This window comes from Myxocyprinus asiaticus, chromosome 1 (genome assembly GCF_019703515.2).
Source record: "Myxocyprinus asiaticus isolate MX2 ecotype Aquarium Trade chromosome 1, UBuf_Myxa_2, whole genome shotgun sequence".
NCBI classification, from domain to species: Eukaryota; Metazoa; Chordata; class Actinopteri; order Cypriniformes; family Catostomidae; genus Myxocyprinus; species Myxocyprinus asiaticus.
The window spans coordinates 52,725,647-53,014,004 of record NC_059344.1 but is presented as its reverse complement, the minus strand read 5'-3'; the positions used below and the strand labels follow the sequence as shown (position 1 = coordinate 53,014,004).

General features: G+C 38.8%; 4 protein-coding genes and 2 long non-coding RNA genes across 8 annotated transcripts; 4 read left to right on the top strand and 2 right to left on the bottom strand.

The window, feature by feature from the left end:
• The first annotated feature begins 32,488 nt into the window (after positions 1-32,488).
• Positions 32,489-39,407, top strand: LOC127441278 (uncharacterized). Its single transcript, XR_007897280.1, has 2 exons — positions 32,489-36,026; positions 36,592-39,407. It is a non-coding gene; the product is annotated as an uncharacterized LOC127441278 (long non-coding RNA).
• Positions 39,408-95,876: 56,469 nt separating this feature from the next.
• Positions 95,877-183,392, top strand: LOC127441028 (NACHT and WD repeat domain-containing protein 2-like). 2 transcript variants are annotated; one of them, XM_051698161.1, is made up of 9 exons: positions 95,877-96,143; positions 96,801-96,972; positions 107,393-107,481; positions 129,005-129,121; positions 151,848-152,051; positions 159,623-159,773; positions 171,316-171,905; positions 176,497-180,442; positions 181,439-183,392. In XM_051698161.1, the coding sequence occupies exons 1-8, from the start codon at positions 96,129-96,131 to the stop codon at positions 180,400-180,402; spliced, it is 5,244 nt and encodes a 1,747-aa protein (XP_051554121.1). In that variant the 5' UTR covers positions 95,877-96,128; the 3' UTR covers positions 180,403-180,442; positions 181,439-183,392. The 2 variants fall into 2 exon arrangements, with proteins under 2 accessions (XP_051554121.1, XP_051554110.1); XM_051698150.1 differs by having other exon boundaries at positions 176,497-183,392.
• Positions 183,393-195,459: 12,067 nt separating this feature from the next.
• On the top strand, positions 195,460-228,998 carry LOC127441214 (uncharacterized). The gene is made up of 3 exons (XM_051698393.1): positions 195,460-195,810; positions 216,987-217,039; positions 226,144-228,998. The coding sequence occupies exons 2-3, from the start codon at positions 217,008-217,010 to the stop codon at positions 226,829-226,831; spliced, it is 720 nt and encodes a 239-aa protein (XP_051554353.1). The 5' UTR covers positions 195,460-195,810; positions 216,987-217,007; the 3' UTR covers positions 226,832-228,998.
• A 692-nt stretch (positions 228,999-229,690) lies between these two features.
• Positions 229,691-268,095, bottom strand: LOC127441225 (RELT-like protein 1). The gene is made up of 7 exons (XM_051698400.1): positions 267,869-268,095; positions 253,936-254,127; positions 245,789-245,863; positions 239,418-239,469; positions 234,103-234,348; positions 232,236-232,352; positions 229,691-231,901 (listed from the first exon to the last, which is right to left on the bottom strand). Exons 1-6 carry the CDS (start codon positions 267,900-267,902, stop codon positions 232,241-232,243), a joined length of 711 nt encoding a protein of 236 aa, XP_051554360.1. The 5' UTR covers positions 267,903-268,095; the 3' UTR covers positions 229,691-231,901; positions 232,236-232,240.
• Positions 268,096-270,369: 2,274 nt separating this feature from the next.
• Positions 270,370-272,809, top strand: LOC127441282 (uncharacterized). Of its 2 annotated transcripts, XR_007897284.1 has the most exons (4): positions 270,370-270,788; positions 271,389-271,457; positions 271,560-271,635; positions 271,733-272,809. It is a non-coding gene; the product is annotated as an uncharacterized LOC127441282 (long non-coding RNA). The 2 variants fall into 2 exon arrangements; XR_007897283.1 differs by lacking the exon at positions 270,370-270,788 and having other exon boundaries at positions 270,967-271,457.
• Positions 272,810-277,787: 4,978 nt separating this feature from the next.
• rwdd (RWD domain containing 4) lies at positions 277,788-283,686 on the bottom strand. The gene is made up of 7 exons (XM_051698409.1): positions 283,484-283,686; positions 282,645-282,725; positions 280,638-280,747; positions 280,227-280,377; positions 279,890-280,001; positions 279,519-279,769; positions 277,788-278,860 (listed from the first exon to the last, which is right to left on the bottom strand). Exons 1-6 carry the CDS (start codon positions 283,505-283,507, stop codon positions 279,639-279,641), a joined length of 609 nt encoding a protein of 202 aa, XP_051554369.1. The 5' UTR covers positions 283,508-283,686; the 3' UTR covers positions 277,788-278,860; positions 279,519-279,638.
• Between the last annotated feature and the right edge of the window lie 4,672 nt (positions 283,687-288,358).

Here is a 288,358-nt window from a genome sequence, read left to right as displayed (position 1 = left end):
ACTTATGCCATATTGGACTATGGGTCCGAATGTACTATTCTCATCCATTCTGCAGCTCAGCAACTGAAGTTGAAAGGTCAGCCAGAGGAGTTAGTTCTATGTACTGTGTGTCAAGACCTACACATCTTACAGGGTAATGCTGTCCCATTTACCATCTCTCCTGCTTTTGAGCCAAAGAGAGCCTTCAAGATTCATGGAGCATTTACTACTGAACCCCTAGGGCTTGCCAAACATACTCATCCAGTTACAGCAAAAGTATCGGTATTTATGGGGAGTATAACCAGCCCTCCTCATTAGGTCTGACTATTCCCACCTTATCACACCAGTTGGACCTGTGCATTTAGGTCCTCCAGATGGATATGCTGCCATCAGGACCCACTTAGGGTGGACCCTGCAGGGACCTATTCATGAGATTCAACATCATCTTCCAGAACAGCAATGTCTCTTGACTGTGACCTCCTTCGCATCGGCTGACCTGTACAAACAAGTTGAGAAATTATGGCAACTCAGTGTGCTCCCTAACCATAGTGAGAAAGTCATTACCCTTTCAAGGCAGGATCAAGAAGCCATTGCTGTACTTGAGTCAAAGACAACAAGGGTAATGGTTGACAGAGTTGTAAGGTATGCCACACCTATTCTTCATGTGAAGAGCATGCCCATTCTACATGCTCCAACAGAGGCTACCCTACTTTTACTACTTTTATATTTTCCCTTACACTACAAGGGCCAAGGTCCTAATCCAGCACCTGTGGGACAAGAAATGGAAATGGGACAATCCCCAACTACCAAGTGAGTTGCTGTAGGTTTGGAAAGCATAGGAGAGAGAGTTGCCAGATCTCCAACTGATCTCTCTTCTAATTATGCAAGGTAGGACACTAGCAGAGTTGGCCACTTTGAGTCAGTGGAACCAAGGACCACCAGTCCAGAGCACATATTCACAAATGTGCGACACAAGTACTGAATCCTCAGAGGGAGGGAAGTAATTCAATGGCATCAAAAAACATGCATAGCCTGTCAGACATGGAGAGGTAAACCCAGTATCCCCAAGATGGCGAATCTGCACTTTCAGTCAGATTTTCACTCTACTGGAGTCAAATGTTTTGGACCATACCTCAATAAGATTGGACGCAGAAATGAAAAACTGTAGGGCATCATATTTAAGTATCTCACAACAAGAGCTGTCCACCTAGACCTATTAAGCAACATCAATGCTGACTTGTAATTGATGGCACTCAGATGATTCATTGCTTGTAGTGGTATGCCCTTTAAGATTGTATCCGATAAGGGACAAACTTCCTAGGGTGGCAAAAAGGAACTTCAAGAAACCTTTGCTGCTCTCCACCCTTCCTTGCAAGAACAATTAGCCAGCCAACAGATTAGATTCCGGTTCAATCCACCGGGTGCACCACACTTCGGCAGCTGCTGAGAGAGAGAGATTCGCTCCTTCAAAATTGCTCTCTATGTTGCTCTGGGTGGTCAGATTGTGACTGAAGGTGTCTTGCATTCTCAATTCGAAGCCGCTAGGCTACACCTCTTCAGACATTGCTGACTTTGATCAGGTCACTCATAACATGCTGCTGATAGGGCAGCTAAACTCATCTCTACCCCAAGTGGTGTATCCAGAGTCGGCGATGTTGAGCGGACAGAGATGGAGGCAAAGTCAGCTGTTAACTGACTATTTCTGGAAACATTTCATCAGCAATTACATACCAGGACTAGTCACGCCAGAGATGGTACACTGATATTGCCTTTTCTGATTAACACATTTACATAGTAAAGGTGGCAGCTGTAGAAAAAGCCCCTTCTTTCTGATCGTTTCTGTTTTGCTGTACTTGAGTCAAAGACAACAAGGGTAATGGTTGACAGAGTTGTAAGGTATGCCACACCTATGCTTCATGTGAAGAGCATGCCCATTCTACATGCTCCAACAGAGGCTACCCTACCTTTAATACCTTTATATTGTCCCTTACACTACAAGGGCCAAAGTCCTAATCCAGCACCTGTGGGACAAGAAACAGAAATGGGCCAATCCCCAGTTTCCAAGAGAGTTGCTGCAGGCTTGGAAAGCATAGGAGAGAGAGTTGCCAGATCTCCAACTGATCTCTCTTCTTATTATGCAAGGTAGGACACTAGCAGAGTTGGCCACTTTGAGTCAGTGGAACCAAGGACCACCAGTCCAGAGCGCATATTCACAAAGGTGCAACACAAGTACTGAATCCTCAGAGGGAGGGAAGCGATTCAATGGCATCAAAAAATATGGAGAGGTAAACCCATTATGCCCAAGATGGCCAATCTACCCCCGAACAGACTGCATTTGTTTCAGCCAGATTTTCACTCTACTGGATTCAAATGTTTTGGACCATACCTCATTAAGATTGTACACTGAGTCAGAGGCCTTGAAAATTGGAACCACCGTCATGATCCTAGATCAGCAACTTCCTTGTGCTCTGTGGCCAGTTGGAAAGGTCATTCACGTTTTCCCTGGAGATGATGGTAGAATCAGGAGTGCTGAAGTTAAAGTTAAGGACAAAACTTACCTTTACCCAGTTTCCCGCCTCATTAGTCTCCTTGTTTTACCAGACTGAGAGTTGCCTGATATTGCCTTTTCTGATTAACACATTTACATAGCAAAGGTGGTGGCAGCTGTAGAAAAGGCCCCCTCTTTCTGATAGTTTCTGTTTCATCTAAGCACCCCCTAGTGGTTTTGGAGCGCATTACTTCAATTCGTGAATTTTCCCATTAAAATTATAATGGTTCTTCTGAAATAGCGGTGCAGAAGCAGATGTGGAGATCTGAGAAATTTGGTTGCTTATTTGTGTTATTGAGAGATCGTGTGTTAATATACCACACCACACACACATACACACACAATGTATAGAAGAACACCTGCTAATGTAAAATATATTACAAGTCTGTTCTATTGTGGTGGCACACATTAAAGGATATTTATAGGTCTCTGACCAGAAGTCTAGTGACTGTTCATTTTCCATCAGTGCCTACCTGAGTATATTTTACAGACCTACAGAGCTGAGATATTTTTCTAAAAAATCGTCATTTGTGTTCTGCAGTTGAAAGAAAGTCATACAAATCTGGGATGGCATGAGGGTGAGTAAATGTTAAGAGAATTTTCATTTTTGGGTGAACTCTCCCTTTAAGACTGACCAAAACAGAATCAACTTGAAATTTTCAAACATCAACCTTATCTGTTTGTAATCTAGACTTGTTTTAACCTGGGTCAAGCTATGACCTCTGTAAAGCTGATGCACTTTTAATGTTAGCAACTGCTTTCTGCATCCAGAAAGGTTAATTTCATGTTAGGTGTCTACTCAACACAAATTGGTGAGTTCAGGAGTAATCAGACCCTGCTGTGTGCCATAAAAGTGTGCTGATAGTTGAGTGCCCTCAGGTTAGAGTGGAAACGCTGACCCATCCTCTCCTGATTAATTGTCTTATTAAACAGCTATGCTAGCAACTTGGACCTCAGTGAGCAATTAACACTGACTTCAATTTTCATCTAAGTCTTTTTGTCAATCTCTCTGTCTGATTGACAAGAACCATTTTTAATTAAAGCTGCTACTGACTGTGCACTCTTTATGGTTATATTTAGTCAAATTTACACTTATTAGTTAGATACTTTTTAATCAAAATGCAGATGATTGAAAACAAGGAGGTAAAAATCAGGATCACAAAGATTTTTTGTTATAGTTCACCTGAACATGGACATATAATTTACTCACCTTCATGTTGTTCTGACCCTGTATTATATACCAGACTGGTCTCACAATGAATTCAGAAACAGTAGGTTGACATTTGTTTAGCTAAAATCAGTCTGTGCTTTCCGAAATTTGAACACTGCCCCCAGTGGCCAAAGCGGTAAGTGTTGTTGAGCACATGGGCATGCGTGAGCTCCATTTTCAGGTGAAATGTCCATGGAGGGGCGCCAAAAGCAAGTTGTAAAGCGAGTTGTTTTCAGCTGTACAGGCTGTAATACAGTGAAGAGGAATATATATTTATAAACTATACTCCCCGATACAAACACCAAACCTAAACCTAACCATCAGTGGAGTAAAAATGTAATGTTATAGGGAAAAATACAACCTCTGATTTGAGCTAATTACTGATTATGCAAACGCAATTTTTTCCTGGTTTCAACACATTGGAGCTGATGCTAATATGTCTGATAGGAGATGGTGCTGGTCAGCATGTTGGTATAATATGGCCGATCCTAGGGTACCTGAAGTTCTGGAAACAACATGCCAACCTCCCTGTGATCATGTTGTATTATGCTCTTTTTTCTGTTAAACTCAGAATATCTCAATCTACCCGTTTAAACAATAACAGAGATTGTGTGGGCAGGTGTAAGTGGTTTACGGGGACTTTTTTTTTAAGGTCACAAACTGGTAATTACAAGGGTATTATGCTATAAATGTGGTTTATGAGAACATTTCTAGAGTCCCCATAATTCAAATCGCTTAAAAAACATACTAAACGATGTTTTATTGAAAATGTATAAATACAGAACGTTTTTTATGAGGGTTAGGTTTAGGGTTAGGGTTAGGGGATAGAACCTATAGTTCGTACAGTATAAAAATCATTATGTCTATGGAGAGTCCTCATAATGATGAGTGGTGGTGGCATAGTGGACTAAAGCACTGAACTGGTAAGCAAAAGGTTGTTGGTTCAACTCCCACAGCCACCACCATTGTGTCCTTGAGCAAGGACTTTAAGAATAACTCCAGGTTGCTCCAGGGGATTGTCCCTGTAATAAGGGCACTGTAAGTCGCTTTGGATAAAAGCGTCTGCCAGATGCATAAATGTAAATGTAAATGATAGCTGCACCAACATGCGTGTGCGTGCGTGTGTGCGTGCGTGCGTGCGTGTGTGTGCGTGCGTGTGCGTGTGTGCGTGTGCGCGTGCGTGTGCGTGCGTGTGCATGTGTGCGTGCGTGCGTGCGTATGTGTGTTTGTGTATGTTTTCAGTGAATCCACAGGGTTTGTTTAAAATGCCTTAAAAATTGTAAAAAACATGCCCTGAATCTACAAATGAAGCTTAACAAGAACTGTATTAAAAGGTTTCATTTTTAGATACTTTAATGAATCAAAAAAGTTATTGAGGTGCAAGGGAAAAGGCAACATAACAAAGGTCAGAACGGATAATGAATGGATTCCTAAAGTGAATTCTTAAAGTATTACCATTTACCATTGAAAATTATTATAAATTTGATAGATTTCATGTCGAAAGATGCAGTTAAACTTGAACATGCTTTCACTGAAACAAAATATATCACCAAATAAGAAAGACAAATCAGGCCTATGAACTAACAATAACATGTGGTAGTGAATGATATTTGCTATTTTGTTGCCCATGATGTGATAAAAATTATTATTAATCTGACTGCTTATTGTGTAATTTATTTCAGGACTTCTTAGCTTAGCTTAGCTTAATTGTAGAGAACGCACAGTGATCAGAAGAGCAGGAAAGATGGCTCGCATATACCCGGATGAGCAGTCTGATATGAGTATGTTAAATATAAGACCTCTTGATGGCACCACTGACCAATCAGATTTGAGTATTCCAGAGCGTCGTGTACTACTGCAACTAAAGTTAACAAAAACAACTTAATTTTTATTGATACATAAAGATTTTAAATGCATTTTGTTTTTACTTTTTTACAGTGATTGTTCTTGATCTTTGTCCATGTGACTATCAACTTAATATGCAGCATTCAATTAAATGCAGTGTTTGTGTCTATAAATAAATGATTTAAGAATGAATATGAAATCATTTTATAAATAATATACAAACATTATATTTTTTTAAAAATTGATACCCACTATTGAATATCGAACAGTATTCTAATGCTTTGGAATGCATACCTCCGCATACCTTTATTGTTAAATAATGTAAAAATAGGAATGTCTGTTGATGATTTAAAATCTTTACCTTATCAAAGAGAAAGAGCGAGTAGTGTGTGAGAGTGAGTGTGAGCACAGTTGTATTTGGTGTTGGATGAAGGAGTGACGAGGAGAAGGGCAAGTACACGCCAGTATTTCTCATTTCCTAATCGAGCTGACAAGGTAAATAACTGATGGGTCTTGCTTTGTAGGAGGATTAGCTTCCCTTTAAAATCAATGGTACTTAAAATACCTCATTTGCTTGTTCTATGATGAGCATTTTTCCCATGTGAGTGAATCAGCAACTTTCACAGATGAGATCTAATGCCTTTGATTGTCTGCATGCATGTTTGTTTACTTACTATTGGAGATGGACCCATTGTCCCATGGGGCTCACTTTCTTTTACATGATTCACTAGTTTTGGAGGGTTTAAAGGCAGAATGTGAAACTTTTAATTTTATAAAAGCGCTTACATTAATTCATAAGTTACAACTTGTGCATTAATTGAGCTGTATATATATATATATATATATATATATATATATATATATATATATATATATATATATATATATATATATATATATATACAGTTGTGCGCAAAAGTTTGCATACCCTTGGAGATATTGGTAATATATGTACCATTTTTAAAGAAAACATGAGTGAGCAGGCAAAACACATTTCTTTTATTTCTTATGGGATTAATATTCAACTGTAGGCTATTACAGAATGGCACAATCATAAAACAAAACATGGCAACAAAGAAAAAAATTAAATGACCCCTGTTCAGAAGTCTGCATACTCTTAGTTCTTAATACTGTGCATTGCCCCCTTTAGCATCAGTGACAGCGTGCAGTCTTTTGTAATAGTTGTCTATGAGGTCTTGCATGAACCGCACGTTTGAGATCTCCCCAGAGTACCTCGATGATATTAAGGTCAGGAGACTGTGATGGCCACTCTAGAACCTTCACCTTTTTCTGCTGTAACCACTGGAGGGTCAACCTGGCCTTGTGTTTAAGGTCATTGTTCTGCTGGAAAGTCCAAGAGCGTCCCATGTGAAGCTTTCGTGAAGAAGAATGCAAATTGTCTGCCAGTATTTTCTGATATTATGCTGCATTCATCTTGCCATCAATTTTCATAAGATTCCCCATGCCTTTAGAGCTCACATACCCCCAAAACATCAGTGAGCCACCACCATGCTTCACAGTGGGGATGGTATTCTTTTCACTATAGGCCTTGTTGACCCCTCCAAACATAGCGCTTATGGTTGTGACCATAAAGCTCTATTTTGGTCTCGTCACTCCAAATTTCAGTGTGCCAGAAGCTGTGAGGCGTATCAAGGTGTTGTTGGGCATATTGCAACCGGGCTTTTTTGTGGCACTGGCGCAGTAAAGGCTTCTTTCTGGCAACTCGACCATGCAGCTCATTTTTGTTCAAGTATCGTCGTATTGTGCTCCTTGAAACAACCACACCGTCTTTTTCCTGAGCAGCCTGTATTTCTCCTGAGGTTACCTGTGGGTTTTTCTTTGTATCCCAAACAATTCTTCTGACAGTTGTGGCTGAAATCTTTCTTGGTCTACCTGACCTTGGCTTGGTATCAAGTGATCCCCGAATTTTCCACTTCTTAATAAGTGATTAAACAGTACTGACTGGCATTTTCAAGGCTTCGGATATCTTTTTATATCCTTTTCCATCTTTATAAAGTTCCATTACCTTGTTACGCAGGTCTTTTGACAATTATTTTCTGCTCCCCATGGCTCAGTATCTAGCCTGCTCAGCGCATCCATGTGAGAGCTAACAAACTCATTGACTATTTATACACAGATACTAATTGCAATTTAAAAAGCCACAGGTGTGGGAAATTAACCTTTAATTGTCATTTAAACCTGTGTGTGTCACCTTGTGTGTCTGTAACAAGGCCAAACATTCAAGGCTATGTAAACTTTTGATCAGGGCCATTTGGGTGATTTCTGTTATCATTATGATTTAAAAAGAAGCCAAACAACTATGTGATAATAAATGGCTTCATATGATCACTATCCTTAAATAAAAGACAGTTTTTTTTTTGTTTTTGTTTTTTTGCATGATCAGTCATATTTTCAAAATCAGTGCCAAAATTTCACAATTTCTGCCAGGGTATGCAAACATTTGAGCACAACTGTATATATATATATATATATATATATATATATATATATATATATATATATATATATACTGGCCACTCTGCCACAAAGCCCAGATTGGTGGAGTGTTGCAGTGATGGTTGTCCTTCTGCAAGTTTCTCCCATCTCCACACATGATCTCTGGAGCTCAACCAGAGTGACCATCTGGTTCTTGGTCACCTCTCTTACCAAGGCCCTTCTCCCTCAATTGCTCAGTTTGGCCTGGCGGCCAGCTCTAGGAAGAGTTCTGGTTGTTACAAACTTCTTCTATTTAAGAATTATGGAGGCCACTGTGTTCTTGGGAACCTTCAATGCAGCCGAATTGTTTTTGTAGCCTTCCCCAGATCTGTGCCTTGACACAATCCTGTCTCTGAGCTCTGCAGGTAGTTCCTTTCACCTCATGGGTTGGTTTTTGCTCTGATATGCATTTTCAGCTGTTATACCTTACATAGACAGGTGTGTGCCTTTCCAAATCATGTCCAATCAATGGAATTTTCCACAGGTGGACTCCAATCAAAGTTTAGATACAGTACATTTCAAAGATGATCCAGAGAAATGGGATGCACCTGAGCTAAATTTCAAGTGTCATAGCAAAGGGTCTGAATACTTATGTCAATGTGATATTTCAGTTTTTTCTTTTTAATATATTTGCAAAGTTATCAAAAATCTGGTTTTTGCTTTGCCATTGTGGGGTATGGAGTGTAGAATGATGTGGAAATTTTGTTTTAATTTAAAGCATTTTAGCATAAGGCTGCAGCATAACAAAATGAGAAAAAATGAAGGGGTCTGAATACTTTCTGAATGCACTGTATATCGTTGTTTACTGGGATTATAGGGTTTACTGTGTTATGTCATCATGACAATGAAGTTGTAAAATTGGATAGAACTTTACACAGAAAAGTTTAGTAAGTGATTTTATCACACTAAAATCATGTTAGCATGTATATTGTTTACGTCTTGTGGCTAAACTTTTGACGTATTTTATACATTTGAGTTATTGAGTATTTTAACGTTTACGGATTAGCCCCATTCACTTCTGTTGTAAGTGCCTCACTGTATCCAAGATATTTATATATTTATTTTTTAGAGAAAAGAAGGGATGAGTCAAAATTTATTTTCGTGGTAATTAACATCATGCCACAAATGCTGTTGATTGAGCTTATTGAACCCTGAATATTCCTTTAAGTGTTTTAATCATGGCAAAAATGGTGGTTGAGCAGAACTGTAATAACTCTCCAGTTCCTTAATCACTCCTACTTTAGAATGATGCTTAATCCAGATCCTTATCCATTAGGCTACCATCCCATAGGAAATCATAAATGAAATGAGATCTCTTTAATATCCCAATTGTTTCTCCTCAAAAGCAATAAGATGGCGATCAAATGGAGACTTTTGCTTAAGTCTGTGCCTTAGATTTTTCTCCAGAGAAAAATACCCCAGTTATTTCACACTTGTCTCTTTTTGGAAGAGATCTATACAATTTCACAAACTGTACTCAGATCGCCAAGATGCAAATGTCTGCATTTAAAAATCAGAAATGTCTGTAACTCCTTACGGTTCCAAATGTTAACATTAGTTAACAAGATTAGTTAACAGCATTAGTTAACAGAACAATAGTTCAACAGCATTTATTGATCTTGGTTAATGTTCATTTCAACATATACTACTAATACATTTTAAAATCAAAAACTGTGTTTGTTAACTTTAGTTAATGCACTATGAACTAACAATTAACAACTGTATTTTTATTAACTAACAATAGCAAAGATTTATAAATGCTGTAAAAATGATTTTGTTAATTGTTTTTCATGATACCTAATGCATTAACTAATGTTGACACATGGAACTTTATTGTAAAGTGTTACCAAAATTTCAACACAAACTCAAACATTTCTCTTCAAAGTCTTCTTCAGAGTTTGAACCAAGTGGCATCTGTTGGTCACACAACTGAGTGACTTCCAATAACATCTTACTCTTAGGATACGACATTCGTCTTATCACTGCAGGCACTGTCCCATAATTCTGCCCCTTTCTATGGGCTGCGAACTCCTTAGAAAGTGTTTGAATGAAAGCAGCAAAATCCTCCACAGAGGAAACTGAAGGAAAGGGGCTTTGGTGATGATTTAATAATGCTAGCGCTTATCAGTCAAGAACAAGCCTAAACTTAATGGTGTGGCCTGTAGCAGACAAGAGATCATTTCATACATGAGGGAATTAGATGAATGTGCCTACAAAGTGCAAAGCAGGAGGTAATTGGAATGGAGGGAAGCTGAAATTACTGTGTGTATTAATAGAAGACTGAAGAACTAATGCATGTGTGGCAGTGGCTTGGACAGAAAGGGGAACAGTCAGGGAGATGGCATGGAAGGTCACTGGTAAGGGAATTTAGATTATTTGAATAACAATATAAATGGTCAAAACAAAAGATCATTGGTCATTTAAAGTGATAGCTCAGCAAAAAAATAACAATTCTGTTGTCATTTACTTACCTTCATTTGGTTCCATACCTGTATGACTTTCTTTCCTCAGTGGACCACTGAAGGACATGTTAAGGGGGTAGCACACACAGAAGCATCTGACGGATGACACAGCTCTTTCTAAAATTTGAAACAGTTCTATAAAGGTACGCACACCCAGCTATGACATCCGGAGATTGCTAAAAATTCTGCATCATCATAGTGCCACTCTTATAGTTTTCCATTAAATCTGACCCCAATCATTATCAAAGGACATGTATCTTTCATATAGCCTACACTATATATTTTCAGTTAAAAGTATGTCTTTTTGTGGTTTGACAGCTTAAACGAAGGCTACATGCAGAGAAATTGCGTAACAAACGTCGCCATTTCTAATCGTTCATTTGGCGTAGTTACACTTGTTTTATAAACTAACCTCCAAACTCATTAACGTCAGTTTGTTCATTCTTGAAGAGGTGTCCTGTGTGCAATACCTGTGCCATCTCGTCCGGGGTGTGGACGGCTTAAGGCAAAATATTAGCCTCAGTCACCATTCACTTTCACTGCATTATTATTTTTTTCTTTTCATACAATGAATGTTGACTGATGCTATTCACAGTGAGGACATGTCCCCTGCACTTTTTTGCCTTTGCCATTTTTGTCCTACCATGTAAAATAGCTTGAGGCAGGGATGTATCTTATGCAGAGGAATTGTTGAGTAGAAGTTTCCATTTGGTTACTGTGTTTTATAATGAGTGGTGATGTTGGCATTGGAATTTAATGTGTTTGCTAAGGTTGTCTTCAGCGGTGGCATCATTCTCTCTTGCACACCGATCTCAGATGCACATTCTTCTTCTCTCTCCATTGCACTGAAGTTGGTGGGCCTCATTCATTAAACTTTCATAAATATATGAGTAAATTCTGAGTAATTTGTGCATAAAATGGACCTTTACGAATACTTTCCTGCGGATTCACAAATGCTTCGTACACTCCAGATTTGTTGGTTAAACTTGATAGTGAATTCCAAACATTCGTAAATACGGGGCATGTGCACATTCATTCACAATTTTCATACTATATAGGTGAAACAGTAATGAAAGGGTTTTAAATTGGTGTGGATTTAAATCTCAAAATTTTGATTAGCAAACATGCTGGTGTGGTTACTAAGAAAATGAGGAACTTTCTGTCATCGCATGTTCTGGCTGCCATCGGAGGAGGTTCTTTTGTGAATGGTTTGACATGAAGATTTAATGTAAAAAAAATTCAGTTCACGCCGGCAGGAGGAGGTCCACCACCATTAACCATATCTGTTTACGTAAAAAAGTTAATTTTGATTATCTATGAAACTGGGAGAGATAATGGACAATGTTGTGTTGTCACCGGAAACATAAAAAATAAATAAATAAATAGTTCTATGTCTACTAGTCTAATTTTGAAGAAACATCAGGGGACCCCCAAGCTACATTATCTTGGCCTTATAGGGGCTGCCTTATCTCTTATGGATAAGAGATTAATTCAAATACTGACTGAAGTCACAAAATAAAATACAACTATTGTAAATGCACCCCTGTGATCACCTGATGTACAGTTTTTTATAAAAAAAAAAAAAACAGCATTTGAACCTGGGACCCCTCACATGAAAAGCAAAAAGCTTAGACCAACAGGCTATGATCATTATTTGCTTTCTGATCTACACATACTGTACATCCACTGACCCACAAAATATCAGCACTGACAGTGGCAAATGTAGGAATGAATTTATCAAATAAAATGTCACAAGTTAATTTGAGCACTTAAATTGAGTGAGAAAAAATATTGCACCCTCACCCCTCAAAATTTTTTGTTCTGTTTTTTGCCAGTAGATTTAAAATTGCTGTTGGAATGATTTTATTTCTAAGTTTAATATATAAATAAATGGTTGACATTTCTAGTTTTGACTTGGAAATGTGTATATGCTCTACCATTGATCTCCAGATCAATACATCACAGTAGACTATTTATTTACTAAAACAGAAAAAAATAAAAAAAATAAAAAATAAATCATGTTAATACCTTTGATCAACGTAAAGCTGTTCTGTTTGATGTCAATGGCAAGTTGGCGTGTTACGTCTACAGACCCATACAACTGAAGTGTATCAGCATAGGAAGTTGATTTACAAATCCTACCGTTACATCACATATTTGACGTTCCAACCAGCCTGTCCGCCCCCCTCTCTTCAAAATGTTTCTTCATGACTGTCCCCACCACCTTTCAAAACAAAGTGATGCCTACATGAGAAATTGGCTTTGGATACCCTGCCATTTTTCGACTTTAGAAATAAGCTAACAAAAGCACCAGCAACATTTTATTTTGATCTGATGGTTATGGTCTTTTTCCCCTCTCTTGAGCACCTTTCCATCTCCTACAGGCAATAATCTGATAATCAGATCCCCAGTGCTCCAAGTATGAGTGAAAATCAGCACTTGAGGATGAGGATGGGTAAACAGAACGTGTGTGTACATTTGTGGTATGGGTGGGTGGGTGTATTTAGGGTTGGACAAGGGGATTTGTAATTTTTCATGTGATCTCCCCTTCAGTGAGACACATCACAACACAATAGAGGCTGGCCATCATATGATGTTACGCATCATATACGTATGTGTGTGTTGATTAAAGAACTGACATTCTCTCTTCACAGTACACTGCAATGCCAGCAAAGTATCTGCATTTAATCAGCATCTGTAACATAAAAAGGTGCATTAAAGTCCCCGTGAAGTGCCTTGATACTGCTACTGTTAGATCTGAATTTATTTATTTATTTTGCACAGCATTTTACACAGCATTCAATAATCAATCAATAAGCAATCAATAATATTGATTACAACAAAAATTAATTTTGACTTGCCCCTGATTTTCTTAAAAAAAAAAAAAAAAAAATAAAAAAATAAAATCTGGCTTACAGTGAGGCACTTACAATGGAAGTGAATGGCCCAATTTCTTACGTTAAAATACTCACTTTTTCAGAAGTATAGTGTCATGGAAATTCTAAATACTGACCCTGGTAGACCTACAGTAAGTCCGTAAATTACTTGCCTACCCTGCTGGTCTCCAGCTCACTGGTACCTTCCTCAACGCATTTGTAGGGCTTTACTGGTTGTTTAGATCAGTGTTACTATCAGAAATAATTAATAATTATTTCTTTAGTTATCTAACTCATTAAAACCTCATATGGGGCTCCAGTAAATGTAGTGCGCTACGTTTAGGAGCGGGTTTGGTTATTAGCAATAACTAATAATTATCAAAGACAATTATTAATTATTAAAATCAATAGAACATTGATGAGAATCAATGTTAGCTTTTTTAATCCTTTAAATGGTTAACATCGATGAAACATTAATTAAAATTAACACTAGCTTATTGATCATTCAAATTCAACAATCATCAAAGATAATTATCAATTATCACAAATCAACAGAATATTAATAAGGATTAACATTGACGGGGCACCACCCTGGAATTATTCAGGGACTAATAACCAAATAGTATAACATTCTCAATATTAGATTGTTTTCTTAGGAAAATCGACATCCGAAGAATATCGATTCTCGGGAAAAAACAATGAATGAAGGCTTGAATCCGAGCACTGACATCCCGTCAGCATGACACAGGCGTATGCAAAACAAACCAAAACACTTCTCTTTGTAATATAAACAAAGTTTATTTATGCAGTAATATCAATTAATAATTAATACAATGCAGTCAATAAACTTCCGACTTACAACTACAAACTAAACAGTGATATGATTAGATATGGAAATCAAAATAATCCTATAACACATGAGGGTGTGTGTGTGAGAGCGAGTGTGTGTGTGTGTGTGTGTGTGTAAGGAGGGACGCGCACAAAATGGCGGACGTGACTCTCGTGGAGTGTATGTCATGCGAGACTTCCGGCCAGGGAAAATGGCTGTGAATGTGGGTGGAGAGAAACCAGTCAATGGCGTCTACCAGTTACCACGTGTATCCACTTGTACGATAGCTTAGGGACAAAACTGAGCTTTAGCACGAAGCTATCTATGAGCCAAAAATGTGTGCCAGAATGTTTGTGAGGGGTCGCGCGTGTGTGTGTGTGTGTGTGTGTGTGTGTGTGTGTGTGTGTGTGTGTGGTTAGTACGAGAGAGAGAGAATAAAGTGACGGCCCTAAAGCGGATTTCGCGATCGTGGGAGAGGAAGCAGCTGTTAGTTTATCGCTCAGAGATATGGTGGACGGCTCGTAAAAGTCCCCCGTTCTTTGGTTCTTTAATGGATAAACTCAGTTTGCCGGTCTCACCCACGATGGCGAAGATGCACAACAGTCCAATTTGGTTGGACCACAATACAGCAAAACAAATTCATGATAATTAATACCCTGAGTATTAATAATGAGCGGACATGGTGGTCCGTAAACTGTACAAGCAAAAACCTTGAAACACAAGAATAACACACTATAATATTCTATCTCTGCCCTGACGTAAACCTCTTACTTGAATCGCATGAGGATGCAGAATGTGTGTTCATCTGTCCTTTAACTCAGACTCGGTTTCTCGAGGCTCGGGTGATGACGGGAGGCCTTTTCCTCGCTCTGTCGGCGGGCACGGCTGCTGATTCTTGGCGGGCTGGCGGAGAAATCAGAAATGTCGACTTGATTGAAGATGGAAGAGAAATCTTTAATCTCTTCACTTCTGCAGGCAAACGGATGAAGATGCGGATTGCTCGGCGGTCTCCTTCGGATCCGTTAGAGTGTTCGGTTGAACACAGAGTAATCCCAACTCATCCAGCGAGATGGAGATTGTATGGCCACAGTTTCAATTTGCAGCGATGAGCTGCATCTATACAGAGCGAACAAAGTTGCTGGAAGCAAATCCCGGAAGCATTTCAGAGGTATTTCTACTCCTGATGATGTCATGTTTGAGGGACGTTCTGTTGTGTGCCTCATCCAATAGGAGTTGAGAGTTCGATCCTTTGGTGAGCAAAGCTTCATGGGATTTGTAGTCTGTTTTGGACTCCCTTTGTTTGATTTTGGCGCGATTTTTATCAGTAAGATTTACGACCTGGTATGTGGGGGCCGAGTTAGGTTTTATAACTGTGTTAGGCCTGCCTTTGTCTTCTATCTGAATACATGAGGCCCAACACATTACAACACAGCATATGCTTGAGAGGTTGGCAGCGTCCTGCACACAGACAATACTCACTCAATCAGAGAATCTTGTATATCTGTCACTACACGCTAGCGATCTCACTCTATTACCTAACTTATATATCTCAAATTATGCTGCAGCATAATAATTCACCCAGACTCCAGTTTCTGCTTCACTTGTTTATTAGTATGCGGTCGGGGTTCCGTCAGACGCAGCTGTGGAACTCACCCAAGAAAGGTTAAACACAAGCTTTTATAGATGATATTACGTGATCTCTCCTGATACTTGTTTACTTTATTCTGATTGGATATAGGTTAGTTAGAATTAGCTAATCATCTTGGCAAGTGATCAACATTATGAAATATAGTCATAATAGAGAGTATGATGAAAATCCCAGTCATCGTTAGCTGCATATTCCAGTACATACAGTTGAAGTCAGAAGTTTACAAGCATTTAAGTTGAAGTCATTAAAACTCCTTTTTTAACCACTCCACAGATTTAATATTAGCAAACTATAGTTTTGGCAAGTCGTTTTGGACATCTACTTTGTGCATGACACAAGTAATTTTTCCAACCATTGTTTACAGACAGATTGTTTTACTTTTAATTAACTATACCACAATTCCAGTGGGTCAGAGGTTTACATTCACTAAGTTAACTGTGCCTTTATGCAGCTTGGAAAATTCCAGAAAATGATGTCAAGCCTTTAGACAATTAGATAATTAGCTTCTGATAGGAGGTGTACTGAATTGGAGGTGTACCTGTGGGTGTATTTTAAGGCCTACCTTCAAACTCAGTGCCTCTTTGCTTGACATCATGGGAAAATCAATATAAATCAGCCAAGACCTCAGAAAAAAATTGTGGACCTCCACAAGTCTGATTCATCCTTGGGAGCAATTTCCAAATGCCTGAAGGTACCACATTCATCTGTACAAACCACGGGACCACACAGCCATCATATAGCTCAGGAAGGAGACACATTCTGTCTCCTAGAGATGAACGTATTTTGGTGCGAAAAGTGCAAATCAATCCCAGAACAACAGCAAAGGACCTTGTGAGGATGCTGGAGGAAACAGCTGGACAAGTACCTATATCCACAGTAAAACGTGTCCTATTTTGACATAACATGAAAGGCTGTTCAGCAAAGAAGAGGCCACTGCTCCAAAACCGCCATAAAAAAGCCAGACTACAGTTTGCAAGTACATGTGGGGACAAAGACCTTACTTTTTGGAGAAATGTCCTCTGGTCTAATGAAACAAAAATTGAACTGTTTGGCCATAATGACCATCATTATGTTTGGAGGAAAAAGGGTGAGGCTTGCAAGCTGAAGAACACCATCCCAACTGTGAAGCATGGGAGTGGCAGTATCATGTTGTGTGGGTGCTTTGCGGCATGAGGGACTGGTGCACTTCACAAAAAACTGTAGATGGCATCATGAGGAAGGAAAATTATGTGGATATATTGAAGCAACATCTCAAGACATCAGCCAGGAAGTTAAAGCTCGGTTGCAAATGGGTCTTCCAAATGGACAATGACCCCACGTATACCTCCAAAGTTGTGGCAAAATGGCTTAAGGACAACAAAGTCAAGGTATTGGAGTGGCCATCACAAAGCCCTAACCTCAGTCCGATAGAAAATTTGTTGGCAGAACTGAAAAAGCATGTGCGAGTAAGGAGGCATACAAACCTGACTCAGTTACACCAGTGCTGTCTTGAGGAATGGGCCAAAATTCCAGCAACTTATTGTGAGAAGCTTGTGGAAGGCTACAAAAAATGTTTGACCCAAGTTAAACAATTTAAAGGCAATGCTACCAAATACTAACAAAGTGTATGTAATCTTCTGACCCACTGAAAGAAATGAAAGCTGAAATAAATCATTATCTCTACTATTATTCAGACATTTCACATTCTTAAAATAAAGTAGTGATCCTAACTGACCTAAGACAGGGAATGTTTTCTATGATTAAATGTCAGGAATTGTGAAAAACTGAGTTTAAATGTATTTGGCTAAGGTGTATGTAAACTTCTGACTTCAACTGTAAGTTCAACAATGTCAGGTTCGCATTTTCAGTTCCCCTTAAAATATTCCACTTGCACTAACCGTTCTTTTGCTCGCCTTCTCAGCTACCTTTCATATTTAGCACATAATTAGCTATCAAAATCCCCCCTTAGATCGTATTACACGATCGCCAACTTATCGATTACTTAAACAGTTTTTTCTCTTACCCCTCCAGACATTCTTTCATACACTTCATCATACACAACATCCTTCTCTCTCTCATCCATCCAACTGTCAAAATAATTCTCTTGCCTCATAGCTAGATTATAGGTTTAACTGGACATACTGTCCCTCTCTACTCTTCATGGTTTCATTAATCATTTTCCACACACATGCACAAATACATTTTGCAGCACACATGATTACAGTTCCTGCAATAAAGAAGGTTAGCAATACTGGCATTAAAAATTTCAGTATTGGTCCAAGTACATTACCAAACATATCATCTTTTCACTTATTCTAAGGTGCATTTCTTTTGCACTGTCTCCACATTCCCCAGTCTAAATCTTGCTCTAAGTGTGACTAAAGTACCCTTCCAAGATTCTGATAACGCCGGGTAGGATCCATGTCCGCACAACCAATAATAATCGAGTAATTGATTCACTGCGCTAGCCAAATGGTCTCCGATTTCAGTGGTCGGTTCACATGTTACATTATGGATATTATTGCAACCCCTATGAATTCCCAATAATTTTATCCCTTTGTGTGAACGATAACAGGTTTTACATTTTTGTCCTGAGTAAGGCCAAACTTTCTTATCCCCTTGAGTCGGTAGTCCTATGCCTCGTCTAGTCATTACGGTTACATTCGAGCAACTCATCGGCCCTTTTGAAATGATACGCCACCAGTAATTTGATCCTGGTGCGGGTATGTGACTCAGGACGCAACGTCATTTGTAATTGTCCACTGGTTCAGGAAACAATGGATACTGATATGCTGTTGAGAAGGACATGTGTGCACATACATAAAAAAAATTTGTTAGGCTCCTATTTCTTAGCAGTAGGCCTATAATTTAGAAATACTTTCAAAACAAATTTAGCTCATGGTGATGCTGTTTGGTGTTAGATGGGTGGTCAAGATGAACAATCACTTCCCTTTTACTCTGAATGAGAACAATAGTTGGATCTAATAAAGGCAACACAGTTATCAATATCAGCACACAAATTAATACAACAATTCCAATGGTGAACTTGAACCATCTGCTGGCCCACATCTGCTCCCAGGTGCGCTGATTATCTGCAGGGTCTGTGGGGGCTGATTATGACCCTACAGACCCCGCAGATGTTCCATCTTCACAGGTACATTTTCGTACCAGGCTTATAGTCTTTGACTTTTAACGGGTCTGATGGGGTTTGCAGTGGGACACGTGAATCCAGGTATCATGCTCTGCAATCTTAACCACAGTGTTTGTGGTCAGGACAACTTCGTATGGACACAACCACTTCAAGTTATGCCACGCCTTCCTCCACAGGTCCTCAAATCACTGCCCTGGTTCATATGAATGTAGTGACTCAGCATCTTGTCTGGTGATGTGGCCTTAACCTGTAAATGATTAGCTTTTGATAGTTCTGGTTAAAGACAACATACTGTATAATTTCCCATGCATTCCTTGAACTCATAAATAAAACACATCTCAACAAAATCACAAGACAATATCTATGATCTTGACATGATGTCAGCTCAATGAAGTCCATCATGATGTCATGATGAAAAGAATAATCAGGTGGCGTGGATGAAGATTGCTTACCTCACCATCCCACATTATTCGCTGCACATATGTGACAGTTGTGAAAAAAAAAAAAAATCTCTCTGCCACTGCTGTAAATCCTGGAGCTAACCAGGATGTCTCAATATATGTCATTATTAGCCCTTTTATTTATTTATTTTTTAGGCATGTTCTGCCCAATGGGCCCATTTTTTTAACAATTTGAATACAGCTGTTTTGGCTAAATGTTTTGGCAAAAAATGGCTTGTTTGCCTTAGTGTCCCTTTAGACACCAACTCACTCTCACAACCCCCTCTGACCAAGATTTTGTTTCTTGGTCAGTTTGATGGTTGTTGCGCATCGTTGGAAATCGGGCATGTAAAAGTCAAACCAGGCGTTGGTCGACATTTGAATTTATGAATATTATTTTTAAAGAATCTGCAAATTAGTTTCCTTTGAAACTTCATCACTGCTCCTTCGTGAAGAGTGCACGCTTACTGATTTCATTTTCTTTAGGAAATAACACATTTTTAGCAGTTGAGGGGTCAGCAGTTGGGGATTTAGGGTAGGTCAGGAGACTGATGGCATGGCACCAGGAGGTGAGAAGTTGTGGCGGGGAAGGGAGAGTTCATGGCACCTTGGTCGCTTAAAATCCCTTACCCAGTGGCTGGGTTTTCTGGACAGTGCCTGCTTCTTGTCAGCTTGCCAAACCCTCCATATCTCTGCTTCCCCTTCTGATCTCAGGATCAGTCATTTCCCTCTTAGAGGAACATAAAACATGCCTCACCTATGCAGGCTTTGGCATTAGCATTCTTCAACAATTTCACCCCTGTCTGTTTCTGATGGTGAGTTTCACTTCCTCTTCTTCTTCCTCGTGTCAGCTACCCCTCCCACCGCTCCCCTCAAGTCTTCTCTCTTTGTGAAGCAACAACAACAAAATTCTGTCTGTTCGTTGTTTTGAGGGACTATAAAAACTTGATTTTGTTCTTCTGTGAAATAGCATTTCTTTGACATTTTCCTGGACCAAGAGCAAAGTTTTATCTAGTCTACCACAACAGTCTCCAATATCAAGTTCACTTTCAGCAGTTTTTCATTGCATCTAAATATGGGAGTGTTGTAGAAAAAATAAAAATATATATATTTTTTTTATCTAACACAATTCAAATTCATTCTATTGTTCTTAAACTTAATCTCAATTTGAATTCAATTTAAGGCCATGGCAGTCTTTGAATTTTTATTTCTGAGGGATTTAAATTTCACAATTCCAATTTTTAAAATTTCAAACGTGCTATTCTTAATTTCGAAAGAGAAAGTGGAGTCTGGATTTTCCTCCTTAGCCGTCACGGGTTCACGCTGGCTCTGAATGTGTGACGAAAATTCTTCAACACAACTTCAAATCTTCTCATCTGAAGGAAACTCTGTGGCGGCTGAAGAGAGAAAAGCCCTCGAACTCCTGGCTCTGGGCTGCCAAATTGTCATGGAAATTCTAAATACTGACCCTGGTAGATTCAAGTCCCTAAATTACTTGCCTACCCTGCTGGTCTCCTAGTTTCCAGCTCACTGGTACCTTCCTCAGCACATTACAACTCAGCATCAGCATTGAGAGCTTGGCAGCGTCCTGCCCACAGACAATACTCACTCAATCCAAGAATCTTGTATTTCTGTCACTACACGCTAGCGATTTCACTCTAATACCTAATTCATATATCTAGACTTATGCTGCAGCATAATAATTCACCCAGACTTCAGTTTCTGCTTCGATTGTTTATTAGTATGCGGCCGGGTTTCTGTCAGACACAGCTGTGGAACTCACCCAAGAAAGGTTAAACACAAGCTTTTATAGATAATATTCCTGATACTTGTTTACTTTATTCTGATTGGATTTAGGTTAGTTAGAATTAGCTAATCATCTTGGCAAGAGATCAACATTATGAAATATAGTTTTTAAAAGAGAGTATGATGAAAATCCCAGTCATCATTAGCTGCATATTCCAGTACATAGAGTTCAACAATGTCAGGTTCACAGTTTCAGTTCACCTTAAAATATTCCACTTGCACTGACTGTTCTTTTGCTCCCTTTCTCAGCTACCTTTCATATTTAGCCCAAAATTTGCTACCACAATAGCCACATAAGACATAGTTTTAACAGTAGAATTAATGCAAGTGCCTTTATAAAACTATAAGCTTCACATTTCTGCCTTTAAACCCTCCAAAAATTGGCCACATTCACTTCAATTGTAAGTGCCTCACTGTAACCTTGATTTTATTTTATTTTATTTATTTATTTTTTAAAGGAGGGACAATTGTTAATCAACATTATGCCACAAATGCTGTCGATTGAGCTTAACTTGTATTGAACCTGGAATATTCCTTTAAGAGCTGCGCTGAGCCTGCTCAGAGTATCCTTAATTTATCTGTTTAAAGTTACCTTAAAACACTTTATTATTTTCAACTACCTTTTTTCTCTGGCAAATTAATATCCTTACCTTAATTTTACTCCTCTGCTTGCTCTAGCAACTTCTTTTTTCCTCATATTTTCTGACAGGTTTGGCAGATAACAGTAACTATGGCTAATTAAAAAGCTGATTAATCTTTATTATACAACAGTTAGTTCCAGCCCTTGAATCTGATTGGATGAGAGACATTTCATGAGTAGGACAACTGATGTCTCAGAACATCAGCACTCAGATGCTTTACTGTTTGTATCACTCTGCTTGTGTTCATGGCGTTCTAAAAGCAGCCAGATAAGAGCACTGTATGGCCCTACATCAGCACAGCTGTGATTTTTTGGGCTGCAGGTAATCACATTTAATAATTTTTAATAATTTTCTTTATTTATCACACATTATACATTTGCACATATACAGTGAAATTCTTTTTTTTCACATCAGTGCAGGGTCAGCCATGATACAGCACCCCTGGAGCAGATAGGGTCAAGGGCCTTGCTCAAGGGCCCAGCAGTGGCATCTTGGTGGTGCTGGGGCTTGAACCCCCAACCTTCTGATCAGTAACCCAGAGCCTTAACCACTGAGCTACCACTGCCCACAAAATCACTTAATCACTCTCTCTCTCTCTGTCTGTCTCAAACACACATCCTTGTTTCCCAAATTACTTGTTAGAAACAGCCCAAGGCTTCGTTTCAAGTCCTAAAGTGAAGTTTTTGAATTAGTAAAGGGGGTTTGTGCGCATCCTTTGAACTAGCAATGGTAGATCCTGATCTGTGGCATAAAAAGTAGTTCCAAGCACAAGTGTTTTTTTGTTGTTGTTTTTTTTTTTTTTTTTTGTCAGTCCTTAGTTTTCCTAATTTGTTTTTTTTTTACTTGTTCGTCGAACTGTTGTATAAAAGCAATATCACACTCGCAATCCTGCTGTTTGTCTCTAAATCAGACATGTAAGGCACACAGCACTCTTGCTTGTGTGATATTGCTTTAATATACAACAGTTAGTTCCAGTCCTCAAATCTGATTGGACAAGAGACGTTCCATGAGCACTGATGATCAGCACTCGGACGCTTCACTGTGTGTATCACTCCGCTTGTGTTCCTGCTGTTCTAAACTAAAGTGTAAGAGTAGTGCATATGTGTTAAGAGTTACTGTATATGTGTCTCTTACATGTATTTTTCTTTTTTTTTTTTTACATTACATATGTTAGCCAGCATGTGGTGGCAAAAGATCATTTTTGTGTGTAATATGAGCCAGTTAGGTGACGTGAAGTGAATCGCGTCAGCCAGTGTTTACATACAACAGCGCTCCATGATCGCTCGTATTACTATCTACACTACTAAAGCTAGGAAATAGCTTTAAACGGCTTTAAATTATCAACTTCAGCATTAAGGCTCATCACAGCTGAGAGGCACAACAGACTGATTAATTACACAAACTCAAGGCGCTTACCTCTTACTGGAGTTTCCACATTGGAGAGAAAGTACTGTTCAAAATGGCGGAGAAGATTGCGGTTTCTATAGTGAATGACTCTTGTGCACTGGCTACCGCGAAATAGGGAGAAACACCCCCGCTTGGACGGTTATTTTTCCACTGAGAAAGCTGATCTTCAGAAAGCTGACAGCATCTCTGCTTGGGTGTGGCAACAGGTAATCACACACGCTCCGTCTCTCTCTCTCTCTCTCTCTCACACACACACACACACACACACATCCATCCATCCATCCTTGTTTATCCAAAAACTTGGTAGAAACAGCACAAGCCGTGATACTATTTCTGAAGTGACATTTTTGAATTACTAACGAAGGCTTGGATGCATCATTTGGTTTGAATCAGCAACGGCAGATTCTGATCCGTCGCATAAGAAAGTAGTTCCATGCGCAAATGTGTTTTTATGACCTTACTCAGTTTTTCCTAATTTTTAAAAATTTACTTGTTCATTGAACTGTTGTATATAAGCAATATCACACTCGAAATCTTGCTATATGGCCCTAAATCAGCACCGCTGTGATTACCTATGGCACTCGGCCTGCGGCCGAATCACAGCAGTGCTGATGCAGGTCCATATCGCACTCTTGCTCGTGTGATATTGCTTAAAAATTGTCTTGCCAGAATCCAGACAGCTGTCCGTACTGCCCTGCTCTTTTTCTACAAGCAGGGAGTCAAGATCCCTCTTCCCAGGCATGACCTTCATGGTCAGCTACCCCTGACACACATTTGTCCTTTTCTATTTCCAGTGCCTTCTTTAATTAATGTGCTTAAGTGTATAAAGTATAGAAGAGCCAAGCTCTGTTTAACCATAGAAAGTCCTGCAGTGATGATGATTAAATTTTTATTGCAATTCCAAGAGTGTGTTGTTGTGTTTGAACTAAATGAACAGCATGCTATCACAGCTATAACTTAATTTTTGTGAAATGCTTAGATGATATTTATAGACAGCATGTAACAGGGTTATTTAAAACACAAATTCAATTATTCTTATGGGTTTGATTAAGTGAACTGCATTTTTACTAAACTTAACACTAGGGTGCTAGTCGATAACTGAAAGCCTTGAAAGGCATATTTTAATGTTAACTACACCATTCCTCAGAGATAAGGTTGACACTTTATTAGGTGCATCGACCCCTGCTTGTTATTGCAAATATCTAATCAGTCAATCATATGGCAACTCATATGAGTTCAAGCGGTTCAGTTGTTGTTGTTCAAACTAAATATCAGAATAGGGAAGAAATTTTATCTTTTACTTTTACCGTGGAATGATTCTTGATGCCAGACAGGATTGTTTATCAGCAACTGCTGATCTATTGGGATCTCTTTTCACACATAACAGTCTTTTGAATGGTGTGAAAGAAAAAACATCCAGTGAATGGCAGTTCTGTGGCCAAAAATGCCAGGTTAATGCGAGAGGTCACAAGAGAGCAGCCAGACTAGTTTAAGCTGATGGGAAGGTGACATTGAAATAACTGAAATTACCAAAAGTTACAACAGTGTTATGCTGAAAAGCATCTTGAAACACACAATGTCAATATGGATGGGCTTGAGCTGCAGAATATCTCCTGTCATCTAAAGATGGTGTGACACTAGCAGACTCAAAACAACTTGATTTTGGCTGAGAGTGTCACACATAAAGACTGTTTTGCTGAGATCTCACTCTCTTCAGTTGGAGGTGTAACATACTTGCCAATTAAGTATGGTGGAGGGGTGACAAACATACCAACTCACCGCTAGTCTCTCACTCTGATTCCCTGTCACGTGGAGCTCGCCAAAATAACAACAGGAGTACCGTGTGACCATAAACAATGGTAAAAGAGAGATTAAGGGTGTGATTTATGCTGTAACTTAAACTTGTGAATGTGTGTGATTGTGTGTTTATCCCCTTAAGGTTGGTTGTAGAACATGTATGTCCATAAGCAGCTTAAGTGAGTAAAAAAATACATTAAATAAAACAGACTGTTGTGACTCTGCTGTCTGATTTCAATAGTTATTTTAGTGTGGGAAAAACACTTGGTGACCGAATCACTATGGACTACATTCAACGTTTGTGATGATATGCAGCTGAGTGTGATGAAAATGTTCAGATAAGCATGGCATCTTGTTAGTTCTTCAGTAAAAGAAGCTCATTGTTCACTTGAAGAGAACACAAGAGCCCACCCTGGCAAAAGAACGATTATTTCTGTCATGTTGGATCTTTTTTCCTGTTGCCGGAACCATTAACTCAGCAGGGAGGCCCGACAGTCAAGTGATTAATGACCTCCCGCTGGCAGACGCTAATGCTTGCTTCATCCTCAGCCTGGCCACAGATTATGTAAATAAAGCTTTAGGGTGGCCACTTTAATAGTAAAATATGGGACACTCACTCAAGAGTTGTTGATGGAGGGGGAGGGTGGGGGGTGATGTGCTGGCTTACATTTTCAGATGGTCCCTTAATACAACCTACACAGATTTAGTACGTTTTAGCACAATTATTTTTTAGATGGTCCCCTAGCCACCATAGGCAAAATGTTCAACAAATATCAAGGTTAAATTAATGATCTTCAACGATTTTGCCATGATGCCACTGGACCAACATAAATATGGGAAAAATTGCATCTCGTATCGAATCAGTATCATTTCATCTTTAAATATAGGATGATCTCATATTTTATGGGATGGATGGCAACCTTATAAAGCTTACACCTGAAAATCACTGGGAAAATTGGCTAGTGTGGCGCGGGCTAAGGCAAAAGAAACTGAGGCTACAGTGGGCACAGCAGATGATTGGAACAAAAACATAACCTGGCCTGACAAATCTTGATTTCTGCTGTGACATGCAGACGGTAGGGTCAGAATTTGACATCAACAACTTAAATCAATGGGTCCATCCTGCCTTGTGTCAATGGATCATGCTAATAGTGTTGGTGTAATGGTGTAGGGAATATTTTCTTGGCACACATTAGGCCAATGGACCCTTTTCACAAACTGTAATAAATGATGCATTGTAGCTTTTATTTTGTGGTGTAAATATAGCAACTTTTTGAAAAGTTATTTAATGTACATTTATATCTTATACTTTGTGTTGTAATACCCTGGCATTAAAAAAATGAATCTATGACATTTGGAAAGTTTTATTGTGGTTGATGCAGAGGCGTAATAAGGAAATAATTAATATCTGATCCAACCTCCAGTGCTTTGTTTTACAGTATGAGGGATCTGGAGGTGCAAGATCTTCTGTTAATCCCCATTCACTGGTTTTGGCATGTAGGTGTGGTGAAGTAGGAATTGACCATGTAGGAAAAACCAGCAAACATGCTCACATATACTGTACTACAAATTGTAGAATTAAACCAACTACGCCAACCTGGGACTTTACCCAGGGAAATGATAACCCAAAAAGTGCACACAGGTACGTTACCAAGAAGAGGCAGAGAGACGTGGGCATCAGTACAAAAACAGAGACTTCACAAGGCTTTGGCTTACCGGTAGAAGTGTAGGCTAGTTGAGAGCTTATCTGATCCCCTAAAAAGCACTTCACTCACCAAAATACACACGCACACACACACACACACACACACACACACACACACACACACAGTGATAAATTGGATGCAAGTGGCAAGGCACGTCACTCAGGGAGGAAACACCACCACCAGGGAACAGAAATAGCTAGTCTCCCGACTCCAGAGACATTCAGCTACGAAAAAGAATGAAAACAGTAACAAAAAAGTAAAGGTTATCCAATGGACATGCAACAAACCACACTAATGTTTATAATATATACACATGCATCAGAATAAAGCTTTGAGATAGTGTGAAAGCTATTCCACAAAGCACATGAGGCATATCACAACACTGGCATAACACCAAGACAGAAACAAAAAGGCATAAACAAAAACATGAGCAAAACAGCTGTGGCATCTGTCAATGGTATCCTTGGACAAGATAAGCGCTCATAACCCTGCAGCCCAGGAGGAGAGAACACCCTCAGACATATGAGTCAAGCCTCAGAACTGGCGGCCACAAGACTGTGACACTCTCACAGGTGACATGTCTGAGACATTTTATACACAAGAGCATGGATGCTGATTGGTTAATCATAATCAGTCACATGATGGGTGTGACAAATCACTTTTACATGGAAGTGACATCCTATCCTGCTACATAGGAGCAAGAGCATATTCGTGGCATTGTCCAGAAGCTTTACCTGCACAGGGCAATGTGCTTGTATACTAATTATTGTTTGTGTGACCTGAGGGTTTGGCATTTGTCTCTTGTTGCCGTTGTGATGAGGTCAGTCCTTCAGCCATGTACTGTACATATGCTACCTGCAGAGTTTTTTTTAGCATAATGGATATAAATTTCTGCACTGAATTAAAAGTTGAGCCAAGATGATAAAATCTCGCTGGATTGTGAATGCATAATGAATACATCTAAGAGCAGCTCCATGGACAGGCTGCATGTCTGTCGCAAGCTGTATTCATCCAATCATTGTTAATGACCCTGCAAATATGCAAATAAGAATGTTAACCCAGGGTTTACATATGTACAGTGAAACTTTAGAACATTAATACCAAGTACAAATTATTAACCCTTATTATTAATTATTAAGTATTAACAGTGTGAAACATGAAGCAAGATAACCCAGGATTCCATTTACCCAGGGTTAAGGATGAGCCTGGGTTAACAATTTCAAGTGTGAAAAGCCCTTTTCTTTAATATATTTTTTTATTATTATTGTTTTAATTTTTTGTTCTTGGTCCCAGTAAGCATCTGGATTAGTCTAGATTCATTATACTTTAAAAATAAACAATAGAAGTCTATGATATGTCCTCTTCAGTGTTGGGTAACGTTACTTTTATAAGTAACTTGTTAGAATATTGCGTTACTCCTTAAAAAATAAACTTAAAAATTAAAAAGTGTTACATTACTTTTACGTTATTTTTGCTTTACTTTTTTCTCACAGCCACTTTCTCTTCTGCTATGCTATGTATTGAATACAAATAAGCCATGCATTGCATACAAGAGACATTACAGGTCATGATAGCTGCTGTACAACACTCATGTCAAAACAACATAGTAAATAAACAAATATTTAGAAAGTAGGTCTTAACGTCATATTTATTATAAAGAATAATATGAATATGTATGATTTGTTTTTCAATCAACATGGCAGCCAGTATGAATAATGAAGAATAACCACTGTCTTACCTAAAGCAGCAAAGTCCAACACTTGAACCTGCATCATAGATGTCATCGTGTGCTGTGCCCATCGACAATGTCAGTCAACTTAAGATGTTTTTCAAAAGTCAGGATAAAATTCAGTGGGGAATGCCAGCCTAACATGTTCAAGGAATGTGTCTGATAATAAAATTATATTTTTCTCTTAAGTCATCTCAGTGAACACATGTTTTGAGTTGATCCACAGTGTGTACAGACGCCACTGGTTGATCGCATACAACTTCTAAGGCACATGTTGATACAACTTAAATGGAATCGTATTTAATGCTACAAAAATGTCATAAAAATGGTTTGTTTCATGAATCAAACTACTTGTTTGTTATAAAACAAAAATGTAGAATCTTTTTAGAAACTAAGACATTTTCTCTGCATACACAATCGATGTAGAACATTTCTCAGAGCCACTGATCCAGAGTCAGCTTTTCTCATCCCATTCTCCCAGTTACGGGAAGCTGTAACATGGAGCAGTTCAGCTGCGTATTTCACACTTTGTATCATGTTGTGGCCAGTGGAAGACTAGTCTTATAATCCCTCTGCCTCTGCCTAAACGTGTTTACTGATTTTTTAATGCAGTGTGTAATAACACATGAATCAATTCACTCAACTGAATGCTGACCTCATATTATGCTAAAACACACAATTTTCCTGGCTTGTATAGCTAATGTTACTCAAAAAAGTATTCTGATTATGTAACACGTGTTTCTTGTAACGTGTTACACCCAACACTGGTCCTCTTTTAGATTTCTAAGTAAAGTTGTGTATACAGTATGTGTGTTCCTGAGCTTGTGCATGCACATCCTGTCTGTATACAGTATTATGCAATTAAATAAATTAAAATTAATAAAAAAATAAAATAAAAAAACTGCACTTGGAAAGAAATAAAAAAAGAAGGAGGGGAGCTATCCCTAATTTAGCAGGGTATCCAACTGTCATAACAGTGTATCTGTGATCTGTTCAGCAGTCTTAAAATAACCAGAGCAGATAACACTGACAGTCATCGGAGGGAAAGAGAGAGAGAGCTGTGAAGACAGTACCTGTGGACATATACTGTAGATCCAACAGCACCACTCATTATCTCCCTGTGTGCTCTCTTTCCTTTCCATCCTTTGCTCTGTACTCTTTCATTTTTTCCAGCAGTTTATTTTTTACCATGATGCTGGATAGTTACCATGATTTTTCTCTTTCTCACTCTCTTTTGCTCCCCCTTTCTTGCTATTTGTCAAGAATAATTGAGAATAATTTGTTAAACCATTGTGGCGGGCTAGGTTTTGGTGATGGTGATTTTGATGCCTTAGGTCAGCATCCACACACACACACACACAAACACATGTTGGTGCAGCTATCCTTATGAGAACTCTCCATAGACATAATGATTTTTATACTGTACAAACTATAGTTTCTATCACCTAACCCTTCCCCTAAACCTAACCCTCACAAAAAACTTTCTGCATTTTTACATTTTCAAAAAAACATTGTTTAGTATGTTTTTTAAGCGATTTGAATTATGGGGACACTAGACAAATCCTCATAAACCAAATTTATAGCATAATACCCTTGTAATTACCAGTTTGTAACCTAAAAAAAAATGTCCTCGTAAACCACCCAAACCCGCCCACACACATACACTCACACACAGACAGACAAACACTCACACACTCACCTGTATTACCTAAAGCAGCAAAGTCCAACACTTGAACCTGCATCATAGATGTCATCGTGTGCTGTACCCATCGACAATGTCAGTCAACTTAAGATGTTTTTCAAAAGTCAGGATAAAATTCAGTGGGGAATGCCAGCCTAACATGTTCAAGGAATTTTTCACTGAAGTCATCTCAGTGAACGCTTGTTTTGAGTTGATCCACAGTGCGTACAGACACCACTGGTTGATCGCATACAACTTCAAAGGCACATTTTGTTAAAACTTAAATGGAATAATTTTTAATGCTACCAAAATGTCATAAAAACGGTTTGTTTCATGAATCAAACTACTTGTTTGTTATAAAACATAAATGCAGAATCTTTTTAGAAACGAAGACATTTTCTCTGCATACACAATCGATGTAGAATATTGCTCAGAGCCACTGATCCAGAGTCAGCTTTTCTCATCCCATTCTCCCAGTTACGGGAGCTGTAACACGGAGCAGTCCGGCTGCATAAGTCAGTGAATTGAGCGAGTATTTCACCCTTTGTATCATGTTGTGGCCAGTGGAAGACTAGTCTTATAATCCCTCTGCCTAAATGCGTTTACTGATTTTTTAATGTTTAGTGTGTATTAACACATGAATCAATCGCGTTTCACTCAACCGAATGTTGACCTCATATTACACTACAACACGCAATTTTCCTGGCTTGTATTGCCAGATTGAAATGCAATGTCACAATGTAACAGTGGTGATTGGCTCTTTTACCTGCAAGGCAGGACTTCCTTTCTACATCCATTGACTGTTGGGTGCTAGATCTTCTTGGTTGGGCGTTCCAGTTTCTCCCATTCATTTAAATAGAAGTGACTCATCTCTTCTAACTAGTCTCTGGCCTCACTCTCTATAGAAGTACAATACCCATCATGCACTGCGTCTCCTCCCCGAAGTTTTTATACTTTTACTCCTGATTTCTTGCAATACAGGAAAAGAAGAGGTTTACAAAAGCAATGCATTACTTTATTTAAAAAGTAACTCAGATATTATGGTCTAAAATTAAAAAAAATATTGTGTTACTTTACTCATTACTCAAAAAAGTAATCTGATTACGTAACACGTGTTACACTCCTCTTTTAGATTTCTAAGTAAAGGTCTGTATACAGTACGTGTGTCCCTGAGCTTGTGCTATGTTTACAGTATTATGCAATTAAATAAATAAAATAAATAAAAAATAAAAATAAAACTGTACTGAGAAAGAAATCAAGAGGGGAGCTATCCCTAATTTAGCAGGGCATCCAACTGTCATAACACTGTATCTGTGATCTGTTTAGCAGTCTTAAAATAACCAGAGCAGATAACCCTGACAGGCATCGGAGGGAAAGAGAGAGAGCTGTGAAGACAGTAAGTGTGGACATATACTGTAGATCCAACAGCACCACTCATTATCTCCCTCTGTCCTCTTTTTCCTTCCTATCCTTTGCTCTGTACTCTTTCATTTTCTTCAGCAATTTATTTTTTACCGTGATGCTGGATGTGTATGACTTACTTTCTTATGCTAAACACAAATTAAGATTTTTAGAAGAATATCTCTGCTCTGTTGGTCCATACAATGCAAGGGAATGGTGGTCAGAACTCTGAAGGTCCAAAAAGCATATAAAGACAGCATAAAAGTAATACATATGACTCCAGAAGCTATATGATAGGTGTGGGTGAGCAACAGGTTAATTTAACCACTGGAGTCATATGGATTATTTTTATGCTGCATTTCTGTACTTTTTGGACCTACAGAGCTGAGATATTCAAAAAATCTTTGTCTTTGTTCTCAGAAGAAAGAAAGTCATACACATCTGAGATGGCATGAGTGTGAGTAAATGATGAGAATTTAAATTTTTGGGTGAAATAACCCTTTAATGTAAGCTGATGGAAAAGTGTTATGATGCTCTTACATAATCATTTATGGTAACATTTGATAATTTATATTCATAACTGTAAGATTATTCTTATATAGACAGGCCTGCTGGCATTCAGCCCTTTTCCTCTCTTTGATAATTAGAATACTTGCTATGATATGAGACTGCTTTGCATTTCCAAAAGAGTAAATTATCTTAAAATGTCAGCAGTTAGCAACATGCATAGACAGTAGAATTCCCATTTGTGCTTTTACATCTATTATAGCCTACATTGTGTGTGTGTGTTGGGGGGGGGGGGGGGGGTCAGGTTATCCCTGCATTGTGACACCAGCTAACTGTCCGCATGAGGAAAAGGGCTTAATAAATAAACTAAATAATGTCTGAAAAATCTAAAAAAAGTTTTCTGTGAGGGTTAGGTTTAGGGTTGAGTATGGTGATAGAAAATAACAGCTCAATCTAAAAACAATTAAAGTCAGTAAAAAGGGAAGTCTCCACCATGAAAGAAAAAGACAGGGAGAAAGTAATCAGGCAGCGCATTGTCAGATGTCACATGAAAATCCAGCTCAAAGAAGTAACACTATCAAAGTTCTGCTGAGCAACGCAAGCACAGCCACTTCTACCCAAAAATTAAAGATCAGCGATTTGTTAGTGTACCATTTATGCCTTTCAACTCTAAACTTGTGTTTTATTCATAGATTTTCTCATTATCCTGATAATACAGAACTGATAAACAGAAGTTTGACTACAGGAAAAATTATCTTGGAATTAACTTGTGTTGTCAGATATTCAGGTTAATTGAATATGTCAACAAAATGTTTAGTTATATCTGCTGTATACATTGGCCCGGCCGTTGTTTAAAGAAAGTTTCCCACTATGTCATCCTGTTTTCCATATTATGTGATTTAGAAAAGCAAGTTAAATACACATATTAAACAAATCGATTGTGCTTCATCGAGGAAACTAAAGTACATGTGATGGATGAAAAAGTGTTGGGGAAGGAATATTGAAGATATGACTGAGATTGTCATAGATACACATGATACTCCACAATAATTTCTTACTGACACTATCCATTTGTGTATTTGTGCGAGCATGCCTTTGGCACAACCTGGGTGATGTTGTCAGTTTGTAATTATCAGTGAGGATAGTTTATGATAGTTGTGTCAGATGAATACAATGCAGATGTAACAGACACTCTTCAGAAAACACAACAGAGAATAAGTCTGTAACAGTTACAGTGGTAGGAAAGAGGAAGGACTGGCTATTAGAGAGTGTATTTAGCTATAGTTTGGGGACAAAATCATCCCTGAACGTGAGCTGCGGCTGGAGCAAAGAAGACCTGAAGACCGGCAGGCTTTTTGGAGCTTGATCACACGAGGGGGCTGCGACTGTGTCTGCGACCCCGGAGCCCACACCGAATATCTCACTGGTTACTCTGGTTAAAATGGGCCCTGCTGAAGATCTAGAGGACTACCTTGATCTGTTTGAGAAGACAGCTGAGGTGTGGAAATGGCCGCTTGACCAGTGGGTGGCCCGCTACTGCCATTGCTGTCCGGGGAAGCACAAGTTGCGGTCCAACAACTCCCCGCCAATAACCTAAAGAGAGTCATAATGCAACAGGTCGGTCATAGTCCAGAACAGAGTCACCAATGCTTCTGTTCCCTGAGACTGGGAAGGCACGGCCGGCCGTTCGCCTTTGCGCAGCACCTCCGAGACGCCTGCAGGAAATGGTTGCTGGCTGAGGGGACCCGTGGCGCCCAGGACATCATAGATCTGATGACACTGGAGAAGGGGGGGGCAGGCTGGATGTTGCCGCCTGAGTCAGGCAGTGGGGGTATGTGGTGATGGGGGCATGGTCATGTGTCTGTTTGCGGGAGAGAGGGAGTGGTATGGCTCGTCAAGCTGGTTTACATGATTTCTAACAGATGTTTCTTGTTACAGTGATAGTGGGGAGAGAACTCAAAAGCAGCCAAAACACGCCAGAGAGCTGAGAGAGAACGACACAAGAGTGCAGCTACTGGTGTGCCTTATTGTGTGTTTTATTGTTTTATTGTGAAGCTTAAGATTTCGAGAAGTTTGTTAACTGAGAGTTTTTGTTACATTGAACTGACTGAAACAAGAAAAGCACTGAGAAGGTTGCATTCAGATATACTGAAGGCAGAAAATAAAAGCCTACCTGAAGCGTGCCACTGCTTCCCTGTCTCCTCCTTCCATACCTGAAACTTTAACGTTTGTTACACAGAGCAAATACTGTTTTGTAAAATATCTAAAGATGCAAAGAGTTTTTTAAGGTTCCCATGTAGATGGCCAAGTAAATGTGTGCACTCAATGGTTCATGAGGCTTTATGTGCTTATTGAACCATGAGACCGTATTGACTGCCACACTGCACTCTGTAGCCATTGCCCCATTAATTTAATTAGTGGAGTTGACCACTATCTAGTCTGGGATATTTAAAATCTAATGAAAATTCAGTTCTAATGAGATTTTAAGATTTAATTAATGTTAATAAATGCAATCAAATTACTTTTCTCCCATGTGCATTCCTTAATAAATACCTAGTCATTGTAAAGGCCCCAACATTCTTACAGAGAAGTTCTTCTTCATTCTTTGTTCAGATGTAAGTTCGAAAACAGCTGAGCTTAAGACACCCACCACCAGAAATACATTTAAATATGAGGACGCTCAAAACTATCAACTAATATGACATCAAAATGTGTTATCAATGACTTCATGCCTCATTCTATGAGTAGAATTCACACGAGATCAGTACAAGCTGTTTTAACTACTCAATGATGATTTCAATTAATATATATATATATACAGTATATGCAGTGGATAATGTATAATTTGTAATGTTTACATTGTGCATTCATGACGCTAATGCACGTTAAACATGGCCATAAAATGCATTGATTACACTCTGTTATTGTAATTTATGATAAAACTGATCATGTGTGTGTGTTCATGTTGACTGATCTTGATTGACTGAACAACCTAAACAGAATTAGCTGTCGGCCTCAAATTAGGTGGAGCTCCAGGTCACACCTACCGATGAGGCAGTAAGAAGGTATTTAGCAGCCGGTAAGAAGTTTTCCTGAAAGTTGGTCCGGCAAGCTGTTACAAAAACCCCTTCACTTTGGCCAGATTTTATTCTAACTGATGTTACACCCGTTCGTTTGCAGGGGCCTTTACTTTGAAAAAACAAAAACAAAACAAACAACAGTAATATTTTAACAACTACTTAATTACCTTCATTTTTCATCATCTTTGGGGATCATCTCATGTCTTAACCCATTATTGTGGAGATTCCAACCTGGTCTCATAAAATCACATGACAATACATACATTTTTGCAAAATGATTTTTACTTGGCTCATTGTACATATCATAGCAGTTTCCTGGTGAAAAGAACACTAGAGGCACTACAATGACTTTTTTTCCCTTTCACACAAATCAAGAGTAAAAGGGCAGATTATCAGTTCATAAAAACATACTTTTCGTCCTGTTCCACACACAATGCCATCTTGTGACATCTAAATACTTTTACTATAGTGCATGACTTTTTTAATTTTGTTTGTTTGTTTGGCTAAATCATGGCCTGTTGTTTGGTCAATGCCAGCTTACTGGTAGCAAACTTGATGTTTCTGATGTTGAGAATCTTGATGTTGGCTGTTCATCCCCAAGTATTTTAAACCTTTGTTTATGTTTGCCTCTCGAAGCTGTTACAGCATTGTAAATCACCTGCTCTCTCTCTCTCTCTCTCTCTCTCTCTCTCTCTCTCTCTCTCTCTCTCTCTCTTTTTTCTTTTTTCTTTTTTGCTTATCAACTGTATCTGTCGTGTAACTGCATTGCCGGCTTCGGCATGGTCTGACCAGCCACCTTGCTGTTCTGGTATGTATGCTGATTAGCATTTTTAATTGTCACAGTTTCTTTCTGTGTTTTGTAATATTTGTTTTGTTTTAAGGTGGGCTTGTTGACCTGCTGAAGCATCTCATCTGTGGCTAGAGTTGTGGGGTTCGCCTGTTGTGTTCCAACTGACCACTGCTGTTTTGTTTTATGGTTTAATTTTCATTTATTTATTTTTTTATTTTGTTTTAGTTTTCTTGTTTGAAGCTGTTCGAGTTAAACCAGCTTATGCTAGTGCTTTTGTTTGTTTGGCTGACGAATCTTGTCAGATAATGTATTTTATTGTTTGTTTGTTTTTTGTGATTTAATGTTTGTGTTTATGTACTTACACATGCATGTGTGCTGTTTGTTTGCTGTTCCTTGTTATATTGCACTGGTGAGTTGGGCTCTGATTTGGGCCTAATTTAGCCCTAAAGATTTTACTACCCATTGTAGAGTTTTTCCAATTGAATGTTTGCAATACAGTGTCCAATTGTTATTTTGACTTTATATTTTGAATGTTAAAATCTGTTTTGAATGTTAACTTCGGTTTTGTTTTTTCTTTTTTTAGGAGCTGGGTGCTTGAGACAGGGAGACAGGCTTCATCTCTGTATCTGGTGGTGGTTTGTTTCACTGCATGCTGTGCTCTTTGCCATTTTTTTGGTACTCAAGTTTGTATGCGTGTGAGCACGTGAGATTTGTGGTGTTTTCCAGGACAGATAGTGTCTCCTATTAGCCACTCCCTGCTGGTAAGCCACAGCTCTCTTTAGTTTTGTGGGTTTCAACTGAATGTGTTTTACTGCAGATTTGAAAAGCCCAGTCTCACACCCCTCTCCCACTCTGATCTTCAAACAACAAGTGAGTTACTGTACAACCCTTACTGTACATCCCAAGAAACCTCAGAAAAACAGCTGATTTAAAAACAGACTTCAGACGCTTTCATTGTGTCTAACTCCCGCAAGCGAGTTCCAATTAGAAGTGATCGTCCCTATGCCCTATTCCCCTCAAATACAATTACCTTTCAGCCACACTTAAAAATCCATACATTTCATTACATACAGTAGATAAAAAAATATCAAACCAAGTAGAATTTACAAACAAATTATGGTAGACATTTTCTCAGAGTTAACTTCAATTTTTCTGAGCCATTTTAGGTGTCAGAGTAACCACAGGTAGAGTACATCACATTATCCATGGACATGTTCCACTAAGATTGACAACCAGAAAGTTTACAAATGTATTGCTCTTCATTTTGAACAGTACATTTTTATTGTTATTATTTTTTAACCTAACAAAAGTAAATGTCATGTGGTTTGATATTTTATTATCTAATGCAATGACATTTATTATTTTTTATAAATTAAGATCCATATACTAAGGGGCCACTGTATGCACCATCTATAAATATTACACTTTTTCCACTGTGTAAAAGAACCAGTCACATATTTAAAAAAAAACAAAAAACAAAAAAAACAAATCACTATTCAGAGTGATAACTTGGCCTTTAGCTATTTCTTTTATCCAAAATGACTTCAGGTACAGCTATTACAATGCTCCCCTGGAGCAACCCATAGTTAAAAGCATGGCTTCACAATGGTGAAACTTTCTGTATTTTCCTTGCAGGGTTTGATCCTACATTTCCTTTACCTGCCAGGCTTTTAAAAACTAGACTGCACTACCCAAAGTGAAATAGTAAGAAGTTGTTACATTAAATATCATCCTGTCTAATAAATGTATGGATGCAAACTACCCTAATTGATATCCTTTGGACATGCTTCTGAAAAAAAGAAGAAAAAAAAAATGGCAGTGATTTAAAAGTGCCAAGATATGGAGTGAAGATACGGTATGATCATTTTCAAAGTGGAAAATAGGGTTGTGCTCAAGGAATTTGGTAAAACATGAGCCTAGCCATCTGCATTTCTTGTACAACTTTTTTTTTTAAAGGCATGGAGATAAGAACAAAATTCTTGACCTTTTTCAGTTTGAGCTCCAGTAAAATGTATAGATATACATCCTGACAATGACTATTTGCATATGTAACAGTTCAACATTGTTTTTTGAAAGAAGTGTATCATATTTCAGTATTTCAGTTTTTACTATAGTAGTTATATACAGTATAAAGTGGGTTATATACTGTTTGTTGTGTATTTGTACTGTCAATTATTTTTTCAATCCAGAACTTGATTATCTAAGATCACAGATCTTGCCACACACCTACACTCGAGTACTTCACCTTTGAACCACCAACCTCCTACACTCTGTCTACACTGAATGTGAGTGGCGTAGAGACATGTGCACATGAGTTAAGTAGTCCCTAAATGCTTGACTATGTCCATTCCTCCAAATATAATAAAATGCAGTAAAAATACAAAATTGGTAATTTTTTTATGTAAACATTAGGTGCAACATTCCAGCATGGTCAGTTTAGAAAGAAATGATTAAAGAACAATTTAAGAGATTTAATTATTTCTTTACAAACAAACAAAATAGAAATAAATTAATTAAAAATTAAAAGGCAATGAAAGAATGTAAAATTTAGGCTACATTCTTTCATTGTACCGGGTTTCCACAATTCTCAAGTGCGGTGCCTAATCGCACAAATGCTAACTGAAATGCAAACATGTCATGCCTTTGATTAAAACGTTTTTCATATGAATATTTTCATGCTTGGTACCTAAGTCCTCATTATGGGTTTTGCATTAGCATTTCATCTTTGCGATTGTGGCTTTTTTTAAAATTTTATTTTAAATACAAAATGGAAGAAAAAAAAATATATGTGCACACACACATAAACAAACACACAAACACAAACAAAAGTGAAATGTTTTGCATGATCGCCTCCAGAGCCTGCAGTGACTCCAAATTCTTTTAGGTTGAGTATATTCTGCTTGACCTTGTAGTGAATGAAGCACACACACTCGCAGATACTTTTCAGAGGCCATAGTGTTAATATGAGAGTACGCTTGTCCGTGAACTCTTCAGCTCTCTTACTGTCTCCATAGCAACGTGACTACAGAGGATATACTTGATTCTTCATAAATGCAATTCCAGGATATGCAATAAATATCACACTCACTCACAAGCACAAACCTACATATGCACATACCTGTACACGTGTTTGCATGCCTCTACTCATATACTGTATGTATTGGTCTTAGCGCTTTTCTTAGATTAACTCACAAGAGAATGAAGATGTGCTTTAATTGTTAGTACAGAAATTGCAGCCCTGATTATTTTATGTATTCTTAATTGTATGCTTTTGTACTTGAGTGTTTAAGTATATATGGAATGTACAGTATGTGTTGTGTGAGTATATCAGCTTCTTAATTCTTTTGAGGTTCTTTGTCTGCACTGCACTTTGATTAAACGATGAAAAATGTGCCATAATCTTTTACTGACCCCTCTCTTTTCCTCTAGGAGACAATTTAAACTCAGTATAAACCCACTGACACAGACCTGTTCTTGTCTTTTTGGGCCTGACATTCTTACTGTACATATAGACATAAAATACTGAAGGCTTACACTGCATAATCTCATTAGCTGCCTTTATTAAGATGAATTAGTGGTAATGAATACCTTTCCTCATCAGAGCTACTTGACTTGCCTAGCTTCTCTGTTCTACCGACAGGCGATCCAAATCAGTCAATGCAATAATTTTTCACAGACCATCTAAGTAAATTGAACCCATGGATTGGGTCTTCGTGTGCAGAGCATCCTAGATATAATATGAATTATGACTTGTCATTCATACTTGATCAGCATTTCTGTTGTGTTTCTTCTTGAATACAGGCTTAAATAAGCCACTGAAAAGGATTTAAATTCACAAGAGCAAAAGACATTTTTGATGCTGAGGCAAAGTAATGCATTTTATGGGGTATATTTTAGGTCAAACTGGTTCTCGTTCACTAAAAATTGTGTACAAGTCGGATGCCCGATCTCGAGGATCACTTCACTGGTTATTTTACTTACGCTATCTATAGCAGTTTTCTCACTTGAGAGCATGTTTCGCAAGGGTCACTTAATTATTCAATGTCTAATCATATAATATACGGTATAAATATATTTTAATCATGTTTAAATAGTACACTTTAAATTAGGGTTTCCTTTATAAAGGGATTCATTAATAACTAATAACTCATCTACAAATGTATTATATATCATTTATATGCAGTTATAACAACATGAATAAAAAGGTTGACTTTCATGCTATACTTGCCAACAATATCTGTAACTTGTAATGTTAGTAATAATACTGTTAATGTAAGGTGGATTTACAGACTTATTTAGCAACCTTAAAAACATTTACCATAATGCAAGCTGGACAACCATGGACTGTTTATTGAGTTACCCGTGAACCATTTACTGTATTAATGACGTACCAACATTAGTAAGCTATGAAAGTGTTCCTTAATGTGAACCATTTATTAATGACTTACTAACATTACTAAGCTATGAAAGTGTACCTTAATGTAAAGTGGATGTAAGGGATCTACAGGTTCGGGTATAGAAAAGGAGGAGACGGGGAGCAGTGGTATGCTTCAGGTAGCTTTTATGCTCTCGTTTCAGTTCGTTTGACTGCTGCCTTCTCAGGGCTGTCTTATTCCTCAGTTCAAAGCAACAAAACTCTCAAATAGCTTTTCGAACATTTCAGCTTTACAACAATAGTTATCAGTGGCGGTTCTAGCTTGTATGGCGCCCTGGGCGAAACCCGCTTCAACACACCCCCAAAGTTGTTGACGGGGGGGGGGGGTATTTATGTGTGGGTGCGTCGTGCTGCCCCACCACAAGATGCGCCGCCCCCCTGCAAGATGCCGCCCTGGGCAACGGCACATGTCGCCCATGCCTAAATCCACTACTGATAGTAATAATAATCATAAAACACACAATAAGGCACACCAGTCACTGTGCTTTGGTGTGTCATTCTCTCTCTGCCTTCCTCTGACGTGTTCGGCTGTTTTAAAGCATCTCTCCACTATCACTGTAATGAGAAACAGCTGTTAGAAATTATGTCAACCAGCTTGATGAGCCACCCCACTCCCTCTGTGAGGGACTCGACATGGAGGCGAAGGTAGAATCCAAATGCAGGAAGTTTATTTACAATCAGCATACAAATCCAAAACACAAGGCAGAGACATAGTCGTGAAGCAAGTAAAGTAGTTGTTAACAGGTAATCAGACCAGCCAGGCAAACAGAGCAAAACAGTAATCCAAAATCGGTAATCTAGTAAAGCAGGCACAATGGTCATAACAAGTAGGCAATGAAACAGACAATGAGAATAACGCTTGGTAATGCAGTAAAACTGGCAATACTTCACAAGGTCACAATGGCAAGGCATGGCTATTTATATGATACAAACAGGAAGTCACCACAGAAGAAACGATTTAGTATCAGTATTCGGGAGAGGGCTCCCTCTGGTGGTCGGCTGAAGGGATACCAGCCTCATTCGTTACACCCTCTCTCCCGCAGACAGACACACAACCACACCCCCATCACCACAATGGACAACTGTGAACCATTTATTAATGACTTACTAACATTTATAAGCTATGAAAGTGTACATTAATGAAAAGTGGACAATTGTGAACCATTTATTAATGACTTTCTATCATAAATAAAAATTGAAAGAGTACATTAATGTAAAGTGGACAACTGTGAACCACTTATTAATAATTTACCAACATTAAAAAAGCTATGAATGTATACCTTAATGTAAAGTGGACAACTGTGAACCATTTTTAATGACTTACAGGGCCGGCCCTAGCATTTTGGGGGCCCTAAGCAGATTTTCAAAATGGGTCCCCCCACCTTCAAGTACACTTATAAATTGTACAAATAAACAAGTCTATTTATTTAAAAGCGTAACGCTTAAAAAAGCAAAACTATCAACTGTAGTTTAACAGAACAGGTATAACTACTTCAGAAGTACTAAAAAGAAAGAACACACATCACATGCACAAATTAATAAATATATTTAATGAAATTCTGTGCAAATGAAGAAGAAAGAATTCAATTACCAAATTAAGGCATGATACCGAACACTTGCTGTAAATAATGGCATATGGTTTTTGCACCCTGGTGTATAATAAAATGGTATATAATCTAAAAGGTAGGCTATTGTGACTGAATTTAACTATTATTAAATAGTTAACCACGACCCTCATTCCACTGGCCCGTGAGATGCCGAGCCACTAGAAAAAGACGCCAACCACACGTTTTATACTGGGAAATAGGGTTGTCACGATACCATAATCATATCTTACGATACTATACCAGCAAAAATATCATGATAGCAAGTAGTATCACAATACCACACGATAGTGTGTAATTCTTAACACAGTTTGTCATAGTGGTTCTTAGAAACAATCCATATTCCACATGTTGCTCTGGAAGTGGTGAAAATAACGGATGGATGAACTGGGAGAAGGCTCAAATGGAACTTGTTACCTAATTCATTCTTAGTTTGATATATATATATATATATATATATATATATATATATATTATAATATAAAAAAAACATTCAGTTCAAATGAAAACGGCTTTAAACTTTTATTCCATTATTTCTGTGATTATTTTAATAATTATTATTCATAAAAAATCATAAAAAATTAAGATATTTTAACATTGTAAAGACTGTTTTGAGCAGCTGTTTCATTATTACAACCGCTTCAGCCCCTCTCTCCTGGTAAACAGCAGCAGGAATGAAGATTACACACACACACACACCGGTTTGATTGCATGCCTCAGGGATGTGATCAAAACGATCTAATCATAAGTGTGAAGTTACTACCACCATGCATTTGTAATAGTACAAAAATAAACGAGTGCAACATCCGATTTTCAGAGACAGTAAATCTGTAAATGTTAAGATAAAGCATTTAGGTTAAATTAAATGGCACTAACCCGTGTGTATTCCGCAGAAGCATTGGGATGTGTCCGAAGGTTGCTGGTGTTTCCCCCTTTGACTTGAAATTTTTGTAGACATTCATGACAGATGTGTTTTCCTGGTCTCATTAGACAATTCCCAAAATAATTCCAAATCTCGTTACGTGAATTGTGTTTTTTAAAAAGCTCCTCGCTCTCCATATCCATATTATTCATTAGCAGAAACAACCACCAAATTACACATTGTGATTCAGACGTGGGTGTTTGAAGCATGGGAAAACCACACATTGAAATATAAACAATACTATATAAGGGTGAAATTCTAAACAGCATTTTGAGCTCTTAAAGGGAACTGCATGAAGGGGACGCCACTTGAAATGACTACATTATAGATCTGATTCAAATGAAGGTTTTAATGAAAATAATATTTATTACCACACATACAACATAACTTACGGTACTACTGTATTAACGGTACTACCACATTAACAGTACTACCATTTGTAAAATACTGTGGCACCTGCAGTATTTTGAAGCTTTAGTATTGCGATACTACCATAGCACTGGTGTACGTGCAACCCTACCGGGAAAGGCATGTGTGCACCATTCCACCTCCTTCTCTGCACTGCCTAACCTTTAGTGATAATGACGAAAATGCCACGTTTATTTCCGGTGATATCACAGTCCCCTGAGACACTTTATTTAGACCTTTTGTGTTTATTTTTATTTAAAATAAGTGACTTTCCGATGGCGTGTACTGTATGTCTTCACTTACATAGATTGATAAGGGGAAAATATTGAAATAGGCAAAAGGTGGACTCATACCCAGATCACTTACACAACTAAAGAACTGAGTTTTTTATAGTCAAAACAAGTGAAAAATCTACCAGTGCTGAAGAAGTAATCCAAAGTATTTAGAATACATTACTGAACTTGAGTAATTTAACGGAATATGTTACAAAATATATTTTACAGCATGTATTATGTAATCTGTAGTGGAATACATTTCAAAAGTAACCCTCCCAACCCTGGTTGTTGCCACCTATGAAAAAGTCAAGCCGATGTTGTTTTGTGTTTTATTATTACAGGCTCTGTCGCCTTTCCATTTTTGCTAGCAGACTCTTCTCAGTACGAGGTTTCTTTATATTGAAAACGGGTGATTCCCCAGAGGGCTACCTTTTTGAATGATCCACGGTCAGTGTTGCTCATGTGTTGTGGCTACAAGCTGTCAGCTTCAAACTACCACATACAACTATCACCACACATATACACATGCTGTAGTAGCTAGCTGGACCTTCTTTCCTTTATTTACGGATGTGATGTAAACAAACACAGATGACTGACGGAAGTATGCAATTTCCCTCCAAATCCATCCTGACAGCTCTAAAATATAAATCATTCTTATAAATTGACTTTTCAATGCTGTGACAGGCCAGGAGGCAGTACATGCCAGAAAATGCAGGAATTTGGAGCTGCAGTGAGAGGCAAGAAAAAAAGTCAGGAAAGACATGTAGTAGCCTATGCACGAATGAAGTAGGTCGAATTAATACTTTGCAGAATGTTTATTTTATTATGGCAGTGCTCAGATTGTGTAATAGACAAAAAATGCAATGATGTGTACAAACAGAACTGCTGAGCTGGAAAGAGCAATGCTAATGCTAATGCTACAGTATAGATTAGGCAACTTCTCACTCTTTGGGAAGAATGCAGGTAATTAATGGAACAACATGGGATGTTTATTTATTTAGTTAATTATTTACTCTCAATGTATCCTGTAGAAGTTGCTAATAGGTGTTTGTTAATTATGTTTTAGATAACCTATGGCCTGATTGAAATGTGTTATGGACCATTAGTTTGCATATGCTGCATTCCATTCAACTTTGAAAGTCGGATTTTCCAACTTCCTACTAGGAAAAGTGCAATGGAATACCACTTGAAGTCGGAATTCCACCTGGGAAACCTGTGCGAAAATTTTCAACTCTGATTTCGCCGTGATGCAGGTGCGTGACATCACACAAACGTTTCGGCATCTGGGTAGATATACAAAGTAAGTGATAAACATTCACTTTTATAAAGTTATATCTATATATGAGTTCAAGTTTCTACATTATATGATTTTAAAGCTTGTTCAACAAATGCCTGAAACAGTTGTATAATACATTATATATTATTCTGTCTTTTGATAATCATACATCTGTAGTACAGATCATAGCATTGTAGTATTGTTTATCATTTGGGTTGCTAGGAGACATCTCTGATTACAGTCAAACACCTGCTAAGCTAACGGGAGAATTGCAGTTTTGTTTCCTTACACTTCATCTTCCGAGCATCTGGCAATGAAATGCATTTATAGTCGGAGATCGGAGATATAAAGTAGGAATATCCCACATCCGACTTGAATGAAATCCAGCATTATATTAGTCCAGTATGTAAAGTAGATATAGGCTAGCCTAATGTAATAATATAGCCTTAGTTTGTATATGGTAATGTGTTTTATTTTTTCTAATGAAAGTGTAAGCATGCCTATTTTTCTATGTTGAATGTTAATTGTACTGTTTATTTGCCATAATTAAGACTATATTACATGAAGTATGTTCATTTATGAATGGTATAATACCAGTAAATTTTTGTTGGTTACTAATATTGCTAACTATTTAAGAAATGGTTCATAGGTGCTCACTTTACATTAAGGCACACTATCATTTACTCAGGTAAATGGCTAAACCTGCTGGGCATTACTGCCTGCCACACCTCCGCCGGTGCTTTCAGCTGTCCAGCTATGGGGTCATCAGCTGGGAGCCACCTATCATGGATGTTTCACCCCATTAATCTCAAAACATCTCCTGGTGGTGGGACACCAGATCGTTTCGATTGCCTCTTGCTCTTGCTTTCCCATCAAGACATGCTTATCCTTAAACCAATCCTCCAACAGATTAAGTAGGAGAGCGACGTGAGACGCAAGCCACGAGACTGCGTCAGCCACCCCTCCAATGCCTAGTTTGGCCTAGTTTCACTCCCCCAATTAATCCTTCTCCAGAAACCCCCGGATGTGGTCCTAGTGGATCAGCAGAAATAATTCCTCTCCACCCCTTTCCTCTTCTACATGCAATTGTTCCCTATTGCTACTTTCTTACTTTTGCACACCCCACTTTTTATCCTTTCTTCTTAACCATAGCCAGAAACTCCCTTTTTCTGCTTCCTCTGCCATTTCCTTCAGAGACTTCTTCAACGCCGATCCAAAGATACCTAATGTAATGCATCATTTCTAACTTTTATGTCATAAGCAAAGAATCCAAGCAAACATCAAAGTTATTTTGTGTCAGATAAAAAGGACACAAAGATCCCAAAATCTTTACAGAGATCACAGCATGTCAAACATAGACTAATCAATAACAGGTCACCTGATGCCATAGGTCACCAGCAAATGCAAAATGGAGAGTGAGGGACTGGATTAATGTTTGAAAGGAAATGGGAATAAGAGGTAAAAAAAGGTAAAACATTTTTTTACCGTATTCTGTTGTAAGTCAAATAAACTGTAATATTCAGCATCAACCTTGCATATCCTCATTATATCTGTCATGTTTTTGAACAGGCGCAGCATTGACGTTCCAATAAACCCTCAACACCCGACCTCCATAGGGTAAGTGGCAGCACTCCATCCATTTTCCCTGCACTCGGCGGACAGATCAGCATATTTTAGCTTCTTCCTCTCATTGGCTACCTCCAGTCCCTCTTCCCATGGGACAGTAAGTTCAATCATTTTTACTTTCCAAGCTGATGCCGACCATAACACTACGTCTGGCCTCAAGAAGGTAATGCCGATCTCAGAAGGAAATTTTAGCTGCTGGACAAGGTCAACCACCATTGACCAATCACTTCCATGTGCCAGGATTGATCTTTTCTCCCTCTGTGCCGTGCCTTGTGCAGCACCTCCCTTTTTAAAAAACTCAAGTTACTTCCTCTGAGGAGCATGATGGCCTTTGTTGGCCTTTATTCTACACACCTCAAGGACCTCTGCCCGCTTTCGCAGAACCTGATCATGCCGCCACCTTGTGCCAAGGCAGTCTTGCACCCAGCCATCATGTGCTTAATTTGTTCTTAATTCATGAATTTGTTATTAATGGCAGTAACTCATAATAAATTATTCACTGGTGTTCACTTTACATTAAGGTAAACTTTCATATTTTACTAATGTTCGTAACTTATTAATTAATGGTTCACAGGAGTTCATTTTACATTAGGGTACACTTTCATAGGTTACTAATGTTGGTAACTCAATAAATGGTCCACATGTGTTCACTTTACATTCAGGCTCACTTTCATTTGTTATTAATTGGTTAATTAATTGGTGTTATTAAATGGTTCACAGGTGTTCAATTTACATTAATGTACATTTTCATAGTTTACTAATGTTCATAACTAATAGTAAATGGTTCACGTGTGTTACCTTTTAATCTCACTATAGTATTCTATTTCTACTGCATCAAGACATATGTAATGAATTAAGAAATTTAATGATTTTGATTAAAATAAGTATTAATAAGTACCTTTACTAAGAGTTGATAAAATGAAAGTTCAAATTGGCTAACTATTTGACTTGTGTCGCATGAAAGTCACCCTTTTTAGTCATGTTGTTAAAACTGCATATAAAGTATTTATAATGCATTTGTAGATTAGTTATTAGCCATCAATAAACCCATTTATAAACCTTTTAAAAAGTGAACCTTAATGTAAAGTGTTACCAATTAGGGATACTGTATGTGTATATATAACTTAGAACCTAAACTGAAAAGTGCTACTTATTGATGAATGATGTCTGCATGAAAACGCTTGCACACAGGTTTTAGGTGTGTATGCCCGTTAGTAAATGAAACCCCACTGTATTTGTTGTAAAATATTTAGTCTTTTTTCACATCTGACCTATTGAAAAAAACTTGAGAAATAAGAGGGGAAAAGGGTGACATAGATGGAAACGAAAGAAAGAAGAGCAAGAGATTTTCTTCTTGGCTGATTATATTGATTGCGCACTGGCTCTTTCAGTAATCAGAGGTAATTTGCTGAGAGGTAGCAATGCTGGACCAATGCCACAGCAAGGAATATGTGTGTATGTTTGAGAGAAAAAACTAAAAGAGAGAGAGAGAAAAAGAAAGATGGACAAGAAGGAGCGGGGGAGGATAGGCAGGGAGCTTTTTTAGTCATTTGAACACAGAAGGAAGTGATTTAATTTTGGACTATTTGTTTGTGTTTGCTTTTGTGTGTGCATGAGTGTGGAGAGGGTTTAATTTTGGCTTCAGCAAATAGATGTTAGCCCTGACCTCACTGTCTTATAAAGTACACAAGACAACAGTAATTTACAGTGTTTTAGTTCCCACTGAGCAGCTCCAGTTTCACTCTGATGCGATTGACTTGATAGAACATTGGACTTTGTTGTGCTGTAATATTTCTTCAGTTTTTTTTACAGCTAAATTATTTGCTAGCACAGGAGTGATACATCAGCAATCATTGCAAAATACAAAACATTAGTATAATAATGACTCCAGATAAATGCTGTCTTAAATCTATTTTAGGCATTCAGATAGGTAAAGCCTCAGCTGGCTGCCCATTTTCTGGTATTGCAAAACATCAGTGAAACAAATTATCGAGGTCTATAAAACTTGGTTTATGGGATTTACATCTGAGCATGAACATAACACCTTTTGAAACAGATCTGCAACCCTTTTTGAGACTGATCTCACAGTGAATTCGGAAACAATTTATATGCTTACCGATATGGGAAACACTGCCCCCAGTGGCTGAAGCGGGAAGTGTTTTTGCACATATGGGCAGGTGTGAGCGCCAATTTCTGGGTGAAATGCCTGCAGGGGACACCAAAACAGTCATTTTTAGCTGTAAAGGATGCAGTACAGTGAAGAGGAATCCATATTCTAACTCTATGCCCAAACAAAAACTCCAACACTACACCTAACTCTCAGTGGAGAAATAATGTATTATTAGAGAGAAAATGCATTTATCGACAATGCAAATGCAATTACTTTATGGTTTCAGCACGGGACGAGAAATATCTAATGGGAGATGGCACTGATCAGTAACTCAGCATATTGGTGCCAATGTCAGGATACTCAAACATTCAGAAGCAACATTTTGACTTACCATGTCATCATCATGTTCATGTTGTTAGGGTTGTGACCTACCCGTTGAGAACTATGACTCTACGAAGTGATTTATGAATCATCTTGATAATTACTAAAATAAAACTATAACATAGAAATTCTAGAGGGGAAAAATGCTCAATCATGCCCTGAACAGTATCTAAGCAGTTTCACAATTACCATGAAAGTCAGGGAAGATCAAACATGCTTACCATGATTTTTGGTAATCTTAAATTTACAAAAGCTATTCTACCCTTTCAGGAGCTAATATGGCATCATTTCTACCTTTTATGCCATGAGCAAAGAATACATGCAAACATCAAAGTTTTTTTTTTTTGTGTGTCAGTTAAAAAGGGCACAAAGATCCCAAAACCTTTACAAAGATCACAGTGAGTCAAACATATACTAATCAATAACAGGTCACCTGATGCCATAGGTCACCAGCAAATGCAAAATGGAGAGTGAAGGACTGGATTAATGTTTGAAAAGAAATGGGAATGCAAGGTGAAAAAGTTTTTTTTTTTTTACTGTATTCTGTTGTAAGTTGAACAAAATGTAATATTCAGCATCAACCTTGTATATCCTCATTATATCTGTCATCTCTAAATGTTGTACTCTGGTAAGATATAGAAAGCTACAATATTTATGTACAAGCACCTCCACAGTCCACTGAGTCAAAGTGTAAGAAGCAAATGAGATCAGTAGTGAGAAATGGCTTTAATGTTTGTATTAAGCAGAAGTTCCCAACCCTGTTCCTGTAGGCCTCCCAACACTACACATTTTGGATATCTCCCTAATCAATCACACCTGATTTAACTCATCAGCTGAACTGGGTGTGTCAGAAAAGGGTGATATACTGTACAAAATGAACAGTGTTGGGGGGCCTACATGAACAGGGTTGGGAGCCACTGTATTAGAGGAATCCAATTAAGTGGTGGGGTAGGGTGTCTTCTTAAGACAGATAAGTACATCAAAGAGTTATGTGTTTTACTGTGCTCTATAATGTTCTGTCTATGGCTAGATGTGCTTGATTTTTAATCATATTTTGCCTGGGGGAGAAATTATCCTTTTGCTAAGGGTAAGCCGCTTCAAATGAGCACCATTCTGCGGGCGCTAAATACTGTATACTTAAGGGGCACCATCACTCAAAATAGACCTAATTTTTCACAGCATGTGTAGCCAAATGTACACGAGCATGGAGGTACATACAGACACACACATGCTACACATGCAAAGAAAACATGTACGCACACTGAAATGCAGTTAGTTCTGGTTGTCTAATCTGATTCAAAAAGTGACATTCCAAGAATGCTGATATTTTGCATAACAGCACTTGGATGCTTCACTGTTTGTGTTTCACTAGCTAACAGCAGTGTTGATAAGTGACACACAGCAGTTGGTCCTTCTTTTTTGGAACTATTTTCATTGGTATAGCAAAAATAAACAATAGCAGGCCATATTGTGTCTAAGATGTAAGTTACTCAATATTAAAGGGATACAGTAGTTCACCCAAAAATGAACACATCCTGATGTTGTTCCATATCCTTTTGACTCTCTTTTTTCAGTGGAACAAAAAAGGTGATGCTAGGCAGAAAATGAATGATGACTAAAGGCTGTATTATACTGCATGACTTTAACACCAATTTTAGCCTCGATTTACACATTAGTTGACCCCAGTCTGTAGATTTTGGTCCAGTCTGAAATGACAGATTTGACAGAAAATCGCATACTATATGATGGGTACAGACTCTGATATCTCACCATTAAGAATCAAACATGTTTTATATTTTTGAGCCGACTATAGAGGAAATCTCTTAGTGTATGATGCTCCACCACTCAAACCTGAAGTCAACGGCACTCACGTCTCAAGGCTAAAATTCTGCATAACATCTTCTTTTTGTTCCTCTTAAGAAAGTCATACAGGTTTGAGGTTGAGTAATGACAAAATGTAAAAAATGTTGGTGAACTATTCCTTTAATCTTATACCAAATTATAGCATAACAAAGGGCTATTTAGACACACATATTCTGAAGAAGCAGTTGCCTCCACACTCACACCAGCACACTTTGCCTCATGGGGAGTTCTGATGCCCATCAACCTTCAAGAAAGCAATTGAGAAGAAAACCCTCAGAGACATTATGAGAAATGACATTTTATTAATGAGAAACATAGAGAGAAAACACTGTAAACAAGGTCATACACTCTGCAAACACACACAGCAAACATAACAAAGTAAGGCGTCATTGTGGTGCCTTTTTTTGTAATGCGATCATCTCATTTTAATTTTGAGCATAAACATACACCCACACACACATACACACACACACACACACTTGCACTACATGAGCGCATTGAGAGGGAAAGTGCAAGGCTACAATGTGCCAACTGGGATTGAACCCAGTGTTTCTCATAATTACTGATATTCATTAAGCGTCATTGACCAGCAAGGGCATTATTACACAAACACACACAGATACAGTATACTCTCACTATAAACAACACTGCAGACAGCTGTTTAACAGAGCTTGCGGTTTTAATCAGTTTTCTTGTTTACAGTAACTGATTAATGTGCAAGTGAAACGTCATGGTTACTTGTGTAACCTCCGTTCCCTGATGGAGGGAACGAGATGTTGTGTCGATGTAGTGACACCAGGGTTCACTCTTGGGAACCCGAGACACCTCTGGTCTTTGATAAAAGGCCAATGAAAATTGGCGAGTGGTATTTGCATGCCACTCCTCCGAACATACGGGTATAAAAGGAGCTGGTATGCAACCACTCATTCAGGTTTTATGCTGAGGAGCCGAGACAAGGTCCAGCCATTTCAGCGGGTAGTTCAGCGTTGTGGCAGGAGGGACAAAACGTCTCGTTCCCTCCATCAGGGAATGGAGGTTACACAAGTAACCATGACGTTCCCTATCTGTCACTCACTCGACGTTGTGTCGATGTAGTGACACTAGGGGTCCCTATACAAAACGGTGCAACTGGCTGACTGTGTTACTTGAACTGGTGGTGTGTTACAGGCAGACAACTGTGTGCCTCGTAGCCAGCGCACCAGGCCTACATGTAACCTCCCCCAACATAGTTATGAGTGTCGAACGGCCCTTTGGGGACAAGTCGACTACCCAAAAGATAGAGACAGGCTAGCCCAGTCGTGGCCTTTTTCCCCTTCTTTTTTTTTCCACTCTCTAAAAAAAGGGGTATTATCCGACTGGGCCGACCAGGTCCTCCCAAGGGGAGGACACCGCAGAGACCACACCTCACCCAGAGAGAGGGGGGATATTTAAGTGGGAATACGTCACATGATCTTGCCGAGCTATTTCGGAAGTATGTCATGTGGGGAAATCTCATGGTAGGTCATACCCAACAAGGGAGGAGTTACTACAAACATGGAGACTGTGGCAGAGGGTCCTCTGCCCAAGGAAGATGCAGTTTGCCAACAGGGAAATGAATTAGTGGAAGATATACATTGCATGGGGTTACCTACAGGGAACCGCCACATGCGGAGCACCTACCCCAGAACAGGGCTTTTAGTTAGCACGTGTACTGGGCCGGCAGCGAGTCTCTCCGAAAACTCGACTGCCACAGGGCTCGGAGGAAGTCAACCAGGGAACATAGTTTGTGAACACTACTGGGAGTTAATGGCGCACATCTTCAGCTCAGGGGAGGTGAAAGGCCCTATGTGCAAGTGATACACCCGGCCGGCTATCCCGGACTTATCTGCTTGTATTGCGTGCCACTACACAGGACGAAACCGGTTCCACCCAGAGGTTGTAGAACCTCACAAAGGTGTTGGGTGTTACCCAGCCCACTGCTCTGCAAATGTCTGTTAGAGAGGCACCCCTGGCCATGGCCCAGGAGACTGCTACACCCCTGGTAGAATGGGCTCGTAGCCCTACCAGGGGCAGCACGTCCTGGGCGTGATATGCCATAGCTATAGTGTCAATGAGCCAGTGGGTGATCCTCTGCTTGGGACAGTGCTTCCTTTCTGCTGTGCACCAAAGCAGACAAAGAGCTGCTCAGAGATTCTAAAGCTCTGCGTGCAATCCAAATAGATGCGTAAAGCGTGCACCGGACACAGCAACGACAGGGCTGGGTCTGCCTCCTCCTGAGGCAGCGCTTGCAGGTTCACCACCTGGTCCCTAAAAGGGGTCGTGGGAACCTTGGGCACATAGCCTGGTCGGGGTCTCAAGATCATGTGAGAGTAGCCCGGACCGAACTCCAGGCACGTTTCGCTGACAGAGAACGTTTGCAGGTCTCCTACCCTCTTAGCAAACAGATGCCACTTAAAGGCATACAGGCACCTCACAGAGGGGGCCCTAGCCTGAATGAGCATGTCTACCACCGCGGGTAGACCGCTTAGGTCTTCCGCGTCCCGTCCAGGGGCCAGACATGGAAATTCCAGAGGTCTGGTCACAGGTGCCAGATGGTGCCCCGTCCCTGAGAAAGAAGGTCCTTCCTCAGGGGAATTCACGAGGAGCGTGAGGTCTGAGAACCACGTCTGGGTGGGCCAGTAGGGTGCTACCAGGATGACCTGCTCCTTGTTCTCCCTGACCTTGCACAGGGTCTGTGCAAGTAGGCTCACTGGGGGAAATGCATATTTGAGCAGTCCAGGGGGCCAGCTGTGTGCCAGCGCATCTATACTGAGAGGTGCCTCGGTCAGGGCGTACCAGATCGGGCAGTGGGAGGTGAACAGGTCTACCTGTGCCTATCCGAATCGACTCCAGATCAGCTGGACCACCTGAAGATGGAGTCTCCACTCTCCCCTGAGGGTAACCTGCCATGACAGCACATCCGCTGCAGTGTTGAGGTCACCCGGGATGTGAGTGGCTTGCAGCGACTTGAAGTGCTGCTGACTCCAGAGGAGGAGATTGCGGGTGAGTTGTGACATACAACGGGAGCGCAGACCGCCTTGATGGTTGACATATTCTACCGTTGCCACGTTGTCTGTCCAAGCTAACACGTGCTTGCCCTGGATCAACGGCCAGAACCTCCGCAGGGCGAGCAGAACTGCCAGCAACTCAAGGCAGTTGATGTGCCAACGCAGCCGTAGGCCTTGGCCGTCAGATGAGCTTTGGGCGCCCGCACCAGGTGGCGGCGCTCTGCGGGCATAGGTGCACCGCGAGCACCTTTATCCACCGGGGGGATTGCCGAATAGCCCTTGGCCGCCCCACCATCGAGGGTAGTGAGGGCGGGGAAGCTGAAAGATCGGGACCGGGCAGTAAAAAGTGCCTCCCACGACCTTGTCAGCTCTTCATGCACTTCCGGGAAGAAAGGAACGGGGGCGGGGCGTAGCTTTGAGCAGCGCCACGAGCCCAGGAACCAATCATCGAGCCGCGAGGGTTCAGGTGAGAGCGGAGGGTTCGACTCTAGCCCGACGCTCGCGGCTGCCCGGGAAAGCATGACGTCATCTACACGTCAGCCTGTGACTGGGCAACCGCACCCGAAGGGAGGAGCCCAGCTGAGGCTTCCGCGTCCGACTGGACGAGCCCACTCTCCGATGCTGTGCTTGAGAGCTCATTACCTTCGCGGACTCCGAATAAGAGGTCGAACTCACCGTGAGATGAACCGGCGGACTCATCCAGAAGCCCGATCGAGGCAGACGAGCGTGCTGGGGAATGGGATATACCCGGCGGAGGTGGTCCCATTGGGGTCCCCAAATCGCCCCCAGTGCTAGCCGCGCTGCCCTCATACCCGTGGGTAGAAGGACCGAGGCGGGGAGCCTCTGGGGTGGCTTACTTTCTTACGAAGGTAAGCCACGACCGCATCGTTGCCATGGACATGTTCTCGCAATGAGTACATGACCCATCCACGAACGCTATCTCCGCATGAGCAGTGCCCAGACACGATAGACCATCAGAAGGTGAGAGATAACGAGCGCAACCAGGAACAACACACAAAGGAAAGGCATCTTTAAAAAGATGCGTCTTTAAAAAGATGTTCCGTGTGTGCCGCTCTTTTGGAGAAATATACTTTTAGAGATATATACTCTTTTATTTCTGCTGAAGCGCCCAGTGGCATTCTCTGCAGTGCACCAGTGCAGAGGGGGGAGAAGCCGCTGAAATGCACCGTCAGATCCAGCAGAGGTGAATGAACAGTCGTGGGAATTCAGCTCAGTGAGCATGACCGTTCGGCTCCGAAGAGAAAATCTGAATGAGTGGTTGCATACCAGCTCCTTTAATAACGATATGTTCGGGGGAGTGGCATGCGAATACCACTCGCCGATTTTCATTGGCCTTTTATCAAAGACCAGAGGTGTCTCGGGCTCCCAAGAATGACCCCTAGTGTCACTACATCGACACAATGTCGAGTGAGTGACAGATAGGGAAAGAGAATGTACAAGAATATCAGTGTTATTGAAAGGAGAGAATTGAGTGTTAAAATGTCACCATAACTATGTTTCCATCCAAAGATTCTTTGCGAAAAAGTTTTAGCGCATCAAAATAGAGCTGGTGGAAAAGTAAATTATCGCTAAAATTTAACAAGTGTCGAGATAATATTTTTCCGTTTAACTCTAGCGCATGTCGCGAAAAACTGGTTTGGAAACACTTTTTGTCAAGAAAATTGGCATTAACGTCAAAATGTTGTGTCACATGACAGAATTTACCCCAATCGTTGCCTGTGTTAATCATGATGACAAGGTTATCCTTGAAAGCCAATTTATTTTACGTGATTATGGACTGATCTTAACGGCATAAAGATCCGATGCTGCAAACATGACACTACAAGGAGTGCCAACACAAATATCTCGTATCATGCACATGGACAAGTGCGGAGAACAAATTAATGGCCACTGTTTGTGATTAATTTAATCGCGGTAGCCACCCATTTATTTATTAAAGTTGCTTTTCCACACCATTCAAAATAATAGATGGCAGTCACGGAATTAGCCCACAATACAAAAAAAAAAAAACATAATTTCTGTGCACAAAGATGTTTTAAATTAAAAATAAATACACAATACTAGGAGAAAAGCTTCAGTGTGCTTTTTTGGAACACTAACATATAACCCAATTCTATAAAATGTTTGTTTAGCTTTTGAAAAAATGCTGGCAAAATTATAGACCAATATATGCATTTTCTTTACACAAACATAAATTAGCCTTACCCTGTTCTGCAGACTAATAAAGTCGGCTGAATGACATTTTCAAGACTATAAACTATCAGAACTATTCGTCCAGTGCTGAGTTCACTTTCAGAAAACTAGCTTTTGAACCTTTTAAAACTTTTAAATATTTTAAATCTAACCCTCTTTACCTCGGATAGCATTTGCTGAGCTTCTTCAGAAAATGCAAATTGCATTATGGTGCTAAAATTAATTTGAGATGATAATCAAGTTCAGTTGGTCGTTAAAAGTTGCTGGACAAATATGCGTGACATAGTGCAGTTGTGATGGCAATGCTTTAGATTAGATGATTGTTCAGAATCGCCTATTGAATATCAGGAATGTATCATATGTAAACCCTGAAATTACACAGCATCAGTTTTTCTTTAATAGCTGTGCACACAGCATATACACATCGATGGATGGTCCTTATACTAAGACTGAAAGTTCCCCCACTACTTGGTGCAGGTTTCTAGCTTGAACAGGGCCGTAACGATTCATCTATGGCAACCTGCAATAGACGCAACATCAGGACCAATATTACAGTCCTGTCAGAAGGGCAACTGCTCCCTTTTGATTGCAATTCCTCATCTTCTGATTGGATTTATTTGTGAAATTAAAATTACAGTAAACTGGCTAATTTCAATGAATTGTCTCAATACTCTCCCCATTTTACCAAAACTTAGGAGGAAAACAAATAGGGACATCTGGCAGGTGAATTAGCAATAAACACACATTTCTAAATAGAAACAGCTTCAGGGCAGATTTCTTTTGCACTAAACCAAAACTTATGAGACAAAGTGTTTTTTAGGCATGACGTCATCACGCACACCATTTTTATCAATAAATGGCCATTTGAATGGAAACAGGCAGAAGACAGCAAATTTCGCACATTTTTTTTTATTTTTTTTACGCATTTTCTCTGTCGATAACAATATAGCGCGAAAAGTGGATTGAAACTAGTCTCATGTCAACATTCATGACTCTTTTTTAATCACATCCTATCTTTTTCATTTGCATTTTTAACGTTTATTGTTTGTGAGAGAGTACACTACAAAAAATGATATTCAAGACAAGTATTTTTGTTTTGTTTTCCTGTAAAATTATCTAAAATTCTTAAAACGTGATTTATTTACTTGTCAAGCAAAATGGGATAAGATATTAAGTCTTGTTTTAAGATAAATCTGACAAAATTTGTGAACTTTAGACTTAAAACAAGAAAAAAAAAATATCTGCCAATGGGGTAAGCAAAATAAACTTAATTCAAAGGGAAAACAAGTTTATTTTGCTTACTCCATTGGCAGATTTTTCTTCTTTTTTTCTTCAGATTTTACAGGAAAACTAGACAAAAATACTTGTCTTGAAAATAATTTTTTTGCAGTGAACGTGTGCTATAAGAAGAGAGTGTGTTAAAATATGTTTCAAGTCACATAAACAATGACAAAAGTGGAATCAGATTGAATATTAAAGGGATAGTTCACCCAAAAATGAAAATTCTGTCATTGTTTACTCACCCCTGTGTTGTTAACCCCATTTGACTTTGTTTCTTTTTCTTAACACAAAGGGAGAAATTGTGAAAAAAATTTGTGCTCAGTGATGTCATACAATGGCAGTTTATGGTGACCACCTCTTCAAGCTTCAAAAGGATGCAAAATTATAATTCAGAAATCTAATAAATTATATAAGATTGCTATGAAAACATAGGATAAGGTTTGGTGTGAAACAAACCAAAATCGAATGTATTATTTAGTGAAACTGTTGACCAACTATTGCTCACCTCTGCGCATTCATAAGACCACATGAGACCAGTAGTTCACGCAACCTGCTGGCGAAATGGGGCTAAAAACAGGTCTGCCACAGTGATACAAAAGAACAGAACACAACTGCACACAAACCAGAGAACTGAACTAACAAAACATTTCTGAAGAGTTTGTAGTCCAAGAATAGATGCATTTCTATGCCCAGCCTTGTTTTTTTTTGTGTGTGTTTTTTTACCATTATATTCAATCAAACAGAGGGATAGAGCAGACGGGAATGTCTGTCACTTGTTCTCCATTTCTGAACCTCAGTCTGAAGAGAGCGATACCTCAGCGAATCATTGGGTAGGTGTGACATTCTCTGCCAAAATCAGAATCAGAATGAGCTTTATTGTCAAGTGTGCTCATACACAAATGCAAGAAACAAGCAAGTGCACACAGAATATTACAGTGAGACACAGAATATAAAACTAGATAAGAGTATAAACAGAAACAAAAAAATAGAACATATAACATAGAATGGCATATGTACATGTGCAAGTGGTAATATATGTGTAAGGTAGGGGTATGTATAGTTACTAAATTAAATATGAGTGAATTTACATATATACATGACATATTTATTCATTATTGCACTATGGGAGTCCTGAAGGCAGTTTAATTGTTCATGTGTTAAATGGCCTGAGGGTAAAAACTGTTCTTGTGCCTGGTTGTCCTGGCGCTGGGTGCTCTGTAGTGCCAGCCAGAGGACAACATGTTCAAAAAGAGAGCGGGCAGGGTCTGTGGGGTCAGGAGTGATTCTACCTGCACGTTTCCTCACTGGAGACATACAAGCCTTTGAGGGTGGCCAAGGGAACAGCAATAATCCTCTCAGCAGTCCTGACTGTCCATTGTAGATTCCACCTAGATTGGTGGCTGGACCAAACCAGACAGTTATAGATGTACACAGGGCAGACTCAATGACGGCTGAGTAGAACTGAGTCAGCAGCTCCAGTGGCAGGTTGAACTTCCTCAGCTGGCAAAGGAAGTGCAACCTCTGCTGAGCCTTCTTCACAATGGAGTCTATGTGGGTGTCCCTCTGAGAGATGGTAGAGCCCAGGAACCTGAATGACTCCACTGCTGCCACAGTGTTGTTCAGGATCGCAGGGGAATTTCTCCTTAAGTCCACTATTATCTCTACTGTTTTGAGCATGTTCAGCTCAAGGTTGTTTTGACTGCACCAAACAGCTGCCAGCTGTTCAACCTCCTGTCTGTATGCAAACTCGTCACCTTCATGGATGAGGCCAATGGCCATGGTCTGCAAACTTCAAGAGGTTGACAGAGGGGTCCTTTGCAGTGCAGTCAGTCATGTACAGGGAGAAGCGCAGTGGAGAGAGAACGCATTCCAGAGGAGCACCAGTGCTAATAGTGAGGGTCCCTGATGTGATTTTCTCCCATCTCATTAGTTTCTGCCTATCTGTCAGAAAGCTGTTGATCCACCGACAGTGGTTGTCACAGAGAGCTGGGTCAGTTTGGTTGAGAGAAGATCAGGCATGATTTTATTGAAGACTGAACTGAAGTCCACAAAAAGGATCCTTGCATAAGTCCCAGGTCTGTCGAGGTGTTGCAGGATATAATGCAGTCCCATGTTGACAGCATCATCCACAGACCTGTTTACTCAGTAAGCAAGCTGAATGGGGTCTAGCAGGGGTCCAGTGATGTCATTCAGGTAGGCCAAAACCAGTCTCTCAAATGACTCCATGACCACAGACGTGAGAGTGACAGGTCTGTAGTCATTAAGACCTGTAATTTGTTTTTGTTTTTTTTGGGGGGGGGGGGGAACCAGAATGATGGTGGAGCATTTGAAGGAGCAGGGAACTTCACACTGCTCAAGTGATCTATTGAAGATCTGTGTGACGATGGGGGCCAGTTGGTCTGCACAGACTTTCAGACAGGCAGGTGAGACACCGTCTGGGCCTGAAGCTTTTCTAGTCTTTTGTTTCTGGAAGACCGGCACACATCCTGCTCACAGACCATAAGTGGAGGTTGAGTAGCAGGAGGGGGGAGGAGGGGGGTTCCAGGAGTTGTTGGTGAGTGTGTGAAGTGAAGATCAAGTCAGGGGATGGGTGTGAGACTGGGCTTTTCAAACCTGCAGTAAAACATGTTCAGTTCATCAGCCATTTGTTGATTCTCTACAGAGCAAGGGGGAGGTGTCTTATACTTAGTAATGATTTTCAGGCCTTTCCACACAGATGCAGGTTTGTTGGCTGAAAACTGTTTTTTCAGCTTTTAGCCACTTTTATTTATTTTTTTCTTAGTCAGTGTGTTTCTGGCCTGGTTGTACAATATTTTATCCACACTTCTGTAAGCATCCTCTTTGGCATGACAAAGCTGTCTGAGTTTTCCTGTAAACCATGGTTTACCGTTATTGAATGATACAAATGTACTAGTATGGATGCACATATTCTCAAAGAAACTGATACATCTTGTCACAGTATCTGTGAGCTCGTCCAGGTCTGTGGCTGCAGCTGCAAAAACACTCCAATCAGTGCAGTCAAATCAGGCTTGTAGTTCCAGCTCTACTTCATTAGTCCATCTCTTACAGTCCTTACTACAGGCTTAGGTGATTTTATTTGAGAGATGTTGGGAGAAGATGAACCAGACAGTGATCAGAGAGTTCTAAAGTTGCATGTGGGACAGAGCGATATGCATCCTTTACAGTGGTATTGCAGCGGTCCAGTATATTTCTTTCTCTGGTGGGGCATGTGATGTGTTGTTTGTATTTTGGTAGTTCACGGGTGAGGTTAGCTTTATTAAAATCTCCCAGAATAATGATAAGAGAGTCCGGGTGTTCTTGCTCCGTGTCTTTGATGTGATCAGCCAGCTGTTGCAATGCTGTGTTCATGCATGCTTATGGAGAAAATCAAGTAGTTTGTAACCGTCACATGATATGCTGGCTTCAATATACTGTTATGAGAAAGTTTTTGGGCCAGTTCACAGCGGGCAGGGTTACTCAGCGCAATTATGGCAAAAATAGAAGCCAAGAGAACTATAGAATGCTCCATCACTTGTCACAGCTACTTGGGACAAAAACTCTGAAAAACATAGAAAAGATACCTTTTACCGCATGTAGTTTGCCATCAGGTTAGGAAACAGTGTGACTGTGGCTGCCCTAAGCCTCCAATGTCTATGGCTGCATCCAAAAAAAGGAAAATGCTGCCTTCGGAGGCTTTATAAAGAGGTAGGATGAAAATAAGGTGCTCTTCAAACTGTCCTGAGACCTGTTCATTTAAGAGTTCCATTCATTCATAAATGCTGTCATAAACCGTTAACTGATGACATTTTCGGATGTAGCCTATCTCAGTTTGACTGAGTACTCCAGACAAAAAAAAAAAAGGCTGGGCATATTAATGCATCTATTATTTGACTACTGTACAAACTCTTGATATGTTTTGTAAGTTCGGTTCTCTGGTTTGTGTGGAACTGTGTTCTGTTCTAGTATTTCTATGGCGGACCTGTTTTTAGATAAACAAAATGCGGACCCACTTTAGGTGGCCTTAACTACTATGTACTTGATCATTTGATACAATGTACTTATAATGTACATACATGTTGTTCTAACCCCTAATCCTAACCCTAACCCTTACTCCTAAATCTACCTGTACCTCAACCTCAATAGCAGCAAATGTGGGCATTTTGCAGAACAACATGTAGTTACACAGTAAATACATAGTCTTGTATGTATTTAATGTTAGTATATAGTAGTTAAGGCCACCTAATGTAAAGTATATATAAAAATAAAGTATATATATTTCGCCAGTGGGCTGCGTAAACTACTTGTCTCGTGCAGTCTCGTGAACGCGTAGAGGAGATCTATGGTCGGTCAACATTTTCACTAAATAATACATTAGATTTCGGGTTGTTTTGCACCAAACCTTATTGTTTGCTTTCATTACAACCATGAGTCTCATGGAATAATTCATTAGACTTCTGAATTATTATTTTCTGTCCTTTTGAAGCTTGAAGAGGTGATCACAATAAACTGCCATTGTATGACATCACCGAGCACAAATTTTTTTCACAATTTATCCCTTTGTGTTAAGAAAAAGGGGTAACAACACAGGGGTGAGTAACAATGACTGAATTTTCTTTTTTGGGTGAACTTTCCCTTAAATAATTACACTGGTGGCCAAAATTTGAATTAATGTACAGATTTTGCTGTTTTGGAAGGAAATTGGTACTTTAATTTACCAAAGTGGCATTCAACTGATCACAAAGTATAGTCAGGACATTACTGATGTAAAAAACAGCACCATCACTATTTTAATTTTAATTTAAATTTTTGATCAAATCCAGCAGCCATCCCTCTAACACCTTATCCTTGAGTAATCATGCTAAATTGCTAATTTGGTACTAGAAAATCACTTGCCATTATATCAAACACAGTTGAAAGATATTTGGTTTGTTAAATGAAGCTTAACATTGTCTTTGTGTTTGTTTTTGAGTTGTCACAGTATGCAATAGACTGGCATGTCTTAAGGTCAATATTAGGTCAAAAATGGAAAAAAAGAAACAGCTTTCTCTAGAAACTCATCAGTCAATCATTGTTTTGAGGTATGAAGGCTATACAATGCTTGAAATTGCCAAAAAAAAAAAATGAAGATTTCATACAAAAATGCACACTACAGTCTTCAAAGACAAAGGACAGCTGGCTCTAACAAGGACAGAAAGAGATGTGGAAGGCCAGATGTACAACTAAACAAGAGGATAAGTACATCAGAGTCTCTAATTTGAGAAATAGACATCTCACATGTCCTCAGCTGACAGCTTCGTTGAATTCTACCCGCTCAACACCAGTTTCATGTACAACAGTAAAGAGAAGACTCAGGGGTCAGGCCTTATGGCACAAAAGAATTAAGAATTGCACAAAAAAAAAAAAAAAAAAGCCACTTTTGAAACAGAAAAACAAAAAGAAAAGGTTAGAGTGGGCAAAGAAACACAGACATTGGACAACAGATAATTGGAAAAGAGTGTTATGGATCTTAACCCCATTGAGCATTTGTGGGATCAGCTAGACTGTAAGGTGTGTGAGAAGCGCCCAACAAGACAGCCACATCTATGGCAAGTGCTACAGGAAGTGTGGGGTGAAATGTCTCCTGAGTATCTGGACAAACTGACAGCTAGAATGCCAAGGATCTGCAAAGCTGTCATTGCTGCACATGGAGGATTTTTTGATGAGAACTCTTTGAAGTAGTTTTAATTTTTTCAAATTGTAATAGTAATTTATCATGTTATTAATGTCCTGACTATACATTGTGATCAGTTGAATGCCACTTTGGTGAATAAAAGTACCAATTTCTTTCCATAAGAGCAAAATCTGTACATTATTCCAAACTTTTGGGCGCCAGTGTATTTAGTAGAAATAACGGTATCAGTATCGCTATTTGCCATACTGGTCTTGACTGTTTGGTTGATTGATTGGGGTTTTACCAATCCCTAGTACTGTTTACTGCATACTGTGCAGTATAATTCCAATTTTGTATTTATTTTATTTTTTTATTGGGAAAAAATGGCATGTGAGGTAGTCCCTTGAACCAAATGGCATAAATGATGCCTTCAGATTGCACTTTGAAGTGTAAACAATCATGATGTAAGGGTATTTCAAACAGAATTTTCAATAAAAATGACTTCAAAAGTGGGTTCTGAATGACAGTTATTTCTGAGCCCCATACTTTTCGGATGGTAAAGACATTGAAAAGAAAAGGGCACAGGGATGATCACTTCAGAATGGAACTCACCTACATACAATGATAAATGTCTCAAACAGCAGTATGCCACAATATTGGCTGCGTTTAAATGTACACCAATACTGTGATTATTGCAATAATCAGAGTATAAGGAATAATAAAAATACATTCTCTGAAAAATCTAAATATCTTATGCAGTGTTGTTTCTAAAACAAGATAAATCAAATGTATCTTGTTTTAAGGATTTTTTGATATTTTTACAGGAAAACAATACAAAAATTATTATCAAGAATATGATTTTTGCCCTAATATCAAAGGTCTTCCTAGAAATAAGAAATTATGATCCAACGTGAATTTTCTTGATAAAAAAATAAGATCGTGCCTGGTAACGTGCATGTAAAATGGCTAGAAATAGCATTTTAGCTTAGCGTAAAGCTGACAATTTACATAAGGTTTATTTCTATTTCTTCTGCTCCAAACTTATTTCAAACTTACTTCTCTGTCTGAAAGTGTTTCACCGCTGTTCAAATGCACTTTGGATTGCATCATTTATATGTATAAATGTTTTCCATCTGAAAGGACTAAATATTAAATGAAACAAATGACACTAAAATGTAAAGTAATCTCTTCAGTAATCAAAATACATTTTGAATGTAACTGTATTCTAATTACCAATGATTTAAATTGTAACTGTAGTGGAATACAGTTACTTATATTTTGTATTTTAAATACGTAATCCCTTTACATGTATTCCGTTACTCCCCAACCCTGGTCACACTTATGTGATGGTTAATAACTGGGCCCCACAGAGTAGCATCACACATATGTGTTTCTGCAACAGCCAGTTATGTTACAAACTGCCAGATTCAAATCGGCTTTTCCACCGACACAGGTTGCACTGGTCAAGCGTCTGTAATTTATATTCGCTCAAACAGTTACTCATACATTCTTTTATACCACAGATTAAGTCAATTATATATACATATATCCAACTCATCCCCAAAGTACCACAATAAAAAGTTTACAGCTCTTATATGAACAGACAATACATCAAATGTGATCTTCCTCTGATGCATGCTGCCATTTGTTTACATTAGTAGCGGTTGTCATTCGTCAAACAAACAGCTACTCAAAGAGTTTTTCAAACACATATGTTTATTTTATGTAACAAACAGCCAAACTGTCACCAGAGTACCATGATAACAGTTCACAGCCTATATATGCACTGCCATCATATCTAAAGACGATCTTCCCAAGCATGATGCAGTTTTCATTCCCACAAACAACAACTCAAACAGTCTTTTCAGGCATATAATACGTTTGTTTTCTGAAACAGACAGCCAAACTATCACAAAAGCACCACAATAACAGTTTAAAACTCGTATACTGACAGTGAAAACATGCTGATCGAGCTCGATTATCTGATGCACGCAGCCAAGTTGGTTTACATTAGCACGCACACACACACACACACACACATGTTGGGTTTTCATATTTTATGAGGACTCTCCATAGACATAATGGTTTTTATACTGTATAAACTTCATATTCTATCCCCTAACCCTACCCCTAAACCTAACCCTCACAGAAAATTTTGTGCATTTTTACATTTTCAAAAAACATAATTTAGTATGATTTATAAGTTGTTTTCTGATTGTCCCCACAAAGTCAAAAATTTCAGGTTTTACTATCCTTGTGGGGACATTTGGTCCCCACAACATAGGGAATACCTGGACACACACACACACACACACACACACACATACCCACACAATGTCTGAGAAGTCAAACAGTGCAAATAGGCACTTCATGGCTGACTGCACTAATGGATTGCTTTATTGAGGTATAATGGACATTCTTGGGATGTAAGGAAAACCATTTGGTTCTTCAGTACCATATGTTGCCATGTATTGCCATATATTATGAACCAGATATTGAACCATATACTGCTCTCAAACAACTTGTTTTATTTAAATTCATGGTTGAGGTGTGTAGGTAATCTTATATATATGACCAAAGTTCAGGCATGAAACGCAAGCTGATAGGTTCTTTGAACTTGTTATCTGTTAGCCAACTGGCTTGTTCACGTGACCTTTTAAGCCAATCGGTTTGCATGGTGTAAGCTGTTTGGTGCTTTAACCTGTAATCGGGTAGCCAATCAACTTGCGTCTCTCTCGTTGCAAGAATTTTTTTCTAAACTATTAGTATATCATATTATACTATTTGTTCAGCTGGTTGCTGGGGCCTTTTCTTCCATTAGCTTGCACAGTAATGTCTGCTTTTGCCCATGACACATAGAAGCACGTCTTAACATGGTAAGCCTTAGCCAAATCTTGCCTGGCACACATCGCTATCTTAGGTTATTAAATAATTAAATAAATCCACACATAGCTAGTCACTATCTGTGCTTTCCTGGTCCAGGTACATATTATGAGTCAGGTCACTAGTCGTTTAAGCTAGTGATCGACCGATATGGGTTTTTTAATGGCTGATGCCGATATTCAGAGAGCAAGGTGGCTGATAGGCCGATACAATACCGATATATCACACAATTTATTTTAGTAAATAACATAAAGATAAAATTGCTAAAAAATGAATAAACTCTTATTTAGCACAATATTTACTCAGTTTCACACTAAACTTTAACTTTGTAAAAAATAATCTAAAAAAATAATATTGTATTTTAAATGGTAGATAGCAATTTCTTCTGATTTATGTTTAGTCATCAAATTTTAGAAATTTATTTGCACATGAAGAAATTGTTAGTATATTAGGAAGAAGGAAATAACAGTACACACAGTAGTCCAGCAACCATGGATGGGATGTCCACGTTAGCAATCACATTTTCTCAAAAAATACTGAATAAAAATAATTTTACTATAGTGCATAGTAAATAAGACATTTACTCATAGCACACGTGAAGCACTTTTACTTTGAAGTTGCATTCACGCGCTTGTGCAGATCCAGCACGAGCAGCAATCCTGAGAGTTTAAATGGCCTGGATCGCCTACTTGGATTGTCATGGACTGACCATCTTGATTTGTGAATCAGACGAACTTTTGATCCTGATCCTGAAGTTTTTGATTCTGGCTGATGGAATACGTGCTTCAGAGGAAGATTTTAGATGAGCGCTCGACGGGAAGAAAACGCTGGATTTTCATGAGGTTCGTGAATTACATCTTTTTAAATGAGATATCAGCATATTTGCAGACAGTATACGGTATAATAGAAGTTTTATTAATATTTGCCTTTTTATCATTAGACACGACAGTTAAAATTTACAAGGAACTGCTGAGGAGAGAGAGGGAGAATGAAACAATCGAGCACTTTAATATTATGAGCTGAAATACATCTGCCATGGCTCTGATATGCGGAACTGTTTACATGACACTGTGTTGTACACCGGTCTATTATTGTAGTAACACAATGGCATGTAACAACAAAACAAACTGTGACTGGTCGTTTACATGTCTCAGTCACTTCACATGCAAGCAGGTGAATATCGGCTGATTTATTGGCCTCGGCGATATATCGGTCTACCACTAGTTTAAGGCATTTGGCCAAACAGGCCAAAGCATATTTAGACATTTAGTTCATTAGCATTTTGCCATTTGACCAGTGGCACAAGTACCAGTACACAAGTCTTGGCGAAAGATCTGCTTGGCTGGGGGGTTGTGTTTTGGTTTATGTGTTATGTGTTTTGTGCAGCTTCCTTGCTTTGTTGTGGGATTTTTTGTATGTCTATTTGTGCAGCAGCATGTCCTACGTACTCAATGCAGTGTCTTACATTTTCTCTAATTGTGCAGCAGCTGCAGCAGCATGTCCGTATGCTTAACTCAGCATGTCTGTGTGTATTTTCTAGCAGTAGCAAGGTTCCGTACTTGTTCTGGAGCAGCAGCAGCATAGCAGATCTAGTCCGCCAAGACCAATATCCTGTTGGGCCTCATGTATTCACATAGAAGACAAAGGCAGGCCTAACACAGTCGTAAAACCTAACTCAGGCCCCCACATAAGTCATAAATCTTACTGATAAAAACCGCCCCAAAATCAAACAAAGGGAGTCCAAAACAGAGGTTATTGCTTGTACAGTTTATGGACCACCATGTCTGCTCCTTATTAATACTCAGGGTATTAATTATCACGAATTTGATTTGCTGTATTGTAGTCCAACCACATTGGGCTGTTGTGCATTTCCGCCATCGTGGGTGAGACCGGCAAACTGAATTTATCCATTAAAGAATCAAAGACAGTGGGACGGTTTACGAGCCGTCCACCGCATCTCTGAGTGATAAACTAACAGCTGCTTTCTCTCCCACGATCGTGAAATTGGCTTTGGGGCCATCACTTAATTCTCACTCTCTCTCTCGTACTATCCATACACACACACACACGCGACCCCTCACAAACATTCTGGCACACTTTTTTGGCTAGTAGATAGCTTCGTGATAAAGCTCAGCTTTGTCCCTAAGCTACCATTGACTGGTTTCTCTCTGTCCACATTCGCGGCTATATTCCCTGGCCGGAAGTCTCGCGTGACATACTCTCCATGAGAGTCACATCCGCCATTTTATGCGCATCCCTCCTTACACACACACACACACACACACTCACACACACACCTTATGTGTTATAGGATTATTTTAGTTTCCATATCTAATCATATCACTGTTTAGTTTGTAGTTGTAAGTCAGAAGTTTATTGACTGCATTGTATTAATTATTAATTGATATTACTACATAAATAAACTTTGTTATATTACAAAGAGAAGTGTTTTGGTTTGTTTTGCATACACCTGTGTCATGCTGACGGGATGTCAGTGCTCGGATTCAAGCCTTCATTCATTGTTTTTTTTTTCCAAAAATCGATATTCTTCGGATGTCGATTTTCCTAAGAAAACAATCTAATATTGAGACTGTTATACTATCTGGTTATTAGTCCCTGATTCCAGGGTGGTGCCCCGTCAAAATTAATCCTTATTAATATTCTATTGATTTTTGATAATTGATCATTATCTTTGATGATTGCTGAATTTGAATGATCAATAAGCTAGTGTTAATTTTAATTAATGTTTCATCAATGTTAACCATTAAAGATTATCTTTGATAATTGTTGATTTAGAAAAAGCTAACATTGATTCTCATCAATGTTCTATTGATTTTAATAATTAATAATTATCTTTGATAATTATTAATTATTGCTAATAACCAAATCCGCTCCTAAACATAGCACACTACATTTACTGGAGCCCCATATGAGGTTTTAATGAGTTAGATTCAATTAATTAATTTAAATATTAATTAATAACTAAATAAATGATTATCAATTATTTCTGATAGTAACACTGATCTAAACAACCAGTAAAGCCCTACAGTCCTATCAATATGTCATACCCACATTAACATGCTAAATCTTTCAGAGAGTTGTCATGACTGAAATGAACAAAAGTACAGGCATGAAACTCAATGTGGGTCAAGCTGATAGGTTCTGTGAACTTGTTATCTGTTAGCTAATTGGCTCGCTCACCTGTGACATGTAAAGCCAATTGGCTCGCATGATGTAAGCTGATTTGTCCTTTGGCATGTAATCGAGTAGCCAATCAACTTGTCTCTCTCTCTCTTTGTCTAACATTTAAATTGCTCAGTTTTGCAGATAAGCCGGTTTCACTGCAGATTGCTGCGAGAATTTTTCTCTGAAACATACCTTCACCCCAGCTCCACTTGTCTAGATCTGCTGGGATTTTTTTATATCTATTTATGCAGTAGTATGTCCTACATGCTCAATGCAGCATGTCTTGCTATTTGTCTAACTGTGCAGCAGCATCAGCATGTCCACATGGTGAACTCGGTGTGTCTTTGTATTTTTTAGCAGCAGCGTGGCAGATCTAGTCTTTCAAGATCAATATCCTATCAATTAGGGATGCAAATTTTGGCAAATTCTTTTAAAAGAGTAACCGCGAGTATTATCCCATTATTAACCAGTTAACCAATATAAGCCATGAATCAAACAAGTGGCCAAACAGGCATGACAAAGACTGATGATCTATACTGGCCGAAACAAAACAGGCTCACATGACAGATGTGCATATTTAGCAATAATCATTACATCAACATTTGAATGAACAACTGTATATTTCCTTCTTATATTTCATAACAAACAATTATTGAATGGATCACTTGCACGCCCTATTAACCTACGGGTGATAACTTTTGGTAGTTTAACAATAGAAGAATAAAAAACAGCCTACAATTTGTGCTACTGGGCAATCCTAATCATTTTTGTTTAGAAAAATCAACATATAGTATATATACATGGGCAGTGATCAGTATGGTACGCAGATGGTTTGCGGTAAGCCCGGAGACTAAAACCTGCTCCAAAGACACTCCGATGTCCCGCCGTGCATCGCACTGCCTTCTTCCGTGCAACATAAGGGGGGCAACTGCTGCGTTCCATTCAAGTCAAATGTGGGATATTCTTACTTGATATGTCTGATCTCTGATTATAAAGGCATTTCATTGCCAGATGCTAGGAAGATGACGTGTTAGGAAACAAACGCTGCAATGCTCTCGTTAGCTTAGCAGCTGTTTGGCTGTTCACCAGAGAAGTTTCCAAGCAACCCAATTGATAAACAATGCTGCAATGCTAGCATTTGTGCTACAGGTGTATGATTATCAAAAGAGAGTATAATTTGCCATGTTTCATACACTTGTTTCTACAGGTGTTTGTTAAACAACTTTAATATTATGTAATGCAAGAAATTTGACTCATTTATCGATATTATTTAATAAATGTGAATGTTTATTACTTTCTTTGTATATCTCCCTAGGTGTCGACATGTTTCTGTGATGTAAGACACCTGCATTTCGGCTCAGTCAGAGTAAAAAAAAAGTTGGAATTCTGACTTCAAGTGGCATTCCATTGCACTTTTCCTTGTAGGAAGCTGTAAAATCCAACTTTTTGAGTTGAATGGAATGAAGCATTAGATGTCGAGGCTTGCAGATGTTTGTTTTTTATATGGTACTGCATTGTACTCATGCTACTACTAAACTTTAAAGTCTTATTTTACAATTTGCACCAGAACATGTCTTCACAGACTAAATTATCCCACAGTGCATGCTTCATATTTCTCATACTTCAGACTGAGAGCAAGCTAGTGGTTTACACTACCGGTCAAAAGTTTTGAAACACTTATTCATTCTTTATTATAATTTTCTTTTCTTTTTTTCACATTTTAGAATAATAGTCAAGTCATCAAAACTATGGAATAGCATAAATGGAACTATGGGAATTATGTTGTGACTAAACAAAATCCAAAATAAATCAAAACTGTGTTATATTTTAGCATCTTCAAAGTAGTCACCCTTTGCCTAGAATTTGCAGACATGTACTCCTCCCTCTCCGGAACCACCATCGCCAAAGTCACGGGGACTGCCTCTCTCCATAGTTTTAGGAGGTTGAGGTGGTAAATCTGATGTGGTCTGCCTCTATCTGTATGCTTAACCTCATAATCAATTTCACAGACTCACAGTGTGACCTCAAAGGGCCCTTGCACTTGGCGAGAAATTTAGAGCTCGATGTGGGAAGTAATATAAGGACTTTATCTCCCGGTGTAAAGTACCATACCACTATTATACAGCCGGCTTTGATGTTCTTGAGCCTGGAGCAAATTCTCCTGTGTTAATTGCCCCAATGTGTTGAGTTTTGCTCTAAGGTCAAGAACATATTGAATTTCATTTTTGCTGTTTGAAGGTCCCTCCTCCCAATTTTCCCATAGGACATCGAGCACACCACGAGTTCGACACCCGTACAGTAATTCAAATGGGGAGAACCCTGTGGAGGCTTGTGGGACCTCTCGTATTGCAATAATAGGGGTTCGAGCCACTTGTCTCAATTTCGAGAATCTTCGTGCATGAACTTACGAATCATATTCTTCAGGGTCTGATTAAATCATTTGAACAAGCCATTCGTTTGAGGGTGGTACACACTGGTCCTAATCGATTTAATACCTAATAATTCCTACAGTTTATGTAGTGTATGTGACATTAAATGTCTTGCCTTGATCAGTGAGGATTTCTTTCAGAATCCCCACTCGGGAGTTTATTCTGAAGAGTGCCTCCGCAACACTACGTGCTGAGATGTTGCGCAGAGGCACTGCTTCCGGATATCACATTGCATAATCCACCAGAACCAACACAAAGTGATGCCCACATGCCATCCGCTTTAATGGCCCGACGAGGTCCATACCAATCCTTTCAAAAGGGACCTCGATCTACGGAAGGGGTGCAATGGCACTCTTGGGGTGGCCGGCGGATTCACCGGCTGACATTTATGGCATGCTGCACACCACCTGAGAAAATCCCTGTGAATGTCCAGCCAATAGAAACGGGCCATTAGACGGTTCAGTATCTTTTCTTGCCTTAAGTGACCTGCCATCTGATTATGATGAGTTGTCTTTTTGTGTCTTCCTTTGTCTGAGCATCCTGCGTCACTCGATACAACTGATCTTTCATAACTGAAAAATACGGATATGCTAGTGCCACATCTGGCTGGATGTGCTGACCATCAATCACTCTCACTTGGTCAAAGGTGTGCCTAAGGGTCTCGTCTCACAACTGCTCCAAAGGAAAATCCCCTGCTGGGAATCCATTAAGGGCTGGAGAAGACGGGACTTCCCCCTACCCTAAGTCTTCCCGACGTGGAGCTGATGTAGACGGACCTGGCACCGCCTCCCCAGCCAGCAGATCGCACACCATACACCGAGGCACTTTATTGCAGGACCCATCCACATATATTCACCTCAATAATGATTAAAATGCTGGCCAATTTGTCCCTACAATCAGCAGATGGGTGAGACGAGGACTAACCGCTGCATCAATTCTATGTTTTTGCCCCTGAAATTTAATAGAGATAGGCACTAATGGGTATTCATGAATATCCCGATGCACACACCTCACTTTCACCCTACGTGCTGTACCCAAAGCCTCACCTTGAACCAGGTATTGGTGAATTGAGGTCTGATTACAACCCGAATCCACCAAGGCCTGGTAGGTACGCCCTTGAATACTCACAGGTATCTGGTACATTCCTGCTTGGTCGGGAATCCAGACCGACATCCCCACCTCCATCACTGGGCATTGATCCTGGAAGTGGCCCGGCTCCCCGCAGCCCCAGCACACTGGCCCAGACTTTCTCCCCACACCTACGGCCACAGATACTCCAACCTGGCAGGAAAGGGGAACAGACACAGAGGGGGTGGTAAAAATGACTGTAACCCCCGGGCCATAGAGTGTGTTTCAGGGGAATAAACCCCAGCCTCCGGGGAGCAGGGACAGGAAGAGGTAGAGGGGGGAAGAGACTGTAAAATGGCTCGCTTCAGGTCCGGGTACTCCAGCATGTTAGCCACAGGCAGTTGTTGGGCCGTGAGCTGGGCCTCCCCCGACAAGAGTGGCAGCAGACGGACCGCCCACTGTGTCTGGGGCCAGCCCGACCCTGGAGTACCGAACTGTTGGTCCTGGAGGGCCTGGTGTTAGGTCTGGTGGATGAGCGAGTGTCTTGATGACGTCAGCCAGCGGCGAGGACTCCATGAAGGCTGTCTTCCTCAATCCAGGCTTAGAAGCGCAACGGTACAGCTTTTTTTTAACACAAATAACTCGGGGTTCTTGTAAACGGTAACGGCAGCGGCCAACACACGAAGCTTGTCAGCTGGGCTGTCTCTCCCCACTGCTGCTGACTCTTCTCCTTAAAAGCCCTCACCGATATTATTATTCGAACAAATCGTTTATGCCGGTTAACAGGTTAACTGTCTACATCCCTACTATCAATATGTCATAACTACAGAAACATGCTAAATCTTTCAGAGAGTTGTCATGACTCAAAAATCGCTAAACTGAACTTATGTATCAGCTTTCAACAACAACAATAAAATCCTTCTGTGAGGTGATGGGGCATACAGTACAAAGGGGCATGTCTCTAGTCATTCAGTATGATATTGAGATTTGTGATGGAAACATGGGCTTGAATTGCTGATAGTCAGAGAGCTGAGAGCTCAGCAAATGCAAAACAAACTGTTATCAAATTTATGCTCCAGTAGTTTTTTATTAAAAGTTTTGATTAATTTTATATAAGCAAACCATGCTGTTTGATCATGCAGTAGACTAGTGGGAGAGCTGACAACAATTAGGAATATATTAAGTAAAAGAGACTCAGAGGGAGAGAGGAATCTCAAAATGCCCATAATTTACAACAATAAAGTGTTTGTGTCTCTTCATTATATGTGTGGTTCTTTAGTCTTTGACGTGGACTGATGAACCCTCTGAGCTGGACATCATTTGACATTGCTGTCATGGCAACCATATGAAGTATTTCAATCAATATATTTGGAGGGACACCTGGAGTGCAGTGATAACTGAAGACTAATAATCAGCAATTATTTCAGAAATTACTTTTTAGAAGTTTCTGAAATAAACATCATATATAATTAGCTTTCAAAATATCATTCACACACTGTTAATAAACAGGTAGACGTATACAAACAGCTGTGTGTGTTGTGTGTGTGTGTGTGTGTGTGTGTGTGTGTGTGTGTGTGTGTGTGTGTGTATGTGTGTTGTCTAACAGTGAATTTATCTTCATAGAGGCCTAACTGCTATCCTACAGATACATATTGTTATTGCAACAAAACCAAGGCAAGAGCAGATTTCAGAAAACTGCTAGAAAACTGTATTTGAACAACAGATGATAAATAGAATGCAAAATGGAGGTTAGAGTTTTATAACCGTTAAGAAAAACACAAAACCATTGTTGTTGCTGGTACAACAGTTTGCATCAATGTATGTCAACTTGATCATTACTCAAATGGGTAACACTTTATAATAATGGTCTGTCATTAATAGGTAACTATGCAGGAATAAATGCAGGATTAATGAGTAGTACTACATTAACAATTTAGTTACTACTATTAACTAATATGGTAACATGATTAGCCAATCAGTAAATAATAGCGAACTGATGACTGAGGTAGTTCACTGTTAGGTAATCAATAATTACTGAATTTGATTTTTCTCATTGAGAACTTTCAACTAACTATGGCTAATTTAAAATAACTACTAATTAATTACTCATCAAAACATTAACATGTGTCTAAAATGTGAATGATTATGTTTTTATTGTGAACATGATCATGAAATGCGCCTTCAGAGAAACATGTGCCTCATATGTGTTCTTTGATGGAATTCATTTATGAACATAACAGCTCGCTAAATCATGGCTACAGTGTCTGGTAGAGTATCATTAAGTAAAGATGTATGTGCATAACCTGTGTATTCCTTGGGATATCTCTTCTGTTCATTACATATTATTAACTTCGGCAGGTTTGATATTGCTGGAGGTCTTTTTAAAATAATTTTGGTAACCCATAAGTAATGAGTCTAGTGTTACCACATAAACATGAAGGAATTGCTTATTATTTTAAAGTGAGGGTCATGGTAATTCATTATTAATTAATGAATACACACTTGAATATACAATTTTTGCCAAAAAAAGAATGAGTGTCACGTCCATCAAGCTTCTAATCCAATCAGGGTTCGCCATATTCAATGCTCGTGCTGAAACTGAAAGAAGAGCGAGTGCAATATTGCTCCACCCTCCCGTCGATCCACCTGCACATGGTAAACTTGAACATACATTCTGTTCTGTTCATACCATACATAGGCAAAGGAGGAAACATGTAAAATTAATTTGATAAAAACTGTACGTATTTACAGAGTGGACTGTCTAGGGTGGAAGTACACATGTGGAATCGGCCTCATGCTGCACGCTACTTTTCTCTCCGTTTTCTGTTGAAGTTGATGTGTGAAATTAGACACATAATTTTGTTATTTTACTTTATGTTAAGAGATAAGTCTTTCAAAACATGTAGTAACCGTGAGCACCAGCAATTTAAAGCATTATCCTTATAAAGGTTTGTAGCCTATGCTATTATGTTCAATTATTTCAATGATTCATAATTCAATGGCAGAATTTCTTTTTTTTTTTTTCTTTTTTTTTCCATGTCTGTGAATATTTGTTAACTATCTGTTTGATTAAATGAATAAAATGTAGGAACAAACACTTGAATATTCATTACTAAATGACAAACAACACCTCAGTTACTATTAATGGTTTATAATGTGTTTTCACTTTAGAATAATGGTCCAGATAATCTTTAACTACCAAGGAAGGAAACAGTAAGATCTCATTAATTAAAAATGCACAACCATGACCCTCACTTTAGAATAATGGTCCAGATAATTAGTAATTCCTTCATGTTTATGTGGTAACAATTGACTCATTACTTATGGGTTACCAGAATTATTTTAAAAAGTCCTTCAGCAATATCAAACATGCAGAAGTTAATAATTTGTAATGAACAGAAGAGATATCCCAAGGAATACACAGGTTGGGCACATATATCCCTATATTTCTGTAAGATAATTTGACTATGATCATGGCCATAACCACTATAGACATTGAGGACAACCCCCCCCCCCCCCCCATCAGTCCTGAATACGTGGTTACATCCTTGACTATGATACTCTACCAGACACTGCAGCATTGATTTAGCGACCTGTTACATTCATAAATTAATTCCCACAAAGAACCCATGCATGTTTATCTAAAGGTGCATTTCATGATCTTGTTCACAATAAAAACATAATCATTCAAATTTTATACACATGTTAATGTTTTGATTAGTAATTAAATAGTAGTTATTTTAAATTAGCCTTAGTTAGTTAATAGTTCTCAATGAGGCAGATCAAATTCAGTAATTATTGATTATCTAACAGTGAACTACCTCAGTCATCAGTTTGCTATTACTTACTGATTGGTTAATCATGTTTCCATATTAGTTAATAGTAGTAACTAAAGTGTTAATGTAGTACTACTCATTAATCCTGCATTAATTCCTGCATAATTACCTATTAATGACAGACCATTATTTTTAAAGTGTTTTTAAAATGATATACCACTGGTGCCTCAAACATTATATTCACTCTCCTTTGCTCAGGATTTGTCATCCATAATCAGCACAAATTTACCATTGTTGTAGTTCAGGCATGCCAAAAAATATGAATAACATGATTATCCACACAGAAATCAGTAAATGAAGTGTTACCATTAGTGCATTAGTTATCTATAGTGCAGTGAAATCAATGGCAGATTGATTTGAAATGTGCCCAAGAATATAATGATGTGTTTTATGATCAGTGCAAGTATTGATTGTCCATTCAAGCTAAAATCTAGAACTTTCCTAACAAATGTGTAAGATAAAGAAGCCACTTTTACAAAAAGTACCATGGCATTGCCATTTATTTTTTAATCTTTTTTTTTTTTTTTTTTTTTTTTTTTACATGATATGAACCATCGTAATAACATGGTCTTTTTTGAGAAACAAAGACAGAAAGGCCAAACAAATAATTGTGTATGTGTTTAATTTTTCAATTCATAATTTAAGACTATGGCATGAGTCATGTGTAGTGTAACTGTTTCTATATGGATGTACAAGTGTGTGTAAAGGTGAGTGTTTGTTTTTGTCTGCTTATTTATTGTCAAACAGCCAGGTTTGTGTTGTCCAGTGGGAAATCATTAGTCAGCTTAGTCATCATTTCCCCACTGATTAGCCCTGTGTGTGTATACATTTTCATGCTCATATGTTTCATTATGTCGCACAGCAATTGTCCTCTTTTGTGATTGACTGAATTCAGAAGAGAAACATGAGTATGCAATGCCTCCAAAAAATAGCCTTTATCTTCACAGAGAGGAAATAACAAACACATTGTCTCTGTTGGAGAGCTGGGAATATCAATTGAAAATTCAGTTCAGCGCAAATAGCTACTGACCTAACAGCTTCTCTTGATAAAAATTTATATCGAGCACAGCAGTGGATGAACATGGGTAGTTGATGCAAAACAGGTCCGTGGACTTTTTTTCCCATCAACATCAAGTCTAAAAAAAATGTAATCACAGCTTTGCCTTTACTAGTTAATTTTAAATGGTCTTGCGAAATGACCAACTTAAAGAGTTAGTTCTCTCACCATTTATTCACACTCCTGCCATCCCAGATGTGAATGACTTTCTTTCTTCTGCAGAACACAAATGAAGTTTTTAGAAGAATATCTCAGCTCTGTAGGTCCATACAGTGCAAGTGAATGGTGACCAAAACTTTAAAGCTCCAAAATGCAAATAAAGGCAGCATAAAACTAATCCATACAACTTCAGTGGTTTAATCCTCATCTTCTGAATCGGTCTTATCAGTTTTGGGTGAGAACAGACCAAAATATAACTCATTCATTACTCATTGTAACTCAGTTAGTTCAGTTTTGTTTCATCTGTCAATGAATATTTCCAAGGTTAGACATGTCTTGAGTTTTAGGGATACAGAGAAGCTTATACATGCTTTTACTTCATCTTGCCTTGATTATTGTAATGCTTTGTTTTCAACTTTAAATCAATGCACTTTCTTTAGCATGGCTACAGTCAGTAGAAAATGCTGCAGCTAGACATTTGACACAAACTAGGTCAAAAGTCACATATTTCAGATCATAATACTCCATTTTTAACTTCTTTGCATTGGTTTCCAATTCATTTTAGGGATGATTTTAATCTTTTATTAATTACATATAAAGCATTATGTGGTTTGGCGCCAGAATATTTAGCAGAACTTTAAAACTTTACGAAAATTTAAGACCTCTTAGATCTTCTTGTCATAAACTGTTGGCTGCTTCAAGATCCAGAAACAAAACTAAAAGTGTTAGAACTTTTGTAGTGAAGGCCCCATGATTATGGAACAGCCTGCCAAATCTGTGTCTGTTTTTAAGTCTCATCTAAAAACATATTTGTATAGACTTGTTTTTACTACTACAGGGTTAGGGGTTAGGTTAGGTTAGGTTAGGGTTAGGTATGTGAATGTGTTGTGTTTTATTGAGTGTGTTTTTATTTTCGGCGTGTCTATTTGCACCCCTGTGTAAATAGCATCTACCACACAGGGCAGCTATTTGCACTCTAATTGCCTGGTGGAACCAGATAAATATACAAGAAACTAACCAATAGATGCTGCAGTGGCATGGGGTGTAAAGACGGTGTGTGAATGTGTACTGTTGCCCTAGCGACCACGGTTCGAATCTGTGTTTTGTCCCACTCTTTTTCCTACAAAATAATAGATAAAAATGTATGTAAATGTTAATTTCATCGCAGTGATTTGGTTATGGTGAATGTCGAGGAGTGCAGAGCAGGGTTTGATCCAGAGATGGGGTCTGTCGATCGCACTTGTTCCCGGTGAAACCATGGTTACTGTAGAAAAACCAAGGTTATTTTTTTTCTAAGGTAAGGATAAGGTTAGGTTTAGGGGTAGGGGTTAATGTAGTTTGTAATCACACTGCAGTGATGCCCATACTGTATGTTAGTATTTAAATATGGGTGCAAATAGTATCTGAAGCTATTTGCACCAGGGTGCAATTAGTATCTACCATTATTTGCACCAGGGTTAGGGTGCAAATAATATTTGCCACTATTTGTACTGGGTGTAAATAGCAAATATCATTGGGTGCAAATAGCATCTGACACAATGAGCACCAGGGTGCAATTAGAATCGACCATTATTTGCAAATAATGCAAATAATTATTTTGCATTGGGGTGCAAATAATATCTGCCACTATTTGCACTGGGGTGTAAATAGCATATACCATTATTTGCACCAGGGTGCAAATATCATCTGCCTTTTATTTTATGTTTTGTGAAGCATTTTGTGCTAAATTGCTAAAAGATGCTATAAAAATAAAGTTATTATTATTATTATTATTATTTTATTTTTTATTATAGTCTCTAGGCATGATCATGATTTCAAGCTCGATTTCACTTCCTAGTGATTGATGCATGCTCAGAGTGCCAGATGGCACTAGGAAGTGTAAAAAGAATTTTGGTCTGTTCTCATCCAAAATCAATGGCATGACTTAAACCACTGAAGTCTTATGGATTACCTCTATGCTGCCTTTATGTGTTTTTTGGAGCTTCAAAGTTTTGGTCACCATACACTTGCAGTGTATGGACTAATAGACATCTTATCTCCATTAAAATGTCTTTGTTTGTGTTCTGTAGAAGAATGAAAGCCATTCAGATATAGGGGGGGTCTGTGTGGGTGCCTCGTGCCGCCCCCCGCAAGATATCGCCCTGGGCAACTGCCCATGTTGCCCAAGCCTAAATCTGCCACTGAAGACTGCAATAACAACAAGTCAGAGGCATAACAACATTACAACTATTAAAATAACGTCTGTAGATCGGGGGCCTGGGTAGCTCAGTAAGTATTGACGCTGACTACCACCCCTGGAGTTGCGAGTTCGAATCCAGGGTGTGTTGAGTGACTCCAGCCAGGTCTCCTAAGCAACCAAATTGGCCCGGTTGCTAGGGAGGGTAGAGTCACATAGGGTAACCTCCTCGTGGTCACGATTAGGGGTTCTCACTCTCAATGGGGCTTGTGGTAAGTTGTGCGTGGATCGCGGAGAGTAGCATGAGCCTCCCGTGCTGTGAGTCTCTGCGGTGTCATGCACAGCAAGCCACGTGATAAGATGCACAGATTGATTGTCTCAGAAGCCAAGGCAACTGAGACTTGTCCTCCGCCACCCAGATTGAGGTGAGTAACCATGCCACCACAAGGACCTACTAAGTAGTGGAAATTGGGCATTTCAAATTGGGAGAAATGGGGATAAAATAAAAAAATAAAAAATAAATCTGTAGGTTAATTTGATGGTTACACAAGCTTCCATTTCCCTCCCTCTGACTCGAGCTCCATACTGATTCAGAAATGAGGCGTACCGGTGTTTGTATAGTTAATGACTAATGGCCATTTGTTAGAATAAATGTTGATTTTCAAAAATGGCCTATGTAATTCAGACAGAAGAATAATGAATCATGAGTGTAAGTTAGGGTGATGACTTACACTGTGGGCCCTATTTGAAGAGCGCTATGTCTTAAAGGGATAGTTCGACCAAAAATTAAAATTCAATGGTCATTTACTCATTCTGATGTTGTACTAAACCTGTATGACTTCTCTCTCTAATTCACTATTCACTTTCATTGCATCTTTTTTTCCATGCATTGAAAGTGAATGGTGACTGAAGGCCTCGGCTTACTCACGGTGAAGTGTGTTTTCGTTTATCTCTCAGAGCCAAAAAGAAGTTCGAAACAGCTTAGCTTCGACATACTGTTTGCGCACATTTAGACACCTGCCACACTACTGGGGGAGGCTTTTAGAGGTACAGTACATTTAAATATGAGGACGTTCAAGACTACATTTAAAACATCAGCTAATATGACAAAATGTGTTATCACTCACTCCATACTTCATTCTTTGAATAAAATTCACATGAGATCAGTAAAAGAAGCTATATTAACTACTCAATGATTATTTAAATTAATGCAGTAGATAATGTGTAATACTGTATGTCTTGTTCACATTCTGAATTCATGGCACTAAAGCACTAACACGCTACACACAGCCATAATATGTTCGATTATTGTCATTTATGATGTCACTGATACTACTACAAAGATGGTTGTATAAAATGGTGTTAATGGGTAGAATACAAACAAAAGTGACGATAGGCATACCTTACATTGGGCAGATGTGTGAATAGCTTTAGGCTGCAGATGGCATATGACTGAAACAGCATATCAAACAACAGAGCGTTATTAGGTGTTTTTAATAGGCACTTAGAGTAAAATCACATGATCTTTTCTTGGAAAATGTCTCTATGCGAACAAGCATACAGATGTAGACAAATTTGCACCTGCTCGCTAATAATTCTGTATGCCGGTGTGTTCATGTTGACTGGTCATAACTGACTGAATGGGAATTAAAGTAGGTGGAGCTCTAGGTCACACCTACCAATGACGTGGCCCAGTTACAGCAGTAAGAAGGTGTTTAGCAGCCAATAAGAATTTTTGTGGTGAAAGTTCACCCTGGCAAGCTGTTACGAACCATAGAAATGAACTCAAAAACACCACATTTAGCTCTAAATAATGTCACACCTTTTCGTTCTTTGATTTTGTAGGAAGTATGCAGGGGTCTTGAGGCTGTCATTCTGCCTTACGTCTCCTTTAGTGTTCCACGGAAGATATTCATATCGATCTATATCAACATGATATGATATGACTAATACTGCAAGTTTCACAAGGACAAATGTAAAAATGAGAAACATATTATGAAAATATATGGGGGTTTTCTAGTTTTACGCTCTTCAGCTGTGTGGTGTAAGAGAGAAATATTGTGAAATATTGGTTGTAATTGTTTTTCATTTGATATGAATTCCTCACTGTGCATTTTTCTGTAATATTATTTTTCTGTAATATTTTCAGATTTTTATCTCACCCATTCATGAGTTCTAGCTATGTGTGAAAACAGTGAAAATGTAGCTGTCAGCCTGTTTCTCCACTAAGGACACTTCTTGGATTCTTTGTCAGACAGCAGATGTGTCATTCTGATTCATCAGTTTCTCACACTACACACACACACACACACACACACACACACACACACACACACACACACACACACACATGTTGGTGCGGTTATCCTTATGAGGACTCTCCATAGACATGATTGTTTATATTGTATGAACTATAGATTCTATCCCCCAACCCTACCCCTAAACCTAACCCTCACAAAAATCTTTCTGCATTTTTACATTTTCAAAAAAACATGTATGTTTTTTTATGGGGACACTAGAAAAGTCCTCAAACATTTATAACATAATTCCCTTGTAATTACCAGTTTGTAACCTAAAAAAATGTCCTCGTAAACCACCCAAACCTGCCCACACACACACACACACACACACACACCAGTGAAAGCTTGGATTTCTTTATTACTGTGTCATTCATTCAAAAGCAGATGCTGCATAAGATAAATCTTCTGGGAGTCAAATAAGTAATATTGTCATGAGGCATTGATATTGTCATATTGTCATATTGCAAATGTATTGATGCATATGGTTAACCTTTATCCAAAGGAAATTGTGGCAGCTATCAGCATAGAAGTAAACAACAGTTTCAGGGCAGTGAACAGATTTACCTACTGTACATCAAGCACTCTGACAACTTTTCGGGTGCTTTACTTCTCTCTAATGAAAGGACTGGCCCTTATTTTGGACAGCTTCTTCACAACATCTCACAACTGAGGCCTGAATCCATCATTTCCTCTAGTTATTCCTTCTGAGTCATCTCATTTCCTAGTTAATTCTTCTGCTTCCTCTTCTTCTTCTTCTTTGTCTAATTCTTCATCTTATCCTTTTTGTCTTTTTCTTGTTTGTCTTCGTCTTTGTCATGTTTTTCATCTTCTACTTTGTCTTTTTATTCTTGTTGTCTTCTTCTGCATCTTCTCCTGCATTGTCTACTTTGTCTTTTTTGTCTTCACCTTCTCCTTTATCTTCTTCTCCATCTCCTTCCATCTTTTTCTTCTCCATCCTCTTTTCCATTTTATTCTTCATCTTATACTTCTTGTCTTTGTCTTTGTCTTCTTTTTGGCCTTGTACTTTGTCTTCTTCTTATCTTTCTTTGTCATCCTTTTATGTTTGGTCTTCTCCTTCTTCATTTTCTCTATCTTCTTTTTATCCCCTTTAATCATCATCTTCTCTTCCATCTTCTTTGTCTTCTTTTTTTGTTTTGTCTGTCTAATTCTTTGTCTTGTTCTTCTTGTCTTCTGTTGTTCATCGTCTTTTTAGCCATTCTCTTCATCATCTTGTTCATTGTTTTCTTTGTCATCTCCTCGTTGTCTACTTCGCTGTCTTCATCTTGTTGTTCTTCATCACCTTCTTATTCTTCTTTTTCTTTGACTTATTCCTCTTTTTCATCTTCTTATTCTTCTTTGTGTATGTCATCTTTTTCATGTTTTTATCTTCTCCTTCTTCTATTTATTCCATTGACCTCTGACCTTGCTGTTGTGATCTTTACACCCCACTCAAGACAAACGAAGGCCAATAGCACATATCAAAGCATTCATGCAATCATGAAAATTAGAAGATGCACTATAGGAATCAAAGATACAGTAGCTCCATGTTCAGTGAATGAAAGCATGGTGAATTATGTGAAAATATTTTTCTTATTTTCCTTAAGTTGGAATGTTTTTCACAGAAAAGAGAGATCAAAGTCTCTGCAAGAATAAAATGATATGAAATGGGAAATGAGAATGCAAAGGTGATACCGAAGCATAGAGGTGATTAGAAGCAGTGTATCACACATTTTTCATTCTAATGTTAGTTGCAGATGAAAAAAGAATGAAAAACTCCCTTTTTCTTCTCTCTGCTCTGTTTATACCTGATTGCCAGAGTTCTTTTCTGGTCTATCCAATTTCTTGTGGTTTGTACTCATTGTCTAGCCAGACATCACACATAAGATAACGTTTGATAGAGAGCTGAAAATCCTCCTGATTTAGTTTCGCCAGGTGCTGAGGAAGACATTTTCTCTCTAGTGTTCATTCCGACAAAAAAACAAAAACAAAAAAAGAGCTAAGGCGGAAAAAACACTGAGTTAAACACATTCCACAGCACATTTCTGGTTGTTCTGTGTAAGAAGTTAACAGAGGAATCAAATTCCGAGCTTAATAATACATAGGTGAATAATGTTATGTAGGTTTTATTTATGTCTAAGCACATCCTTGTTTTTTTATTCTATGTTTTGTCTTAGTGTAGCAGTAAATTGTATATACACAATTCCCACAAAAATGAGTGAGGTCAAAAAATAATATGGGGGCCATCTGCTGCATCTTTTTTTTTACCTGTCAGTTACAGGTGTCACCAAGGGAACACAAGGCAAGTGAAAGCCCACGCTATTTCACACAGATTAGCCCACAACACACAGACATCCCATTGCCATGGGAACAGCTTATGTGTTCAAGCGGAGGTTACCCACGATTGGCTCTCCTGCCCTAAAAATGGCCAACAGGGTTTCAAACACAACCTGATTAAAAGAGAAGATCTCATAGATGGAACAGTGTTTTGACAGATGTGTACAGTTTATTCATCCACATTCAGGCATGTGTCAGTAGGCACATAGGAACGTCAAAAGACATTGTATTGGAGATGAGTAACTGAAGTAGGTGCACTCATTCACAAAGCGTGTCAGCTCCAATCACTGCAATTGTCATCAGATCAAGAGGTGGGACACAGAAAGGAGAACAATATCATCAGTCTGCTTGCCTTCATGTGGTTGTACTGTGTGATCTGTGACAGGAAAGGACAAAAATAGATTTATTTCTGCCAAGCACATCTCAACTGCCCTATTTTTGGACTATGTTTCAAAAACCTGTTGTCAGTCACAAACTTGTTACAGACATCAATGTATTTGTAAAACAATGTGTGTGACAGAAATGTTTAAAAAATGGTACAGTAGGTTGTTATTCTGAATTATCATCACTGAAGGGGAGAATGGGCTAGTTGCTACACAAAGAAGTTGTCAAAACTATATCTAGTTATATCTTAGTAACTAAGGTTTGAGTCAAAATTCCAGTTACACAAGTGTGTTTTGTGTGTTTTCTTGTTTTAAATATCTAGTTAAAAAACAAATCCACACTAATAGGTTGCCATTTAAAATAGCATTGATTTTGCCACTTTTACGCCTCTCATCCACACTGTAATTCTTTTTTTATACAAGTCTTTAGAAAATGCTCTCCATTGCAGCATACAGTATTGATGATGTTACAGTATTTACTTACATTACTTACTGTATTTGTTGGCCCAAACAATGGTTAAATATTTTGTATGTCACATTTTACATTTTGCTATTTCATGAATAGTTTTGTATTCACTTTTGGGGCATGCTGTCACAAAAGGTCAACATCTCTTCCTGGTCAATAGTATTATCCTAGGAAATATTCACTGGAGTAAAACAGGTGACAAATAGCCCCAGTCTCCCCTATAATATATGTATTTGTTGCTTTGGTAAGAATGTTTTTGCAAAGAAAATGAATGTTATTTTGATATAAATTTTGTTTTTACACTGTTTTGAGGAGTTTACAGCAACTTTGAGTCCAATCGCAAAATTTTGTAAAACAGGACCAAGTGAGGAAAGAGAAAGACAGAAGCATTGAGAATAAGATTCTGACATAGTGAGATTCTCCCATGAGCTCAGTGTTCATTAGTTGTCCATGTAGATTTAACCTACTCTGGAAAAAAATAGCAAAAATAGCAAATGGCGCAAGCCTGCTACTGAGCTCCATCAGTCATGTCATTTGCTACTCTTTGCCATTCATTTTTTTAACCAGCAGTAAAGATCTAACATAAATGATAACAAAACGTAGTCTCAAACTTAAACTTAACCTTAAGTTTAGATCCAGACTTAAGATTAGCATCAAGCTAAAACCCTTAAATACATATCATAATCAGATGTAAAGAATAGCACCTGGAAACAACTCACAGCTTATAGGTGAATTTGTTTCATTGGACGGGCTCTCTGCCTCTATCCCTAGCTAAAACTTTGTCTGAGCTGACAAAATTCACTGTTGTATCTAGTTCAGTTTTCAGTTTCTGTTAGAGTGAGTCAGTAATGACTTCCATAGACTGAGCTGAGGGCGTCCAATTTAAATGTCACAATGGTAAGCCAAAACAACCCACTTATTCTGCCCTATAGTCACATTTTACTCACTTGCCAATTGAGGAAGAAGGGTGAGGAAGATACAGAGAAAACAGATATAGAGAAACTACAGATGAATAGTTTTCATGACCCTTCTCTGTCCGCCCTTCTGTCCCCATCTGTTTCCTGTTTGTGTGTGTTTGTCATTTGTATGTGCAATTGGCAGTGTCTGTGTTTGTGTTAGTCATGTTCTTCCCTGACCCCGCCTCCTCGTTACCCTCATCACTCTCCCTTGTTCAGTCCTTGTTATGTTAATTGCCTTCACCTGTTCCTCATGTGCTTTTCCTATATATTGAGCCCTCTTCCCTCTTGTATTTGTCAGATCGTTTTGTTAGCTAGTTTGTTTGCTCCTGTTCCAGTGTTGTTCATGTTTCCAGGCGGAGGAGTCCTCTGCTATTGACCACCAGGATGCAGAGGAGTCTGCTGCTGAGCACCAGGAGGTGGAGGATTCCAATGCTGAGCGCCAGGAGGCGGAGGAGTCTGCTGCGGAGCGCCAGGAGGCAGAGGAGTCCGCTACTGAGTACCAGGAGGGGGAGGCCATTCCTACGCAGTGTTTCCGACTGTCCGGAGGAGGAGGAGAAGGAAGCCGAGTAAGCCCAGTCACTGCCAGCACTCAATGCCACGGAGGCCATTTCCCAGTCACTGCCAGCATTACAGACCACGCCGGCTGATGAGTTCCCTGAGACCATCAACGAGCCCATCCAGTTCCCTGAGGCCGTCGATGAGCCCGTCCTGTTCCCTGTGGCCATCAACGAGTCTGTTCAGTTCCCTAAGGCTGTCGACGAGTCCGTCCAGTTCCCTAAGGCTGTCGACGAGTCCGTCCAGTTCCCTAAGGCTGTCAACGAGCCCGTCCAGTTCCCAATGAGTGTCGACAAGTCTGTCCAGTTCCCCGAGGCTGTTGAAGAGCCTGTCAAGATCCCCGTGGCTGTTGACAAGTCTGTCCAGTCCCCTGTGGCTGTTGACGATCCTGTCCAGTCACCAGCATTCACCATCCAGTCTGCCCAGCCTCCTACAGCCACCAAAGATTCTCTGTCCACTGCAGACCGCCAGGAGGCGGAGGAGCCCGCTGCTTCCTCCTCCTCCACCCACAAGAGGAGGAGGAGGAGGAAGAGGAGAGGGTTCCATGCATCAGGATCTTCTGCAGCGTTCCAGGAGGGGTCCGAGCCCGCAGCCACCCAGCCTGACCCTTCGCCTGCAGCCATTCAGTCTGACCCTTGTCCAGCAGCTGCCCACATCCAGTCAGACCCCTGTCCAATGACCACCCACGTCCAGTCAGACCCCTATCCAGTGGTCGCCCATGTTCTGTCTGAACCCTGTCCATTGGCCGCCCACTTACAGTCTGAACCGTGCCCCATTGCTCTACCCATCCAGTCTAACCCTGTCTAGTTCTCAGTGGCCACCAACACCCTGTCTGACCCTGTCAAACTCTCAGTGGCCATGACTGACCTCACCATCTGTCCAGCAGCTGCCACAAACCACACCCTCAGCTAACCACCATGCTGTTGCTCAACCCAGTAACCAGCACCCATCAGATATCAGTGACCAGTCTGTTGCCCAGTCCAGTGGGCAGCACTCATCAGACACCAGCTACCAGTATGTTCCTCAGCCCAGTAGCCAGCACCTGTCAGACACAAGCCACCAGTCTGTTGCTCAAACTAGTAACAAGCACCCATCAGACATCAGCGACCAGTCTGTTGCTCAGTCCAGTGGCCAGCACTCATCAGACACCAGCTACCAGTATGTTTCTCAGCCCAGTAGCCAGCACCTATGAGACACCAGTCACCAGTCTGTTGCTCAGTCCAGTAACCAGTACCCGTCAGACAACAGCTACCAGTCTGTTGCTCTGTCTGTTCAGTCCCCAGTGGGTGCCACTCATTCAGTCCTGTCCCCAATGACCACAGACCAGTCTGTCCAGCCCTCTGTGGTCCCTGCCCTGTTTGCCCAGCTCCATGCAGCCACCAACAAACAGTCTGCTCAGTCCCCTCCGACCACCAATGCCCTGTCTGACCCTGTCCATCTCTCAGCAACTGACCTCACATCTGCCCAGCGGCCACCATGGACAATACCCTTGGCTCAGCGGCCACTAACCACCAGTCTGCCCAGCTCCCTACGGCTGCAAAAAATTTCTGGGATCCAGGACTTTGCCCTGGCCTCCCCCACCCACACCCTCCTCTGCTTTCTGCCCTCCTGGACCTCTGCCCACTCACTGGGCCAACCCTTCAGTCTTGTCTGGTGTGGATGCCAAGAGCTGTTTCCAGTCAGTTTTTGTGAGTTTTGTTATTAGTCAGTCAGTTCCTGTTCACAGTCAGTCTTCGTTATTATGCTTTTTCTAGTTTATGTTTTGATTTTTCTCGCCCCCGTGAGAGTTTTGTGTTACCTGTTGTGTTTTCAGTTGTTTTAATAATTATTTTTATTTTCACTCATTTCTGCATTTGGGTCCTCATTCCTGACTCATTTTGTGACAAATAGTGAACAAGTTTCTGTCATAAATTCATAGACATTTCATAGTGCTGAATATTTAATACTACTACCTGATCTTGATTTTATTTTATTTTTTCATGAAAACTACCCAAAAAGAAGTCCTTCAACCAATAGTCACTTGAATACAGTACAATGCTTTCAGTTCTCTATTGGGAATTTTGTGCTTCAACCATGGCTATAACATTTCCAGGTGCTCGTTGAGCACAGCATGTTGCAAAGAAATACTCATGTTAAACACTAAAATGAAATTTGCAAGAGATGTGATAGTTCCTTTATCTTCTTATGCAAACAACAACGCAAGATTTCTCACAATGAGTATTTCATGAGTGAAATTAATTTTGTGAGGTTCCCTAAAAGTTCTTAAAAGATCATAAAAATTCTTGTTTTCAAAATGGGGGAGCTCTCAAGGTCTGATATGATGACAGTTTAGCAAAACAGATCATAGAGATGAGAAGAATCTTACACTTTACACTTGCATACTGCTTACTGGATAGCACTGTAATGGAATGGTGCTACAACGGAAATAGTAAAAAAATAAAAAAAATTTTAAAAAAAGATAATTTGCTTGACTAAATATGCATTTTTTGAACATGCACAACTCTAGTGACACATTTTGATGATTAAATAACAACTGTCTTTCTTTAATTAGTTAGAAATTTAAGAAGGGTCAAATGCTTCACAGAATATTAGGCTTACAGTAATGCCTCTCCAATGTGCACTGGGATTTTAGTATAAAGGTAAAACACAACTGTTTGATTGCCAAAAATCCATCATGGAAGGTTTTGGCTGTTGCATTAAATTCTGAGAAAAGTGTAATGTTTATTTGTTTATTGGTACAGAACTGCCACAAGTGTAACCATAAAGGTCAAATGGTTTGTGTGTTTTAAGGACAAGCGCTTCACCATCCAGAGTCTAAAATTCAAACCATTTACAATCTCAAGGTTGATGAATGCACACACACACACACACACACATGCTCTCTTTCTCCCTCTACTTAATTGTCTGGTGCTGAAATCTTTCCCGATATGCAGCTAATTTATAAAATACACGTCACCACCAGAATTATTGTCATGACAACACATTAGGATGAGACTTCTCTGCTATCAGTGTCTATTTACTAATCAGGCAGCTTTTCTTGGGAGGGAAATAAGGGGAAACCACGTAAACAACATCTGTCCAGTAAACCTGTTAGAATATCTCAGTTTTATCATTATTGTATAACTTCATTACCATGATTGCGCTGAAGCTAATGCTACTCCCTTGACTGACATCTTTTAAGCCCACTCTTTTGAGCAGAGCACACTTACCTAGTCTTTGTCCCATCAGTGCTAATAGTTAGATTAAGTTGGCATTTCCTCCCGACATGTAAAAGAGATCTCATTCAACATTCAGACCTTTATCAGCATGTAAGGCACATGGATTGCACGACAAAAAAAATATGTGATTGCAGAGTCATTGACAGGATTAGCAGGGATGCTTAGCAGGATTGTTGGGAAATTCTGGCATGCGAAGAGCCTTCATTGTATGGATGGACTTGGGCTCTCACACATTGGCACTGTGCTTAATGTTTCAGTACATTTGAGGACTGTAATCCGAATTTAGTGCGACCAGAGCCAATTGTTTCTCTATTTGAATATAGAATGGATGAACATGTTTTCAGTCAATGAATGTGTTTCTGAGGATGGTTGGATCTATAGCATCACTAGTCTGTGTTGTTTTGGTTAGGTATGACAATTCTCTTGTTTTGCACAAACAGACTATTCTATTCCAGGCTAGCATTATGGTGCTGTCCGTGGTTTTGAATTGTTTACAGGCTTTTCACACTCCTGAGTAGAACACATTGCAGACAAAACTATTATTTCTGCACACTATTATGTTAGAAAAAGTTCCTCCCACCACATTTTTATTTTATTTTTTCTCAAAGAACCAAAGACCAAACCTAAATATGTCTTGTAATAGAAGGAAAAATATTCCTGTGTTCGAGTTTCTGAACTCAACAACAAACAGAAATCCACTGATGTAATGTAATAGACACCAAAATGATTCAATAATAACAAGAAAAACAAAAGTCTGGTTTATGGTCCTTTTTAGACATTGCAGAGGACAATGAACACAAACACACTGAGATTCCTTCAGGAAATTACAGTGCAACATTTAACATGCATGTAAGCAGACATATGACACATGGTGAGCTATATCTAAATGGCAGTGAATTACACAGCTGAGCCACTGACAAATAAGGTTGCCATAAAAATGAGAAATCATTTAAAAATGTAGTTTAAAACATGTTTGTATAGAAATCTTTTCACTCATGTTGGTTTCATACATTTTTGAAAACATTTATTGCATTTTCTACAAAAATAAACAAATAAATAAATAAAAATGATTTAATGATGGATTAAAAATGTCATGTGGTGTAACCTTCAAGTAAAATGTATTAAAATACTTTCCTTGCACCTTAAAGGGTTAGTTCACCCAAAAATGAAACTTCTCTCATCATTTACTCACCCTTATGACATCCCAGATATGTATGAATTTCTTTCATCTGCTGAACTCAAATGAAGATTTTTAGAAGAATATCTCATCTCTGTAGGTCCATACAATGCAAGGGAATGGGTGCCAAAATTTTGAAGCTCCAAAATCCACATAAGGGCAACATAAAAGTACTCGAGACGACTCTGGTGGTTAAATCCACATCTTCTGAATCAAAATGATAGGTGGGTGAGAAACAGATCAATATTTAAGTCCTTTTTCCTTTACTTTCACTTTTTACTTTTTCTGTTTTTGGTGATTCACATTCATCATGCATATCGCCCCCGACAGTGCAGGGAGGAGAATTTATGACAAAATAGTTACTTAAAGGGATAGTTCACCCAAAAATAAAAATTATCTCATTATTTACTCACCCTCATGATATACCAGGTGTGTATATCTCAGCTCAGTAGGTCCTTAAAATACAAGTGGATGGTGATAAGATTTTTGAAGCTCAAAAAATCACAGATAGTCAGCATAAACGTCATCCATACGACTCCAGCTGTTAAATTAATGTCTTCTAATGTGATATGATCACTTTTGGTACAAAAAAATATAACTATTTAAGTATTTTTTAACTATAATCCAACGTTTCCAGTAAGCTTCACAAGAGGGTGGAGAACACGCTGTCTCTCGGGTGACGTATTCGTTTTGCCATGTTACAGACGTAATCTCATGTTCTCCTGCTGGTTGAGACATCCAGGATAAGCACACAAACACACCATTGTATGTAAAGAAACAGATAAATACAGATCTAAACCAAAACCAATGAAGCTTCTGTACAGCATTCCTCTCACTCACCTGTAAACAGATGTGACTTACGTGCATCAGTTCTCGCATGTCTCACAAGCCAACGCGATTACGTCACACACACATACCATGGCTGACCGGAAGCAATGATTTAGAGTTAAAAAGATCTTGATATTTATCGCACCAAAAGCGATCGTGTCGCTTTAGAAGTCATTAATGTAACAGCTGGAGTCATATGGATGATGTTTATGCTGACTATCTGGGATTTTTTTGAGCTTCAAAAATCATATCGCCACCCATTTGCATTTTAAGGACCTACTGAGCTGAGATATTTTTCTTCAAATGTTTTATGATGAAAAAAGAAAGTCATACACACCTGGGATATCGTGAAGGTGAGTAAATGAGATAATTTTCATTTTTGGATGTACTATCCCTTTAAATATTGATCTGTTTCTCACTCACACCTATCATATCACTTCTGAAGATATGGACAGAACCACTGGAGTCACATGGACTTTTATGCTCCCTTCATATGGATTTTGGAGCTTCAAAATTTTGGCACCCATTCCCTTGCATTGTATGGACCTACAGAGCTGAGATGTTCTTCTAAAAATCTTCATTTGTGTTCTGCAGAAGAAAGTAAGTCATACACATCTGGGATATCAGAAGGGTTAGTAAATTATGAGAGAATTTTCATTTTTGGGTGAACTGTCCCTTTAAATACAAGTGTATGCACCTTAATCATTCATTTCAAACAAGTTTTCAAACATACAGTATTTTTCAAGGTGAAAAATATTTTTTTGATAAGTGTCATACATTTTTGAGTCAAGAATATGAAGAAGTTTATGCCAAATGACCTGTACAATATAAGCTTTTTCATAAAAATGTCAAAATATTATATACTGATATTTAATGATAATGACTAAATAAAACGAAACACTAAAAAAACTTCACAAACAGTGATAAGAGTCTTAAAGGGGCCTCTCGGTTTATTTTTCCACATTTACATTTTTTTCACTTTGCAACAAAATGGCTACCTACATGTTCAGTACACCACATGATTTTGATTCGGTGGACACATTTTTTAACATATTTCAAAATAATATTGTTTCACACTTTGATTTTAATTTTTAATTTTAAAGAAATAATAATAAAAGATTATTCTGCACAACCCATGACAAAATTTCTTGTTTCAAGAATTTCACTTTTTTTTTTTTTTTTTTTTTAACTGTCTCCGGATCATTATACCACATGACATTTTTTTACTTTAAGCCCCAGAAAAAAAAATTACAAAATGACTTTGAACTCAGTAATTGAAAACATGCTTATTATAGAAGAGGCATAGTCAAGTAATTGTTTTGTGTGAATTGCATTTGTAATGTATTTTTGAATTATTTTAATAGATCTGGATAAAACAAATGGGCATCACATCATTTACCCAAGCAGCTACAACAGTAAATTAAATAAATAGTGATTAAACAATAAATAGGACTCAGTAAAACAGTTTTTACACAACAGTGGATATGTAAATAGAGTGAGGTGGTGAATGCATTGTATTTATAAGTATTGTGTAAAGTATAAACATTTGCAGTAGAGTAGACAGTTATTGTGTTTCATCATGGGTGATATGAAGTTGTATGTAGGACTCTCAGACTTTACAAACTGACTAGAGATGACATCAGTCTGAATACTTTTGCCTGCACAAATCAGCTTTCTCAACCTAGCCGGCAAATGTGTTTCATGCCAAAATCTATTCCTCTTTTAAACTCCCTCTCGAATTGCTAAGTGTCTGTGGGTCATCCATCAATGAAAGTCTCTTCTGTACAAAGTCTTTAACAATTTCCCTTTGATCATAAACATTCACCTTCACTCTCTCACACTCTGAGGCAGAGGTAAACTGTTCTCACACTCTATGCATTCAGAGAGGAAAACAAAGCCCCTGTCTGGCCTACTATGGAAGATATGCATGCATTTGTCCAGGGATTGAAGATATCGATCTGTGTAGGGGTTATCTTGAGGCGAGGACATGCCAGTGGTGTAGCAGTTGTATGGGGAGGGCTTTGAGCAGACAAAAGACGGGAATGGGGAAGAGAAAGGAAGTTGGGTTTTTGATTTATAGTTCTCATTGGCTGGTGGGTGTCTCTGGTGTCAGTGCCAGTATACGAGGATGAATGCACAAAAATGCATATTTGCTCACACACACACGTATACAGAAATAAACCTGTTCAATCAGTATGTTTGCCTGTCTTGCTTTCCGTTCTGTCTCTAGTACTCATTGCTCACACATATATAATAATTATATATCCATTCACATTGCATACATTTTCTGCAAACAAACAAACCTTCGATGTCAAATGTGTATGCACTTTTCAGAAGCACATATTTCAAGGACGCTCGCACACTCTTGGTAGTGCATTGGCGTGGTATTCTCAAAGAAGTAACAAGCCTGGTTAGATAATCATGAGCCATAAGGACTTGGCATTGTCCCTATAGAGCTGTTCTCTTTGCATGGCTGCTTCTGTAATGATGCATAATGATACATCCACATTATTGCAGACACAGATTATACAGTCAAGATGAAGGCTGTTTGTGTGTATTTGTGTATGTGTGGCCTGAACACTTGTGCTTACACAGTGCACATGTGCTGTCACTAAAAAAAAAACTCAAAGCATGGTTTTCAGCATTTTTTAAATCATGCAAGTGAGATCGATATAGAAAATTGTGTGTGTCAACACTTTTCACTTTCCCTAATTGCCCATGACATGCTAGAGCTGTTTAAACAAAATCACACTACATTAGCTTCACGGTTGAAGACTCATATGCAGAGATTATGATCTTTCACACTGTTCTATGATCAGCACAAACCACCCAAAACCTGGCCTACACCACTAAGAGAAGAAATGCAACACTGATCTGGAATCAGACGAGGGCAGTTCCATCCGTTTTGGAGGGATTACAGCTTTACCGGAAGAGAGGAGGAAAGAAAAGTTAAGCCTCTGTTGGTAGCCAGTTTCAGCACCTCTTCTCTTGCAGTGTATATGTGTGCCTCATGCAGGGTCTGGCCATTTATATTAGAGCGACGTGCCAACAGGACCCAGAAAGGAAACGGCAAAGCAATCCTTGGGAACAGTAAGTTAATCATGTTATATTAACTAATCTCATGTTTGATTAAATAATCATATGTTTGGTTAAAAAGGCTTGCTCATTTTTTTATTTTATTTTTTTATTATTTATTTTATTTATTTATTTTTTTTTTAACATTTTGCACCCATATTTTGTGATGTTTTACACCTTTTTATCCAGCCTGCAGATTTATTTCAAAAGGCTTTAATTAGAATGTAACCAGTAACGCATTTGGACAATTTTAAGTTTTTTCCCCCCTTCAAAGAGGATAAATTCTGGTTGCCAGCCAGCAGAACAGACATCAAGTTAACCTACGGAGAAGTCTTTGAGCTCTGCGTGATATTTCTATGGGGGAACCATAGCGCGTAAGGCAAATGTAATTAACGGAAATTATTATATTTGTCAAATAGGAAATGCTATATATCTGGTATTTCTGTGCACTTTGTATTTGCACAATAACGGTAGCATTCTTTTTCGTGAATTTTTGCCAAGAAAATAGGCGAGGTTTCAGCGTTTCCCGGAGCGCGTGGAGCAATGCAGCCCAATCAATTATATTTAATTCAATTCACTTAAACTTCCAGCGCGCTGCGAAAGAGGAGCATTTATTGATAATGAATTCAGAGCCCACCTCCTCCTCTTCCTCCTCCTCTCGTACTCCTGCTCGCCGCTGCGCATTAAAAGACAGCTGGCGATGAGAGGACTATCCCTCCACTCTCATATCTGTCATCTCACTTGTGTTTTTTCTCAAGCACTACGGACAGAAAACGCTGTGCGCGGAGCTTTATAAGACACGGCACAAGGAGGATGCTGACCGCCAAGGTTCGGGAAACGACCGCCACTCTCCCGGTCCCTCGGGACTGAATTTCGGTCAAAGACATTTAATGGGCGTTTGTATCGCCGTCTCCAGTGATTTCCGTGGATACCTGCTCGGATATTGTGTAAGGCGCCAGGATGAAGAGGATGAACGTAAGCACTTTGTGTGTTAGTGTGCAAGCATACTGCCCGCATTCTGCGCGTTGAGTTTATTTGTGAAATGAAGCTGCGCGTTTCGGCGGAATTAGGTTTACTGTATGATCGACGCGCAACTTTATCTTCTTCAGATGTTCTCAGCATTTCAGTACGCGTAGTCTGATATTAAAGCATGAAATGCGACCAATACAAAGCGATTTTAAACTCTTAGAAACAACGATTAAGATCCGTTGTTTGGCGAGATATGGAAAATTATTGATTGTTCGTCCCTTTGTGCAGGGATGATAGTAAAAGTCTGCAGTTCGTGTCCGGTTTCATTTTTGCGTTTTTTTTTCTTTTTCTGGTTACATCATTGACACTGAAAATTGGTGTAAATTGACAAAATAGACTATTATTATTTTTATTATTTTTATTATTATTATTATTATTATTATTATTGTTATTTATTTTTATTTTTTTCCTAAAATAATTCCTCATTGCGCGCGTATTTTCCGTTATGGTAATTGCTTAGGCAATGGTAATAGGTCAATTCCAAGATCTCTGACATGCAGAGTTGGCGCGCGAGCGTGTATAACCGCGAGGATCCATTCATTCACTCACTCGATCAAGTATGCAAAATTCCTAAACACGTTGAATTGTTTTCTCTGCTTTCAGTCGCGCTGGAAGTCGCCACCCATGTGGCCGTCTGGAGTGGGCAGCAGGCAGCCTTGTCCCCGTGAATCGGCTCTGCGCAGAGCAGCCATCAGTGGCAACGTCCTCGCGCTCCCACCGTTCCACGTCCCCACGGGCAGGAGCGTCCGGGTCTTCATCTGCTCAAACCCCGACGGTAAGAGCGCGCCATAGATCTTATCAGCGTAGCTTTCCTAGATGACTCACGAATGGTGCGCTGCTTGTGTGTACGGTATGTGTGCGTGGTGTGTGTAAACTGTAGAATCACCGGGACCAAATGACCATGTTAATCGCAGCTAGGGCTCCAACACTCTTTTCTGTCGTGCAGAATGACACCTGTTATAGCGCGAACGATGTGCAAGATGCGTTTCATCATCCTATGTGTCAATGAACCAGATTTTACGGTAATGGATTCAGATGGCAATGACAGTTACACATCACCCCGTTTCATAACACACGCTGCCATCCTCAGAGATGAGGCCGTGGTTTGCAGGACCGCTGTCCCGTGTGATTTGACTAGAGCGGCAGTGACAGCAGTTAGTGGAGCCATCTGTCTCAGCGCTGAACACGGGTTTGAGTCCAGTCTCCACTTGTGCAGTTGTAGGCTGTCATTACAACTTGAAGTAATTGATGATATCAGTGTAACAACTTTGTGCCATTGCTTCATGTCGGCTACTAACTCTGCCAGGCTGTTATTGTAAATAATAATTTTGTTCTTAAGTGACTTGCCTGGCTAAATAAAGGTAAAACAAACAAACTCCTTAAACTTTGATGGGTGAGGCACTGTCAAAAGAGGGTTCCAGTGATCCTGTAAAGTATCAGCACCAGGGGCGGTTCTAGGGCCAGTGGATATTCAGGGCTTAGCCCAGACCTCTGTTGAGACATATGGGGCCATCGTTTAATGAAATATCATAATACAATACACTTTATAATAAAAGTTTAAATGTTTCATCTGTGCAATGTCAATCTTTAAATATTACTGAATCTAAAACTAAAAGTTTCCTCAAACATTTGTCTCAGCCTCAGACATGCTTGAAGATCAGAAACTGTGTGCATTTAACAACATGTAGGCTACTTTAATACATAATGATAAAAAAAAAACACTATATTGTCCCTTTCTGCTTTGACGGTTTTATATAATTTATTAGTCAGGTACTTTAAGTTAGTTTAAAAGAAGGCAGGCTGTAAATAGGCAAAATAGGTAATTACTGTATGCGAATAAAATGTGTTGCTAGATTTGCCAATGTTTGTGAGGTTTGCAGAGGATGACAGAGGATGAACTGATGCATACTCAAAGACATAGGATTCTTCCTGAGCCATTGTCCGAAGCATGGGCTCAGGATGGAGTTCACCAAAATTACCTGCCATAAGTTTCCAGCCGGACTACGATGCTCCTACGTACTGTATATCAACTTGGTCAAAAAAAATAAAAAAAATAAAATAAAAAATATAAATAAAAAAATACATAGAAAATGAATTAACCACTAAGAAAAGCCTTAATCGGCCAAAATCAAAGGACAATGCTTCTTGTGTATTTCCTCAGTTAATTTGGGATGACTTCAAGGATTTTAACACTAACACTTATAGTTACTTAGTTTAAAAATTTTAACCACTAATAGTTCCAAACATAAATAACTAATATTGGCATTATATTAATTCATTTTATGTTATAGCATAATTTCATGTACAGCTGCTTTGAAACAACGCTTGATGTGAAAAGCGCTATACAAATAAATGTGAGGGTTTTTTTTGTTTGTTTGTTTGTTTGTTTGTTTGTTTGTTTGTTTGTTTTTTGTATTGTGTCTTCATAAAAGAGTTTTGCAAAAAATGCAAATGTCCTGGCACATGACTTACAGTTTGCAAGTTCCTCGAGCACATCTGTATACAGTACTCTTTGTTTTCAGGGTTATATCAAAATATTTGGTACTTAGTGCATCTGGATGGTCTAACACAACACATTTTCCAATATCTCACCAAGACAGGAATGTTGACCAGACACACCACCGCAACAGTGTGTCGTGAGCGCTCTTCTTTATGCGTGCACATATATGAGAGCTGTAAAGCAGCTGCCAACAAGTGCATGTGGATTGAATTGAGTCTGTATTTAGTATGACAGGTATCATTAATTTATACATATTACTTAATATTAAAATATATTGTTAAAAGCTACTGTAAAAACATTCAGGGCTTTACAGAAAACATTCAAGACTTAAGCCCCGGTAACCCAGCCCTAGTGCCGCCCATGATCGACACTATGGAGCAACATGTTTATTTTAATTGGCAGTTTTTACAAATTTAATACGCTAAACATAAAATGATCTGCTAAAAACACATGCCGATGAAAGTGAAAACAAAAAGTAAAGCAGTCTTCTGTTATGAATTGTGGAACACTTCCCGTTTAGGAAAAAGGAGGATTCAAACTTCAGTTTATCTATCTGACGTTTTAACGGGAGCTTGCAATAGTAAATTCTAATATGAGTTTGGGAATATGGATAAGGGAGTGGGAATTTCTTGTTTGTATCTCAAGAAATCTTTGATAGGTTTAATGAAGACCTTGATCATCGCTGCCTCAATCGATTGTTCATTTTTACATTTAAAGTCTTAAACCAAATGCTGCTTGGAAGTGACCTCAAAATGAATGAGTGCCATGGGAACTAGGCAGCACATATGCAGTCATAGATTTAAATATGGGCTGCAGGGAAACCTTAAAATAGTACTTCTAATCTAGGAGTAAACAAGCCCATGGAAAGTAGAAATGGGTTAGGAAGGAGAGAGACAAAGAGATAAATAAGTGTGGAGAAGTGAGGGTGAAGTGAAAGTAGGGAAGAGACCAGTGAATAAATTAGATCACTGTAAGGACTTTTACACTCTGAAATAATTTAGTCTGATGGATTCAAGATAATGACTGCTCTAAACTGCAGCTGAGCATCTTTCCTACATGATATGCCACCTGTGGCTGTAACGCGCTTGCAATTTCCTGATGCTTACATACGCTATTTGCAATCACATTTATACAGGCAATCTTAAAGGAATTGTTCACTGAAAAAAATTAAATTCTGCCATTATTTACTCACCATCATAGCTTTCCTAATCCATATGCTCTCTGATTTTTCTGTGAAACACAAGGGTTTTGAAGAATATTTACACATCTTTTTTCATACAATGACAGTTCTTAGTGACCACATCTGTCAAGCTCCAAAAAGTACAAACAAAACACCATACAATCCTTAAAAACACCAAGAAAGTTTTCTGAAGCCATACAATATCTTTGTGTGAAGAACAGACTAAAATTGAGGCATTATTCACTAAAATTCCCCACAAAATCCAGGCATTGTCACTCTACACCTTTGTTGAATTTATGTTGTGTAGCCTCACATTATACTAGAATACTGTAAAGAAAGTGAGCCCAAAGCTACTTCTCTATGGCAATAAATTAGTTAAGGTAAACTAAAGAGATTTTTTTATTGGTCAACAGCAGATAGCCCTGGAAACTGCTGGTAGAAGATAGTTTAGTGAGAAGCAGAGATGACTGTGTTCACAGAGAAATTGTGAGGTGAAATATGGAATCACATGTGTGGGACCTGTAGACACAAATCAGAGGTGATTCACTTATTCGTCAGGGTGGATTATTAATGATATTGAACTAAACTTCTTGTCTTTTTGTGGCAGAAATAGCCTGCTGGACTGTAGTGCAATGCTCTGTCTCCCTAGGCACTAGAGGGTGCAATTTATGCACCACAGAAGTACAGAAAGGGAGGTGGCCCTTTCCGACCTTTTTATAGGCACACACACATACACACACAGGACTTTCCATTGATTTTTGTTGTTTTTATACTGAGCTAGTGATATTTTATATTCCATAATTCTAAAACGTTTCGGATTATTTTATATGGTAAATGATGGTATGATGGTAAAACCTGACCCCACACAATTATGTTTATCTACTCTAGCTATCTAAATGAGGACTTAATACTATTGTTTTTATATGATGCCAAACACAAAACCTAAACCCCTCTCATAATATTTTGCATGTTTAGAATTAAAAGAAGCATTATTTACTTTATTTATTAATTATTTGCCCAATTGAGGATGTCCCCAGATGTCCTCAAATGAAGGTTTTGGGAAATTATAGCCTAGGAGACTTACACTCAAAATGATTCTTCTTATCAAATAGTCTCACAAGTCTCACAATTATACATTCCTTGACTTGAGAGGAATGATCTCAATCCATGTTAGAGCTATAGCAGAACTCAGCTCTGTGATTTAGTATATCTACAATGGGCAGTAAGGACCTCAGCTGCAGGACTCTTGCAGAGGTTGAAATTGAGGCTTTGAGGAAATGTGTGTGATAACAATGATATGCTCGTTTGGTTCATTTCTCCCTCTGTATGACAACCAAGGATGACTAGAGTTTTATGTGCTAGAGTTTAATACTGCTTTATGGTCCTATAATTTAATGACACTACATTCTAACTTGGCCTGTGTGGTGTTAGCAAACTTTATCTATAATGGTGCATTCCCAGTGTTTTGACCTGGATGGTTTACATGCCGAGTTAAATCAAGCCTCGGAACTCCTTTTTTACTATAAGGGTGCCTTTACACTATGGTGCAGACCCGAGTCTGTTTGATGTCAGAGTACGTTCCGTTTTGTTGGTTTGAATGTAGTTTACCACAGTCATGTACACACCAGTGAGTGAACACATGAATGTGAACTCTGGTATAGGTTGTTGGTATAAAAACAATCCGTGGAAGTGAACTTCTTATGATGGGCAGGGGCGCAGCTACACATTTACTGGGTTGGAAGCAATGTCAACTTTGGCGCCCTCAGGTCACGTTCTTCGCATCTCTTGCAATGCATCCACACAGACAATTGCAAATGACATTCTTGGTGGTAAATCCAAACAACATGAATAAAACAGTGAAGCTGGCATGTTTTCTTCTCTAGTTTTTACCTAGCTACAGTGGTAAACAGTTGGAGCTAATACTACTCACCATGGTTCTTGCATTGGTGACACAAACAATGTCATTCACTTTCAGATATAGTGTTAAAAGAAGCTTGTGGAGGCAGGGGGTTCAGACCAAGCAATCAAACCAAGTGTGAAAACAGCCTAAGAGAGCAATATCATTTTGTTACAGTAAAAGTAAATTATTATTTTATGGTAGCCACTTCAATCCAGGTTCAATTAATGTTCCTTAATGCATTTACTTTGAAAAACACTCAAATAGCTTACAATATTGCTGGATAATTATATGCTTTGAATTTCTAGATAATATTTATGCCTTTGAGCATTATGTGATTAGTTTACTAATGCCATGTGGCTAATGGATTGCATCACAGATGGAATTTCACTCAATCATTAAGCACACGACCAGACGCCTTTGGTGGGAGGCACTTCCATAGTCCTCCATTTTGCGAGAAGTAGAGACCTCACCTAATCCCTCTGAGTTTTCTGCTTTGCCATTAGACAGCTGTATCAATACTGAGCTCATCTCTATGCGTCCATCATCAGTTCAGAGCCTGTGCTGCTGGAGACACATGTGAGAGCCACATGGAAATGACTACACAAAGCCTTTACCCAAGATTACAGACATAATTGGACAGAGGATTGGGAGCAAGAACAGCCTTAATTTAGGATTCGAAATGATGCAAATACTCATAAACTATTTAGTATGTTTAGAACATATTAAGTGACTGTGGAAAGTCTTTGAATCTTAAGATGTCATTGACAGTAATGTTGTGTGACATCTAATTCTACCAGCCATGTGATAACATTCTTTTAACCAGTTTGATATTGTAACAGTGCTGTTGCTGGTTGGATGTACTTTTGACTGTGTTTTTTGAAGATCTTGGATGTAAAGCAGAAAGATAAATGAGATGACATGTGAGAGAGAATCACTTTTTAAACTGTTAATGAATTGTTAGCCTTTAGGTCAAATTTGCAGCCCATTTTACTTATGTAATCTGAAGTATTTCTGAATGTAAAAGGATAATCAAAGAGAAAAAAATAAATAAAAATGTAGAGCAGGACTTAATTTTATCCATCGGGTTGGGGGAGGGGGACGGGTTGAAAAAAAATAAGAGGGATTTGTGATGTTAGCCAAAAGGGAAAGTCATTTGAGAGGCAAATCAGGTTAGGACATTTTGATAAAAAATTATGAATACTTATTTATTTATTTATTTATTTATTATTGCATGCACTGATGAATCCTGCACAATAATTTGAATGTGCAAATACAGTCAGTAAATATGGTCAGTTTTGATTTAATGTTGAATTTAAATGCATGGAGGCTGGAAAACTCATGCATGAGTCCTTTAATGTGGAAAATAAAGGAGAATTGTATTTCCTTGTGTTCCATCTATCTTATTCCCTGCATCTTGGGAAATGTTTAATGGCAGCCATTTAAGCCTTTGATTGGGGCTACAAGGCTTTACTATTGAAATTAAAAGTTTCTTTTAAGTCTTTGATGTTCTTGCACCATTGCCTCCCTCATTATTCTTTCCCCACTCCCCTTCCTCCATTCAATCCAATCTCGTTCAATAATGCTTTATTGGCATGCCCCCCTCCCCAGGAATGAGCTCACTAGTTTTCACTCCTCTTTTTGTCCAGTTTTGTTATCATGTCAATCATGTCAAACATGCCACATTTAAATGTGGAGGCCAGACAGTACAGCAGCTTTTGTAATAGTCTCTCTCTCTCTCTCTCTCTCTCTCTCTCTCTCTCTAGAGAGAGAGAGAGAGAGAAAGAGAGAATGTTATTCTTATATATTATTCTTTCCTTGTTTGTCCTTTCTCTCTAGATATTTCAAACCTTTTTTATTTGATACAATTCTTGATGCATGCATTTAGAAAGCTACAATCTGCTATGTAAATGTGCAGTCTAAAGCACTCCCGAGTGTGCAGCACATTTATTCATTTATGACTGATATAAAGGTATCTACTTATGAGGTGCTTTTCCCTAGTGTTCTGCCAGTTTATGTGCATCTTGTCTAATGGTATACAGTAATACTTTTGTGGTCTAGAGTTTGTTTTTTGCTTTTAAGATTGTTTGTTGCATGTGGAGAGATTATTTTAAGTTTTACTATCAGACTACAGTTGCCTAAGCTGTGTTTTATTAATGCAATATCACAAAAGCAAAAGTTGCTTTTTTTCTGATTATCAGTGCAGCTGTAATCTGGCCACAGGTAGTGTAGTAGTCGTGCTGATATTCAGTACAACAGCAATAGCGATCGCCTTCCTTGGGAGTCCCCCTCCCACACTGGTTGCACTGTCCTAAGGACGGCCCTGATTGTATGTAAAAGAGGCAATTTGCTATTTTCCTGAGAAATAATTCATTGTGCTAAGACATTTGAGAACCACAACTAATCTTGACACAAAGTCTAAACTCAGTTCCAGCATTTGCAGTATGGAGATTCCACCAGCAGATGATATCTAAGAGCTATCGATCGCTTTTAAAACTAGCCATAACTTGTGTGTCAGTAGATCGATATGATTAATAATATTGATACTACTACTACTACTACTACTACTATTACTACTACTAATAATAATAATAATAATAAAACATTTCTTTTGTGTAGCACCTTTCCAAAGCTCAAGGACACTGTGCAGAAATTAAACATAAAATAAAGAAAAAACAATGAACAACGGGAGAGCAGTTTCAAGTGGCCCATTACACCGTCAAAACAGCATGTGAGATAGGCCGATAGAGAACACGTATAACACATAGTCTACATTGCGGTCTGGAGCAGCACAGCTGATGCTACAGTCACAGAGCAGGGGATTCCTCGAGGTAGGTACTGGAACCATGGAAGTTCACAGCAAGGACGTAATTACTGCACAAAAGAATATAAGGTCCATATTTCTATTCTTTGAATGCACTGCATACAGCCCATTTTCACCATCAAATTCTTATGAATGGTCTTAATTTAGATTGACTTTTCTTGACAGGGAATGGAATATATAATAGAATCTAGACAGTGCAATAACTGGAGAAGAACCTTAGAATTAAATTGCACTTGACTCAGCCCATTAGTGCTATGCGTTCAATTTCACCAACCCACTTGCGCCTAGACTTTAGTGCATGCTTGCACGAAAATATCAAAACAAAATTGCCTTGCCCACTGACTTTGCACAAATGACGTATCGTATCGCACTGTGCTTAAGACGTAGCACTCTTAAAATAGGGCCTTAAATCAATAGTTTCTTATTCCATTGTTTTTAATTTGATGATGTCATTCGCAGTGCTTCATGGGATTGTAGTTCATTCCCTCATTAAAGACATTAAGTATACAGTCTTGTACCTTTCACATTCTGTTAGATTTTCAAATACTTTTTTTTGCTTCAAATCAAAGTTTGTAATGTTGTGATTCACCTCAAAGCTGGTTGGTTTGGTTCATGGCTTTTATGAACGATTGTATGAAATCCCTGTGAATAATACATAGGAAAAATACTTCCGGAACCAAGACTGATGAAGAACTGGATGGGCACTGTTTTGCTCTCTTGTTTTTATACCACAATAGTGTGGAATGCTTGATTCTGATTGGTTGTCAGATGTCCTAAAGTGTTGATTAATTTTCAATAACTGCACAACTATGAAGTAGTTCCAGGTCTGATGAGAGCTTTAATGTTCCATATAACTTTTTAACCAGTTTATTACTGGAACTAACTGTAGTATAATGTGTCTGTATAATGAGAAAGTCATTATTAAGGTCTGAGAGACATTTTTAAGTGCTTTGCTTGTCTGGATAGTCAAGGAAGAAGGAGTAGAGTGAGAGATGAATAGAGAATGGAAAAAAATCACAGCAGCAAGATCAAAGAAGAATGGGTGGAAGGAAAACTCGAGCTGGTTTCACCACAGCATTTATTTAACTGAGAAAGACAGGAAAAGAACAAGAAAAGGGGCAGGGGAAGATGAGTGTGAGAGATAAAATAGGCTGAGACTAGATCCTTTGTAGGACAGCTCAAAAGAGCCCCTAAAAAAAGGAACAGAATGGGCAGATATTAAATATTTAAAAAATGAGAGGCGCACAAGCTTTTCAATTCGCCCAAAATCTCGAATAGGTTGACACAGATAGAGATGCTGTAGCAAGAAGTAGCACATGCTGTGTTGGCTGCCTGTATCTTGAGGCTTCCGAGTGCATGATTGGCCATCTTCAACAGCAAGCTCTCAAGTAACACTCTCCTGTTTGCTGTCGCAATATCAGCAATAAAAGGCTGCACAATAGCACAAACTGAAATGGACAAGCAAAGGAGCAAAAGATGTTTCAAAGGGGTTGAAATGTGCATATAAAGCAGCAAAAAAGTTCTGTTACCTTTTGCTGTCAGTTTGAGGTAAATCAAAGTGGGACATGCCAAGAAAGGCATAGAGGGAGAGCCAGAGGGTGTGGAAAGGTAATAGATATATGCAAAGGAAGATATTTGACTAAGCCTCACCCATTGTGTGACCTTGAAACAGCAGACTGTCATCATGTACAGTATCCTCAAAAGCTAATGTTTTTATGCCCCTTAGAGATTAGTAAAGGTTTGTTATTGCTGCTTTAATTGTTCAGGGGTTTAAATCAAAATGTGGTGTCTGAAAACATGGGTGAAAACAACATCAAGTGTATGAGGCTCTGATATGTGGTGTCTTAGGGTGTTTTTTTTTTTTTTTGTTGTTGTTTTTTTGTTTTTGTTTTTTTTGCTCTGCTACTAGCAACCTGGCAGTAACAACTGTGAACAGACTTAAGTGAATACAGTGTAAGCCTGGGTATCTGCAGTGTGCCAACTCTCATGTCTCATTTCACTCTGACTCTCTGTGACAAAGGGTGTTATGTCATATTCAGTGACATGCACTGCTTTTGTGTACAATACACATACATGTCCACACTCACACAGACAAGATCAGCTTTGCCATGCTGCAGTCTATCCCCAGAGATATGTTGAAGAGAGAATAAAAAAGAGAGAGATTGAAAGAGTGGTGTTGTGATTGTTTGTATGTGATTTGCTCTTAAAGGAATGGTTCACCCAAAAATAAAAATTATCTCATCATTTACTCACCCTCAGGCCATCCCATGTATGACTTTCTTTCTTCTGCAGAACACAAACAAATATCTTTTAAATAATATCTCATCTTTGTCAATCCATACATGGCAAGCAGGGCCGACCAGTAGGTGGTGATGTGCATGAAGAATTAAAATCGCCAAAAAATTAAGAAGAAGAATGTGGAGTGAAAGTGAATATTTAAAGTAAAAAAAAGGGCTTAAATATTGATCTGTTTCTTGCCAACACCTCACTTGTGTTGTGTGGACCTGCATAGCTGAGATTTTCTTCTAAAAATCGTTCTTTGTGTTCTGCAGAATAAAGAAAGTCATACACATCTGGGATATCATGAGAGTGAGTAAATGATGAGAGATTTTTCATTTTTGGGTGAACTGTCCCTCTAATTGTAAGTTAATCTAAAATCTTGAAAATCATTTAAAAGATAATGGACATACTATGTGTGAACTACAAAATTTAGAGATACATTTCTAATATACTGTCTTCTGATTATTGATTATCCTCTCTGAATATTCATGTTTGTTTGTGTTTTCTGTGGCAGACACAGAAGCGGAGAGAAATGCTCTGAAAGAACATGTCTATCCCAAACTACGAGACTTCTGCAGGGAGAACTATGGCATTGAGTTCCAGGTAACAGACTTTTGTGCGTACATGTGTTACTCTCAAACAGCCATTTAAATTCACAACAAACCAAGCAGATTTCTTTCTCTATATGCCTCTCTTTTTCTTCTCCCTAACTTTCTGTATTTCCCTTTCTTGCTCTTTGGGTTGGAAAGATGAAGTTGCTATGGGACTGCTGTGTGATCTCAGCACTGATATGCCCATGCAAGGCGAAAAACATGTCTCTCTTTTATTCCCCCCAAGGAACAATTTGATAAACAAATGCTTTGTCTGGAATAGGCCATTGGCTCAGACAGCATGCTTAGATTGGACTGAGGCTACATGGGTGTGGGGCTTGACCTGATTTCGAGAGCTTCCCCTCAAGAAACAGATCTTTATGTAAGACGCTTTAGCTCATGAAACTGGAACCTAGTCAGTGATATTTAGCCTGTTTTTGGTGCTGCTGAAATCAGAAAAGTGACTTTGAGAACAATGATAATCTCTGATTTTTCTATGATTATTAATGAAGCCTTATACAATTCTCATAAAAAAGACTTTTGAAGTCTAATGCAAAAGACAATGAATTTGATTTTTTTCTTTAATCCTTTTTTTCTGGATTACCTGAGATTTAAAGTCTGAAGAGTGTAATTTTTTGGATGTTAAAATACTTTCTTCTCTATTTTAGCTTAATGTGCAGAGACTGTCAGTAAGCCAATCATAGGTTGATTTCCCTAAAAGGTGTAAACACTCTGTGGCTGTTTGTCTGACACAGCACCATTGATCCAACCAATGGCGTGCGTTTGAGTCAGGACTACTTATTTTTGACTAATAGAAGACAGGGAGAGTTTTTGGGAAACAGGTTTAGAAACAATCTTTATTTTTGCAATTCCTTTTAGAACCACTAGTGCACAGAAATGACACACTTCACAAATATGCAATGTCCTCGAGTCCTAATCATTTCCTTATCTTTCATCATATAATAGCCGTTCTATCACTGCTTACCCTTTCATGAATATGTCAGCTGATGAGACAGTCTAGAACATGTTTGGGGTTTTATGAATCAGGCACCTTTTGGCATCCAGTACTATGTGAGATAACTGTCCAAATGAACATTTCTTGAAAACTATCCATGTGCTATTACTGAGACTCAGATCTCAAAATCTTTGGTTCCAATAAAATGATTGTAACAATTGGTTGTATAACAACACATTTGCTGCCTGACATGAATGATTCCTTTAGAGAAGATCTTTTGAATCACAAAACTGCACAGTAATCGCCCATAATCATTGGACAGAGAGTACAGATCGTTGTGCAGTCAATCAGATGTTTATTTTTCTTATAGGGCTGAACCGAATCAAAATATTATCAAAATTGTGATATGACGTATTGTGATTATTAAACCGCAAGGGCTGTGATTTAATTAAATAAGTATATAGTCTGCAAGTGCTGCTCGCTGCACTTACTGTATGTGCACAGCGCAGTTCTCTGTACACATAAGGATAATGAGCTGAGCGTGTTATATTTACTGCACTCTAGATTCACTAATTTGTGTAATTCCAAATATGCTTGGATGCTAAAAGTTACTATCCAAATCTAAAGTAACCTCACAACTCCGGGTTTTTGTAGACAGAACGTCCTTGTTACTTTCGTAACCTCCATTCCCTGATGGAGGGAACGAGACGTTGTGTCGATGTAGTGACACTAGGGGTCACTCTTGGGAGCCCCAAACACATCTGCTTTTTGAAAAAAGGCCAATGGGAATTGGCGAGTGGAATTTGCATGCCACTCCCCCGGACATACAGGAGCTGGTATGCAACCACTCATTCAGGTTTTGTGCTGAGGAGCCGAGACAAGGTCCCGGCCATTTCAGCGGGTAGTTCAGTGTTGAGGTAAGAGGGACACAACGTCTCATTCCCTCCATCAGGGAACGGAGGTTACGAAAGTAACCAGGAAGTTCCCTATCTGTCACTCACTCAACGTTGTGTCGATGTAGTGACACTAGGGGTCCCTATACAAAATGCCACAACTAGCTGAACTGTGTTACGTGGACTGGCGGTGCGAGATGGGCAGACCACTATGTGCCTCATAGCCAGTGCACCAGGCCGTCACGTAACCTCCCCCAACGCTCTTATGAGCGTCGAATGGTCCTTCGGGAACAAGTTGACTGCCCAACAAATAGGGACAGGCTAGCCCAGCCGTGGCCTCTTTTCCTCTTTTTTCTCCCCAAAAAGAGTGGAATTTGTTAACCGACTGGGGGCCATAAATGTCGGGGGGGTGTCACTCCCAAGGGGAAGACACCGCAGAGACCACACCCTGCCCAGAGAAGGGGGTGGGGGGATTTTGAGTGGAAATACGTCACATGGTCTTACCGAGACTTGTCGGAAGTATGTCATATGGAGGAGTCACATGGTAGGTCCAACTCAAGGGGGGAGGAGTTTCTACAAACATGGTGACCGGGGGCAGAAGGGCCTCTGCCCAAGGAAGATGCCGTTTACCGACAGGGAAACGATTTAGCTCTTAGTGCCTTGGCTTGGTGCACTTTCAGGAGAGCCATGGCGTGCAGGGCAGAGGCAGCCTGTCCAGCGGCACCACAGGCCTCAGTCACCAGAGACAACATAACCCTTCAAGTGCTGTATGGGGGTCTCAGGCGGCCCCGCCAGGTGGCGGCATTTTGTGGGCACAGTTGCACAGCAACCGCCTTATCCACCTGGGGAATCGCAGAGTACCCCCTGGCAGCCCCTCCATCGAGAGTGGTGAGAGTGGAGGAACTCAGAGACTGGGTCCAGGCAGTGAAAGGTGCCCGCCATGACCTTGTGAGCTCCTCATGCACCTCCGGAAAGAAAGGGACCAGGGCGGGGCCGTGAGCGGCGCTCCAGGCCCTGGAACCAATTGTCAGGCTGCAAGGGTTCGGGGGGGTGGAGGGTTCCACTCCAGCCCGACACACACAGCCGCCCAGGCAAGCATGGCTGCCAGCTGCACATCAGGCTGCAACTGGGCGACCACACCCGAAGGTGGGAGCCCAGTCGAGTCCTCAGCATCAGACTGGACAGCCCGCTCTCCGATGCTGCAATTGAGAGCTCATCCACTTCGCGAGCGCTGAAACGAGATCGCGAACTCACCCTGAGACGAGCCGGCAGTTTCATCCCAGCGGGGCAAACGAGCGTACTGGGGAATGGGAGGTCCGTGGGGAGTTACCCGACAGAGTGGCTGCCATTGGGTTCCCCAAATAGCCCTCAGTGCTAACCGACGTGGCCTCAAACCCGTAGGTAGAAGGACCGAGGCGGGGAGCCGCTGGGGAGGTCTTTCCCTCTAACGAAGGAAAAACCATGACCGCAACATTGCCATGGTCACGCTCTTGCAGTGAGAACATGACCCGTCCACGAATGCTGTCTCCGCGTGGGCAGCACCCAAGCACGTAAGACCGCGATCGTGGCCATCGGAAGCGGAGAGGTAATGACCGCAACCAGGAAATACACACAAACGGAGAAGCATCTTTAAAAAATCTGAATGAGTGGTGGCATACCAGCTCCTTTTATACCCCTATATCCAAGGGAGTGGCATGCATATTCCACTCGGCAGTTCCCATTGGCCTTTTTTCAAAAAGCAGAGGTGTTTAGGGCTCCCAAGTGTGACCCCTAGTGTCATTACATCGACACAACGTCGAGTGAGTGACAGATAGGGAAGTGTGGATGAGAGCATTTCTCAGCTTTAAAAGGCCATTGCTAACTCTACTACAAACAAACGTCTTCCTTCAGTGTTCCATCAAAACAAAGGCTTAATGGGTTAACCTAAAAAGCAAGCAAAAAAATAATAATTACATAAATTTGGTACTGTTTTATAATAATAATAACAATAATAATAAATAATAATAATAATTATTATTATTATTATTATTATTATTATTTATAATTTTGTTATTGTTGTAGTTTTGTTGTTGTTGTCAATAGTTTCTTTACTTAATAGTAACTTTTTATTGGGTTCCAAAATATAACGATAAAAATGGGCTAAGGCCCTGTCACAAAGTTGACCAAAAACAGGAACTCAGTGAGCAAGTACAATGTGTAGATGATGTGAATCAATTTTTATGCCTCAGTGTTTCACTGTATATTTGTATTTATTTATTCTGGTTCTTTAAAAGAGGACTCAAGTGCGAACACACTTTCTTGAACAGTATTTCTGTTGGTAGGAGAGCATGTTTGCCCATGACTTAATTTTGGTCAAAAGAACACTTTTTTTAAATTATTTAAAAAAAAAATGTTTTTTATGTTAATAAAAACATGTCACGGTTTTTTGAATGTCACATGTCACAGTTTATATTGCAATCACAATATATATATATATATTTTTTTAATCAACGCAATTAGATTTTTTTTGTCCAAATTGTTTGTCCTAGTCTGTCATCAGTCCTAGCCTGTCATCAGTTGGTCAATTCAGAACTCACACAGATGCATAAAGAGAAAACAAGAGAAGACCATTATTTATAACTAATTGTTAAAGATTATTAATATAAATGAATTGTTTATTATTTATAATTATTCATATGGGAAATTAGCATAAGATCTGTTTTGGACCATATTTGGCTCCACATTAATCATGGTTGTATTTTAAAAAATAATCTGAAAGTGAAGAAATGTTGTCAGAGAAGAAGAGGAAAACAGAGAAAGGATGTGTGTCTATGAGAGAGAGAGAAGGTGAGAGAGAGAAACAGGAAAGGAGAAAGAGGGGTGTTCTCTCAACCAGCAAATATGATGTGGCGAATCACGATTCTCTCTGGTCACCATTATTTGATTCGATTTCCTGTGGCGTCCCTGAGAGGAATGGATGCTGGATTGAGTGTGTCTGTGTACATGTGTGTTTTTAGAGAGAGAGAGAGAGAGAGAGAGAGAGAGAGAGAGGCAGCATTTGAGTGCCTTTGGCTGCATCCCTGTTCAGTCCAGTTACACACACAATCCCTTAAGCAGTGTGGAGATCAGGCCTGGAAGTGTTGTAACATGACATTGTGGGGCTATGATAGGCTTTCATTGTGTAGGGAGAGAATTACGGCACATGTTTTATATGAGAAGTTATAATAAGACTACATGTATACACTTTTTATTGAGTTAGAGTAGACAGGTCATTTATTAATTTTATTTGGTTAGATAAGAGGCAGTATCTGTTCGCATTTACATTTATTCATTTGGCAGACACTTTCATCCAAAGCAACTTAAAGTGGATTCAGGATATAATTTTTTTAGCTTGTTTGTTCCCTGGGAATCAAACGCATGATCTTTGCATTACTAACACCATGTTTTGCCAGCTGCATGCTATGCTGTGTTTTCCATGGATGTCCAGTTAACATTTAAACTAAATATTTTATGGTATCTTAAAATAAACATTTTTCCTTCTCCAAATAACAAAGCTTAAGAGTTGAATGAATGAAATCATGGAAAGAGTGCATTTTACCATGATCTATTCGGTAGCATGATATTTAAAGACTTGACTGATTGCAAAATAACTCCAAGCCATATTTATAGTGATTTATATTGATTAATTATTCATGACAAAGGTAATCAGTTTGGAATCCTCTCTTCTGAGTCTTTCATGTCCCTACAAACACAACCAAACTTTCTCCTCCCCACATTACTGTCTCTCTGTCGATGCAGACCACAAAGGTTCACACTCTTTTTACTCAAACCTCAACTGACCAACTGAACAACTGTGTAATCTGTTCACTAACTCATGATTACCTTCCAGTCATCTTAATCACATCAACAAGGCCAAGTCTCCACTCATCACACAAACACACACTAACTCAAAGTTCTGTTTTCATATAAACAGCACTTTTTAATGATGGGCTTAATAATCCTGTGAGGTAGGAAGAGAGGTAGGCACTTGCAAATCGCTGGTAATACTGCTTGGCTGCCATGACGACAGCAGCAGAGGCAAGGTTTGATTACAGGGCCGGATTCGATGCAGTGGGAGGGGCACATTTAGACTGTCTGACACATTTAGACTGCTGAGCCTTCTGATTTGCATACATAAATGAAAGTATAAATATTTAGTTAGTAAGACTGTGTTTAATGAGCAGGAAATGATAAAATGAGTTGAATGGTTATCCATGTGTTTGTCAGATTACACCTAAACTGCCTTTATTACAAATTACCATGGTTACCATACCATTGTTTGAGCAGTTATTATTACTACTACTGTAAATTCTTAATAAATCAATATGGTATCTTCCTCAGTTTGTGTAGGAAGCTAGCGGTAAGACATTTTTTATGAGTGGTTAATAACTAGTTACCAGTTTTATTGTTGAAACAATATCTATAGTAACTGTGCTATTTTGGTGGAAATTACAGTTAACATGGTATATACAGTATTTATATATATGGGCTTATCTTCTTTTCCCAGACATCAAGGTTGCAATCTAATGTCATCTCTCATGTCTTGCATAGACTGAAGGACTGATTATTTATTTGTAGTATTTTTTGTTTCACTCTGGATTTCTTGGGTTTACATTCAAACAGGTTTGGCTTTCTATCCACAATGGGAGGCCTTAATGAAACTCAAGCTATAAGTTACACATACCGGTACATTGTTGTTCATGCAAACAAAAGTGGAATTAGAGTGGTGAAGGCAGTGGTCATTTGAACACTCATGAAACAAAACCCATGTAACTTTTTGGGCCCTATTTTAAGAGTGCTAAGTGCAGCGCTATGCCATAAATCATAAGCGCAAAGTCAATGGGCAAGGCCATGAAGTTTTGGTATTTTCATGCAAGCATGCGCTAAGTCTAGGCGTAAGTGGGTTTGGTGAAATCTCACATGATGCTGTGATCTATGGGCTGGGTTAAGTGCAATTTAATTCAGAGGTTCTTCTCCTGTTATTGCAGAGTCTGCATCCAATTATATTGTCCATTCCCTGTCAAGCACCAGCTATAAACAAAGAAAGCACACTCATAAGAAGTGTGATAATAAGTGCAAGTATTATAAATAATTTTCATCTACTGACACACAAATCATGGCTAGTATTAACAGTGATCGTATCGGCACGTACTTCACTTCTACCGGTCAATTTTGATTTTGAAAAATTACATTAATTTATTGAAACACAAAAAAAACTAAACTAAAAATATTTCTAAATTCAAATTACAAAATTAATATATAAACAAAATAACGAAGTGCTCAAAAACATCATACCAAATCCAAACATTTTATCCTCTCCAACATCTTCCACTGGCCTCATTTGCAGTGACTTAAAAATAACTCTTAATAACAGGTGGAAAAATACCAATATAAATTAGATCATAAATACAATTGTAAATATAAACATAATAATAATTAAAAAATAAACCATGACCTATAGATAGTTTAACACAAATTTCATACATTTTGGTTTCATAAAATGGCAATTGTGAGGGACATAATTTGATGTTCCACTATATTTTAGTTTGGGCATAAACTTTATTACCACCTGCTGGTGGAATGTCCAAACTGCAAATGTAGGAACTGAATGTAGACTTTGCGCTGAAAACAGAGGTGGTATTAAAACGTTTTAGCGCTATATTTCAGGCGCTTTGCGCCGCTTCATTACCATACAATACACCCACAGATAGTGCAAACACTCTCACCCATGTCCACTTGCGCTTTGCGCTGGCACAAAAATTGCACTTAGAATTAAAATTTGATAAGACGTAGCACACTGTCTTTGTGCGATATGCTGTGCTTTGCGCGCTTCCAAAAATTGTGAAACACAAAATGAAAAATTTTAATGAATATTCCAGTTCGTCTTTTCAATACAATGGCAGTTCATAATGACTCACTTTAAAGATGAAAAAACACTGAAAAGTATCACAAAGTACTCATGTGGTCGGGTGGACAGATGAACAGACAGTTTATGCCAGTAACTTAGGGTTAATTGCCTTGCTTATGGTCATAAAAGTGGAAAAGTGGGATTGTGACTCATATAACCTTTCAGTTGGTTGCTCTTTCGCACTTCTCAGCAGACCATGAACCCCTACAGTCACCATGGGAATTCATGGCAAGTTGTGTAAGTGATCCACGCAGGCGATAGCACAATGAGGCTGTCAGTACACATTGGGGCTCCACTTTATCAGTTGAGAAGGTGAAGAGAAGGGATAGAAAACACTCGAAGGGTACAAAGAGACAGAAAGAGAAGAAAAGATGGAATGACACAGATCGAGGTGCAAATGTTCACCCCTCTTGGGGTTTGGTGGTTGTGTGCTGCTGTTGATGCATGGCCCATTGATCCCTGAGCTTGTATGGAATTAAGGTAGCTTCTACACTCTGACTTGAAACATATCGATTAACCATTTGCAGAATAAAATGGCCATTTTCATTCCAGGCATAGACATGATTGATGTCTCAAAACTCAAAAGGAAGTTCAATGGTTTTATGGTTTTAACATTTGCCTGCCATCGCTCTCTCTCTCTCTCTCTCTCTCTCTCTCTCTCTCTCTCTCTCTCTCTCTCTCTCTCTCTCTCTCTCTCTCTCTACTCTCTCTCTCTCTCTTTCTCTCACACACCTAAATTGAAAAGACAAGCAGGCTAGGTTGGTTGCCATAGCAGTATTCTAATTGCAGAGGCACTCAAGAGCAATGCATTGTGGGTAGTATGTGAGAAAAGATGAAGGTATGGAGATTGGTGACTGCTTCAAGGGGTTGAGGAACATGCTTGTCTCTGCAGGGTGGGTGAGCTAACAGACTCTTAAATCAAGGGACTTCTGACAGGCCTTTTTATTCATTCCTTTCTGTCTTTCCCCTCTCTCTCTCTCTCTCTCTCTCTCTCTCTCTCTCTCTCTCTCTCTCTCTGTATCCTTCACTTTTTATCTTCATGTATGTCCTTGTATCTGTCTTTCTGTATTCTCTCTTCCTTTCCTACTACCTCTCTTTCCCTCCTACTTTTCCCTAGTACACATTCTCTTGCTATTTTTCCCTGAATCCTCCTCTTGTTTTCGATAATTGAGCATTTTAACTGTAACATATAGTGTTAGACTATTATAAACATTGGAGTATCATATTTCTCTTCTAATTGGCCCTTAATTTGTCTCCTCTTAAAGTGTTTCACATAGAGGCAGCAGCCAGAAGGACGATTAATCTGTGGACCTTTTAATTGGGCTGATATCGGCAACCACATTGTAAACAATGTTTGTATTCTCTACTGCATCGTTTTAGATCTCATCTTGAAATCAGCCCATAACACCATGATATCAAACCTCTTGACTCTTGTGCTGTTTACCATTTAGATGATGGTTTTCGATTTGTGATCGCCATAGGCAGTCAAGCCATACTGAATCTTAGATTATAGGCCCTATATTAGATTGACATCTGTATATTTATACTGTATTGCTGTTTGACAATTTTGTAATTGGTTTGTTGACATTAAATACTTTTTGAAAAGTTGATATGTACTTATGTGTGACATGCTATACTTAATCTAAAACTATAGAATAGCATTGCTAAAACATATTAATTGAGAGAAACATGAATTATATGTGGATTTAATAATTCATTTGTCACACCACAGGAAAATTTAAAATGAAAGTGAAGGCAGAATTAAAAACATTGAACAAAAATGGTGACCAGTCACAGTACCTAAAATATACATTTTCCCTTATACTTTTATATAAATTCACTAAAACCTAAACATTATAAAATGCCATGAAAAGCAATGTTAAGCATTAACTACCCAATTATATATTGGTTGATGTGCAGACTGGCCTCACAGTGAAATCGGAAACAGTAGGTTGAGTTTTCTTTAGCTAAAATTGGTCTATGCTTACCGGAATTTGAAACACTGCCCCCAGTGGGCAATGTGGTAATTGTTGTTGGGCATATGGGCCTGTGTGAGCTCCATTTTCCGGGTGTATTGTCCACGGAGGTGTGCCTGAAGCGAGTTGTTTTTTTTAGCAGTACAGGCTGTAATAAAGTGAAGAGGAATGCATGTTTTATAAACTGTACCCACCAACCTAAACATCAAACCTAAGTGGTTTGCGAGCCCGGGTCTCCCATGCTGCTGACATAACACACTTCCAGTGGGGAAGGAAAACATGCTGGAGCTGATGCAAACATGTCTGATAGGAGATGCCGCTTGTCGGTGAGTCGGCATAATGTGGCCAATCCTAGGGTCCTGGAAGTATCGGAACATGCCAGCCTCCCATGTGGTTGTGTTGTGCTATTTCACAATAATAATGTAGCTATTTATTTTTAATCTAGCTATAAATCTAGCTTTAAATAACTAGATTTTTTCCCTCAAATGTATAATATACTATATCAACTTTCTTTTAAATTCACAGAAACCTAAACGTTGGGAGAAAAAGACATGTTATGCATCAACTAGCCAATTACAGTATACATCAGTTGTCACTATGGTTGCTATGGAGTAGGGATGTGCACGGTTACTGTTTTTAACACTCAGTTAACCACAAGGTTTCGTGAACGGTTAATCGATTTTTCGTCTGAGTCTGGACTCGGGAATAAAGAATGTTTATTGCAATTAAATTTCCTCAAACACTGCTCAAAATAGCAACAAATAAAGTGCGCAGTGAGATATGAGCCTAAATAGCAAAATACACTGATCTTCAAATTATAAAATCTCACATTTATTTCAAAGAAAAATAATCGAATTGTCACTGCATGTAGTAAATGTGCTCTACCCAGCTGGACTTACATTTCTGTGAAGCAGTGAATGCGAGTATTGTCATGTGCATGGAGTTACACTGCTGCGGTTACATAGCCTTTTTGGGGTGCTTTGTTTTGAAATGGTTAAAAATCAAATGTCATTGAACTTGTCTAATTATTGTTCATAAATATGCACATTAGAGCAAAAGTAAAAACACTGTCTAACCGTTTATAATGCGCTGAAACTTTCCTTGGTTTAAAACAACCTGGAATCATGTTTAATGGTGTAACAGTCACGTGAAGTCTTCTTTGCAACCTGAACTTCTTCAGAAAACAGCACAGCGCAAAGAATGAAACAACACAGGTGTTTCATGATACGTTTATAAAAAGAAAGTTATTTTTAACTTTACTTGGTGTCTAAAAATGTGGCAATCTTGAGTGAAAAAGATTCAGTGCAACAGTCAAAGATGCCTGTCCAGTGTGCTCACCCTACAGTCTGTATGGGACCTAACGCCTTGCTTAAAAAGATACTGTCTGTTGGATGAGACCCCCCCCTTTGGCCTTTATTAAACCATGGCCCTCCTAATCATCCCCAACCCTGAATTGGCTCCATCTCTCCTCTCCACTGATAGCTGGTGTGTGGTGATAGCATAGCGTTCTGGCACACTGTGGCTATTGTCACATCATCCAGATGGATGCTGTACACTGGTAGTGGTTTTGGAGAGTCCCCTGTTCACTATGTAAAGCGCTTTGAGTGTAGTGTCAGGAAAGCATTATATAAATGTAATGTTCATTAATTTATTCATTCATTGATAACATTGATGCATTGATAATCTGTGCTGTTTTGAAATTGGATGTTTTGGAAACTAGTCTGCCACACTTGACATAGCGCCATGTTTGTAACAGTACAGATACAGTCATTGAAATAAGTGTAGAGAGTAACTGTTATCAAGATGCCCAGAGATTTCATTTGTAAAATCAGACTGTTTATAACAAGACTGTCCCTTCAAACACAGATTTTATTCCGTTCGCATGCAAAGATGCGTGTATGTTTTTTTTTTAATTCAAAGCTGCTCAGTTGGTTGTTTTTTTTTTCTGATAGTTTCTGCGCAATTTCATTCCCTTTCGTTTCCTCTCCAAGGCATCATCTGAAAGTTTTCTGAATAATCATTAAAAAAGGAAGAGAAAAGAGGAGCGGGAAACATGGTCCTTTGAAGACAGATTAGGCTTGCAGTGAAGCTTGAAAGTATTAGAACCTGTCAACAACAGTGCAGTGTCTATGCTTTTTTTATGCTTTTTTTATTTTATTTTTTTTGTGATAGCCTATATTTAGTTGTTAGGTTTGAGAGACAATCTATAAATGGTTAGCTAAATTTGATGTCAAGAGTCTTTTCACGTCAGGTTTAGAATTTGAAAGTTAAACTTTTGTAGCATTTACATTTGACCAGCTTGACACACTTTCAACCTTTATCACCAGCCATTCTGGATTTATGAAGAATTAAGTTTGCAAATCCTCAAACGAAGCCTCAGTGCGAGCTGTGTAATTATGTAAATACAGTCGTATTTGCTTCATATTATAAAATAAAATGTTATGGCCAAAGCTCTCAGTCGCTGTGAAAACCTCATCTAGAAGCACTATTGGTGGAAAATGACAGCTTTTCAGTCTCTTTTAATCAATGTTTGAGTGTAATAAACTGCATTCAGTGATACTCGGTGGGCATGTTTGTGTATTTTCTGTGAAAAACATGATTGTATAGTCCCACATGGTTTAAATGTGGGCTGTAATTAGGGATGGGTGGATGGATCCTAAAGTATCGATACTTCCGTTACTAATGTTGTATCAAAAATATCGATCCTCACACAAAAATATAAATTCTAAAAAAAAATTTTAAACTAGGGAAATTATTATTTGATTACCATGAACATGAACAATAATCATAAGCTTCAAATTGAAATAAAAAGGATTAGGGATATTAGCAAATACTTGTGCAGGATGGGAACTATTTATTCTTCCGCTCATCTTAACATGCATACTGAAAGACACAAGCAGACAAGCACTTGCGTCGTCACAAGGCTCGTTCAAACAAGAAGGATCAGTGCCTTGTAGAGGTAATGATAGAAAATCAGAGAAACAGCTTGTTCTGGAGTAAATTCATACAAAAATAACAACATATCTAAAGGTGGTATTTCTTATATCTTAAAATTTTGTGGAATTGTTGTTAATAAGTAATTAAAAAAATAGTTAACCATGGATTTACTAAAGTAATATTGTAGTATGTTTTTTTTGTTTGTTTGTTTGTTTTTTGGAGGGTGTGTGTGTGTGTGTGTGTGTGTGTGTGTGTGCTCTCCCACCACTTATTCCACTGCCTCCAGCAAAGAACACAATAAAAAAATTTGTAGTCTATTTCCCTCTTGTTAAGTCACTGACAATTCACAATGTAAAATGCAGCCTATTGGTTATAAAAAATCCTATCAGTTTCTCAGGGCTACACTAATAGTTCTCATTGAGCATGTTTGCATACACAATCTTACAGCAATGATGCTTAAAAAGCCATAAATGCCATAAACATTTTTTCCAGCCTGATCTCATGAAAATTCAACATGATCACACGGGAAGTCGGCTTGTTGAAGTAGCATGTTGCGTCAATTGCATGGGAGATCACAGTTCAGTCCCCAATCAAACGAAGAAGTATCACGTTTGTTTAAACAATCACGAGCATGATAAGGCGGTTGCATTTTTGTCCCTAACATTGCATTTTGTCTTTACTAATAGAGTTTCATGTTTAATGTTTAATAAAGTATATTTCATCCCCATTATTATTGAATCCTCGTTTTGTGTATTACAGTTCACTTGCATTGTCCACTGAGTCTGTAGATTGTAATAATTATCTTCAATTGAACTCTTATCAGCCAAATCACAAGTTTCACCTCATAAATTGATTTGTATAGTACAATAAAAACATTAATATGTAGATTAATAATATTTAAGTATTTAACTCAGAGTGTTGTTTATCTTCCTCAAAGTAAGTAATATTACAGTTATAAATGTTTAAACCAGGGGTCGGCAAACTGTTTGACATTGAGTGCCATTTTTTTCTTTTCCTGGTCAATGGCTGTGCCCCCCAATAGTGAGATGATATGATGTGAGATGATAGAGCATTAACCTTAAAAGGCTCATCTGTTTTTCTAGTTTTAATAAACAAAACCGACATCCTTATCCTAAATCCTACACCTAAACCTAATCGATAGTGTCATAAAAGCAAATGTAATATGAGAAACGCAATAACTGAAGCAAACATGTAATTTCATGGAGCTTCTATCACACTTTTGGCTCTGTGTCGACTCACGTGCTTTGCTGGATTTGTACCCAGGTGTTCCGTGCTCCAACGCTCTTATCAGTTGAGCTACAGCACAACTTAGTCACATTGGAATACACTTGTAAATGTAGTTGGTTATGGAATGCAAGTGTTTATATTTTAAATAATGCATTATAGTACAAGTGTTTCATAAGATAGGATTGTGTGGGTAACAGAGGAAAATAAGTGTTTATGCACTGTTAATCTGCCTTTTTACTCATGATTTGTGTGAAAGTAAATAAAACTCGTTGTTGTAGTGCCTCTAGTATTTCTTTCACCAGAAAACTGCTTTGATACGTAGAACGAGGCAGATAAAACTAATTTTGCAAAAATGTAGTGATAGTAGCGTAATTCTATGAGACCAGTTTTTTTTTTTTTTTTTTCAGGAAAGGTCATAAAGGGTTTAAAGCTGATGTGTGTATTTTTTGTCAATGTTAAAATTCTTTATCGTATCCCATTTTAATATTTACAGTCAACTAAGTAAGCCATTTGTAGGTTGATTTTACCTAAAAGTGTAACACTTTGGCTCTGTGGCATTATCAAACATTCATCTGTTTTTGGCCAATCTGTTCAGCCTGACACAGCAACACTGGCTCAACCAATGGTGTGAGTTTTGGGCAGTACCCTCTGTTTGTACATCCAATGGAAGACAAGAGTAGTTTTCTAGAATCTGTTTCAAAACTGTGATTATTTTTGCAATTCTGTTAAGTGATGCTAGTGTTGCAGAAAGTGTACTTCTCAGCTTTAAGCAAAACCTAATTTAAGCACCAAGATTTTGTCAGTAACTCTGATTTCACTTTGTAGGTAAATGCATTAATCAGCTTATTCAAGATGCACATATATGTTTATGTTCTGATGCCAAGACCAGAGAAAAAACAGATAATTTCAAAGTCTCATATTTTCTTGTGTTGCATTTATAATGTGCTGATTTTTGTTATTTATCAGTGTTTGGTACTACACAGGTAAACACACAAATTTACTAAACTGATTAAACCTGATAATCAAAGTATGAAAATTAATAAATCTTTCACCAGAGGGAACAAAACGCTTTGCCTGGGCTATTTACTTTCAGCATTATAATGTATTCCACAGAAGCAAGACATTTCTCATGTGAACTATTTCTGTCTTCTTAGAAGTTTGATTAACATAGAGATCTTGAGTGCAAATTCCACATAATGTTGGAAGTCTCTTGAGCCTTATATGTCTTGGATGCAAGCCATGATTGTATTTGTTAAATTAAGTTTTGGAGTAATGCAAAGCAGAGGGCTCACCATGGCTTGGTTTGTTCCCACCGAGCCAAAGAAATGTGTTCAGGGTCTTAAAGAGCTACCACAACATGAATGACAGCACCAGTTTATTGGATTTGCTTGTGAATGCATAAACATGCATGAGCACATGCAATCACACAGCCAGACGTGACCAGCATAGACACTGTAATCAACATTAAATTATACAGATCACACATAAAGAACAGATGTGATCAGCATACACACATACAATCAGCATAAAAAGGAGCAGTCACACACAAGCAGAATACAGAAACACATACAGTACTTGATTATGGTGCCCTAGTCACACCACGCACATGTGTGCAGTGAGAGAGATTCCCCCTTCAGCAAATTTACTGTTTGAATTATCTGTGTCAGCAACACTGATTCTGACAAATGTGTCCAGGGATATCCCTGTGTTCTGCCATAGTGGTGCAGAGGAAATGTCCTGTCTCTCTTCATTAGTGCTTTTACCACACACACACATAGACACAACCCATTTCTTTGTCTCTCCCCTCTCTCTCACTTTTTCTCTGTCTCTCTTGTTCCTGTCATTTTCTCGCCAGTGCAGAGTAGACACACATTTTTTATGGTCTGTGTCAGGTTTTGTCTTATTTAGACCTTATTCACAGTAGCGCTATCTTTGATTTTTAACATGGATGAAAACGAGGCTGCGAAGGATAGACATACCATCTCTTTAATGGTGCGCACTGTATTGAAGACTTTAAGCCTTGTGCTGTGTTTAAAGTTTTTACCTAATTCGGTGTTCCTGGTCAGAAATGACCGGCCTATTAAAAATTGCTGATAAATCTTTCGTTATGCTATATTATCACCAAATATTGAATTAGACCTTTTTGTCAACTTTTTCTTTAAGTTAGCACAGGTTTTGTATTTCTTTTTGGAGCTTATTGATCATAGGCCTTGACCTGAGCTTATGCACCTTATGGCCTGAGCTTAAGCACGTTATGCACTTATGCACAAAGATTTTGTGCATGTACGTGAACATGTGTGTGTTTGTGTGTGCGTACGCATGTGTGTGTGTGTTAGTGCACATGTGTGCGTGTATGTGCGTGTGCAGGTGTCCGAGGCCTTTTTGTTTGAAAGCACACATGCACATATGTGAACATGAACATGATGAACATGCTCCTGCACACAAAATGTTTTTCTTATTTGTGATCTTCCCTATTCATTTTCAATGGCCAGTCTTCTTTGACCGGGAACACCACAATTCTGTTGATTCTATTGAAGAGAGGTCACTGTGGGGCAAAGGTTACAAACTGGTAATTACAAGGGTATTATGCTATAAATGTGGTGTATGACAACATTTCTAGTGTCCCATAATTTAAATCGCTTAAAAACATACTAAACGATATTTTATTGAAAATGTATAAATGCAGAAAGTTTTTTGTGAGGGTTAGGTTTAGGGTTAGGGTTAGGGTTAGGGGATAGAATCTATAGTTTGTACAGTATAAAAATCATTATGTCTATGGAAAGTCCTCATAATGATAGCTGCACCAACACGTGTGTGTGTGTGTGTGTGTGTGTGTGTTGTGTGTGTGTGTGTGTGTGTGTGTGTGTGTGTTTGTTAGTGCCCGTGTGTGTGTATGTGCGCATGCAGGTGTCTGAGGCCTTTTTGTTTGCAAGCACACATGCACATACACTACCGGTCAAAAGTTTTGAAACACTTTACTGAAATGTTTCTCATGATCTTAAAAATCTTTTGATCTGAAGGCATATGCTTAAATGTTTGAAATTAGTTTTGTAGACAAAAATATAATTGTGCCACCATATTAATTTATTTCATTATAAAACTAAAATTTAATAAAATAAAAAAAAGTTTTTGAAATTGATGACTTGGACCAAATAATAAAGAAAAGCAGCCAGTAAGTGCCCAACAAAGATGGGAACTCCTTCAATACTGTTTAAAAAGCATCCCAGGGTGATACCTCAAGAAGTTGGATAAAAAATATCAAGAGTACATGTCTGCAAATTCTAGGTAAAGGGTGACTACTTTAAAGATGCTAAAATATAACACAGTTTTGATTTATTTTGGATATTGTTTAGTCACAACATAATTCCCATAGTTCCATTTATGTTATACCATAGTTTTGATGACTTTACTATTATTCTAAAATGTGAAAAAAACAACAACAAAAAAACCCAATTATAATAAAGAAAGAAGTGTTTCAAAACTTTTGACCGGTAGTGTATGCGAACATGAACATGATGAACATGCTCTTGAACAATCAATTTTCTCTTATTTTTTATCTCCCCCATTGATTTTCAATGGACGGTTGGCCATTTTTGAATGGGAACACCACAAGTGTGACTTTGTGCCATTTTGTACAAAATAAAATCATTTAAAAACAAACTTCTTGGTTAAACATTAAAGCACACTAGTGTGATAAGTAGTACAGAATGTTTTCATATTTTATTTAATATTGCCAAAATTATCTACAAATAATGATTTTTTCACTCAAAAACAGAGGGGCATAAGCTCAAGTCAATGAGGCCTACGATCAAGTAGTTCCAAAAATAAATACAAAGCCTGTATTAATTGAAAGAAAACAAGTTGGCAAAAAGATCTAATCCAATAGTTGGTGATAATATAGCATAATGAGAGATTTATAAGCAATTTTTATAGGCAGGTCATTTTTGTCCGGGAACACCAAAAGGAACCCCCAGTTCCTGGCTAAAATAACAAACTAACATAAACGTTGATGTCATAAATCAGGTCCCATCCCTTGGGGCTGTAAAACAGTAGGCAGGTGTTAATTGTTTGTGAGGTTGTGTTCTATAGGCAGTGTATGGTATGTAAAAGAAACTTCAATTTTATCCTATACTGCCCTTTCATGTGTTTTCATAGGTTTATTCATTTTCCTTCCCTTTACACATATGATAAGTTGCATCATTAACAGAAACACAGAAACAACAACCACAGTCAAAACTATCCATTCTGATCATGATAGATTTCCTTAGATTAGTGCCCATTTCCTCACAGTCATCAATTTATCTATTACATTTGCCATGATTGCTTGACCCATTGCTTGTATTCCCTCTTCTTGGGCTGCTTTAACACTCGCCTTGACTCTCTTAACCATTTTGAAAATTTCATAATTTCTTTCTTCAACTAAATCATCATTCCACCATTCTGGTTCTAACTGTAACAGCTGCACATGAGGGACATAAATTACACCCATATACTAAGTGATTTGCATCTTTTGCTATTCAGATTATTTTTAGAGGTATAATATTCTACTTTTGTCAACCATTTCCTTATCTGTGAGAAATTCTCACAGTAGGACTGATTAAAAACAGTGATAAGGGATGCTAAACTTTAATTGACACGTTTCTGCACCATGTGAGCTCCATCTTTTAAAGTTTTGGTCTTCCATGCTTACAAAATAACATGAGCAAGAGCAGTAGTTGGAATTGGATATATTTTAGCTTTGTTTGTCTCTACGGCAGAAAGGTAAATACATTGTCCAGTTTCCAAATTCGTCTCACTGTATTCATTCTCGTCTGCTGAATGCTATACTCTTACATAATTTCCTTTGATCTTTTTCCCCACTATGATAGTACCTTTTCCATCTACAGAGCCCTCACATGGTAACACTATAGGATAAACACACTCTTGGGTTAGTGAATCCCACATTGTACCCACAGTCTCACAATTTTCTCTCGACAGATTTGTTTCCATCTCTAATCAATGTCAATGGAAATTACCCCTGAAATGGAAGCAGAGGAAAATGATTAAACATCACTCCTTTGTTACCCAATTCCTAAATCTAATGGATGAACAGGTTTCACTCTCAAGCCATAAGCCATCATTATCACTATGTTCATTCAATAAACAGGGTTTAACTTGTGACCAGTCTGAGATGCTATTCTTCTCACTACGATTGTACAGAGTGGTTATCTGAGTTCCCGTAGACTTTGTCAGTTCGAACCAATCTGGCCATTCTCTGTTGACCTCTCTCATCAACAAGGCATTTCCTCCACAGAACTGCCCCTCACTGGATGTATTTTTGTTTTGTTTTTGGCACCATTCTGAATAAATTCTAGAGACTGTTGTGTGTGAAATTTCCAGGGGATCAGCAGTTACAGAAATACACAAACCAGCCTGTCTGGCACATATACTGATATATATATATATATATATATATATATATATATATATATATATATATATATATACAGTATATATAATTTTAATTATTATGTATTATTTATATTGAAATATATTTAATTGGTGGCCTTTTTCAGCCAAAAATTTTAAATGCAATGAATTGTGGATATTTAGATATTGGCATGTCATGCAATTAATTTGATTAAAAAATGTAATCTAATTGAAATCCTGGTTAAAGGGTTTGTATGAGGTTTATGCTTAGGGGTAGGGTTGGGGATAGAACATACCATTAGCTGGGTATAAAACAATAGAAGTGATTGGAAAGTGATGACCATTATAGAAGATTTACAGTTCTGAATTTGGCAGATGCTTTTATTTAAAGCAACTAATATCATTCAGGCTATACATATCATCAGTATCTGTGTTCCCAGGGAATCAAATCTATAAACTTGACATAGTCCCAGTCTCTCCCTGTTGAACTACAGGAACTCTAGAAGCTTCGGGAATTGTGCATGTATGTTTAAATGTTTCTTTGTATGAGCAGACAGTTCTTGCTGGTGTGTGTTCACCGGAGAGAGAACAGCAGAGAGTATAAAATACTTTGTGTGAAGTTATTACACTGTTTCTTACTAATGTTCCCTCAGACTAAGTATTTTACTGGAGCTGAAAACACACACAAATACACATGCATACATACAGACATGCATTTATTAGCAGCTGTTTATTTGAAAGTAAGCAGTGACATTTTTGCTCAGCATGAATTCAGTGTACAGCTGACTGCAAGAACAGACGTTCTCAACTTTGCTCTTTTCATTTTTTTATTCTCTTCCCCCACATTCTCTCTCTCTCTCTCTCTCTCTCTCTCTCTCTCTCTCTTTCTCTTCCATCATTCCTCTCCCTGTGTTAGTGCTAATGTGTGATGAAAGAGTGTGGAAATTCATACTCTCCCAGGCTTTCATTACTCTCTAGATGTACTGTACGCAGTAATAAAACAGAATTAGGCCTTAGTTAAGGGTTTTGATATATAGCTTTTCTAAAATTATATTCTTCAAGTGCCTCATTGAAGCCTGAGCATCTGAAACATGTCATAAAAAGGTTTTAAAGAAAATAGCTTACTTTTTGCAGGAAATTGTTTACTATACATTGGAACCACTGTCTCGTAAAAAGGCTTTTGTTATACTTCCATAAGACCCCATAAAAACCCCATACCAAATGCTCTTAATAAATACCTTTCTACCTTGCTACAAAATAGACTACAATAAAATCAAATAAACGAACTGAAACTGAAAATTAAGAGCCAAAGACAAATAGGACAGATACTTTGTGAATTGTAGGCTAAATATAATTTATTTCTCGCTGGTGTGAACTTCGCAACAGAGTGATGATTTTATTTTATTTTCTCGTTTTTAGAAAAAAATAAAATTATTATAAGAAACCATGTCAGTGTATGTAGACCACTGCATATTAGGTACAGGGGCACGTCTTATTTTTTGATTCAATTATCTTGACCTGTACTGTAACATCGCTATTATTATCCATTCACCTTTTTTGCTTCAATTAAAGAGACATTTTAAATTTTAGGTTTGCTGTTTGGTGGATATTTGCCAACAGTGCATATGGGACCGTCTAAAAAGTCCACCCACTGTGCTAAAATATCAGTGGTTGAAAATGTGGTCGAAGTGGTGGTCGCCCCCATAGCAGCAGCGCTGATATGACTTATACGTTATACTGTAAATTTTCTGAAGCCATCCTTTAGCTTTGTGAGAGGAACAGACCAAAATTTAGCTATTATTCACTGAAATTCTTGTTCTCCTCCATAGCCTTCAACTGTAATTTGTGCTGTTGCATATGCAAACTCGTAGCATCCAGTCGGCTACAAGACTTGCAAGAACCAATACCGTTTGGACCACTGGCATCAAACTTGGTCCGACGTGTCTTGACACACCATATTTGAAAATAAGCTAATGCAAATAAGATTTGAGAGCTTTCCGTAAACAATTTCATTCTGTTCAGTGGATGAAAGAGTTATACAGGTTTGGAACGACATGAGGATGAGTAAATGATATCAGAATTTTCCTTTTAAAAAGAAGTTCCTTCAAAAGTGTTGTGATTTTAATTGTGTAAATGTTAAAGAGGCTTTATTTTGGTTAAATGTGTTTAAAATGTGTGTGTTTGTTTTCCAGGTGGTGGACCTGTACTGGGGGACTGATCCAGAGGAGTGGGACAGTCCAGAGCTGCAGAGACTACGGATGAAACTCCTGGAAGAATGTTTGAAGACTTCCACTGGTCCATGCTTTGTTGTGGGTATATATGACATTTTATCAAACCCTTGACCAGCAATAACATGTAATCATTCTATATAAGAACATGTTCAGATTATTACAGTATATGACTCATACATTCTAAGATTTGACATTCAAGCATAGTGACTTTAAAGCATGTATGTAACATTGGATACTGACTGGCTTGTGACCTAGTGGGTTATTTCTGAGGCTTCCGAGCACCTCATGTCTGATCTCGCCATGCACAGGACCACCACTGACTATCACCTTCACAAATGACACCTCTCTCACAACAGCACTCTGGTCTCCAGTCAAATATGGTTAAACCATTGATACAGTTGCCAACCCAACTTATTGCAATGGCCACAACTGCAAAATAACGTGCATGGAAACATCACTATTCTTTTCTTTTCCACGATAAAACAGTGCCATTATGCTTTTAACCTTGTTTTGTTAGCGTACAGAAGACATTTAAGTTATCTCAGTTTTAAATTATAATAATGTTATGTACTTTTCTCATTTCTTGATTTGCATATGTCTTGAGGTAATTCAGAAGTATCTTAAAATAGTCAGAATCCATTAATTGTGATATTTGGATTATGTTACTAGAGTAAATTTTTAAAGGAGTCCTCCCATCTCTGATGCTAAACCAATTACTTTATACTTACTTACTTTAGATGATGCATATACTGCATAACTCACTCATAACCATAAATATCTCACACCTTTGAATTATTTAGTTACAGTACAACATATGACATACAGTGTACTAGAGAGCAGTGTGTGTGCTGAAATCTTAGCGGGGTAGTACAGCAGAGTTGGGCTGGTGTTATGCACTTGTTTCTGGCTTGAGTGGTGTATGATGTCTCTCTAGTCAGTGATATTCTGAGGAGCTGATGGAGAGAACTCATGTAACATCCAAATGGGAGTGAAGCACTTGAGTTCACTCGCAGGATGCAGCTCATTCTGCTTCTTGGCTTGCGGACACACACACACACACACATGTTGGTATGGCTATTTTTGTACTATACGAACTATAGATTCTATCCCTTAACCCAAACCTAACCCTCACAAAAAACCTTTTGCATTTTTACATTTTCAAAAAAACATCGTAAGTATTTTTTTTTTTTAAGCAATATGAATTATGGGGACACTAGAAATGTCCTCATACACCACATTTATAGCATAATACCCTTGTAATTACCAGTTTATAACCTAAAAAAAATGTCCTCATAAACCATCCAAACTCGCCCACACACACAGACACATACATACACAACAGAGTGACTTTGAGAAGTCTCAGCATGGCAAGAGGATGGGTCTGATTTGATGGTTGATCTTGCAAGAAATTAGAGACCAAGCAGAAATTGAAAACACGCATGCACACATATATATGATCCATAGCACCAGGTGGGTTACTAACAGACAGGGTTGGGGAGTAATGGAATACATGTAATGGGATTACGTATTTAAAATACAAAATATTAGTAACTGTATTCCACTACAGTTACAATTTAAATCATTGGTAATTAGAATACAGTTACATTCAAAAAGTATTTTGATTACTGAAGAGATTACTTTTCATTTTATTGTGATTACCAATAAACAATCTGATACCAGGCACGATCATATTTTTATATCAAGAAAATTCACATTAGATCATAATTTCTTTTTTTCTAGTAAGACCTTTGATATTAGGGCAAACATCATATTCTTGATAATTTTTGTATTGTTTTCCTGTAAAAATATTTAAAATCTTTAAAACAAGATAAATTTGATTTATCTTGTTTTAGAAACAACACTGCATAAGATATTTAGGTTTTTTCAGAGAATGTATTTTTAACATGTGTATTTTGTCTTACTGTACTGGCAGAGTTTTCATAGTCAAAACAAGTGAAAAAATCTACCAGTGCTGAAGAAGTAATCTAAAGTATTTAGAATACATTACTGACCTTGAGTAATCTAACGGAATACGTTACAAATTACATTTTACAGCATGTATTCTGTAATCTGTAGTGGAATACATTTCAAAAGTAACCCTCCCAACCCTACTAACAGATCAGTGGATTTATGAGGAATATACATTCACACATGAACTCACACTCCCTTAAAAGAGAGAGAGAGAGAGAGAGAGAGAGAGAGTGTGTGTGTGTGTGTGTGTGTGTGTGTGTGTGTGTGTGTGTGCGCTAGGGGTTAGGATTCAATTCTCAGGTGTGGAGGGAGATTGATTTTAAATTATTAAAATGTAAATGAGCAATCTGGGCAAGAGGATTGGGATCTAATTGGAGTCAGAGGGCAGCGTGGAAGGTGAGGCAGTGTGTTTGTACGTGCATGCGCGCGCATGTGTGTGTGTGTGTGTGTGTGTGTGTGTGTGTGTGTGTGTGTGTGCATGCATTTGTGTGTGCGTGTGTGAAAGTGAAAGTGAAAGTGAAGTGTGGGATGAAGTGGAGTGTGTGAGATCTGCAGTACAGGGAATTCTGCTCTTCACATTTCTGTTCTTGTCCTTCCTTTCTGTCTCTTGCTTTCTCTGAGACACACACACACACACACACACACACACACATGCACTGTTAGTGGAACAGACATGAATGATATCTCAAATTGTGCAGCTTGTTTAGGAGTGAAAGTGTGCTGTTACTTTTCTAAGTGATCAGACTAACACGTTTTGCCTGGTTGATGATAAAACAGATTAAAACTTTACTTAAACTTACTCTGACAGATGGACTAGCTATATCTATACACCAGAATATCATAGAGACTTGGAGGGGTTAAATTGGGCCGGTACGGTCCAGAATGGCGTTCCTGCACCTTCGATTCCAAAAAATGCTTCTTTGCCAATCCATCCCATTTATTGTATTCTCCGATGCGGTTTTTGTTTGATCCCCTTGAGACATTCCGTCTCTATTTATAAGTGTACTTGTTCAAAAATATTTCAAGCTCATTATGCTTCACTCTAGTCAGTTGCGGACGCTGGTAGAGGCAGAATACTAGAGCAGCACGACACCGTGTGCCCCAGCATAGACGCGCGTTCCGCTTCTGTACCGCGCCGTGGTCTGATCTCTGATTCATAGAAATTGCGTAATATGTAATCAACTGCGCACCCATTTCTTAGATCCACTGATATGTAGTAGCGATTTGCTTCATTTTGTTAAAAAGCTGTATGCACGAAGGGGTTTTGAATCAGGAATCAATCACATCCAAAGCGACATCAGATCAAAATATCAAAGTCCTATAACTTGAGAACAAAAGACCACTCAACCAACATACTGTAAAAGGTTTCACTGTTATTTGTATATTGATGTGTACTCCATTTTTGTTGATTCAGCATTTATTTTTATTTTGTGTTTTTCTTTTCTTTCTGATTTTTCTTTTCTTTTTTTCAAGCAAATATACAGTGGGATTCACTATAGTGAAAATGCTTCTTCATGTGGAAGTGAAGAATTTTAAACTCATAATTTAATGCAGATGTTTTCATTACCAATTATATTATCAGAATAACAACAAAATAAGTCGTGCAGAAGGTGTTTGTTTCCCCCGTTAAGAACAATGTGCATTTACTTTTAAATTGTAACATTAGATATACACCGATCAGCCACAACATTAAAACCACCTGCCTAATATTGTGTAGTTACCCCTTGTGCCACCAAAACAGTGCCAACCCGCATCTCAAAATAGCATTCTAAGATGCTATTCTTCTCACCACAATTGACCTTTTTCACACTCCGGGTTTTGGAATGCGGAAATAAACGTTTGCAGGGTAAACTTCAACAGCGGTGAAGGGGAGATCACTTACCCGTTTGCTCCATGACCAAAACAAAAAATCCACTATTACATTTGAATGACTTTCCTGAAGATAAAAAAAATAGAGAGCGGTGGATTAAGACAGTCAGATGGGAGAAGATGCCTAATTTACTCACTCTCTCAGCAGCTGTAATTGAAACCCCCTCGCAGCTGTGGTAATTCATTTTTTTAAACTAATTCCAGGGTAACATAACACAAAGCATAGTGTTATAAACTTACACTCAATATTTAAAAAAATTATCATATAAAAAAGTTTGCTAGATTTACGCTGCTAAATAAGGTGGAAACGCGTCATTACAGTCTGTGGAAAAGGTCTATTGTACAGGGTGGTTATCTGAGTTACCATAGACTTTGTCAGTCTGAACCAGTCTGGCCATTCTCTGTTGACCTCTCTCATCAACAAGGCGTTTCCGTCCACAGAACTGCCGCTCACTGGATGTTTTTTGTTTTTGGCACCATTCTGAGTAAATTCTAGAGACTGTTGTGTGTGAAAATCCCAGGAGATCAGCAGTTACAGAAATACTCAAACCAGCCCATCTGGCACCAACAATCATCCATGCGATTATCTAATCAGCCAATCGTGTATCATCAGTGCAGTGCATAAAATCATGCAGATATGGGTCAGGAGCTTCAGTTAATGTTCACATCAACCATCAGAATAGGTAAAAAAATGTGATCTCAGTGATTTGGACTGTGGCATTATTGTTGGTGCCAGACATTTGATCAGATTTTTATAAAAAGTATAAAATACATGAGATATCATTCTTAATTTTTTTTTTTTCATCAACTAAACCACGTTTTCCATGTAATTATGTATTTTCACAATTAAGTTGAATAATGACATACATAAATAATGATAGACAAATCATTCAAACAGAATCCCAGTCAAATCGATTCATCTGAAAGAAAAAACTTCTATGGATTACATACAAACAAGCCTATTAATAAATCCATATTTAGACACCCATGTATTTTATTACAACTTTTTTATTAATAAAAATCACCCGATTTTAGGGTTCCCCCACCTCCGAAATCCCAATGTTACCATTGCCTAGATCACTCTATCAACCACATAGCAATGGCCTGACAACCACCCATAACATCATGTTGGTGAATTTTGCATCACTCACATTTTCTTCTGAAAATATAAAAACTTTAGGATTGTTTTTTCTTTCTCATTTCTTTCCAAACTCAAACTTTCAAATGTATTCCACGACTCTCAATCTTTTTCGCCCCTGAACCGCTCTTTAATTGTCTTTTCAAGCATCTCTTCTCTCTCCCTCTCATCCTTTGAGAGGTTTCTATCTCTGTCCGTCTCTTCCACTTCACTCCTCCATCTGTCTCCTACCTTTCCCTCTACATTCAGTGCTGTAGTATCTTTCATCCATTTCACCTCTCCTTTCACTCGGATTTGTGTGTCTGCTCTTTCACTTAATCCTCGCCTCTGTCCTCTTCCACCCACCCTCACCTCTCTGTCTCCCTCACTCTCTCTCTTTCTCACATAGTAAATGATATGAAGTATATGACCTTCTTCCATGTAGGGCAGCATCTGTTTCACCCTATTATCTTTTCTCATTCATGCATTAGCATTAGCTGATAGGTTGTATTCAAAGGTAAGTCAAGGTAGCACTACCCTATGTAAGAGAACGCTGCATATTTATTGATTTCATACAAAAAATTGCTTTAACACTGTGACTAAAAGCTGAGATTATTCAAACTTTTACTGCAACACACTCAGACATAGGCATTCAGTGACCACTGCAAATTTTAGAGAGGCAGGTCTAGTTGTGCTTTTAGAAATCCAAAGCGATATTTTACACAAAAATACTATTTTTTTTTTTTTTTTTTTTTTTTTTGGCTTTAGTTACTCAGTCTAATGTCGCTTCTAACCCATATCACTTTGTGTGATGAACTGACCAAAATTTATGTCGTTATTCACTCCAGGTTTCCCATGGTCACGGAAAACCTGGAAATATCAGGGAATTTTAAAATGACTTGGAAAAGTCATGGAAATTGGTAAAATTTTAAAAGTCATGGAAATTTCTATAGTAAATGTAAATTTTTATAGTTCCCTATCTGTCACTCACTCGACGTTGTGTCGATGTAGTGACACTAGGGGTCACTCTTGGGAGCCCGAAACACCTCTGGTCTTTGATAAAAGGCCAATGAAAATTGGCGAGTGGTATTTGCATGCCACTCCCCCGGATTTACGGGTATAAAAGGAGCTGGTATGCAACCACAGAGCGGCACACACGGGACATCTTTTTAAAGATGCGTCTTTTTAAAGATGCCTTTCCGATTGTGTATTATTCCTGGTTGCGGTCGTCACCTCTCAACTTCAGACAGTCACGATCGCTGTCTTTCGTGTCTGGGCACGACCCACACGGAGGCAGCGTTCGTGGATGGTTCATGTTCTCACTGCGAGAATATGACCATGGCAATGTTGTGGTCGCGGCTTGCTTTCATAAGAAAGCAAGCCACCTCAGCGGCTCCCCACCTCGGTCCTTCTACCTACAGGTTTGAGGCCAGTGCGGCTAGCAGTGGGGGCGATTTGGGGACTCCAATGGGATCGCCCCCGCCGGGTATCCCCCGTGGACCTCCCATTCCCCAGCACGCTCGCCTGCCCCGATCGGGCTTCCGGATGAGTCCGCCGGCTCTTCTCACGGCGAGTTCGACCTTTTGTTCGGAGCCTGCCAAGCTGATGAGCTCTTGAGCGCAGCATCAGAGAGTGGGCTTGTCCAGTCGGACGCAGAAGCCTCAGCTGAGCTCCTCCCTTCGGGGGTCGACTGCCCAGTCACAGGCTGATGCAGAGATGACGGACATGCTTTCCCGGGTGGCCACGAGTGTCGGGTTAGAGTTGAACCCTCTGTTCTTCCCTGAACCCTTGCGGCTCGATGATTTGTTCCTGGGCTCGCAGCGCCGCTCAAAGCAGCCACGCCCCGCTCCAGTTCCTTTCTTCCCGGAAGTGCACGAGGAGCTGACAAAATCGTGGGAGGCACCTTTTACTGCCCGGTCCTGATTTCTCAGTTCCCCCGCCCTCACTACCCTCGATGGCGGGGCGGCCAGGGGCTATACGGCGATTCCTCCGGTGGATAAGGCGCTCGCGGTGCACCTATTCCCGCAGAGCGCCGCCACCTGGCACGGATGCCCAAAGCTCCCGTCAAAGCCATGTAGGTTCACGTTGTCCCTGACGGCAAAAGCCTACAACGCTGCTGGACAAGCCACTTCTGCCCTGCACGCCATGGCTCTCCTGCAGGTCCACCAAGCTAAGGCGCTAAAAGAACTGCACGAGGGTAGTTCCGCCCAAGATCTGATGCAGGAACTGCACTCAGTGACCAACCTCGCTCTCTGAGCGACGAAGGTCACGGCGCGGTCTCTCGGGCGGACGATGTCCACATTAGTGGTCCAGGAGCGCCACCTGTGGCTCAAGCTGGTCGAGATGGGCGACACTGACAAGACACGGTTCCTTGCTCCCCCATCTCCCAGCCTGGCCTATTCGGTGACACCGTCGAGGACTTTGCCTAGCAGTTTTCGACGGTGAAGCAGCAGACGGAGGCTATCCGGCATATCCTGCCCCAGTGTGGCTCAAGATCCCGCACCCCGTCTGCTCGTCGCCAAGGGCGTCCCCCTGCGGTGACTGCACCGGCTCCACCACAACCCACCCCTTCGGCCCGGCCCCGGCGTGGAGCCCACCGCAGGAAGCAGACGCCACCCATCTCACGGCCGGCCGCTAAGAACCCACGAAGGTCGTCAAAGCGCCTCTGAGACAGGTGACCCAGGGGTTGATGAAACCCACTGCATTGGAGCTGGTAGTAAGGCCACTCCATCCCCCGGTGGAGGGCCGGGTGGAGAATCATTTGTTGCCTTTTTATTTGATTTCGCCACATGCCCAAGTGGCTGCGGTACCCAACAGTTCAGCAAAAGAGCGGTTTCCTCCTTCCCTGGGTCACATACCCAATGTGCACGGTCGCCATCACGACCACCGTCCATGGGTTTTTCCTTGCAGGATTTGCACTCCAGCAGCGGTCTCCCCACCCCTGTGCGCCCAGATGTGGCACACATCCACCCCCAATGTGACAGTCTCCACGGGTTACGAGGACAGGCCTCTTCCTCCCACATCCCAGGCTGTTCCGGGGGTGGTCACAAGGAGCCAGGTAAGTGCTTCGATGTCCCTACACTCAGCACGGCCACGACATGGTGTAGCACCTCAAGCTCCGCCCCACCAAGAGGCCCCACCTGCCGGTACATCCGACTAAGTTGTCCCTTTGGTTCCCCTTGCACGGAACTTGGATGTGTGGCTTGCGCTTTCGTGATGGCTGGTCCGGACCGTCCAACTCGGCTACGCGATTCAGTTTGCCAGGCGTCCGCCCAGGTTCAGCGGTATCCACTTCACCTTGGTGAAGGACAAAAACGCTGCTACCTTGCGCGCGGAGATCGCTACCCTCCTACGGAAGGGTGCGATAGAACCTGTCCCTCTGGCCAAGATGAAGAAGGGGTTTTACAGCCCCTACTTCATCGTACCGAAAAAGGTGGTGGGTGCGGCCAATCTTGGACCTGCGAGTACTGAACCAGGCTTTACACAGAATCCCTTTCAAGATGCTGATGCAAAAACGCATTCTGGCGAGCGTCCGGCATCAAGATTGGTTCGCGGCGGTAGACCTGAAGGACGCGTACTTTCACGTCTTGATTTTACCTCAACACAGACCCTTCCTGTGGTTTGCATTCAAGGGTCAGGCGTATCAGTACAAGGTCCTCCCTTTCGGCCTGTCCTTGTCCCCTTGCATCTTCACGAAGGTCACAGAGGCAGCCCTTGCCCCGTTAAGGGAAGTTGGCATTCGCATTCTCAACTATCTCGATGATTGGCTAATCCTAGCTCACTCTCAGGACAAGTTGTGTGCACACAGGGACTTGGTGCTCTTGCACCTCAGCCGATTAGGGCTTCGGGTCAACTAGGAAAAGAGCAAGCTCCTCCCGGTTCAGAGCATCTCTTTCCTCGGTTTGGAGTTGGACTCTTTGACAGCGCGCCTCACAAACGAGCACACACAGTCGGTGCTGGCCTGTTTGAAGGCATTCAGACAGAAAACAGCGGTTCCACTGAAACTCTTTCAGAGACTCCTGGGGCATATGGCATCCTCAGCGGTGGCCACCCCGCTCGGGTTGATGCATATGAGACCGCTTCAGACTCGAGTCCCGAGATGGGCATGGCGCCGTGGGACACATCGCGTGGTCATCACGCTGGTCTGTCATCATCTTTTCAGCCCTTGGACCGACCTCTCGTTTCTACGGGCAGGTGTTCCCCTAGAGCAGGTCTCCAGGTGTGTCGTGGTCATGACAGTTACCTCCAAAATGGGCTGGGGCACTGTTTGCAACAGGCATGCAGCCGCCGGCTTATGGACGGGCCCGTGACTGCATTGGCACATCAACTGCCTCGAGTTGTTGGCAATTCTGCTCGCCCTGCGGAGGTTCCAGCCGTTGATCCAGGGCAAGCACGTGTTAGTTCGGACAGACAACATGGCAACGGTAGCATATGTCAACCGCCAAGGCAGTCTGCGATCTCGTTGTATGTCACAACTCGCCCGCCGTCTCCTCCTCTGGAGTCAGCAGCACTTCAAGTCGCTGTGAGCCACTCACATCCCGGGCGATCTCAACACTACAGCGGACGCACTGTCACAGCAGGTTACCCTCAGGGGAGAGTGGAGACTCCACCCTCAGGTGGTCCAGCTGATTTGGAGTCGATTTGGACAGGTACAGGTAGACCTGTTCGCCTCCCAAGAATCCTCCCACTGCCCACTCTGGTACGCCCTTACCGAGGCACCCCTCGGCATAGACGCGCTAGCACACAGCTGGCTTCCTGGCCTCTGCAAGGTCAGGGAGGACGAGGAGCAGGTCGTCCTGGTAGCACCCTACTGGCTCATCCAGACGTGGTTCTCGGACCTCACACTCCTCACGACAGCCCCCCCCAGTGAATTCCCCGATGGGGCACCATCTGGCACCTGCGACCAGACCTCTGGAATCTCCATGTCTGGCCCCTGGATGGGACACGGAAGACCAAAGCAGTCTACCACCCACGGTGTTAGACACGATCACTCAGGCTAGGGCCCCCTCTACGAGGCGCCTGTATGCCTTTAAGTGGCATCTGTATGTTAAGTGGTGTTCTCCCCGACGGGAAGACCCCCAGAGATGCGCAGTTGGATCGGAACTTTCCTTCCTGCAGGAGAGGTTGGAAGGGTGGCTGTCCCCTTCCACCTTGAAGGTATACGTAGCTGCTATAGCACCACACCACGACACAGTGGATGGTTAGTCCTTAGAGAAGCATGACCTGATCATCAGGTTCCTGAGAGGCACCAGGAGGCTGAATCCCTCAAGACCGTTCCCTCATGGGACCTCTCTGTAGTTCTTCAGGGTCTACAGAGAGCCCCCTCTGAGCCTTTGCAGTGAGCTGAGCTTAAGGCCCTCTCCTTGAAGACTGCCCGCCTGACTGCACTCACTTCCATCAAGAGGGTAGGAGACCTGCAATCGTTCTCTGTCAGCGAAACGTGCCTGGAGTTCACTTTAGGATCTCTGAGCAGCTGTTTGTCTGCTTTGGTGCACAGCAGAAAGGAAGCGCTGTCTCCAAGCAGAGGATCACCCACTGGCTCATTGACGCCATAGCTATGGCATATTACACCCAGGACGTGCCGCCTCCGGTAGGGCTACGAGCCCATACTACCAGGGGCGTAGCTGCTTCCTGGGCCCTGGCCAGGGGTGCCTCTCTAACAGACATTTGCAGAGCAGCAGGCTGGGCAACACCCAACACCTTTGCAAGGTTCTACAACCTCCGGGTGGAACCAGTTTCGTCCCAGGTAGTGGCACGCAATACAAGCGGATAAGTCCAGGATAGCTGGCCGGGTGTATCGCTTGCACATAGCGCCTTTCACCTCCTCTGAGCTGAAGATGTGCGCCATTAATTCCCAGTAGTGTTCACAAACTATGTTCCCTGGTTGACTTCCTCCGAGCCCTGTGGCAGCCGAGTTTTCGGAGAGACTCACTGCCGCCCCAGTACATGCGCAACTAAGATCCCTGTCCTGGGGTAGGTGCTCCGCATGTGGCGGTTCCCTGTAAGGTAACCCCATGCAATGTATATCTTCCGCTAATTCGTTTCCCTGTTGGCAAACTGCGTCTTCCTTGGGCAGAGCCCCCTCTGCCACAGTCTCCATGTTTGTAGCAACTCCTCCCCCGTTGGGTAGGATCTACCATGAGACTCTCCACTTGGTCGGCAAGACCATGTGACGTATTTTTCCACTTAAATATCCCCCCCTCTCTTTGGTCGAGGTCTGGTCTCCGCGGTGTCCTCCCCTTGGGAGGGACACCCCCTGATTAGACCTGGCGGCCCAGTCGGATAATCCCCCTTCTTTTTTAGGGAGTGTAAAAAAAGAAGGGGAAAAGAGGCCACGACTGGGTTAGCCTGCCTCTATCTTTTGGGTAGTCGACTTGTTCCCAAAGGGCCGTTCGACACTCATAACTATGTTGGGGGAGGTTACGTGTCGGCCTGGTGTGCTGGCTATGAGGCACACAGTGGTCTGCCCGTCACACACCGCCAGTTCACGTAACACAGTTCAGCCAGTTGCACCGTTTTGTATAGGGACCCCTAGTGTCACTACATCGACACAACGTCGAGTGAGTGACAGATAGGGAACATCCTGGTTATTTGCGTAACCTCCGTTCCCTGATGGAGGGAACGAGACGTTGTGTCCCTCCTGCCAAAACGCTGAACTATCCGCTGAAATGGCCGGACCTTGTCTCAGCTCCTCAGCATAAAACCTGAATGAGTGGTTGCATATCAGCTCCTTTTATACCCATATGTCCGGGGGAGTGGCATGCAAATACCACTCGCCAATTTTCATTGGCCTTTTATCAAAGACCAGAGGTGTTTCGGGCTCCCAAGAGTGACCACCCGTCTCGTTCCCTCCATCAGGGAACAGAGGTTACACAAGTAACCAGGATATTTTCCAATGCTCTAAAAATATCTCATCAGCTAGATATTGCTCTTGTGTAGAGTAAGGGGCCGTTCAGACCGAACGCGTTCTTGTGCTAAAAAAAAGCTAGACACAGCATAACGATTAGAACAGAACACAGGTGTCAGAAATGTGTTTTAAAAGTTGATGTTTGCTGCACAAAACTAGTGCACTAGTGCATGTTTACATACAAAAACAGGGCAAATGGATGGAAAACCGCGTTAGGTGTGAATTGATTTCTTTTGGGTCAATGATGGGTCAAAATGGCTCACAAATTTGCCTGAATGATTCATGAATTAATTGGTCTGAATCAAATTTATTTAAAATATTCTGTATCCAGTAATTGCAAGATCCTGGAAAGGTCATGGAAAAATCATGAAATTTCATTTCATTGGTCATACAGGGTGGAAACCCTGTCACTCTTACATCAAATCATCGATGAGCTGAGAATGCAGTGCCTAAATCAAACATGTCGACTACGGCGCTGGTCTTGGGACACGGGACAAGAAAGATCCTATGAGGATTTGTGCTTTTCGTATCCAATCTGCGCCATAGTCATCATGTTTGATTTGGGCGCTGCGTACTCACCCATCCTAATAGCTCAAAAATGATTTGATTTGAGAGTGAATAACAACTTAAATTTGGATCTGTTCATCTCACAAAGTGGTTTTGACTTAAGAAGACTTGGAATAAAGTGCACAAGTTGTATCAACTTCTTTTCTTGTGGTTTTATCGTGTTTTTTGAGACAGCCCAGAGTCACCGTTCATTTTCATTATATGGCAAAAAGCCACGTGAAGAAACTGACTATGTGACTAGCGTTACCAAGTAGAATTGCTGAAATAGCCACTGTTTTCAAACAGGTTTCCCAAACCCCTTGTCTGTTAATAGTCATACTAATAGAAGGATGAAGAAATATTTTAACATCAAAAAACTCACTCACTTCACCTTAAAGGAATAGAACACCCAAAAATGAAAATTCTCTCATAATTTTCTCACCCTCATGCACCCAGATGTGTATGACTTTTTTTTCATCTGCTGAACTCAAATGAAGATTTTTAGAAAAATGTCTCAGCACTTTTGGTCCATACAATGCAAGTGAATATGTGCCAACATTTTGAAGCTTCAAAAATCACATAAATCAGCATTAAAGTAATCCACAAGACTCCAGTGTTGAAACCAATGTCTTCAGAAGCAATGTGATAGGTGTGGCTGAGAAACAGATCAATATTTAAGTCCTTTTTCACTATAAATTCTCCTCCCTGCTCAGTCAATCTCCACTTTAACTTTCAATTTCACATTCTTCTTCTTCTGTTTTTGGTGATTCACATTCTTCATGCATATCGCCCCCTACTGGGCAAGGAGTAGAATTTATTGCAAAAAACAAAAAACAAACAAAAACAAAGGTAAATTTTGATCTGTTTCTCACCCACACCTATCATATCACTTCTGAAGATATGGATTAAAACACTGGATTACTTTTTTGATGCCTTTATGTGCTTTTTGGTGTGTCAAAATTTTGTCACCCATTCACTTGCATTGTATGGACCTACAGAGCTGAAATGTTCTTCTAAAAATCATAATCATCATTTGTGATGTGATCATACACACATGGGATGGCATGAGGGTGAGTAAATGATGAGAGAATTTTCATTTTTGGGTGAACTATCCCTTTAAACTGGACAAGGCAAGATCCAGGCCATGTTCCTCAGTGGACTAGTTAAAATTATCTAAACTTATCTCTTTTGACAAAGCAACATATGGGTAAGTCTTTCTCCCCTGTGGACTTTCAGTATGTAGCAAGACGTTTCCTGAAAACTGTGCTGGCTTTTCCCAAAGAGCTCTTCGTTATTTCACAAGATTAAGAATGGAGGTCAGTTATTCGAGAAGAAATACATCTCCCTCATAGATCAGATCATCTGGCTTGAAGCAGACTTGAGTTCAAAGACCATTCCCTTTGGACTTTATGGTTCAGAATTGTCCAAGCAATCTCTGACACACTTGGAACTAACTTCATTGATGTTGTGTCACTGCATGGTGGTAGATATATGTATTTGGGTCTAATTTAGATTCAAAAATTAGACTTTTATCAGAGCGAGAGAGAGAGAGATAGAGAGAGAGAGAGTGCGAGAGGGTTTGCAGATGACAGTTCTGTGTTGCATGTGTTGGTGGGTCTTCAGAGAAGCTCTCTAGGCAGATTGGAATTGTTTAATCTAAGTGTGACAGGCAGAGATGGGGAGAGCAGCAAAAAAGAGCAAGAGATTGAGAGAAACACTCAAATTAATATGAAAACAGACTGCAGGATGGCTGAAATTGGTGGGATTTAAAAAGAAATTGGACTTTAAAGCTGAGGGGTTTTGTCATCTACAGTTCACACATTAATTTTGAGAGTGTCAGCTATATTGTTACTTATAGCTAAAATAACATGTAAAGTGTTCTGGAAGTTACATATTACTTTAGTTATGGATTCATTCCTAAATCCCATATCAGTCTTTACCAGAGGGACAATACATGGACTTACCCCAAAATGTCCTTTCAGTTCTTCATTTTAGATCAAATAAATTGTAACACAATCCATAACATAATCACATAAGTCACTCTGTGGCATTGTAAATATATCTGAAGATATTAGTTTGTTGCATGATGTCAGTACCTGAACAGTGCTTGTGTTGTTTAATGTGGCTAAAAGGCTTTTTCTCTAAGGCGTGATCCCACATTTTACAGTTATTTTATTTGCAAGTCTTGTATATTCGAAGAAAGACAACAATTTTCATTCTATAAACCAGCCTGTTTTTTTTTTGTTTTTGTTTTTTTTAACGAACGTTATGTGTGTGAGCCAAACAAAAATGACTACAATCATTTTGATCAAAACAATGTTTGTAACTGGAAGTTAAATTTAGGTTACAAATTAACTACTGTTGAAGGAATGTGTCCCCCCTTGGGGTGGAGAAGGGATTCTGGGAAGAATTGTTGCAGGAGTAAGATAAGCAGCATTTTATATATGCTTTCTCTAGCATTGTGATTGGGCAGATTAAATGAGCATGGTCCTCCCAAACTTTGTTAAGAAACTCCAGATTGACTGGTTCCTCAGTTTGTAAAAACAAACAAAAATCAAGTTGAAATGAATGGTAACTTTCACACGATACATTCAATGAAAACAGGAAAAAGAAATGATGAAACTATCCACAGTGTTGTTTACGTGAAGCAAACTCCACCCACAGAAATTACTGCAGCACATATGTAACACATAATTCACTGATAAAAGGTTGGGGATGAAGTTGGCAACTTTAATACAAATAAAGCACATTTTTGTGGAAGAATTATTAGAAGTGCAATGACAAAAATACTTAATTATAAATACTTAAAATTATCATTTTAAATTAAGGATTTAATTAAGTACTAACAGATACTTAATTATATATTACTGCTAATTAGATATTACTACTATATTACAGTATATACTTAAATTGTTAATACATAATTCTACATTTTATTTATAATTTTGCTTTTTTATATATAATTTTATTTATAATTATAAAATATAGAATTATTTCTGCTTTAAATCCTCCAGAATGTCTTGCCCAATAGACTTCTATTGTAAGTGCAGTACTGTTAACGATTTTTTGATATTTACAAACTGAGGAATGAAATTATTGTCTGTGGTAACTATATTAAATTGTATTAAAGTAATGCAAGCAACAGCAGAACAGTAACTGATAAATGATTTCTAAAAAATAAAGAGTCATCCATTATGTTACAATCTAAGTTTGGGACCAACATAAGCAGTCAAGAAAACAGTAGAAAACAGAATTTGCAATGACTAGGTTAAAAATGTGAGGTTTTATTTACAATGAACATAAAGAAAAAAACAAAACAACAACAACAACAAAAACTAGATGTTAACAAGGACAGTTGAGCTGACTAAGCTTAAACTATCAAGTAACTAAAGAGTTAGCAAAACTTCCTAACTCCCATTAAAATGATTAAATAATTCAATAAATAAATAAAATGAAAATAAGTCTTCTGGGTCAGCTTCTTGATCTACTATGTCTGTTGTAAACTGTTTTACCTAAACAAAGACAAAACTCACCATCCTTTTTAAAGTTAAAGAAAATAAATCATCAGCAAACAAACACCAAACCCAGGTTTCCTGGGGCAGCAGCCAGCCATGAAGTGCAGCCTGCACTTTTTAAATAGGCAGGACTTTAGGTGTACACTGAAGATTTTGCTCTTATGGAAAAAATTGGTACTTTTATTCACCAAAGTGGCATTCAATTGATCAGAATGTATAATCAGGACATTAATAACATGAAAAATTACTATTACAATTTGAAAACAATTTTCAGAACTTCTTAAACTACTTCAAAGAGTTCTCATCAAAAAATCCTCCACATGCAGCAATGACAGCTTTGCAGATCCTTGGCATTCTAGCTGTCAGTTTGTCCAGATACTCAGGAGACATTTCACCCCACACTTCCTGTAGCACTTGCCATAGATGTGGCTGTCTTGTCGGGCACTTCTCACGCACCTTACAGTCTAGCTGATCACACAAAAGCTCAATGGGGTTAAGATTCATAACACTCTTTTGCAATTATCTGCTGTCCAATATCTGTGTTTCTTTGCCCACTCTAACCTTGTCTTTTTGTTTTTCTGTTTCAAGAGTGGCTTTTTCTTTGCAATTCTTCCCATAAGTCCTGGACCCCTGAGTCTTCTCTTTACTGTTGTACATGAAACTGGTGTTGAGCGGGTAGAATTCAATGAAACTGTCAGCTGAGGACATGTGAGGCATCTATTTCTCAAACTAGAGACTCTGATGTACTTATCCTCTTGTTTAGTTGTACATCTGGGCTTCCACATCTCTTTCTGTCCTTGTTAGAGCCAGTTGTCCTTTGTCTTTGAAGACTGTAGTGTACACCTTTGTATGAAATCTTCAGTTTTTTGGCCATTCCAAGCATTGTATATCCTTCATTCCTCAAAACAATGATTGACTGACGAATTTCTAGAGAAAGCTGTTTCTTTTTTGCCATTTTTCACCTAATATTGACCGTAAGACATGCAAGTCTATTGCATACTGTGGCAACTCAAAAACAAACACAAAGACAATGTTAAGCTTCATTTAATGAACCAAATAGCTTTCAACTGTGTTTGATATAATGGCAAGTGTTTTTCGAGTACCAAATTAGCAATTTAGCATGATTACTCAAGGATAAGGTGTTGGAGTGATGGCTGCTGGAAATGGGGCCTATCTAGATTTGACTGGCATAGGGTTTTCACACTTAATATTGTGTTCACACTTATTGTATATATGCATGTATATAGTTTTCTTGTTTTTTTACTGCACTTTGTATGAAGTTAATTGATAAATAAAAAATATTCCTGCCATTATTTTTTAAAACATCCTTACAAAAAAAAAAAAAAAAAAATCCACAACTGCCAAAACCTTTTGCACACAAACCTAATGTAATTTTCTTTCTTTTGAGGCTATTCAAAATGCTGTAAAAATAACCTAAAATTCTTTGAAGATGAGTAAATCCTAAACACTTCCCACAGTGCCACACTCTGAGGTTAAGGTTTCCCAGCACAGTGACAGTAAGGCAGACATGAAAGCTCTTGCAAGAGGAAACAGTAGAGATACACAGATGAAACTCACTGTCACACAGCCTGAGGCAGAGCTAGAGTATGCGAGAGAGGGAGAAAGAAAGAGATGGGGATAGGCAGAGAGAGCCAGAGGGAGAGAAACAAGCTTATAGAGAGATGAAGGACAGTGAGAGAGATGCAGAACAACAGATGGAGTGGATAAAACAAGAGAACACTATGATACACACTTCTAATACAACTTTAAAGTGTCTGTTTATTTTAGTACCTGTTTATGTGTCATCAAAGTGTGGCACAGTATCAAGGGAATGTCTCTAGCACACTGTCCGGCAATAGCACTCACTCCTACTGGCACTGAATTTTTAGAGGCTACACATATATATATATATATATATATATATATATATATATATATATATATATATTATGTGTGTGTGTGTATACTGTATATGTAGCCTCTAAAAATTCTAAAAACCCCTGTGAGCAAGCTGAAGGCGACTGTGGCAAGGAACACAAAACCCCATATGATGTTGGTTAATGGAGAAAAATAACCTTGGGAGAAACCAGGCTCACTGTGGGAGCCAGTTCCCCTCTGGCTAACCAGCATGAATATAATGACAATATTAGTTATTTATGTGCAGTGCAGGTCATGGTTTAAGATTAGTAAACTAAGTAAGTGTTAAGGTCCAGTGTTTAAAAAAAAAAAAGATTTCTGATGAACTGTAAGATTAATGACTAGTGTCTTTGAAGTCCATTCTGGATTAACGGCAGAAGTTTACAAAGATGCATTGTCCTTTGTTAGTTGGCTGATGAAGGCTTTTGTTGGCAGTTAAATGATAGTCTATGTATTCCATTTCAAGAGTGTAGTCCATCAATAGACAAAGGAGATGCAGGCAGAGATAATTGATGAGGTGCATCGCAGTTCAACCGGCAGGTCATTTCGGTGAGGTTCGGTGGGGTCCATCCTAAGTCCAAGGTTCAGGCAGTGGCATATGAAGTATCCGATGTCTTACAGTTGGAGTTATATGAATATGAATCCCGAGGTTGAGACATGGAAACAAATAGAATAATATTAGCGTAGTTGTCATTACATTTTATGCAGAGTTATAGATCATGATATATGTTTCTAGCAAACAGATGGCACTATGCAGTTTTTTTTACAGACTCTTACACACCTTGTTCTTGTCCGTGCCCTGGGGTGCAGATAATAGAGTGTATCCGCAGCAACAGCAGACAGAATTTCATGGCATTGGAGTTGTCTGTGACCCCAATATGATAATTCATGAGGTAGAGGTATGTCTTGCTGAAATAGAGGAGTGTAAGTGTGTGCATCTAAAATGCCAAAAGGACCTATCGCAACAGAAACACCCAAAAACTTGTTTTACTAGTTTCTCACAATATCTCTTTTCATGTTATACACTTTCTGAAGCTAAAAGTATTTGCTGTGACAATGTCCTTCAGTTTTATGTAACTGGGTAGTAATGAGATGAGTTTCAGTGTGTCACATAAAACTTCCCAATTGTGAACTACTATGTATTTAAAACCCCAGATAATAGATTGGGGAGAGAGTCCTCACAAATACCCAAAAGATACAGCAAATTAGGCATTTGTTAGGTAATAACAATTATTACAGGGCAAAAAGATTTATACAGGGTATAAACAGGGTATACAGAGTTACTGTTTACTGGCTCATAAAGCCAAGCTCATCTTCCAGGTCTTATCAGATGAGATTTCTTAAAACTGTGAAGCCTGAAATTGGAACCAAATGATTTTATGACATGTTTAGAATTGAGAGTGCGGTAGAGTTCTTATATGGAATCATGCCAAGCATTTTTTCTTTTCTTTTTTATCAGGGATACTTTGTAAGGTGTGGTTACATTCAATTTCCACACACATCATGACACAAATGAACAAAAATCAAAAAAACTCCATCACAGATTTGTTTTTTATATTTATAGATTACATTAGTTGAAAACATTGTTGCTCAATCTAAGGTTTAGGTGTTTGATCTGAACCCCTAATCCTAAGTATTAAACTTTGGCACATAACTTGTTCCACACTGTTAAAATGTGTGGTTTAAAGAGCTATTGTTTTTCCAATTGATCAGACTTATGATCAATAGTCTGGTGTTGGAAAACATAGGCAACAACAATAAAATCCCTAAGATATTTAGAAGGGTCCTGCGTCAAATCTAGCGACCAGAATACATTGCGACTTGGGGGTGGGTTCTGTGGGTTCTGTGGACATGGGCCAGTTAGCAACCACCTAGCAATACCCTAACAACCTCTTAGAACACCTTAGTTATCACATAGCAACACCCTGGTAACAGGATGTCTCAGGATGGACTTACATGGACAATGAACCACTGCCTACTACACAGCCAGACTGCAAGACACACCTAACTGACCACTGCCTTAGGATGGACTCCACAAAGAATAAACAGCTACTGAACACAGCCTCTGCCAGTTTGAACAGCAAGTAACACTTCACTGACCACTGCTTGCATCTCTTTATTCTCTTTAAATAGAATACATAGACAATAAATTACTGCCAACTAAAGCCTTTATCAGCCAAACAACGAAGGACACTGCATCTGCCTGCACCACTGTTGAAAATTTGGGATGGAGTCAAAGACAGCTATTCATTCATTTTACAGTTCATCAATACCCTTTAGTTTTAAAGGTGCACTCAGTAATTTTTCCTCATAAAAAAGGTTTACTCCTAAAGAAATAAATTGTAATTTTGAAACATACATATAAAAGCATGACCACTCACATGAGATGAGGACTCTAATCATATCAGTAACCTTATCAAAGCTGTTTCATTCTACATGGGGCAGGGGCACCCTCACGGGGGCTGCCCCCAAACTAACAACTTATGGAATTTTTTGTTCCTTGCCACAGTTGCCTTTGGCTTGCTCACAGGGGGCTTAAAAGGTTAGTTCACCCAAAATTGAAAATTCTGTCATCATTTACTCATTCTCATACCATTTAAGATGTGTATGACTTTCTTTTTTTTTTTTCCTGAACACAAAGATTTTAGAAGAATATCTCAGTTCTCTAGGTCCCAGTCTCCGTGGCGATCATGATGTAATCAAGCTTGAAATCATGATTGTGCCTAGAAACTGCAATGGCAAGATGTACAGTGAAAAAGTAGTTATATTTTGGTCTGTTCTCACCAAAACCAACTGGATCGCTTCAGAAGACATTAATTAAATCAGTGGAGTCTTATTGATTACCTTTATGCTGACTTTATCTCCTTTTTGGAGCTTCAAATGTCTGACCACCATTCACTTGCATTGGATGGACCTACAGAGCTGAAATATTCTTTTCAAAATCTTCATTTGTGTTCGGCAGAAGAAAGAAAGTCATACACATCTGGGATGGCATGAGGGTGAGAAAATGATAAGAGAATTAAAATTTTTGGGTGAACTATCCCTTTAAATGAAGTTTTTCAATAAAGCTGTTCATTTGGGACTTGAAGACATTTAAGACATTATAGTCAATAAAGTATGATTTTCTGTAAAGCTGCTTTGAAATGATGTGTAAAATTAAAATGACGACTTGACCCACAACATCCAAATGGTGAGGTTTGTTGTATCCAATACAAATTATGGGGGATCTCAGGGGATCTCAGAAAGCAAATTTGTGCATCATTTGGGGTGACTCATCTAAATGACTAACCTGATTGAAATTAGAGCTGATCAAGATCTGAGCAGCAGCGCTGCTCACGCTGTTCCCCCGCCTCAACACATGCTCCCTCAGTTTCGTAAAATTGGTGTACATTGCCTCTGGTTGAGAGGGCACCACAGTGCCCATTAAAGCTAATTTAACCCACTGTTCTTGTATGATGGTTAACGATAACTTTAATTGTTTATTTATTTATTTTCCAAAAGTGACTTTTTAGTCATCAAATTCCCTATTAATTCCCCTTGCTTAAAAGAGAGAAATGTTTTTGGCTCATCACACTCACCTTCTTAATCTAGCTGGCAGAGTTCCAAAGCCTTGATACTCCTCAGTCTTCCACTCTAAAGACAGTGTGACAAAGCTAGCAAGAACAATGTTTATTTCTCTGTGCAGGAAGGTTTTGGAAAAAATGAGGGACAGAAAAGAGAGAACTTATGAGCTAAAATGACAGGGGAAGTAAAAGACATAGAAAGAGACCAAAAAAGTAAGATGTGCAGAGATTTAAAGGTCAGGTTACCAAAGCATTGAAAGTGCACCCCAGTAGCCATTAAAGACATAAACTGAATTAGCTGTCACATAAAACATCTCATAGCATTGTCACATTTTACTGTAAAAAAATATCTAATTTTAGATGAAATATTACTTAAAATGATGAGCATCTCTGTGGTTCTCTGTTACTCCTTGTTAATCACAGTTCGTGATTGCCACACACCCTCTCTCTCATCTCCAGGAGTTCAATAATGCATAGGCTTTTGAGAAAGGGCCAGATCATTAGGCTATAGGCTTATCCGGCACAATTTAAACGCTCTGCCGCTGGCAGTTATGGGCTTGCGGACACAATGACACTGGAAAACGTAGCGAATTGGCTTGCTAATCTCAGTGGCATGGACAACAATCACACAGTGGTAGATAAATAGCTTGCTGAAGAAAGAAAGGTTGGCAGTGGTACGCTGCCAAAGCTAACAGCCTTGTTTGTAGGTTCATTATGTTCTACCCTCAATGCCATGTCAAAAATGATATGCTTTCCTTTGGCTTCTGTTGCTTTAGAGTTTAAATGAGCTACCTTGTTCTTTAGCTTTGTCTTTTCATTGAAGAACCCTGTTAATTAGCGCGAGTTGATCATTTCAGAATTTTTTCAGTGCCGAGACTGGAATTTATAGTTTGTCATAATGTCTCAAATGTCATAAATTCTCTTTTTTTTCTTTGTTTTTTCACTCTCTTTTTCTTGTTGCTTAAGTTATTCCAGAGATATTATAAGGCAGAGGAGATGGACCACTCATCATCTTTTAACCATTTTTTTTTTTTTTTTTAAAGAGCCAATCAATCTTTTTATACTTTTCAGAGTTTGTTTATTTTACAATGTGCGTACACATTAGCTAGACCAGCCTAAAAAAAAAAAAAAAGTTTTGGAAAGTGATTTGAGCTAAAGAAGCAAATTTAAGAGTCCACTGATGTCAGATTGTATTTCTGATTTGAAATATATCATAGGAAGCATTATCTTGACAAACAGTTTGGAAGATTTTGTAGTCTTTCCCAATTTAGGTATAAAGGAGCTGTTCTGTATGCTAATTATCTACATAGAAACTAACAGGCTACAGTATACATTATTTACACTCTTTCTTGATATGTTTTGATGAAGGTCTAAATAAATGTCTTCCACTCTTTCCCAGGGGCTTATCGGAGAGAAGTACGGCAGCATCCGGGTCCCAGGGGAAGTGGAGTCGGCTGAGTTTGAGATGATCTTGGATGCGGCTTTGGAGGCGGGACTAGACACACGGATCCTAGAGGAGTGGTACTGCCGGGATGAGAACTCTGTCCCTCCTGCCTACTACCTAAAACCAAAAGCTGAGATGCTAAAGAACTACCAGAACTCTGTAAGTACAGAAATAATTAATAATTGTGAATGATTACCTTTTAGGACTGTAGTATTGTTCTCAATATTGATCAAATATTTCTTTTAAATTAAATTTATAAAGGGCTAATAAGAGAAATGTGCATTTATTGAATAAAAGAATATGCACTAAAAGGAGCTCCCTTTATATGCACTTAATGGGATCAATAGTTCACCCAAAAATTAAAATTCTTTCATCATTTTCTCACCATAAATTGTTCCAAACCCATTTGATTTTCTTTCTTCTATGGACCACAAAAAGAGATTTAGGGAGAATGACAGCTGCAGTCTATCACTTTCACTGTATAGAAAAACAATGCTATGAAAGTGAATGGTGACTGAGGACAACATTATGTCTAACATCTTTTCTGATCCACTGAAGAAAGAAAGTGGAATGAGTTTGGAACAACATGAGGATGCAAACATGTGATAGATGGACGCCTTGTCTGTGGGGCCATGTCTCGCTGTTGTAGATGTTGTTTGCAATTTGTTTGTTTGTTTTTTTCAAAAACTCTTCATCTACTTTTAAACCTAACTGATTGAGTCCTTAAAATAAGAAACGAAAAGTGTCAGCTTGCGAGCTTGACTGGGCTCGAACGACGGTCATCTGAGACTTAAGCCTGACACGCTATCAGGTGAACTGCCATGGAAGCTAATCATGATAGAATAAGTGTGTAAATGCGTTATAGTAAAAGTGTTTCAATATCATAACATAGCAGTGTGTGAGTAATAGTGCAAAACATTTGTGTTTATAAAGTCATGATGATTTGTTGTAGTCATGATTTGTGTGAAAGTGAATAAAACATTTTAGCACCTCTAGTGTTAATTTCACCAGAAACTGTGACAAAACTTAGAATTCTGCACATAAAAGTCAGTTTGAAAAAAAATTTGTAATGATCATTCTATGAGACTAGGTTGTCTAATTTTGGGGTGAACTCCCTTTTACACAATACGTTCAAGGTATACAATACTCAAGCACTTTTTTGGATTGGGGTGGAATAATAGGGTTCAAAACAGTGTTACTATGAATGCAAATTTTAATACAGTGAAAAAGACACTCTATTAGCCTAACATAAACATATATAAATAAATACAAATTTCCAACATTCTTTTGAATGTCCATGTACTAAAATAAAATATTTGATGCCATGAGTGTACCTTCATTTACTATTACTATTATTTTGAATGGCCATGGAAAATAAAGCAAGGTGATAATTTTACCTGGTCGCAAAAAGTAGTCCGTTAATTTACCTGATGAACTTTTACCTTTTGCTGGCACTTTATGCTTTGCAGAGCTAATGTGTGCTTCTAAATCACTTGCACCTTTATTAGCAACTGACACATAAGTGCCAGCTTTACATGTCATACATTTTGCTTCCCACGGATCTCGACCTGAACGAAAGCATCAGAATTTTTTGTGCAAATCTTCTGTAAATTTGCACTTTCGTCTGGGCATTGTTTCCACTCAGCTGTCATTTGCTGCTGCTGTCAAGCAACTGTTTGATGCCGAACACAACAGCGCTTCGCGCGTTCGCAGAGAGTTTGAGAGGCAGGAATTTGGCCAATAGTTGCTGCAAGCCTCTTATAATCGAACAATTGATGTGTGAGAAGGCGGGACTTACAAAGAGGGGTTAAAGCAATGCAAATATGCGCGCGCACACACAATGAAGTATTAGACCAGATGCACATCATAATGCCACTAAAGCCGAATCCTGGACATTTTCGCAAATTTAGAAATCCCGGCCGGATGCTTTTTTAAGGTGGGAAAAAGAGGATGTATGGTCACCCTAATATTGTTTACTATCTGTAGAGTGTACAAGCTTCAGAAAGTCAGTTTGTCTGTCATTAAAACTTACCTAGACTCTTTCTCACACACACACAAACACACACATACTGTTTCACTTTATATATAATTCGTACACACACACACACACACACACACACACTGGGTGTATGTATAAATCAGGTTTTAATGCAGAGTGGCTGAAAATTGAGGTAGCGTCTGCAAAGCTGAGGATCTCTGTTGGACTAAAATGAGAAAAGCAGCAGGACAAGTTTCTACCTGCACTCAGCAAAAACACCCACTGATCTCTCTCTCACTTTTTCTCTTTATTTCCATCTGTCTCTGTCTTCTGACTGTCCGGTAGGTTACTGGGTTCATGAAAGACACTTCCTAAAATATCATTGCAGGAACAGTCTGGTGTCTGCTTTAACAATGGAATACCTGTCTAGAGAGTTTACCATGCAAATTGTTTTGTAGGGTGCATTCAGTTAAATTGGGCCAATTTTTTGACAATTGTGTCTCTATTTACCTTACAATACAGAGGGTTCCCATTATCAAAAGTGGTCTGTTTTCCTTTGGCATTTGGCGTTAAAAAGAGCTACTTTGTTGTTTAGCTTTGTCTTCTCTGAAAATGTTTTTTTAATGAGTAAAATAAAGTTGATGAGTATTGTATCATTTCAGACATTTTTAAAGGGATAGTTCACCCAATGAACATGCTTTCATCATTTACCCCCCTCATGCCATTCCAGATGTACATGACTTTCTTTCTTCAGCAGAACACATTTGAAGAAAAATAGAAGAATATATTAGCTCAGTATTTCCTTAAAATGTCCTTAAAAAAGTGGATGGTGATCAGGGGCCTGATGTATAAACGTTGCACATATTTATGCTAAGTTTATTTTTTTATAAATCCCGATATGTGCGTGGAAAATTGCGTATGCACATTTCAATGCCAATTTTGTGCGTACGCAATTTTCGACGCACATATCGGGATTTATAAAAAATAAACTTAGTGTAAATATGTGCGCACTGTCCGGATACTCTTGACTGTGCGTACGCACTCTTTTACTGGTGCGTGTGTGTGAACTGACGACTCCAGCTGGACAAATAATGAACTGAACAGACTGATTATAAACTCTGATTTTCATTTAATTCACATTTAGAATAAAAAGTATGTAGTTAAGCACTTGAAACAGAAGTAATCGTTATCAAGCCAATAGTAGGCTAAATTAATTATTATATGTAACTAATTGAAAAGGCATTCAAATATAAGCTGTAAAAGGGAAATATTGGTTTGGGTTGCACTATGTTTTGAGAACTTTCCCGTGTCCTCATAGAGATGGAACATACAGTAACTAAAAATGACAGCAAAGATTTCTTAGTTTGAGATATTTTCTGTTCTATTGCAATCATGTACTGAGATAAGTACAGCATTTGAATAAAGATTATCTGTAATGCGATGCTCATTGACTCTGACTGATGTGAAATGGCTCGGTAAAACGGACAGTAGCTATAAGACGGCCACATTCAGTAGTCGAATTGACCATTGGAGAGACATGTCTCATCAGAAACAGTATTGTACAGCTGCAAATAGGTACAGCAATGCACATAATATGCGCATCAAATGTGCTGCCTGCTCCACTTCATCCCGACCCTCATTGCAATGAAACCCCCATTCTAGTCTAATAAAAATATTATGAAAAGTACATTTGCCATTCAGCTGTTTTTTGAATATAAAATACCAGTCAAATATAAAATCTTAGTAATCCGATGATATCAGACAATGCTGCACAAAGAATTTGAATAATTTTTGTTTTGTTTCCAGTACTAAATATTTAACTTCTCAGTACCCTTAAAACGATTTAAAAGATTTTCTGAGAAGCAAAATTGCTTACGTTAGATTTATGTCTACAAAGATAAAAACATTTTGCCAAGGGATATTCAAGATATATTCTTTGAAAACTAGTTCATATCTAAATAAATAATGTTTCTTCATGGTGCAGCATCTAACCTTTGGGCACATGTGGCATTTACAGTCTTTTCTCTTATAATACAGTTTCTCGTACCATTAAACGCAGTAATCACGTGTCTGGATGGTGAAATGCATATGGTAATTGTATGCAGATGAGGATATGCATAGTAAAAACAGGTGTTGTACACTCCATATATGGTTATTTTGGGGAGGAGATGTGGCAGGGAATGAATCACGTGCATGTACGCACAATCTTCCGCTAGCTGAAATTTATTAAGGGAACTATGCGCAGGTTCTGGCGTACGTACGGTTTTATAAATCAGATTTTTTTGGTGCATACACAAAATATGACTTTTGTGCTTACGCACACTATTAGGAAGAAATCAAAGCAGAGTTTTATACATGAGGCCCCAGTCCTTTTTATCAGCTCGGATTTTTCGATCAGCTCAAAAAAGAACAGACAGTCAGTATAAACGTCATCCATACGACTCCAGTGGTTTAAAAAAATGTCTTCTAAAGTGATATGATCGCTTTTGGTGCAAAAAAGATAAATATTTAAGTACTTTTTAACTATAAGCCATCGCTTCCGGTCAGCAGCGGTATGAGCGTGTAACATAATCACTTTGGCATGTGAGACGCGAGAACCGGTGAGCCACACCTGGAAGAGCAGCGCTGTTTACAACTGAGTTGGAGGAATTCTGTAGAGAAGCTTTGTTGGTTTTGGTTTAGATCTGTGTTTGTATTTGTTTGTTTACTCAAAATGGTGTGTTTGTGTCTTGTATGTGCAAGCATACCTAGCAATAAAGCTGATTCTGATTCTGATCCTGGATGTCTCAACTGTGGCGGGGTGAGAAAGAGACAGACACAGTGGGTGTGGTGTCAAGCCTCGGAGAGGCGTTTATTGAAAATAATAATGAACATAAAATGTCCAAAAAGGGGGAGTAGATAGTGTCCAAAGGGGAAAGTTTTCCAAATAAAGGGGAATCTGATGTCCTCGTGGTGAAAGGGGCATGTGTAGGAAGGGATGGTGTCCACAGGAATGGTCCAGGAAGTAGGCGGGGTCCGACGGCAACTCGCGCTCCCCTCCGTGGTATGCAGCACAAGGGGCGGCGGCTTCTGTGATGGCCTGTCTTCCCAAGGGCTGCGGCAAGTGTAAGGGGAAGGTGGCCCGGCATCTGTGCCCATTGGCCACAATGTAAGCGGTGCTTCCCGGTGATTCATCTAATTTGCGCCGGGGTTTCCGAGGAAGCGGATCCAGCATGCATCTAACTCTGCCGGTACCCTCCCCGCTCTGCTTCTGGAACCTGCGAGGACTCCAGTGTGTGCACACATAGAGAACAGAAGCCGGCCTCCCAGAGAAGAGCCACGCTCTATGTTTATTTAGCAGCGGTGACGAGGCCAAACACACATTAGGTGTGCCTTGTTCCAACCCGCTGCCCAAACGAGGCTTATTAATTATGGGCCTCTTCTCTCTCCTGCCCACTCCCATCGTGAGCCTTGCTGAAGGACGGCTTTTAGAAGCGGGCAACGATGACGAGAGGGAGGGATGGGTCGTTTGCCACAACCCCCCTCCCCCCAAGCATCACCTCGGTGGCACCTCCTCCAAGCTCCTGTCCGAACATGAAGTCAGGAGAGAGGAGGTGCACCCTCCTCGCCACCCACATGGGAATGCTACTTCCTCAAAAAGGCCCTACAGTCGGAGTGGGCTTATGGGAGATACCTCTCTGGGCTTGCTCTCCCTCTCGATCGCACCCAGGTGGGAACAGAGAAAAACATGAATTAATATCACAGCCTCAACAAACTGCAGGTTAAATGCTAATTACCCTTGGCTGTGGCTAGAAGGCTGTCCTCACATTTCCTCCATCCCACTCCAGGCTTTCCAGCTAACCGGCGATCAAGAGGGAGAGTGACGTCACCGTTGGTGCCCAACTGCGCCATCTCTGCCCAAAAATTACCCACATTCTCCACCACTGTGGCCGGGTGAGCAAGAATCAGACACAGTGGGTGTGGCGTCATGCCTCGGAGAGGCATTTATTATAAATAACAATAAACATAAAATGTTCACAAATGGGGAATATAGTGTCCGGGGGGTGGGGGGCTCTGGCATCCTCATGGTGAAAGGGGGATTGTGTAGGATGGGGAGTGTCCAAAGGAGGATACAGGACATGGCGGGGTCTGGCGGCCACACACGCTCCCCTCCTGGGTCTGTGGCGCTTGGAGCTGGCTTCTATCTCCTTTGTGTGCACACACTGGCGTCCTCACAGATCCAGGAGCAGAGCTTGGATGGTTCTGGATGAATTAAATGCATGCCAGACCCGCACCCCCGGCGTGAATTAGATGTGACGCCGGGGATTGGAGCACATGTCGCGGCCAACGGGCACGGATGCCGGGCCGCTTTCCCCTCACATCTGCCACGGGTCTGGGAAGATTGGCTGGCAAGGATGCCGCCCCGAGCGCCACGGACCCAGGAGGGGAGTGCATGCAGCCACTGGACCCTGCCCATATCTTGGATCGTCATCTGGACACTCCCCATCCTACACAACCCCCCTCCCCCCCTTACACTGTGAGGACACCAGATCCGCCCTCCCTTGGACACTATTTTCCCCATTTATGAACATTTTATGTTTATTATATTTTCTTGTGAAATAGGCTTGACGCCACACCCACTGTGTCTGTTTCTTGCTCATCCAGCCACACAACCAAGAGAAAAACATGAGATTACATTTGTATCATGCCAACTCGAATACATCACGAGAGACCGCATGAACTCCGCCCTCTCATGAATGCACATACTGTACTGCTGCTGACTAGTAGTGATGATTTATAGCTAAAAAGTACTTAAATATTTATCTTTTTCACACCAAAATGATCATATTACTTTAGAAGATATCTGTGATTATGACTGTCTGTGATTTTTTGAGCTTCAAATGTCTGATCACCATACACTTGCATTTTAAGGATCTACTGAGCTGAGATATTCTTCTCTTTTTCTTCAAATGTGTTCTGCTGAAGAAAGTAAGTTTTTTTGGGTAAACTAACCCTTTAAGCTCTGAGGCTGGAATATGCCGCTTGTCTCTTTCTGTTATCTTTGTTTTTAATTCTCCACATCACTTGTCTTTCAATGCTGCCTCTAATATGTTGTGATTATGCTCCATTTATCTGAATTCACCCTGGAATACACATGGTTCGCACAGTCATGAAAACCTGAACATATCAGGGAATTTTTACATTTTTATTTGCAGGCATGAAACATAATGGAAAATAATAGGATATTACTAAAAGTCATGGAAATTTGTGAATATTATTCTTTTGTAGTTAAAAAACTGAAATATTAAAATGTATTTAAAATATTTCAACTGCTAGAAAATACTTTTTGCTAGTATCATCAAAATAAATAATAACAATGAAAAAAAGTGAATAACAAAATTATCCAGAATCACACAACAGGAAAATAAATTCATGTAACTTGTATACATATATTTTGTTAGATGTTTTGTTACAAAATTGAAATGTTAGTAGTGCAAATATAATATACTGTATTTGTGACAATTACAAGACAAAGCCTCAATGCAGTTGCTACTAGAGCCACTGTGCATTAAAACTGCAATTAAACCACAAAGTGCTTAGAAGAATAAAAGTACATTTACATATGTTATTGCTTTCTTGTAGAATGAGAGAACTTATGTAAGCTGGACAGTATGGGAATGTGGGTTAGTTTATTATTGGTTTTAAATGGGCAACATTCAAGTAATGGAACCTTGAATAATTGGATGACTCCATATGTGCTTTTACCCCACAGATTGAGTCAAGCAGCATAGCAAAGTCAAAGAACGACAAGGCATGGAGGGCAGTCTCAGAGGAAATCAAGAGAATCTTCCGAACCTCTGTTTTACAGCTGCAGGAGAAGGGAACCATGAAGAGCGGTCAAGCCAAGAAATTTCTCTGCTCGGGTAATCTCTAGTTATAGTAATGTCTAAAATCACCACTAATACATTTCCACTGTTTTTTACATAGACAAATTCTTTAAAAGGACAGTTCCCACAAAAATTTATATTCTGTCATCATTCACTCACCCCTGTGCTGTTCCCAACCCGCATAATTCTACGAGATGTTATGCAGAATGTTAGCCTCAATTACCTTTTACTTTAATAACACTTGTTTTTCATACAGTGTAAGTGAATATTGACTGAGGCGAACAATCTGCATAACATCTCATTTTGTGTTCCACAGAAGAAAGGAAGTCATATGCATTTGAACAACATGAGGGTGAGTAAATTATGACAGAATTTCTATTTGAGGAGGAACTGTTCTTTTAACTGTAAACAGTTACAACATATGTAAAAATATGTAAGGAACTTACATATACTGTATATGGAATGTACTCTATCTGGAACTTACATATTGTTTGTATTGGCACATTTTAAGAATGAACACAAATTTGTTTAAACCCAGTTTCTGATGATTAGTGCTATTTGCTTAAGACCTATTGTGTCATATACTGACACCTTATTCAGCTGTGTCAAAGAAATCTGAGGGTCGTTTAAGGCCCAGTTTTGCTTTAAAACACTTCAGTTGCACTTGACACTTAACGGTTAGGTCATAATAGGTTGTTTGTCAGTAGAAAAAAGCGGAATCATGGAATAGAGCTTTAGTTTATAGCTTTGTGGTTTCAAAGAGAGCTCAAATTTAAATCTTATAATAAACAAAAATGTTATTTTTATCCTTCTCTTTTTGACTAAATTAAAATTTGCCCGCATTAGCCAGCATAAGGAGAGATCTAATCAGGCTAATTTAATTCATCCAGGTTAATCCAATATTCAGTGATTCAGTTAAGTCTCATCACTATATCCCACAATAGAGCCTGTGGGTCAGGACAGGAGAAAGAACAGATTTACCGCTTGATCTTTTATGTCATCCTGAGAGCATGGTCTTACACTGTAATTCAATATATCACTGATACAGTTAAGTCTTCATCTTGACATTCAGTACATCAGAAACACCCACATTCAGAGGTTTCCCCCAAGTGAACAATCTGCTCTCAAACTCGGCTCCTTTCATTAAAAATGGGCTCTACTGTCTGACTTCAGAGCTTTAGTGAAGTCTATCCCGGGTCAGTTCCTGTACCCTCTCTGGTATCTGAAAGATGTGGCATCTTGTTGGTCATTGTATTGAAAATCAGAGTATCATGGGAAATAGGTATCATACTGCAGGTTTTCAAACTTCTCCCACTGTCTTCATAAAATAAATCCAAGTAAACCCTTAGATTAGAATATAAGATCAGGATGTTCCCTATCTACACTCTACAAAGCACTCTTTATTAGTATGACATTACTATGACAGTGTTTGCAAGGCAGTAAAAGGATAGTGTTAATGTTTTAGATAAGTTTAAGGTTTAAGGCTTTGGTTCTGTGCAAATAAAATGCTACATCAGAGCCGCTTTGCTGTTGTCATGACACTCAGCATCTGTCTTGTTTTCAGTCGGCTGCACACAAGAATCAGTGCAGCCACTGTGCAGTGTAAAGGTGGCAATAAATGGTTAAATAGACAGTATGCAAGGAGGACAAGACCAGTTGCAATTCAGTGTGCAAATAGATGAAAGAAAGACCAATCACAAGTCAGTTTGCAAATATTAAGATGGTACCATCGCTGTCTGACATTTGGAAAACTATTATTCTATATTGTTAGTCAATGGGAGACTTTTAAACTTTAATATTAATTTTCTTATATAGTTTAAAGTTTACCAAAACCAAAAAAGAACACTTTGTGCCGTGGTCACACTAGCATGCTAAATTATTTCTGACACTGCGACGGACAGGATATGATTTCATGCTCGAGGGTTTCTGGCTTTAGTAAATAGTAAATCCCAATGTATACCTCTAATCTCAAATGTACCATCGTCTCACTTTCCTGCAACCATAAGAACACACAGTTTTGAAATATGCATTCTTTGTGTTGAGTCAAGAGGTCGGTGTGCCGTTTCAATCTATTGTTGGTCACAGATCTTCACGTCATTCGAGCCCCTTTCACATAGAGATCCTGAGATGAATTCCAGAAAAGTCATCCCTGGATCTGTTCTGGGACTGCAAGATTTTGATCATTCACATTGCTCAAGCTTTCCCGGAATCTGTGCTTGCATTCACACACATCCCGGAAAAAAATCTCAAAACAAATGTGACATAACGATGTGACATCTATGTACAGCGTCTTAAATTTACTGATAATCCGCGTTTTTTTCGTCTTAATTTCATTGTCTGCACTGATGCTCCCAGTGAGAGATTTGCCAATTTTATTGATTTTATTCAGTTAAGATTACTTTTATAAATAGCTAATAAAATCATTATCATGTTCAATGTAAATAGTTTTTGGCCAATAAAGGACAATAATGATTGAAAGTGAAAGTAAAACCTGTCAAAAAATGTAGGATTTAATGTGCAATGGTGCATTGCAATATTATTAATATTAAATTATAGAAAAAATAAATGAATAATTTTCATACTGCACTGCAACAGTTAAGATGTGTATTTGATTCAGTAATTGCTTTTGTAATTTTGTAATTTTGTTTAAATTCTTAACGGGCCAGCCTTCCTAAAAATAAAGAAAACTAACTACACAGGCAATTATGCTTTTTTTTTTTTTTTCAGACATTTCTTACAATCAAAAATTATTAATCAATTGCCGTTTCTTTGTTGGTGCTTTTTTATTTTGCACTAGCACTGTCAATTTTGTCTGTATGTCCAAAGCACTTTTTAAACAATTTTTCAAAAAGTAGGCTATTTTACTAATAAAACATTGGGTAAGATGAGGGAATATGCCCCCCCCCCAACTTGTTTTCTTGACCATAGATGGCACTAAATCTCATCTCAACACTTTTATTGAATGTCTGTGCTCCTCTTAAGCTTGATATTTCATCTGAATATCAACATTTGTGATGATTTATTTTTTTGTCATTGGAAAATAGTGATTTGTGACATTCTATTATGTTGGATATTAAAAGGTTTTATGTCTATTTGTTAATGGGGACACTGTGGGCACAGTGAAGTATTTAGATTTTTGGAGTAAAAAATATTATTTTCATTTTGAAGTGACAAGGTATAGTTAGACTCTTGGGGTAAAACAAGATTACCCTGGGGGGGCCTCTTACCCCAGGGTAAGAGGGTTCCCTATCTGTCACTCACTCGACGTTGGTGTCGATGTAGTGACACTAGGGGTCACTCTTGGGAGCCCGAGACACCTCTGGTCTTTGATAAAAGGTCAATGAAAATTGGCAAGTGGTATTTGCATGCCACTCCCCTGACATACGGGTATAAAAGGAGCTGGTATGCAACCACTCATTCAGATTTTCTCTTCGGAGCCAAACGGTCATGCTCATTGAGCTGAATACTACTGTTCATTCACCTCTGCTGGATCTGATGGCGCATTTCAGCGGCTTCTCCCCCCTCTGCACTGGTGCACTGCAGAGAACGCTCCTGGGCGCTTTGGCAGAAAAACTAGAGAGTATATTTTCTGAAAGATCATTTTTCCCCTCTAAAAGAGTATATATTTCTCTAAAAGAGCGCACACACGGAACGTCTTTTTAAAGACGCGTCTTTTTAAAGATGCTTTTCCGATTGTGTGTTATTCATGGTTGTGCTTGTTATCTCTCGCCTTCTAACGGTCGCGATCACTGTCTTTCGTGTCTGGGCACTGCTCACGCGGAGACAGCGTTCGTGGATGGTCATGTTCTCATTGCGAGTATATGTCCATGGCAACGTTGCGGTCGCAGCTCGCCTTCGTAAGAAAGTAAGCCACCCCAGAGGCTCCCGCCTCGGTCCTTTTACCCACGGGTATGAGGCCAGCAGGGCTAGCACTGGGGGCGATTTGGGGACCCCAATGGGACCGCCTCCGCCGGGTATCCCCCCGCGGACCTCCCATTCCCCAGCACGCTCGTCTGCCCCGATCGGGCTTCTGGGTGAGTCCGCCGGCTCGTCTCACGGCAAGTTTGACCTCGGTCGGTTAGAGTGGATTTCACCGCTTTTCCCTGAACCCTCGCGGCTCAGTGATTGGTTCCTGGGCTCACGGCGCTGCTCAAAGCCACGCCCCGCCCCCGTTCCTTTCTTCCCGGAAGTGCATGAAGAGCTGACAAGGTCGCAGGAGGCACTTTTTACTGCCCGGTCCCGATCTTTTCAGCTTCCCCGCCCTCACTATCCTCGATGGTGGGGCGGCCAAGGGCTATTCGGCAATCCCCCGGTGGATAAAGGCGCTCGCGGTGCACCTATGCCCGCAGAGCGCCGCCACCTGGCGCAGGTGACCCAAAGCCCCCGTCCAAGGCCTGTAGGTTTACATCGTCTCTGACGGCCAAGGCCTACGGTGCCGCTGGACAAGCCGCCTCCGCCCTGCATGCCATGGCTCTCCTGCAAGTCCGCCAAGGCGCTAAAGGAACTGCACGAGGGTAGTTCCGCCCCGGGATTGATGCAGGAACTGCGCTCGGCGACCGACCTCGCTCTCCGAGCGACGGAGGTCATGGCGCGGTCTCTCAGGCAGACGATGGCCACACTAGTGGTCCAGGAGCGCCACCTTTGGCTCGACCTGGTTGAGATGGGTGAGGCCGACAAGACATGATTCCTTGCTGCCCCCATTTCCCAGGCTGGCCTATTCGGCGACACCGTCGAGGACTTGGCCCAGCAGTTCTCGATGGTAGAGCAGTAGATGGATGCTAGCCGGCATATCCTGCTCCGGCGTGGCTCAAGATCCCGCACCCCGTCTACTCATCACCAAGGGCGTCCCCTGCAGTGACTGCACCGGCTCCGCAGCAGCCTGGCCCTTAGGCCTGGCCCCGGCGTGGATCCCACCGCAGGAAGCAGACGCCACCCATCTCACGGCCGCCCAGAACCCGTGAAAGGCTTCAAAGCGCCCTTGAGACGGGTGACCCAGGGACAATGAAACCCGCTGCTCTGGAGCTGGTAAGCAGATCTTCATCTTTTTGTAACCTTTTGCATTTTGCGCTGCATGCCCAAGTGGCTGCAGTACTCAAGAGCTCAGCAAGAGCAATTTCCTTGTTCCCTGGGTCACGTATCCGGTGTGTACGGCCGTCATCACGACCACCGTCCACCACTCCATTTGGCAGGTTTGGTGCTCCAGCGGCTATCTCCCGCCCCTGAGCTCCCAGCTGTGGTCACAAGGAGCCAGGTAAGTGCTTCGATGTCCTTAGACTCAGCACGGCCACGACGTGGTGTGGCACCTCGAGCTCCACCCCGCCGCGAGGCCCCACCTGCCAGTACATCCGATGATGTTGTTCCTTTGGTCCCCCTTGCGCGGAACTTGGACGCATGGCTTGCGCTTTCCAATCCGTCACGAGGGCTGGTCCGGACCGTCTGACTCAGCTGTGCGATTCACTTTGCCGGGCATCTGCCCAGGTTCAGCAGTGTCCACTTCACCTTGGTGAAAGACGAAAATGCTGCTACCTTGCGCGGAGATCGCTACCCTCCTACGGAAGGGCGCGATAAAACCTGTCCCTCCAGCCGAGATGAAGAAGGGGTTTTTTCAGCCCCTACTTCATCGTACCGAAAAAAGGCGGTGGGTTGAGGCCAATCTTGGACCTGTGAGTTCTGAACTAGGCTTTACACAGACTCCCGTTCAAGATGCTGATGCGAAAACGCATTCTGGCGAGCGTCTGGCATCAAGATTGGTTCGCGGCGGTAGACATGAAGGATGCGTACTTCCACGCCTCGATCCTTCCTCGACACAGACCCTTCCTGCGGTTCGCGTTCGAGGGCCAGGCGTATCAGTACAAAGTCCTCCCTTTCAGCCTGTCCCTGTCTCCTCGCATCTTTATGAAGGTCGCCGAGGCTGCCCTTGCCCCGTTAAGGGAGGTGGGCATTCGCATTCTCAACTATCTCAACGACTGGCTAATCCTAGCTCACTCTCGGGACATGTTGTGTGCACACAGGGACTTGGTGCTCTTGCACCTCAGCCAATTAGGGCTTCGGGTCAACTAGGAAAAGAGCAAGCTCCTCCCGGTTCAGAGCATCTCTTTTCTCGGTTTGGAGTTGGACTCAGTCTCCTTGACGGTGCGCCTTACGAACGAACGCGCCCAGTCGGTGCTGGCCTGTTTGAAGGCGTTCAAACAGGGGACAGCGGTTCCACTGAAACTTCTTCAGAGGCTCCTGGGGCATATGGCATCCTCGGCGGTGGCCACCCCGCTCGGATTGATGCATATAAGGCCACTTCAGCACTGGCTCCAGACTCGAGTCCCGAGACAACCATGGCGCCACGGGACACACCGCGTGGCCATCACGTTGGTCTGTCACCATCTTTTCAGCCCTTGGACTGACCTCTCATTCCTACGGGCAGGTGTTCCTCTAGAACTGGTCCCCAGGCATGTCGTGGTCACGACAGACGCCTCCAAAATGGGCTGGAGCGCTGTTTGCAATGGGCACGCAGCCGCTGGCCTCTGGACGGGTCTGCGACTGCATTGGCACATCAACTGCCTCGAGTTGTTGGCAATTCTGCTCGCCCTGCGGAGGTTTCGGCCATTGATCCAGGGCAAGCACGTGTTAGTTCAGACAGACAACACGACAACGGTAGCATATGTCAACCGCCAAGGTGGTTTGCGCTCTCGTTGTATGTCACAACTCGCCCGCTGTCTCCTCCTCTGGAGTCAGCAGCACCTCAAGTCGCTGCAAACCACTCACATCCCGGGCAACCTCAACACTACGGCAGATGCACCATCACAACAGGTTACCCTCAGGGGAGAGTGGAGACTCCACCTTCAGGTGGTCCAGCTGATTTGGAGTCGATTCGACAGGCACAGGTGCACCTGTTCGCCTCCCAAGAATCCTCCCTACTGTCCGCTCTGGTACGCCCTGAACGAGGCCTCCCTCAGCATCTGAAAGGACTAAATATTAAATGAAACAAATGACAACAAAATGCAAAGTAATCTCTTCAGTAATCATAATAATTTTTGAATGTAACTGTATTCTAATTACCAATGATTTAAATTGAAACTGTAGTGGAATACAGTTACTTATATTTTGTATTTTAAATATGTAATCCTGTTACATGTATTTCGTTACTTCCCAGCCCTGCCTGTACATGCTAAAAATGTATCTATATACAGTATGTTACAATTTAAAAGTAGATAAACATTGGGGGGCGTCTTACCCCATCTTACCCAAACTCTTGCGCTGCACTTGCATTTAGAAGCCTCAAGTCATGTATGACAACTGTTTGAATGTTATGTTTTTTTCAACAGATCAATATTTAAGTCCTTTTTTTCCTATCAATCTCCACTTTCACTTTACATTTCACATTCTTCTTTTGTTTTTGCCAATTCATATTCTTCATGCATCTTAAAGATGAGCATTTTTTAGTAATTTTGTAGTCGAGTACTCTAACCACAAAGAGTACTCAATTACTCGTAAATTTAAATACATGTTAAAAATAATGATTTGTTAACATTAGGTAATGCACTATGAACAATTGTATTTTTATTAACTAACATTAACAGTTAATTTTCTATGTAGTTGTTTTTTTTTTTTTAAGAGTGTTGTCCCTCCTTTGATCAAGATGATATAGGTATCATTCAGTGAGGAGCATCACAGTCCTGCTGGAAGCTTATAGCAGGTAATTCTGGTGAACTCCATCCTGAGCCCATGCTTCAGGAAGTGGCTCATGAAGAATCCCATGTCTTTGAGTTTATCAATTCATCCTCTGTGAAGTCCATCATAGTAGATGAAAGTGAAGTCTGGCTGGCACATGCTGCAGTTGGTCATCATCACCTAGCAACCTTCACAGTTCTATAATTGGAGAGCATATAACGGCTGTAATGGTCAAATACCATTTTACGACGGTTTTTGGACAGACGAGCCCCAATTGTTACAGCACACCTTCCTTTGGTCTAGGGGTATGGGAAGGTGGGGAACAAATATTTTGGAGAGAGTGCAAGAGTGGTCCTGTCTCCAGGTCCCAGAGCAACTACAAATTATATAAAACATGTGATGGCAAAAATATAAAAACGTATTAAATAAAACAGTGGGATAAACAGACATAGACTTCAGGAGTGGAACCGGCCAAAATAACAAACAAAAGACATTCTTCCTAGAGGGTTTAGAAAATAACTTTCCTATCGCAAAAAGAAAAGAAAACACAAATCAGTTTCCTAACTCCCTCTCTATAAATAAACAGGAGAAAACAGAATCTTTCAAAAGTAAATGGCAACCACCTCCCTACTAAAGAAATCCCACAATGAACAATTTAAAATGGGTTACACAAAGTAAAGCTGGGGTAATAACACTAGTGTAGAAATTGCACATTCAGCTGTCAAGTATTTCAACAGGAGTATAAGCAGTACACAACTGCAAATGACAGGATTGTTATACTACTCACTTTAGCACAACAACAAATGTAACACTGGGACCAAGAGCTAGAACAACTCTTGCGGGAGAAAATATTCTCTGTGCATCTCTTTCCAAGGTGAAGAGGGTTGTGGGCCTCTTGTACTCTCCATTCCTTGGCTGAGCCAATCATGAGTAATGATCAGCAGGTGGGTCTCATTATCCTGCTTAATGGACAGCGAAAGTGACAAGGAAAGCACAGGGATATACAACACACACAAACCACATTTAAATATCACCATCACAATGATATAATAGTTATTCGTCCCTCGGGACGTAACATGCTATACAAATGAACGGAGAGAGCCGTAAACTGGCAACTTCTGGTCGTAAAATCATCCGTGACATCACTTATAAAATAGCAATTTTATCATAGTAAACTCCACACATAGTTTACTCCAAAGGATTGTTTAGTGTCGTGAAGTGGGTGTTCCTTATACTTTTGCAGGATGCAGACAGATACATTTGGATTCAGAGGGAAAATAGTGTAATTCAGCGTTGCTCACGGCAGGGAAATGCAGAAAGAAAAATTCATTTGTGATATTCAAGTAGTTTTTAATACTTGAGTAGCCGGTGCAGAACAAGTACTCTATTACTTTATTACTCGTGCACATCCGTAGTGCATATCGCCACCTACTGGGCAAGGAGGAGAATTTATAGTAAAAAAAAAAAAAAGGACTTAAATATTTACCTGTTTCTCACCCACGTCTATCATATTGCTTCTGGAGATATAGATTTAATCACTGGACTACCACTGGATATGGATTACATTTATGCTGCCTTTATGTGCTTTTTGGAGCTTCAAAATTTTGGTAACCAATTACTTGCACTGTGAGAACATACAGAGCTGAAATATTCTTCTAAAAATCTTTGTGTTTAGCAGAAGAAAGAAAGTCATACACATCTCGGATGGCATGAGTGTGAGTAAATGAGAGAATTTTCATTTTTGGGCAAACTGTCCATTCAAGGCTGAAATTATCTACAAAACAATGTTTGAATGGAGTCTGATTGTTAAGTTCAGGCTGAATTAATTGCAGAAGTTTAACACTTAGGGGTTAGGGGTTTAGACAAGCCCCTTTAAGGAATACCTTTATTTTTTTTCTTAAATTTTTATTTTTATTTTTATTTTTTTTAGGAAAATCAATACAGTCCTGCCTTGCAAGCACTCAAATTTGATTCAGGCCTGCTGCTTAACTCTTTATGTAAACTGACAAATTATCCCACTGTTTAATTACTTCTGTTTAATGAGAAAGGCATTTAAATAATCAGTGGTCAATTTGACATTTTTTTTTTTTTTTTAGGGAGGATGGTGTAGTCAGTTGTTTTTTTTCTTTTGTTTTTTTTTTTTTTGGGGGGGGGGGGGGGTCTATTACCTATGGGTCAAATTACACCCAAAATTAAAATGAGAAACCTTTTAAAAAATCTAGTTTAAAACACATTTCATATTCTCAGAAATGAAATCTTTGTCCAATTTAGTTTCACACATTTTTTAAGAAAAAAAAAAAAAAAATCTAACTTTCAAATTGTCATGTGATGTAACCATTAAGTAAAAAGTATTATAATACTTTCTTTGCACCTTAAATACATGAGAGTATAGACAACTTATTCATTCATTTACAAAAAGTTTTCAAACAAATTTTTCAAGGAATTGTTTTTATTTTTATAAATATCATGAATTTCTGAGTCAGAAATATCAAGAATTTTTCTCAGGGTTACACCACATGAACAAAATGTGCCTTTTCAAAAACATGTCCAAATAAATATCAGATGTTTTTTAAGCATCTTCCTTTCTACATCCGTTGACTGCTGGGCATTCCAATTTCTCCCATTCATTTTAATAGAAGTGGCCCATCTATACTAAATAGTCTCAGTACCAATGTTTATCTCAGCAAACTAAATACTGGCAAAACACTATTTTACTGTGTTTTATAGTTTTTATGGTCAACATAAACAACAAAATGGCTTCCTACATGTTGGTTACACCCAAAGATTTTGATTTGGTGGACAAAAGCATTTTAAAATATGAATCATATTTTAAAACAATTGTTTCACTGTTTTATTTTTTTAATAAATAACAATAAAATATTATTCTGCACTAGTCATGCCAACATTTCTTTTTTCAGGAATTTTAGATTTTAATGAGACTTTGACTTTTTTTTTTTTTTTAACTGTCTCTGGACACCACTTGACATTTTTTACTTTATGCCCCAGAAAAAATATCAATATGACTTTAAACTCAGAAATTAAAATATGCTCATCATAGAAGAGGTGTATTCAAGTAAATGGTTCGTGTGAATTGCATTTTTTATGTATTTTTAATTTAATAGATCAGGACAAAAAATGAGCGTCACTTCACTGACCCTTAGGACACATGTCCATAATATGGACCTGTTACCCTCTGTAATTGTATTTTATGATGAATCATAAAACGGGAATCGAACCGGTGTCTCCGGTGTGGGAGGCGGGCGCGCTAACAAGGAGGTTAAAGGTTACAGCCTACCAGGCCAGGGGAGTGAGGTTTACACACTGCACAGCTACCTACCAGCTGGCTACCATTACACTTGCAACAAGGGGGATGGCATCCCCTTGCATCCCCCCTCAACTCGAGCCCTGGAAATAATCATAATTCCATACATGGTGCTTGAGTATTAATTTGTAATAGTATTATACACTTTTTTAATGTGATTTCAGTTTTGATTACTAAAGCCATGAATGTACAAATGAGATGCAATTGAGAAACTGCTTCCTGCGTGGAGTTTTTGCTGTCGTTTACTCTTTTACAAAGCAAGCTGCAAGTACATGATACTAAGCTAAAGAGGTTGGTAGGCTATCACTGGAACACTGCCTTTGATAAAAACAGGCAGTGCTGGATTAAGAGATCATATCACTTTTTTCTTCTTTAAGGCAGCTCAGAGAGATGATCTAATCATTTGCTAAAGACTACCAAATGCGTAGGAAGCATTCATCTTATGACATTAATTTAAGAACGTTTTCCAAAAGTGCCACTGAAGTGTTTTAGTATTAAAAAGTGCCCGAGATAAAAACCATGAATGAAAAGAAACATACAGTCATGCAAAAGTGAGTGATTATTATGCTCTCTATCTTATCGCCTGTCTTTCAGCATTAGAGGATGAACTGGATTTTGCATTGGGCAAGCAAACACCAGCTTTCCTGAAGAAATGCGTATGTTACATTCGGAAGATCTCCAACTTTGACCGTTTTGCTAAGCTCCCCGAAATGGCACGTTACATGGACATTGTGGTGAGCGCTGACCGCATGATGAGAAACCAGGAAGCCTATGAACGTCTACTGAAAGTTCGAGATGAGTTCATTCCAATGATAGTGGCAGCATCCAATCTTCGGGTCTACTCGTCGGTCACTCACTGTGACATGAAACTTGGCTACTCACAGGAAGTCGAGAGCCACTATGTCGAGGGCCTGTGTAAACAGTTTTATGAAGACATGGTGGATATCATTCAGGCTACTGTCCAACAGAACTTTGACACAGAGACAGACCCTCTTTACGATGAGATTATACAGCATCTGTCGCTGTGCAAGACCTTTTCATCCTTTTATGTGTATAAGAGTGAAGCCTTGGACCTCATCCAGGAATACCTGTACCCCTCTAAAGGTGGATGGATAACTCCCCTTGTGGTGTATGGAGGACCCTGTACTGGAAAGACCTTGTTACTTGCTGAGGTTGCAAAACAGGTGAAAAGCATGTTTGCATTACTGTGTGTGTGTGAGTGTGTGTGTATGTGTGTGTGTGTGTGTGTGTGTGTGTGTGTGTGTGTGTGTGTGAGAGAGAGAGAGAGAAAGAGAGAGAGAGGAAAAGCAAGTGTGAGCATACTGACCTGTTTTTTAAGGCCATCTGGATGTCGGCACATGTTAGATTAATGTGGGATGCCTGAGTTTTGCCTAAAGCTGTTCTTTGCTTCTTCTGATGTAATATCTGATGTCATGCAATGAGTTTCATATTAAAATTAAGGTATTTTGGGCTACTGTTACATGAATATGTCCACAACAATACAATGTTTGTGCATTCCTATATATAGTAGGTTTCAAAGGTCTGAGTCCACATTGGAAATCTGGGATTCAAAATCTAATTTCATTCCTGCTAATAAACAGATTTTGCATAGGATTTTGAAAATGTTAAACAAAGAAACATTCTGACATTTCCAGGTCACTAATTAAATAAGCAAATCTGTGACACTGACCATGTTTACTCCTTTGTACGAAAGGTCATATTTCCTTGCTTCAACTTAAGCCCACAACATGTTCTTTGGAACATTCTCAAAACATGCTGGGATAACATGGATCATCAGGTTTTGCACGTTCAACTTTAACTCAAATTGTTATGCTGATCAAAAATTTAAAATAAATTGGTTGCCATTTGCAATAAGGTGCTATTTGTTTACATTAGTAAATGCTTTAGGTGGCGGGAACTAATAATGAACAATGTTAAAGCATTTATTAACCTTGGATAATGTTAAATTATAAAAAATGTTAGTTCATATTGTATTAACAAATGTTAACATATATAACTTTTAATTAAAAAAAAAAATATTAGAATATGTTGAAGTTAACACTAATCAAGATTAAGAAGTATAAAAGTATTGTCTATTCCAGTGGCGGGCTGTGCATTTTACGTCTAGGTCTTTAGTGTGATTCATGCCATTAAGAAAACACAGTTTCACAATGAATAAGACACACTATGCCTTTGGGCATCATACATTATGTCGCAGCTAACTAATGATACCAATTGACATTTTAAAAACACGTCCACGCACGAAAGCCAAAACTTGAAACAACACTTAATGTTCAAGCAAGCCTAATTTTAAATGCAGCATGACTGTTTCGTGAAATGAACGTCTCCCGAACAGACATTCAAAAATCATAATTTTTCATATGAATCTACCAAGGAGGTCTATTATACCTGGAAAAATCTATCTAATAATATTAGCAATTTAAATGTTGCTTGCAACAAATTTCGTTTCGTCAGGGTACAAGATTATGCTGCGTTCCATTCAAGTTGGATGTAGGATATTCCTACTTGATATCTTCGACCATAAATGCATTCCATTCCCCGATATTCGGAAGATGACATTTAAGGAAATGAAACCGCAATGCTCCCGTTATCTTAGCAGGGGTTTGACTCTCATTAGAGATGTCTCCTAGCAACCCAGCTGATAAACAATGCTGCAGCACTAGCATTTGTGCGTCAGGTGTACGATTATCAAATGAGATTATAATTTACCATGTTTTATACACCTGTTTCTGCAGGCGTTTGTTAAACAAGCTTTAATATCATGTAATGTGGAAACAAACTCATTTATCGATATTACTTAATAAAGTGAGTGTTTATCACTTACTTTGTATATCTCCCTGAGTGTGGACATGTTTGTGTGACATCATGCCCCTGCATCTCGGCGAGTTGAGAATTTCTGCACGAGCCTACAAGTTGTAATTCTGTCTTAAAGATGCACTTTTCCTAGTAGGAAGTTGTAAAATCTGACTTTCCAAGTTGAATGGAATGCAGCACTACTTTTCAAAACTTGATCCGACACTGAATTCACAAGCAGCCTAATTTACACTTAGAAAACTCCTGATGTTGCTATAACAATGTAAAAAGCACTTACCAATTTACTTGAAGTGAAAATCAGTCCTCCTTTCCAGTATAATTAATCAAACGCACGATCATGCAGAACATTTTGTGTTTTTAAATCCATAAGGATCTCTTTCTCAACGGCAGTAACAGCAGTGATGACAGCCGACTCCTCAGACAGCTTGATCTTTCACTTTTCGCTCTTGAATTACGTACATCACTTAAAGTGTGATTGCTTCACTCAAGGCCAGCTAGAAGGTCTCGACCAGGACATATCCTAAAGATCACACCCACCAAGAACAAATAAATCAATCTGATTGGCTGATGAATCTGACAATCTTACTGTAGTTGCTCATTCATTTGCACTGTTGAGGAATTCTGTGGAAATTCTGAAGGCCTGACGAGGAGGAGCTCAGACTCGTGCTGCTTCGGGCATGCGATTTGTGAAACAGTTGTCACGCTTTGCTTGTAAGCATCAAGGAATAAATTCTGACTGGATTTTTCTCTATTTGTCTGTAGATTAATTAAGAGTGGAAAGCGGTTAAAACACAGACAAAAAGGTGATTGAGAATGAAAGGATGAAAAATAATTATTTATTTATTTGGCATGTTAGGCCAGTAGAGAAGGATTTGCTGGCCCTGAGAATTCGCCACTGGTCTATTCATATTAGTTCATGAATAGAGTTCATAACACTAGTTCATGTTAACTAATGTAATTAAGTAATGTTAATGAATACAACCTTATTTTAGTGTTACTATATAATTTATAAATCAAAAAATAAAAAATAAAAATGTATTAAATTATAAAAATGCAAAATAGAATCATTTTCACATCATGACTTTTGAACCCCACTGTATCAACAAGTACACACACCAAATAGTCCAAATACTGATTGCTTTGCAAGTACAAACTTAGAAAAGGATTGCAGATATCACTTACTTAGTTCAAAGTTTGTATTTTACCATATTTACTTCATTGCAAAATATATTCTCATCTGTCACCTTCATCCAATATAATGCGGAGGTAGGGGTGTGTGTGTCACGTGTTGATAGTCAGAATCGTCAGTGTTGATATGTTTGTGGGCAAGGAACAAAGCAAGAAGGTTGGTGTTGACATTTCCTGTCACCCATGGCAACCTGCCACAGACCTCAGCCACTAATGTTAGTTCACAGATGATGAGCCTGGGGACCTTGACTAACTCTCTCATCCTTACTCTTGCACTGTCTCTCTCACTGTCCTTCTATCTAACATCCACACTACAATGACACTCTAAAATATTTATCTATATGGAACTCAATTTCTCTATACACACAATGTAAACAGCCACACACCTCCTTTGGTAATCAAGTTCAGAGTGTATCTCTATCATGCCTATTACTTACTCCAAATGTCTCAGGCTTCCCATGTCAGTGTAGTAGGGTTTGAACAGTACAACAAAATAAAAAATAAAAATAAAAATAAAAAAAATTATGCAGCAAGTATGAGCACAGTGATGCATTCAAGTGTACATCAAACACACAGAAGCAATCTGGACACACACACACATACTCCTTGGCCAATCACATGCAGTAGATGCAGTAGTAGTCCACTAGGAAATGGCAAAGGATCTTATCATTAATGGCCAGCCTCTCCAGACAGAGAGATAAAATGTGTTTCTTTGAATCACAGCTGGAGGCACTCTTGAACCACATTCATATAAATATTAATATGCAAACAGGGAGGGAAATATTCAAACTGATTTAGAAAATCCTTGTTGCACTCAGGAAAAGTAATCCAGAGCTGACTTTATTGCTGTTGAGTGCATTTGATTATTTGCTGTGTATACTCTGTCATTCCTTTTGGTTTGTCTTCCTCATGCCGTCAAGTTTAGTGTACATTGGATCTATTAAATAATGGATGGAGTGTAGTCACTCGAGTTTTGTTTGCTAGAGTCACGCTTATGAACACATTGCTGTAGGTCACAGCAGTTCTTGAATTTTCACCCAAGTGTGTTTTTATAGCAACAGGACACAAGGTCCTGTTAAGCACAGATAATGATGTATAAAGTAGTTGCATATAGCCTATTGCATATGTCTACAAGCTACTTAAATCAGATTACAGTATTATTACTTCAGCACACCTAATTGTGAATTTAGTCTGCATATTCAATAAATGTTCTCCATATAATTTAACATGCTGGAAAAAAATACTGTACATTGTATGGTAACACTTTACAATAAGGTTCTATTCATTAACATTAGAAAATGCAATAGGTATCGTGGACAAACAATTAACTTGACTTTTTTACAGCATTTATTAATCTCGTTTAATGTTAATTTATGAAATTACAATTGTTAGTTCATATTAGTTATGACAATAACGATAATACATTAACTTACAGTATGTCAACATATCCAACTTTTCTTTAAAAACATTAGTATACAGTATGTTGAAATTAACTACATTAATAAGATTAAAATTGAATAAGAAATTTTAAAGATTATAAAGTGCTGTAAAAGTATTGTTCATTGTTGTTTCATGTTAACTAGTGTAGTTAACTAATGTTAATGAATATAGCCTTATTGTAATATATCACCATATACAGTATACTGTATATATACTATATGTGTGTGTGTGTGTGTGTGTGTGTGTGTGTGTGTGTGTGTGTGTGTGTGTTTGGTGTATTTCTGAACTGCTGTTTCATTTTCTTTTGTTTAGGCCTATTCATGGCTACAGAAAGAGATGGGACCAGAAACAGACCCAGTGGTCATTGTCAGATTCATTGGCTCCACTGACTTCTCCACTGACCTCCGCACCCTGCTACAGAGTATCTGTGAACAGATAGCCATCAACTACCGGTGCCTGATCCATTTCTTGCCAAACAAGATTCAGGAGATGAGGGAACTGCTGGTCAATTTGCTAGGGGAGTCATCATTCCACCGACCTCTAGTCATCATTCTGGATGCCTTGGAGCAGTTGTCAGGTGTCGATGAGGCACGAAAGCTGTGGTGGCTGCCTGTCCACCTGCCACGCACAGTCCGCATTGTAGTGTCCACCCTGCCCAACAAGCATGGGATACTGCAAAAACTACGTTGCCTGATACATGATGAGGACAGTTATGTTGAACTATTGCAAAGAGATCGCAAAGCTTGCAGTCAGACTCTTAAACAGCAGCTACTGAGCGTCAAAAGGAAGGTGACCTCTGGTCAACAAATATATGTGAATGAGGCAATGGCAAAGTGCACACTGCCTATGTTTGTCAACCTCATTTACCGAGAGGTAGTTCACTGGCGGTCACATAAGGACGTGGATGACAAATCATTGTGTTCTACAGTCCACGAAAGCATTGAGCAGCTTTTCTACTCTATCGAAAACAAGCTCGGCTCACGCTTCATCTTTCGGGCTCTTGGCTACATCACAATGGCACGGGCAGGGCTGACGGAGCTTGAGCTAGAGGACATCTTGTCTTTGGACAACAGTGTCCTTGGGGACATCATGGTGAGCTCTAATCTTAAAAATCCACTGCGTATTTCTTACGATTTCATAGCCCGACTAAAAGAGGAGCTTGAAGGTTACCTGGTGGAGCGTCAAGTCCATAATGTCACACTAATGGTCTGGGCGAATCGCCATCTGCATCTCATAGCACAAAAGCTATACCTCAGTAATGAAGAAGACGTGCATCAAATGCATAGCCTTTTGGCAGAATACTTTCTCGGTGCGTGGGCAGGTGGTAGAAAAAAGATATTCCACTGCGACAATAATCATTTTGCCTCACTGAATATCTCCCAACATCAAAACTCTCACCACCAGCAGAGCCTTCATGGTCATGACAAAACTTCTGCTGACAAGCACTCGTATGACAGGCAGACACCCGAACAACCCTGGGTGTTCCAGTGTAACTTGCTAGAACCAGACATCTTTTTTGTCAACCACAGAAAAATGACAGAGCTAACATACCACTTGACAAGGAGTGGCCGCACAGATGATCTCATGTATGGTGTCATCATGAATTTCAGTTGGCTCTACACAATGATTAAGATAGGGCAGTTTGACAAGGCATTGTCGGACATTGACCTAGCTTACAGTTGCACACAAGAAAAGGAGCTGAAGTTTCTTGCCACTATGCTTCGCAGTATAAAGCTCAAAGTGACCAAGAATCCGGCATCACTGTCTGCTGAGCTACAACAAAGACTCCTTCCTGTAGTCACATCACTTCCCAAGCTCAGACACCTTCTTCTCGAGTGTGACAAGGATGGTCCTAAATACTGCTCCATCGTGCCACTGCACTCTTCCATGGATGTCACATATAGTCCTGAGAGATTACCACTCTGTTTGAGCTACATGCAAATAGTGGAGATTCTACCAACCTTAGCACCAAACATAGTCATTGTTGCACTTGAAGACGGTTCCGTCAGCACATGGGATGTTGAGAGTAGACTGCTGCTGAGGCAAATAGACACAGCAAGGTCGGTTGTTCTTGGTATCCGCCTAACCACAGATGAGAAGTATCTAGTTGTTGCCACTACAAAAAACACACTGCTCATTTATGACAACCACAAGTCCTGCTTATTGTCTGAGGTGGACGTGAAAGGATCCAAGCACTGTGGCATCACTGGCGGAGTAGCGTTCATCAATGGATTCACCTTGTCCAGCCACCATGCCTTGGCTTGGCTGGAGGCAAGCAAAGACGTCAATGTAATCGATTTACTCTGCAGCTGGCCGTTGCATCAGTTCCATTGCTGGTACGAAGTAACCTGTGTTCAGTGCTCCCCAGATGGAATGTATGCTTTCTGTGGACAATATCTCAACACTACCACCATATTCCATCTTGGTAGTGGGGACAAGCTTGCTACAATGACTTCGGAATTCTCTGGTGGCTTTGTTAAGTCCATTCTGATTCTAGACATGATCCATCAAATGGTGATGATTGATAATGAGGGCAGTCTCTCTGTGTGGAACACCAAAGACATCACAAACCCGAAGCTAATGGAGGATTATGACTGCCGGGGAGATGAGAGCGAGGTGGTGAGCATAGAGCTCTCAGAGGATCAGCGATCCATCCTCATTTGCAAAGCGAGGAGCATTGAGGTGCTGGACACCAAGATTTGGAAGATGGCAGAGAAGTTCAAGGCCAAGCGTAGTGAGAAGTTTGTGGCAGCCGTTCTCTCGAAGAATAGTCAAAGTATCATAGCCTCAATGGAGAACACTTCATCCATATTTGTGTGGAGGAGGGACAGTGGACAGTGCATGGCCAGCTTGATAGAGATATCTGGGGCAATTGTGAAGCTGATCAAATCAACACACCATAACTTGCTGCTATCAGTGGCCAGCAGTGGCGTGCTTTCTGTGTGGGACATTGACATAATAACAGCTATGTCGAACATTGATAAAACAGGGAAACCAATCCAAAGCCTGCAGCTGTCTGGCAGGGAGGACTTTGTGTACACCATGGATGGATCAGAGGTCATTCACAAATGGAACTACAGCACAGGTTTCATTGAGATGGTTTTCAAGCATGAAGGCCTTGTGGAGAACTGTGTTCTGACAACATCGGGTGACCTCATGGTGACATCTGACGATAAAAACAGTCAGTACATCTGGCATACAACCACAGGTGAGAATATATTACGCATCAATGGCCAGAGGATTTCACAGCTTCTCATCACGCACAATGACCAATTTGTAGTGTCCCTTTGTGAACAGAATGCCTCTCGCGTTTGGAGGCTTGCTACGGGTCACAAGGTGTGCAACATTCTGGTTACCCTCCAGCATGCTCTCATAACCACAGCAAACACGTTCCTTGTTGGCACCAACAAAAACAAGTTGTTGGCCGTTAGCTTGTGGTCGGGAAGCGTATCTAAAAAGTTCATCTGTGATGATGGGATCACAATCATTAACTTTAAATTAATCCCTGACAGTCCAGATTATGTGGTCTTCATCACTTCCACAGAGACAGTTTTCATCTGGAGTGTCGCTGATGAGTCTGTGTGTAGGCGAGTGCAGCTGCCCAGCAACTTTTTGAAGAACCTGGAAGATTTCCAAATATCACCAAATGGGAAATTGGGGATTGTGTCGAAAGGTGACGAGAACATCAATATCCTAGACCTCCACAGTGGTAAACTGCGACTGGTCCATGCTGCTGGCATCATATGGCGGCAAAATCTCTCACGGGATGGACGCTACTTAGTCTACATCTGTTTCCGAAATTGTGATGAGGATGATGATGCAGGTGTGGTTTCAAGTCTCATTGTCATGAGACTGGCAGATGGTAAAAGCATAGGCACCTGTTCTCTCTACAAAACGCCAACCTATCTGTGCCTATCACAGCGAGCACTTAACATCATTGTGGGTTTTGAGGATGGCAGCATTGGCACCTACACAGTAGTAGACCGTGTGGATGCAGCTCTGAAAATCAAGATTGCCACCTCAAACAGCCGCCAAATCGTTAACAATGCCTCTCAGAAAGTACGACCCAAGTGTAGCACCAATGCCTTCAAGACCATTGCTGACTGTGTGTGGAGAGAATCCACTGAGGTCTTCTCTCGAGACAGTCCTATCAATGTTTCTGACAGTGGGGAGCCAGAAACCACAACACCCACAAAAAAAACTGAACTGCTGCAATGAGAGTGCCCTCTTTAGGACAATAAGGGCATGGCGGAGCAAGGTGAGGTTTGTGTACAGGTAAATATTGTTTACAGCAACTTTGATTCAGCTGCACAGATCAGTCCTCTGGGTAACACACAGCAACTGGCCAATTGCTCTTAAGCTGCACTTAAGCTGCAATCAATCACCTTGTTTTTTCTTATCATTAACTTACTCTTAAAGGGATAGTTCACTTAAAAATTAAACAAATCGTATAACTTTCTTTCATGGAACACAAAAGGAGATGTTTGGTAGTATTTTGGTCTCAGTCACCTTTCACTTTCATCTTTTATTTTCCATACAATGAAAGTGAATTTTGAATGTGACTAATATTCTGCTTAACATCTCCATTTGTGTTCCACAGCAGAAAGTCATACAGGTTTGGAACACATGAGGGTGAGAAAATGATGACATAAAATTAATTTATTGGTGAACTGTCCCTTTTAAATGTGTAAGTTGAATTCAGTATCATTTAAAGGAACATGTTCATTCAAATAAAATGTTATTCATTGCAATAAGCCAATCCAATGGGCTTTACAATATGTTCTTCCTTATTATGTGTATGTATGCCAATGTGGCCATATAGTTTAGATTTTCTATGAGTTTTTGTCCAATCAAGCCAAAATGTCACTTTATATAGGAGCATAGAGAAATGTAATATATTTGTAGCCATATAAGAGTTGCTGCCATTTTTTTTTTTTTTTTTTTTATGTTCATGTTTCTTAATGTCCTCTGGTACTGTACCTAAAAGGAAACATATATACATATGTACTTTGGTTGCTGCAGTCTGTGCAACTACATAAAATGTTATGTTGTGCTAAATGCAATCAAAGTGAGTGCCTGAAACTGATGAAGACAAAATTGCAGGGAATTTTTTAACAAAAATACCTTGATACAAATATTCATTATTACAGTAAACATGATCAGCAGACAATGAATAATTTGGTTAATTTGGAATTAACAGTTCACTATTATATTAAAAAGATTTTTTTTTCTTCTTCTTCTTCTTTTTATTCAGGTATGCAGAGTATAGTCTGGAGTCATAAAGAGCTTCTCAGTAAATTCAGGATGCGTTCCAATCTTTCTCTGACCGAAGTGGCATGGAATTCTTTGTTTGGCATTTGCTCTAAATGCCAAACATTTGAGAGACAGTATTAAATCCATTCTATATACAGTATATACACAAACAGTACTCTGTAAAAGTTTTAGGCAAAATGTTTTATATACTGTATATATATAAATAGATGACCATAGCAGGAAGTCGGTAAATTAAAGTGTTATTTTATAACCTCAGTGAAAGAATACGAACTTGATACTGATACTGAGAAGGTCATCTTCTGACTCCACTGAATCCAAGAGATTATGACTATTTATGCTTCACTTTAAAGAACGTGTAATTAATTGTACCAAAATAAGGACGGTACAGCTGTACCAAGCAACAAATATTGAGTATTGATTAGAGGACTAAACCACTACTGAGGATTTACGTGTAGCATCTCGCCAGGAGTAGCTACGCCTTAAATAGTTGGGTCTTCTTATCGTATACAAACGTGTATGTGTAATTGTTAGCTCATGTTCTTTATGAGGTAATGATTGAATGTGTGCTAGAAAAAAAGATACTTTGTATTTTCATGTTATAGATAACTTAAATATATTTCTGAATAGACTTAATGTTATCATAAACAAGGTTGATTTATGAATGGCCTATACAGTATATTCTCAAATATGGTTGCCAAGACAGTGTTGGGTGGTTGCACTTTACAGTATTCTAAACGGGTTGTTCACCAAGGTTGACTTTGAATAGGTGTGTCACAAATGCTAACTATATATTTTTGCCTTCAGTTATGGGTGTTCTCTGGCATGTTGCAGAAGAAAGTAGTTTCAACAAAATGATCAGCCATGCCCCATTTAGACTATTTTCTCCATAACTCAAGGGCTATTCTGTCAAATTGTATGTTTACCTCTAGAAATACTGAGACAAAGGCCCATTTACAACCCACAACCTGTAGCAGTATTTAGGAGTGTTTAACTTCTCCCTTCAAGTGTTTCAAACCCATAGATATTATACAATATTTGCCAAAGTTTATTTATTTATTTAATTTTTTATTGTTAGGTTTGTTTCATTCCTATTTGTTTTCAGAATGTTAAATGGTGTTGTTTGTAACCCACATTTTTTCTGGCTTTATTGTGTTTTTCTAGTGTAACTATAAAAAAAACAAAAAAAACATGCATTATCTTTGCTAAGATATTGAGGAAGTCCATCTCTATTACAGGGACGAAAACTCAAGAGAGGTGAAAAAGGTGAGAAAGTCATAGCAGGTGTTCCAGATGTTTATTTTCAGTTGATTTATTTGTTGTAGTTAAAGCATTTGTTGCATTTAAAGCTTTTTTTTTTAATGGTTAAGTTTAAAACAACTCTCTCAAGTGATTTTAATATGGAAAATATTTAAAATATTACCGAACAATTTGGGCAAATTACCTTCAGAAAAGGTGACTTTAGCTGAAAGATGAGTAGTCCCTCCTATTATACTGGAATGCCAGTTTTAGAGTATATTTGAATGTGTCAGTATGAGAGCAATTGAACAGTACATTATATGTTATGTAACTTGAATGAATTTTAACAACATACATGTTTGCAAAACATAGTTCACATACTGGTATTGAATGTGTTTATTGTATTATTTGTATTGTCAAGATTGAAATCCCTGTTTAGAGATTGATATATTTTCATAAATTATGTACTTACATTTTGTTACAAAGTTGTTTAAGTATTCTGAAAAAAAAAAAAAAAAAAAAAAAACTAGCAGAAAATGTGTCTGAAAGCAATAGGACTTAGTGTGTATGCATTGTTTGTATGGAACATTTTAATGTAATAAAATGCTTTTCTTTCTGCCTCTTAAATTTGCCTCCTAAATTTCATTACTTTCCTTTGGGTATATAAGTTTTTTTTGTTTTTGTTTTTTTAAACATAGTGCTTACAAATGTGCTTACTTAAAATAAAATAAAAAAATCCAGAAATTACCACTAGTAATATGAGTAACGCTTTATTAAAAAGAAATCCTACATGGCACAACCAGAAAGTGAGAAATTGAAATTTCTGGTTGCTAATAATTTTGCTCCCCTGTACGATATGCAGACAAGTGTGTTAAATAATTTCCAAACACTGGGCAGGTGCAGTATGATATCAATATGACAATTCCTGTTTGCACACACCTGGATTCTCTCACAGAAGTGTGCAGTAGTGCAGGCACCAACACAAAAAACACTACAGTAAACAAACAGACGCTCAGGGCAGGAATGGTAGGATGTGGTCTCTATGGAAACTGTAGAACCCTCAGTGGCATCAGTCCTCTGTTGTGGTGACTGCTGAACTGGCATATCAGCATTATGCATTAGGAGGAAAAACGTGGAGGGACCTGATGGAGGGAACGAGACGTTGTGTCGATGTAGTGACATTAGGGGTCACTCTTGGGAGCCCCAAACACCTCTGCTTTTTTGAAAAAAGGCCAATGAGAATTGGCGAGTGAAATTTGCATGCCACTTCCCCGGAGATACGGGTATAAAAGGAGCTGGTATGCAACCACTCATTCAGGTTTTGTGCTGAGGATCCGAGACCAGGTCCCGGCCATTTCAGCGGGTAGTTCAACGTTGTGGCAAGAGGGACACAACGTCTCGTTCCCTCCATCAGGGAACGGAGGTTACGAAAGTAACCAGGATGTTCCCTATCTGTCACTCACTCGACGTTGTGTCGATGTAGTGACACTAGGGGTCCCTATACAAAATGCCACAACTAGCTGAACTGTGTTGCGTGAAATGGCGGTGTGTGATGGGCAGACTGCTGTGTGCCTCGTAGCCAGTGCACCAGGCCGTCACGTAAATTCCCCAACGCTCTTATGAGCATCGAACGGTCCATCAGGAACAAGTCGACTGCCCAACTATAGGGACAGGCTAGTCCAGCCGAGGCTTCTTTTCCCTCTCTTTTCCCCAAAAAGAGTGGAATTTGTTAACTGACTGGGAGCCATAAGTGTCTGCATCAGGGGGTGTCCCTTACAAGGGAAAGACACTGCGGAGACCACACCCTGCCCAAAAAGGGGGGGGGGGTATTTTGAGTGGAATACGTCACATGGTCTTACCGAGTCTTGTCGGAAGTATATCATGTGGAGAGGTCCCATGGTAGGTCCTACCTGAAGGGGGAGGAGTTTCTACAGAGCATGGCGACTGGGGGCAGAGGGGCCTCTGCCCAAGGAAGATGCAGTTTGCCGTCAGGAAAATTTTTTTGCGGAAGATATCACATGGGGTTGCCTTCGTGGAACCAGCACATGTGGAGCACCTACATCAGTACAGGGGCTCATCAGCGCATGTACTGGGCCGGTCAGCGAGTTTCTCTGCAAACTCAGCTGCCAGAAGGCTAAGGAGGAAAGTCATCCAGGGATCACAGTCTGTGAACTTGACTGGGAGTCAAGAGTGGACGTCTTCACCTCAAGGGAGGGGAAAGGCACTATGCGCAAGCAGTACATCCGGCCAGTTGTCCCGGAACTTACCTGCTCGTACCTGCCAATACACAGGACGAGTCTAGCTCAACCACTGGCCAGGGCCCAGGACGCCGCCACACTCCTGGTGTAGTGGGCTCGTAACCCCGCAATGGGTGGCATGTCCTGAGCCTGATATGCCATCGTGATGCCGTCAATGACCCAGTGGGCGATCCTCTGTTTGGAGACAGTGCTTCCTTTCCGCTGTCCACCAAAGCAAACAAAGAGCTGCTCGGAGCTTCTAAGGCTCTGCGTGCGATCCAAATAGATGCGTAAAGCTCACACCAGACACAGCAATGCCAAGGCTGGGTCTGCCTCCTTCTGGGGAAGTGCTTGCAGGTTCACCACCTTATCCCTAAAAGGAGTCGTGGGAACCTTGGTCACATAGCCCGGTCGGGGTCTCAGGATCACGTGAGAGTAACCCGGACCGAACTCCAGGCACGATTTGCTGACAGCGAACGCCTGCAGGTCCCCTACCCTTTTGATGGAAGTGAGCACAGTCAGGAGAGCAGTCTTCAAAGAGAGTACCTTAAGCTCAGCTGACTCCAAGGGCTGACTCCAAGGGCTCATGAGGGGACAAGGTGCGGTCTGGAGGGATTCATCCTCCTAGCGCCTCTCAGGAACCTGATGGTCAAGTCGTGCTTCCCCAAATACTTACTATCTACTGCAGCGTGATGCGCCGAAATAGCGGCTACATACACCTTCAGGGTGGAGGGGGACAGCCACCTCTCCAGCTCTCCTGCAGGAAAGAAAGCACTGATCCGACTGCGCATCTCTGGGGGTCTTCGCATCAGGAAGAACACCACTTAGCGAACAGATGCCACTTCAAGGCATACAGGCGCCTCGTAGAGGGAGCCCTAGCCTGAGTGATCATGTCTACCACCGCGGGTGGTAGGCCACTTAGGTCTTCCGCGTCCCATCCAGGGGCCTGATGTGGAGATTCCAGAGGTCTGGTTGTGGGTGCCAGATGGCGCCCCGTCCCTGAGAAAGAAGGTCCTTCCTCAGGGAAATTCGCTGGGGGGGGGGGGTGGGCTGTCGCGAGAAGCATGAGATCCGAGAACCACGTCTGGGTGGGACAGTAGGTTGCTACTAGGATGATCTGGGTAGTCCAGGGGGCCAGCTGTGTGCCAGCGTATCTATACCGAGGGGTGCCTCGGTCAGGGCGCACCAAAGCGGGCAGTGGGAGGATTCCCAGGAAGCAAACAGGTCCACCTGTGCTCGACCGAATCGACTCTTACTTCAGGGTAACCTGACGTGACAGCGCGTCCGCTGCGGTGTTGAGGTCGCCCGGGATGTGAGTGGCTCGTAGCGACTTGAGGCGCTGCTGACTCCAGAGGAGGAGACGGCGGGTGAGTTGTGACATGCAGTGGGAGCGTAGACCGCCTTGGCGGTTGATGTACACTACCGATGCTGTGTTGTCCGTCCGGACAAACACATGCTTGCCCTGGATCAATGGCCGAAACCTCCGCAGGGCAAGCAGTACTGCCAAAATCTCTAGGCAGTTGATGTGCCAATGCAGCCGCGGGCCAGTCCAGGAGCTGGCGGCTGTGTGCCCATTGCATACGGCGCCCCAGCCCATCTTGGAGGTGTCTGTTGTAACCACGATGCACCTGGAGACCTGCTTTAGGGGAACCCTGCCCGTAGAAATGCAAGGTTGGTCCAAGGGCTGAAGAGGCGGCAACAGATCGGCGTGATGGCCACACGATGGGTCCCGCGGCACCATGCCCATCTCGGGACTCGAGTCTGAAGCCAGTGCTGAAACGGTCACACATGCATCAACCCGAGCAGTGTGGCCGCCGCTGAGGATGCCATATGCCCCAGGAGCCTCTGAAAAAGTTTCAGTGGAACCGCTGTTCTCTGTCTGAACGCCTTCAGGCAGTTCAGCACCGACTGTGCGCACTCGTTCGTGAGGTGCGCTGTGCGAGTCCAACTCCAAATCGAGAAAAGAGATGCCCTGAACCGGGGAGAGCTTGCTCTTTTCCCAGTTGACCCAAAGCCCCAGTCGGCTGAGGTGCCGGAGCATGAGGTCCCTGTGTGGGCACAGCAACTCTCGAGAGTGAGCTAGGTTTAGTCAGTCGTCGAGATAGTTGAGGATGCGGAGGCCCACTTCCCTTAGCGGGGCAAGGGCAGCCTCTGCAACCTTCGTGAAGATGCGAAGGGACAGGAACAGGCCGAAGGGGAGGACCTTGTACTGGTACGCCTGGCCTTCAAAGGCAAACAGCAGGAAGGGTCTGTGTTGAGGTAAGGCCGAGACGTGAAAGTACGCGTCCTTCAGGTCTACCGCCGCAAACCAATCTTGATGCCGGATGCTCGCTAGTTGCGTTTTTGCGTCAGCATCTCGAACGGGAGTCTGTGCAAAGCCTGGTTTAGTACTCGCAGGTCCAGGATTGATCTCAACCCACCGCCTTTCTTCGGTATGAGGAAGTAAGGGCTGTAGATCCCTTCTTCATCTCGGCTGGAGGGACAGGCTCTATCGCACCCTTGTGCAGAAGGGTAGCGATCTCCACACACAAGGTAGCGGCGTTCTCACCCTTCACCGAGGTAAAGCGGACGCCAATGAACCTGGGCGAGCACCTGGCGAACTGAATCGCATAGCCGAGTCGGACGGTCCGGGTCAGCCATCGCGATGGGTTGGAAAGCACGAGCCATGCGCCCAAACTCCGGGCGAGGGGGACCAAAGGAATGATCACGTCGGATGTACCGGCGGGTGGGGCCTCGTGGCGGGGCGGAGCTCGAGATGCCACGTCGAGGGGACTCGAGCCCCGTGGCCGTGCTGAGTCCAGGGACATCGAAGCACTTACCTGGCTCCTGCCGCCCACCATAAGATTGGCCGAGGAGGGGGAGGAGGAATCTCTTCCCCGTAGTCCACAGGAACCAATCCCGTGTGGGCGTGTTTGTGCCACAGCTGGGTGCACAGGGGTGGGGGGTCCACTGCTGGAGTGCCATACTTGCCAAAATGGGACGGTGGACAGTGGTCGTGACGACGGACATGCGCACCGGATATGTGACCCAGGAGATGAGGGAACCATTCTTTTGTCAGGCTTTTGGGTGCCGCAGCCTCCTGAGGGATCACCAAATACCCCCTGGCCGCTCCGCCATCGAGGGTAGCAAGAGCGGGGGAGCTGAAAGACCGGGACCGGGCAGTAAAAGATGCCTCCCATGATCTTGTCAGCTCCTCATGCTCTTCCGGGAAGAAAGGAACGGGGCAGGGTGTGGCCGTGGGCGGCGCCCCATGCCCAGGAACCGATCGTCGAGCCGCGAGGGTTCAGGGGAGAGTGGAGGGTTCCACTCTAGCCCGACACTCGCGGCCGCCCGGGAAAGCATGTCCATCATTTCCGCGTCGGTGTGAGACTGGGCGACCGTTCCCAAAGGAGGAAGCTGAGCCGAAGCCTCTGCGTCAGACTGGACAAGCCCGCTCTGCGATGCTGCGCTCGATAACTCATTGTCTTCTGGAGCTCCGAACGAGAAGTCGAACTCGCGCTGAGACGAGCCGCTGGTCTCGTGCGGGAGCCTGATTGGGGCAAGCGAGCGTGCTGGGGAATGGGAGGTCCATGGGAGGATACCCGGCGGAGGTGGTCCCATTGATGTCCCCTAATCGCCCCCATTGCTAACCGACGCGGCCTCAAACCTGTAGATAGAAGAACCGGTGCGGGGCGACCGCAACGTTGCCATGGTCATGATCTCGCAATGATGACATGACTCATCCGCGAACGATGTCTCTGCGTGGGCAGTGCCCAGACACATAAGACAGCGATCGTGGCCATCAGAAGTGGAGAGATATCGACCGCAACCAGGAATAACACACAAACAGAAAGGCATCTTTAAAAAGACGTTCCGTGTGTGCCGGTCTTTTAGAAAGAAAGAAAATATACTCTTTTTAGAATATATTCTTTTAGTTGTTTCTGCCGAAGCGCCCAGGGGCGTTCTCTGCACTCCACAGGTGCAGAGGGGGAGAAGCCGCTGAAATGCGGTGTAGAATCCAGCAGATGAGGTGAATGAACTTCGTGGATGAATTCAGCTTCAGTGAATTGAACCGCTCGGCTCCGAAGAGAAAATCTGAATGAGTGGTTGCATACCAGCTCCTTTTATACCCGTATGTCCGGGGGAGTGGCATGCAAATTCCACTCGCCAATTCTCATTGGCCTTTTTTAAAAAAAGCAGAGGTGTTTGGGGCTCCCAAGAGTGACCCCTAGTGTCACTACATCGACACAACATCGAGTGAGTGACAGATAGGGAAATGCATTCCCTTTTTTACATAAAGTCATCACAGCATAATCACTCTAATTCATCTCTCCCTAGGAAGTCACTGAGCTGTAACTGAACTATTGTCATCAAATAGTCAATATTTGCACTACTAAATATACCATGTTTGCTCTGATCATCCCTCTGTTTATTTCTTTTTTCATTTCCTGGTATGAGCACTTTCCTCATACAAGCAATTAAGTCATCACTTTCCAATGAAACAAAGAGAAACTTTTAATGATCTTCCCATTTAATGTTACTGTTAAAGAAGTCATAAATATAAATACTTCTTATTGCTGGCAATGCTCGGGTGTGCAGAGATTGTTTCCAATGCCACCAGAGTAAACAACACGCTTTGATAATATCTGGCATTCAAAACTTTCAAAAGCTGCAGAACGTTCACAACAACAACTTCTGGAAAGTTGAATGCAAAACAGGTTTGTGTTGGATTTGTGTTGCACTTAGGTTCTCTATGGAAAAGACCAATGGCTCTTAACCAGGGCCTCCAGATGACTTAAAATATTAAAAAATAAGTTAATAAGATACAATATAATAATCTAACTTGCTACTATAAATCTAAAAATGCTAAAAACCACAAAGAAATTAAGATGTACAATATGTAAACAATATATATATATATATATATATATATATATATATATATATATATATATATATATATATATTAAATAAACTGTTTTATTAAGAAAAGGTCTTGAAATTTCTGGAATGATTACATTAATTTGCGGTCAATTAGTGGTCTGTGTGAGCTTTGAATATTGTCTTGGACAACAGGGGGCCTTGGAGTCAAAAAGGTTGACTTATACCAATGGTTTAGACTACTGACTGGGCCCAAGAGAGAGAGAGCGGGCCCACTCATAGTTTGTTTTTATTTCCAAGCCCCTTGAATTTAAGTAATGGCCCTCATTCCACTAACTTTAACCAAACACTTTATTTAGATCACATCACAATCATTTAATGGGATGAGGTCAGGACATGATTTTACACTATTTATTTTTTGTTAGAGTGATCCTCTTCTGTCATTCATTCTGTCACAATTTTTCCAGATTAGACAAGTGCCATGCCCATTATCTAGCACTTCCAGTAGTAGCAAATACTGTGTTAGCATGCAGTGTTTTGGTTTTTCCAAACATTAAAAAAAAAAAAAAAAGAAAATAAGTTTGTCACATCTATGCCACTTTTGTGGCCAAAAGTTTGGAATAATGTACAGATTTTGCTCTTATGGAAAGAAATTGGTACTTTTATTTACCAAAGTGGCATTAAACTGATCACAATGTATAGTCAGGACATTAATAACATGAAAAATTATTATTAAAATGTGAAAAAAAAAAAAAAAAGTTCAGAACTTCTTAAACTACTTCAAAGAGTTCTCATCACAAAATCCTCCACGTGCAGCAATGACAGCTTTGCAGATCCTTGGCATTCTAGCTGTCAGTTTGTCCAGATACTCAAGTGACATTTCACCTCACGCTTCCTGTAGCACTTGCCATAGATGTGGCTGTCTTGTCAGGCACTTCTCACGCACCTTACAGTCTAGCTGATCCCACAAAAGCTCAATGGGGTTAAGATCCATAACACTCTTTTCCAATTATCTGTTTTCCAATGTCTGTGTTTCTTTGCCCACTCTAACCTTTCCTTTTTGTGTTTCTATTTCAAAAGTGGCTTTTTCTTTGCAATTCTTCCCATAAGGCCTGCACCCCTGAGTCTTCTTCCCATAAGGCCTGCACCACTAAGTCTTCTATTTACTGTTGTACGTGAAACTGGTTTTGAGCGGGTAGAATTCAATGAAGCTGTCAACTGAGGACATGTGAGGTGTCTATTTCTCAAACTAGAAACTCTGATGTACTTATCCTCTTGTTTAGTTGTACATCTGGCCTTCCACATCTCTTTTGTCCTTGTTAGAGCCAGTTGTCCTTTGTCTTTGAAAACTGTAGTGTACACCTTTGTGTGAAATCTTCAGTTTTTTGGCAATTTCAAGCACTGTATCCTTCATTCCTCAAAACAATGATTGACTGATGAGTTTCTAGAAAAAGCTGGGTTTTTTTTTTTTTGCCATTTTTGACCTAATATTGACCTTAATACATGCCAGTCTATTGCATATTGTGGCAACTCAAAAACAAACACAAAGACAATGTTAAGCTTCATTTAAAGAACCAAATAGCTTTCAGCTGTGTTTGAAATAATGGCAATTGATTTTCTAGTACCAAATTAGCAATTTAGCATGCTTACTCAAGGATAAGGTGTTGGAGTGATGGCTGCTGGAAATGGGGCCTGTCTAGATTTGATCAAAATTGAATTTTTTAAAATAGTGATGGTGCTGTTTTTTACATCAGTAATGTCCTGACTATACTTTGTGATCAGTTGAATGCCACTTTGGTGAATTAAAGTACCAATTTCCTTCCGAAACAGCAAAATCTGTACATTATTAATCTGTACATTATTCCAAACTTGTGGCCACCAGTGTAATTCCAGTAATACTGTAGATTAGAACATCCAGGGGATCTTGAGCAAAAGTTAACTTCATGCAGCTTTCAGTGATTTATTTTTTATGGTTACCTCATGATAGCTATTTGTAAAATACAGTACAAATAAAAAAATAAAAATAGCCTTTATAGCTTGATTCAAATTCAAGAGGTCACTATCCTAAATGTTTACAAACTTTTCCCATCAATAATCTTGAATGTTTGAATCCTTTGAACAATGAGCTTGTGAAAGGTGTGGAGCATTTACCTACAGCATACACTAAGCCCTTTCATGTTGTAGAGACAAAGTTCTCCCTGCATCATTCAGGTGAAGTATATTTGTCTCAAGTGTTAGTCTAAATAATAATGTAAGTATACAATAATGTAAAACCTTAGTAAAAAAAAGTGTTTAAAAAGTAATTTGGTCCTGTAAGTAAATACAAAGATGGATTGACCAATGGGTAGAAACAACTGAACACATGTAAGAGAGTAAAAAGTGTGTCACAGTCGACACCCTAACCATGCAGCCTATGCTCACATCAAATTGTTCATTTTATGCATGATGTCTTTTGAAGGCTTATTGTCAATGGACAACGTAACCTATTTTCAGATTAAAACAGTTGAATGCTTTCCAACATGCTAAATAAACACACTGAAGTTGAAAAACTGTCCCCGCAGGTATGAATTGCGATCTATAGCAGTGGTGGACACATGGAAATATTCCTTCTTAGTATAAGCTGAAGGCCTAAAAGCATGAAACAGAGAACATTAACACAGTTGAAAAAAACAAGTTGAAAGAAAAAGAGCACTAAGGATACACACAGAGACACAACCAGCTGATGAGTAGGAACAGCATGGAGGTTTTAATTTGATATAGCCTACAATACATGCTAAGAAATGAACTTCTGACAGTCACTTACAGTAAAATACATGAAAGCTTCCATTTGTAATTACACAAAAAATAATCTATGGTGAGCTTCAGCTGATATTTAAAGGACAGAACTGTCACTTAAACAAAACTCAAGACATTTTAATGATTGCTAGCCTCTTTATCACACACCACACTCTAAAGACACTCCACAATGTAAAAAGTGTCAAATAACCTAGAAATGTACTTCATGTGGTGACATCTCAAATAAAGCTATTAGCTATTCAAGTCAAATATGACTGAATCAACCTTTAAGGGTCAAATCAGGCAGACATTCCTTAAAGGTATAGTTCACCCACAAAATGAAAATTCTGTCATTATTCACTAACCATTTTGTTGTTTCAAACACATAATCTTCCATCTTATGGAGTTTTGTGTTCCTTGCCATAGTCGCCTTTGGTTTGCTCTCTGGCACAAATCACACAATGATGACTTTAAGACATTACAGACATTACAGCCTTATTTTCTGTTACAGCAAAATATTCTATAAAGCAGTAACACTTTACAATAGGGTTCCAATTGTTAACATTAGTTATTACACAGCTTTCTGGAATACTCGATTCTGATTGATCAATGGCACCATCCAGCGGTCAGATATTGCTCTGAAGCAACCGCACATCCGGGGATTAAGACGTATCAGACCGCTAATCCAGGTTCTGCATCTCTCCTGCTTCTCGGCTCACTGTGCGATCTCTACAAGTAAGCAAATTAAATAATTTCAACACAAAATCAATGTTTCATGTCCATTTATTTGTTTATTTGGCTAGTAGTCTTGTAATGAGTCAGACAGTCATTTTCACAAAATAAACACCAACAGAACTCCGACTCAAACCGGAGGTTGATTTCAGATGTTCAGCTATTTCTTTCTTCTCAAATGACATAATTTCAAAGCAAATCAATATTTTATGTCTATGTATTTAATTATTTGGTTAGTGGCCATGTAATAAGCAGGATAATGTACAGTCAGCTGGTTGTTAACGCAAAATTAACTCCTTCAGGGTGATACAAGACCCCACCGCTTCAGGGTCCTGATCACCCTGTCTGGGTTTATTGTGCATTAACAACCGGCTGACTGTACATTATCCCTTACTTAAAGGGTTAGTTCACACAAAAATGAAAATCCTCTCATGACTGACTTACTTTTAAGCCATCCCAGATGTGTACGACTTTCCTTCTTCAGCAGAATCGAAGTGAAGATTTTCATAAGCAGATTTCAGCTCAGTTTGTCCATACAATGCATGTAAATGGGTGCCATCAGTCGGTCCAAAAGTCACATTTAGGCAGCATACAAGTAATCCACATGACTCCAGACAATCAATTATTGTCTTCTTTAGCAAACTGATAAGTTGGTGTAAGAAACAAATCAATAATTAAAACGTTTTAAAATGTAAATTGTTGCTTCTACCCAGCACTGTATTTCTGTTTGAAATGAACTAACTCTCGCTTGACGTTCGTTCCTCTGTTGTATACAAAGCGCGCTCTTAAGACTTCTCGTGTGAATGTGCCATTGTGCTTATGTCACTGATGCATCGATTGCTGGCAGGAAGCCATTTTTTAAAGTTAATAAAGTTTTAATTATCAATTTGTTTCTTACACCAACCTATCGATTTGCTTCAGAAGACATTACTTGATCGACTGGAGTCGTGTGGATTAATGGTAAGTAAATCATGAGAGGATTTTCATTTTGGGGTGAACTAACCCTTTAATGCATTAGGTATCATGAACAAACAATTAACAGTAGATTTTTATGACATATATTAATTTTGTTAATGTTATTTAATTGTTCATTGTTTTTTGGGGGGTTTTTTCTCCCCAATTTTGAATGCAATTACCAATGCGCTCTAAGTCCTCATGGTGGCATAGTGACTCACCTCAATCCAGGTGGCAGAGGACAAATCTCAATTGCCTCCATGTCTGAGACAGTCAATCCGTGCATCTTATCACGTGGCTTGTTGAGTGCGTTACCATGGAGACCTAGCGCATGTGGAGGCTCGTGCTATTCTCCGTGGCATCCACGCACAACTCACCACGTGCCCCACCAATAGCATGAACCACATTATAGCGACCACAAGGTTAACCCAATGTGACTCTACCCACCCTAGCAAGGGGGACAATTGGTTGCTTAGGAAGCCTGACTGGAGTCACTCAGCACGCCTTGCGACTCCAGGTGTGGTGGTCAGCGTCTTTACGTGCTGAGCTACCCAGGCCCCTAACTGTTCATTGTTAGTTCATGTTAGTTCATAGTGCATTAACTAATGTTAACAAATACAACTTGTGATTTATAAAATGTATTTGTAATTTAGTATGTGTTCAACGACATTGACTAATATTAATAAATGTTGTAAACGTTGTTCATTGTTAATTCATGTTAACTAATGTTGTTAACTAATGTTAACAAATGGAACATTATTTGAAGCGCTATTCAATTAAAAATGACTTGACTTGGAGATAAAAGGGTATGTTGGGGCGGTGGGGGGTGATGCGATTAAAGTGAAGGCAGCTGGGGCTATCATCCTACCTAACATCCCTTTTTGTGTTCCATGGAAGAAAGTCATTCTGATTTGGAACAACATATAGGTAAGTACATTATGACAGAATTTTCCTTTTTGGGGGAGCTATTCCTTTCAGGTTGCCTAACAAGAGCATCTTTTATTGTGCAATGTATTGTTATATACAAAGTGTAATATTAGTCCAATTCACTGTAATGCACCTGCTTAGGCTCTCTAATACCTCTGCTGTGTTAGTTCCTCTGAGCATTAGTTATCTGTGTTGGTGTAATTACTGCCCTGCGTTCCAATGATTTAAGTGTTTCCCAGTCCGCTGAGTCTTCCTGATTCCTCGTCACATGGTTTGTCATTAACGTGCCGAGTACAGGACCTTCTCTGGACTGCCATCTGAAATTCAAATAGACTTGTCGAGGAGGCATGGGTGAGCGGAGTCACGGGGGACCTTTCCGTACTCGGAAGCAGTAACGCAAGTAGGGGGAAAAAATAAACATAGCCAAGGAGGAGGAAACAGGCTGCTAAGTGCGCGCGACGTCTTTCGGTCATGGAAGACGTTTTTGGAACACTTAATTCTTGGGATCGTTTCTGTTTGAAAAATGAGGAGAGAAACTACGAATTGGAAAAATAAATGAACACTGGAGATATCCGTGAAACTGTAGCCCCTTTGGCAAACAACTGCCACACCTTCATCATCAGTGTAACAGGTAAAGGTTTAAAGCCTATTTTTATTATTTTACCCGGTGCACTCTGACATATGATTAAGTAATTATTGTTTGATTATTTAAACTCGGCTCTGGGTGTGCAAAAAGTTATTCTCTCACCTGTTGCGCAGAGCTCGAGACAAGAGTATCATAGATTAAAAGATTAAAAATCTACATCTTCAGAACAGATAGACCATTAACAAAGTCTTCATATTAAGTTAGTACTACGCAGGCGTTGACCAAATTCTCTCTTTCTGGCAACATCACCGTATTATTTGCTTTGTTTCGGGAAATAAAACAATAAAACTGTTCAGAGTTAGTCAAATCGGGTGTTTTTTTATTATTTGTGATCTTAAATGGGTTGAATCTTACTTTTAGTTATACTGTGAAAACATGGTGGAAGAAACAGGGTTGTAGCTTGTCAGGTGCAGGTCGTGTGTAAAAGGTATATTTCTTCTGCCCTTGTACAGTTAAGGTTTGAACTAATGAAATACAATATTTATGAGATATACATACAATGTCACTCTCTACTGTTGGGTGATTGGGTGAAATGTCCTGGTCATGTTTAACCTTAAATTAATACACAAATATGAAATCATATTTTGCATATATATATATATATATATATATATATATATATATATATATATATATATATATTTTTTTTTTTTTAATTTTTTTTTTCATTGATTTAGCACATTTTAACCCCCCCCCCCCCGCCAATTCTCATAAGATTATTAACATAATTATTCTCATTACACACCTGGATGTTTTACTTTTTCTATTTCCATTATTGTTTTGCTATATCCCCCCAATTCTTATTACCATAATGAAATTATTACTGTAATTTTCACAACACGCCTGGACGATTTCTCTGCTCCGTTCCCATTGTTTCAATGATGATTCTCACTATCGTAACACAATAATGATTTATTTACTGCATTGCAGTAAAAAATGCTGTTGTACAATGACTTTTAAATTAAAATCAGCTAAAATAAAAGGCAGCACCAAGGAAGTACTACTATAATGTAAAAATACTTAACTCCATTAAATAACATATATATTTTTTTCTCACATAGCGGTAATGACAATATCACAAAGACCATCATATTTCCCCCAAATCAATACAAAAAAACATAAATTATATTTAGCATGAAGAAATTGAAGCCTACAAATAGTACCATTAAAATGTCATACATTGTGGCATTATTTGTGACATTATTTTCAGGATAGGGCTACCTACACACATTTAACACCCAATTCTCATTACCGTAATGCGTCCAGATATTTTACTCTTTATATTCCCATTGTTTTCAATGATGATTCTCGTTACATAACACAATAATTTTTTTACTGTATTACTGTAAAAAAAAGATGCTGTTGAATGATGATTTTTAAATTAAAATCAGTGAAAAACAAATTCACATTGCGGTAATGGGAATATCATAATGACCATCTTCTTTTGCATTGTGGTCATGAGAATTGGAGGGTAAAATGTGCGTAACTGTCATGAAAATAATGTCACTATGTCAAAAAATATTAATGGCCTCAAAAATGGGCTTAATTTCTATATGTAAAATATAATTTCCTATTTGTTTCTTTTGATTTTGAAGTAGAATACGACCAGGACATTTTCTTGACAGGTGAGAATAACCCTGTAGCTGGCAGTGATGAAGAGGAAGGGGAGCATACAGTGTTTGAGGTTGTGATGCCTTTAGTATACTGCTTATGAAATACACATTTATTTGTAGTAGCACAGAATAAATGACTTGCGCATAAACTGTAGTAGGGTGAATTAGGTTAATTCTGCATTTTCGACTTAAGCAATTTACTGTAGTTGTCACCCCAACACTTCAGACCAACAAATGAGGATTTATCACATGACGACCAAGCTAGAATTTGATAATATTGTGATGGAGCAAGAAATATAGCCTTTACATTGAGCCAATGTGTCCAACAATACCCAATGTCCCAGATTTCTGAAGTACTCTAAAGTATAATTTACACTTATTCCCAGTAGAATAGTCAGTCTCTTTACAGTAGGCTTTTGTTTACAGTAGCTGTGAGGGGGGCTGTGCTGGTTTATGCAGTTTGCCTAGGTGTTTACTGTCAGAGTCATTGTTTATTTTAGAGCCAGTCCTGCTTGTGCTGAGTAAGGTGTGGCCAGAGGTGCCCTGTGATGGGCCACTGGGTTTCATGCTCTGTCAGACTCTGGGATTCTACCTTGACATTTACAGTACTAGTGTGTACACAGGCCAGCCTATATTATACATCTGAGCGTGACGTTGTATAGCACAAAGCAGTTCCTTTTTCCGTTATTCATTATTCACGTTTTCAATCTCTCCATCTCTTTTCCATTAGTCGTTCCCTGTTTTGTTAACATAGCTCTGTTAAGGGCAGCACATCTACACCTAAAAGTGAAAGTGAAGTACACAGATCACCTAGGGCCTGTGTTTGAATGCTTCCTCCCTCGAGTGTGATCCCATGACCGTGAATCTCTGATCGTGAAAACTAGTGTTGCATAGATTGCAATTGCAGTCCACGCAATAACGTTGAATATCATGAGAAGACCTTGGAGAAAAAAATCTGTTCCCTTTGTGCTACAGTTGATTTTTCCACTGCAGTGAAAATCTGCATGAATGGAAAATGTTCATTTGTTGATGTCTGCTTATTCATCGTTGCAATGCAGCAGTATTGTTCAAAATCTCCTACAACTTTAACACTTAATTGTAATTGGGTGGCACTTTATATTATGTTTGTATGCTTAAAGGGATAGTTCACCCAAAAATGAAAATTATCTTATCATTTACTCACCTTAATGCCATACCAGATGTGTATGACTTTCTTTCTTCAGTAGAACACAGTGATTTTTAGAAAAATATCTCAGCTTTGAAGGTCCATATAATGCAATTGAATGGTGATCAGTCCTTTGTAGCTTCAAAAATCACATAAATGAAACATAGAAGTAATGCATAAGACTCCAGTGGTTAAATCCATATCTTCAGAAGCAATATAATAGGTGTGGGTGAGAAACGGAACCATATTTAAGTCATTTTTTTACTCTAAATCTCCACTTTAACTTTCACTTTCAGATGTAAAACTTAACAGGCACCACATGTGACTTTCAGATGTAAAAATTAAAGTGGAGATTTAGAGTAAAAAAGGACTTACATTTTGAACTGTTTCTCACCCACACCTATTATATTGCTTATGAAGATATGGATTTAACCACTGGAGTCTTATGCATTACTTCTGTGTTTCCTTTATGTGATTTTTGGAGCTACAAAGGACTGATCATCATTCATATGGACCTTCAAAGCTGAGATATTCTTCTAAAAATCTTTGTGTTCTGCTGAAGAAAGAAAGTCATACACATCTGGTATGGCATGAGGGTGAGTAAATGATGGAAGAATTTTCATTTTTGGGTGAACTATCCCTTTAAGCATACAAACATAATATAAAGTGTCACCCAATTACAATTAAGTGTTAAAGTTGTAGGAGATTTTGAACAATACTACTGCATTGCAACGATGAATAAGCAGACATCAACAAATTAACATTTTCCATTCATGCAGATTTTCACTGCAGTGGATCTGAAAATCACATGTGGCGTCAGTTCTGTTTTACTTTCACATCTGAAAGTTAAAGTTAAAGTTGAGATTTAGAGTAAAAAGGACTTAAATATGGTTCTGTTTCTCACCCACACTTATCATATTGCTTCTGAAGATATGGATTTAAACACTGGAGTCTTATTGACTTTCTTTCATGTTTCCTTTATGTGATTTTTGGAGCTACAAAGGTCTGATCGCCATTTGTTTGCATTGTATGGACCTACAGCGCTAAGATATTTTTCAAAAAATCTTTGTGTTTTGCTGAAGATAGAAAGTCTTATACATCAGGGATGGCATGTGAGTGAGTAGATGATAAGAGAATTTTAAGTTTTTTGGGGAACTATCCCTTTAAACGTTATTTTTTTTCAACTTTAGAACAGGAATATGAAATGCAACTGCCTTGTGGCTAATGTTTTTCCTACTGTTGAAAACCCTTGTTACGACCCCGTCTAGGGTGAAGCCACAACATAAAACTGGAACACAAAAGTAAATGTCTTTTTATAAACATCAAAGTGGAAGCAACAACTTCAGGGGTGAGCATAAGCCAAAACAATATACAAAAGCCCAACTTACTCTTGACAAACAACTAAATAAGCTAGAAAGAGAGAGATAGAGAGAGAGAGAGAGAGAGAGAGAGAGAGAGAGAGAAATAAAATACAATAAACACCTTTACTCCCTGACTAACTCAAAACAAGATTAAAAAAAGGATATATAAAAGAAAATGGCACCCACCCCTACAGCTTCCCACAGGTGAATTAGCTATTTACAAGGTTTAAAAAAATATGTACAAAAAGAAATAAGTTTGATCAACTATCCACACAAACAACAATACTATTTTAACAGTCACAACAACAGGCAAACAACAGCACACTACAACAAACACTTTTAGCCCAACATGATTTCAAAGCAGTAGTAACAGGAAATTAGTTCAACAGAGCTCCCCCTGTAGGTGTGGTGGTCTCTTTTATACTCTTGTCACTTGGGCCACACCAAATCACAGGTGGAGATCAATCCAGGCTGGTCCAATCCTATGGAAATTGGAGACAGGAGAAAGAGAGAGGGAGAGAAAGAAGCAAAAAGGACAACACTGCAACATGTATAAACAACAATACATCACTGGACCTAACACCCTAGATTGGTATACAATTACAAAAATGAATCAAATACAGTATATTTATGAGATCATACGGATGTGAACAAGAAAGTGGCATTTGATGACATATTGGAATTTTAGCCTCGCAAACTCTCTCTTTTTTCTTTATTTCTTTTTGTCAGTCTGATGCAGTTTTTATAAGAGCCCGACCGATATGGGATGTGTGAGATCGATACCGATTTTAGAGGGGGAAAATTCACCGATTACCGTTATGGTGGCCAATATAGGTAATTTTTGGGCTGGAATGAAAACAGACCTTTTCTATGTGGATTGTTCACCGATTTTGCACCGATATGACTATGTAAAGATACTCAGAAGGCTGCTTTCTTAAATATTTTTATCAAAGAATATTTGATATTATTATTATACATTGTCAATAAATTCTAGAAATGAACACTGAGAAAATAAAGAATAAATCAAAATACAATAAATAGCTTAATAAACATCAGTACTGTATGTTCAGTATCAGTCAGTTGCTGACCATTTAAATAAAGAATAAATAAAAATAAAATAAATAGCTAAATAAACATCAGTACTGTTTAGTATCAGTCAAATGCTGACTATTTTAATACTGCCATGAATTAGGGGCAGATTGTAAAACAGTAAGCGTTTACACCTGCTGAGTCAAGCAGTGTTAAACCGTATTTTGCTATACAAGTTCAGGGGAAACTTTCAACGGTGGAAAACCAGACTTTTAAATATGACATTTTAGAAATGCAATGACTGGAATTGTTCGGCTGAAGAGGGACCAAACTGTGAATCCTTAACAAAACAGTTTGGTGAATACATGTTTACACATTAGCTTCCACTCAGCTGACAATGTATGAAAGTAGCTACGTGGTTAGCTAGTTAGCTATAAGCTCGTTGTCACGGAGAGTAAAAAATGGACTTTATTTACTTTCCAGCATTATGTCTCACCAACTAGGTAACAACATAGCATGAAAGTAACACTCAATAGACACAATCCACCACCGCACCGTTGTTTGCTGAGCTGCAAAAAGATGCTCTGACACTTACCTTTCAGTCTGCTACATTACTTACTGCACTAACAAATATAGCAAACAGATGTGATAAAAATGAGTGACATGGTTGTCAGGGACAGGGTTAATGTTATATGTTATATTGTTTATTAACTTTCCAGTATGTATTTCACAAACTAGTTAGCAACTTACTGAGAAGATACCGCTGAACTCCGCCCTGTCTGCAGAGCCAACATCAGCTCAGCTCTGTAAACAAAGGAGTCGGAGCGCGCTCTGCTGGACAAACTATGTTATGACACCAATTCTAAAGCATTGTTTTCTAAATTATATGTTCTGAAAAGAAGTTTTCATATCTGCGCATATCGGTAAACATATACGCTGATACCGATATATCAGCCGACCAATATATCGGTCAGGCACTAGTTTTTTATAAATAAACCTCACATCATTAGCTGTAAAAGTTTAACAATGGCAATAAATGTGTGTGTTTGGAGATGGTACACAATGGTGTAATGGAGATGGTGTAAGTTAGATCTTTGTTTGGTATGTTTTGCATGGTAATAAGAGATGATATGGGCATTCTCAAGAGGGTTAATTCTGCACGTATTGGTCTTCTGGTAATGAGGCCATAGCAACAGCTTCCAGGGTAATGCACCCATATTTGGCCAGCCATATTTCAAGACATATTTAAAGGGAGCTTCAACTGCATCAAAATTGTATATGGATATTTAGCTGCTCCAAAAAATATGGAGGAATAAAGTTTGTCATTGGACGATCAGTTTATTTTTGTTTAGATTAAAAAGATAAGGAAAGATACAGAAAGGGAACATTAAATTAAACCTGAACTAAACCTAAACAAGATACATACATACATGCGTAGTTTATCAATGCTTATATATGTAAAGCAAATTTACACATGAATATGTTGTTTTAAATGTTTTCAGATTTTGCGACATATTCTTAATGTTTCCTTCTTTGTTAATGACCCTTGTCAAATGTTAATAGAGTTCAATTTCATGCCATCTGGCTTTTTCCATTTGCCATAAATACAAATGAAGAGAAGCATAACACATGCCGAGAGAGGGAAAGAGATGCTAAACCAGTTTTCCCACTTGTGTGTGTCTAAACCACACCTTCATGAATCTGATCCCACTATGATGTAACCCTGGAAAAGACATACTTATCATCCAATACTCAGTTACACACACAGCACTGACAGATAACCTAATATCTTTTACCCACCCCCTTCCCTCTCTGTTTATATGTGTATTAGTGATTGCACTTCATGAAACATTGGTCAGTCGTTAAGGTACAAAATAGAGCTTAAGAGTTAGGCTAACCATTACACCAGAGGAGGCTTTTGAAGTTTAACAAATTGAAGTACTAATATATGACCCAGAACAGTATGTGCCTTTTTCTGGAAATATAAGTTGCCTATGGTCCTTTCTTTCCTGTGTTCAGATATACAGGGTTGTGTGATGTTTCAACTGATAACACAAACCAGCATGTTAATATTCTAAATTGAGGTGCTGGCACAACAGAGAAGAGCTTCCTGTAAACTCGTACCTTAAATGGATCCACTCTTAGATTATATGTTATTTGCATTGAAAGTACACAGCAACACCTTAGTTATGAAGAAACAATTATACAAATATAAAATAAATAGATAATTTGAAGTAAAAGAGAAATGTTAACACTTAACAAAAAGTTTTTATTTTTTATCATTAGTTAACTACAGTTATTATATTAACTAACAATGAACAATACACTTTTACTAATTTTGGTTAATGTTAATATCAACATATGCATTTTAAAATTAAAAGTTGTAACATTTGTTCATGCATTGTGAACTAACATGAATTAACAGTGAATTTTCATAAATTAATATTGACCAAGATTAATGAATACTGCAAAAAAAAATATTGTTTGAATATTGTTAGTTCATGATACGTACCTAATGCATTTACTAATGTTAACACAAAGAAACTTATTGTAAAGTGTTACCAGAGAAACAATCAAATGGATAGTTCCAGCTACACACCCTGAAAAGTACATCTCTGTGACGTGCGCTCATGAGAGGGATGACGTAAGATCGTTGGTAAGGTCACGCGTCACGTGGAGGAGGAGTCAGGAAGTGCGTCATTGTTTACGTTGTTTTTTTTAAAATTATTATTATTATTTGGAAATTATTTTGTATTTTATTTTAGATTGTTTTGAAATTGTTTTGGACTGTTTTGGTTTGTGAATGCCGCTTGGTCTGTGCTCTGTGCAAGTTTCTATTGTAAACAATGACCTGCTTCCTGACTCCTCCACGTGACGCGTGACCTTACCAACGAGCTTACGTCATCCCTCTCATGAGCGCACGTCACAGAGATGTACGGAAGCTAACATTTGTAGTTAAAACGTATATAAGTATTGTTTTGTTTCTCAAAATAATCAATTCACTTGCATTGTTTAGAGGAGGAGGCCTGAAATAAAATCCTAAAAGTCTTAAATTCTGTTTTGATGAAGAAAGAAACTCAGATACATCTTGGATGGCCTGAGGGTGAGTAAATTATCAGCACATTTTCATTTTTGGGTGAACTATTCCTTTAAGGAGACAGTGGTACGAAAAGTGCCGTATTACAAAGTTTCACCAGCATCAGAATAGTAGTTTTCAAAACAGATTAAAGTGAAACAAGAATTCTTTTTTTTTTTTTTTGTGCTCATGGAAAAGATGTGTTTTTAACCGTTTTTTGAAGACTTGGGAGGTCATTCCACAAATGTGGTATGATGAAGTGACTGAACAAGAAGTTGTGTGGCATGTTCATAGAGGAAGGGTCTTCTTGATATTGTAGAGTGTAAATCTACATGATCTTGCTGATGTGGTCTGTGAAATTTAGTTGGTTATCGATGGTTACCCCTAGATTTCTGATCATTTTGGAAGGCATTACTGTAGTTGAACCTAGCTGCATGGTGATGTTGTGTTCAAGAGGAACACAACAGCTGGAGAGCTGGAAAGACAAGGAGTTCAGTCTTGGCTGGGTTAAGTTGCAGGTGGTGTTCCTTCATCCAGGCTGCGATGTCTGCCAAACAGGCAGAGATTCGAGCAGTCACCGTGGTGTTGTTGGGCTGGAAAGACAAGTAGAGCTATGTGTCATCGGCGTAGCAGTGGTAAGAGAAACCATGTGCCTGAATGATGGGTCCCAGTGATGTTGTGTATATAGAGAAGAGAAGTGGCCCAATCACTGAGCAATGAGGTACCCCAGTAAGTAGCTGATGTGACTTGGACACCTCACCTATCCAGGCTACCTTGAAGGACCTACCTGAAAGATAGGAATTAAACCAGTCAAGCACAGTTCCTGTGATGCCCAGAGTAGAGAGGGTGGAGAGTAGGATCTGATGGTTGACTGTGTCAAAGGCTGAAGAAAGGTCCAGTAGAATCAGGACTGATGATCTGGATCCAGCTTTCGCCTGTCTCGGTGGAGTGTCCACTTTTGAAGCCTGATTGATTGTCATCCAGCAGCTTGTTCTGTGAGAGATAGGCAGAGATCTAATTGAAAACTGCCCTTTCAAGTGTTTTCGCCATGAATGGGATGAGAGAGACTAGTCTGTAGTGTTCTACTTGTGTGGGGTTAAGTGTGGGTTTTTTTAAGCATCGGGGTTACTCAAGCCTGCTTAATTGTATTGGGAAAAATGCCTGTAAGTAGAGATGTGTTAATTATGTGTGTGAGTGAAGGTAGGATTGACGGAGAGATGGCGTGGAGAAGGTGGGAAGGAATGGGGTCAAGGGAACAGGTGGTGGGGTGGTTGGAGAGGACGAGTTTAGAAACCTCAGTGTCAGTCAGAGGAGAAAACATAGAGATAGAAGAGCTGCATACTGGAGAAGGGTGTTTGACAGGGTGTGGTGCTGAGAATGTATTGCTGATGGCTGTAACCTTATTTGTAAAAAATGTGAAGACATCTGCTGTCAGTGATGTGTCAGGCGGTGGAGGGGGAGGACAGAGAAGTGTGTTGAATCCTACATCTGACATCCTACAGGTGTCTATGGGAGGATTTCAGACAGTGTATATCTGCAATCAGCTGATTATTGATATCTCTCATTATCTCTCCACTTGTTTTATCTGGCTGTTAGCTTTGCTTTATTCTCAATAAATTGAAAAGAAATGACACATTAATGGCTTGTGCATTTGTTTATCTTGGCTGTTGAAGGCCAGTGCATGTGTGTAGGTTTTTGTTGGCAAACACACCATAGAACCACAAGGGATTTAAAAATGTTAATGTGTGTGTGTTTGTCTTGAGTAGGTTGAGGGCAGAGGAATGGAAAAGCCCCCTCATTCTTGTGCAAGAGATTAAGCATTTGTCACTTTCACAGCGCAGGCCAGAAAGCATTGCTGGAGGGCACACATTCTACAGTGATGAGAAATTCACTACTCCAATTTATTCCAATGGAGAAATGTCTGCCAATGGCATCGAGCTCGCATTTCAATCTGTCTGTGTTTTAGCCTGCAATCTCCAGTAATCTCTCCCAGAATCACCTTTCTCAAGAAGGAACATTTCGATTCTCTGGAAATACAGGTGCATCTCAATAAATTAGAATGTCGTGGAAAAGTTCATTTATTTCAGTAATTCAATTCAAATTGTGAAACTCGTGTATTAAATAAATTCAATACACACAGACTGAAGTAGTTTAAGTCTTTGGTTCTTTTAATTGTGATGATTTTGGCTCACATTTAACAAAAACCCACCAATTCACTATCTCAAAAAATTAGAATACATCATACGACCAATAAAAAAAAAACATTTTTAGTGAATTGTTGGCCTTCTGGAAAGTATGTTCATTTACTGTATATGTACTCAATACTTGGTAGGGGCTCCTTTTGCTTTAATTACTGCCTCAATTCGGCGTGGCATGGAGGTGATCAGTTTGTGGCACTGCTGAGGTGGTATGGAAGCCCAGGTTTCTTTGACAGTGGCCTTCAGCTCATCTGCATTTTTTGGTCTCTTGTTTCTCATTTTCCTCTTGACAATACCCCATAGATTCTCTATGGGGTTCAGGTCTGGTGAGTTTGCTGGCCAGTCAAGCCCACCAACACCATGGTCATTTAACCAACTTTTGGTGCTTTTGGCAGTGTGGGCAGGTGACAAATCCTGCTGGAAAATGAAATCAGCATCTTTAAAAAGCTGGTCAGCAGAAGGAAGCATGAAGTGCTCCAAAATTTCTTGGTAAACAGGTGCAGTGACTTTGGTTTTCAAAAAACACAATGGACCAACACCAGCAGATGACATTGCACCCCAAATCATCACAGACTGTGGAAACTTAACACTGGACTTCAAGCAACTTGGGCTATGAGCTTCTCCACCCTTCCTCCAGACTCTAGGACCTTGGTTTCCAAATGAAATACAAAACTTGCTCTCATCTGAAAAGAGGACTTTGGACCACTGGGCAACAGTCCAGTTCTTCTTCTCCTTAGCCCAGGTAAGACGTCTCTGACGTTGTCTGTGGTTCAGGAGTGGCTTAACAAGAGGAATACAACAACTGTAGCCAAATTCCTTGACATGTCTGTGTGTGGTGGCTGTTGATGCCTTGACCCCAGCCTCAGTCCATTCCTTGTGAAGTTCACCCAAATTCTTGGATCAATTTTGCTTGACAATCATAAGGCTGCGGTTCTCTCGGTTGGTTGTGCATCTTTTTCTTCCACACTTTTTCCTTCCACTCAACTTTCTGTTAACATGCTTGGATACAGCATTCTGTGAACAGCCAGCTTCTTTGGCAATGAATGTTTGTGGCTTACCCTCCTTGTGAAGGGTGTCAATGATTGTCTTCTGGACAACTGTCAGATCAGCAGTCTTCCCCATGATTGTGTAGCCTAGTGAACCAAACTGAGAGACCATTTTGAAGGCTCAGGAAACCTTTGCAGGTGTTTTTAGTTGATTAGCTGATTGGCATGTCACCATATTCTAATTTTTTGAGATAGTGAATTGGTGGGTTTTTGTTAAATGTGAGCCAAAATCATCACTTTTAAAAGAACCAAAGACTTAAACTACTTCAGTCTGTGTGCATTGCATTTATTTAATACATGAGTTTCACAATTTGAGTTGAATTACTGAAATAAATAAACTTTTCCACGACATTCTAATTTATTGAGATACACCTGTAGAGTCCTGGATATGCCATTCATCTTTCTAACATCATATCAAATCCTCCTACAATCTATTAATCTTCTGGTCATCGTTGTCGAGGGTTTGGGATACACAGAGTTTCTTAAAGGGCATTTAAGACATCACTCAAAAGTTTAAATGATTATATTATGGTGCAAATGTGTAAGGGATAATGTGCAGTCAGCTGGTCAATATCGCAAAATAAACCCCCACGTCTTGTATCATCCTGAAAGGGTTCATTGTGAGATAATGACTGGCTTACTGTACATTATTTCACGTATTATATGGCTACTTTCCAAATAAATTAGTTGAAATAAAATATTGATTTAAGAAAGAGAGTAGAAAAAGATGGCAGAGTGCTACAGGAGACATGAAACTAAAAATAATTGTTTCAACTTGTTTTTCAGTTGAGTTAACTTAAAAACATTTGTTGAATCAACTACATTACAGTAGATGTCAAGGAACTCATTTATCTTGAGATCTTTGATACTAAGAAATGTGAATTCCTCTGAATCTACTTGAAAACACATATTAGACAAGATCACAAATGCTGTCCCAACAAGCTTAACAAAGCTGTCTAAACAAACAGGTTATTGTTTTGCTGTTTGCTGACTTTATTTACAGGATGCTGTTGTTTTTGTCATCATTGTTAGTTATTGGTTGTGTGGTGATGTTAACAGCTTATCTTTTTACTTGACGTTTGTTAATGGTCACCGTTATTGAGGTTTGTGTGTCAAGTGTTGAGGTCGATGTGCCTCCAAAACAAGATTATTGCACATTCTGGCTTTACAAATCAAGACAGTCTCCTCTACGGTAGTTAAAATTGATGGGATTTCTTGACATATAAGTCAAGTTCACAAAACATTAATATTAATAGTATAAACAGATCAATGCTTATAATGCTTGAAGTCAAACAGAAATGAACTCTTTATAGCTTATATCACTTAAGTCAGAAAATGCTTTGAAAACCAGAATGCAGCTACATAACCTCAGGTGCTACTTTACTCATAAATGGTGAGCATATAAAACAAAACAAAAAATGTCAACACATGCCATAAAAGAAACCTAACTATTCATAAAAACTAGGGCTGTCAATCGATTAAAATTTATAATCACTGAGTGACTCCAGCCAGGTCTCCAAAGCAACCAAATTGGCCCGGTTGCTAGGGAGGGTAGAGTCACATGGGGTAACCTCCTCGTGATCGCTATAATGTGGTCCATTCTCGGTGGGGCACATGGTGAGTTGATCGCGGATGCCGCGGTGGATGGCGTGGAGCCTCCACATGCGCTATGTCTCCGTGGCAACGCGCTCAACAAGCCATGTGATAAGATGCGCGGGTTGATGGTCTCAGACGCGGAGGCAACTGGGATTCATCCTCAGCCACCCGGATTGAGGCGAATCACTATTTGACCACGAGGACTTAAAAAGCGCACTTGGGCATTCCAAACTGGGTGAAAAAGGGAAAAAAATATATTAAAAAATTATAAAAATAATACAAATATGTGTAATCTTATTAATTGCATGGTGTCCCGATTAATTATTCGAATTAACTGCAATTAATCGCATATATAAAAATAGCTGCAAGCAGCAGTTATCGGGGTTCAAGTAGTATAGGGCCTTTAAGTGTATGTGTCACGATGTTAAAGCATTATTCAGGAAGCTTGTAAGCACCTAAAATAGAGCTAAAGCAATATAATTTTATTTGTTTATTAGTTTATTTATTTTATTATGATATTTATAATGGTTTGGTCTGCATGAATTCAAATAACAAGCAGCAATTACAGGGCCAAGCAAACCATCAGCATGTAAGGAAATATGATTGGACATTTCTGATAATGATTTTAAGAAAAGCTGTTAAAAATGTAATAAATAGAAATGGTTATAAAACAAAACATTTCATGATAACTTTTGACCAATAGTTGGCACAGTCACCAAATTTGTGTGGTGCTGTCTGGGTTTGATGCCAGTAAGACACACAAAATTCCATGTCAATACAGCAAAGCATCACCGGGATACAGCCTCTGATGCTTTTTGGCATCTTGCCATCTAATTAGTTGAAGTGCTGTTTGAGAACCATTTAGTCTATCAAAAAGCTTTTGATAACTTTTTGTTATGAATGTCCCTAGATGACACATGACAAATTTCGAGCAAATTGGACTTTCGGCCTAGGAGGAGTTAGAAAAAGTATGTTTTCAGTGACATTTAAAATGGCATACAGGAAGTATGGCTTGTTGTGGCAAATTGAGTATCAGTCTACTTGGCATGACCCAAGGAATCTTAAGACAGCAGTCGCAGAAATATAGGCACAACTATTAAAAGACACCAATACCATGAACATTAGGTAATATGTCTGTTTTGACCAATTGTGTTCGGATTTCAAGAAGATGGTCTCTGATTTTTTTTACTTTATATATCAATCATTACATTAGTGTGTTACTGCATAATGAATGTGTTGCTTAAAGCACAAGCAAAAATTATTGTAACAAAACGAAAGCATGAAAAAAGCAGCACATCATTTCTGTGCTCAACAGTCGCACTATAAAAATACTTTAAATCGTCTGTTTTGATAAATAGTCATGGATGTCAAATAAATACAAAAATAAGGGTAACAGATTGTATCAAATAAAGTTAATATTTATTGCTCCAATAGATAAAAAGTAATGTGCAGGCTAAAAGATCCATGTTTAAATAGAGCAGGGTCATAGAATGACAAACAATCTTTTAGTAGCATGTAAATGCGGTTGCACACGGTATACGGAGGCACCTCTGCTAGTCATGCTCGTTCACGAGAACTATTTTGCATCCATTGCTGAACACAATGCAAAAGTTAAAATGTTTTATATTTTTGCATGTGTCATTGGCTAAACAATTTATGATTATATATATATTTCCCTTTACCCTTTGAAGAAATGTTATGATTTGTTGTGATGTAGCTACCTCTGGTGGACAAACATTACAACAGCCTTTCATGGCTATGATTGCCTGATATACAGTTGAGAAATTAGGTATTTCTTATGTTATAGCCATGCCAAATTGATGATATTTTGCATGTTACCTCAAAATGTTCTTTTGAGCTGCTTTGAGCACAGTTGCACAATTAGGATTTTCTTAAGTTATAGTGCCCCCTAGCATAAAAAATTAACAAAACTCGGCCTGTTTCCTCAGAGTGTTCTCTTGTCTATGTGTCCAAAGTTTTGTTAAGTTTGAAAATTGCACTCACAAGATACAGGTTAATTAGTCATTATAGGTCACTCCCCAAAACATATTTGTTTATATCTTCAGAACGATTTGACTTATCAAAATTATTTTGATAACATTTTGTCAGGAGGATCTGTAGATGATGTATACCAAGTTTTGTGTGAATCGGGCATACATTTTTATTGTAGCCTATATGGTTCTGGAGTTATTAGAAAAACATGAATTAGCTAATTATAGAGCCACCGTGTGGCCATTTGTCACAAAATTTTATATGCAGCTTCAAGTTGACACCCTGCTTTAGTCATTTCCATAACCCTCGGCTATTCCCAATATGAGTTATAAGGTGCTAAAATTTGTTGTGAATGCTTGTCTAAGGACCCGTCAATGTACACCTACGTCAGACGAATGCTTTTGGAGTGTATCAATTTGGTTGCATTGCGTCATAAACATACCATTTTTAGGTCGCTGTGTCAAGTTAAGCGCAGTTTAATACTTAGAAGAACACATCTTGAGATCTCATAGTCCGGATTTGTGCTCCATCAAGCTGTGTTTTGAACACAAGAACGCATCCTTGTGTTGTGCTGTCTGCTGAAGGGTTGTTTTGTTCTCTGTATAAGCTGTACGTTGCCTATTCAGCTGAAGTTTCGCTTACTGCCCCCTGGAATAAACAGGTGGTACATCAAGCTTGAATTTCTCAGGAATCTTCCTTATTATGGTCCGAGGACATGATTAATTGCGTTAATTTTTTTTTAACGCATTATATTTTATCAGATTAATCGCACTGAATGAACACATTAAATGGCCATCTCTAATAGAAACCATTGGCAAAGTGAACTGATTTAAATTTAGCATTTAGAGTTAATTAATCAGAACATAAAACATCAATACTGTGTGTGCTGCAATGCATCCTGGGTAACCCCGGCTGCCAGAATAATCAAGTTATTTGAACAAATCATGATAATTCCACATAATTTAAAATAAACAGTTTTGTCAATGGATTATTTAGTTGTTTCAAGAAACCCTTGTTTGTTAAGTCCACTCCAATGGTATGTCAGTTCAACATGAATTTTACTGGTGTAAGATCATACAAAGTGTAAGAATAAACTGATCGACACACCTACATTTTTGCCCATACCCCGATTTCATGTGGCATGTAAAAACCTTTATCGTTATTCTTACCACATGGTTCAGTCATTTTAAATCTCATGTAAACCTGGATTTCTTGCTTTAGCTGATTTTTTAAATAAGCTGATTTTTGGGAGTAATAATCAGCATATTGGTGTGCATGTAAAATTCTCAGTTTATGTCATCAGAGTTTTTTCTAAAGGACCATTTTGTTTAATCATATATTACAACCTTACAAACGCTGTTACATATGTAGTATCTTCTCAGATGTAATCCCTCTTTATTCCTTTCATTCTTAGAATATTTTTATTGAGTCGTCACATTATAGACTAAATTCACATAAAAGACAGGTTTTGTAAGGCAGGAAAGCGAGAGAGTGTGCTGTGTGGACTGCTGTAAAATGCAATAATCCCGAGCAGCTGACAAAGAGGTTTCCAGGTGCCCTGTCATACTCCTGCTGTCAAACAGGTGTCTGCTGTGCACCGCATCTGGCTGCTAATCACCTAGCAAAGCTCTAGCCACTTTTTTGTGTCAGTGATGATGGTCAATGAGCTGTGAAGTGTGAGTCATACCTTTTAGGATCGTTTTTGTAAACCTCTTCCCAATAGTGTATAGAGCAGCTTATTAATTCAGTAAATAGATTTGTAATGGCCCCAAGATGAAGGTGAAGTGTGTAATTTTTTCTACAGTATGTTAAAATACGTTCTGCTTTCCCAGCTTAATTTGCAGTGAAAACCATTAGTAAATCATTCACAGATTGATTACACCCAAAAGTCTAAACACTCTGTGGCGCTATCAAAACATTGCTCTGTTTGTTTGAGCAGTCTGACCAGCCTACATAGCAATATTGGCTCAACCAGTGGTGTGACTTTGGGGCATGTTCAAGGAAATCTCTTTCAAAATAACCGTTATTTTTGCAATTCTGCTTGGTGATGCTAGTGGTGCATAAATTACACACTTGACACTAAAAAAAGTATGAATGTCAATGCATTAGATACAAAATATGAAACGAAGCGACTGACATTTATTGTATTTGTTTTAAAAATAACACTAGCATACTTTTCAAGCAAAACATATGAAAAAAGTTTGATGAACTATGCCTGTGGTTACTTTGCTAGGACTAATAATGACCTTGGGGTCAGTAGGTTAAAAGGTATTGCAAAAAAGACAAAAAACAATGTAGTTATAAGAAATGGTGCTAAATGTTTGGACGGAATGATTAATCAAACTAAAATCACAATCGCGATATGACATAGTGTGATTATCTAACTGAAGTCCTAAGATTTAATTAAATAAATAAATTGACTCGCTGCGATTACTGTAAGTGCACAGCGCTGTTCTCTGTAGTGTTACACATAGGCTACTCAAAGCATCACTTGTGGCTAATAAGCTTGGCGTGTTACATTTACAGTTACATTCACTAATGCAACATTTGTGTAATTCCAAATATGCTTGGCCGTCAAAAGTTACCATCCAAATCTAAAGTAACCTCATAACACCGTTTGGGGACTGAAGAGTGGATGAGAGCATTTCTCTGCTTTAAAGGGATAGTTCACCCAAAAATTAAAATTCTCTTATTTATTATTCACCCTTATGATATCCCAGGTGTGTATGACTTTCTTAATTCCCCAGAACACATTTGAAGAAAAATAGAAAAATATCTTAGCTCAGTAGGTCCTTAAAATGCAAGTGAATGGAGATTTATCTTTTGAAGCTCCAAAAATCACAGTCAACATAAACGTCATCCATACGACACCAGATTTTAAATTCATGTCTTCTAAAGCGATATGATGGTTTTCGGTGCGATAAAGATAAATATTTAAGTCCTTATTAACTTTAAATCATGCTTCCGTCCTGCAGCCGTATGTGCATGTGACTAATCGCATTGGCATTTAAAACACACGAGAACTGAAGCACATGCGTCACAGTCGGAAGAGCAGTGTGTTTACAACTGTGTAGGAGGAACGCTGTACAGAAGCTTCTGCGGTTTTGGTTTCGATCTGTATTTATCTGTTTCTTCGCTCACAATGGTGCGTTTGTGTGCTTATCCTGGATGTCTCAACCGAGTGGAGAACGTGAGATTACGTCAGTAACATGGCAATGGAATACGTCATACGAGAGACTGCTTGGACTCCACCCTCTCGTGAAGTCTAACAGAAGCGATGGTTTATAGTTAAAAAGTACTAAAAGATTTATCCTTTTTTCACACCAAAAGTGATTGTATCGCTTTAGAAGACATTAATTTAACCGCTGGAGTCGTATCAAAGATGTTTAGGCTATGCAGACTGTCTGTGATTTTTGGAGCTTCAGAAGAAAACTATCCATTCACTTGCATTTTATGGACCTATTGAGCTGAGATATTTTTGTATTTTTCTTCAAATGTGTTCTAGAGAAGAAAGTAAGTCATACACACCTGGGATATCATAAGGTGAGTAAATAATGAGAGAATTTTCATTTTTGGGTGAACTATCCCTTTAATAGGCTATTGCCAACTCTACTAGAAACAAACGTCTTTCTTCAGTGTTCTGCCAGCGTAAAAGCTTCAGCTAGAATAAAGGCTTAAGGGTTTAACCAGACCACATAGCTATGCTGCATGCAAGTGTACATTAGTACATGAAAGTAGTACAAAAAATTCTACAGTTTTAAAATAATAGTAATAATATACTAAATATATTTCCATAATAATTTCTTAATAATAACTTATTATTGGTTTCCAAAAGATAATGATAAAAAATGGACTATGACCCTTTCATCAAGTGGATAAAAACAGGTACACAGTGAACAGATACAATGCCTATGTTTTACTGTATTTTTTAATCATTTAGTCTGGTTCCTTTTAAAAGGGCTCAAGGATAAAAAGCCTTTTTTGAACAGTATTTCACTTGACTTAATTTTGGTCAAAAGGGAACACTTTTATGTTAATAATCATATTGCAGCTCAAATCAAAATTAGATTTTTTGTCCAAATCTTTCAGCCTTACTAAAAATGTACCATGGTATATAGGCTTACATGGTCCTCCAATGTACTTTAAATAATACCATGGTACTACCGTGGTACATGTCCAAAAGCCAATGGCAGTACTGTGGTACTTTTTGTTATTTAATTCTTACTATTTTTTTTAACAATTCAAGAAAATATATCCTTTGATTTCTTTCACATATAGACATTATAGACACACGTCAGCTCATAGTAAGTAGTGTTGCCTTTTGACATCTAAGTGCAGTGGTTTTCCACTGTTTTGAATGTTTCCACTTGTAAGCCAGAAAACCTTCAGAGCCGAAATTGCCTAACTTGATATACTTTTTCTAGGTTTTCTTTTGAACACATGCCTTATTTGTCTGGATTTCAGTCATTTGCACTGTAGAACATGTAACCTTGTGCTTCACGTGGTAACATCTAAATTAACTGGTTTTATTTTAGTCAAAAATATGATTTAATATGACTGAATCAACCTGACTGCATTCTACCTGAACTTACATGTGAACATTACTTTCACTGGTGTCACACACAGTTTTGTTACACCAATGAAAGTCATATTTATGGGTCAGGTCAGGAAGAATTAGAATCTTTGAAATTTTGTAATTATTTACTCACCCTCATGCTGTTCCAAACCTGTATGACCATCTTTCTTCCATGGAACACAAAAGGAGATGTTTGGCAGAATGTTAACCTCAGTCACCATTCACTTTCATTGCATCTTTTCCGTACAATAAATAATGTAATTAATTGTTACTTCCTCAATACTAAAATATCTTTATTAATTTAGATTTAGTTCAGTTGTGGTTCAGATCAGTGCTTTACACTCTGATTGGGGCATAATTCAATGGAAAATTATCTAAATTATCTTCATAATGTATCTCCTGCAGCGCTCCCATTGCTTTGAATGTTTATTTGTCTAACATATTAGGACACGTGAGGTCAGTGTCACTGTTTTCCATGACACTGTCTCTCTCAGGCGAAAAGGAGGCAGTCTGGGAGTGTCTTTGTCCTATTAGACGGATCTTCTCCCATACTGAACCATCAATTACTTACAAGGCAACTCACTCATAAAGAGGAGAAGAAATGCCAAAGCCTGAAATGCATGACAGGCCTTGGAAAGGTCAACCTATCTGTGTTGCTTTTCACAAAATACGAATGTATTAATAACAGATTTTATTTGACCAGGCACTGTGGGGAATAATCCAGAATGTCACAAACACAAGTGTGGCTGCCCCTATTTAAGACTGTCGCTGCAGCAATATAGCCCACCTGGCAATTTCATATGTCAACTCCATATGTCATGTCAATATGAGACAAAGTTGGCTTTAAAGCTGCTGTTAGTGATTTCTCGGAATACCGAAAAATAAATGTCTATACTACATGACATATATTACTGAAATAGGTATCCTGAGAAATCACTCGTCTATGTGACAGCCCTAGGCTCTGTAAACAGCAAAAAAGAATGTGATCATGGCTTTGTTTGGCATTCCATCCAGCCCAACACCTGAATATTGGTTCAACCAATGGTGTAAGCTTGGGACGGACTATCTGTTTTTCAACCAGTGGCAAAGAGGGGCACAGAAATTACACAATTCCTCTTTATATTCATCCAAGGGTAGTTCTGAATTCTTTGGGTTTCCCATTGATTCCAGCAGGTCTCTTTACACTGATATATTTGTGATCACAGCCACATGTTCCAAGAATTAGCACAGTTACTGAATCATGTTGAAATCATGTTTCACTCTCCTAAGCACTGGTTCAGCAGTCCAGATCTGGCACAACATTAGATTTTTCAAATAGCTTGTTTAGAAATGTAACTTATGTACTTAAAGCTACACAATAGTTAGTAGAATGCAAGATAAAAAACTGATGGCCTGTTTGACCATTTGTCAGTATCATAAGTTTAGAGAAATATTGTCCACAGAAAGCATAGTCTCCAGAAAGTTATATGACACACATAGTAACAGAAACCCTTTTCTCTTTCTCCCCAGGTCCTCTACACAACTGACCAGATGGGTTGCAGTTGCTGTAGGATGATAAAAAGGTAAGACAGGAAGTATAGTAGAGATTTTTATTCTCAAGTATTCTGTCCTGAAGATCCAGTATATTTCTCACATAGCTACAATTGTTTAACAGTTCAATCAGACTGAGGAGTCATGTAGTCGCTCATCTAAATCTTACCTAAGATCTATTTTGGTTAAACGGGGATTCAGTATGCCAACTCTGCGTTGCCCTTTGACACTGGATGCATTCTTTAAATTTATATTGAATCTTTACATTTTATGTTGGTGTTTCAATGCCGTTTTGATTTCCCAGTTAATATACACAGATATTCACATGGTCTGTGCTAAACTGCCCCATAATTGCTCAGAATGTCTCATATCTAGGCTTAAATTAAGCGGCAAGAATTGGCATACGGTATGCGAATACTACAAATTGAACATAGAGTAGACCTCATGCACCATTAAAAAATCAACTGACAATTTCATTGCTTATTTTTATTTTCAGTGTTTACAGCTTTCTTATTGTATTTATCTTACTGTAAGTTTGTATTCTGATGGGCTGTTTGTCAAATCTCTGAAACCTGCAGAACAGCCACACATCTTAATTTGACTTGTGGGCTCAAAATCACCTCAAGAATCAAGGCTTCATTCTAATTCACATACTTTTTCTGTCCACTAAAATTATCTACGTCACTGGTAATGGGAAAAATACATACTTCTGAGTATGTAGTAATAGTAACAGTGCGCCAGTATTGGGACATACCACGCTCTAGAATTGCTAGGTGCATCCCAAACTGCACCCTTTTGCACTATTCTACGCCATTTTGTAGTGCAAGTAGTGCGAGTAGAATCAGAATGAGCTTTACTGCCAAGTATGTTTACACATACAAGGAATTTGTCTTGGTGACAGAAGCTTCCAGTGCACAAACAATACAACAACAAGACAGAGATAATAAAAAAAATTGAATAAAAATAAAAAGCGAATAGAAAATATAAGTATATATAGAAATACACAATAAGACATATATATATATATATACATATATATATATATATATATTTATACATATATACATATATATATACAAATGTTGCTGTTTCGGAAGGAAATTGTAACTTTAATTCACCAAAGTGGCATTCAGCTGATCACAAAGTATAATCAGGACATTACTGATGTAAAAAACTGTAATGATTGATTTTACTGATTGAAGTCATTTTTGATCAAATCTAGACAGGCCCCATTTCCAGCAGCCATCACTCCAACATCTTATCCTTCAGTAATCATGCTAAATTGTTAATATGGTACTATAAAATCACTTGCCATTATATCAAACACAGTTGAAAGCTATTTGGTTTGTTAAATGAAGCTTAACATTGTGTTTGTTTTTGAGTTTCCACAGTATGCAATAGACTGTCATGTCTTAAGGTCAATATTAGATCAAAAATGGCAAAAAAGAAACAGCTTTCTCTAGAAACTCATCAGTCAATCATTGTTTTGAGGAATGAAGGCTATACAATGCTTGAAATTGCCAAAAAACTGAAGATTTCATACAAAGGTGTACACTACAGTCTTCAAAGACAAAGGACAACTTGCTCTAAAAAGGACAGAAAGAGATGTTTAATGCCAGATGAACAAATAAACAAGAGGATAAGTACATCTACAGCTGAAGTCTCTAGTTTGAGAAATAGACACCTCACATGCCCTCAGATGACAGCTTTATTGAATTATACCTGCTCAAAACCAGTTTCATGTACAACAGTATAGAGAACACTTAGGGGTGCAGGCCTTATGGGAAGAATTGCAAAGAAAAAGCCACTTTTGAAACAGTAAAAAAAAAAAAAAAGTTAGAGTGGGCAAAGAAACACAGACATTGGACAACAGATAATTGGAAAAGAGTGTCATGGATCTTAACCCCATTGAGCTTTTGTGGGATCAATTAGACTGAAAGGTGCGTGAGAAGTGCCTGGTTCTGGTTCTCAGTGCTCTGTAGTGCCGGCCAAAAGGCAACAGTTCAAAAAGGTAGTGGGCTGGTTGAGTGGGGTCCAGAGTGATTTTTCCAGCCCTTTTCCTCACTCTGGAAGTGTAGAGATCTTGAAGGGAGGGCAGGGGGCAACCGGTAATCTGCTCAGCAATCCGAACTGTCCTTTGTAGTCTTCTGATGTCCGATTTCGTAGCTGAACCAAATCAGACAGTTATTGAAGTCCAGAGGAAAGACTCAATCACTGCTGAGTAGAACTGTATCAGCAGCACCTGTGGCAGGTTGAACTTCCTCAACTGGCAAAGGAAGTAAAACCTCTGCTGGGCCTTTTTCACAATGGAGTCAATGTGGGTCTCCCACTTCATGTCCTGTGAGATGGTAGAGCCCAGGAACCTGAATGACTCCACTGATGCAACAGTGCTGTTTAGAATGGTGAGTGGGGTCAATGTTGGGGTGTTCCTCCTAAAGTAAACTATCATCTCCACTGTTTTGAGCATGTTCAGCTCCAGGTTGTTTTGTTTGCACCAGACAGCCAGCTGTTCAACCTCCCTTCTGTATGCAGTCTCATCATCATCCTGGATGAGGCCGATGACAGTAGTGTCATCTGCAAACTTCAGGAGCTTGACAGAGGGGTCCTTGGCAATGCAGTTGTTGGTGTAGAGGGAGAAGAGTAGTGGGGAGAGCACACATCCCTGGGGGTTACCAGTACTGATTGTACAGATGCTGGAAGTGAATTTACCCTGTCTCACAAGCTGCTGCCTGTCTGTCAGAAAGCTGGTAATCCACTGACAGATAGACGTGGGAACAGAGTGTTGGTGTAATTTAGTTCGGAGAATAGCTGGGATGATGGTCATGAAAGCTGAACTGAAGTCCACAAAAAGGATCCTTGCATATGTCCCTGGTCTGTCCAGATGTTGCAGGATATGATGCAATCCCATGTTGACTGCATCATCCACAGACCTGTTTGCTCGATAAGCAAATTGAAGGGGATCCAGAAGGGTCCAGTGATGTCCTTCAGGTGGGCCAACACCAGTCTCTCAAATGACTTCATGACCACACACGTCAGAGCGACAGGTCTGTAGTCATTATGTCCTGTGAATTTGGGTTTCTTTGGGACAGGGATGATGGTGGAGCATTTGAGCAGCAAGGAACTTCACACTGCTCCAGTGATCTGTTAAAGATCTGTGGGAAGATGTGGGCCAGCTGATCAGCACAGGATTTTAGACAAGTGGGTGAAACACCGTCTGGGCCCTGTGCTTTCCTTGTCTTTTGTTTCCAGAAGGCCCGGCACACATCCTCTTCACAGATCTTAAGTGCAGGTTGAGTAGCAGGAGGGGGGAGGAGGGTGGTTGCAGGAGGTGTTGATGTTTGTGTAAAGTGAAGGTCAGAGCGGGTGTGGGGTGTGAGACTGGGCTTTTCAAATCTACAGTAAAACACATTCAGGTCATCTGCCAGTTGTTGATTCCCTACAGTGTTGGGGGATGGTGTCTTGTATTTGGTAATGTCTTTCAGGGCTCTCCACACTGATGCAGGGTCATTAGCTGAAAACTTGTTTTTCAGCTTCTCAGAGTAGCTTTTTAGCCACTCTAATCTTTTGTCAGTGTGTTTCTGGTCTGATTGTACAAGATGTTATCCCCACTTCTGTAAGCATTCTCTTTGGCCTGACGAAGCTGCCTGAGTTTTGCTGTAAACCATGGTTTGTCATTGTTGAACATTAAATAAGTCCTAGTACGAATGCACATATCCTCACAGAATCTGATATATGATGTCACAGTGTCTGTGAGCTCGTGTGAGCTTTTTGTTGTCTGCAGCTTCAAAAACACTCCAATCAGTGCAGTCAACGCAGGCTTGTAGTTCCAGCTCTGCTTCATTGTTCCATCTTTTTACAGTCTTTACTACAGGTTTAGCTTATTTAAGTTTCTGCCTGTAAGTCAGAAGAAGATGAACCAGATAGTGATCAGAGAGTCCCAAAGCTGCTCTAGGGACAGAGTGATATGCATCCTTTAATGTTGTATAGCAGTGATATAGTATATTTCTGTCTCTGGTGGGGCTTGTAATGTGCTGTCTGTATTTTGTCAGTTCCAGGGTGAGATTGGCGCTGTTAAAATCACAGAGAATAATAATGAGTCCGGTTATTGTTTTTCTGTGTCTGTGATCTGATCATCCAGCTGTTGCAGCGCTGCGCTCACACACACTTGTGGAGGAATATAAACACTCACCAGAATAAATGACGAAAACTCCCATGGCGAGTAGAAAGGCTTACAGTTGATAAAGAGCGCTTCCAAATTAGAACAGCATATCTTCTTTAATGTTGTTACATCTGTACACCAACTTTCATTGATATAAAAGCATGTTCCACTGCCTCTCGTTTCCCCCGTTAACTCCGCAATGCGATCTGCTCTGAACAGCAGAAAGCCTGGCAGATGTAACCTGCTGTCTGGAATGGCTTCACTCAGCAAGGTTTCTGTGAAGCACAAGGCAGCAGAGTTTGAAAAGTCCTTGTTTGTACGGGTGAAGAGAGGTAGTTTATCCGTTTTGTTAGGAAGAGGAGAGCAGAGATTCGCTAGATTAATACTCAGCAGCGCTGTACGAAAGCCGCGCTGACGGTGCTTGACCAGCGTGCCGGCTCGCTTCCCTCACTTGCGTCTCATAGCATGCTTGAACAACACTATCCGAATAGTCAAAACTGGGAAAGATTGTCTGGTATGTGCTGCTGAATGTTCAGCAGTTCATCCCTGGTAAAACTGATTGTAAAAAAATTACTAAACACAGGACAAACAAACTAAAAACAACAAATTAATGCTCCACACTGAGGCTGCCATCCATTGCGCCATCTTGTCCTTTTTTTGTGTGTGTAGTATGTTAACTGAAAATGCAAAAAAAAGAAGTGTACTATGAGTACCTGGATGATGCGCTTCTTCAACCATCAAAATGGAGTGTGGAATGTTGGACACTTCATGCACTCAGTGCTTGTGGCTTGTTATACATAGTGGAAGGGGCAGAGTTACCTGGCTGTGTAGCTGGTCTGACAAAACAATTGTAAATAATGGAGAATGAAGCAACTAGTGAAACTTCAGTGAAGACAGCACCTTACAAATGTAAGTTGAACACTTTACCATCACTCCACACTGTGTGAAAATGTACATTGTTTGAGATACAAATGATAAACTGAGGTTGGCTAACGCAGTAAAGCTAGCGGCAACTCATTGTGTGCGTTTGAAACGTCACTTCATTCAGCCGTCAAATGGCGAATGCTTCTGTGTAGCAAAAAAACGTTAAGTGTTCCATTTGGGACAATACTACACTTTGAAATTTCATACAATGCATGGCTAAGTGCATAGTATATATTATAAGTGCATAGTGTATAGTGCGTCATTTAGGACACAGCTACAGACACCCTTGTTGCATACTGTTTGCATAGTGCTTTAATATTACTTAACTTTTAGGTTTAAACAGGTGAAACTGCTGTTTCAGCTTGGGCCTCGCATTCATTGGCAATATTTTTTTAAATATAAAAAGAGAAATATATCTGTCACAAACACTTCCTCTTCCTTTACGCAAGGTGTTGTGTTCGATATTAGCTGACAAGCACACTTTGAAAATCCACCAAAAAAAATTATATGATCTGGGCACTTTTGGCTTATGATTTTCATCATTCTATGATCTAGATAAGCTAATTGTTATGTCACATACTATTTAAGATTGATAGAATGTGATTTGGAATGCAGCATTTGTGTTCCCAGGCTTTTGCTTGCATTGTCTCAGAAACATTAGCATTCTATTCTGCTGGAACTTGGCTAAAAAAAAGCTGATATTTCTTGGCAGTGTGTATTGTTTTATGAGGGTAATGTTTACTAAGGATAAAAATGTAAAGACCTCTCAGTGTGCCAGGTAGAGTGGAAAATTTCATTTTATCCACCCTGAAACTGGTAAACTGAAATAGATTTAAGTTGAGACTGGAAATCAAACACATGTTGTGTTTCATACATTTTATCAATGTATATTTAGCATTATGGAAATGCTGTCATATAATACATAATTACAAAATACACAAAATGTATGGAATGTGACTTTGAAGACACAATGGATATGTTTTTTCAGTTGTCATTGGCACAATAACCGGTCTGTCTTTCTCTCTTTTGGTGGGTAAAGGATGTGAAAGGAATTCAGTAGGAAGTGTCTGACATGATTTACTATTTATTTCTCTTCCTCCATACACACATCTGTCTGTCTGTCTTTTTACTACCTGTTTACTATGTTGTTAACTAATTAGTAAATATGTACATATTAGGGAAATATTGTGTTATGTAATTAATATGGGAAAACAAATCCCTCAAAGAGGAAACAGGACGCAATACAATGCAAGTACTCATAGACCTGTAGATTTTACAAATGTTGATTCATCATACTGGCTCTGCTTCCTTCAGCAAGAGAGTTTGCCTGTGCAATGCAAATTTGGAGTACATTCAAATCCACTGCCCGTATCAGGTTCCAGAGAAAACCCCAAATAGGGTACAACATTTTGTGCATTATAATGAAGATGAATGGCAAAGAGAATTTCCATACAAGAGAGCAATTGCTGCCAAGACCTACCAATATTGAAGGCCTTACAAATGGATAATTTGGTTTGTTTGTTTGTGTATAGTCTTGCAGAGCCAGACTTTTAAATACTGTCAGTAAAATGTTGGCTTTATACTGGCCCACATTGCAGATTATTCTTTTCTAGAACCACTCACTTAGCAGTGGCGGCTGGTGCTTTTCAAAAGTGGGGAAGAACAGACTATTGTTTTTGGTGTCTGCAGTATTGCTCCCAAAAGATGATTGAACTACTACTCAAACAATTTCTTGACAAAATTAATTAACTAATCATGCACATCACCATTTCAATTAATGACCTTTTGATGTGAAGTCCCGCCCATTTAACAGTTTGACAAATTTTCATATAGAGATGTCACACTTCCAGGCGGGACAAAATTACATTGATTGAAAGCCCAATGTCTTATTGGCAATCAGATCCAAATCCAATCGCTCATGAAGTTCCCATGGTGTCTGAGTGGGACCCAAATGCTGTGTTAATCAACATCGATCTTTACTCCACTGAAATTTTATTTTACTGGTATCTGCCATAGACTGCTATTGAAGCACAGCTGTCTTCTGTGGACATATTAATTGCGTTAATTGAATGAACAGCACAATAGTTATATGTGATACTTTACACTTTTATTCGCTATAATATTGAAATGCACAGAGTAAAATGTAATTTATGCAGATTATTTGTACATTAAACTTGTCTGTGCCACGTTTATTAAGACATTTTAGGGAAAGGCCGTGCTTCCCATGTAGTCTTAAAGCAATCGCCACTCCATTTAGACAGCAAGGGGCCATCTGAATTATATATAGAGCAACCAACCACAGTTTATTTTGTTTTTTACGTGGTTTTAAGTGATGGCTAAATCTGAAATCGATCATACTACAATAATAGACAGGAAAGCTTAATTCAAATAATGACGACCCAGTCTCCACGAACAGGCAAAATGGCAAAACAAAAATTTGTGGAAATGTTTATAGACTTTGTAGACTGCTCATAGATATCTACTTGCTTCAAACAGAACTTTTATATTTTTCAACAATTTGATGCTACTAACCTGGAAAACTTTGGCAAATCCAGTGTGTACCGGTAGTTTTTCCACAAAGATTCTTATATATCAAGCCAGTATCTTTAACGTATGGTTAAAATAGTTGTAATATTGTCAATTTGATGTTTTCACAATGTTTTCCTTGTCAAATGCTTAATTTTTGCTTTGTGTAGCTGTCTTCCTACTAGGGCTGCACGATATGAAAGAAAAATGTGATATGCGGTAAGTTGCTGGAAAATGCGATATGCGATACGATAATCCTTTGATGACGTCATCGGAGTGCGCGGAACACTGGCACCCCCACTGCTCAAATAAACTGTAAAAAGTTTAATGGATTAAAAACAGACTGTCTATACCAGAGATAACAAGCATAGTTGTCTTTTTTTCCAAATTGCATATAGACTGCGTAAAATACATACAGTTTTACCTTTAGCTATGTAGCAGATATTTAAATTAATCTTCAATTATTTGTATTTTTTTTTATAAAAAGCATATTAATATAAAGTTAATTGCATTATATTATGGGATATCCTTAAAAAATCTATGTTGTAAAATATTTTATTTTTACACTAAAGGCCAAAATATGTGTGACGCAAACTGCATCATCAGCACAGCGGTGTGGCTGGACAGCACACCGCCTAGATTTTCTTGACTCGCACACATGGTCCATGGCTGTGCGCGTCGTCTGCGCATGCACTGGTCATTGACTGTACTAAAATATTGTCACAAAGCAGTTGTAGTGCGCATGCGTCGAACGTGTTCCTGTTCGTTTGCGGTCAGAAAAGTATATTCAGAAATGCAATGTAGTCGGCCGGGCGTGAGCCGATCCGGAACCTGCAAAAACAAAGTATACCTGGGCCATAATTCATGTTCGTATCAAGTTGAAAATTAGTTCAGACTTTTCAGGACTTTTATTTTGAAATAAAATGTCCAGAAGAGCTTGCCGTTGAAATTCACGTTTCGTACCTGCTCTCAGTCCGTACTGAACTTGAGGCTGAGAGGAATGATTCATGGGACAGTCCATTAATTAAAACCCATCCATTGATATATCCACACAGATCCACACCAGCCAATAAACAAGCCAAGTCTAGTTTGTATACCGACGTCTGGTGTCATTATTTTCTGCACTGGACAGAGCTGGATACAGCTACATATCTACAAAAACACAATTTTAATCATTTAAAATCTTTGCAATCTTTAATCTATTCATGCTTTTTAATGGTGCATATGCACACTGCATGCACACACACCAAATGACAAACGCGTGCCTGGTCTGTTCTCTGCTATCTGCATCCCCATGAACATTACTATATTAAAATCATTCCGTTATCGCAAGCCCTTGCGATATGCATATCACGATATTTAAATTTGCGATATTTCGATATATTTTGCAGCCCTACTTCCTACTGTGTATTGTGTTTTTTTGAGTTGACTCTTTATCTCTTTTCTGACTTTAATATCCAAACTGGGCTATAATGTTACATGGTCATTTCAATTAAAAACCCTCCCAACCCTCTTTCTCTGTTTCAGTTACATCTATGACCCTTCAGTCCCTGTAGATGTTTCTGGTCGTAAGCGGGACCCCACCAGCAGCTCTCTGTATCAGTCTCACAGATTCCCAGAGGAGGCAGACCACATCCACAAAAAGCAGGGCTTCTGCAACCTGGGTTACAGCACCCACCCCAGCCCTACTAAACTTGAAATTGAAAACAACCACATAAACCGGCTCCATGCTAATATTCCAGGTGATCAGGTCAGGTCGAACCCAGCCGAGAGTGACCCCAGCTTCTACATCCTGCAGCCTGAGGGTGAGGGGACGCCCATAAAAGTCACCCCCAACTTGCGTGCTGTCCCACCTATACACGACGAACCAATGTTGGGCACGGAACCAGGCAAGCGAGAGGAGAGATTTCGAGACTCTGGGCTGGGCGGAGGGGGGATGACAGAGGAAGAGGAGGAGGACAGGAGGAGTAGAGTGGACAGTACTCCAGACACGGCCGATGCAGTGAGTGTATTGTCAGTGGATATGCACACAAGCAGCACTAGTCTCTCCTCAGTGGACAGCAAGCTTGAGGATAGAGATGAAAAATCTCCTTCTATAATGACAGGACAGCAGGAGAGAGAGAAAGAGATAGATTGCCTAAACATTACGGACTCGATGGTGGCCGAGGCCCTGGCTGCCCTGGATGCAGCAACTGCGGGAGAGGACTGTGAGTGATAGAGCTGCTCCACCAATCAGGTGAGAGAGGACGGCTCGTTCCTTAATGGAGCTATGGGAGATTTCCATACTCGTGCTCTCTCACCCTCCTCATTTGAATATAGCCAAAATAATAGCTTTCATAAAAGGAAGCTTCCCTACAGTCTTCCTGCAGGTGTTTTGTGACTGGAAAATCTCTTCGAATTAAGACTTGAAGACAGGAACTGCTGCTTGTTTACACAAGAGAAATTGACTGTTTAATAGGCTAAAGACTTGCTTGAGCAACTTAAGGTTATCTGTGTATGTTTTGTCCTGCAATTCAGTGGCATGAACAAACACTACTCTCGAAAGAAATAGACCGAACTACTGTAGTCTCAACAGTCTCAACAGATCAATATGCAGTTTCTTGTTTGTTAACACTGAATACATCATCAATACTTTCATAGAGCTTTAGGAAGACAGTTGATTTATTTTTTACATACAAAAGTACAGTAAGAAATGTAAGGAGATTGTGGATAAATCTCACCAAAACATAATTTGGGTAATATTTCACCCAAAAATTAAAAGAAAGTAAAAATACTTTTGTATTGTTTATTTTCATATATAATTATTTTCATGACAATTTAGCACATTTTGCACCCAAATTCTCATTACCGTAGTGCGTAAGGACATTTGACTTTTCCTTGTGTTTCTTTTTTCTTTTTTTGTAATTCTCATTATTGTCAGTGGTGATTCACATTATATTCTCATTGCTGTTATACAGTAATTGTTTGCTGTATTATAATACAAAATTACTATGAAACAATGTTTTTATTTTTATTTTAAAAAATACTAAGATGATTATATACACTTTTTTACATTACAGTAGTAAGAATTTCTGCTCAATTTTGAGGGAAAATGTGCTTAATTGTCATGAAATGTCATAATGCAAAAACTCTTAATGATGCCAAAAATAGACTTTATATAATTTCAATGCTATTGTTTTTATTATTTATTTATTTTTTTTTTTGGTACAATATGACCAAAACATGTTTTTTGACATTGATAAATTCTCATTACAGTAATGCACCAGGACATTTTACTTTGTAAATGGGTTGTAATTCTCATTATTCTCAATAGTGATTCACATTAGATTCTTATTACTGTAGTACAGTATTTTTTACTGTATTGCAATACAAAATTATAATATATAAACTGTAATTCGTTTTTTTTATTAAAATGAGCATAAAGGCAGTACATCAAAACTACTATGATATGTATATATAAGATTTAAATAAAAATATGTATTTAAAAATAATAATATATACAGTAAGAGTTTAAGAGGAAATTTCTGTGCTGAATTGTCATAAAATATAAGAATGCAAAAACTCTTGGTACAAAAGTGGTACCAGAAATAGTCTTCTTATATTTTAGATGTTATTTCTTTTGATTTTGGGGTAAAATATTACCCAGATGTGTTTTGTGAGATTCACTGTGGTATATTTATGTTCCTTCCTGGTATAATTATGCACTGTGTACCTTTACACAGTGCAATCAGGCCAATGATGGTAGTTTATGCACTATGCACAGCGATGTTAATTCTGCTCTAAACTAATCCAAGTTAACTATCTGAGGCCTGATGAAAAGGAACCCTACCACTATCAATATGAAGGACTCTACATCACATGGATTACATTTCTCATGCACACATTTCTCTACTTTAGTGAAGAAAAATTAGATTTTCTCAGTAAAATGAATGTAACCCGCATTTACCTGAAATAAAAAAAAATTTATGGTACCTTTATGAAGGTCATTATTTTTATGGAGTATTTCCAAATGTTTTACTGAGGGTACGTATTGCCTTTTATATGTTGGTCAAAATCATTTCTTTTAAACCTGTCAATGAGTAAAATATACACTGATTTTGCATTTGAAACCAGTGCACAGTACTGTAACATTACTGTCCATTCTTTTGCCCTTGAATTAACTGCCACAGAACACAGTTGAGAATTGTCACATGAACCAGGGGAAAAATAAAAACAATGTGCTTGATTATAAGACTTGCGCAATCTGTTGACATCTTGTGGAGAACGATGCCACAGGGCCCTCTTATATAACTTAATATCTTCCTCTAAGGCTTACTGGACAAGAAGATGTGTCACAAAAACAATGACATATTATGTTTGTGTGTGTATGACAGTATTGTGCTGAAATCACAACTAAAAATAAAACATTGTGAGATTTTTACAGTTATATATAATAGTGAAACTGCATGATTGAGAATAATTGGATTTTCTGTTTGAAAAGATTTCTAATACTGCTGTTAGTTTCACTGCCTCCATCATTCAGTCTTTGTCAGATTGTCCTGTTCTCTCTGCCTCTTCACGTTTGCATTAGTGATCATAATGATTTTGAGTGAGCTAAAACTTTAGATGCTGTATTTTTCCCCCTAAAATTATTTGCTTTTCAAAATTGTATTCAGTCATTTAATTTAATTGATGTTCTGATCTTCTGATACATCACATGGCCAAAAGTATGTAGACACCCCACCCCAATAAACAGGTTTGGTTATTAAAGCTACACCCCTCACTAGTAGGTGCATAAAATCAAGCACACAACCATGTAGCCTCCTTAGACAAACAATTTTATTAGAACACCTTTGGGATGAATTGGCACAGTGATTACGAGCCTGGCACCATTTCAAATGTTAAAGGTCAAGGTAAAGGCCTTATGTTTTTCTATTCAAGAGTAAAACAGGCCAAACTATGACATCAATGTTTAGGTAACAAGAGCCTAATTATGCATGTGGTTTGACTGACAAGCAAGACTGGCATCCACTGACATCTCCTTTTGTGGAACACAGAATAAAGTTGGTCATAAACATTTGAAACAACATGAATGTGAGTAAGAGATTACATTTTTATTTTTGGCAGAACTATCCTTTTAAATGACAATCATTGTAGTACAAAGTTGTGCTTTTGGATCCCAAAGATAGATCTTTATATGTGAAAAGAACTTCATTTTTGACATTAAGCTGTTTGTACAAGACAACTGAGCGGCTGGGAATTCACATCACTTTAGTGTCTGTGTGGGCATGAGTTAATGATTCACGAATTCCAAAACATATCCAGACTAATAATACTCCACAGCAAGTTAAAAATATATGTGCTTCCAAACTCATATGGTTACTGCAAATTGTTGTTGCTTAATGATTCTTTGTTCCTAGAAATACCCTGATGCATAAAGTACAAAAATACTCCTCACCAACAAAAACAATGCATGTAATTCACAAGGTCACATACAGAATATTTCCACTGGGTCATGGGTAAGTGGGCAGCAGTCACGGAGAGATGCGAAAGTTAGGCCTGCAGCATTTGGAAAGGTTTTGAAAAGGTACAAATCTGAAGGTCATCTAGTCACCTATTAACAGACACCTACTGATCTTTAACCTCAGTTGCCCAGCTGCAAGAAAATGAACTACAGATCCAAGAGCCTCACCATGGACGAAGGCTCTGTTGTTACAAGAAAGTTGGAAGGACATACAGAAGATGCAAATAAAAAAATCCAAGAACCCTCAAAGCCATTTCCTTGAAGCTACACTGAAATGATCTCAAGAAAAGGTTTATGTAGCAAATGTACAAGTACACTGCGTGTTGGGAAACCGTGTCCTGATCTATCTTGTGTTCAGAATGGATAGGGTTTACATGTAAGGCCACTGCAGTGGTTAAACAAGCAGTCAAATGTGTGTTTCATATTTATAATGTATAAAGTATGGGTACAAAGTGTTCAGTAAAATATAACAGTACATTCTCCTCTGACGCATACTCATTTAAACACCTCAGTATAAACCTCTGCTAGTTTACCAGTTGTACAGTACATCAACTTCACAGATTTAAAAAAAAAAAACATTTCCATTCGTGTCGATTCCATTCAAGTTATTTAACTAAACTTTGTACTCGAGGTGATCGCAAATAGGACTATTTCCATACATGTCAACAAATGGTTAGGATAATTCCTTTAAAGTCAAATTTGAACAGCAAGGTTGTGAGAGACTTTTATTTCAATGTAACCATTTGATGTAAACCTAATTTTAAAAGAAAGCAAAATGTATAGCAAAATAATGGCACAATTCCAAAATAATAATAATAATAATAATAATAAAAGGAAAAATACATAAACATTTCGAACACATTTTTATTGGACATTTGTTTTGGTTAAAAAGTTTAGATCCTCAGTCCTCCTAAACTATTAAAAGACCTCTATTGTTTTCCTCGCCTGTGCTTGGCACTAAAGCAAGGATACTTTTACTTTTTTTGAGGAACCATGAATTTTTCCTCTAAGATTGCATACTACATTATATTAATAGCAAGAACATTGAAGGAAACTGTCTTATATTAGTATGTGAGCAAGCTTATACCAATGCTTTTTTTACAACTGACAGACTGGTGATAATGAGCCATGATAACTGTTTTCTCACCCAGACCAATCAAGACATTACAGAGCAAACTTCCAGTCATTTAAGGTGCGCTTGGTCGATAAATAAATGTGTAAAACATGCAATTTCATTGCTTTATCACCCACACACATTGTTTCTTTAAAAAACAAAAGCTGAAAAGGTGTATTTAGAGGAGACAGCAAGAGCAGTCCATTTAGGACTAAAAAAATTTTGTCTGGCTTGTAACCAGTGAAAAATTACATGGCTCTGTTTTTCCATGTTGATCACAGCTGGCACATAAAAAAAAGAAAAGAAAAAGAAAGTAGAACTTCCCACTTTTACGAAAGTGGGAAGTGGGCGCCTGCTTTGAATTAACCATTGACACACTTGTAGTCATTAACAAGCCCAAATGATCCCATCCATCACTGATAATAATGTGATTATGTTTGAGAAAGTTGGGTTGGCAAGGTGACAGGTTTATGTATGTAAAATGGTTTCTGCTCTCTTTCCACAATCGACGCATCACACATGACAGATCGGAGGGTCATTTTCCATCATCCTCCTTTCCTCCCTAAATTCTTCCATGGAAGTCAGACTTCTGGATTCGATTTTTTTAAAAATGTTGTCTGAGAAGCTGCCAGAACTTTACAGATGTCACTTTGCATTGTCCTCTGTTCCTAAAGACAAAAACACAAAACAAACAGACAATATAGAAAATAGGCATGTCCAAAAATATTGATATATCGATTATTAATTGCCACGTTATTTTCTTGATACGTTTTTGAGCCATCGATATATCAACATTAACCGACTTTTAAATTAGAAGCCTAATTTGGTTGCTTTCCAATTCACTATCAGTTGGCCTTCTGTTTAATGTAGTCTGGTGTAACAGCTTTGGGAGACCACTAGGGAGTGATATAACATTTACTGAAGCCGGTCGTACACAGGACAATAAACGCCGTGTCGAGGGTAGGACACGGCACAGGAATCACACTCAAGATGCATGCTTACCTGTGTTAATGGGGCTGTGCTGCATGCAGGGGGGACTTGCAGTACAGCCTGGGTTCAGTGATGAACAAGGTCCACCTATCACAGGCCATTTTGGGGTCACATTTTGTCACCCGGAATCTAGTGAACAAAAGAGGGATTTCAATATCAAAGAGGTTCTTCCCTGATTAGATCAGAATGAGGGTGGAAAATGATCATGTTTTACAAATATATGACTGTGGCGAGCACGGTGTGGCCGAGCGATAATTCTCCCCCAGCCATCCATCCTTATCGCTGGGCCACCCCCTGCTCGCCACAATGACTAAATAAAAAAATAATATTATAAGTGAACCTCAAGGAACATACTGAAATAAGAAAAAAGGCATGTCACGACCTCTTTAAGCAAACTTTGAAGTGGAAGTTGAGCCAGGGCATTAATTTCCATACAAAATTACACTGTGGTCCTAATACACATTATCTCATCTTAGTGGACAGAACATTTAATGTTTCATTAGCTTTTAAAATGGCCCACTGAACACTCACACTCAATCATGAATACACATACATACAAAAACACAAGTGCAAGCTTTAGAAGAGAAGATGGGCATTAATAATCTTAAGAGCTTCTCCAATCAGCTGTGCACACAATGTCAACATATCAATCAAAACACCTGCAAGACAAACACACAAACACACATCTGTCCGCAGTAAAGAATGTAATTTGCATTGTGTATACAAACCCAGACACATGCACGCACACACACACACACACACACACACACACACACACACACACACACATTTTTATATCATTGTGGGGACTCTCCATAGACTTCCATGCATTTTATGGATTTTATACAGATCTAACGATAATTTATATCCCCTAACCCCACCCCTAAACCTAACCCTCACAGAAACCTTTTTGCATTTTTACATAAAAAAAAAATAAAATAAAAAAAATAAAAAAAAACATTGTTTTGTATGTTTAATAAGCCATTTCCCTTGTGGGGGAACGCTGGCTGGGCCCCACAAGGCAGGTGATCTCAGAATTTACTATCCTTGTGATGACATGGTCCCCATAATGTAGTATAAACATGTACACACACATACACACACACACACACACACACCTAAATGGTAATCAATTAAAAACAATCCATATTCAGCTAACTGTAACACTGTTGGACATTGCCCGACATCCACTCATTCATCATGCATGTGCATCTGTGTGAATGAAAATGAGTGGGACATATAGTACACACACACACACACTTTAAGCACACCAGCAAAAACACTACCACACACACACACACACACACACACACCATTCAATCTAATACACTTTCATATTTAATGGGATCCAAGAGTCTGAGACCACACTAAAAATCTGGAATTTAAAATCTTATCTTAAATCTGGGTAATGAGATTTCAAAACATTTAAAACAAATGTTAACGTAAAAATAAATATTTCAGACCTTTACATCACTAATAAAATGTAATCAAACTTGTGACATTCACCACATTAACTTCATGCGAAAAGTACGATTTTCTTGCATCCACTAAAGCACAAAAGATGCTCTTTAGATCGTTCTCAGATCATGCTGGGATAACATGGATCATCAGGTTTTGTACAAACTTGTAGAGACCAAACCAGACCGAATGTATACTGTCATTAAGGCAAAAGCAGAATATATAAAACACTAGCAAATTCTGAAATTCATGTGCATTTTTCAATGCACCATTTCATTCAAACTGGTATGCTGATCATATCATTTGTAATGCAACAAACAGAAGCATTTTCACTGTCGTCTCAGACTTTAGGACTCCACTATTCATACATGAAATGCTTTATATACTGTATAAAAGGTGCATGTATATTTATATCACATACCTGCCCACAGACAGCACAATGACCTCTCCTGTGTGACTGCGTCTGTCCCTCTTCGTGCTGGACAAGCGTCTCATGAGAGGCCATTTTTTCTGGCTGCAGCGGTTGCAGATGTTCTTTTGTCCCCCGACTCCTCCAATGGTGTGCAGGTGGTTACAGGTGTGTTTGGCTGCGCTTGGGGTCAAGCCAGGCAGTGCAGGGCTCACTGGGGTGGTGGGTGTGTTTGGAGAGGTGGGGGTCACAGGGGCACTGTAAAAAATGCACACAAACAGAAAAATATATGCTTAACTGCACCTTAAATTAAAACAAATATGGATATGGATATGCAACAGTTGCAGTGTTCAGCATTTTAAATGTCTGTATTTCCTGTGGTATCAACTGCACCAAAATGAATTGCAAAAATAGGCTATGTTCAGGACAGCATGCTTCCATGCAAAAAAAGAAGGAAAAAAAAAAAAGAAATTTGAATACTATGCAGAGTATACACTATAGAAATAGTAAAAATAGTATAGAATATCCAAATGGCCTACCTGCATATGCAGTACACAATAGAGCACACTGCACTGGGTAGTGTACGCCATAATGCAGTGCAATGACTTGACCTTTCAAGCATGCTCAAACTCTTTCTGAACCCTTTACACCTGGTATTTTTCACCCAAAAATGAAAATTCTCTTATTTATTATTCACCCTTATGATATTCCAGGTGTGTATGACTTTCTTTCTTCACCAGAACACTTTTGAAGAAAAATAGAAAAAAATCTTAGCTCAGTAGGCTCTTAAAATGCAAGTGAATGGAGATTTCTCTTTTGAAGCTCCAAAAATCACAGACAGTCAGCATAAACGTCATCGATACGACTCTAACGGTTAAATTAATGTCTTCTAAAGCGACACGATCACTTTCGGTGTGCGAAAACAGATCAATATTTAAGTACTTTTTAACTATAAATCATCGCTTCCGTTAGGAGTCATGAAAGGGTGGAGTCCAAGCAATCTCTCGTGTGACGTATTCGCATTGCCATGATACAGACGTAATCTCACGTTCTCCTCTCGGTTGAGACATCCAGGATAAGCACACAAATGCACCATTGTGAGTAAAGAAACAGATAAATACAGATCTAAACCAAAACCAACCAAGACACTGCACAGTGTTCCTCCTCCTCACTTGTAAACAGCGCTGATCTTCCAGCTGTGACACACGTACGTCATGCGCAAACCGCTGCAGAATGGAAGCATGATTTAGAGTTAAAAAAAGGACTTAAATACTTATCTTTTTCACACCAAAAGTGATCGTATTGCTTTAGAAGACATTCATTTAACAGCTGGTATCGATGATGTTTATGCTAACAGTCTGTGGTTTTTGGAGCTACAAAAAAGAAATCTCTAATCACTGGCATTTTAAGGACCTACTGAGCTAAGATATTTTTCTATTTTTCTTCAAATGTGTTCTGATGAAGAAAGAAAGTCATACACACCTGGGATATCATGAGGGTGAGTAAATAATGAGAGAATTTTCATTTTTGGGTGAACTATCCCTTTAAAAGGAAATAATTCTGATCAGAAAATTTGAAAAAGCGAATACATACACAATCACGAGAACTTCACGGATCTTTTTGAGTGTGTCTGATATCAACACGCACGAATACAGATGACAATCAAAAACATCTGAAGCTCCTTTAATACAGGTACTCCACTAAAATAACAAAGCCGGTTTTATTCATGCTTTACTTGTCTTTTATGACTTTTAAGCAGTTTATTATTATGCAGTAGCACATTGACATAGTGACTGATGTATGTCGTCATGAAATCAGAGACCCTCCCCTTGAAATCCAAACATAAGTGGTCACACAAGATGCATTTCAGAGACTAGATGTAAACAGCAATGTGTCTCGCCTGACCACATGTGATCGGATCACCCGAGACGCATCTTAATACCAGGTGTAAATGGGGTCTATCAAAGCATAATGTGCACTGGTTTGCATACTGCTTTTTTTTTTCATTATACAGTATATTCATCACAGTATGCAGTAGGCTAGTATTCCATGTTGTATATAGCTATAATGACTGTTTCAAAATAGGTTTCCCAAAAACTATCCCTTTAGATCTGCCTTCTATCTTCCATTGTTCAGTGAAACATGTATACCCACCTCAAACTCACACCATTGTTTGAGCCAGAACTTGACATGTTGGACCACTCTACCAAACAGTGCAATGTTTTAAAAGTGCCACAGGCATAGAGCCACAAATAGCTTTCTATTACAGGCTGTTCAGACCGGCCACGTTCTTGCACTCAAAAAGCTAGATGAAGTTCAAAGAATAGAAAATAACGCTGGTGTCTCGAGATGTGCTTTTAAAAGTCAACATTCTTTTTAACCTAACACAGCATCTAAAAAAAGACACTGAATGCTGAAACGCGACACAAAGATGGTCAAAGACGTCCATCTAGCGCATGTTTACATAAAAACTATTGGAAAAACAGCATCTCGACTTAAAAACGCATTCTGTCCAAATATTGGACTGTAACAGAATTGTAAAAGGTTTACGCACTGCACCTCTACCAGGTATTGTGTTTTTGCTGAAATGCAGCAAAACTAGAGCAGTTGCTTTAAAAGGGAGGCCGACAATCTGTCTTTCCTTCTCTCTTTCTCCATCTATTTAATTTTGTCCTTCCACTCCACTAACTAAAAAAACTAAAAAAAAAAACAAAAAATAAAAAATAAAAATAAAATAAAAGAGGGAAATGCAGTGATCCTCCTCTTATCTGTCTTCATTACTCTGCAGGGTGTTATTGAGAGGCAGAGGAAGAACAGTATAGAGACATTTCTTAAATTAGCACCTGCAAGAGGGACTATAAAGAAAATAGAGGAGGAAGAGAGAGCAGATAAGTGCATGTAGCAAACACAGACTGTACTGCAAGTGTGCATAGCTGTGCTGAGAGTCCAAAAACAGCATAAGAGCAGTCCATTTGATCATTTATGAGTTTAAGATCAAGACTCCACATCTTAATTCAGTCAAACCCAATCTACGCCAGCAGCCATATCACCCTGTAGCTCTAGAATAGTTGCCCACTGAAGCTAAGCAGGGTTGAGCCTGGCTAGTACCTGGATGGGAGACCTGCTGGGGAAATCTAAGGTTACTGCTGGAAGAGGTGTTAGTGAGGCCAGCAGGGGGTGCTCAAACTGCAGTCTATGTGGGTCCTGACGAAGTAGAGTGAGGGCGACACTATACTGTAAAAAGGCACCATCTTTCGGATGAGACATTAAACCGAGGTCCTGACTCTCTGTGCCCATTAAAAATATCAGGACACTTCTTGTAAAGAGTAGGGGTGTAACTCTGGTGTCCTGGCCAAATTCCCCCCATTGGCCCTTATCTATCATGGCCTCCTAATAATCCCCATCCATTAATTGGCTGTATCTCTCAACTCTCTCCTCTCCTCCAACAGCTGGTGTGTGGTGAGTGTACTGGAACACTATGGCTGCCATCGCATCATCCAGGTGGATGCTGCACACTGGTGGTGACTGAGGAGAGTCCCCAGTTCACTATGTGAAGTTCTTTGAGTGTAGTGTCAGAAAAGCTCTATATAAATGTAACATTCAACTCATGCCAAACTTTCAGCACAAGTTCTGCCCCGAACTTCTCCCCCTGTAGAAGCTAACTATGAGGGCCGTCAGTTTTATCATTCAAAACGCTTAGTTGAAAAGCCCTACCCTCTTAATAAACTCCACCCCTCACAGCACAAGCCCCGCCTAAGAGTCCACTGTGCTCCTCAGTAATTGTTCCTCTGGCTCTGGGCCCAGCAGTTGGTCTAGAGAATGGACGGCACAACATCTCTCCAGAATACCCAATCACGCGCTGCACTTCTTACTGAGCACTATACCTCTTTTCCTCTTCTTGTATCACACACTGATTTAACAATAATTTCCCATTCCTCATTTTCCCCCCTTCCCTCCCTCCACAGTTCCTAATCACTCCGTCCTGAGCTCCTCTCTTTCCTTCGCACCATCCGACTGCTCTCAACCTTTCACCTTCCCCATGTTCTGCCTCTTTAGTCTCTCTCATGTGCCTTCATTCTTGTGTTCATGACCAGAGGAAGCACTGATCCATTCTGTTGCTTATATAGTGTGTAAGACTCAAGCAGAATGACCTCATTGTTGTTTAATCCAGATCTTCTATTGCGGAGAAATATGGGGAAAAGCAAGGGTTACTGATAATCAAGTAACTGCTGTGCATTATATTTGATAAATATAACTGAGAACTATATTGGATGAATAGAAGATGTTTTCTGAATTAAAATAAGTGGTTTGATATTTAAATGGCAGATGCGCTACTGATATTTTGAGAGCAGGTTGGTTGATACATACAGTATTGTGCAAATGTTTAAAGCACTTGTGAAAAATGTTGCATAGTGAAGATGTCTTCAAAAATAATGCCATGAATAGTTTTCATTTATCAATTAACATCATTCAAAGTCTAGTAAACATCATCATGATAATCTCAAAATTGCCTAATATCAGCAGATTAATTGGACTGATGAAATGTTCTAGTGATCTAGTTCTAGTCACATACTTTCTCCTTTAATCTTGTTCCGATTGACTTCCATTGTACCATGAAATCATAGTTTGAATTTTTTACTAAGTGTTAATAAACTTAGTCACCATTCACATAGTAATGACAATATGGTGCTAAAATGTTACAACTTGTAATCAAATCAATGATGAATTTATAAAGGTCATGGAATTACATCATTACTTGATTACTGTCTATCTGGGTGGACCATCTCTCCACACAGACTCATATTTCTACATCCTTAAGACCATGACTCCTCTATAAATAGCATCTTAAAAATTTGGTTTCCTGGATCTAATTCTGGTTTGCAGCACTGTCAGTGATTTATGCCTTTGTGATTCATGGTGATTTCCCCCATGATGTGTCATATAAGACTGACCGAACCATCTCAATCCCTCACCTCAACAGTCTGTCCTCCTATGCTGCAGTTTTATTTGAGAAGTGACAGTGCCACCTATTGCAGTGATGGGGGTAATATTTTACAAAAACACAATTACTGAGTGCACCTTGAATGTTTTGCTAGACTTATTTTACCCTTATAGAAATTAATGTTAATTTTGAAAAACCATATTTAAACCCCTGTACAATCGCATTAGATGAGGACTCCAGTCATAACAGTAGCCTAAGAAAAGCAGTTTTATTTTTTATGGAACGGGTTTGCATCATGGGCCGAATACAGCTTGCTTTTTCTCAGTAATGAAGCATTTCTATTAGAAAAGAAACAAATATAGAAAAGACATAAAGGGGGTCTTACCCATCTGAGTCTATACTGTCCTGAGCCATGGTTTTGAATGCATCAAAGTTGGCTGGGAAAAGAAAATGAAGGAGACAGAGTTTATTAAATGACTGCTTAAATTAGCACAGGGAAAAGAGAGTCTGCTGCCTCAGAAGCAGAACCATTTGATTGAAAGTCTTTTTACTACTGAAAGCAGCTGACTCCTCTCTGTTGCAACTAACCAGCAGACTTACACTTGCAATTACAGTGGAAACAGAATAGCCTCAGGCCATTTATACACCTTACAAAATTGGTGTAATTCACCCTTTAAAACTGATCGCACATGTACAGTATCACACAAAAAAATGGTCATCGTTGGGACAAGGTAGGGTAGAATTAACCCCAAACTAGGGATGTGCACTAGTAATCGATTGACTTCTCGTTCAGCTTTAAATATGCAACTACCAAAAATACTACTCGAAAACTAAAATTTGAGTTTCCTTTGTGCCTTTGCCTGCTGTGGTCAACAGTGCAACTGCTTCTCTCACCTAAATCTTGCCATTACAACTTGGCACTGTGGATGCATGATTTTGTTAAAGGAATAGTTCACCCAAAAAGAAAATGTACATTTTTTTCAAGTGACCGAATCGCTTTAGATGTATTTTTGTCATTTTTTAATCTAGATGTTGTTGTTTATGCATGGTGCCCATTTTTCCATAAGAAAAACAAGTTAAAATGTTAAAGGTTGAACTTAAACTCTAAATTTCAAGTAATCGATTACTATTTTTTTGTGTGTTAGAGCACTCGACTACAAAATTACTTGAAATGCCCATCCCTATCCCAAACGAGTGACGGCATTATTATCTAATATGGGCAACAGAGAAAGTCAAATTGGAGATGACAGCTAACCATAAAATGCAAACCATATTTTTAGAGAATCGCAAATTAATTTTGCAACCACTGGCAGTGAAGGTGCCTTTATATTAAAAAGTTCCTTCTGTTTATTCAGAAGAAGCACATCTCATTTAAGAAGTTGACTGCTACTTGGATCTGCGTTTGGATCTGTTTGTGTACTACAACCCGGTTTGAAGATGAGAACGTGAAACAGATGCAAACACAGCAGGATATGAAAAGCTGTAATGTCACTTCCTCTCCAAAGTTCATGTCATGCTTATAGGGAAGAATCAGTTTAATTACTGACAACAGCCTCCATGGAGTGATTCCAACCAGATCAGCCTGTTTTCAAGCAAACAAACCAAAAAAATTATTGTTTCCGTAGCAGTGGTTAGGATGGTTATATCCTCAAAGCAATGTTGAAAGTGCATAGCCTTTAAAGCTGGAGCCAGCCAGACAGTGCCATCTGCAGGGCCTACAAGAAATCGAGAAAAACAATCTCACGGGTATTTGTTTCTTAACATGCTTGATCAGCATTGCTTGATTTGAACCCATAATACAGCTTGTTGTTAAAGGGACAGTTCAACCAAAAGTGAAAATTCTCGCATCATTTACTCACCCTCATGCCATCCCAGTTGTGTATGACTTTTTTTCTGCTGAACACAAACAAACATTTTTAAAAGAATATTTCAGCTCTGTTGGTCGATACCAACATTTTGAAGCTTCGAAAGCACGTAAAGGCAGCATAGAAGTAATCCATACGACTCAGTGGTTTAAAGGCTTGGATTTACCCCTGTCTCTTCAGCCTATTGATGAACTGAATACATTCAATAGTTATTAATATAATCAAAAGTTCCAGTTGGATAAGGCCTGTGTCCCATTGAGGTCTGAATAATTCTTTAGAGAAAAGATGTGTTGTGTTCTGTCTAATGATGTCCTTTGAGGGATTGTTTGTAGTTCTGAGAATCATGTGACTAAGTCAGAGGAATTGGACGCCAGTTTATCTCGAGAGAAGACTCACCTCTGACCCATTTCTGCTTACCAACTTCACTTAGTGTTTTAAAAATATAATCTTTTGAATTACTGCATTCACGTTGTTAAACAGAATGTCATGTTTGTAAGATTTCTAGAATAATCTGTGCTGTTCACCTTTCCGATCTCTGTACTCGTAAGAGTCAATTCATTTGCATATGCTTATAATTACTGTTGTTTCTGTAATCTAAGTTAGATCGAGGTTAGATCCTCAACTCACTTTCTATTTCTGCCTTTTGCCTTTGGAAATGTGAAGAATTTTTTCTTCAGTAAACTCTCTCTTTATTGATTGAAACTTCAACTTTGACTCCATCTCATCATTGTTCATACTGGACTCTCTCTCATGGGTATGACTGTATTTCCTTACTTCTCAGAAGTGATATGATAGGTGTGGGTGAGAAACCGATCAATATTTAAAGGACTATTCCATGTTCAATACAAGTGAAGCTCAATCAACAGCATTTGTGACAATGCTGATTACCGCAAAAAGGAATTTCGACTCGTCCGTCCCTTTCTTTAAAAAAGGCAAAAATGGAGGTTACAGTGAGGCACTTACAATGGAAGTGAATGTGGCCAATTTTTGGAGGGTTTTAAGACAGAAATCTGAAGCTTACAATTTTATAAAAGTACTTACATTCAATCTTCTGTTATAACTCATGTATTATTTGAGCTGTAAAGTTGTTTAAATTGTCATTTTACAGTCATTTTAGGGTTTTAGGGTTTGTTGACGTTACATCATCATGGCCACAAAGTTGTAAAATTGGAAATAACTTTACACAGAAAAGGATAGTAGTGCTTTTATCACACTAAAATCATGTTAACACACATACTGTTTATGTCTTGTGGCTATACTTTTGAAACAGCAAGTATATTAACGTTCAAAAATTGGCCCCCATTCACTTCCATTGTAAGAGTCACACTGTAACCCAGATTTTTAAAGAAAAGGAGGGACGAGTCAAAATACATTTTGTGGTAATCAATATTATTCCACAAATGCTGTCTATTGAGCTTAACTTGTATTGAACCCGGAATATTCCTTTAAGTCCTTTTTTTACTTTTTTGTTTATGATGATTCGCATTCTTCGTCCATATTGCTACCTCATGGGCAGGGAGGAGAATTTATAGTAAAAAAGGACTTAAATATGCATCTGATTCTCACCCACACCTATAATATCACCTATATTATAATTAGGGGTGGGTAAAAATATTGTTTTTCCGATTAATCGCGATCTTCAACAATCTCGATATCGATTCTTAAATCCCAAGATCGATCTTTCACTCAATGTGCAACCCTCCACTACAATGAGAGGAAATCACTCACATTTGCAAGCAAATTTCATGCTATGCGACTAAAATGAATATATTTGGCAACTGGCTGGTAAATGTTTACATTTCACTCACCAGTAATTTACAGCGTGTAATGTGTGTCCAAGACGAGATCCATGCAACACATTTGTCATTGAATACGGTCTCTTTCTGTTCTTTACAGTCAGTTGTTGATTAAAAACTACAAAAAAACATTTAATTCTAATCAGATGAGGTAAAGCCATTCGAGTCCTCTCTCGCTAACATTAACTCGTTTTAATGGTGCTGTTTACAGAAATGCTTTTTTTTTGTTTTTTTGTTAAAGAGACAGTACAGGTTTTAGCACATGTTCAACAAATCAGTATAAATACTTGTAAATAGCACAAATCATGCAATTTAACAATCCATATATGACAAAAAATAATATATGAAATATAATATCTTATTTATTGATTGTTTATTTATTGTTCATTTTTAAAAAGCCAAAATGATGAAAAAGTGATAAAATATAATTAGTTAAACTAATATTTTCCTAATGTATCTAGTTAAAATGTCCCCTGCATAATTAACACAGGGTTTCTGCAGGTTTTATTAAGCTAAATTTAAAGACTTTTTTAAGACCTTTTTAAGACCAAAATAAGAAAATTTCAAAGCACTATATTCAAAGTTTAAAAATGCAACTTTCAATAGATCTCCATTACTTTTTGTTTTTATTTATTACTGCCCTGAATAAGCTATTTGACTAACAGATCCTCACATATATTCCACAAGACAAAATAGAAACTGAATTTACCCACATGATCCTGTTCAGAAGTTTACATTCCTTTGGTTTTTAATACGGTGTGTTGCTTTCTCGATGATCATTGACTGTTTGTGTAATAATTGTTCATGAGTCCCTGCTTTGTCCTGAGCAGTGAAGATGTCCACTTTTCATAAGAAAAACCTCCCAACTACTGTACAATTATTTGGTTTCTCAGCCTCTTCTGCACATTTGAATTCTTCAGTGGCTATATGATGAGATCCAGCTTTTGACACTTGGGAAAATTGAGGGACTCATACACAACTATTACAAAAGGTGCAAACAATTACTGATGCTCAAGAAGGCAACACAAGAAGAACCAAGGGGTGCAAATTTTGAACAGGATGATTTGTTTAAATAAGAGTAAATTTTGTTTACAATTTAATGTATCTTTTGAAGGGCAGTACTACATAAAAAATATAATCTTTTATCTCTTATAGGCTATTTGTATACATTCTGAAAGGGGTGTGGAAACTTATAAAAACAAAAGGGGTATGCAAACTTCTGCACTTACTGTAACTGTATAGGCTATATAGTTTGTGAAAATATATATTTAATTTTTTCACAATTTAACCACATTTTAGCTTTTTTTAATGTACAAATTCCATGTAGCCTATTGTATCCATATAATGTCATACTGCATGTGTAATTATGAAATGACTTGTCATGTCAGGTAAACATTTTAACACAAAATTCACAACATTGTAACCTAAAATTCAAAATACAACCCCCACATCTCAACATGTGAGTGCTTGTACTATGTAAAAAGTGCAGTGTAGCTGTCTGAATGTGACGTTGTCTGATTTACCTCCCATGCTTGTAGGGAAATGAACATTAAAAGTGACAGAAAAATACTCGCTTACATGTTCATCTGTTACACAAAAGAAATGGATTGGCTTCTTTCAGCTCGTTGTTGAAAACTAACTTTTAATGGTGTATTTTTACTTGCACTGACTGACAGGACGACAGAACGCGAGCGCCAAGTGCACGACGTCATTGCGATGGTAACCAGATACATTTCAGCTGATTTGCTGAAAGACTAGAATGAAAGTATCGTCAAATCAACGTGCGACGCATCGAAATTGCTTCTCTTCTCTGCAAACGATACCAAAGACAATAGCGAGATGGAAAATTAGTATATTAAATGTAATTAGAAAAAAATCTGTGAGCCTACCAGATGAAACCGGGACATAATTACATTGTTTAGAGAATTGTCAGGACACACCTCTTAATATGGGACGTCAGGTCACCCTACTTAAACGCAACGAGAAAACAATCCTTCATACAACATTTAACCATGACCTTCTGAATTTAAGACTTGTTGCTCTAATTTAAGACCTTTTTAAGGCCTTAATTTGCAGAAGGGCGAATTAAGACTTTTTAAGACCATTTTAAGACCCACGGAAACCCTTTAACAGCATTAGCTGGGAGATAATTTATTTTATATGTAAGCAAAAAGGACATTATAACTGAAATAAACCCATATGAATCGATATTGAATCGCATCTAATCGAAATTGGAATCTTATCGAATCGAGAGCTTGTGAATTGAAATCGAATTGAATTGGGAAATCTGTATCAATACCCAGCCCTAATTATAATATGAGATCATTTTTATTTTGGGGGAACTATCCCTTTAAATGCCCAACCTAGATACCAAGGAATATAGATGATTTAAAAAATTATACTTTACAGTAAGGTTGTAAACATGAACATTAGTTAACATTATCTAAAAATAAACAATACTTTTACAGTATTTACCATTGCTTAATGTTAGTGTCCATTTATATGAATACTTTTTTTTTTCATTAAAAGTTGTATATGTTAATATTAGTTAATGCATTATAAACTAACATGAATTTACAGATTAAATAATAGTATACTATATATAACAAGCAAGAGTGCTGTTGTACTGAAAAGCAGCATAATATGAACATATACATTTCAATATTATTTAATGAAACCTAATGTATTAGCTAATTTAATGAATAAAACCATTTTTAATAGTGTTACCAAAATATCTGACACTTCATCTTCAAAGCAGTTGACGTTGTTTGACTCTCACCGAAATGAGAACCTGTTAACCGGTGTGACCTTATAATGATTCACTGCTCTGAGGTCAGTTGAGGTTTGTTCCGGCTCCATTACAATCAATGCTGCATCACAATCAATATGACTGGCTGGTTAACACACCTCATTCACCTCACAATGTACAAACCCAAAAAGACATAATCAATTCTGAGAAAGCCTTGTATCCTGGAATAATCTTGATACGGGTTGCTGAAACTCGCCCATTGATTTATATTAGAAAGACATGTATAATCCAGTGATGTCTCATGAAGCACTGCACATCTTTATCCAAAACATTCATTCACTCTTACCTTCATTTTTCATGATGTAGTGAACGATTTGACCCACTGTGTCTGTGTTGCCCTCACTGAAGGTGTCATTCAGATCTGAACAGAGAGAGAGAGAGAGAGAGAGAGAGAGAGAGAGAGAGAGAGAGAGAGAGAGGTTGTGACAAAATAGAAGAATAAAACTTTATTCAGTTTAATATTGGTGTTCAACCTAGCTTTGTTAGAAAAATAAGCCCTGTTTGACCTGTTTTTTGTGGGGCAACCTGCAATGACACTTACAATATCATGTAATGAAAACCCACCTTGCGTGTTTAGTGTTTTGTGTCATACAACAAAGAAATCTAATCAGAAATGCGAGCACTCACACATCAACTGACAAAGCGTTTGAGTTAACTACCTTAAACTGTAATCACAAAAAATGTCATATGTGATTTCGTGAACCGTGGCACTAAATATGCTAGTGGTATGAAATACTAGTTCTTGCTGACACTAGGACAGAGAGAAATCTCTTATGAATGCAGAAAACAATGACATTTACAATATTAACATTAAATATTGTCTGCTGACTTCAGACTAGGCGATATGGCTTCAGAATTTATATCTCGATATTTTTCTGCAAATTGACGATATTCGATATTTATATGTTGATAATTATGTTTTTGCTCTGAAACTGCATAAAAGTATGTTTTTGTTTTAAATCAGAGGAACCATCATTTCATCTAAACAGCCAGTGTTGCCATGTAGAATTAATATTTCAAAAGCATTAATTAAAAATCTATTTAAAAATGATGAAGGCATGTTTCCCACAGTTTTTTTTACTAAATTAACAAGGGAGAGTAAAATGTAATCATTTTCATCGATTTGCACATTTATACTTATATTTAACATACAATCATACATGGAAGCTTAATAAAAATCGTATTTACCTTCATATATTTTTACTAAAACAATTTTCTTTGTGAATGAACAAGGTGTGCAAAAACTACTTCACTTATTTTTTTGGAGACCAGATGAATATTGCATATTACTAAATTATTACTGTGGAACCCAGTCAAGTTTATTATTATAATACAATACTGAATTATTATTATTTTCAGGATAAGATTTTTAAAGATAAATTAATATATTTCTGTCCTATTTACTTCACCCTAAACTGGGGTTTTTATTTTGACACTGCAAGTGCAGTCGTGTTATTTAATCTTCACCAGGAGCTTTTATTATGAAACGGGAAGTGCAATGTTTGTTTGACTGTTATGAGTTTCGCATCTTGTGAACAGCTGTCAAACTCCCCTTTACTGTTCCGCGTTTATAGATTTGTTTATAATTGCGCGAATGCTTGAACCTGCAGTACTTCAAAATGGAGGTGAATTGCACCAAAAACACGAGCCCCTGCCACCCCCGTGCGTGCACACAGATCAGCGCATCACCGGTTCATTCTGAAACGCGCACACAGTTTATCTGTCATTAATCACAGCCTTTGCCAGTTAAATAATCACATATGATCATATCTTCATTTTGTTGTTATTTTGATTAATTATACAGCCCTGAAAGTTTGTGAAATTAGTCTACTGATGCACTCTATGAAACTTAATGGCCAAATAAAAGGCTCATTAAAATCATCGCAATGTTCACGATATTGTTGAATTTTACATCGTCTGCAAAATCATCACGATTATTCGATGTACCGCCCAGCCCTACTTCAGACTGCTAAAGGGATAGTTCACCCAAAAAATTAACATTTCCTTATCATTTACTCACCCTCATGCCATCCCAGATATGTTGACTTTCTTTGTTCAGCAGAACACAAATGAAGATTTTTAGAAGAATATCTCAGCTCTGTAGGTCCATACAATGCAAGTGAAGAGTGATCAGACCTTTGTAGCTCCAAAAATCACATTAAGAAAACTTAAATGTAATCCATAAGACTCCAGTGGAAAATCCATACCTTCAGAAGCGATATGATAGGTGTGGTTGAGAAACAGATCACAATTGATGTCCTTTTTTTACTCTCAATATCCACTTTGACTTTTACATCTGAAAGTCACATGTGGTGCCTGTTTAGTTTCACTTTCACATCTGAAAATAAAAGTTAAAGTAGAGATTTAGAGTAAAAAAAAGGACTTAAATATTGTTTTTTTTCTCACCACACCTATTATATTGCTTCTGGAGATATGTATTGGAGTGGAGTTTTAAGACTGGAGTCTTATGAATTACTTTTATGTTTCCTTTATGTGATTTTTAGAGCTGCAAATGACTGATCACCATTCACTTGCATTGTATGGACCTACAGAGCAGAAAATTCTTCTAAAAATAATACATATCTGGGATGGCATGAGGGTGAGCAATTGATAAGAGAATTTTCATTTTTGGGTGAACTGTCCCTTTAAAGACCTCAAGCATTTGATCTGGCGATGGAAGGGTGTTCCTGAAAAATGTGCTACAGCTCAAAGGGGGCCACTTACAGTAAACTCACAGAAACACACACACACCACCCATGTCCTTCCTGAAGTCATAGACTCCTGCAGTAAAGGACAGGTTTCCTGTGTTGGATCTGTTTTCACAGCTGGGAGATCAGAAAAGGATATATGAAATTTACTAGGGCATACTATATGGAAATCATGTCTGCTGATCCTGTTTTGTCATTTTGTTTTTGATTTGCGTGTAGTAGAGGGGTCATAACACCGTTTCCCCCCTGGGGTCCGATTATTGGTAAAGTTATTTGTGCCAAAACAGTTAATAATTTCGTTTTTATATTCCTCCATCTGGCCATTAGAATTAAACATTCTATCTTGTTGCCTTTGGCTTCCTCACTGGGGGTCTAAAGACGATAAATTCTAAGGCATGATTTTCAATCGCATTATCCATTTAAACTGCACAATGAGGACTTTAAGATATTACAGCATCATTTTATGTTACTGCATCATTTTCAGTAAAGCTGCTTTGAAATGATGTTGTGAAAAGCACTATACAAATAAAAATGACTTGACTTGCTTTTTTGTTTTTTTGATGCTGTGGCTTTAAGGCCTCATTTTACACATATCATCGGTTCTTCTTGTGCAGAGACGCCCAAACCAGGGCCCGCGGGCCAAAGTTGGCTCATGATGACCTTTGATTTGACCTGCCTTGTCATATATGACAAGAGGAAAAACAATCTAAAATATATCTACAAGCAACGATGATGGGCCCAAGCACAACTGGTCCATTTCCACCGAGTGGTTTTCAAAAAACAATGCAAGGTGGACACATGCCTTTGGCATTTGACATTATTCTAAACCATTTAAGCAATTTGAGTAAATATAAGAGGACTATTTTGTAAGAGCCACACTTCATGCTGACAGGTGGAGGCGCTGTGACCATGACCCAAAATAGTCAAATCCATGTGATTATCCCCCAAGACTAAACATACATCTTAATTTTGAACTAAATCACATATTGCACACAGAAGATATGAGACACTTCCGGTTTCCCATTTTTCACCATTAATTTAATGCCTCGCCATGGCAACACCATTCGATATATGAAAATCTGTTTGCAATTTAGCATCTTCAATGTCTTAGCATAATGTTGCCTAAATGTGGCGACAGTCTCATGAATCACCTAGGAGGAGTATTTAAAAGTTCAGAGACTGCAATATTCAAAAAATCTAAAATGTCTGACTTCTTGTTGGGCGGACCTAATGACTATCATTATGAAAGTTATCCGGCTTGATGAGAACTATATATATATACACCAACTTTGGTGACTGTAGGAAAATGGGTGTTCTACAGAGCCCCCTACATGCCCATGCGTGAACTTTTGCCCAGACCTAATGGTCAATGATTCTGATGTTTGTGCAATTTTTCAGGAAATTTTAAGCATGCCAAGTGCCTCAAAAACACCCAAATATAGGAAGAAAGGAATAACAACAATTAATGCATTGCCATGGTAACAGTATTTAAGATATCAAATATTCCTTTACAAATTTACATCAGCAGTGTCTTGACATTATTCTAAAGGATTTTGAAGCAATTCATGGAAACATAAGTGGGCTATTTCAAAGTCTGTTAAAAGTGCCATACTTCCTGCTGCCAGCTGGTGGCGCAATGACCATGACCCATAATAGCTGCATAAATGTGATCAGCCCCCATTACCAAACATACAGCTGAATATATCAAAATCATACAATGCACACAGAAGATATAAGGAACTTCCTGTTTCACATTTTTAGCCATAGATTTATTGTTTCGCCATGGCGACACCGTTCAAAATATCATAAATCAGTTCGCAATTTAGTATCTACAATGTCTTGACATGATGTTACACAAATTTGGTGCCAGTCACATGAATCCCCTAGGAGGAGTATTTAAAAGTGCAGAGACTACAATATTAAAAAAATCTAAAATGGCTGACTTCCTGTTGGGCGGAGATAATAACTATAATTATGGAAGTTGTCTGGCTTGATGAGAACTATATATGTACCAATTTTGGTGACTGTAGGTGAAAATGGGGGTGCTACAGAGGCCGTCTTACACACCCATTTTGAAGGGGGCGCTACAGATCCACCCCCCCCCACCCCCATCCGCTCATGCGTGAACTTTTGCCCAGACCTAATGGCTGACGACTCTGATGTGTGTGCAAAATTTCATGAAAAAAGTGCCTCAAAAACACCCACATATAGGAAGAAAGGAATAATAACAATGAATGTGTTGCCATGTCAACACTATTTAAGATATCAAATATCACTTGACAATTTTACATCAGCAGTGTCTTGACATTATTCTAAAGAATATTGAAACAATTCATGTAAAAATAAGAGGGCTATTTCAAACACTGTTAAAAGTGCCATACTTCTTGCTGCCAGTTGGTGGCACTATGACCGTGACCTTCCTTGGACAATACACCCTGAAAATGGAGCTCATGGTGCCCATATGCCCACTTACCACTTTGGTCACTAGGGGCAATGTTTCACATTTCAGTAAGCATAGAACAAATTTAGCATATCACAATCATAAAACAAAACATGGCAACAAAGAAAAAAATGAAATGACCCCTGTTCAAAAGTCTGCATACACTTAGTTCTTAATACTGTGTATTTCCCCCTTTAGCATCAATTACAGCATGCAGTCTTTTGTAATAGTCGTCTATGAGGCCCCAAATTCTTGCAGGTGGTATAGCTACCCATTCGTCTTGGCAAAATGCCTCCAGGTCATGCAAAGTCTTTGGTCGTCTTGCATGAACCGCACGTTTGAGATCTCCCCAGAGTGGCTCGATGATATTAAGGTCAGGAGACTGTGATAGCCACTCCATAACTTTTTCTGCTGTAAGCACTGGAGGGTCAACTTGGCCTTGTGCTTAGGGTCATTGTCGTGCTGGAAAGTCCAAGAGCGTCCCATGAGCAGGTTTCATGCAGAGGAATGTAAATTGTCTGCCAGTATTTTCTGATAACATGCTACATTCAACTTGCCATCAATTTTCACAAGATTCCCGTTCCTTTAGAGGTCACACACCCCCAAAACATCAGTGAGCCACCACCATGCTTCACAGTGGGGATGGTATTCTTTTCACTATAGGCCTTGTTGACCCCTCTCCAAACATAGCGCTTATGGTTGTGACCATAAAGCTCTATTTTGGTCTCGTCACTCCAAATTACAGTATGCCAGAAGCTGTGAGGCGTGTGAAGGTGTTGTGGGGCATATTGTAACCTGGCTTTTTTGTGGCATTGGTGCAGTAAAGGCTTCTTTCTGGCAACTCGACCATGCAGCTCATTTTTGTTCAAGCAACATCATATTGTGCTCCTTGAAACAACCACACCATCTTTTTCCAGAGCAGCCTGTATTTCTCCTGAGGTTACCTGTGGGTTTTTCTTTGTATCCCGAACAATTCTTCTGGCAGTTGTGGCTGAAATCTTTCTTGGTCTACCTGACCTTGGCTTGGTATCAAGAGATCCCCGAATTTTCCACTTGTTAATAAGTGACTGAACAGTACTGACTGGCATTTTCAAGGCTTTGGATATCTTTTTATATCCTTTTCCATCTTTATAAAGTTCCATTACCTTGTTACGCAGGTCTTTTGACAGTTCTTTTCTGCTCCCCATGGCTCAGTATCTAGCCTGCTCAGTGCATCCATGTGAGAGCTAACAAACTCATTGACTATTTATACACAGACACTAATTGCAATTTAAAAAGCCACAGGTGTGGGAAATTAAACTTTAATTGCCATTTAAACCGGTGTGTGTCACCTTGTGTGTCTGAACAAAGCCAAACATTATTTGGCCATTTGGGTGATTTCTGTTATCATTATGATTTAAAAAGGAGCCAAACAACTATGTGATAATAAATGGCTTCATATGTTCTCTATCCTTAAATAAAAGACATATTTTCAAAATCAAAGCCAAAATTTCACAATTTCTGCCAGGGTATGCAAACTTTTGAGCACAACTGTAACTATGGTGTAGAGAAAATACTATTGTCACTATTGACAGTGTAGCTAGCCAAGATTAGCTCACAGACTCGATGTTATCTTCGTTTTAGTTTGCTAGCTAGCAGAAAGAGCCTGTTACATAAATAAAGTTTTCTAAATTTTTCTAAAGAATGATGAATGTAGTCTTAAATGTTGGCTAATTTCCATATCGTGAAGCCCTAGTTTAGATACTTGGAACTTGTGCTGTATTTTGAGATCAGTAACTTGATGAAATCTTAATATGTTAAATTTTTGCCAAGCATGCATGCGGTAAAGCTATCTTTCACAGAGCTCTACATATGCTATGTAGTATGTACTTTTGCTAGAGTTGCTGCAGTCAAGTAAGTTTAATTAGTGTTGTTTGCCAAGGCAAGCATTACTATTACTCATACATAATGTTAGGGCTACAGACATGAATGACTGAAAATTATGTTACTTGCTAAGGAGGTGTGTACTACTTTTGTAAGTGATCAGACTTACGAATTTCACCTTGCAGATGTTAAAAAAAGGGTGAAAAATATCCCTTAGGCTTACACTGAAAAACAGGGACCCAAGACTTTTATCTCTCATATCAAGGGACCAAATTAGAGACTTTGGGGTGGGCTTGAGCCAGTATTAACCACCCAAAACACCATAGAAGCAACACCCTAGCCACCACCCAAAACACCTTAGCCACCGCAAAGCAACAACTACTGTAAGTAACTGCATAGCAACATCCTAGCATCTACCCTCAACAACCTAGCATCACGGCAGTGACTTTTGTAGGCAAGCACCACTCACATTTTCTTCAGAAAAAAATCTAATATTAATCAAGTTTGTATAGGCCTAGCATTTTTTACAAAAAAATAATGTTTAAAAGCAGCTTTACAAAAAATAAAGCGGTAATAATAATGTGACTATTATAAAGAAAAATTCCTTGCTTTAGATGATTACGCAAAATGAGGAACAAACCTTGGGAAAAACATAATGCAGGGAGGGGATTTTGAGTACTGGCTGTATTCCAATGACTGTATGACTGTAAATGATGACACTAAAACAGATTGCTGTTAGTACTTAAGATACAATCACAGATGTGACACAGTAATGAGAAGAAGACTAATTTGTAATGAGAAAGAGAGTGCGAGGGAATGTATATGGATGTAAAGAGGATAAGTAAAAAGGACTACATTTCTGTCAAAGGACTACTCTTCACCCCACTTCTTAAAGAATGTCTGGAAACAAGAAAAACAATTCTGATTCCAAGTGGCCTGAATATAAATCTCATCCATCCCACGAGCACTTGAAACAACAAAGAATGAGATAATGTATTCATATCCACTTTCAACCTCCATTAAGCCCTTTAACTGATTGCCAAGTAGGAAGTGGTTTAAAAATATTATTTTTTTTTACTTAATTCTCATTTCCACCCATTGCTTCTACACATAATATATCTTTCAGGCCATTTCAAACCACGGTTTTGTGTAGAAAATTGCTCAAAAATTAAAATTCTGTCATTAACACAAAAAATGGCATTTAAAAAGAAAAAGTCTTTATGCAGCTTTTGCCATACAACAACAGTTGAGCAAATAATGAAAGTAATGTCATTTGGTTGAACTATTGCTTTAATAAAAGATATAAATAGCTGCTTCAACACATTTTAGACTCCCTGTGCATAATTTTACATTTACAAACAAATCAAAAAACGGAATGAATAAATCACAGAAAGGAACCTACATCCATTAAAATGCCCTCACCTCCTTTTTCTGGATCTTTCTCCACTTCATCCTCCTCTTTCTCCAGCTCTTCATCTTCCTCTGCCTCAGTGGTACAGCGGTAGCCCTTCCTCTTCAGGACATGGCAGATGAGGACTCCCAGAAGCCCCAGCAGAAAGAAGACTGGCACCAGGACAAAAGTAATGTTAACCGAGTTCCCATCACCACCGCCAGCTGAGAGGATGAGAGGATCATTTACTACAATACAGTTCTGTAAGATACAGTATACATTGATAAATCGATCAGTAGTTTGATCAATTAAATGTTTTTTTGTTTTTTTAGTTCATACAAGAAATTTTTTTTTACATAGTTTTCTAGACAAATATAAATGGAGCCTAAAGTCATTATGCATTTAAGCATAAACCTTTACACCGTAGTTTTTAAAGAAAGCATAACATATATTCAGTCAAGTGTTTCTAGACTTTTGACTGGTACTGTAATTTAAAATGTACAGTCTTTCTCTACTGAAAAAATGGGCCAAAATATGTATACTCTGGTGTATAAATGTAAAAAAAAAAAATTTGTTGTTGCCAAAAATGGTCTCTAGAATAAGCCAGAAAGTGGAGGGTTGTTGATTTGAGTCCAACAAGGTACATGCCACAAGTTGTCACTATTGCACTCTTGAATAAGGCTCTTAACCCAATTTGCTCCAGGAGGACTGTGTGCTGTAAGTCACTTTGGATAAAAGTGTCTGCTAAATGACTACTTACATACTTGCAAGATCCATTCTGCAATATATCAGGTGTCTCGGTGTAAGAGCTGATAGCAAATTCAAGTTCAGACCTGCGCACTTACGAACTATGTTTCCATCCAAGGATTTTTTGCAAAAAAGTTTTAGTGCATCAAAATAAAACTGATGGAAACGCAATTTATTGTGTCGACATAATATTCTTCCATTTGACTCTAGCGCATAAACTCTACGTCGATACATCAAATGTCGCAAAAACTGGTTTGGAAACACTTTTTGTCAAGAAAATTGGCATTAATGCAAAAATGTTGTGTCACGTGACAGAATTTACCCCAGTCGTTGCCTGTGTTAATCATGATGACAAGGTATAGGATCCTTGAAAGCCAATTTATTGTACGTGATTATGGATTGATCTGAACGGCATAAAGATCCGATCACTGCAAACATGACACTACAAGGAGTGCCAACACAAATATCTCATTTCAAGACATGCACATTTGACAAGTGCACGGAGAACAAATTAATGGCCACTGTTTGTGATTAATTTAATCGCAGTAGCCATCCATTTATTTATTAAAGTTGCTTTTCCACACCATTCAAAATAATAGACGGCAGTCACGGAATTAGCCCACAATACAATAAAACATATCATTTCTGTGCACAAAGATGTTTTAAATTAAATATATATGCACAATACTAGAAAAAAAAGCTTCAATGTGCTTTTTTGGAACAGTAACATATAGCCCAATTTTATTAAATTATTGTTTATACTTTTGAAAAAATGCTGGCAAAATTCCCTATATTAAATTAAATAAATTGCCAAACGCAAAACGCATTAAATAAAAAAAAATTCAAAAAATACCAAACAAATGTTTTTTAATTTTTTGACCTATATATGCCTTTTCTTTACACAAACTTAAATTAGCCTTACCCTGTTCTGCAGACTAATAAAGTCGGCTGAATGACATTTTCTACACTTCAAGACTATAAACTATCAGAACTATTTGTCCAGTGCTGAGTTCACTTTCAGAAAACTAGCTTTTGAACCTTTTAAAACTTTTAAATATTTTAAATCTAAACCTCTTTACCTTGGATCGCATTTGCTGAGCTTCTTCAGAAAATGCAAATTGCATTATGACACTAAAATTAATTTTAGATGATAATCAAGTTCAGTTGGTCATTAAAAGTTGTTGGACAAATATGCAGGACATAATGCAGTTGTGATGGCAATGCTTTGATGGCAATGATTGTTCAAAATAGCCTATAGAATTTCAGGAATGTATCATATGCAAACCCTGAAATTACACAGCATCAGTTTTTCTTTAAGAGCTGTGCACACAGCATATACACATCGATGGATGGTCCTTATACTAAGACCGAAAATTTCCCCACTACTTGGTGCAGGATGCCAGCTTGAACAAGGCCATGATGATTCGCATTCGGGTCGGAACCTGTGGCAACCTGCGATAGACGCAACATCAGGACCAATATTACAGTCCTATCAGAAGGGCAACTGTTCCCTTTTGAATGCAATTCCTCATCTTCTGATTGCATTTATTTGTGAAATTAAAATGACAGTAAGCTGGCTAATTTCAATGAATTGTCTCAATACTCTCCCCATTTTACCAAAACTTCAGGGGAAAAAGAATTAGGGACATCTGGGAAGCGAATTAGCGATAAACACACATTTCTGTATGGAAACACCTTCAGGGCAGATTTCTTTTGCGCTAAACCAAAACTTATGCGACAAAGTGTTTTTTTAGGCATGACATCATTACGCACACCATTTTTATCGATAAAAGGCCATTTGAATGGAAACAGGCAGTAGACGGCAAATTTCGCAAAAAAATTTTTTCCGCATTTTCACTTTGTCGACAACAAAATAGCACAAAAAGTGGATGGAAACTAGACTACTGAGAGACACTTTCTATTTGAGATATTCGCTGGGATTAAATCATAACTTCATTGGGTTGAATTTCTCTGAAACTTCAACAACAGAAGAGTCTGAGCTGAGAGCTAGTGCCTGCACAGACACATTACACATGACTCAAAATGAGACAAGCCGAGTGTTTGGCCCATCATTTAAACACAGAATGACAGAAACAGCATGACTGAGAGAACAGAGAGAAAGAATGCCCTCAGAGAACAGTACAGAGGACAGTCTGCAGTGAATTAGGGGATGCAGTAGTCCCTGTAAATTTCCACTGTACAGTTACTGTCACTCGTTTTATCACTCTCTTCTTCTCTCACTCTTAACCCTTACAAAAAGTTCTGCGGTGGTACCATGGTACAGGGATGGTATCAGATAATACCATGGTACTGAATGATTTCCATATTCATATACCAAGGTATTTACATGGTATTCTAAGGTACTTAAAAGAACACCATGGAATTAGTATTGTAAATCTTTAAATAACCATGGCACAATTTTTTTTTTTAAACATAGTAGTACCGTAGTACTTTGAAGTGGTGATGAACAGGCCCTTTCCCAGAGCAGGAACTAAAGCCCGTTTTGGGTACTTCTAACCAGAACTAGCACTTTTCGTTGTTTTGGCACATAAGGAACTATAGATTCTCTTAGCCATTTAGAGGGACTTTGGACTGACTTTTTAGCTCCACACCTGTGGGAGGTGCTGTAACCTGTATGACGCACAAGGCAATTAAAAATCTGAAGAGTCAGCAGCCGCCATAGTAAACAAACTACTCAGAAGACTGTGCTAATTTTCCAATTACCGTTACAAATATAACAAAACCAACAAAGTATCTGAATAGCATCGCCTGTTTCTCATATGTGTGTTCGAGGGTTGAGCAGAGCTCAACGGGAAATGCTTTGAGTTTTCATCGCATCTCATAAACACATTGGTTGTATAGATATGAATAGTGATGTCATGGCAAAAAAGTCACACCCACAAAGCATGGTAAACGAGACAGAGTTTAAAACAGTTCAAAAACTGAACTGAAACTCTCTGACCTACTGCCCCTTTCTCTGCTGTTAAAATCACCTACTTTCCCTCCTTCAGGTGAGGCTGTCTCCCCTGCTGCCCCTATGGGAAGTACCTGCCCTGCTGCCCCTCTCTGAATGTCTGTCCCTCTATGAGAGTCAGCTGAAACTGTCTCTGCTGCTGCCCCTGCTGTCTCTTCTGCTACAAAGAAACAATTAACATTAAAATTCCATTGTCACTCCAGTTTATTTCTTGACAAAAGCCTATGAATAATCTGTTTGGCTATTGACTTGCAATCTAACTATTCTATCTATCCTAGCTAGCTACATCTGTTGCTGTTTCTTCCTCATCTGGTGGTGGATTTTGCTCTCTCTCTCCTTGAAATATTTAGAAATGCTCATGATATGAAAATCAAGGGAACAAACATTAAGCTTAAAACAGTAGCGTTACTTCAACTTAATTAGTTAATATTACAAATTGCCTAACGTTACATCAGGGCTTGACATTAAGCATTGTCATGTGCTTGTCCTCCGGACAACTAAATTGGTCACTCACTTGTCCGAATAAAAAGTTACTTGTCCAGAGAGAAAAAAAGGACATTTAAATTACATGTTCAAGTAACATGTCAAAGTTTCTGTTGTATGTTTCCTAAAATTACGACTGATGCCCAACTTAATAGTGTACATATGCAATCAACTCAGTTCTCTGCAACAGAAATGTAAACTGCACTGGGTAGGGGAAGAGGCTATTGTCATATGGCAATTATTTTTTCACGTATGGTAGTCAAAAAAGAAAAGCCTCCATAGCCACTATTAACAGCAGGGATGCTCATAGTTCTATGGATTGAGATCTACTTTTTCATCATGTTATTGCAGCAAGATCTACCATGTACAATATAGGCTATACATTACAGACTACTGACATTTTGGTATTGTGAAATTTGATGTTTTTCAATACCAGCTTCAATACCACAACAAATAATAACACTACCAATATGTTAATTGTGGAAGAATTGTTTCAAGTTCTTAAGTAATTATTCAAGACTAGTAAACAGTCAGTAATAAAATAACAATAAAAAAACAGCAATGAATAGAAATAGGTTAAAAATAATAGAACAAATTAAGAAAATTCTGTGCTTTTTAACAGCTTTTTAACAGATAGCAGTAGGCTATCAAGCATTCAAGTAAAGATTCAGAATGAAATGCAACTACAATGCTACTACTGGACTTTACTGTATGATTATAATACATGAATAGTTTTTAAAGCTACTAAAGTTATTCAGTTAAGAGCAGAGAGTGGTTTTCTTGTTTTCTTGCTATGGTTGTTTGATTATTACACTAGACAGCAGCAGGTCTATTAGCTTACATATACACTTACAAGTCCGACAATTTAATAATCAGCTTTTTTCTCCACTATTTACGTTCACTTTAGATAACTCATTGTTTTTACATGAATACCTCACCAATACTGGCATTTTGGTGGAATTTTAAAATATATTTGACCGTTCAGGTGTGCATTAGCGTGAGCATTTTTGGAACACACGCGCATGTTCAGCACACACACATACGCTGCCTGTCAATCAAACAGGGTGCACCTGTTACTAGATTGCTAGCGAATTATAAAATTATGCACTCTGGATTATTTTCAACAGGAAAATAAGAACACAGGCCTAGCCTATCACAAATATAGCCGGTTATTTTTTCATTATTGACGTTTTAATCAGTCTGCTTGTCCGGTCGGGCAAGTGAAATTCTCTTTCACTTTCCCCTTTAAAAATCCACTTGTCCCGGACAAGCGTTAATGTGGAGCCCTGGTTACATGATGAGCCAGCTTGCTACTCAAATTCTGAAAATAGTTACGTTGTCAGAGGCGCTGGTAATAACGTTAACATTAGATAATTAGCTAACATTAGCTAGCTAAATTTAACATTACATACGTTATACATTGTTTTTTAACAGCTGGATACATCAGTCGACATAAGCGAGGAGACTGATAGCTAGCGTCGTTAGCTAACGTTAATGTTACCTAAATTAGCTAATGTTAGATTAATGTTAGATTAATGTTAATTATCACTGATAACTTCTGCCGTAACATTATCTGTTTGCTGTCGTATATTGATAATGATAAAATTGTGTTTGGACTAGTGGATAACTGCAGTGGATACTGTAAAGTTAGTTAACGTTACTTACCTCAAACGATGTTGTGTTCTCAAAATGCCTTGGTGTCTCAGATGCAGCTAGGTGGTTCCAGTGGTTCTTTAACTTCTTATCATTAATTCAATCTACAATTAGTTTTTAATCATTTAGAATGTTTAACTATAGGTAGAGTGCTTAAACTTAAATATATATATGACTGACTTACTGGGAGTAAGAGATGCTTTGCCGAAGCAACGGCACAAAACACAACGTTAGAGATCTTTTATGTTATCATGAGAAGGTAAAAATATTTTCGGTTCATTATGAAACTGTGGCAGGCCGCCACAGTCTAGGTAATTAATGGGAAACACTGTTTATGCATTTATACAGATATGATGCTGCCGGGTTTTGACTGAGAAGAAGGTCTGTAATTAAAATTACACTTGACTGTTGATTAACTGTACTGTATGGTTGTTATGATTTCTATGCTGATAAATCCACAACACAGGAAATCATTTTATTGTTTATTTTCGCTCATTTTGGTGAGGCAAGTGGCTTATTTTGGGCTCTCCTCTCTCTGCGGCTTTAAGGACACCACGAGGATGATGCACCCAGTTTAAAGTGTAACCTGAAGACAGTAGCTGTGTCTGAAAATTGGAAAATGCTGCCTTTGGAGGCTGTATAAAGAGGTAGGATGAAAATAAGGTGCTTTTCAAAGTGTTCTGAGATCAGTTTCCTGAAGAGTTCCATTCATTAAAAAACATTTAAGCCATTAACTGATTAGGCAGCTGGTCACGTTTTCGGATGCAGCCACAGTTTGGCACGTTGGTACACAGTTGTTAGGGTGTTATGTGTGGTTCCTATGGCATTGTTAGATGGAGGACACCAGGTGTTGTTTATTCTGTTGTTGCTATTGAATCGCATGTGCAAACAACATCAGAAGTGCGTGCAAATTCAAGAGGGAAAAGTCTCGTCAGGTTTGCCATTCCTCTTAAGAGTTCTCATTGAGAAATTTACTAAGAGAAAAGTACTGGGACTTTTGTATGTGGGAAAGGGGCTAATATCAGAGAGACTTGAGGGTGGTCTCTTGACTTGGGCAAGTAAGCAACTGCCAAGTAACCATGCTGTACACCCTAGCAACCATCTAACAATGCCAACATTAACCACACATAACACCCTAACAACTGTGTACCAACGTGCCAAATACCATTCAGAAAAATTAACAACAATATAGCAACGCCTTGGCAGTAGTGCATCCTTGGCTCCGTCTTGTGGCTAAAAAAAAAAACATTCTGAAGCCAGTAATAAAGTAGGTAATGCAACAATTAGATTTGGGTCTGGTATTATAGTTCTTGGGAGGTATTATAGTTCTTGTGGGAAATATAGATAGTGATCTGAAATGCCCCAAGACTTCATTGATCCCCTTCTAAATTAATCTACTTTACCTTCATGTCAATTCCAATTGTCAATAAATTCATAAAAGCATAAAACAAAATAATCAATAGACAAACAAACATGGAACCTAAGTTCCACGCAAACTCTGTTAAACCAAACCCGAAACAGAGCTCTTTTTACTTAAAATTGGCATTCCAGAACTCATGTAGGATCATGTAGCGTGTATGTAAACTGTATATTGGGCATTCCCGCTCAGTCTCTCGGACTGTGAGTCTGAACTCTGACCTCCACTAATCTAAAGAGCCAAGCAAAGAAAAAAAAGGCTAATGTGATGACTGTTACTGCATGTCTGCTTGCAGTTGCTGCATTACTACGCACACAGAAAGCAAATGGCTAAAATACTACACTAGGTACGTACCAGGTCTCGCAAGCCTACACAAATGACCGATACAGTGAGTTTGTGTGCATAGGAAGTTACCATTCATCTTGTTCAACTGGCTCTATGCCAGCACAGTCCTGGACAGACAGGATGACTAGCAGGCCTTGGATCTGTTGTGACTCACTGACGCGTGAACAATAAGCATTTCGAACAATACGCACTACAATTTCCACCCACTTCTGCAACTGGGCCTTATAATCAAAGGGAGAGAAGCTCAGTTATCTAGGGTTACAACTATGGTGCAATCATAAAAATACACTCAATTCATTGATGGGAACTCTGGATGACAGTGCTAAAGAAAAGGATGCTATGCAGTTCAAATATAAGCTGTAAAGTGTGTAATGTGTAGGGAGGCACTCCACCTCATATCATCCATTTTTACTGTTTTACTTTCCGACAAACACTAAAAGGGCATATAAGACATGACGTTAAAGTTGTTCACACCAATCTTAATCTAATCTCAGTTTCAAAACAAAATTACAGGTGCATCTCAATAAATTAGAATGTCGTGGAAAAGTTCATTTATTTCAGTAATTCAACTCAAATTGTGAAACTCGTGTATTAAATAAATTCAATGCACACATACTGAAGTAGTTTAAGTCTTTGGTTCTTTTAATTGTGATGATTTTGGCTCACATTTAACAATAACCCACCAATTCACTATCTCATAAAATTAGAATATGGTGACATGCCAATCAGCTAATTAACTCAAAACACCTGCAAAGGTTTCCTGAGCCTTCAAAATGGTCTCTCAGTTTGGTTCACTAGGCTACACAATCATGGGGAAGACTGCTGATCTGACAGTTGTCCAGAAGACAATCATTGACACCCTTCACAAGGAGGGTAAGCCACAAACATTCATTGCCAAAGAAGCTGGCTGTTCACAGAGTGCTGTATCCAAGCATGTTAACAGAAAGTTGAGTGGAAGGAAAAAGTGTGGAAGAAAAAGATGCACAACCAACCGAGAGAACCGCAGCCTTATGAGGATTGTCAAGTAAAATCGATTCAAGAATTTGGGTGAACTTCACAAGGAATGGACTGAGGCTGGGGTCAAGGCATCAAGAGCCACCACACACAGACGTGTCAAGGAATTTGGCTACAGTTGTCGTATTCCTCTTGTTAAGCCACTCCTGAACCACAGACAACGTTAGAGGCGTCTTACCTGGGCTAAGGAGAAGAAGAACTGGACTGTTGCCCAGTGGTCCAAAGTCCTCTTTTCAGATGAGAGCAAGTTTTGTATTTCATTTGGAAACCAAGGTCCTAGAGTCTGGAGGAAGGGTGGAGAAGCTCATAGCCCAAGTTGCTTGAAGTCCAGTGTTAAGTTTCCACAGTCTGTGATGATTTGGGGTGCAATGTCATCTGCTGGTGTTGGTCCATTGTGTTTTTTTGAAAACCAAAGTCACTGCACCCATTTACCAAGAAATTTTGGAGCACTTCATGCTTCCTTCTGCTGACCAGCTTTTTAAAGATGCTGATTTCATTTTCCAGCACGATTTGGCACCTGCCCACACTGCCAAAAGCACCAAAAGTTGGTTAAATGACCATAGTGTTGGTGTGCTTGACTGGCCAGCAAACTCACCAGACCTGAACCCCATAGAGAATCTATGGGGTATTGTCAAGAGGAAAATGAGAAACAAGAGACCAAAAAATGCAGATGAGCTGAAGGCCACTGTCAAAGAAACCTGGGCTTCCATACCACCTCAGCAGTGCCACAAACTGATCACCTCCATGCCACGCCGAATTGAGGCAGTAATTAAAGCAAAAGGAGCCCCTACCAAGTATTGAGTACATATACAGTAAATGAACATACTTTCCAGAAGGCCAACAATTCACTAAAAATGTATGATGTATTCTAATTTTTTGTGACAGTGAATTGGGGGGTTTCTGTTAAATGTGAGCCAAAATCATCACAATTAAAAGAACCAAAGACTTAAACTACTTCAGTCTGTGTGCATTGAATTTATTTAATACACGAGTTTCACAATTTGAGTTGAATTACTGAAATAAATGAACTTTTCCACGACATTCTAATTTATTGAGATGCACCTGTACATTCAGATACGGTATCGTTTATTGAAAGACATATTTCAGTCTGCAAAAAGGGATAAATAATTTCCAATTATTATGCAGTTCAGATCTGCAATTAGAACTATGTATCGTCAACACTGTTCTAACATGCAATTCTAATCGCAGATCTGAATTTTAGGGGATTTTCCAGGTTCAATACAAATTAAGCTTAATCAGCAGCATTTGTGATATAATATCGATTAGGCCTACAACAAAAATTAATTTCAACTTGTCCCTCCTTGCGTTTAAAAAAAAACAGTGAGGCACTTACAATGGAAGTGAATGGGGAAAATCCAAATCCATAAATGTTAAAATACTCAATGTTTCAAAAGTCTAGCCACACAAGACGTAAACAATGTGTGTTAACATGATTTTAGCGTGACAAGATAGCTAACTAACCTTTTCTGTGTAAAATTTTACAAAGTCCAATTTTACAACTTCGTTGCCATAAAAACAACGATTTAACAACTTTAGAGCTCAAATAATACACAAGTTTAAGAAATGTAAGTGCTTTTCTAAAATTATAAGCTTCACATTTCTGCCTTTAAACCCTACAAAAATTGACCCTATTCACTTCTATTGTAAAAGCCTCCCTGTAACATCAATTTTTGCTTTTTTTTAAAGAAAAGGAGAGACTAGTCGAAATAATTTTTTGTGCTAATTAACATTATGCCATCAATGATGTCGGCTGAGCTTAACTTGTATTGAACCTGGAAAATTCCTTAAGTGTTTGTCGAGGAACTGTTTGCATTCGTCGATCGTGCGGCCATTAGAAATAAAAATTACAAAGGAGATCCCATTTGTTTCTCCTAGATAGCAGTCAGTCCCCTGCTTCTCCTGAGAAAGACCCTAATAATCTTACATGTCTCCTCTAGAGTTTAGAAGAGATCTCTACAATGTCTCAAACTGTGCTCAGATTTGCCAATATACCAAAGTCTGCAATCAAAAGTCAGAGATTTTACAATAACACTTTACAATAAGGCTCCATATGTTAACATTAGTATATGCAATAGATATCATTAACTAACAATAATCAATATTTTTAAACAGCATTAATTCATCTTGGACAATGTTAATTGATCAAAAACACAATTAATTATCATTAGTTCATGTTAGTTCATATTGCATTAACTAATGTTAACATCTACAACTTTTAATAAAAAAAAATAATACAAAATATTAGGCAAGTAAATGTTCAAATTAACATTAACCAAGAATAGGCTTACAAATGTTGTAAAAGTTTTGTTCATTCATTGTTATTCATGTTATCAAGTGTAGTTAACTTATGTTAATAAATGGAACCTTACTGCAATGTGTTAATGAGATTTCAAAATTAATAATTTTTTATGAAGTATTCTTCCAAGATCAAATTATCTAAAGTTATCCACATTTGATAGCTCTATGCTCTTACTATGTGTCAACAATTGGCTTATTAGTGTCTATTTTTTTATTTTATTGGTCCAAACTAATTTTAGGAGTTGATCTGCAAACAAAACATAATTGTGAATTCCATTAAGTCTCCTGAGCTATATATATATATATATATATATAAACCCTAAGCATTAAAATGTTTCTCTGTGGGGACCACGGGGGTCTCTAACTTATAACCAGGGCTCCACACTAAGGATGGCCCGATGGCTTGATGCCAGTGTTAGAGAGATTTGGGTCAGTTGAAGGAACCATCACATGCACCATTGGGCCAGTGTTTGTCACTAAATCCAGGGCCGGAGTGGCAATCGGGAAGATCGGGAGAATTCCCGCTGGGCCGGTCAAAAATTGGGCCGGTTAGGTCCGCATGTTGATTGACAAACTTTCATCATATGTTGCATAACAATTGCCAACAGTCCATAACATCCAGTATTTAAAGGATCAGAATTGCGTTCCGTATTATAGCGGACGCAGTCTGTATTTTATCATCTCACACCCAAACAAAGCAGAGAGTAGCCTGTGAGAGACAAAACTGAGGTTGCGCCGCTTCACTTGACAGCGCGGGAAGGATCACGGAAGATCCATCGAGAACAGATAGGCTACTAATAGCTGAGTGGATGAACGTGCTTCAGGTAGCCTACAAGTTTAATTCTGACTGCAGTCTCACAATCTCAATCAATTAATCTCTGAAATCCTCTTCCCTAGCAGTGCAGAATGATAATAGCAAAATTATTTTTTGTCACAAAATAACAGAATACATAAAGTAAATGAATACAGATGCAACAGCACAACACGGTACGAAAATAATGGGACTTTACAGCTCTCAAAAGAGTAAACTCAATGAAACAAACTGCACAGAGTGCCTTCAATGTTGTATCATGCGACAAAACCCTCTTAAAGAGACAGTAACCATTTTGCCTTTGTCTTGAACATTTACATTCCAAGTAAAAGAAAAGTACAAATGTGTTATTTTTAGTCTTTTATTTCACTCTTATCATTGTAAAAAGGCACGTTTTTGAATGGCATGTAAAAATGTAAAAACAATCACTCAACATTAATTGTTTCACTGGAGTGTGAGCCTGTACATCTTGAAAGAGTTATAAACATTTACAGTTCTATAGTGTTATTATGTGCCTAGATAGTCTATAAAATAATCTTAGTTTACCCAAAAATGAAATTTCTCTCATCATTTACTCACCCTCATGCCATCCCAGATGTGTATGACTTTCTGTCTTCTGCTGAACACAAATGAAGCTTTTTAGAAGAATTTCTCAGTTCTGTTGGTCCTTTCAATGCAAGTGAATGGTGATCAGAACTCAGAAGGTACAAAACTCACATAAATGCAGCATAAAAGTAATCCATACAACTCCAGTGGTTTACTCTATGTCTTCAGAAGCAATATGATAGGTGTGGGTGAGAAACAGATCAATATTTAAGTTTTTTTTATTATTATAAATTCTCCTCCCTGCCCAGTAGGGGGTGATATGCTTATGTAAATCACCAAAAACAGAGGAAGAACTCTTAAGAGAAAAGAGTGCTTATGAAAGTGAAAGTGGAGATTTATAGTAAAAAATTATTAATTATTGATCTGTTTCTCACCGCTTCTCATTTACTTGCATTGAATGGACCAACAGTTCTTCTAAACATCTTCATTCATGTTCTGCAAAAGAAAGTCATACACATCTGGGATGGCATGAGGGTGAGGAAATGATCAAATATCCCTTTAACATTCACTTATTTTTACAACACATACAATGATGTCTTATGACAAAGTGAAAATCTTAGTGAATGCCATATGTGGTATAATGACATGGAGAGCTTAAATAATTCTCAAGTAGTTACATATATTGTATATTTTTGCTCTGATCTTGTTTTATTGTTATCATCTTCACCTCCAACCCCCCTTTTGGGTGTGGGCTGACTTGGACATGACATCCCGGACTGAATATGAATCCCACTCCGGCCCTGACTAAATCATACATCGATTAATAATGTATATGTTTTATACCTTTAAAATGTGAAGACTTTGTTTTCTGTTATGTATTAAACGTTGTTGCGAATTCTGCTGATTCAAACTTAATATAAGATTTTGTCGAGATTGGGAGAGTGCATTGTTATAGAAGCATTAGTAAGATTGGTTTGAAAACTGCAGAACAATCAGTTATGATTTGCATTGTTTGCCATTCTTTTACAGCAGAAGTGCATTTATTAATTTATAGGTGTCATTGAGTTTCCATTTCAAGCTATTATTGCAAATTATATATCCAGTATGTAAAAAAAAAAAAAAAAAAAAAAAAAAAAACTCTTGTAGTTTTATTTAAAGAAAACTCAACACTTAGTGGAAAAATAGAAATACGTTGCTAAATAAACATTAAAAATTTAAAAAATTAAAAAAGTAACTTTTTTTCTTGTTTATTTATTTGTTTAGTGGTGGGGCCAGTGAAAATGTTGGCAGGGCAAGTAAAACTGCAGGGGAAAAATCCTTATTGTTGAGCCCTGACTAAGCAATGTTTTATGCCTCATAACTAATGATAGGAACAGTTGAATGGCAATGTAGGGATCAACGCATCTGTTCACGACACCAGTATCGATCCTCGGACAGGCAGCCGCTTCCGTACGTACTGGGTCGCAATCAATAACAGGTCATCCGCAAATAACTTTATGACTGACAGCCACACCTCGCGCAAAAGACCCCATGTACTCGCTAAATGCGCCACAAACACAATCATGGCATATATGGATGTGTGATTCTCATATTTCAAATCGTTTTGCCCTGTGTTCAGTGGGTATTGTCATGCTGCTTCAAATGATCTGTACTTACGTGGCGCAGTACTGGGCACTGAGGTATCTGACATCGGCTCACCCGTGAGACTGCAGATCTCTCGTCCACAGAAGATGAACTCGGACCTGGACTCGAGCGTCCAGAGACTCGTGAGCTTCGAGCTGTGCTGATATTCACGAGTGAAAGCCGCTAGTGTTTCCTAATTCTTATCACTGCTGTGAGGAACGTCCCACTCTTAAAGTTATAAACCTTCTAACAACACTCACAGCTCTTCACTATACGGCCAACTGCGAGCTGAAAAGTTGAAAAGAAAAATCTTTATGCACAGGCAAAAAAGTGTTAATTATGAGAGTTGTGCATGTAAAACGGCAGTGTATGTATAGGGAAAATGTTATAAGGCTTACCCCCACTAGGGGGAGTTGTCATTTCTTTATGTTCCAAATTGTATTACTGAGCCCTTCATTAGAGTGTTGTGATGGGAAGATCGGAACATTTTACTGACTTGGATCTTTGAGTCTAGTTCAGCAAAATGAACGAATCTTTATTCAAGTGATTTCGTTCATTTGAGCAGAATAAAACTAAAATGTAACATTTTCAATAGCCAGATCCCCCCCAACACGTCTACTTACACAAACTTTGATTATAGTCCCAATAAGGAAAAATTGATAATGCAGCCAAGGACAAATTATGAGAAACAGAAATGATTCGTTCATTCATTTGTGAGGTGACAGCCGTATAGCCAGGGTTGGGAGGGTTACTTTTGAAATGTATTCCACTACAGATTACAGAATACATGCTGTAAAATGTAATTTGTAACGTATTCCGTTAGATTACTCAAGGTCAGTAATGTATTCTAAATACTTTGGATTACTTCTTCAGCACTGGTAGATTTTTTTCACTTGTTTTGACTATAAAAACTCTGCCAGTACATTAAGACAAAATACACATGTTAAAAATACATTCTCTGAAAAACCTAAATATATTATGCAGTGTTGTTTCTAAAACAAGATAAATCAACTTGATCTTGTTTTAAGGATTTTTAGATATTTTTACAGGAAAACAATACAAAACTTGTATTGCCCTAATATCAAAGATCTTACTAGAAAGAGAAAAAAATATGATCCAACATGAATTCTCTTGATAAAAAATATGATCGTTCTGTAACGATTAAGACAATGTATTTACATGCATTCTATTAGTATGTAGGGTAGCTTTAAGATGCTGACCATCTCATTTGCATATGCATGTGCTGCTGTGTGATTAGAGAGTTATTCAGTCTGTGTGCAGGCGTGGGAGTATGATAATCGATATGCTCTCCCTGACCTTTATTATACTTTAATGTTTTGTGGCGCTAATTGTTTGTTAATTTTCTCATGTATGAGAAAAGCATGCAGCCTGTGTATCTGCCATTAAATGTGTGGAATACAGACTTTTATTGTTTGGCTCCGTGATTTGTCGGACTAAACCATTTATCTCCGGGTAAAAGCGTTACAGTGCCTGGTAACGTGCATGTAAAATGGCTACAAATAGCATTTTAGCTCAGTGTAAAGCTGACAATTTACACAAGGTTTATTTCTATTTCTTCTGCTCCAAACTTACTTCAAACTTACTTCTCTGTCTGCTCGTATGAATGTAAAACATCATAAGAAAGTGTTTCACCACTGTTCAAATGCACTTTGGATCACATCATTTATATGTATAAATGTTTTCCATCTGAAAGGACTACAAATGACAATAAGTAATCTCTTCAGTAATCAAAATACTTTTTGAATGTAACTGTATTCTAATTACCAATTATTTAAATTGTAACTAGTGGAATACAGTTACTTATATTTTGTATTTTAAATACGTATTCCCATTACATGTATTCCGTTACTCCCCAACACTGTGTATAGTCGTATACACTACATGACAAAAGAAAGAAGGACTTGGACTAGAAGACTCAAGAGGCTTTGAGACGATGTGGCTTTGGTCCAAAATTTGAGAAAACTGTACAGACCTTGTATAAAAACAGTACAAGTGATGTGTCCTTGTCTAATAGGACTTCACTGTGTTTTCTCATTGGGAGAGGCATTAGACAAGGCTGTCCTATTTCACCTTTTTTTTTTTTTTTTTTTTTTTTTTTTTTTGGGTCGTAGAGCTTCTTCTATATGGTGCATTGTTCGAATATCAAAGGGATTCAAATAGCAGACCACACTATTTTAATCAGTCAACTTGCAGATGATACATGTTTGTTCCTGAAGGATAAATGGCAGGTCCCCATTATATTAGATGCATTAAAACTGTTTTCAGATGCTTCTGGTCTTTCTGTTAATTAGAGCAATCTGAGATTATGGCAATTCATAATTCTGACATTTCAGAAATATGTGGAATTAAGCTGAAACAAACAGTTAGATATTTTGGTATTGTAATTACTAAGTGTCCATCTGAAAGAGTTGAAATGCATTTCTCTAAGAGTCTGCACAAAGCAAAGAATGTTTTTAATTGCTGGTCTCAGAGGAACCTGACTATCTATGGGCATGTTTCCAAAGCTGAAGGCTTATCAAGGCTTGTATATCCTGCACTATCTTTGAATGTCAGTCCTAGAATGTGCTTAGCTGTTGACAGGGTTTTATTTAAGTTTATTTGGAAGAAATGTAAGCGCAGCGTAGTTCTAGCATGAAGTCTAGCAGCTGTACATCATCGCACCATTCACTCTTAAAAATTGCTGTTAATTTACTTCAAAATATCAACAGTATAATCCTGTTATTTTTAAATGCAGTACATTACTGTTAATTTTGGTTGGTTAAATGACTTAGATGTAATATTACTGTATTTTACAGTATTGATTGCTCAAAGGAAAGAAAACAGTACTTTACAGTATTTTTTGCATTGCATTTTGGGAACACAAGACTACAGTGAGCCCACACGGGTTTAAGGGGTGATTTTTTTCACCCATCTTCATCTTCTGAATTAATAGGTGAGTACCCTTTTGCTTTGCTTTTTAGCATAGCCATAAAACATTACATTTAAGTTCAACTCATATTGTGCTGTGATAATGATTTTGGTAGCCTACCTGCCATCAGATCCCAATATTAACTAAATAAACTGTTTGTAAAGTTATATTTCTGTCTTTAAGCCCAAGATCTTTGTTTCTTTTACTAAAATTGTTTTCTTTAAGTGATGTGTTGTCAGATTGAATAATGCACTGGATTTGGGTTAATTTGTTAATTTGCATGACAGATTTGAGATTGGAGTCTGAGCTGACACACAAAACAGTGCAGAAATACCTCACTCAAGCGGTCAGTGTGGTCAGATAACGTTAACAACTTTAATGTTCAGATCTGGGCTGCAAATCGCAAAAGCATTGTAAGCTTAAATAGGGTGTAGAAACCATTGGTGACAATACTTTCTACAATCTACTTATGACGAAGTCAAAGTATACAACGCTTTTGGGAAACGCAGCTGTACAGCTGATAATGTTGAGTTTTATGCAGGGATGCATGATATTCCTTTTCTTTTAATCTGAAAACATTGGTGATACTGGAATTGTATCTAACTTTTTAAACACTTGTTTCAGTGGGAAACCAACTGTAACTGTGACACCAAGTGCAGCTGGATTTCTGAAACGGATCTTCCATATTACAGGGTGAGATTCATAAAAACGTAACTTCTTTTTATTCTGCGAAGTGCAGCCTTCAAACAACATTGCAAATTTTATTTAAATAATGTTCTATTGTTGTCTCTGTAGCGTGCTGAAATGACAGGCATCTTCGTTTGTGTTCTGATGATGATAAAAAATCATACACATCTGGCATGGCATTAAGGTGAGTAAATGATGATTGCATTTTTATATTTGGGTGATCTATTCCTTTAAGAAAGCTCTCCTGACACTAATTATGAATACACACATTTGTTTTTCAGGCGTTTCATCGGAATAAATCCTGAGAGAGGCACCAAGGCTGGACGAGGCAAAGTCCTGTCAAAGCATACAGGGAAAGTCGCCCAGAAAAAGACGACATCAGTCAACCCTCGTGTCTTCAGTCTACTAAAGAAACTAATGGACTTTGAGTGGGACTTTATATAAGTCAGTGAACCCAGTCATTCACACACACACACTCACTCAAACTCACACAAACACTCACATACGAACACTATCTCACACACACACACTCAACACACACAAACTCACATAAACACTCTCTCTCTCTCACACACACACACACACACACACTCAACACACACAAACTCACACAAACACTCTCACACACACTCAACACACACAAACTCACACAAACACTCTCTCACACACTCAACTCACACAAACACTCTCTCACACACACTCAACACACACAAACTCACACAAGCACTCTCTCTCTCACACACACACACACACACACACACAAACACTCTCTCACGCACTCAGTACACACAAACTCACAAACACTCTCACACACACACACAAACACTCTCTCACACACACAAACACTCTCACACACACACACAAACACTCAACACACACAAACTCACACGAACACTCTCTCTCACACACACAAACTCACATAAACACTTTCTCAGACACTCACCCACACACAAACTCACACAAACATTTTCTCAGACACTCACACACACACACATACACACAAACTCACACAAACACTTTCTCAGACACTCACACACATTCAAACTCACACAAACACTTTCTCAGACACTCACACACACACAAACTCACACAAACACTTTCTCAGACACTCACACACACTGTTTCAGTCATTCATTCAGCCACTTTCTCAGTTATTTACTGAGTATTTGTGTCCAGAGTTCAGTGTTTGGACGGACAGAGATTTGTTATTATTTGTTATATGTATTTATTATTTATATGGCTGAAATGTACGTTTATTTACCCAAATCAGCTTTGGGCTTTGTTTTACCAATTGCCTTATAATTTTGTACAGATGTTTTGCAAGAATGGTGTTTTGCAAATAAAGAGAGACGTTTTGAAAAGACATTTTGAAGCTGTATTATTTGTCTCAAAAGTTTAAGTCACTATTTCAAAGGCTACATTTATACACTATTAAAACATGGTATTTTTTATTGCAAGACTAAGGAATAATTTATTAAATCACAAGGTTTAGAAAAAAGTAAACACATTGTAGTCCTTTTTGCTAGCAGTCCATTACTCAATAGCTTATACAGTAGCATGTAGTGTATTTTTACTGTAGTTTACAGTAAAATCCTGCAAATATACCTCTTGTGAAAAAGTGTAAATACACAGTAATTAATTGCTAATCCTTTTGTCAGTATTTTACTGTAAAGGTAGTAAAATAACAGCTTATTACTGTATTTGCAAAAACAGTAGCAAACTTTAAATTTCAGCTACAGCAAGATACTGTTAATTTTACAGTAACTTGCTGGCAACCCTGCTGCCAGTTCTTTACTGTTTTTTTACAGGAACATTTTTAACAGTGTAGGTAACTCCTAGCCAATCACATATAAGCCATTGCTTTATAAGTCTGCTCACAATCTATCACATCGCTGTTTCAGTGTGCTAACATGGCAACCTCCACCACCCCACTACCACAGGTTGAGTCCTGTCCTGCATGGGGGTAGGCTCCTCGCCCCTGCCTCCTATCTCCGGCAGGATATGACGGTTCCGAGTACAAATTCTTCGGACTGCCAGACGGGGCTTATGCCAAAAAGAGACATTACATTTCTGTTTTATATTCATCAAATAAATGTCGTCTAAGTTTCACTCAAGTCTGTGAGTGTTCCTGATAGAACAAGGCTGAATATGTATAAAGAAAAACAGTTATAAGAACTCTTGGGGTGGGCTCAACATCCTTGATTTCAGTACTGTTAATATCATTTTTAAAATCAATTGGATAAAACATTGCTTGGCTCAGGAGGACTCTATTTGGTTTTATATCCCCAATTTGTATTTTTAATAAGTGCGGTGGTCTAAAATTTTTACTTTCGTGTGACTTCAAATGTAGTAAACATCCCATTAATCTAGCTAATTTTCATAAGCAAGCACTGGAAGCTTGGAAAATAGCCTTTAAACATAATTTTTCTCCACACTCATCTATATTATGGAATAATCAACATGTGTTATTTAAGAACAAATCTAGATTTAAGAAAGACTGGTTTGAAAAAGGAATTGTTTTTGTTTCAGATTTACTAAATTGTAACGGGGAGACTTATTAGCAGTTTATCTCTATCTCAGGAATTCTGTCTTCATTTAGAGAATACCATTTGGTTGTGAAAGGCATTTCTCCTAAATTGCTTCATCTTGTGAAAGCACATTTTAGATACAACTCAGTAGTTGGACAGGTTCCAAAACTTTTTATTGGAGGTATCTCTATCTTGGATAAGAAATGTAATAATTTTCACATTAGATAGTGTCTCACACAAGATTTAAGTTGTCCCCCAAATGCACTTGTGAAATGGAAACAACATTTTCCTATGCTTCCCACTGACAAGATATGGTCCGAGACTAACACATTTTTACTGCCCAATAAGATAAAAGAAATTCACTTTAAAGTGTTGCAAAGATATTATCCTTCCAATGCTTTTCTAAATAAGTTTAAAGGAGACGTCTCACCGCAATGGTCTTTTTGTAATCTTGAACCTGAAACTTCTACAGATTTATTTTGCACCTGTAATTACTCTACAGACTTTTGGACCCAGGTAGCTATGTTAATTTTTGATGCGTTTCATAAAATAATCGCAATAGATGACTCAATGATTCTGTTTTTGGATTGTAACACTGGCTTTCCCATTATTGATGACACTTTAAAATTAAGAATTATTTTTGGGAAGTTCCACTTGCATAAAGCTAGAGTCATGTCTATTAAACCTTCTTTTAAATTCTTTTGCATGGATCTGAGAATGTTTTATCATTCATTGAATGTGTTATCCAGAAATTGAAAATCAACAAAAACCTCTCTACTAATAGAAAATGTCATTTGTACAGTTTAATTTGTATGTTTTGTATGACCAAACAAACAAACAAACAAACAAACCAAAAACCTTGTAATTTATTTACAAAGAAAATATTGTTTTCAACTAATGTTTATATGCAGAATGGAAATATCTGTTTTGTATCCCCCATTATTGTTCTTATCATTTGTAAATCTGTATACTTTTGAAAAATAATAATAAAAAAAAAAAAAAAAAAAAAAAAAAAAAAAGAAGAAGAAGGCTCGAGAGGTGAATTAATCATTTCTGTTTCCTGTGTGAGCAATGCATAGCGTATACGGCTGTCACATGACAAAAGAACGAACGACTTGAAAGGTGAACTAATCATTGATGTTTCCTGTACAGCGCCTAATACAAAATGAACGAATCACTCTCTGAGACTACTCGAAGTTCCGAGTCATATAAAAGATTCGAATCGTTCACGAACGACCCGTCACTAGAAGTTGTTGCTATGCAACAGATTTGCGTTCCCTCTCAAAGTTAATCTAATTAATGTATTTATCAATATTGCCCATCCATGTTCTTCAGTACAATTATTCACATATTAAAATGTTTGTAGAAAGGTTGATGGTGTTATTTGTGGCAGATGGGTGTTCAAATTCAGTACTTTTGTACTTTGAGTAATTCCATGCGGCTGATTACATTTCATTATATTTAATCCTGTTTCTGAGACTCATTTAACGATTACATCTGTCTTTAGTTTTGTATGTCAGACCATTTATCTGTGTTTGGTTTACTTTTATATGTTTTAATAGTTTTGTGAACCATATTTAATTGTATATCATGCCCAATGCATATACTACCACTTTTATTTGTTTTATGAAAAAGGGTTTATCTGTCTGTTACAGTTAATAACCTGCTGTTCCCCTTATGCCTGATGTGGAGAGAGAGATAAGAGAATAAAAGAGAGCTTCCCTGCATCTAACCCAGCAACGCTTAGTGTCCCCTCTCCTTTCTCACTCACACCCTAACTCAACGCTGATAACAAGGGTTACATATGTATGTTTTAGGTTTGCGTGCATAGACAATTCCTCTAGGATCCTCCTGGGTGCAGCATGCATTGTTCTGTATTTCAGTACAGGAAGATGCAGAGGAAGAGGAAACCCGGAAAAAGGATGTCGGATGTTTGGAAGTGTAGTTTTTAACCATGAACTGAGCTCAAATTAATAATTTTCTAGTGGTAGGAGTATATAAATTAAAAATCTTCAAATCTGAAGCTCTGGTGGTCATTTTGTACCCTCTCTGGGTAGTTGACAAGACATATGAAGCAATGAGACATGCTTTACTTTCTCTAAAATTACTTATAAACATGCTTTTTGTAATTCCTGATTAATTGTTGTGCTTTAAAGAATTCATATTAATTGACACTACATGGAACATGTGTAATTGTAAAAAATGCTGAACAGTTAGCAAGAATTGCTCTTTCCCTTATACAAATAATACTTTTATTAAAGGTCTAATTCACCCAAAAATGAAAATTCTCTCATCATTTACTCACCCTCATGCTATCTCACATGTGTATGACTTTCTTTCTTCTGCAGAGCACAACCAAAGATTTTTAGAAGAATATCTCAAATCTGTAGCTCCATACAATGCAAGAGAATGGTGGCCAATGCAAGAGAATGATGGCCAAACTCTGAATGTCAAAAAAGCACTTAAAGGCACTATAAAATTATCCATACAACTCCAGTGGTTAAATCCATAACTTCAGAAGCGATAAAAAAGGACTTAAATACTGATCTGTTTCTCATCCACACCCATCATATCACTTTAGAAGACATAAATTAAACCACTGGAGTCATTTGGATTACTTTTAAGGCCCTTGCATACTTCCCACAAAATCAAACAAACAGGTGTGACATCAGTTAAAACAAAATCTGTCCAAAATGGTGTTTTTGAATTTGTTTCGGTGGTTCGTAACAGGCAGAGACATTTTTCAAGAATATTACATGCAATTTTTTTTGTTAAATTAGTCTTCAAAAGGAGTCAAATCTACTCAAATACTCTTAAGTGCCCATTTATTCTGTTGTATGATATAATGCTGCACTCATGTGCCATCTGAGCCAAAAGCCATTCACACATCTCCCCCAAGATATGTCGAACATTTTGTCATCACTTTTTGTCTGTATTCTGATCAACACTCTTTTATACTTCCATCTTTGCAGTAGTATGTCGTCATAAATGACAATAAAATAAAAAACATGTGCCGCATATTATGCCCGCATTTTGCGTGTTTGCGCATTAGCTCCATGAATTCAGAATGTAAACAAGACAAATAACACATTATCTACTGCCTATATATTACTTTACATAATCATTGAGTAGTTAATATAGCTTCTTTTAATGATCTCATGTGAATTCTCCTTGTATAACTTGATATCACATTTTAAAGTCATATTAGTTGAAGTTTTCCACGTAGTCTTGAGCGTCAGTCGTACTGTATTTAAACGTACCTGTAAACACCTCCCATAGTGGCGTGGCTGGTGTCTGAATGTTCGCAAACAGTATGTCGTTGCTCAGCTGTTTCAAACTTCTCTGTAAGTGTGCTGGGGTCTTTATGCTACATTTATGCGCTTTTTGGAGCTTCAAAGTTCAGGCCACCATTCCTTTGCATTGTATGGACCTACAGAGCTGAGATATTTTTCTAAAAATCTTTGTGTTCTGCTGACGAATAAAATTCATGCACATCTGCGATGGCATGAGGGTGAGTAAATGATAATTTTCATTTTTTGGTGAACTATTCCTTTAATTGTAGATTTTAATTCTAGTTTTATATGTAGATTCATATGTTAATTTATACATTTATAAATTGTAACCTAAAATCTTGATGTTAAAAAAAATGCCAAAGTTTTATTCCTTAAGGTCTTTATATATATATATATATATATAAAAAAAAAATTAAAAAAAAAAAAACAGGAAATAAGAGACAATTATACTCTACAGAGTAATTTCCATATTGATGAAAACATTAAACAACATTGGCTTTAATCACAAAGCAAAGGACTGTACTTTGAAACACTTTATTTCTCAAAAAAGCCCACATACCCCCATAAAATATCTTTAGCATGTAACGTGAAAAAATGAAGAAATTGTGTTTGCAGCAAAGGTAAACTTAAAGGTGCACTCAATGTTTTTCTCACTAAAAAAAGTTCAACACATAATTTTTTTTTTTTATTATTGTACCCTTGAATAAGATGAAATCATGTGCACTCAACATGCGATTCATATCACTCCACACATGTCAGTGGCCTAAAAAAATGCTGTTTTATTCTACATGGAGCAGGTCACCTAATGGGAGCTGACATATTAAGATCATGTGACTTGCCAAATACTTCTCAATTTATCTCCTATCAGACACTTTTGCTTGTGAACATTTATCATGGGAGACAAATTCACCAGTGAATAGAGCATTTCTACAATGGCAACTGAAAACTTTTGCATGACGCTGCATTTACACCAATAGGTGTTGGTATAAAATCCAAGACACTAACCAACTTGGTCATGCTGACCAGCGAAACATAAAATAAATTACAGAGTGCACATTTAATATCACATACACAGCTTTGAAGTACCAATACACTCACATGGGCATTTTCTTTTTTTTTAATTCCTTAAAAAAAAAAAAAAGAAAGAAAATATCACTTTATGAAGCATCATACTGATGTTATATTTATTTAATAACACCCAACTGTTCTACTGGTGGCAAAATTACAAGCATTTTTTCTGCTTTCCACTTTTGTGTTAGTTGTCTCATCAGTTTGTGCATTCGTCCGCTCTCATGATTTTAAGGTGTTGCTTAGCTAATGTAACACCCACCACTGTGGTGGCTCAGAGGACACGTGTCTTCGTGACTGCTGAGTTGTTCCTTGCATTCAATATCAAATTGGCTCTGTGGCACAGACAGAGCAGCAGCTTTTGATTAATTTAAATTATGACCAGAGAGAATTCATTTTCGCTTCCATTAAAAACAAGTGCACAGAGACACATTTCATCCATACATTCAGCACTACTTAAATCCATCTTTCTTTCATAAGCATCTCTCTAATCTTCCTCTTTTCCTCCTGTCTTGCTCAGCTGTTTAAAAGACAAGATACATCAAAAATCAATTTGAAGGAAATTGTAGCATTTCACTGCAACATTGTTGTGCAATGGCTGTATAAAAGCTATTAAGATTTGTATCATGTCATTCATGCGATACATTACTATTTCATTTAAAACAGTGGCACCAAAAAATATTACAACACTTAAGTCACACTTAATATTAATGAAAGTCATAGCATTCTAATGCAAGTATATTCATACAGTTTTAAGTGTGGCTTAGGTTAGGGCTGCCTAATTAATTGACCAAAAAATTGAGATTACATTTTCAGCTGCCACAATTAACTAAACGTAAAAAGTGTCAATTACGCCATTACATTTACACTCCTGTTGCATCACAATTATTTATTTACAATGTGCTTTTGCTTGCTTTCAATGTATAATTTATTTATTTAATTTTATGAGGGGTTTTTTATGCTGCTAAGAAGGCCAATTTGATTTAGGGTCTTGATGTAGCTTACATTAAGTACATGGCATGCAATTGCCACACACAAATTAAGTATTTAAATGTAAATTCTATTTATTTAGAATGAATTGGCAATTACGATTTTTGGCATAATCGTGCAGCCCTAGCATAGGTGTTCAAATACTTTGGGGGCCACTGTATATTTAAAAACAAAAACAAACTACTTACATGCTATTTAATGGGCAGAAATGTTGCAACATATGGACAAGATCCCCATGTAAAAGAGAAACAAGATATCCCAGAGAGTTACCAATCAACAGACATTATATAACTACAATTTTAACTTTCTCAGAAACTTTTAAGAATTATGTGCACTCTTATTTTAAGACTCAAATGACTTTTGCAGATAAGCTTACTATTTTGCCTTACCTTAATAACATCTACCCAGTTCCATCCTCTTGGTAGTTCTCCCTTATTATCTGTTCATTGCAAAGAGCAATCTCATATCAATGTGCATTTAAAAATATCTAGCAGTAAGAAAGCACAATCATCCATGGCTCCAAAGCTTTTTATTTATTTTTTTGGCCAAAGAAGCTTACCTGTTCTTCCAATCAGTTTCCGCTTCTGTGCTTTGGTGAGTTGTTCTTTCTTCTCTTTCTTCTTACTGACAGAGGTGGAATTATTCATGATATCACTGTTGGATACCAGGGTCTGAGAGAAAGTAGACAGAGCTGTTGCATTTAGTTATAGTAGCCATGACAAAGCAATTCTAAACAATATGAATGCAGTGAAGCAGTTCCCATACCAGAGACTTTCACATGTTATTGTGAATTTTTGCTGTATTATTAGAGTTAAAATGCATCAGACTACTCCAAAGAATGCTCAATCCATTCAGAGAGCTCAACACTTTAAATGTTAAATAGTAAGGATACAAACCACAGCAGATGTCATAGGTTGGTGGTTTTCCATGAGTGTTTCCTGGTTCTCTTTGGCCCACTCAAAGAGTGTGTACATCATGGCCGTGCCAAGGTTGGCATCTACCTGTTCACCCATTTTCGAAAGAATGTACTGCTTTGTGTCCAGTGATCTAAAAAGTAGGTGTTTGATTTAATCACTGATGCAACTCAAAAACTACTTATATTATAACATTCAATATCAGTCCAATTCAAGATTAAAAATGTAAACATGCATTGTTTACAGTGCTAACCTTGACAAAAATGTGGCAGGCACATACTATCAGACACATCTAGGTCAACCTATAATCTATGAATTTAGGTCAGAATACTTCAGCCCAGAATAGCTAACCGTTAATTAAAGGCTAAAACAACAACAGCGTGAACAACTTACATTTTGTTGTTGAAAAAGGCATCTAATGATATTTGCGGAGCAGATTCGGGATAGGTCTCTGGCCATGACACCTCTAGCAGGAATGATTTGGAATCATCCAGGTCACCTATCTGGATACAACAACAGGAAAAGGCTAATCACACAGACACTAACAAAAAAGTACCATTTTAACACCATGGAATTCTTTAAAGTACTGTATATTGGAGCACCATGTACCAATGTATATACAGTATATAATCAATGTACAGCTCTGGAAAAAATTAAGAGACCACTGCAAAATCAGTTTCTCTGGATTTACTATTTATAGGTATGTGTTTGAGAAAAGCTTTTTTGTTTTGTTCTATAAAGCACTGGCAACATTTCTCCCAAATTCCAAACAAAAATATTGTCATTTAGAGCATTTATTTGCAGAAAATTACAATTGGTCATAATAAAAAAAAAAAAAAGATGCCGTGTTTTCTGACCACGAATAATGCAAAGAAAACAAGTTCATATTCATTTTTAAACAACACAATACTAGTGTTTTAACTTGGGAAGAGTTCAGAAATCAATATTTGGTGGAATAACCCTGATTTTTAATCACTGCTTTAATGCATCTTGGCATGCTCTCTACCAGTCTTTCACACTACTGTTAGGTGACTTTATGCCACTCCTGGCGCAAAAATTCAAGCAGCTCGGCTTTGTTTGATGGCTTGTGGCCATCCATCTTCCTCTTGGTCACATTCCAGAGGTTTTCATTAGGGTTCAAGTCTAGAGATTGGGCTGGCCATGACAGGGTCTTGATCCGGTGGTCCTCCATCCACACCTTGATTGACCTGGCTGTGTGGCATGGAGCATTGTTCTGCTGGAAAAACCAATTCTCAGAGTTGGGGAACATTGTCAGAGCAGAAGGAAGCAAATTTTCTTCCAGGATAACCTTGTACGTGGCTGATTCAAGCATCCTTCACAAAGACAAATCAGCCCAATTCCAGCCTCGCTGAAGCACTCCCAGATCATCACGGATTCTCCACCAAATTTCAAGTGGGTGCGAGAAACTGTGGCTTGAAGGCCTCTCCAGGTCTCCGTCTAACCATTAGACGAACAGGTGGAGGATTGGTGATGCTGGTCTAATGAAATCATGTTTCTCACAGTCTGAGAGACCTTTAGGTATTTTTTTTTGCAAATTCAAAGAGGGCTTTCATGTGTCTTGCACTGAGGAGAGGCTTCTGTCTAGCCACTCTGCCATAAAGCCCAGATCGGTGGAGTGTTGTAGTGATGGTTGTTCTTCTGTAAGTTTCTCCCATCTCCACACATGATCTCTGGAGCTCAACCAGATTGACCATCGTGTTCTTGGTCACCTCTCTTACCAAGGCCCTTCTCCCCCGATTGCTCAGTTTGGCCGGGCGGCCAGCTCTAGGAAGAGTCCTGGTTGTTCCAAACTTCTTCCATTTAAGAATTATGGAGGCCACTGTGCTCTTGGGAACTTCAATTCAGCCTAAATGTTTTTGTAGCCTTCCCCAGATCTGTGCCTTGACACAATCCTGTCTCTGAGCTCTGAAGTCAGTTCCTTTGACCTCATGGCTTGGTTTTTGCTCTGATATGCATTTTCAGCTGTGAGACCTTATGTAGACAGGTGTGTGCCTTTCCAAATCATGTCCAATCAATTGAATTTGCCACAGGTGGACTCCAATCAAAGTGTAGAAACATCTCAAAGATGATCCAGAGAAATGGGATGCACCTGAGTTAAATTTCAAGTGTCATAGCAAAGGGTCTGAATACTTATGTCAATGTGATATTTCAGTTTTTTCTTTTTTTGAAAAGTTATCAAAAATCTGTTTTTTGCTTTGTCATTATTGGGTATGGAGTGTAGATTGATGTGAAAAATAAAATAAACATTTTAGCAGAAGGCTGCAACATAACAAAATGTGAAAAAATAAAGGGGTCTGAATACTTTCTGAATGCACTGTATGTGTGTGTGTGTGTATATAAAGTATTTGAGAAAGGCATGAGCAGAGATGCAGTTCTTACTCTGAACTGAAAGGACACTGGGCTGAGCTCCTTAAAGCAGTCGTCTCCTTCATAGATAGACCGCAGAGCCTCCAACTCCATCTGCAGAGAAAAAATATGTTACCACCGACAAAAAATTACCATGTTTGTATCTTAAATACATCATGGTAATGTCTATGAACTATTGTATTCTTTGAAGTACCTTGGGGTACCATGTTAATATTATGGTATATGAATATGGCAATAATTTGGTACCATCATCACTATACTATGGTGCAGTCACAGTGCATTTTTTATAAGTTTTTTTCCACGCTGTGTTGAAATACAAGTTTTCACGTGCACATGCAAGCTACTGTGAACCATCGTTTCTTGTGAATGTGCATCAGACGGGTTGGTTCTCACCAAAACCAATCGTATGCCTTCAGAAAACTTGACATATGCACGAGTCGCATGGACTACTGTTATGATACTTTTGCGTCCTTTTTGAAGCTTGAAAGAGGAATCATTATCCGCTGTCATTGTATTGAAAGTGCAACATTCTTCAACATTCCTTTGTGTTCCGTAGAAGACATAGATAGTCATACGCTTTTGGAACGACATGAAGCTGAGTAAATAATGACAGAATTCTAATTTTGGGGTGAACTAATCTTATAAAACAACTAGTACAGTTTTAGATTTCAGTCAGTCTTGCCACATATTTCACAACCAAGGGTGACAGCATGATTTTCATTAAACCAGTGATTCAGTTGTCAAAGATAGGATTCGTTATTCTAATGGACTGTTCTGAATGAGCATTTTCTAGTATCTGGCACATCAACTTATGTTAGTATATGCGTTAGCTTTAGCTGTGCCAGTCTTACCTCCTGGTCTTCATTGGCCGTCATATTTTCACCTCCCGTCCGTCCAAAACTTTAAACCGGTCATAAAAAGCTACCCTAGCAGCTCACTGCAACCGAAATAAACTATTTTAAACCCTTATGAAGATCAACATGCTGTAAAGATCCCAGCTGGTACTTAGTTTGTGCTCGAACAGCCTCCACTCACCACACTCTGATCTGATAAAGTCACTACACTCATACAGTGATATTACAGCCCCCTACAGGGCTGGAGTACAGAAATGCACTGAAGATGTAACGCCCCTAGATGCCGGCAAAAGACTGTCTTTGTACGGCATTGATAATCGCAGCAAGAAAAAGTTATAGTACGAATGTGGAGGACAGTAAATGGGTCTGCTTAACAAACAAACAAACAATAAAATAAAATAAATGAATAAATAAATAAATAAAACTGAGCAATATGCATCTCACTGGCATTGTTAAATATAACATAATGTTTTTTAAATTAAATAACCATATATATATATATATATATATATATATATATATATATATATATATATATATATATATAAAATGGTTATTTAATAAAATTAAAAAAAATAATAATTTTATATTTGATGGTTATTGACGCACTGGCAATCTAAACCTTTTGACAATATAGTGTCAAATATATATATATATATATATATATATATAGTGTTTCTGTCTTCTGGTTGCGCTTTTTCATATCACAATTTTCCACTCTAACTACCTCTAACTATGTTTCTCTACTGCATATCTCCATTACTTATAACATTTGTGAAATCCAATGAAAACACTGAAGTAATCTACTATCTACTTCTAAAGTTCAGGAAGTTGTTTGTATTTTTTTATTTAGTTTGCATTATTTAAAGCTTATTAATTCACATATGCATTCTAATTGATGGGGCTTCACTACTCATTAAATGTGATCATAACAACAAAATCATTTTATACCTCTTACATGATAGTTCACATTTAAATAGTAATCATGAAACATTGTCAAAGCTCATTTGGATGTTCTGTGCAAGGACCTTAACAGTAACATCAGTGTTGATTATTTTCACTCATTTAGATGTGGAACTGCTGTGGGTTAAAGGTCAACAACACTTCCTCATTGAATCAAGATTCAAGTTTAAAGCTCTCTCTCTCTCTCTGATCATTGCATAAACCTGCCTGCATTTTAAGACCAAGTTAAGGTGCACCAGAGAGTTGGGGGATGAAGATTATACCCTTGCTAACATCTGACAGCCTAGTAGCCAAATTACTTCTGGCAAAGATTTACTGTTCTAATTTGAAATCTGTTTCCCCAGAACTCTACAAGCTCTGCCGTTAAACAAGCCATCCCAAACTAAGTTTATGAAAGACAACTCAGGGTCAAGAATAAATAATTTATCATCTGTCCACAAACACAATATTTATCACTCCCTCACAGGGCTACGGCTTCTTGTGTACAGTGACATGACCTGAAGAAATGGGATATTGCTCTTGAGTTCTCACTCATATGAGTGCAGTGTTCTGTTTTCAGTAATGGTCAATTCTCTATATTGTTGGTTATGAGAAATGGCCTCTTTGAACATTTCTCTTTGTGAGATCAGAAAGGTACTTCTTTTCTGCTGAGACAGCTGCAGATTTTTCACCAAACTGTGTAAACAGAACACACACACTCACATGTTCTTGCATATATCACATGTGATTTACAAATTTAAGCATTTAAAATACACCACCATTGCTATTTTTTCCACAAATCCGAAGAGATTTTGTGGTGTGCATGCAGTAAAGTCAATTCTTATTCCATGGCACATCACCCTTTGTGAACATTCTGCAATATGCATTAACTTTTAAGTATTAGGATGGTTTGATTCAGTTTAACAGCTTGTTTTTCCACTTCCAAAGCTTATGTGGCAGAGCAAATGGCACAGTGAAGTCAACAGTATACAGCCCTGGAAAAAATTAAGAGACCACTGCAAAATTATCAGTTTGTCTGGATTTACTATTTCTAGGTATGTGTTTGAGTAAAATGAACATTTTTGTTTTATTCTATAAACTACTGGCAACATTTCTCCCAAATTCCAAATAAAAATATTGTCATTTAGAGCATTTATTTGCAGAAAATTACAATTGGTCAAAATAACAAAAAAGATGCCGTGTTTTCTGACCACGAATAATGCAAAGAAAACAAGTTCATATTCATTTTAAACAACACAATACTAGTGTTTTAACTTGGGAAGAGTTCAGAAATCAATATTTGGTGGATTAACCCTGATTTTTAATCACTGCTTTAATGCATCTTGGCATGCTCTCTATCAGTCTTTCACACTACTGTTAGGTGACTTTATGCCACTCCTGGCACAAATATTTAAGCAGCTCGGCTTTGTTTGATGGCTTGTGGCCATCTATCTTCCTCTTGGTCACATTCCAGAGGTTTTCAATGGGGTTCAAGTCTGACGACTGGGCTGGCCATGACAGGGTCTTGATCTGGTGGTCCTCCATCCACACCTTGATTGACCTGGCTGTGTGGCATGGAGCATTGTTCTGCTGGAAAAACCAATTCTCAGAGTTGGGGAACATTGTCAGAGCAGAAGGAAGCAAATTTTCTTCCAGGATAACCTTGTACGTGGCTTGATTCATGCATCCTTCACAAAGAAGAATCTGCCATATTCCAGCCTTGCTGAAGCAACCCCAGATCATCACCGATTCTCCACCTGGTCGTCTAATGGTTATACGGAGACCTGGAGAGGCCTACAAGTCACAGTGTTTCCAACAGACACCCATAATGAAATTTGATGGAGAATCTGTGATGATCTGGTGGTGCTTCAGCCCTGAATGATAGGCCTACTATATATTGTTATATAATGCTCTAAACATGATAAAGGCCCTAAATACTTTTTGGTTTGAAAAAATGCATGGTTATTTTGAAGTTTACAAGAATTCAACTAATAATTATTATCTACATAACATAGACTGTCCACACTTCACATATTTGCCACAAACTAGATTTATGCAAGCAATTTATCTGATCAACCTGAAATAAACAGTGTCACCTGAAATATACGACATGACAAGAAATGTAAAATATGCATTGTTATAGAGAAACAATTTAGATATTTGTTTAATTGTTATTTAAATATTACAGCCTAGATCATTGGTTGTCCATATAACACAACACTGCCTTATGGCCTTAGAAGTCTGCACATTTAATTCATCTTTATACTAGTTGTTTTTTATTTTTTTCAAGCTGGACAGCCCTACTCACAATAAATTGTTGTTGTTTCAGAAAATTCAGAATTAAGTTTTAAAGAAAAAAGTTCAAGCTCAAATGTATTGTACATAGACCGTGTATATATATGACACTGTCCTTGCCACAACCTAAAAATGAAATGAAATTACAGCCACAAGCCTTACGATGTTATAGTTCAAATCTGAGTGTGATAAGTGATAACGTTGAGTTTATTAATCATTTTTTAAAGGGCTACTTCAAAAGCTGGACAGACACCACATTCATTCACAATATGCACCCATTTTATTTTTGTCTTATGCTTGATATGCAGAAAACTGCTCCGTTAATGTTGTCTTTCACATTCACAATTGCGAGTAAAATTATGAGTACATATTACATATTAAAAATGACAAATTAGGCCAAAAAAATGAGTATTTGCATCCTTGGAAATTACTGTTGGTTAGTATAATATTTGTAGCATGAAATAGTGGACAAATATGATCATATTTCGCTACTTACTGTACATCTTACACTTTTAACATGTTTCTGTCATTTTCTGAAAATAAATGCTCTAAATGACAATATATTTTGATTTGGAATGTTGTCAGTAGTTTATAGAATAAAACAAAAATTGTAATTTTGCTCAAACACATACCTATAAATAGTAAATTCATAGAAACTGATACATTTGCAGTGGTCTCTTACATTTTTTCCAGAGTTGTATATTACAGCATTGAGTGATTTGTTTGGCACAAGACTGCTGGCTAAAGCTTAAACTCCCACAGTTTAAAGCACAGTTTGAATTACATGACTGGTTGGGCTCTACACAATCCTTTATATTACTTGATTAAACAAAGTTGCAGGTGGCCTACTGGGTGTGTGTGAGTGTTGTAAACCATTTATATGATTTGGTTGCATTGCACTCGTTAAAATCTGAACAGGGTTAATGGAATGCTCTGGGTTTAGTACAAGTTACGCTCAATCCACATTTGTGGCATAATGTTGATTATCAAAAGCATATAAAATATATCAAAGCAAAAATGTGTTACAGTAAGGCACAATGGAAGTGAATGGGGCCAAATTTAATTTAATAAAACACTACTGACATTATGTCAGTCATCGTTGTCTATCAACTTCTCTGAAACGTTAATGAAAAATAATCAAATATTATACCAAACAAATACATAAATAAATAATGAAAAATCTGAATGAAAATGAAACATAAAAATAACCATTAGAGAACGCTCTTTTTATTTTGTCCAACTTAAACCTCCCTGCAACGTTAAGGTTAGTTTATGGTTATAAAAATATAACTTAAAAACAACCATTAGAGAACGTTCTGTATAGGTTATTTTTAAGTTGTCACACACACACACACACACACACACACACACACACACACACACACACACACACGTGTTGGTGCAGCTATCATTATGAGGACTCTCCATAGACATAATGATTTTTATACTGTACGAACTATAGATTATATCCCCTAACCCTAACCCTACCCCTAAACCTAACCCTTACAATTTTTTTTTTTTTTTTTTTTTTTGCATTTTTACATTTTCAATAAAACATCGTTTAGTATGTTTTTTTTAAGCGATTTAAATTATGGGGACACTAGAAATGTCCTCATAAACCACATTTATAACATA

Bases quoted from the DNA above. Each gene is read 5' to 3' on its own strand.
- LOC127441028 (XM_051698161.1), top strand. The intron at 129,122-151,847 runs GTGGGTATATAT...ACTCTTTCCCAG, and splicing joins CCACTGGTCCATGCTTTGTT to GGGCTTATCGGAGAGAAGTA. The intron at 152,052-159,622 runs GTAAGTACAGAA...TTTACCCCACAG, and splicing joins TAAAGAACTACCAGAACTCT to ATTGAGTCAAGCAGCATAGC.
- LOC127441214 (XM_051698393.1), top strand. From the start codon at position 217,008: ATGGGTTGCAGTTGCTGTAGGATGATAAAAAG. The intron at 217,040-226,143 runs GTAAGACAGGAA...TCTCTGTTTCAG, and splicing joins TGCTGTAGGATGATAAAAAG to TTACATCTATGACCCTTCAG.
- LOC127441225 (XM_051698400.1), bottom strand. From the start codon at position 267,902: ATGTCAGATACCTCAGTGCCCAGTACTGCGCCAC. The intron at 239,470-245,788 runs GTAAGAGTGAAT...TTCTTTTCCCAG, and splicing joins CTACATCATGAAAAATGAAG to CCAACTTTGATGCATTCAAA. The intron at 232,353-234,102 runs GTATGTGATATA...TTTGTTCACTAG, and splicing joins ATTGTGCTGTCTGTGGGCAG to ATTCCGGGTGACAAAATGTG.
- rwdd (XM_051698409.1), bottom strand. From the start codon at position 283,507: ATGACGGCCAATGAAGACCAGGAG. The intron at 280,748-282,644 runs GTAAGAACTGCA...TGTTGTATCCAG, and splicing joins CAGTGTCCTTTCAGTTCAGA to ATAGGTGACCTGGATGATTC. The intron at 280,002-280,226 runs GTTTGTATCCTT...ACTTTCTCTCAG, and splicing joins AACCTATGACATCTGCTGTG to ACCCTGGTATCCAACAGTGA.